The sequence below is a fragment of the Lepus europaeus genome, chromosome 5, assembly GCF_033115175.1.
Source record: "Lepus europaeus isolate LE1 chromosome 5, mLepTim1.pri, whole genome shotgun sequence".
Classification (NCBI taxonomy): Eukaryota; Metazoa; Chordata; class Mammalia; order Lagomorpha; family Leporidae; genus Lepus; species Lepus europaeus.
Window position 1 is genome coordinate 116,639,523 of NC_084831.1, and position 205,940 is coordinate 116,845,462.

At 48.9% G+C, this 205,940-nt stretch overlaps 5 protein-coding genes across 12 annotated transcripts; 4 read left to right on the top strand and 1 right to left on the bottom strand.

Moving 5' to 3' along the window:
- The first annotated feature begins 6,295 nt into the window (after positions 1–6,295).
- Positions 6,296–108,548, top strand: RPRD2 (regulation of nuclear pre-mRNA domain containing 2). 5 transcript variants are annotated; one of them, XR_009865960.1, is made up of 13 exons: positions 6,297–7,065; positions 59,614–59,743; positions 78,427–78,527; positions 79,353–79,430; positions 80,655–80,707; positions 81,302–81,428; positions 84,884–85,059; positions 87,209–87,491; positions 89,787–90,047; positions 91,545–91,745; positions 97,298–103,643; positions 107,563–107,759; positions 108,493–108,541. XR_009865960.1 is itself a non-coding variant. In XM_062192180.1 (12 exons), exons 1-12 carry the CDS (start codon positions 6,861–6,863, stop codon positions 98,706–98,708), a joined length of 2,886 nt encoding a protein of 961 aa, XP_062048164.1. In that variant the 5' UTR covers positions 6,298–6,860. The 5 variants fall into 5 exon arrangements, 3 of the variants coding, with proteins under 3 accessions (XP_062048165.1, XP_062048163.1, XP_062048164.1); XR_009865961.1 differs by lacking the exon at positions 79,353–79,430 and having other exon boundaries at positions 6,296–7,065; positions 108,493–108,548; XM_062192180.1 differs by lacking the exons at positions 107,563–107,759; positions 108,493–108,541 and having other exon boundaries at positions 6,298–7,065; positions 97,298–98,479; positions 98,620–98,708.
- TARS2 (threonyl-tRNA synthetase 2, mitochondrial) lies at positions 108,447–123,555 on the top strand. 2 transcript variants are annotated; one of them, XM_062192182.1, is made up of 18 exons: positions 108,447–108,581; positions 109,181–109,377; positions 109,679–109,802; positions 112,455–112,579; positions 113,009–113,126; positions 113,251–113,315; positions 113,845–113,923; positions 114,778–114,924; positions 115,060–115,158; positions 115,430–115,647; positions 116,146–116,308; positions 116,508–116,645; positions 116,813–116,890; positions 120,212–120,312; positions 120,549–120,650; positions 120,824–120,896; positions 122,147–122,261; positions 123,158–123,555. In XM_062192182.1, exons 1-18 carry the CDS (start codon positions 108,462–108,464, stop codon positions 123,304–123,306), a joined length of 2,211 nt encoding a protein of 736 aa, XP_062048166.1. In that variant the 5' UTR covers positions 108,447–108,461; the 3' UTR covers positions 123,307–123,555. The 2 variants fall into 2 exon arrangements, with proteins under 2 accessions (XP_062048166.1, XP_062048167.1); XM_062192183.1 differs by lacking the exon at positions 108,447–108,581 and adding an exon at positions 108,660–108,869.
- A 287-nt stretch (positions 123,556–123,842) lies between these two features.
- Positions 123,843–129,947, top strand: ECM1 (extracellular matrix protein 1). 2 transcript variants are annotated; one of them, XM_062192184.1, is made up of 11 exons: positions 123,843–124,064; positions 125,912–125,974; positions 126,053–126,154; positions 126,259–126,339; positions 126,429–126,509; positions 126,794–126,850; positions 127,131–127,453; positions 127,730–128,104; positions 128,595–128,815; positions 128,922–129,009; positions 129,386–129,947. In XM_062192184.1, the coding sequence occupies exons 1-11, from the start codon at positions 123,995–123,997 to the stop codon at positions 129,614–129,616; spliced, it is 1,692 nt and encodes a 563-aa protein (XP_062048168.1). In that variant the 5' UTR covers positions 123,843–123,994; the 3' UTR covers positions 129,617–129,947. The 2 variants fall into 2 exon arrangements, with proteins under 2 accessions (XP_062048168.1, XP_062048169.1); XM_062192185.1 differs by having other exon boundaries at positions 126,797–126,850.
- A 34,467-nt stretch (positions 129,948–164,414) lies between these two features.
- Positions 164,415–175,827, top strand: ADAMTSL4 (ADAMTS like 4). 2 transcript variants are annotated; one of them, XM_062192188.1, is made up of 18 exons: positions 164,415–164,503; positions 166,705–166,795; positions 167,044–167,101; positions 167,397–167,737; positions 167,938–168,547; positions 168,780–168,882; positions 171,047–171,183; positions 171,404–171,608; positions 171,849–172,021; positions 172,145–172,256; positions 172,344–172,529; positions 172,649–172,778; positions 173,018–173,222; positions 173,485–173,661; positions 173,931–174,134; positions 174,237–174,416; positions 174,683–174,827; positions 174,965–175,827. In XM_062192188.1, exons 2-18 carry the CDS (start codon positions 166,779–166,781, stop codon positions 175,099–175,101), a joined length of 3,120 nt encoding a protein of 1,039 aa, XP_062048172.1. In that variant the 5' UTR covers positions 164,415–164,503; positions 166,705–166,778; the 3' UTR covers positions 175,102–175,827. The 2 variants fall into 2 exon arrangements, with proteins under 2 accessions (XP_062048172.1, XP_062048171.1); XM_062192187.1 differs by lacking the exon at positions 164,415–164,503 and adding an exon at positions 166,566–166,629.
- A 10,176-nt stretch (positions 175,828–186,003) lies between these two features.
- On the bottom strand, positions 186,004–190,879 carry MCL1 (MCL1 apoptosis regulator, BCL2 family member). Its single transcript, XM_062192189.1, has 3 exons — positions 190,064–190,879; positions 189,502–189,749; positions 186,004–188,814 (listed from the first exon to the last, which is right to left on the bottom strand). The coding sequence occupies exons 1-3, from the start codon at positions 190,755–190,757 to the stop codon at positions 188,698–188,700; spliced, it is 1,059 nt and encodes a 352-aa protein (XP_062048173.1). The 5' UTR covers positions 190,758–190,879; the 3' UTR covers positions 186,004–188,697.
- Positions 190,880–205,940: the final 15,061 nt, after the last annotated feature.

A 205,940-nucleotide genomic window follows, 5' to 3' on the forward strand; every position in this document is an offset into this window, starting at 1 on the left:
TCTAGCTGGGTCTCCCACGTAGATGGCAGGGGTCCAAGCAATGGGTCCTCTTAGCTTGTTTCCCCAGGCCCATTAGCAGGGAGAAGGATTGGAAGGGAAGCAGCCTGGATTTGAACCGGCCATCCACCATGGAACGCCAGCTTCTCAAGCAGCAGCCTAAGCCACTGCACAACTACTCCCTCCTTTTGACACACTTCTATTATCTGGCCTTAGGACATTCTTCTCAGGGTTCTCCTTTTACTGGTAACTCTTCTCAACCACCTTTGCAAGCTGTTACTTATATCTCTAGGGCCTGCTTGGTTGCTTGTTTTCTCTTTTTCTTCTTTTTTTTAAAATCACTTTTTTTTTTTTTTTTTTTTTTAATTTGAAAGGTGGAGAAACAGGACAGAAATAGAGACAGAGATAGGTCTCATTCACTGGTCCATTCTCCAAATGCCTGCAAGAGCCCAGACTGGGGTAGAATGAAGTCAAGAACCTGGAACTCAATCTGGGTTTCCCATATGGGTGGCAGGACTCCGATTACTTGAGCCATCACCTGCTGGCTTCCACGGTGTGCATTAGAAAAAACTGGAGTCATAGGTGAAGGCCAAGACTCCAACCCAGGCACTTGGAAAAGCAGCCCTGTGTCTTGACTGCTGTTCCAAATGCTGGCCTTTGGGAGCTACTTTTTTTTTTTTTTTTTATTTGAAAGGCAAAGAGAGAGAGAGAGAGCGCTCCCTCCTCCATCTGTTGGTTCACTCTCCAAATGCCCACAACAGCAAAAGCTGGGACAGGCCAAAGCCAGGAGGCTGCATTTCAGCCTGAGTCTCCTACATGTGTGCAGTAATCCAAGTACATGAGCCATCCTCCACTGCCTCCCAGGGTGCACATTAGCTGGAGTTAGAAGTGGAGCCAGGCCTGTCACTCAGGCACTCCAACATGGGATGTGGGCATCCCAAGCTGTGTCTTAACCTGTGTGCCAGACAGTCACCCCTCTTTGGGCTCTTTTCTGTCTAACAATTCACTTCCTTCATGTCTTCATCCATCTCATGTCTTTAAAAATAATTTTTATACTGTCAATTGCTAATGTGGATTTTTCCTAACTATACTTCAGAGTTACATATCTTGTGTCACTTATGTGTCTAACATCTCTTTTTTTTTTTTTTTTACAGGCAGAGTGGACAGTGAGAGAGAGAGACAGAGAGAAAGGTCTTCCTTTTGCCGTTGGTTCACCCTCCAATGGCCGCTGCGGCTGGCACACCGCGCTGATCCAAAGGACAGAATCCAACCGGGACAGAATCCAGCGCCCCAACCGGGACTAGAACCCGGGGTGCCCGTGCCGCAGTCAGAGGATTAGCTTATTGAGCCACTGTGCCGGCTGACATCTCAAACTCAACATGTCTGTAACCAAAACCCCAATTACTACTCATTTGTAAGTGGATTGGTCTTCCCATTCTGCCCGTGATTCATCTGAGAACATGACAACTTCATTCTTCTTAGAAGTTCTAATAAATGGGGCCGGCGCCGCAGCTCAATAGGCTAATCCTCTGCCTGTGGCGCCGGCACACCAGGTTCTAGTCCTGGTCGGGGCACCGATCCTGTCCCGGTTGCCCCTCTTCCAGGCCAGCTCTCTGCTGTGGCCAGGGAGTGCAGTGGAGGATGGCCCAGGTGCTTGGGCCCTGCACCCCATGGGAGACCAGGAGAAGCACCTGGCTCCTGGCTTTGGATCAGCACGCCGGCCGCAGTGGCCAATGGAGGGTGAACCAACGGCAAAAGGAAGACCATTCTCTCTGTTTCTCTCTCTCACTGTCCACTCTGCCTGTCTTAAAAAAAAAAAATAGAAGTTCTAATAAATAAATAGGGGAAATAACACCCACAAAGAAGACAAAAATCAGCTTTCATGGGATGAAAAATTGCTTAGATCTTACGATGGTGTGTGGCCCTCCTGATCTGAACCCTACCCAATAAAAACTTATTTCTCTCATTTTCTTGGGTATGGCACAAGCAGAAATGACCCCGAGATCATTGAAGATACACAACATGTGAACAAGGTCAGTGCTAGTAAATTATGAGGAATAGATGGTTTTGATTGGAGCACTTTCTGTTACTTGATTGCACTATCTTGAAATAATAAAAATAGGAAGTGACTGCATGTGGCTATTGACTGTCATTTTCTGCCTTGTTAATGCTAACATTTGATTCTCAATGCTTTTGTATATGACTTGCACTTTGAGAAGCAAACAAAAACAATTTATGGGATGAGTGTTTGGTGCAGCCGTTTAGGATGCTTGTGTTCCACATCAGAGCATGGTTGAAGTCCTGGCTCCACTTCTGATTCCAGCTTCCTGCTAATGCACACCCTGGGAGGCAGCAGGTGGTGGCCCAAGTGCTTGGGCCCTGCTACCCACATGAAAGACCCTGATGGAGTTCCAGACTCCTGGCTTTGGCCTGGCCCAGCTCTGGCTACTGTAGGCATTTAGGGAGTGAACCAGCAGAGGGAAGGTCTGTTAGACTCTCTGCCTTCAAAACAAAATGAAAATAAATATTTTAAAACATTTTTAATTCACATTCATTAAAAATACTTAAAATATTTGTTTGTTTGAAAGGCAGAATGAAAAGAGGGAATGAGATCTTCCCTCTACTGGTTCACTCCCCAAATGCACACAGCAGCTAGGGCAGGGCCAGGCCAAAGCCAGGAACTCCATCAGGGTCTCTCTCCTATGTGGATATCAGGAATCCAAGTACCTGGACCATCATTTCTGCCTCACAGGTGCATTAGCAAGAACCTGGATCAGAAGCAGAGGAGCCAGGAATCAGACACTCATATATGGGATGCCGACATCCCAAGAAGCAATTTAACCCACTGCACCATAATACCTGCTCCCAAAAAATTGTTTTTGGCTGGTGCTGCAGCTCACCAGGCTAATCCTCTGCCTGCGGCACAGGCACCCCAGGTTCTAGTCCCAGTTGGGGCGCCGGATTCTGTCCCGGTTGCCCCTCTTCCAGTCCAGCTCTCTTCTGTCCAGCTCTCTTGGTCCCTGCACCCGCATGGGAGACCAAGAGAAGCACCTGGCTCCTGGCTTCGGATCAGCAAGGTGCACCGGCCTCAGCGCACCAGCCGCAGCGGCCACTGGGGGGTGAACCAACGGCAAAGGAAAACCTTTCTCTCTGTCTCTCTCTCACTTTCCACTCTTCCTGTCCAACAAAATAATAATTTAGAAAAAAGAAAAAGAAATTGTTTTTAAGAAATTAATTTTTAGGGGCTAGTGCTGTGGCATAGAAGTTAAAGCCACCATCTGCAGTGCTGTTATCCCATATGGTGCCAGTTCAACTCCCGGCTGCTCCCCTTCAAATCCAGCTCTCTGCTATGGCCTGGAAAAGCAGTAAAAACAGTAGAAGATGTCCCCAAGTCCATGGGCCCCTGCACCTGCATGGGAGACCCAAAATATCCTGGCTCCTGGCTTCAAATCGGCGCCATTCTGGTCGTTGTGGAATCTGGAGAGTGAACCAGCGGATGGAAGACCTCTCTCTCTCTTTTTTCTCTCTGCTTCTGCCTCTCTGTAACCCTGCCTTTTAAATAAATAAATTTTAAAAATAAATTAATTTTTATATAAAAAATAAACTTTTCTATATCCCTTTGCTGGAAAATGTCTTGATTTTTTTTTTAATTGCCCTGGGGGGAAGGCACTGTGGTTCAGTGGATTAAGCTGCCACTTGGGATGCCTGCATCCCATATCAGAATGTATCAGATTGCCAGTTCCAGTCCAGGCTCCTCTGTTTTTATTTTTTTTATTTTTTTTATTTTTTATTTTATTATTATTATTATTTTTATTTTTGACAGGCAGAGTGGACAGTGAGAGAGAGAGAGAGAGAAAGGTCTTCCTTTTGCCGTTGGTTCACCCTCCAATGGCCGCCGCGGTAGCGCGCTGCGGCCGGCGCACCGCGCTGATCCGATGGCAGGAGCCAGGTGCTTATCCTGGTCTTCCATGGGGTGCAGGGCCCAAGCACCTGGGCCATCCTCCACTGCACTCCCTGGCCACAGCAGAGAGCTGGCCTGGAAGAGGGGCAACCGGGACAGGATCGGTGCCCTGACCGGGACTAGAACCCGGTGTGCCGGCGCCGCAAGGCGGAGGATTAGCCTAGTGAGCCGCGGCACCGGCCAGGCTCCTCTGTTTTTGATCCATCTTCCTGCTAGTGCATCCTGGGAGGCAGCCAATGATAGTCCAATTGCTAGGGTCCTTGACACCCATGTGGAACACCTGGATGTAGTTCCAGGCTCCACGCCTTAACCTGGCCAAGCTCTGGCTACTTCGTGAATTTGAGGAGTGAACCAGTGAATGGCTGGGAAATCTCTCTCTCTGTTGCTCTTTCAAGTAGGTGAAAATAAATACATGAACACCAAAATGAGAAGATCCCAGTGCCTCCTTAAAACAAATACGATCAGGAACTGGCACTGTAGTGTAGTGGGCTAAGTCTCTGCCTGCAGCACTGGGATCCCATAAGGGTGCCTGTTTGAGTTCTAGCTGCTCTCTGCTATGGCCTGGGAAAGCAGCAGAAAATGGCCCAAGTGCTTGGGCCCCTGCACCAGCTTGGGAGATCCAAAGAAGTTCCTGGCTTCGGATCGGCCAGCTCTGATGTTGTGGCCATTTGGGAGTGAACCAGTGGAAGACCTTTCTCTCTGTCTCCTCCTCTCTCTGTAACTCTACCTTTCAAATAAATAAATCTTTTAAAAAAAAATGTTTTTGCTTTCCCAGGTGCATTAGCAGGAAGCTGGGTTGGAAGTGGAGCAGCTGGGATTCGAACCAGCAGCCCATATGGATACAGACACTGCAGGTGGAGGCTTAACCTTCTATGCCACAGCGCCGGCCTCCATGCACTTTCATTAAAAAAAAAAATCTATTTATTTGAAAGAAAGACTCAGAGATTCTCCATTTGCTGGTTCATCTTCCAAATGTCTGTGATAGCTAGCGCTAGGCTACAAGCTGCCCACACAATCCAGTTGCCTCTGTGGGTGGCAGAGACCCAAGCACTGGAGCCATTAATCTACTTCCTCCCAGAATACACAGCAGCAGGAAGCTGGATCAGAAGTAGTGGCGTGAGGACTTTTATCAGTACTCCCAACATGGGATATGGGCGTTCAAAAGGCATCTTAACTACTAGAGATGCTGGCCTGGTCTGGCAGGTGTACTCGCTTTATTATCTCTTTTCATTAAACATGCTTACCGCTACACACACACAAACACTAACACCCCCCAAAATCACTGCTACGCCAAATGCCTGCACCAATAAAATATTATAATTCCACCTTTCCAGGACTTTCTGAGGACTTCTGCCACTAACTCCAAAGAGAAGGGATTTGTATCCATTTTGCTGTTCACTTTCCAAAATCTAAAACAGTACCCGGTACGACCTTCAAACATTTTTGTTGGATTCACGTATATGATCCATGAACTTGACCAAACAGGCTACCTTTCTCAAGATACGTGGTCATAATGCTGAGATGGTAAAGAATTAAAATATAATTTCTGCGCTCCGTGGCCACGCCGGAGCCTCCTAATCGGCCGAGGGTTTGCACAGGACCGTGCGATGGAACAGTTCATCTGAGACTGCGTTAATCAACATACCAGATACCCAGGGTTCCTGTTTTATCCAACTTGTGGAATTGTATCGGAACTCGTGAAGGTGAGGTCACACCTTGTCACTTATTCTTTCCTCGCCTCGAAAATATTACGAGGAGATTTTTTGCTTCACTTCCTCACTTATTTCCTCTTCCTATAATCCAAATAGTCAAGTGACTGAGAATGGTTTCGCCCAAGGGGAGCGTGAATAGTATAGGGATCAGGAGTCTGCGTAGTAAAAGGCTCGCTGGAGCTGGCGCATGCGCATCTTCTGCAACATGGCTGCTAGCCATTTTGTCGCGCGTCGGCGTTCTGAGGAGTTACCGGCGGCAGCGACTGCAGGCGCCAGAGACTGAGTGGTGGGGACTTCCTGCCCTGTTGCGTGAGCCGATGAGACCCAAGAGTGCAACTCCACTAGGAAGCTAAAGGCGGGGCGGAGCTGTGGCAACCCCCACCCCAAGCTTTCCGTAGTTCGACCGGCACCGTCACACTTCCCTCCCAGTTTTTGCTCACTGCCCGCTACACGCTGACCTACTGCGCAGGCGCACGACCAGCCGAACCGCCTCCTTGGCCCTTGAGGCTTGAGGGCTGCTGCGCGCGCTTCTCGGTCTCCTCCTTTGATTGGCCAGATTGCCCCGCCATCACGCCTCCCTGTGCTTTCATGGTTGGGAAGGAAGCGAAGGGGCGGGGCTAAGCGGCGCGTGCGCGATACTGTTGCTGTCCCTTTGCTGCTATTGCGTTGCAAAAAAAATCCTGACTAGGTAGCCGTGGGCCTTTTCTCCGCTAGAGAATCTAAAAGAGAAAGATTTCTGCAACTGAAGGGCGGTCGGGTAGTATTAAATTTAAGATATTAACGCCCGCCCTGGCTCACAGGAGTGTGTGTGGGGATAGGGGTGGGGAAAGGCCGTAGCCGAAAGTGTAAGATATTAATCTCGGGGCCAGACGTTTTGAACGGCTTTGCAGGTCCTATTTTCTGCGTAATTCTTTCGTGATTACTGACTGGTCTAAACACTACCCCCTTGAACAACACTGATAAGCCCGCAGCCCCTCCTTGCAGCGTGTAGGGGACGCCAGCGTGCCCGGCAGTAGCCCTCCCCCCTCCTCCAGAAGAGCCTCGCGCGTGCACCATCCCCACCCCCTGGCCTCCCTCCCCACCTACGGCTTTCACGCACTCGCAGTGATTGTTTTGCCGCTCCCGCTCCCGCCGCCGCCGTCGCCGCCGCGGCCGCCGGAGAAGCAGCAGCGCTTGTGCAAACCGGGAAGATGGCGGCCGGCGGCGGCGGAGGCAGCAGTAAGGCCTCCTCCTCGTCGGCCTCTTCGGCGGGGGCTCTGGAGTCCTCGTTGGATCGAAAATTCCAGTCGGTAACCAACACCATGGAATCCATTCAAGGCTTGTCGTCTTGGTGTATAGAGAACAAGAAACACCATAGTACTATCGTCTACCATTGGATGAAGTGGCTCCGGAGATGTGAGTGTTAGGGGTGGCCAGGGAGGGGAAGGTTGGGGGAATGGAAGGAAATACGGCCCGATTCGCCTGGGGTGTTCCCCCCGAGCCCCTGCGTTCGTGGTGGTGGTCACCGGGAAGCTATGACTTGAGTATTCCCAAGCCCAGAGTCCATTCCCAGCCAAGGTTGTGCTGAACTACTGGCGGCTCGTTTCTTGGGTTTTTTAGCCCCTGACTTGGTGTGACCTTGGGCCGTTGGCCCCAGATCTATAGAGATTCAGATATCCTGTCGTTTCACAGCCTTCTGAGGTGTGTTGTTGGTTTTCCTGAACCTTCGCGGAAATTGTCGCGTCCGTTTATTTCCTACAGGCCTTGACGTGTTAACGATTTCTGGTTTTCCTGCTGGTAGGCAAGCTATGATTTAAGCAGTAGTAGATCCACCTACTTCCCTGGAAGGTGTTGGACCATTCTGTATATTCCACTGAACTATGACTTGGGATGGGTGTTAAGGAGAGCCATACCTGGATGAGTGTTCAGGAGCAGTTGGAGCCCCACATGAGGTGACCACCTGGGAGGTTTTTCTGTAAACTGTTTGCTGCAATAAAATACGAGTAGATACTGCCCAGAAGCATCTACTGTACTGTAGGCAGTATCATCACTCTGTCTTGTATTGTAAGGTATCCCACTACTCTTTAAACACCTGAAATACCTTTTTACAAAATCGAGTGTGATTTTATAGGTAATCAAAACAGGAAAAATTCTTTTTTTTTTTTTTTAATATGTAGTGTGTTTTTTTTTTCCCCTCCGGTACTGCTTTTTCCTTTTGCGTCTTCATCTGTCGTTTCTTCCCCCTTTATTACTGAAAAGAGGTCTATTAAAGCAGAATTAAATTTCAGATCATACAGGAGGAAGTGTGAAGTCACTGTTGCTTCCTGCTGAGGAGCGAGGGTTAACCCTAACTCCACATGTAGCTTTTTGAATTTCAGCTTGCTTCTTGGCTGTGTCTCTAGTGACACCCATCTTCCACGTTAATTTTACTGTATCACTTCTGCCGCTGCCCCTGTTGTTGTGTTTACCTTTTAGGGAACAGATGGATCAGCCTGCAGATTTATAGGCCCCAAGCATCAGACAATTTGTGTTTAAAGTTATTGTTGAGAGAGAGAGATTTGAGGGCTCTTTGAATAATTACTCTGAATTTAAAGACAAGATTACCTGTAGTTACTAACAGCAGTTCGAATAGTTGCTTTCCTGTTGAGAGGTGAAATTAGAATATGTGACATCAAATATGCTAACAGTGATCACCAGAGACTCACATATTAAGTGTCTGCTCTGCTTTGTGTCCAGCTATCTCTTAAACCTTAAAATGCACCGTAAAATCTCCTGAGGAGGTGTTTTAATCACTGATTTACCATGAGGAAACTAAAGCTCAGAATGTTAAGTTGCTTAAGGTTACTTGGTAAAGTGGTGGAGTTAGGATTTCGCTCTCCCAGTAGCTTTGTAACATGATGTTTGGTGTGCTTAGTACCCCAGTGGTGGCAGTGCTGTTGTGAGCATCAGAACATATTCTTCACCAAATTCTGTAAACATTTTACATTTCCCACCTTTGGGCTCTGGTGCTTTGACGTCACACTTCCATCATTTGCAAGAATAAGTTAGCCCCTATCCCTGCCAGGTGGGACTGCACAAGTGACAGTTACCGTATTTTTTTTCTAGTCAGCAATAATGAGATATGCTGGAAACAGAATATTTGTTCTGTGCTCCAGCTTATCTCCTTCATTGATATCTTTTTTTTTTTTTTTTTTTAATTTTTGACAGGCAGAGTGGACAGTGAGAGAGAGACAGAGAGAAAGGTCTTCCTTTTGCCATTGGTTCACCCTCCAATGGCCGCCGCGGTAGCGCGTTGCGGCCGGCGCACCGCGCTGTTCCGAAGCCAGGAGCCAGGTGCTTCTCCTGGTCTCCCATGGGGTGCAGAGCCCAAACACTTGGGCCGTCCTCCACTGCACTCCCTGGCCACAGCAGAGAGCTGGCCTGGAAGAGGGGCAACTGGGACAGGATCGGTGCCCCGACCGGGACTAGAACCCGGTGTGCTGGCGCCGCAAGGCGGAGGATTAGCCTGTTGAGCCACGGCGCCGGCCTTTTTTTTTTTTGACAGGCAGAGTGGACAGTGAGAGACAGAGAGAAAGGTCTTCCTTTTGCCGTTGGTTCACCCTCCAATGGCCGCCGCGGTAGGCGCGCTGCAGCCAGCGCACCGCGCTGATCCAATGGCAGGAGCCAGGTGCTTCTCCTGGTCTCCCATGGGGTGCAGGGCCCAAGGACTTGGGCCATCCTCCACTGCACTCCCTGGCCACAGCAGAGAGCTGGCCTGGAAGAGGGGCAACCGGGACAGAATCGGTGCCCCCATTGATATCTTAAGAGTGAAAAAGTGATGGCTCAAGGAGGGCAATGCATCATTTGAAGTGAATTCTCCACAGTTTATACAGTTAAATGCCTTTGGCACTCTATGATGCTGTTTTCCTAGTGGGATGGAATTTAACTTTCTAAAATTATTAAGGGTAGTTTGTAGTCATTTTGTATTCTCTTTTAATGAACTTCATCTATCTAATTGTTAATGAAGCTTTATGAGAGAGAACCAGCAGAATATTGTAGGGCAGGAAGGAAATAGCATTCTCTGTTGGGCCTCATCTTCATTTAAGTTTACATTTCTTTTTTTTTTTTGACAGAGTGGACAGTGAGAGAGAGACAGAGAGAAAGGTCTTCCTTTTGCCATTGGTTCACCCTCCAATGGCCGCCGCGGCTGGCGCATCTCGCTGATCCGAAGCCAGGAGCCAGGTGCTTCTCCTGGTCTCCCATGCGGGTGCAGGGCCCAAGGACTTGGGCCATCCTCCACTGCCTTCCCGGGCCATAGCAGAGAGCTGGCCTGGAAGAGGGGCAGCCGGGACAGAATCCAGCGCCCGACTGGGACTAGAACCTGGTGTGCCAGCGCCGCTAGGCAGAGGATTAGCCTGTTGAGCCACAGCGCCGGCCAGTTTACATTTCTTTACAGGTAGACTTATTATAGTTGAAGTTAAGTTGCTAAGTCAGCTTTAGGCGGGATTGTGAAGTAAATGTTTTTGGCATTCCCAGTCTTTGTGACCATCTTCCTGATGCCACTTGCCCTTCTTTTTTTTCTTTTGTGATTTATATTTAGACCTTCATGTACATTTATGTGACTGGGTTATTTATTCCAGAGATACTTTCATTTTATCCTTTATTCCATAAAGTGTAATAAAGACTTGTTCACTGTGAAAGAAAAATTTAGAAAAGGCAAATGGGATCCCTGAAGGTATACTCCAAAGGTAGGTTCTGCTGGTTTTAATTCAGACTTTTATTTGCTTGACTGTGGCATTCATTCTCATAATTTTCTCAGATGTTCTTTCTGTAGCATAAGCAGTTATTCCTCTGCTTGAAACCCCCCACTGATATCCCACTGCAGCAGGATTTGGAGCTAGACTTTTACTGTCCTCTTCAAGAGGTTACATCGCCAGCTCTGCGTGTCTTGTCAGAGGCTTCAATTCTTGCCTTCTTCTTTCTCATCATTTAGTTCTCAGGTGAACTATGAGTGTTACTTCCTCAGAGTGTTACTTCCCTGATCAACTTTTTTTTTTTTTTTTTTTTTTTAAGATTTATTTTATTTATTTGAAAGAGTTAGAGAGAGAGATAGAAACAGAGGTCTTCTATCCTCTGGTTCACTCCCCAAATGGCCAATGGCTGGAGCTGGGCCGATCCGAAGCCAGGAACTTCTGGGTCTCCCATGTAGATGCAGGGGCCCAAGGAATTGGGCCATCCTCCACTGCTTTCCCAGTCACATTAGCAGGGAGCTGAATGAGAAGTGGAACAGCCAGGACTTCAACCAGTGCCCAAATGGGATGCTGGCACTTCAGGCCAGGGCTTTAACCTGCTGCACCACAGTGCCATCCCCCCACATCATCTTATTTTAAATGGTCCCTTCAGTTGCTATCATGTATATTTTCAATGAAATTACTTTATTTACATACTACATGTTTGTTGTCTGTCTTCCCCCACCAGATAACAGAACTATGTCTTGTTTGCTGCCGGGTCCCCAGGCAGCTAGAATAGTGCTTGCATATTGGTAAATATTTGCCAATGTAATGTTTTGAAATAGTTAATTAAAAACTTGAAGAACAGAATTGTTTCAACTTCTGTTTGTCAGAAGGAAACATGATTTGGTGAGAGAAATTATAGGCAAGGTTGTCTGCAGGTTCAGGATATGGCTTTTTTTTTTTTTTTTTTTTGACAGGCAGAGTGGACAGTGAGAGAGAGAGAAAGGTCTTCCTTTTCTGTTGGTTTCTGTTGGTTCACCCCCCAATGGCCGCTGCGGCCAGTGCGCTGCAGCCGGCGCACCGTGGTGATCCGAAGCCAGGAGCCAGGTGCTCCTCCTGGTCTCCCATGCGGGTGCAGGGCCCAAGCACTTGGCCATTCTCCACTGCCCTCCCGGGCCACAGCAGAGAGCTGGCCTGGAAGAGGGGCAACCGGGACAGAATCCGGCGCCCCAACCGGGACTAGAACCTGGGGTGCCAGCGCTGCGAGTGGAGGATTAGCCTATTGAGCCGCGGCGCTTGCAGGATATGGCTCTTTTATGGACTTGATATGCTCTTTGGATTATTATTTCTATATTTCACTCATTCTTATCTCATTTTTATTTAATTTTAGATATTTATTTGAAAGGCAGAGAGATAGAGATAGAGATCTTCTGTTTACTGGTTCACTACCAGATGTCTGCCACAGCTTGGATTAGACTGGGCTAGGCCAAAGCCAGGAGCCCAGAAGTAAACCAGGTCTTCTTCCATGTGGTAACAGGGACCGAAGTACTTGAGCCATTAACAGCAGGAAGCTGGAATCAGAAGTGGAGGCAGGACTGAAACCCAGGCACTACAGTATGAGTTGCAGGCACCTCAAGAGGAATCTTTTTTTTTTGAGATTTATTTATTTACTTGAGAGGCTGGTGCCGTGGCTTAACAGGCTAATCCTCCGCCTTGCAGCGCCGGCACACCGGGTTCTAGTCCCGGTCGGGGCGCCGGATTCTATCCCGGTTGCCCCTCTTCCAGGCCAGCTCTCTGCTATGGCCCGGGAAGGCAGTGGAGGATGGCCCAAGTCCTTGGGCCCTGCACCTGCATGGGAGACCAGGAGAAGCACCTGGCTCCTGGCTTCGGATCAGCGAGATGCGCCGGCCGCAGCGGCCATTGGAGGGTGAACCAATGGCAAAAGGAAGACCTTTCTCTCTGTCTCTGTCTCACTATCCACTCTGCCTGTCAAAAAAAAAAAAAAAAAAAGATTTATTTATTTACTTGAGAGGCATAGTTTCAGAGAGAGAGAGACAGACAGACAGACAGAGAGAGGTCTTCCATCTGCTGGTTCACTCTCCAAATGGCCACAATGGCTGGAGCTGTGCCAGGAGCTTCTTCCAGTCTCCCATGCTCCTGCAGGGACCCAGGTACTTGGGCCATCTTCCTCTGCTTTCCCAGACCATCATCAGGGAGGTGGATCAGAAGTAGAGCATCTGGGACTTGAACTGCTACCTGCCCAAATGGGATGCGGGCACCACAGGCAGATGTTTAACCTACTATACTGCAGTGCTGGCCCACCCAAGAGGGAATCTTTTTTTTATTTTTAAAGATTTATTTATTTATTTTATTTTAAAGAGTTACAGAGAGAGAGAGGTCTTCCATCCGCTGGTTCACTCCCCAGTTGGCTGCAATGGCCAGAGCTGTGCCGATCCGGAGCCAGGAGCTTCCCCTGGGTCTCCCACATGGGTGCAGGGGCCCAAGGACTTGGGCCATCTTCTACTTTCCTAGGCCATAACAAAGAGCTGTATCAGAGGTGGAGCAGCCCGGCCTTGAACCATATGGGATGCTGGCGCTTCAGGCCAGGGCGTTAACCTGCTGTGCCACAGTGCCGGTCCCCTATGAGGGAATTTTAACACCCACCACATTGTCTCCCTTTTTACATAAAATGGGTATCAATACAGAGAACTAGAAGAACTTAGACTTTTTTTTTTTTTTTTTGATAGGCAGAGTGGACAGTGAGAGAGAGAGAGAAAGGTCTTCCTTTTACCATTGGTTCACCCTCCAATGGCCGCTGTGGCCGGCGCACCACGCTGATCCAAAGCCAGGAGCCAGGTGCTTCTCCTGGTCTCCCATGCGGGTGCAGGGCCCAAGGACTTGGGCCATCTTCCACTGCACTCCCGGGCCACAGCAGAGAGCTGGACAGGAAGAGGAGCGACCGGGACTAGAACCCGGTGTGCCAGGCGCCTCAGGCGGAGGATTAGCCTATTGATGCGCCAGCCAGAACTTAGACTTTTAACGTTAGGCCTAGGTTCAGTCTTTTTTTTTTTCCTTTATTTAACAGGTAGAGTTACAGACAGTGAGAGAGAGAGAGAGAGAGAGTGAGAGAGAGAGAGAAAGGTCTTCCTTCCGTTGGTTCACTCCTCAAATGGCCACCCCGGCCGGTGCTGCGCCAATCCAAAGCCAGGAGCCAGGTGCCTCCTCCTGGTCTCCCATGCGGGTGCAGGGGCCCAAGCACCTGGGCCATCCTCCACTGCCCTCCTGGGTCACAGCAGAAAGCTGGACTGGAAGAGGAGCAACCGGGAGTAGAACCCTGCGCCCATATTGGATACCAGCGCCATAGGCGAAGGATTAAACCTAGTGAGCCACGGCGCTGGCCCCTAGGTTCAGTCTTAACTCCATCATTTAATATTGGTGATACTCAGGGTTGCCTATGTAGCAGAGCTGCTTCCTTGCTGCAATCTATTGAAAGTCAGCCCTTGACACAAGGGTTTGAAAAACAACAACAACAAAATGAATAATAAAGAAAAAAATGGTGATATATGCAAAGACTTAAGCTATAACCTTGATTTCTCATCTGTAAGTGGGGACAGTAATGAAGTCTCATGGGATTGTTGTCTGAACTTAGAAATACTTTGTGTATTTAAGCATAGGACCTGACACATAGAAAATGTTCAAATTATTTATTATGACGATGATACAGATAGTTTTAGGGTCTTGAGTGTTCAGATAATTATAGCAGAACTTTTTTTTTTTTTATTTCATAAATGTGAATTTACAAAGTGCAACTTTTATATTGTTGTGGCTCCCCCCCCTCCCGGTTTGGTTTTTAGTGCTAGAAATTACATTTCAGGGCCGGCGCCGTGGCTCAATAGGCTAATCCTCCACCTAGCGGCGCCAGCACACCAGGTTCTAATCCTGGTCAGGGCGCCGGATTCTGTTCCGGTTGCCCCTCTTCCAACCAGCTCTCTGCTATGGCCCGGGAGTGCAGTGGAGGATGGCCCAACTGCTTGGGCCCTGCACCCCATGGGGGACCAGGATAAGCACCTGGCTTCTGCCTTCAGATCAGCACGGTGTGCCGGCCGCAGCATGCCAGCCGTGGCGGCCATTGGAGGGTGAACCAACGGCAAAGGAAGACCTTTCTCTCTGTCTCTCTCTCTCTCTCTCACTGTCCACTCTGCCCATCAAAAAAAAAAAAAAAAAAAAGAAAGAAAAGAAAAGAAAAGAAATTACATTTCCAATCAGCAGCAGATAAGTTGGACCAGCCTCTTTGCAGTGAATTAGCTAGTCTTCTGCGGAACTCAAGGATGAAATGGAAAATACTGTTTATGATACCTCCATTTTGTTTTCTTTTTTTTAAAAGATTTATTTTTTATTTATTTGAAAGGCAGAGTTACAGAGAGAGTAGAGACAGAAAGAGGAGTCTTCCATTTGCTGAGCTGAGCTGAGCTGATCCGAGTCTTCTATCTGTTGGTTCAGTCCCCAAATGGCTCCAATGGCTGGAGGTGAGCCGATCCAAAGCCAGGAGCTTCTCCCAGGTCTCCTGTAGCCATCCTCTGCTGCTTTCCCAGGCACAGTAGCCCCTGCTGGATTGAAAGTGGAATAGCCAAGACTCAAACTGGCACCCATATGGGATGCCAGTGCTGCAGGATGGGGCTTTAATCCAGTGTACCACAGCACTGGCCCCTCTTCCTCCTCCATCCCTCCCTCCCTCCCTCCCTCCTTCCTGCCTTCCTTTTTTTTTTTTTTTTTTTTTTTTTTGACAGGCGGAGTGGACAGTGAGAGAGAGAGAGAGAGAGAGAGAAAGGTCTTCCTTTGCCGTTGGTTCACCCTCCAATGGCTGGCGTGCTGCGGACGGCGCACTGCGTGATCCGATGGCAGGAGCCAGGTGCTTCTCCTGGTCTCCCATGGGATTCAGGGCCCAAGCACTTGGGCCATCCTCCACTGCACTTCCTGGCCACAGTAGAGAGCTGGCCTGGAAGAGGGGCAACCGGGATAGAATCCGGCGCCCCGACCAGGACAAGAACCTGGTGTGCCGGCGCCGCAAGGCGGAGGATTAGCCTATTGAACCACAGCGCCGGCTCTTCCTTCCTTTTTAAGATTTATTTTATTTATTTGAAAGAGTTCCAGAGAGAGATAGAAAAAGAGAGACAGGTCTTCCATCCTCTGGTTCCCTCCCCAAAAGGCAGTAACAGCTGGAATTGAGCCAATTCGAAGCCAGGAGCCAAGAGCTTCTTCTGAGTCTCCCACATGGGTGCAAGGGCCCAAGGATTTAGGCCGTCCTCTGCTGCTCTCCCAGGCACATAGCAGGGAGCTGGATCAGAAGTGGAGCAGCTGGGACTCAAACTGATGCCTATATGGGATGCCAGCGCAGCAGGCTGGGGCTTTTACCTGCTGCGCCACGGCACTGGCCCCTGGCCCCTCTTATTTGTTTATTTATTTTTTCAGACAGAGTGGATAGTGAGAGAGAGAGAGAAAGAGAGAAAGGTCTTCCTTTTGCCGTTGGTTCACCCTCCAATGGCCGCTGCTGCCGGCGCATCTCGCTGATCCGAAGCCAGGAGCCAGGTGCTTTTCCTGGTCTCCCATCCCATGCAGGTGCAGGGCCCAAGCACTTGGGCCATCCTCCACTGCCTTCCCGGGCCATAGCAGAGAGCTGGCCTGGAAGAGGGGCAACCGGGATAGAATCTGGCTTCCCAACTGGGACTAGAACCCAGTCTGCCGGTGCTGCAAGGCGGAGGATTAGCCTGTTAAGCCACGGCGCCGGCCAATCTTATTTCTAACCATTGAATGGTTTGGTCTGTTCTAGAAGTCAGGATAATTTAAGTGAGTTTTTGCAAGAAAACTAGAAGGGTCATTGTTAATCAGTTGCAGAACTATTTTTGATACAACACCTCTCTGCTCACCTTTCCTTCTGATCACCTCACTTCATTCCTTTCTTCTTAAGATTTATTTTATTTTATTTCTTTTTAGAAAAAATTATTTATTTATTTGAAAGAGTTATAGAAAAGAAGAGGCAGATAGAGATCTTTCTTCTACTGGTTCACTCCCCAGTTGGCCACAATGGCTGGGCCTGGGCCAGGCTGAAGCCAGGAGCCAGGAGCCAGGAGCTTCTTCCTGGTCTCCCACATAGGTGCAGGTGCCCAAGGACTTGGGCCATCTTCCACTGCTTTACCAGACGCATTAACAGAGAACTGGATTGGAAGTGGAGCAGCTGGGACTCGAACCAGTGTCCATATAGGATGCCAGCTATAGGAGTGGAGACTTCACCTTCTGCGCCACAGTGTTGGCCCCAGGGTTTATTTTGTTTATTTGAAAGGCAGAGTTACAGAGAGAGGAGGAGAGACAGAGAGAGTGTGCTTCCATCTGCTGGTAAACTCCCCAAATGGCTACAATTGCCAGGCCAAACCTAGGAGCCAAGAATTCCGTCTCCCACATGGCCGGCAGGGTCCCAAGTACTTGGACCATCATCCACTGCCTTCCCAGGCATTTTAGCAGGAAGCGACCAGGACTCAAATTGGCACTTCGCTCTGGGATGCCAGCACTGCAAGCAACGGCTTAACCTGCTACACCACTATGCCAGCCCATAACTGTTTACTTTTGTTTCATGATCTATCCTTTCAAACAGATCATATATTGTATGTATATAAATGTTTAGTACAGGTGAACTAGATACACATTATAACTTCAAGTTCCAAGATGAGTTTTGCTTATAAGTTTGTAGGTTACATTCAGTTCTTTCAGTAGTATTTTTAATGTTCACTTATTAATTTTTGTTTTTATTTAAAAGGCAGAAAGAGAGAGTACTTCCATCTGCTGGTTCACTCCCCAAATGCCCATAACAGCTAGGACTAGGCCAAGCTGAAGCCAGGCCAGAAACTACTTCTTGACCTCCCATGTGGGTAGAAGGGACCGAAGTACTTGAGCCATCACCGGCTGCCTCCCAGGGTGTGCATTAGCAGGAAGCTGGGTAGGAAGTAGAGGTGGGATTCAAACCTAGACACTCCAATATGGGATACAGGCATGCCAAACAGTGGCTTTCCCCACTGTACCACAATGCCTGCCCTTTAGTAAGTATTTTTTTAAAATTTTCAATTAACAAAGGTCCTGAGAGTGTGTTTAATAAATTTATAGTTTTACACATATGTGGGATACAGTGTGATATATTTTAGTACCTATATACAATCTATAATAATTAGATCAGAGTAACTGTTATGTTCATCACCCCAAAATATTTATCATTTCTTTGTGTTGGTAACATATTCCTTCCTACTAGCCATTTTGAAATACATGATTAATTGTTGTAATTACTCTACTGTGCTATAGAACATTTTGTTACTCCTTTCATTGAAGTGTGTCCTTGTATCTGTTAACAATCAAAAATATTAAACAACTACTGTGCCAGATAATGTCTAGGCACTATGATAAAAGATGAACAAAACAGACAAGAATTTTTGCTGTCATGGAGCTTGTACTCTAGTAAGAGGAGACAAACAAAATATAAATATGTTAGAGGGGTGTTAGTGCTATAGGGAACTATAAAGCAGGAAAGGAAGACATAGCGTGTTAAAGGGGTTGCAGCGTTAGATGAGGAGGGAGGGCTGCACTGCGAAGGTCATGTGTGGGCAGGGAGCTAAGGCATTAAGCAGTGTAGGAATGAGATTGTTCAAAACAGAACAGGAAAACACAGAGATCCTGAGGTTAACAGTGTGGCCTGTGATTTCAAGGAACAGAGAGAAGTGTTTGTGGTTGGAAAAGAGTAGTTAAAATGGTGAGGGAAGGGGTTGCAAATCACTAAGGCATTGTGAAGACTTAGACTTATTATGAATGAAATGGGAGCCAGTTAAGCAGAGGGAGGATATGAATGATTTGTATTTTGAAAGGTCACTCTGGTTGCTACAGAAACAGCAATACCGTTAGATGGCTGTTGTAATCTGATGTAAAATGTTGGTGGCTTGGGCCAGGTTGTGGCCAAATGGAAGTGGTAAGAAGTATTTTAGTTCTAGATCTATTTTGAAGGAAGAGCCAACTGGATTTCTAGGTAGATTAAATGTAGGATGAAAGGAGTAATCAAGATAACTGTTTTTGTTTGTTTGTTTGTTTTTTGCCTGAACAGAAAGAGTTGGCATTTATTGATATGGGGGATGCTGTGAGTGGAGCAGATTTGAGAGGAAGGTCATAAATTTAGTTTGGATATGTTAGGTTTTAGTTGTGTATTTCTAGAAATATCTTGAGATAATTCACAAATATAAAATTCATTTCAAGTGTGTAATTTAATTGTTTTAGTATATTCAGAGTTGTGCAATGGTTTATTTAGTCTAGATTATTTTTAGAGCCAGGAGGCTGGAAGAGATTGACTAGAGGGTAAGTTTAGATAGAGAAGTCATTGTAGTAAGTTAGGATAGTGAGTATGAAGAAGAAATCTAAGGAGAAGGCTCTCTGGGCATTCTGGTATTTTAGATGCTTCTACTTACTTGATCTAGTATGTTTTTAGTTTAGATTCTTTTTAAGATTCAAGGTAAACTTTATCTCAGCTTCTCAAAGAAATGATAAATCTACTTTGATTTCTTGAATGTTGCTACTTCTGGTTTGGGTGTCATGGCACTTGTGGATTCATTGAGCAGTAGCAGTGATTTCCCAATTATGAAATTAATATTGCACTGTCTGTTCTCTGCCTCTTCTTTGAACACCTGGATTACTTTTTCTTTACTCATTCCATTGCCCTTCATTGACAGAATCATAGAAAAAAAATTTCATCTTTCCTGGTAATGTTTCTTTCTTTCTTTTTTTAAGATTTATTTATTTGAAAGTCAGAGTTACACAGAGACGGAGAGTCAGAAAGAGAGAGAGAGAGAGAGAGAGGTCTTCCATCCGCTGGTTCACTCCCCAATTGGCCACAACTGCAAGAGCTGAGCTGAGCTGAAGCCAGGAGCCAGGAGCTTCTTCTGGGTCTCCCATATGGGTGCAGGGGCCCAAGGACTTGGGCCATCTTGTACTGCTTTCGCAGGCCATAGCAGAGAGCCGGATTGGAAGTGGAGCAGCTAGGACTCGAACTGGTGCTCAGATGGGATGCCGGCACTGCAAGTGGCGGCTCTGCCCGCTATGCCACAGCGCAGGCCTCCTGGTAATTTTTCAAAAACATGGAACTACTTTAGTTTTAAAGTGTAAGTATTGTAATAAATGTTTTTGAAGATTTATTTATTTACTTGAAAGTCAGAGTTAGAAAAAGAGGAGGAGAGACACAGAAATCTTGGTTCACTGATTCACTGCCCAAATGGCCACAACAGCTAGGGCTGGGGCAGGCCAAAGTTAGGAGCCAGGAGCAACTTCTGGGTCTCCCCAACAAGTGAAGGGACCATAACCCTTGAGCCATCATCTGTTCTCTTCCCAAATGTGTTAGCAGGGAGCTGGATCCTAAGCGGAGCAGCCAAAAACATGAACCTGTGCCCTTACAGGATGCCTGTATCACAGGCGGTAGCTTCAGTCACTATGCCACAATGCCAGCTCCTGTGATAATGTTTTTCTAAATGTGACATACATTTATTTATTTATTTATTTATTTATTTATTTATTTATTTATTTATTGTTAATAAGAGAGACAGAGAACTGTCACGTGCTGGTTTACTTTCCAGATGCCTGCAGTGGCCAGGGCTGAGTTGGTTTGGAGCTGGGCACTGGAAATTCAATCTGCATCTCCCACGTGGGTGGCACGGACTCATGTCTTTGAGCCATCACTGGCTGCTTCCCAGGATGCACTTTAGCAGATAGCTGGAATCATGAGCAGAGCCAAGACTCCAGCCAGGCACTCTGATATGGCATTCAGGCCTCCCAAGTTACATCTTCAACTACTAGGTGCCCGTCTTAAATTCGTATTCTGAGACTTTACAGTCAGTTGCTTTGTTCTTTATTTTATTGCTTTGTCTGTCACATGCAGAAGGGTGTTACTACATTCATGGCTCTTGGTGAGTTTGAAGCAATATGTATAACAACTTTGCTATACTAGATACTTTAGTAAGCTAATTGTTAAGTTTTGTAGCAAGTAAATATTCCCATAACTCAGTGTTTGAAACAATATTAACAAACTTCACATGGTTCTGTGGCATGGAAATATCTTTTTTTTTTTTTTTTGACAGGCAGAGTGGATAGTGAGAGAGAGACAAAGGTCTTCCTTTTTGCTGTTGGTTCACCCTCCAGTGGCCGCTGCGGCCAGCGCATCATGCTGATCCGAAGCCAGGAGCCAGGCGCTTCTCCCGGTCTCCCATGCGGGTGCAGGGCCCAAGCACTTGGGCCATCCTCCACTGCCTTCCCGGGCCATAGCAGAGAGCTGGCCTGGAAGAGGGGCAACTGGGATAGAATCCGGCGCCCCGACCGGGACTAGAACCCGGTGTGCCAGCGCCACAAGGCGGAAGATTAGCCTGCTAAGCCACGGTGCCGGCGGAAATATCTTTAAAGGAAAATTACAATTCTAGTGGGAAAATGTTAATACTAAAATTTGCTCAAACAGGTCACTCTAGAATCACTTTAAATGTCAGTTTTCTCTATAGGTTTTTGTCCGTTGGTTAGGATTTCTTCTCCAGTGTTACTGTTTTATGGCAGTACTTTTTTTTTTTTTTTTTTAAGATTTATTTAATCTGCTGGTTCACTCCTCAGATGGCTGCAGTGGCCAGAGCTGAGCTGATCTGAAGTATGGCTGTACTTTACAAAGTCCAAAAGGGAGATTGGGTTAATTGTTTTAAAATTTCAGGGATATGTGAAATTTAATTTGTAGAAGGAGTTCAGAGAGCCTAGGGAGGTTTACCAAGAATTTAACACTTGTACAGACCCACTTGTCTGTCTTATCTGTTTGTTCAAGGAAGCAAAAAGTTGTTAGTGTTCTAGTACTGCTTTTAGATTCTACCGCTCCCACAGATTTTAATTATAGAACACTGGAGAAATGCACATCTAGTGGAGAAAGTAGTAGAACCTAATTACTCCTTTTGGGAAAAGGCAACACAATTCCATCTGTGCTTTGAAACGTTAAAGCTTTTCTGACTAAGATAAAGATAGTTTTTCAGAATGCCTCCTTCTTACTCTTTTTAGAGAAACATTGAAATAGAGGCTCTTTGATGAAAGAAATGTTTAGTATGCTGGGTTTAAATTTTTTTTTTTTTTTTTTTTTTTTTGACAGGCAGAGTGGACAGTGAGAGATAGAAAGAAAGGTCTTCCTTTTTCCGTTGGTTCACCCTCCAATGGCTGCTGCGGCCTGTGCGCTGCGGCTGGCGCACTGCGCTGATCCGAAGGCAGGAGCCAGATGCTTCTCCTGGTCTCCCATGCGGGCGCAGGGCCCAAGCACTTTGGCCATCCTCCACTGCCCTCCCGGGCCACAGCAGAGAGCTGGCCTGGAAGAGGAGCAACCAGGACAGAATCGGTGCCCCGACCGGGACTAGAACCCGGTGTGCCGGCGCCGCAGGCAGAGGATTAGTGTAGTGACCCGCGGCGACAGCCTTGGCTTTAAATTTAATTGTAGTTTGATGGAGCCTTTATCTCTCCCTCATCTCTGTTTTTTTCCAGTTCACTCTCTAGTGATTAGTTTCACCTAACTTTTACTTTCTAGTTCTTGGTACCCACTAGCAGAGAGATGTATTGCCTTTAATACCCTTTAGGGGTCGGCGCTGTGGCGCAGCGGGTTAAAGCCCTGGCCTGAAGCACCGGCATCCCATATGGGCGCCAGTTCTAGTCCCAGCTGCTCCTTTTCTGATCCAGCTCTCTGCAATGACTTAGGAAAGCAGTAGAAGATGGCCCAAGTCCTGGGGCCCCTGCAACCACGTGAGATACCCAGAAGAAGCTCCTGGCTCCTGGCTTCAGGTCGGTGCAGCTCCGACCGTTACGACCATGTGGGGAGTAAACCAGTGGATGGAAGACCTCCCTCTGCCTCCACCTCTCTCTGTAACTCTTTCAAATAAATAAAATAAATCTTAAAAAATAAAAAATACCCCTTAGTAAAAGGTGCACTGTGAAAGGAAAAACAGATCTTATAAACTAGGAATTATAGTTTGCCATTTTTATTTTAAAATGGAGAAGAATCTGAGCTGTTTTTGTGTTCCTTTATTATCATGATAGCTTTATTTTTTTATTTGTTTATTGGAGAGGCAGGGAAGCAGACAGAAAGAACTTCCATCTGTTGGTTCATTCCCTGAATACCTGTAACAACCATAGCTTCAGGAACTCAGTGCAAGTCTGCCAGGTGGTGGCAGGACCCTACTACTTGAGCCATCACCACTGCTTCCCAGAGTCTGCAGTAGCAGGAAGTTGGAATCAGGAGTTGGAACCACGTATCAAACCCAAGAAGTCTGGTGTGGAGCATCCTTAGTGGTGTGTTAACTACTACCCCACTGGGAGTTGTAATAGTGTAGTGTGGGGATGCGCATCTAGCCTAGTGGTCCAGCCTCCTATATAGGGTATCTGAGTTTGATACCCGGCTCTGACTTCTGACTCTAGCTTCCTGCTAATGCAGACCCTGGGAGGCAGTGGTGATAGCTTAAGTAATTGGGTTCCTACCACCCACATGGGACACCTGGATTGAGTTTCCTCCCAGCTTTTGCTTGGCCCAGTCCCAGCTGTTGTGAGCATTTGGGGAATGAAACAGTGGGTGGAAATTCTGTCTCTCTGCCTGTCTCTGTCCATCTTCCAAATTTTTTTTTTCTTTTTGAGTATAACATGATACATTTTTTAAAGATGATGAGCTGTGTCCAGGAGGCAGGCAGTATGATTTGAATAATTAAAGGTTCTTTTGATAGTCCAGGAGGCAGGCAGTATGATTTGAATAATTAAAGGTTCTTTTGATAGTGTGTTACTATGGCCAAAAGGATTCAGAATTCAAAAAATGAATTTAGAAAGATTGAGTGCCTTCTCTATGTAAAACTGTACTGGATGCTCAGAAGGAGTTTAGATACTATTTACTGACCATACTTAATAAATACTATATGATTATTACCTAGAATCCTAATATTTAGTTCTGCACATTTTGAAGTATCCCCACTTAAAACACTTGCCTTCTCTGGGAAGGCAATAGATTATTTTGGAGAAATAGTAGAACACTTAGAGGAAAAGGTGACCATACCTGGTTTTATTGTGGCAAAGCAAAGCTTATTTTTTGCTCTATATAGGCAGAAGATGAGGGTAAGTGGGAGACAAAAAAAGGAATCTAGTAGATTCAGAAGCCCAAGTTGCTTACAAGAATTTTTTTTTATTTTGAATGACACTTTTTATCATTTTCTAGTCATTAATACAGTTAAACTCCATAAATACATTACTAATGGATTTACTAAGGAATAGTTAACATTTACTGAGTTCTTTTTTTTTTGACAGGCAGAGTGGACAGTGAGAGAGAGAGAGAGAGAGAAAGGTCTTCCTTTTTGCCGTTGGTTCACCCTCCAATGGCCGCCGTGGCTGGCGCGCTGCGGCCGGCGCACCGCGCTGATCCGATGGCAGGAGCCAGGTGCTTCTCCTCGTCTCCCATGGGGTGCAGGACCCAAGCACTTGGGCCATCCTCCACTGCACTCCCTGGCCACAGCAGAGAGCTGGCCTGGAAGAGGGGCAACCGGGACAGAATCGGTGCCCTGACCGGGACTAGAACCCAGTGTGCTGGCACCGCAAGGCGGAGGATTAGCCTGTTGAGCCACGGCGCCGGCCATCATTTACTGAGTTCTTTTCATGGGATTTCATTTGGTACAATTCATGGGATAAGTAACATAATTATTAGGAAGTCTTGATAATGTATATGTAAAATACACAGATGACAGGCAAAGTAATAAGTGCTATAAATAATAGTAAATGAAGTGTTTGAAGGTTCAATGAGGTAGATGGACCTTTTTTTTTTTTTTTTTTTTAATTTATTTGACAGAGTTAGACAGAGAGAGAGAGGTCTTCCTTCCATTGGTTCACCCCCAAAATGGCTGCTACGGCCGGCGCTGTGCAGATCCAGAGCCAGGAGCCAGGTGCTTCCTCCTGGTCTCCCATGCGGATGCAGGGGCCCAAGCACTTGGGCTATCCTCCATTGCCCTCCCAGGCCACAACAGAGAGCTGGACTGGAAGAGGAGCAACCGGGTCTGGAACCTGGTGCCCATATGTGATACCAGTGCCGCAGGTGGAGGATTAACCAAGTGAGCCATGGCACTGGCCCATGGACCTTTTTAAATTTTTTTTTTTAAGACTTATTTATTTTATTTGAAAGGCGGAGTTAGAGAGAGTTAGAGAGAGAGAGAGAGAGAGAGAGAGAGAGAGAAGGAAAAGGAAAAGGAAAAAAAGAGTCTTATGCTGCTGGTTCACTCCCTAGATGGCTGCAATGGCCATGGCTGAGCCAATCTGAAGCCAGGAGCCAGGAGTCTCCTCTGGGTTTCCCATGTGGGTGCAGGAGCCCAAGGTCTTGGGCCATCTTTTACTGCTTTCCCAGGCCACAGCAGAGAGCTTGATTGGAAGTGGAGCAGCTGGGACTCAATGTGGCGCCCATATGGGATGCTAGAACTGCCAAGTGGTGGCTTTACCCACTGTGCCGCAGGGCCGGCCCCTCACTGCAAATAAAAACTACCACTTTATATAAAGGATATTGTATTTTTAATTTTTAATTTTAATTTTTATTTTTTTATTTTATTTTATTTTATTTTTGAACAGGCAGAGTGGATAGTGAGAGAGAGAGACAGAGAGAAACAGAGAGAAAGGTCTTCCTTTTGCCATTGGTTCACCCTCCAATGGCTGCTGCGGCTGGCGCATCTCGCTGATTCGAAGCCAGGAGCTGAGTGCTTCTCCTGGTCTCCCATCCCATGCAGGTGCAGGGCCCAAGCACTTGGGCCATCCTCCACTGCACTCCCAGGCCACAGCAGAGAGTTGGCCTGGAAGAGGAGCAACCAGGATAGAATCCAGCACCCCAACCGGGACTAGAACCCGGTATGCCGGCGCCGCAAGGTGGAGGATTAGCCTGTTAAGCCATGGCGCCGGCCAGGATATTGTATTTTAATACCAAAAAAGTTGAAGGGACATTATTTCAGACAAACTTTCACACTACATATGCATAATTTGCCTCAGTGTCCAAATCTTTCAGGTCTCAGTTTTTGTGTCATCTCTTTAGAGGTTGGTCCCCTATGGCACTTGCCAAAGAGCCCACCCCTTTCCCCCTTGCTCTATCACATCACCCTATTTCATTTACTTCATAGCTTTTCTTATCATAAGATTCTGCCTTGTTTATGTTTATTTGCTGAGGTTTGTGTACCTCCATATCCCTGACTAGAATTTCAGCCCATAACAGCAGAGAATTTGTTTTGTTTAATACATCCTCAGTACGTAGAAAGGAATAGAACATAGAAAGTGTTTTGTTATTGAAATTGTCTTAAGTCTGACCCCAGCCCATACTTTCGTAAGTATTGCTATAGAGGCTATATACAGTTTTGCTAGACTTACATTTGTAATAAGATGATTGTATAGTGGTTAGCTGGTAAAGAACAAGAGCTGGCCGGCGCTATGGCTCACTAGGCTAATCCTCCACCTGCGGCGTTGGCATCGGGGTTCATAGTCCCAGTCGGGGCACCGGATTCTGTCCCAGTTGCCCCTCTTCCAGTCCAGCTCTCTGCTGTGGCCCGGGAGGGCAGTGGAGGATGGCCCAAGTGCTTGGGCCCTGCACCTGCATGGAAGACCAGGAGGAAGCACCTGGCTCCTGGCTTCGGCTCAGCACAGTGCGCCAGCCGTAGTGGCCACTTGGGGGGGAACCAACAGAAAAAGGAAGACCTTTCTCTCTGTCTCTCTCTCTCTCTCACTGTCTAACTCTGCCTGTCAAAAAAAAAAAAAAAAAAAAGAACAAGAGCTTTGGACTCAGATTGATATTGTAGATGCTACTTAACCTCTTAAAGTCTTTAAATGAGGATGATAATAATAGTGTAGCTTACCTTATGTGAGTGTTGGGGGGAATTAAATAATTATAAAGTGCTTTTGCAAATTACCTGACACATAGAAAGTTGAGCAAATTGTAACAGTTGTGATTTGTGATTTTAAATGCAATTACAGTATACATTTGTCACACCATGCTTCATGTATGCATTTTATCATACCATGTTTCTTAAAGTTCTGTCTGCTTAAGCTTTTTTTCTTTCCAAAGATTTATTTATTTATTTGAAAGTCAGAGTTACACAGAGAGAGAGAGAGAAAGAGAGAGAAAGAGGGAGGGAGGGAGAGAGAAGGGGAGAGGGAGAGGTCTTCCATCGCTGGTTCACTCCCCAGTTGGCCACAATGGCTGGAGCTGTGCCGATCCAAAGCCAGAAGCCAGGAGCTTCTTCTGGGTCTCCCACACAGGTGCAGGGCCCAAGCACTTGGGCCATCCTCCAGTAATTTCCCAGGCCATAGCAGAGAGCTGGATCGGAAGTTGGAGCAGCTGGGACTTGAACCAGCGCCCATATGGGATGCTAGCAGTAGGCAGTGACATTACCTGCTACACCACAGCACTGGCCCCAAGCTTTAAATTCCTTAAATTAATCCTGCAAACCCTAAATGAATCTAAAGTTATCAATCCAAAGGAATGAACATGGATTTGTTCTAGCAAAACCAGAAAACCATGAAAAACCAGAAAAACATGTAATTTGGCAACTATTTACCTATTTTGACTAAGTACCTTTTCATATAGCAACATCTTGAAATCCGCGAAATTCTTAGAATTTTAGAATCTTTCATGTTTTTGTAACTTTTGTGCTAAGGTAAAGGATCTTAAAAGGGACAGTGATATTCTTGGTGTCCTAGGATTTTTGTTTTAAAGATTTATTTTATTTACTTATTTGAAAGGCAGAATTACAGAGAGAGATAGAGCCAGAGGGTGGGGGGGTCTTCCATATGCTGGTTCACTCTCCAAATGGCCACGAGCTAGGAGCCAGGAGCTTCTTCCAGGTCTCCCACGTGGATGCAGGAGCCCAAGGCCTTGGGCCATCTTTCACTGCTTTCCCAGGTGCATAAGCAGGGAGCTGGATGGGAAGTGGAGCAGCCAGGACCCGAACCGGCGCCACATGGGATGCCAGCACTGTAGGCTGGGGCTTTAACCAGCTGTGCCACAGCTCCGGCCCCGGTGTCCTAGGATTTTAAAAAATATAAATAACAGGCACTTAGGATTCCTACAACCCATATCAGAGTGCCTAGGTTGTAGTCCAGTTCACAGTTCTGGCTTTCTGTTAAAATGCACCCTGGGTATGTAGGTGATAGTACAAGCACCTTGGGTCCCTGCCGCCTGTGTTGGAGACATAAATGGAGTTCCCGGTTCTTGGCTTTGGCCTGGCCCAGCCCCAGCTGTTACATCTTAGACATTTCAAAATCTTTCTGCCTTTCAAATAAACATAAAAAAGTAACCATAGAAAGCATAGAGTTTCTGAAAATTGAAGTTGAATCAGTAAAGACCAAGAATTGCATTTTCATTTAAGTTTTTAAAAGAAAATTTTATATTAAGGTATACATTTTGCAAGATGAGTTCCATTTTGTTTTGAAACACTTTAAAAACCTGATAGTGGAAAAGTGAAGAGCTTTTGAAGTTGATTTATAAGACATTCTCACATCCATAATATGTTTAATATCAACTAGGTTATAAATTCATTTCTATCTTCTTCTTCTTCTTCTTCTTTTTTTTTTTTTTATTTTTGACAGGCAGAGTGGACAGTGAGAGAGAGACAGAGAGAAAGGTCTTCCTTTTGCCGTTGGTTCACCCTCCAATGGCCGCCACGGTAGCGCGCTGCGGCCGGCGCACCGCGCTGTTCCGATGGCAGGAGCCAGGTGCTTCTCCTGGTCTCCCATGGGGTGCAGGACCCAAACACTTGGGCCATCCTCCACTGCACTCCCTGGCCACAGCAGAGAGCTGGCCTGGAAGAGGGGCAACCGGGACAGGATCGGTGCCCCGACCGGGACTAGAACCCAGTGTGCCGGCGCCGCAAGGCGGAGGATTAGCCTGTTGAGCCACGGCGCCGGCCTCTATCTTCTTTTATTTCTCAGAATACCATATGCAGGACGTATGTATAAACTGATAAGTGTTTTAAGTTACAGAGAAGGGGCTGATTCTGTGATGTAGTGGGTAAAGCAGCCACCCACGCACGGTACCAGCATCCCATATGGGCTCCACTTTGAGTCCTAGCTGCTTCACTTCCAATCCAGCTCCCTGCTAATTTGCCTTGGAAAGCAGTGGAAAATGACCTAGGTGCTTGGGCCCCTGAACCCCCATGGGAGACCTAGAGGAAGCTCCTGACTCCTGGCTTTGTATCTGCCCAACTCCATTTGGGGCCATTTGCGGAGTGAGTCCATGGATGGAAGATCTCCGTCTCTGTCGCTTCCTCTCTCTCTCTCTCTGTAACTCTGCCTTTCAAATAAATAAATAAAATCTTTAAAAAGATTCAGAGAATACATACCATAGTAGTAAACAAAATAAGAGATCTGTTTTATACTTTGTACAGCAGCATTTCCCCAAAAAGTGCTGTTCAGGATTTCACTTTCAAGTTCAGAAACTACCAAATTCAAGTCAAACCTGCTTTTGGGCTGCTGATGGATTTTCTTTTCTTTTCTTTTTCTTTTTTTAATTTGACAGAGTTAGATAGAGAGAGAGAGAGACAGAAAGAAAGGTCTTCCTTCCATTGGTTCACCCCCCAAATGGCCGCTACGGCTAGAGCTGTGCTGATCTGAAGCCAGGAGCCAGGTGTTTCCTCCTGGTCTCCCACTTGGGCCATCCTGCACTGCCTTCCTGGGCCACAGCAGGGAGCCGGACTGGAAGAGGAGCAGCCAGGACTAGAACCCCGTGCCCATATGGGATGCTGGTGCCTCAGGTGGAGGATTAGCCAAGTGAGCCACTGTGCTGGCCCCTGCTGATGGATCTTTAATAAAATACTTCATGAATTTCCAAGCAGTGGGGGGTAGGGATAGGATTTTCAGTATTTTCCGAACTTACTTGACCATGGAGTCCCTTTCCTTTTATATATTCACACTAAGGACAGATGTTGTGGCACAGCAGGTTAAGTCATGGCTTGCAACACCCACATCACATATTGGAGTCCCTTTCTTTTGTAGCTCTTTCACATGACTTGTGTTTCATGGAACATATTTTAGGAAACTTTATTATATAAGTTTTCCTAGGAATTCACAGTGCCAGAGTGGAATGCAGTTTGTATTTGTATATAGTAAGAAAGGCTTCATGGAGGAGATAGCTTTTCAGAAAATGCTTGTGAAGCAGAGGAAAGATGCAGAGAGTGACAGCCAGAAGGTACACATGGCTAGCCAGATGAGAATGGATAAGACTAAGAGAAGGAATAAAAAGAATGATTTTTAAGACACAAGGGGTGTGGGCCAGCTCCGGTGCCATGGTATAGCAGGTAAAGCCACTGCCTGCAGTACTGGCATCTCATATTGGTGCCAGTTCAAGACTTGGCAGCTCCACTTGCCATCCAGTTCTCTGCTATGGCCTGGGAAAGCAGAAAGAGATGGCCCAAGTCCTTGGGCCCCTGCACCCACATGGGAGACCCTGAAGAGGCTCCTGGCTCCTGGCTTGGGATTGGCCAAGCTCCAACTGTTGTGGCCATTTGGGGAGTAAACCAACAGTTGAAAGACCCCTCTCTCTGTCTCTGCCTTTACCTCTCTGTAGCTCTGCCTTTCTTTCTTTCTTTCTTTCTTTCTTTCTTTCTTTCTTTCTTTCTTTCTTTCTTCCTTCCTTCCTTCCTTCCTTCCTTCCTTCCTTCCTTTCTTCCTTTCTTCCTTCCTTCCTTCCTTCCTTCCTTCCTTCCTTCCTTCCTTCCTTCCTTCCTTCCTTTCTTTCTTTCTTTCTTTCTTTCTTTCTTTCTTTCTTTCTTTCTTTCTTTCTTTCTTTCTTTCTTTCTTTTAAAGATTTTATTTATTTATTTGAGAGGTAGAGTTACAGTGAGAGGGAGAAACAGAGAGAAAGGTTTTCCTTCCGTTGGTTCACTCCCCAAATGGCCGCAACAGCCGGAGCTGTGCCGATCTGAAGCCAGGAGCCAGGTGTTTCTTTTTCTTTTCTTTTCCTTTTCTTTTTGACAGGCAGAGTGGATAGTGAGAGAGAGACAGAGAGAAAGGTCTTCCTTTGCTGTTGGTTCACCCTCCAATGGCCGCAACGGCCGGCGCGCTACGGCCGGCACACCGTGCTGATCTGAAGGCAGGAGCCAGGTGCTTCTCCTGGTCTCCCATAGGGTTCAGGGCCCAAGCACTTGGGCCATCCTCCACTGCACTCCAGGCCACAGCAGAGAGCTGGCCTGGAAGAGGGGCAACCAGGACAGAATCTGGCACCCTGACCGGGACTAGAACTTCGTGTGCCGGCGCCGCAAGGCGGAGGATTAGCCTGTTAAGCCATGGTGCCGGCCAACCAGGTGTTTCTTCCTGGTCTCCCATGTGGATGCAGGGGCCCAAGGACTTGGCACCCATATGGGATGCCAGCGCCGCAGGCGGAGGATTAACCTACTGCACCACGGCACTCGCTCCAGCTCTGCCTTGGTTTACCAATTCTGCTGTGGTTTACCAGGTAAAGCTGCCACCTGCAGTGCTGGCATCCCATATGGGTGCCGGCTGGAGTCCTGGCTGCTCCACTTCCAATCCAGCCCTCTGCTATGACCTGGGAAAGCAGTAGAAGATGGCTCAAGTACTTGAGCCCCTGCACCCACGTGGGAGACCCGGGGAAAGCTCCCAGCTCCTGGCTTCAGATTGGCACAGCTTCAGCCGTTATGGCCAATTGGGGAATGAACCAGCAGATGGAAGACCTCTCTCTTTCTGCCTCTCCTGTCTCTAACTCTGACTCAAATAAATAAATAAATCTTAAAAAAAAAAAGGGCAAGGGAATGTATTTTATTTCATTGTATTTATTTATTTATTTTTAAAGATTTATTTTTATTTATTTGAAAGATTTACAGACAGAGAGGTAGAGAGAAGAGAGAGAGGTTTTCCATCTGCTGGTTCACTCCTCACATGGCCACATTGGCCACAGCTGCGCTGATCCAAAGCCAGGAGCCAGGTGCTCCAGGTCTCCCACACGGGCGCAGGGGCCAAAGACTTGGATCATCTTCCAGTGCTTTCCCAGGCCACAGCAGAGAGCTGGATTGGAAGTGGAGCAGCGGGGAATAGAACCGGTGCCCATACGGGATGGGGTTGCTTCAGGCCAGGGCATTAACCCACTGCGCCACAGCACTGGCCCTGGGAATGTATTTTAAAAGAAAGTATCTGTACAGATTCAAAAGTCACAAAAGTAGTGCTTTTAACACTGAACAAAGATTATTCTTTATAATATAAATATGTGTTATTTATATTTATAATAATATAAAATATAGTAATAGTATAACGTGTGGATTTTATTCAAAGCTTTTGGAATTCAGAAAGTTGACATTAAGTCAGTGAAGCCAGATATTTAATATACTGCTTATTTAAAAATTATGGTCATATTCTAGAACATAAAACATAAATGTTAAATGTAAATTATTATCTTAATATAAATCATTAGCTCTTACTGGCTTAGCTGCTTTGGCTGGTCTCTTTGCATATAGGCCATGTGTGATGTAGCTGGTTGGGCTGGGATTTCAATATTCTTTTTTTTTTTTTTTTTTGACAGGCAGAGTGGACAGTGAGAGAGAGAGACAGAGAGAAAGGTCTTCCTTTGCCGTTGGTTCACCCTCCAATGGCCGCCGCGGTTGGCGCACTGCGGCCGGCGCACCGCGCTGATCCGATGGCAGGAGCCAGGTGCTTCTTCTGGTCTCCCATGGGGTGCAGGGCCCAAGGACTTGAGCCATCCTCCACTGCACTCCCTGGCCACAGCAGAGAGCTGGCCTGGAAGAGGGGCAACCGGGACAGAATCCGGTGCCCCAACCGGGACTAGAACCTGGTGTGCCGGCGCCGCAAGGTGGAGGATTAGCCTAGTGAGCCGAGGCGCCGGCCCTCAATATTCTTTTTTTTTTTTTGCTGTATTTTACTCTTCCTGAGTAGTGCTTTCAGAACCATCTGTCTGTGTTCAGCAGTTCAGAATGACAAAACTTAGTTTTTCTCTTGGCCAGCTTGGGAAGGATGTTTCAATAGAGGTCTAAGTCTTTTCTTTACCCTAGGAGGGATCCTTTTATGATAGAAGGTTTTCCTCTTAGGTGCTTACTCTTAAGTCTTGTAAGTGGGAGGTGACAAGGGTGGAGAGGGGTGATTTAGGAAAGTTTCATGAGCTGAGGAGTACATAGTAGTAAGTAGGATAGGGTTTGTGGTGAAAGAGTTGGAATAAGTGGGGAAGACATTCAGATTATCCAGAAAGGTAAATGGAGCTGCTGTTGTGTTATGCCAACAGAAATGCTACATTTTGACCTGAGTTCAAGTCCCATCTTTGCTACTAATTCTAGCTAATGCTCATTCTAGGAGATAGCAGGTGACAGTTCAAGTAACTGGGTCCCTGCTACCCATCTGGGAGACCAGATTGAGTTCCTGCCTCCTGGCTTCAGCCTGCCCACTCCTGGCTTTTGTGGCCATTTGGATTGTGAACCAGTGAGTGGGAGATCTCTTATGTCTTTGAAATAAATAACATTTTTTTTAAAAGTGCAATAAACTGCAATGTTATTTACAATAAATAATAATGTGTTTAGGGGAAATGTTAGGATCCAACCAAATGACAAAGATTTGAATTAATATAGTAGTAGTAGTAGTAGTAGTAGTAGTAGTAGAAGAGAGAAAAGATCCAAAAAGTATTTGGAAAGTAAGATTTAACAGAACTTGCCTTCCAGTTGATGTTAGGGGTGAGGTTAGTGGGAAGTTTAGGAATCTGTATAGGGTGGCAGGGAATTTGGGAAGAAGAGGTAGAGAGATGTTAAGAGCAGTTTAGAACATAGGGAGTTAGAACAACTGGAAAGAGGTGTTCAGGAAAGAATTAGCCATTTACATAATGCTCATACTCCTAACAGAGGTTAATATTTATTGGTAATTACGTATGTTATGCTAGGGATTTTTTAAAAATATTTTATTGATTTATTTGAGAGGTGGAGTTACAGACAGTGAGAGGAAGAAACAGATCTTCCTTCTGTTGGTTCACTCACCAAATGGCCACAATGGCCGGAGCTGTGCCGATCTGAAGCCAGGAGCCAGGTGGTTTTTCCTGGTCTCTCATGCAGGTGCAGGGGCCCAAGCACCTGTGCCATCTTCTACTGCCTTCCCAGGCCAATGCAGAGAGCTGGATTGAAAGGGGAGCAGCCAGGACTTGAACCTGTGCCCATGTGGGATGCCGGTGCCGCAGGTGGAGGATTAAGCTACTGTGCTACAGTGCCGGCCCCTGCTAGGAGTTTTACGTGTACTGTCACAAAACCTTGACAACAGCTTCCAAAAAGATAGGTACTAATTCTGTCATATAAATGAGGAAAGCAGAGTTTTGAGTCAGGCAGTTGGACTTAGGGGGCTGGGTTTGAGTTGAGGTCTGATTTAAGAGATTGTGCAGAACCATTCTGTTATGATTGGGAGGGTGGTTTGGACTAGATGTAGGTTTGAGAATTGTAAGCATGCTGTAGTCATAGTTAATGGATGTATGCTTCAAATTTTAGTGTGTTACACAAGAGATTAGGGCTGAAGAAAGAGCCCAGTGAATATCAGTTTCAGAAAGTAGTGCAAAGCCGGCGCTGCCGTAGCTCAATAGGCTAATCCTCCGCCTGTGGTGCTGGCACACTGAGTTCTAGTCCCAGTCGGGGCGCTGGATTCTATCCCAGTTGCCCCTCTTCCAGGCCAGCTCTCTGCTATGGCCCGGGAGTGCAGTGGAGGATGGCCCAAGTGCTTGGGCCCTGCGCCCTATGGGAGACCAGGATAAGCACTTGGCTCCTGGCTTCGGATCAGCATGGTGTGCTGGCCGTAACGCACCAGCTGCAGCGGCCATTGGAGGGTAAACCAATGGAAAAGGAAGACCTTTCTCTCTGTCTCTCTCTCACTGTCCACTCTGCCTGTCAAAAAAAAAAAGTAGTGCAAGAAAAGATATCCTAAGACAAGGAGAGGATCAGAACTCAGTGGTTTCTTTCTTTCTTTTTTTTTTTTTTTTTAAAGATTTATTTATTTATTTGAAAGAGTTACACAGAGAGAGGAGAGAGAGAGAGAGAGAGAGGTCTTCTATCCTTTGGTTCACTCCTCAATTGGCCACAACAGCCGGAGCTGTGCCGATCCAATGTCAGGAGCCAGGAGCTTCCTCCGGGTCTCTCATGCGGGTGCAGGGGCCCAAGGACTTGGGACATCTGCTTTCCCAGACCACAGCAGAGAGTTGGATCAGAAGTAGAGCAGCTGGATCTCGAACCGGCGCCCTTATGGGATGCCGGCGCTTCAGACCAGGGCGTTAACCTGCTGTGCCACAGTGCCAGCCCCACTCAGTGGTTTCTTTATTTTATTTTTTTTAATTTTTTTGCATCGCGCTGATCCGAAGCCAGGAGCCAGGTGATTATCCTGGTCTCCCATGCAGGTGCAGGGCCCAAGCACTTGAGCCATCCTCCACTGCACTCCCAGGCCATAGCAGAGAGCTGGCCTGGAAGAGGGGCAACCGGGACAGAATCCGGCACCCCGACTGGGACTAGAACCAAGGGTGCCGGCGCCGCAGGCGGAGGATTAGCCTATTGAGCCACGGCACCGGCCAACTCAGTGGTTTCTAAAAAGCTGAGAGAAGAGAAAGATTGTTGGGAGAGGTGGTGAGTGCACACCAGCTGAAGCCAGAATGGGAGAGCTCCTGTTTCTGGTGATATGACAGGCTAGGTAATTTGCAAGCCTCTCCCACTAAAAATGCAAGTAAATCCTGCAGAAATGGCAACATTTTTAAAATAAATGTGTTACTTTCAAATAGTTTTCTACTTAAAAAATAGTTGCAAAGATAGCACAGAGAGTTCCTATATGCCCTGCATCCAGTTTCCTGTTGTTGATATCTTACATCAGCACAGTACATTTGTTAGAACTAATATTAATACAAAATTATTAACAGAGCTGCTACTTTGTGAGTTTTTTATTTTTGACTTTTTCTGTCCCAGGATCTCAAACAGAGAATTCCATACAACATTTAAGTCAGGTATTTTATAGAATGTTCTGCAGTATGAGTTTGTGGTTTTGTTGGTGTCATCTGGTTTGATGTATGTGTGTGGTTTTTTTTTTTTTTTTTTTTTTTTTTTTTTTTTTTTTTTAAGATTTTATTTGGAAGGCAGAGTTACAGACAGATAGGCAGAGAAAGGTCTTCCATCTACTAGTTCACTCCCCAAATGGCTGCCATGACCGGAGCTGGGCTGATTGGAAACCAGGAGCCAGGATCTTCTTGCAGGTCTCCCACGTGGTTGCAGGGGCCCAAGCACTTGGGTCATCTTTCACTGCTTTTCCGGGTCATAAACAGAGAGCTGGAACAGCGGTGGAGCATCCCGGACACAAGCCAGTGCCCATATGGAATGCCGGCACCACAGGTGGAGGCTTCGCCTGCTATACCACAGTGCTGGCCCCGGTTTGTGTATTGTTAATGTTTTGCTGGGATTATCCGTTCTTGGGAGGAGGACTGCAGAGGTGAAGACTCATTCTTTTTTTTTTTTAATTTTTAATTTTTGACAGGCAGAGTGGACAGTAGAGGGAGACAGAGAGAAAGGCCTTCCTTTTTGCCGTTGGTTCACCCTCCAATGGCCACCGCGGTAGGCACGCTGCAGCCGGCGCACCGCGCTGTTCCGATGGCAGGAGCCAGGTGCTTCTCCTGGTCTCCCATGGGGTGCAGGGCCCAAGCACTTGGGCCATCCTCCACTGCACTCCCTGGCCACAGCAGAGAGCTGGCCTGGAAGAGGGGCAACCGGGACAGGATCGGTGCCCTGACCGGGACTAGAACCCGGTGTGCCAGCGCCGCAAGGCGGAGGATTAGCCTACTGAACCACGGTGCCGGCCCAAGACTCATTCTTTTGCATCATATCTGAGGTGGATTCGCTGCCCAGTGTGCACAAAGACCAATGTTTTTGGAAAAGAAAGGTTTTATTGGCTTGTCAGCAAAAGATACAGGAGGCATGGTTCAAATTCTTCTCCCTTATTGATCAGGAATCTGGGCAACTTTACGGTTTAGGAGGGAAAAACTATTATGTAGAAGTGCTGGTGAGGTAAGTTCTGATTGGAGGGGCTTCCAGCCAGGCTATTTGTGGTAAACTCTAGTAAGATGGGTTCTAGCACTAGATCTTCTGAGTCAATGGGCCCCCTCATTTCAGAAAGGGATCTGGAGGGAAGGTGTTTGATAAAGTGGTTAAGACATAGCCTGGGAACCCACACTCTATATTGGAGTACCTGGGTTTGAGTCTTGGCTCCTCAACTTCTGATTTGGTTTCCTGCTAATGTTCACTCTGGGAGACAGCTTATGATGGCTCAAGTATCTGGATCCCTGCCACTCACATGGGATACCTAGGTGGAGTTCCTGGCTCCTGGCTTTGCCTGTGGCTGTTGCAGGCACTTGGGGAGTGGGCCTGCAGATGGAAGGTGTGTGTGTGTGTGTGTGTACATGAACATACATGCACGCCTTTCAAATAAAATGGAGAAAAAAGGAAGGAGCTCTGGAGTTCAGGTTCCAGTCATACTGCAGTCTCTGGTTGCCTTTGCTCATGCTCATGTTGCATGACTTGCAACTTTTGGTTCTGTATTCCCTCTGTGTCTGCACAATTAAGTTTTCAGGGGCTGGGGTTGTGGTGTAGCAGGTACAGCTACCGCCTGTGACGTTGGCATCCCATAGGGCCCAGTTCATGTCTTGGCTGCTTCACTTCTGATCCAATTCCTGGGAAAGTAGGCAAAGATGGTCCAAATGCCTAGGTCCCTGCCAGCCACAGGGGAGACTCGGATGAAGCTCCTGTCTTCTGGTTTCAGCCTGGCTTGGCACTGGCAGTTACTGCCATCTGGGGAGTGAACCAGCAGATGGAATATCTTTTTGTCTCTTCCTCTCTATCTGTAACTCTGACTTTCAAATAAATATGTCTTAAAAAAAAAGTTTTGGCTGGCACCGTGGCTCAATAGGCTAATCTTCCGCCTGTGGCGCCAGCACCCTGGGTTCTGGTCCAGGTCGGGGCGCCGGATTCTATCCCGGTTGCTACTCTTCCAGTCCAGCTCTCTGCTGTGGCCCGGGAGTACAGTGGAGGATGGCCCAGGTCCTTGGGCCCTGCACCCACATGGGAGACCAGGAGAAAGAATCTGGCTCCTGGCTTCGGATCAGCGTGGTGCGCCAGCCTCAGCACGCTGGTCACAGCAGCCTTTGGGGGGTAAACCAACAGAAGAGGAGGGCTTTTCTCTCTGTCTTTCTCTCTCACTGTCCACTCTGCCTGTGAAAAAATAAAAAATAAAAAGGTTTTAAGATTCTCCTAGGAAAACAGGAACTTAAAAAATATGATTAGACCTATTGTTAAAGCATAAAATAAGGACAATTTTGGGAAAGAAATGGGGAGATATAATAGGAGGCTTGCTTTTTAAAGGTTTGTTTGTTTATTTGAAAGGCAGAGTTACAGAGAGGCAGAGGCAGAGAGAGAGAGGTCTTCCATCTGCCGGTTCACACCCCAGATAGCTGCAACAGCTGGAGCTGCGCTGATCCGAAGTCAGGAGCCTCCTCTGGATCTCCCATGTGGGTGCAGGGGCCCAAACACTTGGGCCATCTTCCATTGCTTTCCCAGGCCATAGCAGGGAGCTGGATTGGAAGTGGAACAGCCAGGACTTGAACCGGCACCCATATGGGATGCTGGCACTGTAGGTGGTGACATTACCCGGCATGCCACTGCACTGGCCCCAACAGGAGGCTTTTAAAAAATAATTTATTTGAAAGACGGAGTTATAGAAAGGGATGGAGGGAAGGAGAGAGAGAGATTTTTCATCTACTGGTTCACTCCCCAGTTGGCTTCAGTGTCCAGGGCTGGGCCAGGCCAAAGCCAGGAGACTGGAACTCCAGCTGGGTCTCCCACATGTGTAACAAGAGCCCAAGCACTTGGACCATGTTCTGCTGCATTCCCAGGTACATTAGCTAGGAGCTGGGTCAGAAGTTGAGCAGCTAGGACTTGAACCAGCATTAATCTGGGATGCTGGTGATGCAAGATAGGGGTTTAATCCAGTGAACCACAACAGGAGTCTTTTGATTCTAGGGGACATCCAAAGGAAACTCTGTAAAAGTTTATACTAGTGATGCTAACCTTGATCATTGGGCTGAGGTAGGTTTTTTTTTTTTAAGATTTATTTATTTGCCGGCGCCGCCGTAGCTCAATAGGCTAATTCTCCACCTGCGGCGCCAGCACACTGGGTTCTTGTCCCGGTCGGGGCGCCGGATTCTGTCCTGGTTGCCCCTCTTCCAGGCCAGCTCTCTGCTGTGGCCTGGGAGTGCAGTGGAGGATGGCCCAGGTCCTTGAGCCCTGCACCCCATGGGAGACCAGGATAATCACCTGGCTCCTGGCTTCGGATCAGCGCAGTGTGCCAGCCGTTTTGCTCCGGCTGTAGCGCGCTGGCCGCAGCGGCCATTGGGGGGTGAACCAACAGAAAAGGAAGACCTTTCTCTCTGTCTCTCTCTCACTGTCCACTCTGCCTGTCAAAAAATTTAAAAAGCAATTAAATTTTTAAAAAAGATTTATTTATTTGAAAGGCAGAGTTATACATAGAGAGAAGGAAAGGGAGAGGGGGAGAGAGAAAAAGAGAGAGAGAGGGAGGGACGGAGGTCTTCTATCTGCTGGTTCACTCCCCAGTTGGCCACAGTGGCCAGAGCTGTGCCAGTCCAAAGCCAGGAGCCAAGAGCTTCTTCCAGGTCTCCCACACAGGTGCAGTGGCCCAAGGACTTGGGCCATCTTCCACTGCTTTCCCAGGCCATAGCAGAGCTGAATCAGAAGTGGAGCAGCCAGGACTCGAACCAGTGTCCATATGGAATGCAGGCAGCAGCTTTACCTGCTACACCACAGCGCTGGCCCCTGAGGTAGTTCTTACTAGGTTTCTTCACTTTAAAATCACTACGTCCCCTCCCCCACTGCCCAGCACACACATACTGTCCTCTTTGGAAAGAAGTCTCTATGCACAGTGCACACTTAAGGGGTGAGAAGTTACTGTGTGAAAGTTTACAGGTGTATGTTGTTAAGCACTACTGGGTGTGCCGAAAAGGAAGGGAACCCTGCAAAGGTCTGTTCCCTTAGGAAAGTGACGAGTGAGCTGGGACAGGAGTGTGAGCAAACTTGGCGAGGGAATAGGAAAGGCAGGATTGTTCTGAGGGTAAATGCCCATATCAGCTCTGAGGGAAACTAAGCGTTAGGCCCCTAGAAAGTGGAGGAGCCCTCTGAGAAGGACACTAAATAGGACCAAGGTCAGCAGCCACCCCTGACTCAGCCATAAGCAAATATAAAACATTGTGAGAGAAAGTTTTCTCTGACTTGGGCTTCAGAATTTGCCCAGGTCCAATTTTTTGAAGTATATAAGCACACAAAAGAATTCTCAAGCACGAAATAAGCCTCTGTGAGTGAGGTTTGATAGAAACAAACGTTTAAAAACTTCAACTATTGGAATGATAAGATACAAAATATAAAACAACCATGTAGGGTTGGTGTGGGACAGTGGTTTAAGCTGCTACTGTGATGCTGGCATCCCATATGGGCACTGGTTCAAATCCAGCTCCCTGCTAATGCTCTTGAGAAAGTAGCAGAAGATGGCCCAAGTGTTTGGGTCCCTGCCACCTACATGGGAGACCCAGATGGAGTTCCAGGCTTCTGGCTTTGGCTTGGCTCAGCCCTGGCCTTTGTGACCATTTGGAGAGTGAACCAGTGGATTGAACGTCTCTGTGTCTCTCCTTCCCTCTCTATAACTCTTTCAATTTAAATAAATAAGTCTTTAAAAGAAAAACATGTGAACATATTTACATGAATAAAAGAATCTAAAATTCAGCAAAGAATGAAAGACTCTCAGACACTGTTTTTGCAGATTTGAAAAAGAACAAAGTAATGTTAGGAATGAAAAATATAGCTGTTAAAATTAAAAGCTCGGTGGAGTAGTTGAACTGCAGAATAGACAATTTACAAAGGGAGAATTTATGAACTAAAAGAGCTGACATAATTTCCAAAAATGGATTGCTGAGAGAGTTGAGAGGAAAGATATAGTGAGTCTAAAACATGTGCTATTGAATTCTCACAAGGAGAGAATAGAGAACAGGCAATTTTTGAGCCGGTGCCGCGGCTCACTAGTCTAATCCTCCGCCTTGCGGCGCCGGCACACCGGGTTCTAGTCCCGGTCGGGGTGCTGGATTCTGTCCCGGTTGCCCCTCTTCCAGGCCAGCTCTCTGCTGTGGCCAGGGAGTGCAGTGGAGGATGGCCCAAGTGCTTGGGCCCTGCACCCTATGGGAGACCAGGAGAAGCACCTGGCTCCTGCCATCGGATCAGTGTGGTGCGCCGGCCGCAGCGCGCTACCGCGGCGGCCATTGGAGGGTGAACCAACGGCAAAAAGGAAGACCTTTCTCTCTGTCTCTCTCTCTCACTGTCCACTCTGCCTGTCAAAATAAATAAATAAATTAATTAATTAATTTAAAAAAAAAACAGGCAATTTTTGAGGAAAATGGTTGAGAAATTTGAAGAAATGGTAAAAGATTATAATATACAAATACATGAAGTGCGATGTATATGAAGAAGGCTAAAAAGAATTCTACACCTACATAATACAAGCTGAAAAATATCAGGATAAGGATAAGCTAGCTCTTCACCTAGCCAGATAGAACAGATAGGCAGGTTTGTTTGTTTTTTTTTTAAGATCGATCGATTTATTTATTTATTTATAAGACAGAGCCACAGAGAGGTAGAGGCAGAAGGACAGAGAGAGATCTTCCATCCATTGGTTCACTCCCCAAATGGCCACAACAGCAGAGCTGGGCCGATCTGAAACCAGGAGCCTCTTCTAGGTCTCCCACATGGATACAGCGGCCCAAGGACTTGGACCATCTTCCACTGCTTTCCCAGGCACATTAGCAGGAAGCTGGATCGGAAGTGGAGCTGCTGGGACTCAAATCAGCATCCACACGGGATGCTGGTGCTATAATCAGAGGCCTCACCCGCCATGCCACAGCACCGGCCCCAGATAGGTAGTTTTCAAAGGAATGCCAATTAGACTCATGACAGCAATGGAAGTCAGAGGACATTGAAATAAAATATTCAAAAGTTCAGAGAAAAAACAACTATTAATCTAGAATTGTCTACATACAAAAACTTTTTAAGAACAAGGGAAAAATTATGACACTTCTAGAAAGATAAAAGCTGGAGACCAGCAGCTCTTCATTTAATGGCCTTTGAAAAGACAAAAAACTTGGGGAAAAGGAACATAGTCCCAGAAGAGGCCTAAGTAATGAAATGCAGTGCTCAGCAAATAAATTGGTAACTGTGTGGGAATCTAAGTAGATATTGTCTTTTTTTTTTTTTTTTTTTTTTTTTGACAGGCAGAGTGGATAGTGAGAGAGAGACAGAGAGAAAGGTCTTCCTTTTTGCTGTTGATTCACCCTCCAATGGCCGCCACGGCCGGCGCGCTGCAGGCCAGCGCACCGTGCTGATCCGATGGCAGGAGCCAGGTGCTTCTCCTGGTCTTCCATGGGGTGCAGGGCCCAAGCACTTGGGCCATCCTCCACTGCATTCCCTGGCCACAGCAGAGAGCTGGCCTGGAAGAGGGGCAACCGGGACAGAATCCGGCGCCCTGACCAGGACTAGAACCTGGTGTGCCCGCACCGCAAGGCGGAGGATTAGCCTAGTGAGCCACGGCACCGGCGATATTGTCTTTATAAATTAATATTTAATTAGTGGAGTTTAGAAAAAGCCAGAACTAAATTACTAGATAGCATTACAGATCAAGAAGAGGTTATTGAAATTAAAAGTATTCTAAGATCTTTATGATTTGAGGGTAGGGGAGTATGTAAGTTATTATTTAACCTGAGACTTTGTTAAATATATGTGATAAACAAGTAAAAATGAAACATACAACTTCTAGCCATTGGAAGGGGGAAAACAGAATTAAAAAACAAAAACTTCCGAGAGAGGCATAAATGAGGCTAGAGAAGTATAGTGTATAGAAAAAACAGGGCAAATGAAAAGCATGACATGGGCCGGTGCCGCGGCTCAATAGGCTAATCCTCCGCCTTGTGGCGCCGGCACACCGGGTTCTAGTCCCAGTCGGGGCACCAATCCTGTCCCAGTTGCCCCTCTTCCAGGCCAGCTCTCTGCTGTGGCCAGGGAGTGCAGTGGAGGATGGCCCAAGTGCTTGGGCCCTGCACCCTATGGGAGACCAGGAGAAGCACCTGGCTCCTGCCATCAGATCAGCGCGGTGCGCCGGCCGCAGCGTGCCTACCGCGGCGGCCAATGGAGGGTGAACCAACGGCAAAGGAAGACCTTTCTCTCTGTCTCTCTCTCACTGTCCACTCTGCCTGTCAAAAAAATAAAAAAAAGAAAAAGAAAAGCATGACATGGGGTGGTAGAAATAAGTCCAAATACATTGAGCACAATAAAGTGGAAGTATAAAAATCCTACCCATTAAAAGATAATGAATTTAGATTTTAAGAAAAAAGCTAGATCTACAGAACGACATCTAAAAGGGAAAAGTAAATAACTAATTCAGAACAATTGATAAAGAACACACCAGCTGCTCCGCTTCCGATCCAGCTCCCTGCTAATGCACCTGTGAATGCAGCAGAAGATGGCCCAGTTTGGCCCCTGTACCCCCATGTGAAACCCAGAAGAAGCTTCTTGCTCCTGGCTTTGGCCTGGCCCAGCACTGGCTGTTGCACCATTTGGGGAGTAAACCAGCTGATGGAAGATCTCTCTCTGTATCTCTTTTCTCTCTGTAACTACCTATCAAATAAATAAATAAGTCTTTAAAAAAAAATAATCTAGCATGAGACAGGGTGACAAAGTGTTATGGAAAAAAAAATAAAAAGCAGGGTAGAGGACATTGGAATTGAGGGTGATATGAGTGGCTGGTTGTAATACAGGTTAACTGTTCCTAACCTGAATTCCAAAATACTCTGAAATCTGAAACATTTCTGGATCTGAGCATTTTCTGAATTAGAAAAAGCAGTTAAGGGACAAGATGTCTGGTACAGTTAAGTCACCACTTTGTACACCTGCATCCCAATCAGAGTGCCTGGGTTCTAATCTCACCTCTGTTCCTAATTCCAACTTCCTGCTAATGCATATTCTGGGAGGTAGCAGGTGATGGTTCAAGTGCGTGGGGCCCTGGCACTCATGTGAGAGACCCAGATTAATTTTCTGGCTCCCAGCTTTGGCCTGGTCCAGCCTCAGCTGTTACAGGCCTTTGGAGAGTAAACCACTGGATGAGAGATTCTTTCTCTTTCTCTTTCTTTCTCTCCCCTCCCCCCTTTCACATAAGTTAAATAAATAAAAGCAGCAATTAAGATAGACTTCATTGAGGGAGTGAGAATTGTGTGTAGTCCTGAATTAGCCATGTGGATATATGGGGGAAGAGTATTCTAGGCAAAGGGTACAGTTAGAATGAGGACCTAAGGTATGATTATGTTTAGTATGTTCAGGGAGCACTGATGCAAAAACACTAGTTGGAATGGAGTGAGGGAGGGGAGAGTAGATTAGTCAGAAATAAGAGAAGTAGTGGATCACCTAGGACAAAGTGGCTTTTACTCAGGTTGAAAGGAGGAACCATTGAAGGATTTTGAACAGAGAATAATATGCTCTGACTTGTATTTAAAAAGAATCACCTGCTGCCATGGGGCCTGCGCTGTGATAGGAGTGAATAAAGCCGCTGCCTCCAGGCACTCAGATGGGCTTCTCAGATGGGCACAAATTCTTGTCCTGGCTGCTCTACTTCTGTTCCAGCTCTCTGCCATGGCCTGGAAAAGCAATGGAAGATGGTCCAAGTCCTTGGGCCCCGCATCCACGTTGGAGACCCAGAAGAAGCTCCTGGCTGCTGGCTATGGATCTGAAAGACAGAGTTACAGAGAGAGGTCTTCCATCCTCTGGTTCACTCCCCAGATGGCCACAATGGCTGGAGCTGAGCTGATCCAAAGCCAGGAGCCAGGAGCTTCTTCCTGGTCTCCCACGTGGGTGCAGGGGCCCAAGGACTTGGGCTATCTTCGACTGTTTTCCCAGGCCATAGTAAAGAGTTGGTTCAGAAGAGGAGCAGCCGGGACTAGAACTGGCACCCACATGGGATGCCAGTGCTTCAGGCCAGGGCTTTAACCTGCTGCGCCACTGCGTCGGCCCCTCCTGTATGTATTTTGGAGATAGATTGCTGACAGATTGAATGGTGGAGTAGGAATTAAAAAAAGAAAAAAAGAGTCAACAGATGATTGCAAGGTTTGTGGCCTTGGTGATGGAAGGATGGAATGCCATTAACTAACTAATGAAGGCTTTAGGTAGATAAGTTTTTGGGGAGAGTGAGAATTTATAGTTTTTTACTGTTTGTTTTCAATATCTGAGAGACAGAGGGAGAGAGAGACAGACAGAGCTCGTTTTCACTGGTTTACTTCCCAAATGCTCACAACATCCAGGGCTGAGCCAGGCCAAAGCAAGGAGCCAAGAAGGCAACTACTTGAGCCATCACCTGCTGCTTTCCAGGATACACATTAGAAGGAAACCAGAATCGGAAGCAGAGCTGGGACTCAAATCCAAGCACTCCAAACAGGGAGCGGCCATCCCAAGTTGCATTTTTTTTTTAAAGATATTTTATTTATTTGATAGGCAGAGTTACAAAAGAGAGAGAGAGAGGTCTTCCATCCACTGCTTTACTCCCCAAATGGCCTCAGTAGCTTAGGACTAGGCCAGGCTGGAGCCAAGAGCTGCTTCTGGATCTCGCATGTGGTGCAGGAGCCCAAGCACTTGGGCCATCTGCAGCTGCTTTCCCAGGCATATTAGTAGGGAACTATATCGGAAGTGGAGCAACCAGGTCTTGAACCCGTGCCCATATGGGATGCCCGGCATTACAGGCAGCAGCTTTACCCACTATGCTACAATGGTGCCCCAAAAGTTGATTCTTAATAAAGCCTGGTAAAAGGTAAACCTTTGTCAAAATAATTCAAGGAGGGCTGGCACGGTGGCATAGCAGGCCAAGTTTATGCCTGTGGTGCTGGCATCCCATATGGGCACCGGTTCGAGTCCCCACTGCTCCACTTCCGATCCAGCTTATGGCCTGGGAAAGCAGAAGATGGCCCAAATGCTTGGGCCTCTGCAACTACATGGAAGATCCAGAAGAATCTCCTGGTTCATGGCTTCAGATTGGCCCAGCTCCAGGAATTGTGGCCATTTGGGTTGTGAACCAGAGGTTGGAAGACCTTTCTCTCTGCCTGTAACTCTACCTCTCAAATAAATAAATAAATAAAAATCAAGAGATGGAAAAAAAAGACATAAACATTTTAGGAATGAAAAAAGACATGCCTATAGATAAAGTATAAATTTTTTTTTGACAGGTAGAGTGGACAGTGAGAGACAGAGACAGAGAGAAAGGTCTTCCTTTTCCGTTGGTTCACCCTCCATTGGCCGCTGCAGCCAGTGTGCTGCAGCCAGCCCACCACGCTGATCCGAAGCCAGGAGCCAGGGGCTTCTCCTGGTCTCCCATGTGGATGCAGGGCCCAGGGACCTGGGCCATCCTCCACTGCACTCCCTGGCCACAGCAGAGAGCTGGCCTGGAAGAGGGGCAACCAGGACAGAATCCGGCACCCTGACCAGGACTAGAATCAGGCGTGCCAGCGCTGCAGGCGGAGGATTAGCCTATTGAGCCACGGTGCCGGCCAATAAAGTATAAATTTTAAAAATAGCATAAATGTAGCTGGCGCTGTGGCGTAGCAGGTAAAGCTGCCACTTGCAGTGCCAGCATTCCATATGGGCACCAGTTCAAGTCCTGGCTGCTCCACTTCCAATCCAGCTCTCTGCTATGGCCTGGGAAGGCAGCAGAAGATGGCCCAAGTCCTTGGGACCCTGCACCCTCATGGAAAACAGGGAAGAAGCTCCTGGCTCCTGGCTTCAGATTGGCTCAACTCCAGCTGTTGCAGCCAATTGGGGAGTGAACCAGCGGATGGAAGACCTCTCTCTCTCTCCTTCTCTCTCTCTCTGCCTCTCCTCTCCTCTATGTAACTAACTAACTAAATAAATAAATCTTTTTTTAAAAAAGTATGCATTTTATACTGATAAATTTGAAAACTTGTCTGAGATGAAATGAACAAATTCCTATAAGAAAAATTAAACAGTTACTCCAAGAAGATTTTAAAATTGCAAGTAGATCTGTAACTATTAACCAACTGAATCATTTGGTAGTAGAAATCTTCCAGTGGGGGCCAGTGCTGTGGCGTACTAGGTTGATCCTCCGCCTGCAGAGCCAGCCTCCCATATGGGCACAGGTTCTAGTCCTGGTTGCTCCTCTTGCAGTCCAGCTCTCTGCTGTGGCCCTGGAAGGCAGTGGAGGATGGCCCAACTGCTTGGGCCCTGCACCCGCATGGGAGACCGGGAAGAAGCTCTTGGCTCCTGGCTTCGGATCAGCACTGCTCTGACTGTTTCAGACATTTGGGGAGTGAACCAACAGAAGCAGGACCTTTCTCTCTTTCTCTCTCACTGTCTGTAACTCTACCTGTCAAATAAATAAATAATATCTTAAAAAAAAAAAAGAAAGAAATCTTCGAATGAACAAAACAACAGGCTCATGGAATGTTTGGGGACAGAAAATAAGGAAGTCTGTAAGAATGAATGATACCACATCAACAAGATGTAAAAACTTACTTGAAGGAGAGACAGAGAAGTTGAAGGAGATCTTACTAACCAAATGTAGGACAATTTTAGTATCAAAAAGAATGATAATAAGGAATGAAGACGGAAAGAATCCCTGAGGCCAGTGCTGTGACACAGTAGGTTAATCTTCCATCTTCAGTGTTGGCATCCTAGTTCTAGCCCTGGCTGCTCCTCTTTCAATCTGGCTCTCTGCTATGGCCTGGGAAAGCACTAGAAGATGGCCCAAGTCCTTGGGCCCCTGCACCCATGTGGGAGACCTGGAAGAAGCTTCTGGCTTCTGGCTTCAGATCTGCTCAGCTCAGGCTGTTGCAATCATTTGGGGAGTGAACCCGCAGATGGAAGACCTTTTCTCTCTGTCTCTCCCTCTCAACTATCTATAACTCTGCTCTCAAATAAATAAATAAAATCTTTAAAAAAAAGAATCCCTGAGATCATAGTGATGCTTGCTAAGAGGAAAGAAAGAGAACAAGGAAAAATACAAAGAGGGAAAATTCTTCATAGTTTTTCTTTAAAAATTGTTCTAACTCAATTTTATTTATTTGAGAGCAGGAGAAGCAGACCAAAAGAGAAAAGTCTCCCATTTGCTGTTCACTCCCCAAATGCCTACAACAGCCAAACTGAGTCAAGACAAAGTCAGGAGCCTGGAGTTCAGTCCAAGTCTCACGCTTGGACGACAGGGGCTCCAAGAACTTGAGCCATTGTCCTGTTGCCTCCTAGGGTGCACATTAGCAGGGAGCTGAAGTTTGGAACAGAGTGGGAATCTGAATCCAGTAATTTCGATAAGGGATGCGACTGTGCAAGGGACATTTAAATGGTGCCAAATGTCTACCTTCTTTATAGTTTTTTCAATCCAAGAAAAACTATAAAGTTTTTTTCTAAGATTTATTTATTTATTTATTTATTTGAAAGGCAGAGTTACAGAGAGGCAGAGAGAGATGTCTTCCATCCAGTGGTTCACTCCCCAGATGGCCACAAGGGCTGGAGCTATGCTGATTCGAAGCCAGAAACCGGGAATCTCTTCCAGGTCTCCCACGCGGGTGCAGGGCTCCAAGGACCTGGGCCATCTTCCACTGCTTTCCCAGGCCAGAGCGGAGAGCAGGATCGGAAGTGAAGCAGACAGGACTCAAACCAGCTCCCATATGGGATTCTGGCACTGCAGGCAGTGGCCTTACCTGCTACACTACAGTGCTGGTCCTGTCATTGTTTTTTAACATTGAATCTTTGAAGATATAAGCTAGTTGTTCTGCAGAACGTCCCACCTTTGAGTGTTTATCCATTTTCTCAAGAGTAGATGACAAGTTAAACATTTCTGGCAAGAACACCATATTGGTAACATTGTGTACCACCTAGTACACTACCTAATATCAAGCAACACGTAATTCATTTCTTTCTCTATTGTAAAGACATAATGTTCTCTTAATAATATAAGGAAAATAATCTGTAGTTACCAATTTATAATTAATAAACTGTGGGATGATACTTTCATACCATAAGAGTATATTGTTCCTTAACATTCTCCAAATTTTTTTTTTTTTTTCGACAGGCAGAGTGGATAGTGAGAGAGAGAGAGACAGAGAGAAAGGTCTTCCTTTTCCATTGGTTCATCCCCCAGTGGCCACTCCTGTGGTGCGCTGCGGCCACCGCACTGATCCAAAGCCAGAAGCCAGGTGCTTCTCCTGATCTCCCATGCGGGTGCAGGGCCCAAGCACTTGGGCCATCCTCCACTGCACTCCCTGGCCACAGCAGAGAGCTAGCCTGGAAGAGGGGCAACCGGGACAGAATCCAACGCCCGGACCGGAACTAGAACCTGGGTGCTGGTGCTGCAGGCGGAGGATTAGCCTAATGAGCCGCGGTGCCAGCCCAGATTTTTTTTTAAGATTTACTTATTGGCCGGCACCGCGGCTCACTAGGCTAATCCTCCGCCTTGCGGCGCCGGCACACTGGGTTCTAGTCCCGGTTGGGGCGCCGGTTCTGTCCCAGCTGCCCCTCTTCCAGGCCAGCTCTCTGCTGTGGCCAGGGAGTGCAGTGGAGGATGGCCCGAGTCCTTGGGCCCTGCACCCCATGGGAGACCAGGAGAAGCACCTGGCTCCTGCCATTGGAACAGCGCGGTGCGCCAGCCGCAGCGCGCCTACCGCGGCGGCCATTGGAGGGTGAACCAACGGCAAAGGAAGACCTTTCTCTCTGTCTCTCTCTCTCACTGTCCACTCTGCCTGTCAAAAAAAAAAAAAGATTTACTTATTTATTTTGAAAGGGAGAGCGATTACATGGGGGTTGAGGGAGAGACAAAGATCTTCCGTGTCTTGTTCACTCCCCAAATGGCCTCAACAACCAAGGCTAGTCCAGGCTGAAGCCAGGAGCCTGAAACTCCATCCAAGTTCTCAGTGGTTGAAAAGGGCCATCATCTGCAGGCTTCCCAGGCCTATTAACAAGAAACTGTATCAGAAGTGAAGCAGCAGGGACTCATGCTGATGCTCTGATATGGGGTGCCAGCATTGCATGTGGCATTGTTTTTATTATACATGTGTTTTGTAGCTAAATATTAGTTTGAAATTATTTTTAAGTTCAAAATATTGTTTTTTAAGATTTACTTTATTTGAAAGCCAGAATTACAGAGAAAAAGAGAGATTTTCCATCTGCTGGTTCACTCCCCAAATGGCCGCAGTGACTGGGCTGGGCCAGGCAGAAGCCAGGAGCTTCAGCTGGGTCTCCATGTGGGAGGCAGGGGCCCAAACACTTGGGTCAGCTTCCACTGCTTTTCCCAGGCCCTTTAGCAAGGAGCTGGATCGGAAGTAGAGCAGCCAGTACAGGAACCGGTGCCTGTATGGGATGCTAGCATCACAGGTGGGAGCTTAACCCACTGTGCCACAACAAAATGAAGATGATTGTTTATATCTAAAGTGCACGTCTTTACTAGGCTGTGTCAGATCTCTTCAGACTTTTTTTTTCAAAATCTATAAACCTTATATTCAAGAGAGTCTATCCAGGATTCAGTTTATGTTATATATATATATATCGTTTTTTAAAAAAGATTTATTTATTTGTTTAAAAAAGAGGGAGAGAGAGATACCTTCCATCTGCTGGCTCTCTTCCCAAATGACCGCAGTGGCCAGGGCTGTGCTAGGCTGAAGCCAGGAGCCTCATCTGGGCCTCCCCATTTTGGACATTTTCTGCCACTTTTCCTAGGTATATTAGCAGGGAGCTAGATTGGAATGTAACAGCCAGTACTTGAACCAGCATCCCATATGGGCACTGGTTGGATTGATTTATTTATTGGAAAGTCAGAGTTACGCAGAGAGAGCAAGAGAGAGAGAGAGAGGTCTTCCATCCGCTGGTTCACTCCCCAATAGGCCACAATGCCTGGAACTGAGCCAATCTGAAGCCAGGAGCTTCCTCCAGGTCTCCCACGTGGGTGCAGGGGCCCAAGGACCTGGGCCATCTTCTTACTGCTTTCCCAGGCCATAGCAGGGAGCTGAATCAGAAGTTGAGTAGCTGGGACTAGAACCGGCACCCATATGGGATGATGACACTACAGGCGGCGGCCCTACCCACTGCAGCCACAGTGCTGGCCCCAATAAATAAATCTTTAAAAAAATGTATTGTAACTTTAATGCATTTCTCTGCAGTGTTACATATTATAATTTCAGTGCCTAGTATAATGTCTCTTGAATTCAGACTAAGTTGTCTTCCTTATCTTTATGTGCTTTGTATGAAGTGGGTGGCTTATGAAAGTTTATTAAATTCACACCAGTATTTTATAGATTTTTCCAAAGTTTTGCTGGGCAGAGAAGAGAAATTGATGCTTGGAGTTTTGCTTTGGGAGATTTGTTATGGTTTGTTACAGGTCTTTGTGGTTCCCAGCTTCTGGGTAAAGATAACAACTGACAGAAGAATATAGATTGTTGTAAAAAATAAAGCAGAACCTGGAACTCATGCAGAATTTATTAGCAGAGATATCCCAGGTTTTAGGCGTTCAGCCCAGAACTTAACTTACTTTAGTATCATTGTACCTCTATTTGCTTTCTTACCTTTGATTAGAAAAGTTACAGTTTATAAGCAGTCCAGTTCTGTAACTGCTGTTCCTGTTCAGACAATGGGAAGCTTGTTTACCCTAAATGTCAGGCTCATACAAAATAGTTAGAAAATTCCAAAGAACCAATGTGCATTTTGGTGAAAACATGAAGTTTTAAATGTCTTACTAAAATTTTTACACTGCAGAATATTTTACCACGTAAGCTCTTTGCCAAGATATGCTATTTTTAGCTGCTTATATTTTTCTGATATCATGGTTCTTATACTCTCAAGAAAGAAGTTCTGTTTATTGATTTAAATATTCATTTATTTTTGTGGTTCACAGTGAGTCCAAATCAGAGAGGACTTGGACTAATAATTACTAGACATGGGCCAATTAAAAAAAAAAAAAAGACTAAGGATGCTAAAATAGGATTGTTTATATTGTCGATTAAAAATATTGTTTGTTGGCCAGCGCCGTGGCTCAACAGGCTAATCCTCCACCTTGCGGCGCTGGCACACCGGGTTCTAGTCCCGGTCGGGACACTGATCCTGTCCCAGTTGCCCCTCTTCCAGGCCAGCTCTCTGCTGTGGCCAGGGAGTGCAGTGGAGGATGGCCCAAGTGCTTGGGCCCTGCACCCCATGGGAGACCAGGAGAAGCACCTGGCTCCTGCCATCGGAACAGCGCGGTGTGCCGGCCGCAGCGTGCCTACCGTGGCGGCCATTGGAGGGTGAACCAACGGCAAAAGGAAGACCTTTCTCTCTGTCTCCCTCTACTGTCCACTCTGCCTGTCAAAAAAAATAAAAAAAAAAATATTGTTTATTGCCATAATTTCATAAAGATTTTAATTACCAGGAAAATAGAAATATAATTAAAATAATCTTTTAATTTGGCTACCTTATGCTTGACGATAAATAAGCAATGTCTTTTTTCTTTTCCTTCTTCTATGAACCAGTGGAAATCACAGTTCAAGGCCAGAATTTGGACTATTATACATGCCATATTGCTTTCTTGAAACTGTTTTTGCTTGTTAGGTAACTGGAGAGAAAAGTCAAGGCACTGGAACAAGCATTTGGCCTGGTGGTTTAGATACCACTTGGGGTGCACTTGGGGTGCCCACATCATATATTGGGGTGCCCACATCATATATTGGAGAGTCCTGCTCTCTTTTTTTTTTTTTAAGATTTATTTATTTATTTGAAAGACAGGGCAATGTGGGGGGGGGGGGCGTGGAGAAAGAGAGATTGAGGTCTTCCATCCACTGGTTCACTCCCTAAGTGGCTGATCCAGATCTCCCACATGGGTGGCAGGGGCCAAGTACTTGCTACCATCTGCTGCCAGAAGGAGCATTAGCAGGGAGCTGGATCAGAAGCAGAGCAGCCAGGACTCAAAACCAGTCCTTTAATATGGGATTCTGGCATTCCAAGCAGCAGCTGAACTCCTGATTCTAGCTTCTTGCTGGTGTATACCTTGGGAGACAGCAGATGATGATGGCTCAAGTGGTTGGGTTCTTGCCAACCCACATGGAATTCTTGGTTTGATTGAATTCCTAGATTCCTGCTTCAGCCTGGCTCAGCCCCAGCCATTGTGGGCATTTGGGGAATAGTGGATGAAAGCTGTGGTTCTCTGCTTCTAAAATTAAAGACCAAAAAAAAAAAAAAGTGGTTTTGTTGTTGTTGTTTTCAGATTTTTAAAATTTATTTATTTGAGAGAGTTACAGACAGAAAGAAGGAGAGGCAGAAAGGTCTTCCATCCTCTGGGTCACTCCCCAAATGGCTGCAGTGGCCAGGGCTGGGCCAATCCGAAGCCAGGAGCCAGGAACTTTCTCCAGGTCTCCCATGTGGGTGCAGGGGTCCAGGAACTTGGGCCATCTTCCACTGCTTTCCCAGGCCAACAACAAGGAGCTGGATCGGAAGAGGAGCAGCCGGGACTAGAATCAGTGCCCATATGGGATGCTGGCGCTTCAGGACAGGGCTTTAACCCGCTGTGCCACAGTGCCAGGCCCAATTTTTTTTTTTTTTAACATTTATTTTATTTATTTGAAAGAGTTACAGATAGATGTAGAGTCAGTGAGAGAAGTCTTCCACCCGCTGGTTCACTTCCCAGATGACTGCAATGGCCGGAGCTGGGCCAATCCAAAGCCAAGAGCCAGGAGCTTCTTCCAGGTCTCTCATGTGGGTGCAGGGGCCCAAGGACTCGGTCCATCTTCTACTGCTTTCCCAGGCCATAGTAGAGAGTTGGATTGGAACAGGAGCAGCCGGGACTAGAACTGGTGCCCATATGGGATGCCAGCGCTTCAGGCCAGGGTTTTAACCCACTGCACCACAGCGCCGGCCCCCTTATTTGATTTTTTTTAACATCAATGAACTAAAAAAACTGAAACTGGTTAGGTAATATGTTATAAAAGTTTTATGAATAATTCTAAATTTTATAAAATTATGTTTTATATTTCCTGGTCTCAGATATTCTGTACTGTCAGTGGTAATGTTGATACTGAAATATCAAACTATATTCTGGTTAATATATTGATTTCTCATAGGTTTTCTGTTTTTTTTTTTTTTTTTAAGATTTATTTATTTATTTGAAAGGCAGAGTTAGAGAGAGAGAGAGAGAGAGAGAGACATATCTTCCATCTGCTGGTTCAGTCCCCAAGTGGCCGCAATGGCCAGAACTGGACCAGGTCAAAGCCAGGAGCCCCAGGGGCTTCTTCCATGTCTCCCATATGGGTGCAGTTCTCCCACATTGGCCCGTCATCCACTGCTTTCCCAGGCACATTAACCGGGAGCTAATTTCCTGATCTTGCACGTGGGTGTCAGGGGTCCAGGTACTTCAACCATCATGCACACCACATACCACACCACACCCTCCTCCCACCCTGACCACCCCACATATTAGCAGGAAGCTGGATCAGAAGCCGGGCAGCCAAGTTTCCAATCAGAACTCTGATATGGGATACTGTAATAACAAGTGTTATTAGCCTAACCTGCTGCACTACAACACCAGCCCCTTAATGGTCTTTTAGAATATTTCCAGAATTTAGTTGGAAATAGTACTGCAAAGAATACTTTAAAAAAAATAAAAAGTTATTTGTAAGGCAGAATGACAGAAAAGGAGAGACAGAGAAATCGATCATCCATCTGCTGGTTCACTCCCCAAATGGCTGCAGTGGTCAGACCTGGCCCAGGCTGAAGCCAGGAGCAAGCAACTCCATCCAGATATCTCATGCGAATGGCAGGTGCCCAAGTATTTGGACTATCTCCGACCGCTTTCCCAGGCCGTTAGCAGGGATCTGGATTGGATGCCAGCATTACAGGCAGTGGCCTTAATCCTCTGCACCACAACAACGACCCTTAAGGAAAACATCATCCACTTCCCAGGTGCATTAGCTAGAAGCTGAATCGGAAGCCAGATATGGGATGCCATTGTCCCAAGTGGCACCTTCAACCAGTGTGCCACAACCCCAGCCCCTGGTGTTTACTCATAGAAGGGGAACTATTGTTGGGGGGATTTAAGCCTTAGAATAATATGATCAGGATCCTGTTCTAGGATGACTTTCTCTTCTGAGTTGAGATTAGACTGAACTAGGGGCAGTGGTAGAAGCAGGGAGACCAGTTAAGAGTCTACTACACTGAAACAAGCAAAAAATCAGGTCGTAACTTGGGAGGCAGTGGTGGAACTGTTCGGTAGTGGTTGGAGTCAGTGTGTATTCAAAGAAAGGTCCAAGACTGTAAAGACCTCCTATGTACCTTTTACCCAGATTACCTATTTATTAACATTTTACCATATTTGCTTTATCTTTCTTATTATCTCTGTATGCATATCCTCTTTTCTGAACTGTCTCTGAGAGTATGTTGCAGACATAATGATCTGTTTAATACCTCAGTGTTCATTTCCTAAAAACAAGGATATCTCTTCATACAATTATGTCAGTCAACTCAGGCTGCTGTAACAAACCCAGAGTGGGTAGCTTGAACCACAAAAATTTATTTCCTCACAGTTCTGAAGGCTAGAAAGTCAAAGGTCAAAGTCCAGTTCAGTTTCTGATGAGGGCTCAGGGCTCTCTTCCTACCTTATCGATGGCCATCTGATGTCTTATGAGTGAGGTAGGGGAGCTCTGGTTCTGATGTGTCTGCTTCTACCTTTGTCCTTTGTCAGCATTAGCAGGAAGCTGGAGTCAAGAGCCAGAGCCAGGAATCAAACCCAGGCAATCCAAAATGGGATGTAGGCATCTTAACTGATCTCTCTCTCTCTCTCTCTCTCTCCCCACTTTTCTCCCTTCCTCCCCACCCCCCCCCCCCCACCTCCCTGTCTATCTTGACCTTCCATCCTTTGTTTTACTCCCCAAATGGCTGCAACAGCTAGGGCTGGCCCAGGCCGAAACCAGGAGCCTGGAGCTTCTTCCGGGTCTCCCTTGTGGGTGCAGGAGCCCAGTCACTTGGGCCATCTTCTGCTGCTTCCCCAGGTGCATTAGCAGGGAGCTAGAAGTGGAACAGCAGTTAAGCGGAGGCTTAACTATCTATGCCACAGCACTAGCTCCGAGAATTTTTTTTAACTTTACTAATACTCTACTGTTCTTCCATACAAACTTTCCTGGGTGTATAGAAACAGAAATAGATGGTGATTAAGAGCATGGACTGGAGCCAATCCATTTGGATTTGAATGCAAACTCCATTATTTAGTTGCTGTGACTTTGGACAGTTCACTTCATTTCATCTATTAAAAGGGTGTGGTAACTACTAGCCTCACCGAGTTGTTGTGAACCTATCATTTAATATTTGTTAATATTTGTATCATCTTTAGAACAGTGCCTGACACACAGAAAGTGCTATGTAAAAATTTGTTAAACAGCTTAAAATTCTAGCCTGCCTCTTCCTTCTCTAAAACAAAAGATACCCAATGCACAGTTCTACTTGGCAACTTTGCTCATAGCTTTTCTCGTAAGTGCTCTTTCCTTTCCTTCCTGCCTATGAAAATTGTAACTCCTTTATCTGGTAGGTACTTAATTAGGTGCCTGCCAGACACTGAATTAGTCTTTCAGTAAACAAGACAGAATCCTAGTCTTCAGAGAGTTTATAATCTAATGGGAATACAGACAGGTAAGACAAGAACACTACAGGGTGATAAATGCTATGACAGGTGTAAATACAAGGTGCAGTTTTATGGAGTAAGAAAAATCTTGTATTCTTTCTGAAGAAAGAAAAGGAATTAGCTTATTGAAATAGACAACAGGGTGGGTTGGAACTTGGAGAAAAGAACAAAGTGTAGTGCATTAATATGGAGCTTTAGGAAAGAGAGTGGCTGTAGTTCAGGTTTAGCAAATAAATAAGCAGCATTACAGTGGGCTTTGAAAAGCATTCAGGATGGACCCTCTCACTGTCCACTACCCTTAAGAATCTTCCCAGATGCCCTCAGCCAGCTTCTCTTGTTCTTCCTGAATTTCTCTAGTGCACTGAATAGAGTAGAATTTTACACTGGAGAGGAGTAGTAATAAAATAGTTTGGGGATGGGTTGGGGGAGAAGTAGCAATTACCATGAGGAAGAGAGCCAGAATCTGATTTGAATTAAATCTGAAATTTAGGACTTTTTCCTGTGGATGAATAGAAAACTACTGAAGATTATTCAGAGTGGGCCATCATAGCAAAGGAAGATTCTGAGAGCGAGAGAGGAGAAATGAGCATGTGTATGAGTGAAAGCAAAAGTTTTCTGAGAACTATAATTCATTAAAAATAGAACTTAGAGGCAAGCGCCACGGCTCACTAGGCTAATCCTCCGCCTGCAGCACTGGCACCCTGGGTTCTAGACCCGGTTGGGGCGCTGGATTCTGTCCCTGTCGCTCCTCTTCCTGTCCAGCTCTCTGCTGTGGCTTGGGAGTGCAGTGGAGAATGGCCCAAGTGCTTGGGCCCTGCACCTGCATGGGAGACCAGGAGAAGCACCTGGCTCCTGGCTTCGGATCAGTGCAGTGCGCCGGCCGCAGCAGCCATTGAAGGATGAACCAACGGAAAAGGAAGACCTTTTTCTCTGTCTCTCTCTCTCTCACTGTCTACTCTGCCTGTCAAAAAAAAAAAAAAAAAAAAAAAAGAACTTAGAATTTGAAGAGGAAGAGGTAAGACTGGAAGAAAAGGCAAGATACAGAACACAGGAAGGAGCTAAAGTGTTTCAGCTTTTCTCAAAAAAAGCTGTCACAGATAAGCTGAGACCTGAAGAAGGAAAAATAGTCTATTTCCTAGTGGGAAATTATTGACAGATTCCATATGAAAAGTAATTGGGTAATGTTTGTGTATTAGAAGATAAATTTGGCAACAATATAGAGAATAAATTTGAAGGGATCAACTCTAGAGGCTAGAAACCCAGGTGGGAAACTGTTGTAATCTAGATCAAAGGTGATGGAGTCCAGCAAAGAGCAAAAATGGCAAGATAAGGAGAAGAGATCCATTTGAGAAATATTAGTCCAAATGAAATTGACTAGACTTGGAAATTTATTAAATTAGAGTGGGATCAGGGAGACGGAGCTGTTAAAATTTTGACTAAATGCAGATGTAAGAAGAAAAAGAAGATAGCTAATAAAATATTGAAAAAAATGGCACCATGGCTCAATCCTCTGCCTGCAACACCGGCATCCCATATGGGCACTGGGTTCTAGTCCCGGTTGCTCCTCTTCCAGTCCAGCTTTCTGCTGTGGCCCCGGAAGGCAGTGGAGGATGACCCAAGTGCTTGGGCCCTGCACCCGCATGGGAGACCAGGAGAAGCACCTGGCTCCGGCTTCGGATCGGCACAGCACCAGCCGTAGCAGCCATTTGGGGAGTGAATCAACAGAAGGAAGACCTTTCTCTCTGTCTCTCTCTCTCACTGTCTTTATCTCTACCTGTCAAATAAAAAAAGAAAGAAAGAAAGAAGAGGAGAGGGGAGGGGAGGGGAGGGGGGGAGAGGAGAGGAGAGGAGAGAAGAGAGGAGAGCTTAGCAGGCCGGCGCTGTGGCTCAGCGAGTTAACTCCCTGGCCTGAAGCGCCAGCATCCCATATGGGCGCTGATTCAGGACCTGGCTGCTCCACTTCCAATCCAGCTCTCTGCTATGGCCTGGGAAAGCAGTAGAAGATGGCCCATGCACCCACATGGGAGACCCGGAAGAAGTTCCTGGCGCCTGGTTTCAGATTGGCACAGTTCTGGCTGTTGCGGCCACCTGGGGAGTGAACCAGCAGATGGAACACCTCTCTATCTCTGTCTATCTCTATCTCTCTCTACCTCTCCTTCTCTCTCTAACTCTGACTTTCAAATAAATAAATCTTACAAGATTTGAAAGGCAGGGAGAGAGCTTTGATCTGCTGCTTCACTCCCCAGTTGCCTACAACTGCCAAGGCTGTAGCAGGCCAAAGCCAGGAGTCCAGAGTTCCATCCAGGTCTCCCATGCAGGTGGCAGGGACCTAAAAATGTGAGCCATCATCTGCTGCCTCCCAAGGTGTGCATTAACAGGAAGTTTGAATCAGAAGTTAGAGGTGGGACTCAAACTCAGACACTCTGATATGGGATGTGAGCATCCCAAGTGGCTTCTTAACCACTGCACCAAACATCCACCCTGAGAAGGGAATTTTAAAGTGTGCAAGAGTGAATTTGAGAAAATACGTTGACTAATCCACATGGGCGTTAAAATTGCCCAGCATTGTAAAAATCTGGAGGTGGCTTTGCTCAAGGTTCCAGTTAATTGGTTGGTATTTGTCTTGGACCTTTGAAAAAACCTAATCTAGATCTGTTTCCTTTGTATCAAATTACTTCCTAGGATGTTCAGCCTTCCAGTAGTTCAGAGGACTTAAGTCTTCTCTAAATAGTAACTGGATTGGGCCCGGGAAGACAGTGGAGGATGGCCCAAGTGCTTGGGCCCCTGCACCTGCATGGGAGACCAGGAAGAAGCACCTGGCTCCTAGCTTCAGATCAGCGCAGCGCTGGCCAAAGCAGCCATTTGGGGAGTGAATGGAAGGAAGACCTTTCTCTCTGTTTCTTTCTCTCACTGTCTATAACTCTACCTGTCAAATAAATTAAAAAAAAACAAAGAAAAAAAAAACAAACAAAAACAGTAACTGGATTGGTTGATAAAAAGGGTCTGCATATAACAATAATAGTAAGCAATTTACCTGAGATTACATTCTGATAGATTCCAAAGCCTATACTCTTTGCACTAACCTTGCACTCTATGCAACAAGTTGAGTTTTTTTCAACTCATTTTTTTTTCCATTTTTCCAAATGTTTGAGGGGACAATATTGTTTTGCTTTAGCCTCTCCACAGTTAATAGTTTTTAAGTGCCAAATGTCTGCAAAGTGAAAGAGAAATCTGCTTGAGGAGTACTTTGAATAGAAATGTAAGAAGTAATCAAAGTTGTCAGTACACTCAGTAAGCTGATCCATTAAGTCATTTGTCTGTTTCTGCATCCATCCTTTTACATCTGTGTAATAATAGCAGTTAGTTTGAGAATACTGTATTTAGAATAAGTTGAGCTAAGTATTAATTGACTCATTTGGTTTTCTTTATTTTCTTTTGTCTTCTCTAGCTGCATATCCCCACCGTTTGAATCTCTTTTACCTTGCCAATGATGTCATACAGAACTGTAAAAGGAAAAATGCCATCATATTCCGTGAGTCGTTTGCTGATGTGCTTCCTGAAGCAGCTGCTCTGGTAAAGTGAGTAAACTCTGTTAGCTGTTTGGGATCTAAGCTTAGAAAATGTAGAATTTTAGTGTCTATTTTTACCCATTAATAGGAATTATAATAGTTGCACGTTTTAAAATCAAAGATATTTTGCTCAAAATGATTCATTGTAACTTTTCTGCTAATACGCATGTTTTTCTTTAAAACTCTTTGTTTCCTTTTCAAAAGTTGGTCTCTCCATCCTAACTTGACCATTGTGTCTCCTGACCCTAGTTTCTGGGTGTACTTCTAACTGCTGCCTCTGCTTTTGTTTTGTTTTGAACACAATTCATTTCTTCCTTCAGAGTCTTTCTGAAATCGTGCCCTTGATGAAAGCTGTGTATTTTAAAGAAAACGGGTCGGTGTTGTGGTATAGTAGGCTAGGTTGCTGCCTGCTTCACCAGCATCCCATATGGGTGCTGTTTGAGTCCCAGCTGCTGCACTTCCCATCCAGCTCCTTGCTAATGGGCCTGGGCTTTCTCAGTGGAGGACAGCCCAAGTGCTTTGGCCTCTATACCCTTGTAGGAGACTGGAAAGAAGCTCCTGGCTTCTGGCTTTGGTTTTGCTTAGCCCTGGCCATTTTGGCCATTTGAGGAGTGAACCAGAGGGTAGAAGATATCTCTCTCTCCCCCCCCCCCCCCCCCCCGTAACTCTGCCTTTCAAATAAGTAAAATAAATCTTAAATACTTCATATATTTATTTATTTATTTGAAAGGCAGAGTTACACAGAGAGAAGAGAGACAGAGAGCGAGCGAGCGTGACAGAGGTCTACCATCTGATGATTCATTCCCCAAATGGCCACAACAGCCAGGGCTGTGCCGATCCAAAGCCAGGAGGAGCTTCTTCTAGGTCTCCCACGTGGGTGCAGGGGTTGGGCCATCCTCTACTGCTTTCTCAGGCCACAGCAGAGAGCTGGATCAGAAGTGGAGCAGCCAGGTCTCAAACCGGCACCCATGTGGGATGCTGGCACTTCAGGCCAGGACGTTAACCCACTGCGCCACAGTGCTGCTCCCCCCCCCCCCCCCCCGCCAATTCCATATTGATTTACTTCATTCTTAGTGGAACTTGTTTCCATCATTTACCAGTGTATTCTTATGAAATGATCAAACAAAGAGGGCTTCCATACTCAAATAACTTTAGAGAATTACCCATACTACCTTTCTGTTTGAAGATTCAAAGTGAATATTACTATATCAATAATTTGGGGTGGGCCTTTGGCACAGCAAATAAGATACCATTGAGGTGCCCACATATTGGAATAACCTGGGTTCAAGTTCTGGCTCCACTTCCCATTCCAGCTTCCTGCTAATGAACACCCTAGGAGGCAGCAGGTAATGGCTCAAGTACTTGAGAATTCCTGCCACCCACATGGGAGACCTGGATTGAGTTCCTGGCTCCTGGATTTAGCCTGGCCCAGCCTAAGCTGTTGCAGGTATTTGGAGAATGAACTGGGGGATGAGAGATGTTTCTCCGCCTTTACATCTATGTCTCTCATTCAGTTAAGCAAATAGATTTTTTAAAATTATATTAAAATTTTGGGGGCTGGCACTGTGGTGCAGCGGGTTAACACCCTGACCTGAAGCGCTGGCATCCCATATGGACACCGGTTCAAGACCCGGCTGTTCGACTTCCAGTCCAGCTTTCTGCTGTGGCCTGAGAAAGCAGTAGAAGATGGCCCAAGTGCTTGGGCCCCTGCACCCGCATGGAAGACCCAGAAGAAGCTCCTGGCTCCTGGCTTCAGATTGGCACAGTTCCAGCTGCTGTGGCCAATCACGAGTGAATCAGTGGATGGAAGACCCCCTCCCCCACCTCTCCTTCTATGTCTGTGTTAACTCTGCTTTTCAAATAAATAAATAAATAATAAATAAGTTGAAGAGAAGCATGTTTTCTCAAAATTAAAAAAATTTATATTAAAATTTTTATGGCCGGCGCCGCGGCTCAATAGGCTAATCCTCCGCCTGCAGCGCCGGCACCCCGGGTTCTAGTCCCAGTCGGGGCGCCAGATTCTGTCCCGGTTGCCCTTCTTACAGTCCAGCTCTCTGCTATGGCCCGGGAGTGCAGTGGAGGATGGCCCAGGTCCTTGGGCCCTGCACCCACATGGGAGACCAGGAGAAGCACCTGGCTCCTGGCTTCGGATCAGCGTGGTGGGCTGGCCGCAGCACGCTGGCCGCAGCGGCCATTGGAGGGTGAACCAACGGAAAAGGAAGACCTTTCTCTCTGTCTCTCTCTCTCACTGTCCACTCTGCCTGTCCAAAAAAAAAATTTATTTCAGGGACTTTACAATGCTAATTTTTTTTTCAGATTATTTATTTGAAAGTCAGAGTTACACAGGGAGAAGGAGAGGCAGAGAGAGAAAGGTCTTCCATTCGCTGATTCACTCTCCAGTTGGCCTCAATGGCCAAAGCTGTTCTGATCCAAAGCCAGAAGCCAGGAGCTTCTTCTAGGTCTCCCTTGCAGGTACAGGGGCCCAAGGACTTGGACCATATTCCACTGCTTTCCCAGTCCATAGCAGAGAGCTGGATCAGAAGAGGAGCAACCGGGACTTGAACTGGTGCCCATATGAGATGCTGGCACTGCAGATGGCTGCTTTACCTGCTATGCCACAGCGCTGGCCCTACAATGTTAGTTTCAAAACAGCGAAACATTTACCAGGGGCTGTTGTTTTTGAATACCTACTAAATATCGTATTTGAGGGAATTCTGGTATATAAATACAAATTTTTATCTGATCTGATTTTTGCAGTTATTAACAGTGTTTTCTTTGTATCACATTGCATTTATAAGTTATTCAAAAGACTACAGTTACAGGATAAATAATGTGGAACAATCATAATAGCTAAATGTTTCCTCAGATTTTATGTGTATATAAATATAAACATTGGTCCATTTGTTATTTATTATTAGCCCATTCAGAAGTGAATGATCCTTGTTCCTTCCTTTGTATTGTTAATTTTGTCCACTTTGCTATTACAAAAGATTAAATATTGGTTTTGCTTGAAGGTACACAGAGTAGACATTTTGTCTCATAGTTAAACTGCCACGTGGCATGGCCATATCCCACATCAGAATGCCTATTTCAAGTCCTGGCTCCTCTGGTTTTGAACCAGCTTCCTGCTAATGAGCAGCATGTGAAGCAGCTGCTGATGACCCCTGCCACCCACATGAGAGACATGGATTGAGTTCTGGGCTCCTAGTTTCAGCCTGGTGCAACACTGGCTATTGTAGACTTTGGAAGAGTAAGCCAATGGATGGAAGATCTGTCTCTCTGACTTTCACATAAATTGAAAATCAATAAATATTTAGAAAAAAAATACATGATACACATTAGGGGCCAGCACTGTGTTAAGCCGCTTCCTACAGCATCAGCATCCCGTATGGGCACTAGTTCAAGTGCAGGCTGCTCCACTTCTGTTCCACCTCCCTGCTTTGCACCTAGGAAAGCAGTAGATGTCTCAGGTGCTTGGGTTCCTGCATCCATGTTTGAGACCTACAAGAAGATCCCGGCTCCTGGCTTTAGCCTGGCCCAGCCCCTGCCATTCCAGCCATTCAAGGAGTGAACCAGCAGATGCAAGATCTCTCTCTCTCTCTCTCTCTCTCTCTCTCTTTCTCTCTAACTCTAACCTTCAAATAAATAAAAAAAATTTTAAAAAGTGAATAAAATAATAGTAATGTGAATACTCATAATTGACCAAATATTATACAGATTGAGCTATCATTTAATTCTAAAACAACTTTGCACAGTGGTTACTACTGCTTTCCTCATTTTAAGGAAGAAGCAACTGTGTTTTAGAGAGGTTAGGTAACTTGTTTAAGCTCTCAAAAATACCTGGGGTTGAATAGCCACAATTCTTACCCTGAACTATCCAAACCACACCCTACCTCAAATTTGAAAAATCTAAAAGATATTAAAGAAAACTCAGATAAATAGAGAGATACATAATTTTGAAGGAAAAGTATTATTCAAAATGTTTCTTTCCCAATATGTAACCTATGAATTGCAAGTTTAGTCCAATCTCAATGTACAAGAATAAATATCTAAGACAGTTTCTTAAAGGAATAGTAAGATTAGAGTTTCTCCATCAGTTTCCACATATATCTTTTTTAAAAGATTTATGTATTTATTTATTTATTTGAAACTCAGAGTTACACAAAGTTACACAGAAGACCTCTCTCTCTCTCTCTCTCTCTCTCTCTCTGCCTGTGCCTGTCTGTACTCTGCATTTCAAATAAACAAATTTTATATTTTTAAATAGGTACATTTCTTTATTTGAAAGGCAGAGTTACACAGAGAAAGAGAAATATCTTCCATACGTTGGTTCACTCCCCCAGATGGCCACAACAGCCAGGGCTGGGCTAGGTCAAAGCCAGGAGTCAGGAATTGAATTAGTGCTCATCTGGGATGCCAGTGTCGCAGACCCACTGTGCCACAACTCCAGCCCCCATGTTACAAATTTTAAATTGCTATTTAAATAAATATTACTAAGATGTACAGTAACCAAGCTTGCAAACGTGGTGATTTTGATTAGTTTATTTGAAAGGCAGGGGGTGAGAGAACATTTTGTGGGGTTTCCCCACAAAACATTTTGTTGAGTTTTTAGTTTTCTTATTTCTAAAATGAGGAGACTGAAGCTCAGAGTAGGTAAGAAATTGCCGCAAGTAAGGGGCAGGCATTTGGCCCAGCAGTTAATATGCCTGCTTTTCATATCAGAATGGTTGAGTTCACGTCTCAGCTCCATCACTGATTCCAGCTTCCTGATAGCGTTCATCTTGGGAGGCAGTAGGTGATGGCTCCAATCCCTACCACCCATGTGGGGGACTGAGATTGAATTCTGGAATCATGGCTTCGATCTGGCCTAGCCCAACCGTGCTTTTGGAGAATAAACCAGTGAATGGGATCTCTCTCCCTCTCTCGCTCAAATAAATAAATATATAAAAAATTCTTTTAAAAAGAAAAGAAGTTGCCCAGAGTAAAATGACAGTTTAGTAAAAGAGCTGAGACCACGACCCATATTTTCCTGCCTCTTAGTCTTCTATTAATTCTGTTCTGCCAAATAGCCCTCCTAAATCTAATTTATGGATTTTGTTTTTAAAGATTTATTTATTTATTTGGAAGTCAGAGTTACACAGAGAGAGTAGGAGAGGCAGAGAGAAAGGTCTTCCATCCACTGGTTTACTCCCCAGTTGGCTGCAATGGCCGGAGCTGCACCGATCCAAAGCCAGGAGCCAGGAGCCTCCTTCGGATCTCCCATGTGGGTGCAGGGCCCAAGGACTTGGGCCATCTTGTATGCTTTCCCAGGCCACAGCAGAGAGCTGGATTGGAAGTGGAGCATCTGGGACTTGAACCGGTGCCCATATAGGATGCTGGCACTGCAGGTGACAGCTTTACCCCCTACATCACTGTGCCAGCCCCAAGGTTTTTGATCTTTTAATGTCCCCTTAGTAATCTAGTTTTTTTCTTTATTTATTATTACTATTGTTATTTGAAAGGCGGAGTTAGGGTCCGGCACTGTGGCGCAGTGGGTTAACTCCCTGACCTGAAGCGCTGGCATCCCATGCGGGCACCAGTTTGAGTCCTTGGGTCCCTGCACCCACATGGGAGGCCCAGAAGAAGCTCCTGGCTCTTGGTTTCGTATCGGCACAGCTCCAGCCATTGCGGCCAATTGGGGAGTGAACCAGAAGATGGAAGACCCCTCTCTCTCTCTGCCTTTCTTCTCTCTGTGTAACTCCGACTTTCAAATAGATATAAATCTTTTTTAAAAATAAATTAAAAAAAGAGAGAGAAGGGGCCGGCGCCGCAGCTCAATAGGCTAATCCTCCACCTTGCGGCACCGGCACACTGGGTTCTAGTCCCAGTCGGGGCACCGATTCTGTCCCAGTTGCCCCTCTTCCAGGCCAGCTCTCTGCTGTGGCCAGGGAGTGCAGTGGAGGATGGCCCAAGTGCTTGGGCCCTGCACCCTATGGGAGACCAAGAGAAGCACCTGGCTCCTGGCTTCAGCTCAGCGCGGTGCGCTGGCTGCAGTGCGTCAGCCACAACAGCCATTGGAGGGTGAACCAACAGCAAAGGAAGACATTTCTCTCTGTCTCTCTCTCTCACAGTCCACTCTGCCTGTCAAAAAAAAAAAAAAAAAAAAAGAGAGAGAGAGAGAGAAGGAGAGACTCGGAGAGATCTTGCATCCGTTGGTTCACTCACCAAATGGCTGCAATGGCTGCTGCTGGGTGGTGCTGAAGTAAGGAGCCAAAAGCTTCTTCCAGATGTTCCATGTGGGTCAAGGGGCCCAAGCACTTGGGACAACTTCCACTGCTTTCCCAGGCCATTAGCAGGGAGCTGGATCAGAAGTGGAGCAGCCGGGACTCGAACTGGTGCCCAGATGGGATGCCAGTGTCACAAGCAGAGGCTTAACCTGCTATGCCACAGCACCAGACTCCTTCATTTCTTACCAGATGTTGATTTCTATTAATGTTTCGTCTTTGTTCTATGCCTTTTAATTTTCCATTATTCTTTTTCTTTTTATTATTTGTATTATTGTAATAGCCTCTTAACTAGTTTCCCAGTTTCCCTTCTCCTTTTCCTTCATTTCAGACTATAATCAATATTTATGGGTTTTCATCTTGCCTCATAAGAGTAGAAATTAATAAAATAAAACCCAAATACACAATGAGGTACCTATAATAGTCAGATTTGTAGAGACAGCAGTAGAATGCTGGCTGTTAATATTTGGGGTGGGAAGATGGAGCTTTTTGTTTAATGTGTACAGTTTTGGGCCAGCGCTATGGCACAGTGGCTTAATGCCCTGGCCTAAAGCACCAGCATCCCATATGAGTGCCAGTTCGAGACCCGGCTGCTCCACTTCCGATCCAGCTCTCTGCTGTGGCCTGGGAAAACAGTAGAAGATGGCCCAAATCCTTGGGCCCCTGCACCCACGTGGGGGACCCGCGAGAAGCTCCTGGCTACTAGCTTCAGATCGGCACAGCTCCGGCCGTTGCGGCCATTTGGGGAGTGAACCATCGGATGGAAGACCTCTCTCTTTCTCTGCCTCTCCTCTCTATGTGTAACTCTGACTTTCAAATAAATAAATAAATCTTTTTTTTAAAAAATGGGTACAGTTTCAGTTTTGCGAGATGCAAAGAATTTTGGAGATAGGGATGGTGGTGATGGTTGCACAACAATATAAATTTACTTAATGCCATTCAACTATACACTTAAAAGGGTTAAGATAGTAAATTTGATCTTACATATATTTTACCATATTAAGGAAGTTGGGGGAAAAAACCAAACCAAACAGATATGCAATAGAAGTGTTCTACAAAGGAATCATTGGTTCTCTGAGAAAATAATAATTGAATATTAGATTGATCAAGATAAAAGACATAGGACATAAATACACAGTATTAGGAATATAAAAGGGGAGGATTATTATAGATATTCCTATCATAACAATAGGGTAATATGAGCATACTCTCAGTGAATTTGAAACTTTAGACAGAATGGTTTACATTTCTTTTTTTTTTTTTCTTTTTTCTTTTTTTGACAGAGTGGATAGTGAGAGAGAGAGAGACAGAGAGAAAGGTCTTCCTTTTTGCCGTTGGTTCACCCTCCAATGGCCGCTGCGGCCGGTGCATCTCGCTGAACTGAAGCCAGGAGCCAGGTGCTTCTCCTGGTCTCCCATGTGGGTGCAGGGCCTCCTCTGCACTCCCGGGCCACAGCAGAGAGCTGGCCTGGAAGAGGGGCAACTGGGATAGAATCCGGCGCCCTGACCGGGACTAGAACCCAGTGTGCCGGTGCTGCAAGGCGGAGGATTAGCCTGTTAAGCCACGGCGCCGGCCTACATTTCTTTAAAAAAATATATAGAAGTAACTGAAATGACTTCCCAGAAAATTGAGGACCTTCGACTTCTATACCATTGAATGAATTCAGTCGAGTCAAATAAATGTGTTTCCATTAGAACATTCCTGGGACAGGCACTTGGTGCAGCAGTTATTAAGTCACTGCTTGAGGTACCCAGATATCTCCCATGCCAGAGGGCCTAGTTCAGGACCCAGCTCCTCCACTATGTATCCAACTTCCTGCTGAAAACTGGTAGAAAGTAAAAGAAAGCCTAGAAACAGACAATATACACTTGTCTGTGTGTGTGTGTGTGTGTATATATATATATTTATTTATTTATCTATCTATTTGAAGGCAGAGTTACAGAGAAGCAGAGAGGGAGACAGAGACAGAGTCTTCCATTCGTTGGCCATAAAGGCTGAGCTGTGCCAATCCAAAGCCAGGAGCCTGGCGTTTCCTCCAGGTCTCCCACATGGGTACAGGGACCCAAGGACTTGGGCCATTCACCACTGCTTTCCCAGTCCAATAGCAGAGAGCTGGATCAGAAGTAGAGCAGCCAGGAGTCAAACCGGCACCTATATGGGATGCCAGCACTTCAGGTGGCAGCCTTACCCTCCATGCCACAGTGCCAGCCCCAACGGACCAGTGTAAGAAAAGTCTGCATGGATTTCAAAATTCTTTTTTGCGTCAAAATTTATCTTTTTTTTAATATTTCTTTTAATTTTTTTAAATTTATTTTTTTTGACAGGCAGAGTGGACAGTGAGAGAAGGACAGAGAGAAAGGTCTTCTTTTGCCGTTGGTTCACCCTCCAATGGCCGCCACTGCCGGCACGCTGCGGCCAGCGCACCGCGCTGATCTGAAGCCAGGAGCCAGGTGCTTCTCCTGGTCTCCCATGGGGTGTAGGGCCCAAGCACTTGGCCCATCCTCCACTGCATTCCCGGGCCAGCAGAGAGCTGGCCTGGAATAGGGGCAACCAGGACAGAATCCGGCGCCCTGACTGGGACAAGAATCTGGTGTGCTGGCACCGCAAGGTGGAGGATTAGCCTGTTGAGCCATGGCGCTGGCCTATATATATATATATTTTTAAGTAGGATTCATTTATTTGAAAGAATGATTGAGAAAGAAGAGGGGAGAGAGATATCTTCCATCTACTCTTCATTCCCCAGATGCCTGCAACAACCAAGACTAGGGTCTTCCATATAAGACTAGGGTCTTCCATATGGGTCACAAGGGTCCAAAATACTTGGGCCATCTTGTGCTGCCTACCCTGGGCTAATGAGCAGGAGGTTATATCAGAAACATGTAGTAGCCAAGGTTTGAACCACACACTCTTCAATTTGGGATGCAGGCTAACCCACTGCAACATAGTGCCTGCCCCAGTAAATTTATCTTTTGATTCTATCTTTCCATGTACTTGGTTTTTTTTTAAAAGATTTATTTTTATTTATTTGAAAGGCAGAGTTACAGAAAGAAGTAGAGAGAGAGAGAGAGGTCTTTCCTCTGCTGGTTCATTCCCCAAATGGCTGCCATGACTAAGGCTGAGCCAGGCTGAAGCCGGGAGCCAGGAGCTTCTTCCTGGTTTCTCATGTGGGTTCAGGGGCCCAAGTACTTCACTGCTTTCCCAGGCCATTAGTAAGGAACTGGATCAGAAATAGAGCAGCCGGGACTCAAACCAGCACCCATGTGATATGCCAGCGCTGCAGTTTAGGGCTTTAACCTACTGCACCACACTGTCAGCCCGTCCAGAACTTTTAAAGTATTGTCATTTATTTGTGTACTTGATAGTACTACAAGTGTTAGAAAAATAATACTTTCATAAGTAATGCTGGTACAATTGACTCTATATAGAAAAAAATGAACTTAGATTCCACCTATGGACAAAAATTAATTCTGTTAATTAAGTACCTAAATATGAAATAACTAAGTTTTTTTTAAAGATTTATTTATTTTTATTTGAAAGGCAGAATTACAGAAATAGGGAGATCTTCCATATGCTGGTTCACTCCCCAAATGGCCACAATGGTCAGTGTTGGACCAGGCCAAAACCAGGCACCAGGAGCTTCTGGGTGTTCCAGTGTGGGTGCAGGGGCCCAAGGACTTGAGCCATCTTCTGCCGCTTTCCCAGACCACAACAGAGAGCTGAATTGGAAAAGGAGCAGCCAGATCTTGAACTGGCGCTCATATGGGATGCTGGCGCCACAGGCAGAGGATGAACCTACTGTGCCACAATGCCTGCCCCATGTACATGTCTTATACAACTTTTTTGTCATGCTTATTTTATAATTTCAAAATGTTGCCACTGAAGAGATTGAAATGGTATGCCAGAAAATACTTATTTGGACTAAACATGATTTTTCAAATTATAAAACTGAATAAATTAATTGAAAAAAACTTTCTGAAAGTTGAATTCATAGCCTAGAACAGTTGTACACTAAATGATAAAGTGATATCATATCCCCAGTTAGAGAATTAGAACCATTAGGGTTCTTTTTTTTTTTTTTTTTTTTATAAGATTGTATTTATTTGAGAGGTAGAGTTACAGACAGTGAGAGGGAGAGACAGAAAGGTCTTCCTTCCATTGGTCACCCTCCAAATGACCGAAACGGCTGGATTTGCGTGTATCCAAAGCCAGGAACCAGGTGCTTCTTCCTGGTCTTCCACGTGGGTGCAGGGGCTCAAGAACTTGGGCCATCTTCTACTGCTTTCCCAGGCCATAACAGAGAGCTGGATTGGAAGGGGAGCAGCTGGGACTAGAACTGGCACCTATATGGGATGCCAGTGCCGCAAGCAAAGGATTAACCTATTGCACCACGGCGCTGGCCCCAACCATTAGGGTTCTGCTCTCTCTGTCCCTCTACCTTCCTAATAGATTTGATATCCTCAAGAAATTCTCTCTGCCTTCCCTTCCCAATCTAGATTAAAGAATTTTTCCTTTTTGCTACCGTTATACCATGTATCTTGCATTATGTCACCTAACACACAGCACCGTAATTAGCTCATATGATTTTTAAAATTTATTTATTTTCATTGTGCTTATAAAGGCAGAGTGATAGATACAAATAGCAAGAAATCTTCCATCTACTGGTTCACATCAGTTGGGGCTGGACCAGGCCAAAACCGGGAGCCTGGAACACAATCTGATACTCCCACATGGGTAACAGAGACCTAACTACTTGAGCCATCACCTGCTGCCTCCCAGTGTATATATATTAGCAGGAAGTTGGAATTGGAAGTTGAGCCAGGACCCAAACTGTCAATCCAATGGAATGTGGGTACCCCAAGTAGCATCTTTACTGTTATGCCATATGCCAGCCCAAAATGATTTTTGTCATTATTCTCTTTCATCACTTTTTGTCAGACTTTGAGCTAATGCCCTGCACAATGCCTGCTTTGCACTTGATAGATAATTAGTAATGTTTGTAAAATGGGTAAGGGGTAGGTAGAAATACCGTAAGTGTTTCTTCTGTACAGGCTTAAGTGTTCCTGGGTAGGTACATGACTTCAGTTTAAAGGAAACAGGATTGAGATTTGGCCTGCCAATTAAGATGCCACTTAGAACTTCTCCATCCCATGTTACGATGCGTTGGTCCCAATTCCAGCTTCCTGCTGATGTGTACGCTGAGAGGCAGCTGTTGGTGACTAAGATTCAGAAATGTCTGAGAATCCAGTTTTTCTTCTAGGTTGTTTTTGATAGAGAAATACACAGTATATTAACATTATCTATATTGGCTTTACTATGCTATTGAACACCAGAACTTTTTTTTTTTTTTTTTTTTTTTAAGATTTATTTATTTACACAGTTACACAGAGAGAAGGAGAGGCAGAGAAAGAGAGAGAGTGGAGCAGCTGGGACTTGAACCGATGCCCATATGGGATGCCGGCACTGCAGACGGTGGCTTTACCCATTATGCCACAGCGCTGGCCCCCAGAACTTCTTATTCCTATCTGGTTATAACCTGGTACCTATCAGTCAGTCTTTCTCTATAACTTACTTTCTCACTTCCCTTCCCAGCCCCTGGTAACCATCATCATATTTTTAACTTCTATGAAATCATCTTTTAAAAAAAAAAAAAAGATTATTTATTTGAAAGGCAGAGTTACACAGAGAGAGAAGGAGAGGCAGAGAGAGAGGTCTTCCATCCACTGGTTCACACCACCTTGAGCTGACCGATTATTTCAATTCCATTCAGACATTTAACACATTTAACCTGTTAAATACAGCCAGTTAGTCTGATGACATCCCTGTAATGATGTGTTGATACACATCCCTTAGTGATGACCAAGATTGTGCTATTGTATATATTTTAACTGTGACAACTGGGTATTTCCTCTTGTACTGTTCATCAGTGTTAGGCTTTGAAATAACTTGCTAAGACCTCGCTGTTTTAAATTGGGATGGCAGGGACGACTTCCAAAGGAAACATCTATTGAATGTTCTGACATTTCTGCAAGGTCAATTTTTTTTTCTTTTTATTTACAAATCAACAAAAGTTTGTAACTAAATGCTTTATGTTACGTGTGGTAATTGTAAATTTAGTAGAAGCTGAGACTGATCAGCAGTGGCTAAAATAGAGGACTAGATTCCAAGGTGAGTGAACTGCTCTTCTGCATTTGGGTTGGGTTGGGTTTAGTTTTGGAAGAAATCTTTTGCAAGGTGATTGAACCGTAGGAATTTGAGAGCTCTGTGTTTCTGTAAATAAGGAATAAGTCTAAAAATTTTCTAGCTAGCAGAAATTACCTGGTAAAAATCATTTTATAAATGAGAAAACCTACTCTCAAATGACTTCTTACTAAAGCCAGGACTAAAATCTCTGGTTTCTCCATGCAGTACTGTTTTTACTATATCATACCCAACTCTTATTTTTAATTTTGTTAGTGAATTTATATTAGACTGGTGAATCACTTCTAAACTCATAAAATCACAAGTTTCCCTGTAAGACAAAGTGAGATTTTCACCACTCGCTGTGAATATCACAGAATTTATTTTTAAGAAATATGAATGAGGCCGGCGCCGTGGCTTAACAGGCTAATCCTCCGCCTGCAGCGCCGGCACCCCGGGTTCTAGTCCCGGTTGGGGCGCCAGATTCTATCCCAGTTGCCCCTCTTCCAGGCCAGCTCTCTGCTATGGCCCGGGAAGGCAGTGGAGGATGGCCCAAGTCCTTGGGCCCTGCACCCGCATGGGAGACCAGGAGAAGCACCTGGCTCCTGGCTTCGGATCAGCTCGATGCGCCGGCCGCAGCGGCCATTGGAGGGTGAACCAACGGTAAAAAGGAAGACCTTTCTCTCTGTCTCTCTCTCTCACTATCCACTCTGCCTGTCAAAATAAAAATAAATAAATTTAAAAAAAAATATGAATGAGTTAAGCAAATCTACATTAACACTTACAGAATTTAAAGAGTATTATAGTTTAGGCCGGCGCCGTGGCTTAACAGGCTAATCCTCCGCCTTGCAGCGCCGGCACACCGGGTTCTAGTCCCGGTCAGGACGCCAGATTCTATCCTGGTTGCCCCTCTTCCAGGCCAGCTCACTGCTATGGCCCGGGAAGGCAGTGGAGGATGGCCCAAGTCCTTGGGCTCTGCACCCACATGGGAGACCAGGAAAAGCACCTGGCTCCTGGCTTCGGATCAGCGCGATGCGCCGGCCACAGCGGCCCTTGGAGGGTGAACCAACGGCAAAAAGGAAGACCTTTCTCTCTGTCTCTCTCTCTTTCACCATCCACTCTGCCTGTCAAGAAAAAAAAAAAAGTATTATAGTTTAAGCCATCCAAATTATACCAGTTTTGTCTTACTTGAAACAACTGAGTTTGCGTTTGCAGCATTGATTTGTTACTGATTTCTGTCCATACTGTCACTCAGGCTTTTTTCCTCCCATGGTATTAGGATGAATTTTTCTGTAAAAGTTACCCATATGAATAGTAACTGATGACTAACAAAGGAAAGAAGCTGCAATGAAGGTGCATAAACTGAGCCAAAGATCTCTTCCTTGTTACATATTTTTAAAGACTTAGCATTTATTTGAAAGGCAGAGTTAAATAGACAGGAGGAGAGGAGAGAGAGATTTGCCATCTGCTGGCCCACTCCTCAAATGGCCACAATAGCCTGGGCTGGGCCAGGCTGAAGCCAGGAGCCCAGAACACCATCCGAGTCTCTGCATGGGTGTCAGGGGCCCAGGTACTCCTACCTTCCCAGGCACATTAGAAGGGAGCTGGATTGGACGTGGAGCAGCCAGACTTTGAACTAACACCCATATTGGATGCTGGCATTACAGCCATGCCCTAATTCACTGTGCCACAACCCTGGCCTCTCTTCCTTGATATTTTTAACTAGTATAATAGCATAAACTAAAGTTCAAAACTTTCAAGCATCTGTAGTTACACAAGAAGAGAGGTAGCAGTTGTTATTTTTTCCAGCATGTTTTCTTGAGATTTTTTGGCGACTGACTACTGGGACTTAAAATGAATAGTTTGGTTTGAAAATGATAAAATGCAAGTGTTTATTCAGCTAATATTTAGTGACCACCTTGTAGTAATAGCACAGAAACAACAATAAATAGTTAACAGTTTCTGCCTTGAAAAATGTCTGCAGTCTAGTTGAAAAAACAGACATTACACACAACTATAACTTGACTTTTGGCAGAATGACCAGCCAACTAGGAACATGACATACTGGAAAGACAGAGCTGATGTTGACAAGTATCAGTAGCATCAGATGATCTGGACATGTAAGCCTAGGATTTAAGGTGCTCTTGTGTGATTAGCTCCGCCTGGTTTTCTGGGTAGACTTTGGAAGAGCACATTTCCTGTTCAGGCTACAGGGGTCCCAGATTAAGAACAAATGCACATGTACTCACAGTCAGAGAAACCCAAACACACAAGGAAACAAGCCACTGTAAGTGAAAAATTAGCAGATTTAGATACACACACACATACACACTATGGGCTTCAGATACTGGGTTATCAGGCAATTTTTTTTTTTTTTTAAGATTTATTCATTTATTTGAAAGGCAGTTACTGAGAGGCAGAGGCAAAGAGAGAGAGAGGTCTTCCATTTGCTGGTTCACTCCCCAAATGGCCACAACGGTTGGAGCTGTACTGATTCAAAGCCAGGAGCTAGGAGCTTCTTCCTGGTCTCCATGTGAGTGCAGGGACCCAAGGACTTGGGCCATCTTCTGCTGCTTTCCCAGGCATATTAGCAGGGAGCTGGATCAGAAATGGAGAAGCCAGGACTCGAAGGATGCCCATATGGCATGCTGGCACTGCAGGCAGTAGTTTTACCCCTACCAGGGGTTTTACCTCTATCAGCAGTTGGCTTCTATCAGGCAATTTATAAAACAACTATAGGGCGGTTGTTTGGTCTAGTGGTTAAGACTCTGGATTGCCCACATCTCCATAAGTGATTCCTGAAGTGTCAAGTTTGAGTTGTTGGCCCCGCTTCCAGTCCAGCTTCCTGCTAATGAGCACCCTGGCAGGCAGCAATGATGCCACCCATGTGTGAGACCTCAATTGAGTTCCTCACTTTTGACTTTTGCAGGCATTTGGGGAGTGAACCAGTGGATGAAAGATCTCTGCCTGCCTATCTCTGTCTCTCTGCCTTTCAATTAACTGACAAAAATAAGTAAATAAAAATTTTAAAACAAAACAAGCAAAAACCTTAAAAAAAACACACACAAGTGTTGGAGAAGATGCAAAGAAAGTAAAACTCTTCTATTTTTCTAGAAGGAATATAAAATGATGTGGTTGCTCTTGAAAATAGTTTGGTGGTTCTTCAAAAATTAATCATAGAAATACCATATAATCCAGCAATATATTCCCAAAAGAACTAAAAACAGGGACTCAATATTTGTATGCTCATGTTCCTAGCACTGTTCTCGATAGCGTAAATGGAGAAGTAACCCAAATATCTTATCAGCGGATAAATGGATCAACAAAACGTGGTGTTGCATATAATGGAATATTATTCAACATAAAAAGGGAAGGAAATTTTGACACATGTTGCAGCATGAATGAAGCTTGCTGATGTTATACTAAGTGAAATAAGCTAGTCACAAAAGACAGGTATTATGTGATTGCATTTGTTTAAAGTGCCTTTAATAATCAAATTCAGAGACAAAGTAAAATGGTGGTTGCTGTGGGACTGGGAGAATGGTGTTGTGTAATGGGTATAGAATTTGAGTTTTGCAGGGCTGGCACTATGGTGCAGCAGGTTACACAGATGCCTGTGGCACCGGCATCCCATATGGGCGCTGGTTCAAGTCCCGGATGCTCCTCTTCAATCCAACTCCCTGCTAAATGTGCCTGGTAAAAGCAGCAGAAGATGGCCCACGTGCTTGGAGAAACCTGGATGAAGCTCTTGGCTCCTGGCTTCGGCCTGGCCCAGCCCGAGCCATTATGGCCTTTGGGGAGTGAACCAGCAGATGGAAGATCTCTGTCTCTTCCTCTTTCTCTGTAACTTGACTTTCAAATAAAATAAATAAATCTTTCTTAAAGAAGAAAAAGAATTTGATTTTGCAAGATAAAAAGTTTTGTTATGTAACAGGTTGTAAATACCAAACAATACTGAACTGTATACTTTAAAATGGTTAAGATGGTGAATTTTATGTATATTATACCACAGGGCTTTTTTTTTTTTTTTTTTTTTTTTTTTTTTTTTTTTAATCAGAATGAACTTCTGATTCATGGATGGACCTTGAAAACATTGTGCTCAACTAAGCCATGCACAAATATTGCATGATTACACTTACATAAAATATATAAAATAGGAAAATCCATGGAGAAAGAAAAAAGATTAGAGATTATCATGAGCTGGAGGAAGAGGTAATAGGGAGTTATTAAGTGGATAACAGAGTATCTGAGTGTCTCTGAGCCCCTAATTCCCATGCTGAAGCCTTGCCCTAGTAGCAGTAAGCAGGTAGTGACTTTGGAGAGTGATTTGGCCACAAGGGCTCCATTTTTCTACTTACTACTTGTTGAATTCTGTGTTTAGTGGAAGGTTAAGCTTGTGACTATAAAGAAAATTGAAATTTTGTCATGGTAAAAATTATAAGAAAAATTAAGGAGGAGTGGGTAGGAAATACCATTATGCTCTTGAAGCTATATATTTAAAATATATTAAGTTGCCTTTTTACAGATAAGAAGTTTTTAATGATTAAAATGGCAAATGTTACATGTATTTAACCAGAGTTAAAAAAAATTAATAATAATTGTAGCAGACAGATCACATCCAAAAAGACTACAGTTTGACAACAGATTTCTCAGCGGCATTGGTGGGAGCCATTTGGCAGTTACCAAACAAATCTTTATTCTAGATTTGCATGCAAACCAAAACTACTTTCAAGAACCAAGCAGGGACCTGCGTTGTGTGTGGCACAGGGGGTTAAGCAGCTGCCTGCAGCGCCATCATCCTGTGTGGGGCTCTTTCCAATCCAGCTCCCTGCTAATATGCCTGGCAAGGCAGCAAAGGATGGTCCAGGAGCTTGGGCCCTTCCTTTCACAGATGAGACCCAGAAGAGGCTCTTGGCTCCTGGCTTCGGATCAGCCCAGCTCCAGCCATTGCAGCCATTTGGAGAGTGAACCAGTAGATGGAAGATCTCTCTCTAAGAACAGTCTTAGCGGGAGATTTTTAGATCTTTGTGAATAAAACTGTACTCGGAAATAATACAAATTTTTAAATGCTAATAAGATATTATGTAGTCATTAACAGTCATGTTTATGGGGCAGGCATTTAGCCTTGCAGCTAAGATGCTGGTTAATATACCTGGATCCCACATCGAAGTACAAGGGTTCATGGCCCAGCTCTGCTTCCTGATTCCAGTTGCCTGCTGATGCAGATCCTGGGAGGCAGTGGTGAAAGTTCAAGTAATTAGGTTCCTGCCAGCCATGTGGGAGATTGCATTACTGACCTTTGGCTGTGCCCCAGCCTTTGATGTCATTTGGGGAGTGAACCAGCAAATGAATGCTTTCCTCTTGTCTTCCGAATAAATGAGATTTTTTAATTAAAAGAAAAATGTTTGCTGGGAATTGATTCAGAACTTTGGGAAATGCTTGTTTTGTCAAGTGAAAATAATAGAGTACAGTTGTGTGTGTTTATAAATACTTTCAAATACAATACATTCATTGGGGGAAAAAGATAAAAGATAATATTGCTGAAATTGTTACTCTGTAAATTTCCATTTGGTGAAAGTGAGTAGTTTTTCTTTAGGGTTTTCCTTAATTTTTTTAGTGTTCTATAATAGATGTATGGGCTTTTCGGGTTTTTAGTTTTTTTTTTTTTTTTTTTTTTTTTTTTTTTTTTTTTTTGTAATGAGGGGAAACATCTCAGCATAAAAAGTAAAAGAAATGAGGAACCAATGCTGTGCCAGCATCCCATATTGGGTGCCTTCAAGACCCGGCTGCTCCACTTCTGATCCAGCTGTCTGCTGTGGCCTGGGAAAGCAGTAGAAGATGGCCCTAGTCCTTGGGCCTCTGCACCCACATGGGAGACCCTGAAGAAGCTCCTGGCCCCTGACTGTGGATCAGCCCAGCTCCTGCTGTTGCGGCCATTTGGGGAGTGAACCAGTGGAGATGGAAGACCTGTCTCTCTCTCTCTGCCTTTGCCTCTCTGTAATTAAATAATAATAAAATAAATAATTTTTAAAAAGTAAAAGAAATGAAATAGTCTATTACGGTTAAATCTCCAGAAAATTGTGTTTAAAACCTCCAGAAGCGCAATCTTCTCTTTCTTATATATTATACTGTTCTTAGGAGAAAATAAAACAATCTTTGTAAATATATGATGTTATATAATTCACAGGCTGTCATGTTTAGTTTGAGGGAAAAGTCGGTGTTTTTACAGTTTTTATTTTTCCTTCTCTTCAGGGATCCATCTGTTTCTAAGTCTATAGAACGAATCTTTAAAATCTGGGAAGATAGAAATGTATACCCAGAAGAAATGATTGTGGCATTGAGAGAAGCTTTGAGTAAGTATCTTTTCTCTCTAAAAGAAAATTTGAGTCACTTTTTATAATTATATATACTTTATAGATATGATGATGTTGTATAACAGTACAAAATAAAGTTTTGCATTTGGCTCTATTTGTTTAAATGCTTATGAAAATTTAGATCTGTTTGCATTAAAATTTAAGTAGGTTCAGGTTTTGGAGTGGGAGGTTGGATTTTCTTTTTATTGACTAGAAAAGTGAAGCATATTAAGTGACAGTAGCCATCCAATCATTTTTCTGTATTTGCTCAATTGATTATTTCACACGTTTTTTGTCAGTGTTTAACAAATACCACCCTGTCCTCTTACTGCAGGAGAATTTTTGGACAGGATTTTCAGTAGCTTTGTTTCCATGGCATTTGGTAGTAAGGATATAGTAAGTCTTCAGATTCTCTTAACTTAAATTTGTAGTAAGTTGTGTACCTGGTTTTTAAAAATTACTTCTTTTGTAACAGATAATATGTAAGTCAGTAAACTAGAAGTTGGTGATAGTTTGCTACCGTGTCCCTCATTTGCTTTAAAAATAGCATCTTCTAAGAAGCTGTTAAATTCTTCTTGGAGTTTGATAACTGGTACGTTTAAACCTCCTGCCCTGTTATTTTCAGAATTGGTAGTTTCATTGATTACAGAAATTACTGTTATTTGACGGCTTCTTAGATTTGATGGGTGTATTGAAAGAAAAAGAAAGAAAGAAACAACACACAGTCTTGGATTGCCTTTTTTGATGCTACAACTTTGGCACTGAAGTGGACAGACAGAGCAGCTTCCCATAATGCCAGATTGCAAAAACTGAAATGTTTTCCAGGTACAACTTTCAAAACTCAGAAGCAGCTGAAAGAAAATCTGAACAAACAACCGAATAAGCAGTGGAAGAAATCACAAAGTAAGGAACAAAATCTCAACTAATATAAAATTACCTCCTCTTTTTGGAGCAGAAGAAAATGTAGACCATTTGACATCGCACCTGGCATAAAACGTGGGCAAGCCTGTGTTTTTCAGGCCTGGGAGGCTCCCAGTGATTTACACTAAGCCAGCCATCGTGAAGTTACTTCTTTAAAAACCACTTTAAACAAAGGAAATGCAGACAAAGGGTTTAATTGAGTGAAGATTCAAGAGTAGTTGGGGGATTGAAAGAAGAAAAAAAAAAACTTGATAGTGCCCAGGCTAATTCTCAGATTCAAAGATACATGAAGTTAGAGGCAGCTGACATTAAACAACAGAGCTGAAGAAGAGAATAGGCATTAAGAAGCATTTCTGTGGGAGCCATGAGATCCTTCAGATTGGGGGTACGCTCTGCCAGATTATACGTGGGCCTCAAATCCTGGCCAGAAGCTCATTCTCTAACTGGAGCTCCTATAATGTTTTACCAGTTTACCCAGCATGAGATCAAGGGAGTGGAATACTGCATGTGATAGGCTGCTGTGGGCAAACTGAGGAATACTGAGAGAGACTTGAAGGTGTGGAGAGACCAAGGTAAAAGACAGTAAGAATTGGGAGGTGAAACAAGATTCTTAGGATGGTTTTGCTCCAGCAAGCGTATGATATTCATCATGATTAAGGGAGTCCTGTGACATCCTTTTGGTCGTAAATTGCATGCATAAGATCACCAAGAGTCGTCCTTTGAGCCAAAGTTCAACCACAGTGGTGATGTGCTTAGAACTTTCTTATGTTTGCCATGAATTGAGTCAGCAGCAAAAGGAATCCACAGCTCAATACGTAGGAAATAGAGTTGATATTTGTAAGTAATTTTCTTCTGCCAGTGCTCAGGATTAAGTGGATGTCCTGTTCCTGAACACTCTTAATTTGAGGTGTTGCAATCTTCTTTTACTCAGTCAGACTAGGAAAAGAAGGTACTTTATGCTTCAAGGGTCTGTTGGAGGTAAGTAGGTTAGGCCTAATTAAAATAGTGTATTTTGACATCAAACATGCTTGAGAGTGTTTAGATTTCATAGTCCATCATTTAATACAGGATTTATATTATGATTTAAATGTGCATGTTTGCCATATATTCAGAGTATACCCTTAACTAAAAAGCTAAAATTTTTCTTTAATTTTAGTCAACTCCTTGTGTTTATATTCTTAACAGCCTTTTGTTTAATTCCAACAGCATCCACAAATCCAAAAGCCGCTCTCAAGTCTAAGATAGTTGCTGAATTTCGAGTAAGTTGCAGAATATATTGTTTTGTGTTACAGTTTCCCACATGGTCCAGTAAGATTTCTTTTTGTCACTTACGTTTTAAAGAATTCCAAATTGGGATTAGATTACTTGAAGTTTTATCTGTTCCCCCAAAAATAACCTTCTCCCAGAATATCTGTTACCAGCTAAATTCTGTAAGGAATTCATGCCAACAAACAGATTCATCTTTCTGTAAAGCTCTGATAAATTAGAAATTTCTTAAGAGTAGCAGAAGACCATGTTTACTTAATTAAAATTTAAAGAGAATATAACTGGACCTTTGTTTCAGTTTTAATCCTGTATCTGTAAATTAGCCTTGAATAAGGGGAAGGATCTTTTACAGTATATAAATGAATTTATGGTTTTGACATCAGAATTGATTGAGGAAAAGTAAGGGTTTTTTGTTTCCCCTCAAGATTTTGTTAGGTTTTAGCTTAGGTTTTTGTTGTTGTTGTTGTTAGGTTTTAGCTTAGGTTTTTGTTGTTGTTGTTGTTGTTGTTGTTGTTGTTGTTGTTTTAATAGGAGATAGAATAATTGAATGAACTTGTAAATGAAATATGTTTCTGGTCTGTGTTCAGTCTCAGGCCCTCATTGAAGAGCTGTTACTATACAAGCGCTCAGAAGATCAGATAGAACTGAAGGAAAAGCAGCTATCAACTATGAGGGTGGATGTGTGCAGCACAGAAACTCTCAAATGCTTAAAAGGTAATAATTACATCTTTTTAGTTTTTATATGTTTATTTGAAAAGCAGAAAGGGATCTGTCACATCAGCCAGGGTTAAGACAGACCAAGGCCAACAGCTAGGAATTATTCCGAGTCTCCATGTGAGTTGTAGCAACCCAAACACTGCCTCCCAGGGTGTGCACCAGCAGGATGCTGGAATGGAGAGCAGAGCCGGAATTTGAACCCAGGCCCTCCGGTGTGAGGTGCAGGTGTCCCACGTGGCAGCTTGACCACTGTACCAAATGCCCAATCCACTTACATCCTTTAAATAGAATAATTCAGATTTTTCTTTCCAGAAATGTCATTTTCAGGTAGTCACACTCATTTAACCTATAAAGAGAATATTAAATTGTAGAAAGCAGTAAGTAAATTCTTATCCTTCCCCTCATTTCTAGTCTTTCTTGGTATATAGGTTATATATAGACACATGTATTGCACATGTGTGATTTGTCATTTGGGGCATGCTTTTTAACGAGGCCACACTAATACCTCATAAAATCTTGTTAGTTGCCCTCTTTTCCTTACATTATAAATTATAAATAATCATCCTGGAGATCGGCACTGTGGCATAGCAGGTAAATCCACCACCTGCAGTGCCAACATCCCTTATGGGCACCAGTTTGAGTCCCAGCAGCTCCACTTCTGATTCAGCTCACTGCTATGGTCTGGGAAAGCAGTAGAAAAATGACCCGAGGGAGACCCGGAAGAAGCTCCTGGCTCCTGGTTTTGGATCAACCCAGCTCCAGCTGTTGTGGCCAGTTGAGGGAGTGATTCTCTCTGCCTTTGCCTTTCTGTAACTCCATCTTTCAAATAAATAAATAAATCTTTAAAAAAAAAAGAATAAAGAACTTAAGCTACCTTAAGTAAAGTTTTAAAAAAATAGCTATTAGAGTATAACCCTCATGAAGGCAGAAATTATCTTTTTTTTTTTTTTTTTTTTTTTTAAGGTTTATTTATTTGAAAGGCAGAGTTACAGAGAGAGATTTTTATCCCCTGGTTCACTCCCCAAATGGCTGCAACAGTCAGGGCTGGGCCAGCCCAAAGCCAGGAGCCAGGTGTTTCTGGGTCTCCCATGTGGGTGCAGGGGCCCAAGCTTTCCCAAGTGCATTAGCAGGGAGCTGTATGGGAAGTAGAGTAGCCAGGAATTGAACTATTGCCCATGTGGGAATGCAAGCACTGCATGTGGCGGCCTAGCCAATATGCCACTTGCCAGCCTCCAGAAATCATCTTTAATTTGTTCATTGCTATCCCCAGTGCCTACAGTAATCTTAGTACATAATAAACATTTGATATATAGTTTTGAAATAATGAGTAAATGACAACTAGCTATTCATTTGGGTGCCTGTTTTGTCTCTGCACCGTATCGTAAGTTTAACATTTATCTAATGTAGCCTTTACATCAACTCAAAAGCATCCTAAAAAACCCCTCTGAGTTTTTGGCTTTCTTTTTGTTCGTTTGTTTTTGAGTAAGCAGGGTTGGATTTATTGAACATGTTACATGGGAGGAGTGGGCAGTCAGGACAGCTAGCAACTAGCTGGTGCTGCTGCATGCCATGGGGGAGCAGCAAGCTGAGTAAGACAGCTAGAAGCTGACGACTGCTGCCAAAAACCTCTGTTTTCTAAATGAGAAATCTGAGGTGTCATGAGATTAATAACACAGCTGGTAAGAGGCAAGGCCAGAATTTGTGCCCATATCCAAAGTCATATTCTAGCAGTCAGTAAGACAGAGGTATATATCTAATTATTAAGGATCTTTTTCAGATAGGACAAAAATTTTAGTGTGAAGCAGTGAAGAAGCCACTTTATGTTCACTTTGGTTTCTCATCCAAAAGATATATCTAGGGGCAGGTTAGTTTAGCTTAATGGTTAAAATGATGATAAATGTCCCCACATCCCGTATCAGAGTGTCAGGGTTCAGTACCCAGCTCTCCTAGTGAATCCAGCTTTCTGCCAGTGCAGATCTTGGGAAGTCCTGGTTGTGGATCAAGTGGTTGGGTCCCTGCCACCTTCTTGGGAGACCTGGATTGAGTTCCCACCTCCAGCTTTAGGTGCTAATGCACCTAGGAAAGTAGCGGAAAGATGGCCCAAGTATTTGGGCCCCTGAACCCATGTGGGAGACCCAAAAGAGGCTCCTGGCTCCTGACTTAGGGCTGACCCATCCTTGGCTGTTGCAGCCATTTGGAGAGTATACCAGTAGAAGAAGCAATTAGCAGAATTCTTTTAGCTGAACTTTCTTTGCCTTTATTCTTTTTTAAGACTGTTTGAAAGGCAGAGTTACAGAGAGAAAGGGATAGACAGCGAGAGAGATCTTCTGTCCACTGGTGCACTCCCCAAATGGCCACAACAGTCAAGGCCAAGCCAAACTGAAGCCAGGAGCCTGGAACTCCATCTGGGTCTCTTACATGATTGACAAGGGCCCAAGCACTCAATCTGCCTTCTACTGCCTTCCCAGGTGCATTAGCACTGAACTGGATCAGAAGTGGAGCAGCCAGGACTCAAACTGGTGCCCTTTATGAGATCCCAGTGTTACTGACAGTAGCTGAAACCATTGTACCACAACTCTGGCCTCTCTTTACCTCAGTTTTAATATATGGGCTTTTATACTTACTTCTCTCCTTCAGATTTATATGAATGTGCTTTGTGAAGTTTTTGTTTTTGAGAGGGAGAGAAAAAGCAAGAGCTCCCATCCTCTCATTCACTCTCCAAATGCCTGCAGTGGTTGAGGGGCTGAAACCAGGAACTCAGTATAAGTTTCCCACATGGTTGGCTGGAACCCTTCTACCTGAGCCATCTCCACTGCCTCCCAGAGTTCTCATCAGCAGGAAGCTGGCTTCAGGAGTTGGGATCAAATCCAGGAACTCTGATGTAGGACATGGTGTCTAACCACTAGACCAAAACCCATCCTGTGAACAGTTGTGTTTTTTTTTTTTTTTTTTTTTTTAAGATGTATTTATTTGAAAAACAGAGTTAGAGAGAAAGAGAGAGGTCTTCCATCCGCTGGTTCACTCCCCAATTGGCTGCAACAGCTGGAGTTGAGCTGATCCAAAGCCAGGAGCCAGGAGCCTCCTCCGGGTCTCCCACACAAGTGCAGGGGCCCAAACACTTGGGTCATTTTCAATTGCCTTCCTAGCCCATAGCAGAGAGCTGGATTGGAAGTGGAACAGCCAGGACCTGAACCAGCACCCGTATGGGACACCAGCACTGCAGGCAGTGGCCCCACCCACTACATCACAGCACCGGCCCCTATACAATATTTTTAGTGTGCCTTTGACTTGAAGCAGCCTCCTTAAGGTGCGGTAATGAGACTGAAAATATTAACACGATAATGCATCAAGAACAAAGTCAAAGAAAAGCAAGAGTAAAGAAGGTTTTTTTTTTTTCTTTTTCAGAAGATCATTTTTATATCCTGAAATGAATACTTTCTCTGTTATTTTAGATAAAACAGGAGGGAAAAAGTTCTCCAAAGAATTTGAAGAGGCAAGTTCCAAGCTGGAGGAATTTGTGAATGGATTAGATAAGCAGGTGAAAAATGGGCCCTCACTAACAGAAGCACTGGAAAATGCTGGAATTTTCTATGAAGCACAGTACAAAGAAGTAAAAGTAGTAGCCAATGTAAGTAATAATTAAAACTGTCTTATATTGAATAATTGCCATTGTTTTTTGCATATGTTGTCTAACTTTATGGAAAATAAGCATTACTATCTCCATATTTCATAGAAAAAAAATCATTTTGAAGAGGATTAGTGACATTTCACAAGGTAAAATAGCCAGCAGATGGTGGAGTTAAGTTAAATTAAGACCTGGGTCTGGCCGGCGCCGTGGCTTAACAGGCTAATCCTCCGCCTTGCGGCGCCAGCACACCGGGTTCTAGTCCCGGTTGGGGCGCTGGATTCTATCCCGGTTGCCCCTCTTCCAGGCCAGCTCTCCGCTGTGGCCTGGGAAGGCAGTGGAGGATGGCCCAAGTCCTTGGGCCCTGCACCTGCATGGGAGACCAGGAGAAGTTCCTGGCTCCTTGCTTCAGATCAGCGAGATGCACCGGCTGCAGCGGCCATTGGAGGGTGAACCAATGGCAAAAAGGAAGACCTTTCTCTCTGTCTCTCTCTCTCACAGTCCACTCTGCCTGTCAAAAAAAAAAAAGACCTGGGTCTTTCTAATACTAGAGATCAGACTGACACCCCCTGACCATTACCTAACCTCGTCGTAGTTAATAAAATTAGGCAGAAGTACATATACTTTTTATTTAACCAGAAAATTGAATGGAAATATTATTTTACTAAACTTCTTGTAAATTACCTGAACTAACCAAAGGGAAGGAAGGTAATCAAATGACCAGGATTCAGTTATAGGGAACTCCATCCTAATGACCCCATCTCATCCGATCACTTCCCACAGACCACAGCCTACCATGATTGTATGACATTTCCAACCTCTTAATACCATGAGCTTAAGACTTTAGGGACGAAAGCCCTGCATGAGTTCAGGGAGACAAATACTCAAAACATAACGCTCTGCCCCTGGCCTTCTAAAACTCATGTTCTTCACGCATAGAACACACAGTCACCAGTCTAATCATGAGAAAGATGAATCTCAATTGACAGTATGAAATAACTGATTGGTACTTTCCAAAACTGCGAAAGCCTTCACAGATGAGCAAAGTCTAACACAAACAAGAGGATCCTAAGGAGACTCAACTGATAAATGTTACCTTGAATGAGGTCTTGGATTAGAGAAAGGACATTAGATAAAAATTGAACAAAGCTGAATGAAGTGTGGACTTTTATTTTAAGATTTGTTTATTTGAAAGGGAGAGATACAGAGTAGTGGGAAGAGAGCGAGAGAGAGAGAGGTCTTCCATCTACTAGTTCAGTCCCCAAATGGCCACAGTGGCCAGGGCTGGACCAGGCCAAAGCCAGGAGCCAAGAACCCCATCTGGGTCTCCCATGTAGGTGGTAGGGTCCCAGTTACGTGGGCCATCTTCCACTGCTTTTCCAGGCAGATTATCACAGAGCTGGATCAGAAGTGGAATAGTCAGGACTCAAACTGGTTCTCCTATGGGATGCTGCTTAACCACCACACCATGACGCTGGCCACTGAAGTGTAGTGATAGTAGCAATTTTCAGTATGGGTTCATTAGTGTGATAAATGAGCTATACTAGTATATTGTAATAATAGGGGACATTGAGTGTGGGATATATGGGAATGAACCTCTGTACTGTCTTTACTTTTTTTTTTTTTTTAATCTGGTTTGGTTTGTTTTAGCAAAACAAGATATTTTTAAGTCAGAAACCTCCTGCCGCAATGTCAGGAGAGGGATTCCAAGAGAGGGAGACCCCTACATTTATTTTGAAAACCTAAAACTGTTATAAAATAAAAGGTTTATTTTTTAAAAAAAATGACTAGAATGTAACTTTCCAGGCTGTCCTTTATTTTTGGATTTGATATTTGTCTATCTTCGTCGTTGTAATATCTCCAGTACCTAGAACAGCACATTTAGGCTCTCAGTATATTGTTTGGGTGAATGAGTGGATGAGACGAAGAAGGATGGATTACAGATGTCCTCTGGCTTCCTGACTTAGGCAGTTGTGTAGGGAACACAAACAGTGCAGATGAGGAACAACTCCATGCTTGACACATGATGGTATTTTCCTATTTTGTTCTTTCGGTGTAGTTAATAATAATGAGGAAATCTGATCAGAATCGAAATGTTATCTTCTTGGCCCTTTTCCCAGAGGAGTAAAGTAAATTTCTTTTTCTCTTTTAGGCATATAAAACCTTTGCTAACCGAGTTAACAATTTAAAGAAAAAATTGGATCAATTAAAGTCAACTCTTCCTGATCCTGAAGAATCACCAGTTCCTTCCCCAAGCATGGATGCTCCCTCCCCAACTGGTTCTGAGTCTCCTTTTCAGGGGATGGGAGGTGAGGAATCCCATTCACCAGCTGTGGAGAGTGAGAAATCTGCCACCCCTGAACCTGTGACAGATAATCGTGATGTGGAAGACATGGAACTCTCAGATGTGGAAGATGATGGATCAAAAATCATTGGTATGTCCTTGTGTGATTAATAGTTTATTTCATATGTCTTTTGCTTTCCCACCAATCATAAGCAGGTATTAAAACATAGTTCAATCCACATAAGTTTTAGAATACCATTATTCTCTCTAGAGTAGTAGTCTAAGATTTGGTATGCCACATGGCTTAAAAATCATTATTCAGGGTGGGTGTTAGCCTCGTAGTTAAAATGATCATTAAAATTCTCGTGTCTTGGCCGGCGCCATGGCTCAACAGGCTAATCCTCCGCCTAGTGGTGCCGGCACACTGGGTTCTAGTCCCTGTCAGGGCACCGGATTCTGTCCCGGTTGCCCCTCTTCCAGGCCAGCTCTCTGCTGTGGCCAGGGAGTGCAGTGGAGGATGGCCCAAGTGCTTGGGCCCTGCACCCGCATGGGAGACCAGAAGAAGCACCTGGCTCCTGCCTTTGGATCAGCGTAGCGCGCCGGCAGTGGCGGCCATCGGAGGGTGAACCAATGGCAAAAGAAGACCTTTCTCTCTGTCTCTCTCTCTCACTGTCCACTCTGCCTGTCAAAAAAAAAAAAAAAAAATTCTCGTGTCTCAAATCAGAGTGCCTGGATTCATGATACCCAGTTCTGCTTCTGACTCCAACTTCTGTCAGTGCAGACCCTGGGAGGAAGTAGTGATAGCTCAGTGATTGAGTTCTCTTCAACTTCAGCCCCTGGGCCCAGGGAGGGCTCTCTCTATCTTTATGTCCTTTGTCTCTCTGCCCATCAAATAAATTAAAAGTTTAAGAAGAATTGTTGTCAAGATATGCACAATTCTGGATGGTAATCCCTAGCAGCTACAAATGAATGTTAAGCATTTGAAGTGCAACTTGCAGCCAGCATTTGTCATGCCCACACCCCATTTTGGAGTGCCACAGTTCATCAACCACTCTTTCATAAAGCAGCCTGAATTGGTGAATTGTTTCTCTGATATCTCAGCTTTTATCATTACTCTTACTAGATGATTTCACTTTTGTTGAATGTAATAAATATAATATCCAGCCTTTAAAGCAGTAAAAGTAGTACATTGTAAAGTTATCAAGACTTAAAACTGCAGCTTGGGGCCGGCGCTATGGCTCACTAGGCTAATCCTCCCATATGGGCGCTGGATTCTAGTCCCAGTTGCTCCTCTTCCAGTCCAGCTCTCTGCTGGGTGGCCTGGGAAGGCAGTGGAGGATGGCCCAAATGCTTGGGCCCTGCACCCACGTGGGAGACCAGGAGGAAGCACCTGGCTCCTGGCTTCGGATCGGTGCAGCGCCAGCCGTAGTGGCCATTTGGGGAGTGAACCAACGAAAGGAAGACCTTTCTGTCTCTCTCTCTCTGTCTAACTCTACCTGTAAAAGAAAAAAAAAATTGCAGCTTGAGTTAATGCCCAATTGCACTCCTAGTAGGGCAGTTTTAGAAAACCAAAGGAGGGGGCCATCACCATGGCTCACTTGGTTAATCCTCCGCCTGCAGCACTGGCATCCCATATGGGTGCCAGGTTCTAGTCCTGGTTGCTCCTCTTCCAGTCCAGCTCTCCGCTGTGGCCCAGGAAGGCAGTGGAGGATGGCCCAGGTACTTGGGCTCCTGTACCCGCATGGGAGACCAGGAAGGAAGCACCTGGCTCCTGGCTTCGGATCAGCACAGCACCGGCCATAGTGGCCATTTGGGGGGTGAACCAGTGGAAGGAAGACCTTTCTCTCTGTCTCTCTCTCTCACTGTCTTTATCTCTGCCTGTCAAATAAAAAAAGAAAGAAAGTATAATATATACAGTTTCTGTTTCTAAGAATGTTCTCAAATTAATGGAAAAGGCAAGGAAAATCATAATAAATATCTCCCAAAGACACCACAGATGTATACCAAATAGTATTTCCAAATTGTTGTATTTCATTGGGTTTTTGGGAAGCCCACTGCCACAGTAACAGCCTTTTTTTTTTCCTCCCCCACTTCCTGTGCCTTCATGTCCCATCGCAGCCTCCCTCTATCCATCTCTCCTTTCTTCCCATCCAGAAATGTGCACATTTAATACACAAATGCTAAGACAATACAGAAAAATCATTAAAAAGTAAAATAAACAACTTAGAAAATTCTTTAGAAGCAGGTATAGAACACGGGAAGTGTCAAAAATTATTAAGAGTATAACTTTAAAAAAAAAAAAAGCATGACTTAAGTGGTTGTTTCTCTGGAGTATAGTGCTTTTTGCCCCCAACTCGGGAACTAGCGGATGTATTGTTTTTCATGTTTGAAGCAAAGTCTGGGAAGTAGTCAGGTATAATATCATCTCTTTTCTCTGTGGAAACAGTGGAGGACAGAAAAGAAAAACCTGTGGAAAAGTCAGCTGTATCCACTGCTGTACCTACAAAGCCAACTGAGAGTATCTCAAAGGCCTCTCCATGTACCCCAGTGCCTGTGACCATGACAGCAACCCCACCTCTTCCAAAGCCTGTGAATACTTCTCTTCTGTCCCCTTCCCCAGGGTTGGCTTTGCCAAACCTGGCCAATGTGGATCTAGCAAAGATCAGTTCCATCCTTAGCAGCCTGACATCGGTCATGAAAAACACTGGTAAGTAGCCCAGGAAAGAGGATGGAAGCTGATTTCCATCTTTGTAAATCGAGCCAGCTATCTGGATTTTGTGTTTTATTAATTCAAATTTTAAAAATCAATATATGGTCATTATAGGAAAATCAGAAAGTAAAAAGTAATTATTTGTAATCCTGCTGCCCCAAAGGAAACCACTTATGTTTGCTTTTATGAGTACATATGTGTATGCTTGGGGGATTAAATCTTTGTAATAATTTGTTCTTTTAATAATTGAAGCATATTGCTGGTATATACTATTTCAAAACCAGCTATTTAACTACATATCATGAGCATTTTATGTCATTAAATATTCATCTATACATTTTTAATAGCTGTCTAGCATTTGATGTTTTTCTGATCCTATACTGTTACACATTCGTAATGTTTCCAGTTTTTGATTGTTAAAGAATGTTATAACAAACAACCTAATGCTAAAGTGTTATGATAGTTCCTAAAAGGAGTAATAAGTATTTAATCTTATTTAATAGAAAGTGTTAACTTAAAAATATACCTGAAAATATACAGAGGTAGAGCACCTCCATCTAGTTATCACCCATCCAAGAGTGTAACTATCGCACATCTTTTATCATTTCTGCCTTACTCTGGATTATTGTGAAGAAAATTCTAATCATTTCATTTCATCAAGTGGAGAATACATATTTCTAAAAGCTTAAAGATTTTTAAAAATCAGCATATTTAAGTTTTTGAAATCTTCAAATGTTTTCACTACGTTGATAAGCAGAAGTGCACTATTTTATGTCCATTGTCTGTGTAAGTTTCTATTCTTCACCTTCTCCACTGTTTTGCTTTGTTTAGCCTGTGTTACATTCAACCCTAAATGATGTTTGTTTTAATTTGCATCCTTTGATTAAAGAGATGGTTAAAAATTTTTCATTTGCTTATCATTTATGTTTCTTTGTGAAATAACTTCATATTTTTATCACTTTTTCAAAAGAATCAAATGTTTGTTTCTCTTGTCTTCATACATTTTTCCTGTATTAAAAATAATAGGATTTTTAAATGAAAAGGAGATTATTTATATATTCTTGTTAAAGGCCATTTCAAAAGCAAAAATTTACCAAATATCTGAATTATGCAGAAACACAGAATTATGAGAAACACAGCTGCAGTGATTCTGATCATCCAGTCATCTGATAGCATGTATTGAGCATCACAGGGCTCTGAGCGTAAGTGCTCTTTGGTAGAGAAGAAAGAGCCAAGTCATCTGGTCTCCGTGTTGGGGCTCTCAAAACTAAGGAATATATACGGAAATAACTTAGTGCTTTTTTGCTTAGGTTGGTCCAGGTGGAACAAATGTTAATATAATTTTCAGATTTTTTCTCTATGTATGTGCTATGATGTGGATCATTTGTGGGGTACAGAAGAATTCCTGTTAAACCTGTCAAACTCGTTGGAGTGAAAAGTCATGAATTGGTCGTTTTGAATTGCATTTTCTTGAGTTCATATTTCTGCCACCAGGGGTCAGTCCTGCATCAAGACCTTCTCCAGGAACTCCTACCAGTCCCAGCAACCTCACCAGTGGTCTGAAAACACCCACACCTGCTACAACAACATCTCACAACCCTCTGGCAAATATCCTCTCCAAGGTGGAAATCACCCCAGAGAGCATTCTGTCTGCTCTTTCCAAAACCCAGACACAGTCAGCCCCTGCGCTGCAAGGTAAACTGACACGTGTCAGAAGGACTGAATTGTGAATGCCTGTCTCTGGCTTAATCCAGGATTCCATTTCTGAGAAATTCAAAACCATGAAATGCATACTACAGTTAATCCATCTTTCTGTGTGTGTGTGTCATCTATGAGCTGACAATGAATAGAACTATTTTGAAGCTAAAAATAGTCTTTAAATATTATCTAGTTTAATCTCCACCTTTTCAGGTAAGGAAAACTAAAGCTCAGTGAGGTACTCGCCTGCTTCAGATCACACTTCTTTCTGTTTAGCTATGAGCCAAGACTGAAAGCCAAATTTTCTTTCTTTTCTTTTTTCAAAGTTTTATTTATTTGAAAGATAGAGTTATAGTAAGAGACAGAGAGAGAAAGAGGTCTTCCATCCGCTGGTTTACTCCCCATATGGCTGCAATTGCTAGAATCAGGCCGATCCAAAGCCAGGAACCTGGAGCTGCTTCTGAGCCTCCCATGTGGGTGCAGCGGCTTGAGGAGTTGGGCCATCTTCCACTGCTTTCCCAGGCGCATTAACAGGGAGCTGGAGTGGAAGTGGAGCGGCCAATACTTGAACTGGTGGCACTGCAGGTGGAGGCTTTACCCAGTATGCCACAGCACCAGCCCCTAAAACGCAAATTTCTTGACTGGAGTCCAGTCTTTGATCTATATCATGACACCTACAGGGATTGCATTAATCTCAGCTTTTAGTAAAGGTTGGCATATGATGAGTTTTCTATACTTTCATGTTAACTGTAGCTGAAGACAGTAAGAAAGGTCAAAATACTACCCCCCAAAATTCCTAATACCTCTTTTCCAGTGTCCTAATGTTTTATAGAGGCCTCTGTCTTATGGTACATATTTTTTGTTTTCACTTCTCTATAATCTCTATCTCATTTAAACCTCTCTGTTCACCTATGCAAGTCTTGTTTTGTGTCTCTTTTGTTTTTATAAAGATAACCTAATCTCTTCTTACCCTGGAGATTCCACCACAAGGCTTTTTAAGTGCCTTGTAGTGATTTACTCTGTATCAATGATCTCAAGGAGACATTGAAAGTGACTGAAGAGAAGACACTTACTTTTAGATGTCACACCTGAAGTGCAGTGCTATTGCATCTAGTGGGTAGAGGCTAGGGGCATGTTGCTAAACCTGTATTGCATAGGGCAGCCTTCCATAACAAAGAATGATACATCCCAAAATGTTACTAGTGCTGAGGTTGAGAAACCTTGCTCTGTATAAATAGAACTATATATGTATCTATTAATTTTCTGTTCCCTAAATTGTCCTGTAAGTTGATCAATTAAACATTATAGTGACCTCTGTCTTAAGATATAGAAGAATTTTGGGATGAGCATTGTGGCATAGCAGTTAACCTAAACTGCCACTTACGATGCCCATACCCCATATTGGAGTATGTGGGACTAAGTCCCACCTCTGCTTCCAATCCAGCTTACTGCAAAATAATGCACCTAGCAAGCAGCAGGTGATGGCTCAAGTAGATGGCTTCAGTTCCTGCCACCCACAACAGAGATCTAAGTGGAGTTCCTGGCTCCAAGCTTCAGCCTGGCCCAGACCTGGCTGTTGGGGGCATTTAGACAGTGAACCAGCTAATGGAATCTCACTCTCTCTCTCTCTGCCTTTCAAATAAATAAGTCTTAAACTATATACATGGAAGAGTTAGATTACACAGAACCAGCTACTAATAGTAAAATAAGTAATAGTCCACATCCCGCATCCATTGGCATCAACAAGAAAAAATTGATTGTGGGGTCAGCATTGCGGCACAATGGCTAAAGTGCCACCTGTTGACACTGGCATCCCAAATTGAAGCACCAGTTCAAGTCTTGGCTGTTCCACTTCGAATCCAGCTCCTTGCTAATGTGCTTGGGGAAGCAACAGAAGATGGCCCAAGTGCTTGGGCCCCTGCAACCCTCGTGGGAAAACTGGATGGAGTTCTAGTTCCAATTCCAGCTGGCTCCTGGCTTCTGCCTAGCTTAGCCCCAGGCAGTGAGGCCATTTGGGGAGTGAGCCAGTGAATGGAAGATTGCTTTTTCTATCACTTCACTTTACAAATAAATAAAATAAATCTTTAAAAGAATTAAAGCATTGATGGTGGCAGGCATTTGGTGCAGTTAAAATGCCACTTGGGACACCAGCATCCCATTTCAGAATGCCTGGGTTCAAATACCAGCTCCACTTCTGATTCCAGTTTCCTGCTAATGCACATCCTGGGAAACAGCAGATAATGGCCCTGTGAGAGACTCCAAGTTCCAGGCTTACGGCTTTGATCTGGTCCAGCTTCAGCTATTGAGGACATTTGGGGAGTAAACCAGCAAACAGAAAATATTGCTCTGCCTTTCAGATAAATATAATTTGTTTTAGTTGATGGTAATACTGTAATATATCTTGTACTACTAAAGGGACAGTTCATTTGCGAAATCGACATTGTTTTTGATTTCTCCCTTTTAATCCCTCATCTATCACTTCTTTCTTAAAGTGAAAATCTCGAACTCGGGGCTAGGATTGTGGCACAGTGGGTTAAGTCACTGCTTACATCACCAGCATCTCATATCCGAATGCCAGTTCCAGTCCTGGCTGCTCTGCTTCCCATCCAGCCCCCTGCTAATGTGCATGGGAAAGCAGAGGAGGATGGCCCAATTACTTGGGCCCCTGCTGCCCACGTGGGAGACCTGGATGTAGTTCCTATCTCTGCCTGGCCCGTGTAGCCATTTAAAGTGATCTTGTGAATGAAAGATTGTTCTCTCTTTGTCACTCTGTCAAATAAATTGAAGAAAAAATCCCAAATTCGTTTGTATTTTAGATTTTCATATAGATACAGTGCTGTATCATAACGAGAAGCTTTTCTTCCCCATCAAACTGCTGCAACAGGGTCACATGGTTTTTATCATCCAGCAAAATTTGAGCAGAACTAGGTGTATTCTGATAAAATGAGAAGTGTGTACCCCAGAAAACAACATTTGTAGGATAACAGGGAAGTTTGTTTCCTCATGGCAAGTGGAATTCTCCTTGACTTCAAAGGGATGTGTCCAGCAACTCAAACAGATGTTTCCTCAGAGCCTGTAAAGAACTCCCTCAGAAATTTTTCTGGTTATCATTCACAGCATAGAATATGGCTTGTTGACATTGAAGAACAGCACTGTTTAGTGGTGAAATTTTACCTATTACCAGAAATAACAAGTATACCTACTTTAATGAGATAATCTTTTGAAGAATTTATCCTACAATATCTGGGAAAAAAAAAAGCCAAATAATATGATTATGTCATGTTCTAATGCTCAAGGACTTGAGGTTTTGCTGACAACAACTGCTAGGAATTAATCTAGTAAAGATGGAGGAAATTTCAAGGAACTTTTTGGAATAAAATAAGGATTTTTATTTTAGGAGAAAAATGAATAGCATTCCAGTTGTTTGGATATTAGATATTGAGCTATGGATAACAGTAAAAGCATGAAACATTATTTAGAAATAGGTGGCATTCAAATGTTACAAGGATAGAATGGCTTTGAAGTTCTTCAGATTTTTTTTTTTTAATTTTTTTTTTTTTTAATTTTGACAGGCAGAGTAGACAGTGAGAGAGAGACAGAGAGAAAGGTCTTCCTTTTGCCATTGGTTCACCCTCCAATGGCCGCCGCGGTAGGCGCGCTGCGGCCGGCGCACCGCGCTGTTCCGATGGCAGGAGCCAGGTGCTTCTCCTGGTCTCCCATGGGGTGCAGGGCCCAAGGACTTGGGCCATCCTCCACTGCACTCCCTGGCCACAGCAGAGAGCTGGCCTGGAAGAGGGGCAACCGGGACAGGATCGGTGCCCCGACCGGGACTAGAACCCGGTGTGCCGGCGCCGCAAGGCGGAGGATTAGCCTGTTGAGCCACGGCGCCGGCAGATTTTTTTTTTTTTGACAGGCAGAGTGGACAGTGAGAGACAGAGAGAAAGGTCTTCCTTTGCCGTTGGTTCACCCTCCAATGGCCGCCGCGGCCAGCACACCGCGCTGATCTGAAGGCAGGAACCAGGTGCTTATCCTGGTCTCCCATGCAGGTGCAGGGCCCAAGGACTTGGGCTATCCTCCACTGCACTCCCGGGCCATAGCAGAGAGCTGGCCTGGAAGAGGGGCAACCGGGACAGAATTCGGCACCCTGACCGGGACTAGTACCTGGTGTGCCGGTGCTGCAAGGTGGAGGATTAGCCTATTGAGCCGCAGCGCTGGCCAGATCTTAAATCTGTTAACAAATACAGGTTGAAATTGGGATTTTAAACATTACCTGAAATATATCAAGTATATTTTCTTTCACTGGGTCATTGCTAAGGAATAGTTTTAATGCATACAGTGACTAAAAGCTGTAAACTTGGATGAAATATATATTTAAGGTTTTCATTTATGACCATAAACTGAGTCAATTTTCCAGAATATGGTTGAATTTATGGAACCATCTGTTATCTCTGTTAAGTACCCTTCTGAGGCGTTTTCTTTAGGAGCAGTTTGGTGAAATTCAGCTGTTGCCTCAAATAATTTTTTCTCAATGCTTCTGAGAAGATTTTGTCTATCAATCAATAGGCTGAATCCCATCACTGTCCATTGAACCAATCAGTAATCCTTAAATTTTCTGAGCTGTAAAACGTGAATTGTGTTTTTTCTCGTGAAAAGATCAGTGGTGGGGCTGATGTTGTACAGGAGGTGAAGCTGCCGCTTACAGTGACAGCATCCCGTAACAGAGTTGCTCCACGTGCTCTGCTTCCAATCCAGTGTCTTGCTAATGTCCTGGGATAGCAGTGGAAAATGACTCAAGTATTTGGGCCTCTGCCACCTAAGTACAACAAGATCAGGATGGTGTGCCTGGGTCCTGGCTTCAGCCTAGTCCAGAACTGGTTGTTATGGCCATTTGGGGAGTGAGCCAGTGGATGGAAGGGGTGTGTGTGTGTGTGTGTGTATGTATGTATGTATGTATGTATGACCTTAGCTCTGCCTTTCCAGTAAAGAAATGAATTAACAAACCTTTAAAAAAAATAGTATTCCCTGTTGAAATAAACTAATGAAATCTGTACATGGTATCCCTCTTGAGAATAATAGCATACATTAACTTATCAGAAAGAATTATAGAGATTGGAAAGGAAAGGCAGGGCAGAATACCTATTTGCATTTAGAGAAACATCTCCCTAGATCAGACATTAAGAAATACTGGCTGAAAGCATTGTTTTGAAAATAATTTTGCCTCCTTTCTTTTCCTGCTTTGCCTTATTTAAACCATAAATGATTCTGACATTAAAATCTCCCTCTTCCTGTTGCCTTTTATTGTGCCATGTCGGACTGACTTCTGGACTGTACTGGACGCATTCCAGTGATTTCTTCTCTTTATATTGATAACCAGATCCAGTGTTTTCTGTGACATTTAGCCCTTGATTGTTTGGTCTGGATTCCCTTTGGCCTCATATTTAATCTCTGGTTCCCACCAGAATGAATGAGGACATCCCGTTAGCCTGTGTTATTTTTACTCTATGGTAGGCAGTTATTCTTTTTAACCCCTCTAATCTTTGTTTCTACAGGCCTATCATCTTTGCTCCAGAGTGTTACTGGGAACCCAGTTCCAGCCAGTGAAGCTGCACCCCAGAGCACGTCGGCCTCCCCAGCCAACACCACAGTCTCCACCGTAAAGGGAAGAAATCTGCCCTCCAGTACCCAATCATTTATCACCAAAAGCTTCAGCTATTCTCCTAATTCATCAACTTCCGAAGTCTCTTCAACTTCAGCCAGCAAGGCCTCAATTGGGCAAAGCCCTGGGCTCCCAAGCACTACTTTTAAACTACCATCCAACTCTCTGGGGTTTACAGGTACCCACAGTACTAGCCCTGCTGCCCCACCTACTGAAGTTGCCATGTGCCAATCCTCAGAGATCTCCAAGCCAAAGCTGGAGTCAGAGTCCACCTCCCCAAGCCTGGAAATGAAGATCCACAACTTCTTAAAAGGTAATCCTGGTTTCAGTGGCTTAAACTTAAACATCCCAATCCTGAGCAGTTTGGGGTCCAGTGCCCCATCAGAGAGTCATCCCTCAGACTTCCAGCGTGGCCCTACTAGCACCTCAGTCGACAACATTGATGGAACCCCTGTACGGGATGAACGGAGTGGGACGCCCACCCAGGATGAGATGATGGACAAGCCCACATCCAGCAGTGTAGATACCATGTCCCTGCTTTCTAAGATCATTAGCCCTGGTTCCTCAACACCCAGCAGTACAAGATCACCACCCCCTGGGAGAGATGAAAGCTACCCCCGGGAGCTCTCCAATTCTGTATCTACATATCGGCCCTTTGGCCTGGGCAGTGAATCTCCTTATAAGCAGCCTTCTGATGGAATGGAGAGACCATCTTCCCTGATGGACTCTTCACAGGAGAAGTTCTATCCAGATACTTCTTTCCAAGAAGATGAAGATTACCGGGATTTTGAGTACTCAGGGCCTCCACCCTCCGCCATGATGAACCTAGAGAAGAAGCCAGCCAAATCGATTCTGAAATCAAGCAAGCTTTCTGATACCACCGAGTTCCAGCCAATCCTGTCCAGTTACAGCCACAGGGCCCAGGAGTTTGGGGTAAAGTCTACCTTGCCTCCAGCTGTGAGGGCCCTCCTGGACTCTAGTGAGAACTGTGAACGACTCTCGTCTTCCCCTGGGCTATTTGGTGCCTTCAACATAAGAGGGACTGAACCTGGGTCTGAGCAGTCACCATCACCGAGTAAGAGTGACTCGTTTTTTGCCCCCGACTCCAACCACAATAGCTTGTCTCAGTCTACCACTGGGCATCTCAGTTTGCCACAGAAGCAGTACCCAGACTCTCCTCACCCAGTCCCACACCGTTCCCTTTTCTCTCCGCAGAGCACCCTTGCCACTCCCACGGGTCACCCATCCACCTCAGGCGTGGAAAAAGTTCTGGCCTCCACCATTTCCACCACGTCGACGATTGAGTTTAAGAATATGCTTAAAAACGCCTCCCGCAAGCCCTCAGATGATAAGCATTTTGGCCAGACCCCCAACAAGGGCACTTCAAGTGATGGTGTTGGTCTCTCAAACCTCGCCCAGTCCAGCTTGAGCGCCACTGATTCACAGCAACAAGAAGAGCACTACCGCATAGAAACCCGCGTTTCTTCCTCCTGCCTAGACTTGCCCGACAGCACAGAAGAAAAGGGCGCCCCCATAGAAACCTTGGGTTATCATAATGCTTCCAACAGGAGGATGTCAGGGGAGCCGATCCAGACCGTAGAGTCCATCCGAGTTCCTGGGAAGGGAAACCGAGGACATGGGCCTCGTGAGGCCTCAAGGGTGGGTTGGTTTGATCTGAGCACATCAGGCAGCGCTTTTGACAATGGCCCCTCAAGTGCCTCTGAGTTGGCGTCCCTTGGGGGTGGGGGCAGCGGAGGCCTCACTGGCTTTAAAGCAGCACCGTACAAGGAACGGGCACCTCAATTTCAGGAGAGTGTCGGCAGCTTTCGTTCCAGCAGTTTCAACTCAACATTTGAGCATCATCTCCCCCCGTCCCCCTTGGAACACGGGACGCCCTTCCAGAGAGAGTCAGTGGGGCCATCATCTGCCCCACCTGCCCCTCCTAAGGATCATGGTGGTATCTTCTCTCGAGATGCACCCACTCATCTGCCCTCTGTGGATCTTTCGAACCCCTTCGCGAAGGAGGCAGCCCTGACCCATGCTGCCCCGCCCCCTCCTCCTGGAGAGCACAGCGGAGTTCCTTTCCCTGCCCCACCCCCTCCTCCTCCCCCTGGGGAACATAGCAGTGGTGGAAGTGGTGTCCCCTTTTCTACTCCACCCCCGCCTCCACCCCCTGTTGACCACTCTGGGGTTGTGCCCTTCCCAACCCCACCATTAGCAGAACACGGAGTGGCAGGGGCTGTGGCAGTGTTTCCCAAGGACCATAGTGCCCTCCTTCAGGGGGCCCTGGCTGAGCATTTCGGGGTACTCCCAGGACCCAGGGACCATGGGGGCCCCACCCAACGGGACCTCAACGGCCCTGGCCTTAGTCGTGTCCGCGAGAGCCTGAGCCTACCCTCCCATTCTCTGGAGCACCTGGGCCCAGCCCATGGAGGAGGAGGTGGGGGGAGCAGCAACAGCAGCAGTGGCCCCCCCTTGGGTCCCTCACACAGAGACACCATCGGCCGGAGTGGTATGATTTTACGGAGTCCCCGGCCAGACTTTCGGCCTAGGGAACCTTTTCTCAGCAGAGACCCGTTCCACAGTTTAAAGAGACCCAGGCCACCTTTTGCTAGGGGCCCTCCGTTCTTTGCACCAAAACGCCCATTCTTCCCTCCCAGGTACTGATGGAAACCAAGGGAAAGGCATTCTGAACAGTCTAGAGAGCAATGGAAGTAGGAGTTTGGTTTAATGCTGTTTTTGTTTTTCCTCCCTTGATTTTTTTATTATTATGACAGAGGGCCTCCCTTCTAAATTAACAAGTCACATATGCTTACATTTTACTATTCCATCCAGTCCTTCCCACTGCACTTATCTACCTTCCCCAAGTTGTTTGCATTTAAAAGGAAGGAAAAATCACAACATGAAGCCACTCTGTTTGGCTGGGGGCTTGGGGAGTGGGGAGGCAGGTGACATTTCTTTGACCCGGTCTCCTGAAGAGTATATTACATTTGAAATAAAACTTCCATCAGTGCAGATGACAACACTCGCAATGTTGGGCTTGATTTACCATGTAGTCTACGGAAGGATTCCTGTCCCCTTCTCTCTCCAGCTGAGAAACTGCTGTAACCAGTTTGGCTCCCTTCCCTGTGTGGCTTGGGCCCTGCTGACAGCCAGGAAGTTACAAGGAAGAGGGGAAGACCTTGAGCCTGTCAAGTTCATTTCTTTTGTTTTTCAAGGCATGTTGAAGTTGAAGTCTTTACCCTTCTAAAATCTTAATTTTTTCTTTTCTTAAATCAGCCTCTTACTCTTATGTACTATCAGGCAATACCAGCCCATTCTGTCCTGGTAGAAGTTTTTCTCTTTGTCCTGGAATGAGAGAGGAGGCCAGTTATAATTTCAAACAAGGAACGACTACAGTATGTGGAGTTCGGGAAAGAACCATTAATTATGCGATGTGATATGACTTGCCTATCCTTTGTAAACAGGAAAGAGTAGCAAGCATTTTGAGATTTTCACACATTTTGCACCACCCTCTAGCCTCCTGCGTTTTCTCCCTCAGTTTTCATTCCTACTTTGGCTAGAAAGTAAGTTACTATGATGGACAGTTGATTCAAAGGTGCAACTGAACTATCCCTACAGTTTCTCATATAAGCAGTGGACATAGTTTTACCATGGTGCCTCCCTAATGCGTTACTCGTTAGTGGTTTTCAGCGACATTAACTAATAGAGAAAAGAAAACATTTATCTTTCTCTTCCTTTTCCCTTGCCTCAGTCCTGTGTCGTCGTCCCCCACCCCCCACCCCGTTGCTGGGATTTCAGAGGAGATATTTATGTTAGCCCTCTTCAGAGGCAGCTGAGTATTGCCACCTGCACCTTTGCAGAGCAACCAGAGGCCCTGCTGAGTGCACTGTGCCCTACCCTGCCAACTGCAGCCTGCCACACTTCAAGGCTCCCAGCTCCGAGCAATAGGGAAGGTTTCTGCTCTTAGTCGATGTACACAACAGGGGTGTGCGTTCCTTCTCCTTGACTGGAAGGCTTGTTTGTATTTCTACAGCTAGTGCTGGGGAAGAAGACAACCACTGTACTTGCACTGTTTGTTTCTAGGGAATGCTGAAAAGCCAATACTGCTCTACTCAACACTGTTTGAATACAGTGTTTTACTCCGTGGTTCACACTCATAATCTACAACTGAATAAGTAAAAGTATATTTTGAGTTTCTGAGGGAATCCTAGCGAGCTTCATGTATTTTTCTCCCAGGTTAATGTGGAGCTAACAGCGGGAGTCACGGGAGTTGCTTGGGGTTCATCTAGCAGAATATGAAAGTTGAGGGAAGGTGTGCAATGTAGTGACAGATGATTCTTTGTATAAACTTGCTTTTCAGAGAAAGTGCAGCTTAAAACGGGTATGCAGCATAGCTTGGGAGTTTTTGTGTAATTTATCCGTGTTACTGATGGGAACTCACCGTGTGTTCTGTGGTTAGGATGCTGCAAGTCTCCGAATGCATATGTGGTCTTCCTTTGACCCTCTCAGGCCTCTCTGCCCTGTGGCTCTCCCTACAGAAATGCATGATACCATGACCTTGTGTGGGGGATGGGGTGCATAGTGTAGCGAAGCAAAGGAAGTATAGTTATATTGAGTCCTATGACATTTGTTTAGGGAGAAACATGAGACACAGAGTGGGGTGGAGGGTGGGGGGGTTCTTTTTGACTTTCAGAACTGAAATAGATTTTAATTTTGCAGAAATTAAGTGGGTGGTTTTTCATCCTAGTTAAAGAATGTGAATTATTTCTGCTGCTCTTGTTTAAGCTAAAAGTAGTGTTTACTTGGAAAGGCTCTCTGACCGTTTGGTTTTACCAGGAAATGTGGGGATGTCAGGAACTGGCGTCCTGGATGCTGGGGCAGGGTAACCGTCCTCACAAGTGTGGTGGCTGATACACGAAAGGAAAACTTTGTTGTACACTTGAAAAGGTGGACCCAGGGGGTTGGTTTTTGTTTTTTTTATGTGTGTATGTATGTGTGAGGTGTTTTCATTTGTTGTTGTTGTTGTTTTTTTTTTTAAGCCACAAAATCCTCAGTGTGTTTATTTCAGGATGGAAGTGAGGATTTGTATGAAACTGTCAGCTATTCATTTTAAGCAAATCTTTCTACAGCAGTCAATGAAGATGACAATGTATATATGTGATATAGTGACACAAAAAAAGACAGTTCTGGTATTCATAATATGAAAGGGGTTTTATTCTCTCTGTGTCTGTGATTTAAAACTCCGTGACCATGCTCTGACTTTTGTATTTCAACCTGAGTTTAAAAAAATAAACAAGATATTTTTTAAAGAAAGCATAGCATAGTGTGTCTTGGCAAGGCATGATTCATGGGAAAGCAGAATGTGAGTTGTTGTTACTGAGGTCCTTGGTGCCCACTGTAAAATCACAGACCGAGGATCGGCGGGGTCATGAGGACACTGTACCACCTAAAGTCAGTGAAGCAGTGTCAGAAATAGGGCTCTCTGGGATTCTGTAAGAGCTCCTTCTGCAGCCTGCTGAGAGCTTGCCCTGCTGCCCTCTGCCCTCCCGCAAGTCAAGAGTAAATACCGCTTGGTTTGATTCCAGCGAGGGTGAAGCGAGCAGAGTAGGGCTTTTATCCTTTCTGAAACCAGGAATACAATGTGTGATATACATGGTACAGAAAACCTATCTAGATAATGTGAATGCTACACTTCCTAGCTGCAAGATAGTCACTATCCTGAAATTACCGGTTCATGCAGAATTAAGCTGAAGCTGATATTGTTTTGAAGCCGCTGTAAATTACTGCTTCTCCTCCTCCCATTTTTTTCCTTTTTTTTTTTTTTCTAATGAGTGGGGGTGCCTGTTAAGATTAAAATTAGATATGTTGGATTGATATTCTCACGTGTTCAGTGTGGAAGCAAAACAAGTACATGCTTTAGAGGCAACAGCAAATCCTTTTTTGAAATGTGTATTAACATCATTTAATAAAATAACTAGTTCTAAAGGTTTGACATTTTTCTTTGAGACGGGCTTTGATCAAGGGCCCCTGACTTCACTGGTGAGTGCACATAGGAAGGAACCTGTCCGGGACCTGAAACTGCTGCTGTATGGAACAGGCCCAGGGTTGGAAAACCGGAAGTTTCTCCAGGGAAGACCCCACATGACTGTCCAGGGCTGAAGATGGAACCAACTACAGAACGCAGAGGAAAAGCCTGGCTGTGTCTCTGAAGATTATATTCACTTTTGGCCTAAAGGGTATGTGGGAGGAGGGAGAGTGGTGAGTGTCCCTGCACGTTTCTGAGGCGCACTCAGAACGTAGCCCATCTGTCTGTCCCTGCCTCATGACCACTTGCACTTTACTCTCTTGCAGCCATTCCTCTTTTCTTTAATCTCCTTGTCCCCAGTATTTTGTTTTCCAGTTTAATAAAGTATGGTCGTCTTTGTTGTGTGGTTGACTCCCCCCCCCCCCCACGCTGATCTTGTCCAGCTGTGCCCTTTGACTTGCGCACTTAATGTCGCTGAAGGCAATCTGAGCCTCTGAGATCTTCATGGACTTGTGGGTTTTTTGTTTGATCCTTTGTGTAATTGAATTTTGGAAAGAGATGATGGGTGGGGTGGGATCAAGATGTTCAGGGAGTGGTTGGTGATGAAACGGGATATAGTGTATAGATAGTCACTTGAGTGTGTCTTCAAAAAGTTGCACAATTGTGAGACAAACATTTTTAAAGGAAGCATGGACTAGGGGGGAAGGCGTTGGTAAGGAGTCCCCCATGGCCTATTCATTCCCGCACCTACCCTTCTTACCATATATTGGCAATCTGAAACCACACTTAACCCTTCCCTCTCACCCCGTTCTTTTCCATAATCCAGTGAGGTTTAATAGGTGGAATGTTGGCTTTAAGGGTTACAGCAGAGTAGTCTGTATCTGAGCCAGGCCTGGGTCACTGGCAGAGTAGAAGACTCTAAATAGCAGCCTTGATTGCGTGAAGCTGGTCCCTGTGTCACTGGATACTTCAGAAATAGCAGCAGCCTAGGCTCACAGCTGACAGGGAGGGCGCACCACCATGCTGGCTGCCCTCTCTCGCCCACCCAGTTCTTCTCTACCCCTGAGGAAGCAACACCTTTGGGGCTCCTCATTGTCCTTTCTGGGCATGTTAATGGAAACACGTAACTCCTTCCACCTAGGTGGTTCTAAGTAACCAGTCATGTTTAGCAGGTATGAGTTAGCCCCTCATGTATGTAGACAGTAATACAAACACCATCAGAATGGGTTTTGGGGTATTGGGGCGTTTCTCATACTTGTTTATGAGTAACTACACAAGTCTGGTCAGCTGCTGTTCACAATTGCTACGTAATAACTCATCAAGGCTGCACAGACAAGACTTGGATAGGGATGCCATTAAGAGATACCAGCTCTTAGGTCAACATCCTGTTCTCCCCCTTCTAGTGGAAGGCAGCTGCTTTAAAAAAGAAGAGCAAATGCAATGTCAGTAAAATACCAGGGTTAAGTTCTGATGAGCTGCTGGGAGAGGAAAGGAGAAACCTGCTTAGTTCCAAGTTTGAGGGCACGGGGATAAGGTGGCTGACAGCTGTTCAGAAATCGGTAGTTGCAGTCACCTTATGGTTCCACTTTTTCTTTTTTCTTGTCCTTTGTTTTAACCTAGACAACAGTCAAAAGTTGAGAGGAAAGATGTGGGTGGAGGGGCTGGTAAGCTCTGCAATGACAAATACAAATAGAAGCTACAGTTTGATGTTTGACTCAAAAGGGTGTTGGCTGTAGTCCACCCTGGACCTGTTTGGGTTCATAGCAAGTTAGGTGTTCCAGTGAATTTACTTCCTTCATCAGGTCTATTGTATCTTTTTTATTTCTGAGGATTACTCCGGTCCTTTGCCACATAATTTGTGTAAACAAACTGAAAGGCTTGAAACATGTAGGTATTTCTTGGGTTATTTCAGTAAGAACAGATAGAAATAGGCACAGTGTCTGGTTCCATCAGTTTCACCACCATCCCCCCCCCCCTCCCCCGCGGCTAGGAGTCCTTTAAACCTGACAGCACTCTGGGTGGCCAAGGTCAGTCAGTGTTGGTAAAGGCTGAATTTGAAATTTTGGTTATTGAGGAGCCAGCTTTACCTGTGTGCTTCCTTCTGTACATATGTCCAGCACCTCTCTTGTTTTTGTAGAGTACTTTGCTGTTTGTTTTTTACTTTAGCATGGAGACTAAATTGATGCTTCCTTGCACTGGCTCCTGTGTTTGGGGAGTTCCTTATTTTTCCCCTGGTCTCCACACAATCAGGATTAAGTGCAGGGGTCAGTGTCTCCTTTCTTTTCTCCAGACTCAAGAGATGCCTTGGGGGAAGGGAAATCATCAGAGAATTTTTCAGGTGTGCCTAAGGTTTTGTTCTCAAAGCCAAAATTCATTGTATACACCCCTGCCCTGGGCAGTCAGCAATTTTGGCTGGATTTTCTCTACCACTGCAGCATTTTAAAGTTAAAAGCTCAGTTCCATCCTAGATCTTCCAGTTATAATGCTAAGTCAAAACAATTTTAAGCAAATCTAACCTCAGTACCACCTGCTGTACCTTTCTAGCTATTTAGCTACTTTAGGCCTCAAAAGCATTTTAAGGCAGTGAGAAATACCTTCTATATTATCTTTCAAATTTCTCCTTTTTACTTCCAATATTCCCTACCTCCGGTGCAGGAAAATATGTAGACTTGGAGATATGCTGGTGATTGTATTGACAAATGGAAAAAGTATTTGGCCTTCACTGGGGAGTATTCCTTTTTTTTTTTTTTTTAAGATTTATTTATTTGAAAGGCAGAGAGAGAGTTTTCCATTTGCTGGTTCACTCCCAGATTGCCACAATGGCCGGAACTTTCTCCAGGTCTCCCACACAAGTGCAGGGGCCCAAGGAGTTGGGCCATCTTCTGCTTTCCCAGGCCACAGCAGAGAGCTGGGTCAGAAGTGGAGCAGCCAGGACTTGAACCGGTGCTCATATGGGATGCTGGCACTGCAGGCAGTAGCTTTACCCACTATGCCACAGTGCTGGCCCCTGGGAGTATTCTTATATATAACTCAAAGCTATAAAAAATACCTTCTCACCCAAGGCTTTAGCCAACTTGGATGTCTATTGTAAAAATGAGCCCTAAATTTGACTACAGGTCTAGCATTCCCTTTAGTGAGGATTCCCTGAAAATGTAACAGCATTTCCTTCCTGCTGCATTTTCTTTAACCTTAGACCAGTAGAGAAATGTTGGAAGAAGCCTCTTGGCTTTTTATTGGAGGCCGATGCTTCATCCTATGTTAAAGGGCTCTGACCACAAGTATCTGAGTCGTGCACCCAGAAAGGGTAAGGGTGCAGTATAAGGCATCATAGCGCCTGACCCCTGAGAGGCAGTACCACACCGCACAAACAATACAGGCTTTGGCTTCTCTGAAGCTTGTTTGCCATGTTAGCCTGGGATAGCTACTACTTAACAAGGTTCTAGGAATTAAATAAGATAGTGAAACCGTAGCACTAGAAACATAGTGGGTGTTTGCTGGTATTTTGGCAGGTGAGGGGGAGCAATAAGAGTTTAAGGATATTTCCCAGGCAGGTTAATGGGTTAAATTCCCTGAGGCTGAGACATTTGCGTGTCAGCAGAAGAACCTGTTAATTACTGAATATGCCTTAGCTAGTTCATGCTTGCTACAAGTGGTGGGACGGAGTCACTCTGACATTCCTTCTTCCTTCCACTGCAACACAAGTTACAGGTGATGTCGTTGATTGGCATCTCAGCACCCTGCTCAGTGCAATGCACACAGTACGCAGTCATCAATAATGTTTGAGGGATGAGTGTAGGGAGCTGCCGTCTCAGGGCATCCTGTTTATCCCACCATCCGGGAACTATCCCAATGAGAGGACAAGGTAGAACCATTAAAGCAAATGTATCCTTCGGAGCCTCGATCAATTCAGTGACTGTAATTTCAGTATTTAGTGAGCACCAGCAACCTTGATGCCTGCCATGAAACACTCCCTGTCTCTCAGTGCAGAGGCATGAGAAAAGTTCTACCTGTTATCACCCTTTCTGAATGCTATTTTAAAATTCTTAACTGCCTTCTCAACACACACACACACACACACACCAGTAATCTTCCTCTCCCACAGTCTTGTCTCGTCTCTCTCTTTATTTCAGGGTGTTAACATGTCAGAAGATGGAGCCAAGACCCAGAGCGGTGCCTGTGACTCAGATCAGCTACCCTCCCCAGACAGCACCTTCGGCCTTTCTGGAAACTAGATTAAACAGTTTTCTCTGACAGCTCTTCCTCCACAACCCTTGATTTCATCACCACTGAAACTTGAAAACCAGCTCTAAGCATCCCCACCCCCCAGGTGAGGGGACTTTCGGGAATTACTGAGCACCCTGAAGCTGCCCCAAGACCAGTCCCCTTTTAATAGTTTACAAGTATGGCTGTGTTTCCATTTTTCCTGTTTAAAATGAATCAAGATATACCTGGCCCTGGGTCCTATTTGCAACAAGGAGAGGGAAGGGAAGGAGTAAAGGAAGTTGCGAGCTGTGATGGAAATGAGAGGCAAAGCAGGAAGCAGAAGGCTAAGTCTAGTCTGACGCTCTTTCTAGGGCGAGGGAGGGTATGCTGGAAATGAACTCCATAACTAGACAAAGTAGAAGACTTGGGAGCCGGCATCAGACTACTGTTGGACCTTAAATCATTTACCTTCCCTGACATCAGATTCTTTATAAGACCCAAGGGCCTCTGAGGTCCCTCTTAAGCACCATGACTATGTAGAGACTTCCCAGAATTGACCTCTGTAGATTCTTTTCTGTTGCAAAAACTAATTGCTTGTATACCACTCACTGTGCTAGGTGATTTACATAAAACTAACCTTTACTGTTGGGAATCGGTCTATTATAATTTTGTAGATGAGAAACTTGAGGTTTAGAGAAATTCAACAATTTACCCAGAATCACGCAGTTCATGGCAGATCCAGGATTTACACTCGGTCTTTCAGGTCCCATTGGCTATGCTTACAACAGTTTTCTACCTGCCTAAAGGACTTTGTACTAAAAATTCTATGGTTAAAAGGAAATTACTACCACTTGCAGCCTTTTTGCTCCCACTCCCGCTCAAGAGTTTTCTGCCCGGGCGCTCAAAGCCGCAGGACAACAAAACGCCGCGGGTTTCCGGACTGCAGGTGTGTGTAACAGCTTCTGTCTTCCGGCCTGTCGGAACCAGTCAGCCGCTAGTCGCGCTGTATGGGGGCGTACTTCTTCGGAGTTCCTGGGGGTGGTGTCCTATTAGAGTGGCAGCTGCTGTAGCCAATAGGAAGGGACATTGTTGGACCAAAAGCCAATGAGGAATCTGGCTCAGGAGAAGGAGCGATAATCTGAGGATGAAGGTACCGATTTGAAGAAACATGGGGCTGTGTCAGAGATGGCGGCGGCTTCGGCTCCTAGGGTTACAAGCCTGTGGGCTACACACAGTACGTGAGATACCCAAGAGTTTCGAACCGCATTGGACCTAGCCTCACAGCACTTCTCCCTCCATCCCCGAGTCCCAGGACTGGGCTTCCTGACTAGCCCTAAACTCGCCATCTGCTTCTCTAGTCAGCGGCCAGGGGAACGCAGAGCCCTGTGGGCTCTGCAGAGCCTACGGCCCTGTGTCACCCAGTCCCCTTAAAGACTAGGGATTAGGACCAAGGCCGCTGAAATATCCCCTAGTCTCACCATCCCCGGTCCCAACAAGGGACGATGGGACCTGTGTTGCCTACTGCTAACCTGTCTTTCCCTCCAGGCAGCTGTGCCGACCCCACCACCCTGGTTGACAGAGAGGCTTGGCCTTTTTGAGGAGCTGTGGGCTGTTCAGGTAAAGAAGCTAGCAAGCATGGCACAGAAGGAATCCAGGACTATTAAAATATCGCTTCCTGGAGGACAGAAAGTGGATGCGGTAGCTTGGAACACAACCCCTTACCAGCTTGCGCGGCAGATCAGGTACCAGGCCCTTCCTGTGCCTACAAGGATTACCCTCTGCCCTTACTACCTCTGTGCGCGAGCAGGGAAAGAACGCGGTCGTGCTCCTGTTTCATCCCTATCAACGTGATCTTCCCTGAGGATTTGTTTTAGCAGCGCTGGTGTCAGAATCTCTGCCTGTCCTCTGTTGTCTATTGGGGAAAGAAATGATAGTTTAACTCCTCTCCCTTTTGCAAGTGTTGGGTTCCTGAGCGGTTAGTCCCAGTTTCCCCTGTGGATTGTCACCCTGTCTTTCTCTTCATCTTCACCTGCACTGCTGAAGTTCTACGCTGGCAGACACTGCAGTGGCGGCTCAAGTAAACGGAGAACTGTACGATCTGGAGCGGCCCTTGGAGACGGATTCTGACCTCAGATTGCTAACATTCGATTCCCCAGAGGGCAAAGCGGTAAGTTATCTTCTTTATTAGGAATATAGGGCTACTGAGCTAAGAGATACTTAGGCAAGAAATTCTAATGTTTGTTTCTTTTGCCTCAATTTCTCCACTTGCTTTTGGGGGGAAAACCTACTACTGACTGGTATATTTTAACTGTTCCTGCCTAAGCTGGAAATTTAAGCAAACATTTGTGCTAGGGAAAGGGAGAGAGAATAAGTTGAAAACAAAAATATAATTTGCCAATTCCGCCTGCCTCGATATTGAGCACATACATTATAAGTCATCCTTACTACACATTTAATTCTTTTTTTTTAAAGGATTTTATTATGTATTTATTTGAGAGGTTGAGTTACAGACAGTGAGAGGGAGAGACAGAGAGAAAGGTCTTCCTCCCGTTGGTTCACTCTTCAGATGTCCGCAACAGCCAGAGCTGCGCCGATCCAAAGCCAGGACCCAGGAGCTTCTTCCTGGTCTCCCATGTGGGTGCAGGGGCCCAAGGACTTGGGCCATCTTCTACTGCTTTCCCAGGCCACAGCAGAGAGCTGGCTTGAAAGAGGAGCTGCTGGGACTAGAACTGGTGCCCATATGGGATGCCAGTGCCGCAGGCGGAGGATTAACTTATTATGCCATGGCGCCAGCCCCACTACACATTTAATTCTAACATGGCTTCCACAACCAAGCACACAACCTGACCATCTCCCCACTTTGTCCTTTTCTTGTCAATTCAGGTAACAAAGATCTTGTCAATACAGATCCAGGAAACATGGAGTTCTCTTGTCATTTGTGTATAGATAGTGACCAAATCCTAGAGGAGTGCTTGTATCATACTAGGTTCCTGGGTTACAAAGAAAAATAGAATTAAAAAACCAAATGGATTTCTAAAGAACCCCTGTCTTAAAGAAAGAGATTTTGAGATCGGCACTGTGGCACAACAGGTTAAGCCACCGCTTATAACACCACTTATAACTGCTCCCTGCTAATGCACCTGGAACACAATGGAAGATAGCTCCTGACACCTACATGGAAGACCTGGATGGAGTTCCAGGTCCTGCTCTTTTTTTTTTTTCTTTTTCTTTCTTTTTTTTTTTTTTGACAGGCAGAGTGGACAGAGAGAAAGGTCTTCCTTTTACCATTAGTTCACCCTCCAGTGACCGCTGCGGCTGGCACGCTGCGACCGGCGCACCACACTGATCCGAAGCCAGGAGCCAGGTGCTTCTCCTGGTCTCCCATGCAGGTGCAGGGCCCAAGGACTTGGGCCATCCTCCACTGCTTTCCCAGGCCGCAGCAGAGAGCTAGACTGGAAGAGGGGCAGCCAGAACAGAATCTGGCTCCCCGACCAGAACCCGGGGTGCCGGTGCCGGAGGCAGAGGATTAGCCTATTGAGCCATGGCGCTGGCCTTTTTTTTTTTTTTTTTTTTTTCCCAGCTTTTTAGTTTTTTATTTCATTCATTTATTTGAAAGACAGAGAGAGAGAGAGGTTTTCCATCTGCTGATTCACTCCCCAGATGGCCATAATGGCCAGAGCTCTGCCAGTCTGAAGCCAGGAGCTTATTCTGGGTCCCCACACAGGTTGCAGGGGCCCAAGGGCTTGGGCCATCTTCTACTGCTTTCCCAGGCCAAGCAGAGAGCTGTATCAGAAGTGGAACGGCTGGAACTCAAACCAGCGCCCATGTGGGTTGCCAGCACTGCAGGCGGTAGCTTTACCTGCTGCACCACAGCGCCAACCTCGAGGCTCCTGCTTTTCACCCAACCCAGCCCTGGTGGTTGTAGCCATTTGGGGCGTGAATCAGCAGATGGAGGATCTCAGTCTCTCTCTCTCTTACTCTCCCTTTCAAATAATTTTTTTTTTTTTTTTTTTTTTTTTTTTTTTAAGAAAAGATAGTTTACTGGGGCCAGCTCTGTGGTGCAGCGGGTTAAAGCCCTGGCCTAAAGTGCTGGCATCCTATATGGGCACCGGTTCAAGACCTGGCTGCTCCACTTCCAACCCAACTCTCTCGTATGGCCTGGGAAAGCAGAAGATGGCCCAAGTGCTTGGGCCCCTGCACCCACATGGGAGACCCAGAGGAAGTTCCTGGCTCCTGGCTCCTGGCTCCTGGCTTCGGATCAACGAAGCTCCGGCCATTGTGGCAAATTAGGTAGTGAACCAGCAGATGGAAGACCTTGCTCGCTCGCTCTCACTCTCACTCTCACTCACTCTCTCTGCCTCTCCTTCTTTCTATGTAACTCTGACTTTCAAATAAATAAATCAATCTTAAAAAAAAAAAAAAAAGACAGTTTACTGAAACCCTGGAAGATTATAGGAGCAACCAAAGAAGACTGGTGGCCTCCTACTTCAGTTTTCCAGTTCTGTTTTCGGGTAATGGGAAGCAACACACATCGAAGGGTGGGGCTGGTGCTTTTGTTCAATGAAAGAAGAAAGGACCCGAGCCTCCTGCATTCTTTTCTACTCGGTCTTTGTTTTTCCTTTTAACCATTTTTGCTGCTCAGTGCTCAGTGCTCAGTGCTCAGTGCTCAGTGGTCATTCTCAAAGTGTAGGTTCTCCGTTTTGTGGAGGTGGTGCGTCCTGGAAGGACTGTTCTGGTGTTCCCATCAGCCTTTCTGAAGAAAGGGTCAGAGATGTAGTCACTAAGTAGGAAACTCATGAATTCCTTTTTGTGAATCCAGGTGTTCTGGCACTCCAGCACCCATGTCCTGGGGGCAGCTGCAGAACAGTTCCTGGGTGCTGTTCTTTGCCGAGGCCCAAGTACTGAATGTGGCTTTTACCATGATTTCTTCCTGGGCAAGGAGCGGTGAGTAGTGTAAGGAAGGAGGAGAGTGATTCTGTGTGGTTTCTATAGTTTGGAGGACAAAGCTGGGGGAGGCCCCTCTCAAGCCTCAGCCATCACGTTGGTGCCACCTTCTCCATGGTGCCCTGTGTGAGTCCCTCCTCTTCTGTCTTAGCTGGACCTGAAAGTTACCTTCTCCAGCCTCCATCAGTCCTGCACACTTTACTTCCCGCCGTTGCTATTGTTCTAATTTTATCTACCCAGATTTCCTGCACTCAACTTTGGTCTTCCTCTGTAGAGCTTCTCCTCCAGTTCTACAATCTGTACCTGAATTCTCTCTCACGTTTTCTCTGGGTTTGTCTGACTTTGCCAGTACTTCAGGACTTTTCCTGGAGGTGTCACCAGGTGATGTTTCTTAAGAGGCTGCAAGCCAGCCAACTCTGCTCTTGGCAGGACAGTCCAGGGCTCTGAGCTGCCTGTTTTGGAGCGAATTTGCCAGGAATTTGCCGCCAGTGCTCAGCCTTTTCGGAGGCTGGAAGCTTCCCGGGATCAGCTCCGCCAGCTCTTCAAGGTGAGGTGGAGATGCATGATTTTAGGCGGAAGATCCAGAGGCCGGAGGGAAACGGTGGCTTTCTCCCAAGATGTCTTTGTGGGAATAGACATTTGTCTTCATTCTGCTTTCTGCCACCTTCCAGGACAACCCCTTCAAGCTTCATGTGATTGAGGAGAAAGTAACAGGTCCGACAGCAACAGTGTACGGGTGAGAGTTGTCAAGATTAAGGGAAATGAGGGTTGGCTTTGCGGCACAGCAGGTTTGCTGGTTCGAGTCCTGGCTGCTCCACTTCCGATCCAGCTCCCAGCTAATGTGCCTGGGAAAGCAGCAGATGGCCCAAGTATATGGACCCCTGCCATCCATGTAGGAGACCTGGATGGAGTTCCAGGCTCCTGGCTTCAGCCAGGCCATTGGAGCCATTTGGGGATGGAAAATCTCTTTTGCTCTGGCTCTCCCTCTCTTTGTCACTGTGCCTTTCAAATAAATAGAAATAAATTTCGAAAAGATTAAGGGAAGTGGGGAGGCTGGGGGTGGGGGGCACTAAAGCAGTCAAAACAGACGTAAGGGAAGAAAGAGAAAAGGTAGTCTTGCTCCAGAAGGAGAAATGGGCACAGAATTGATTTATTTCTGTCTTTGCTTACTCTGTAGAACAGTAAGTCAAGTAAAGGCCATGAGAGGGAGAAAACTAGAGACTCGAGAATCTGGAAACAACCAACCAGCCCCTTCCTTTTCCCAGGTGTGGCACGTTGGTTGATCTCTGCCGGGGCCCCCACCTTCGGCATACGGGACAGATCGGAGAACTGAAGCTGCTGACGGTCAGTGATGAGGCCACAGTTAGGTTGGGCCTCCTGTTTTCACTGCAGTGAGCAGGGGCATGAGAAGGACGTCCTCTCAGGCCCCCCTCTACTCCGATAGCTAAGGAGAGAATCCAGAAGGAGCAAGATACTTAGTTCCTAGTTCTACAAACCCCCAGTTTGATGGCAGGTACTGAACACTCTGCCAGCCAGGTGGAGTCCCCTAGACTGATGTCAGTGCTAAGGGAGACGGAGCAGGAGGGCGGAGGCGGCATCTATAAAACAAGGCTTTTTCCTGTCTTACCGGTAAATCCACATCAAAGTGGCAATAAAAACCAAATAATATGGGAGAAAGTGTTTAAAGGAGAGTGCTGTAAAGTGCAGGCTGTTTCCTATTAGTCCTGTTGTTAACGGAAGGAGCAAGCCGAGGCATTTGGATTTCATGTGGCCAAGGATAGGATATGATGTAGAAGATTTTGATTGTTTCACCTGCTGTCTGGGATAGTGATAGGGGGATGGACAGACTGACACTTGACTAGAGCTTAGGGTTAGTCCCCAATGCAGTCACTGACTGGGGGGAGGGAACTAAGTATGGGGTACTGGTAGGGCGGTGGTAATGAGTATGGGAACAAAAGGAGGTGACAAGCTGAGGTGTGGCTTATGTAGGCATCAAGAGTCAGACAATGCCAGGGTTGTGAATGTGGCCAGGATAGGTCTCACTCATCCTGCTAGTGGTGACACTGGGAAACCAGTGAGAGAGATGAGGTGGCCTGTCCGTGCTGTTTACACGGAAAGCATTGTGTGAGGCCTGAAAGAGAAGTCGGGTGCCTCTAGTGCTCCTCATGTTCCTTTGGATTCCCTCTGTCCTCCCACAGAACTCGTCCTCCTTATGGAGGTCTTCGGGGCTCCCAGAAACACTGCAGAGGGTGTCAGGGATTTCCTTCCCCACCACAGCATTGCTGAGGGCCTGGGAGGCGTGGAGGGAGCAAGCAGAGTTGCGGGACCATCGGCGCATTGGGAAGGTAGGGCGATGGGGAGAGAGGAGGGATGGTGAGGAGGGTTGAGAGCGTTGTGAAGTTGGAAGCAGATGGAGCTGAACAGACTGAGCAGCTCTGCCTTCTGCCCTTTGAAGTGACCACCACCATCCCTGACCCCAGGAACAGGAGCTCTTCTTCTTCCATGAACTCAGCCCCGGGAGCTGCTTCTTCCTGCCACGAGGGACAAGGGTGTATAATGCACTGGTGGCTTTTATCAGGGTAAGAGGGGCCCAAGTCCGAGGGGAAAGAAGACCAGAGAGGACTGAGGGTCTAAGAGAAGCCAAGGCGTTTGAGTTAAAAGATGGGGATTGGAAGTGTGGCCATAAAATACTGAGTGTGACCTTTAGCCAAGTGCTACAGCTGAGAGTTCTGCAGCGGTATGTAATCCGCTGTGGCTGTGATTGGCCTGAGCCCCGGGAGAATCACAGCTGCCGCCCTGCCTGCTCTCCTTCCAGCCACCCTGACTTCCACGTCTGACCCTTCTCTCCAGGCTGAGTATGCCCACCGAGGTTTCTCGGAAGTGAAAACCCCCACACTGTTTTCTACAAAACTCTGGGAAAAGTCAGGGCACTGGGAGCATTATAAGGAAGACATGTTTGCCTTGCAACCCTCGGACTCTGACAGCTCCGCCTGCTCCCAGAGTGACCACCCTACCAGGCGACCCCCCGACACACTCGCCCTCAAGCCCATGAACTGCCCTGCACACTGGTGAGCTGGGAGCCAGGAGTCCTGGCTGCTCCTAGGTTTAGGGGTTACAGTCGGGTTGCTAAATATTAAGTCACAGAAAGAGTATTGCACTGCTTGGTTTGAATCTTGAATCTGCCCTCTGTAACCATGTGAGTTTGGGGAAGCTGTGGTACCTCTTTAGGTCCCAATCTCCTTAACATATAATGTCAGGGATTTGGGTTACTCCCTAACATTCCTCTTTGAGCTCAGTACCCACCACAGAACAGGGGTGCAATAAATCAGATTAGCTTCTGTGTTACTAAGAAATTCATTTTTGAGCCAGGCAGGGCCTAGACTGCAGTGGATGGGTACAGTAGATGGGATTGACAGGGCTCAGTGGGGGACCTGCCGTGGTGGAAAGGGTATTAACTGATGCCGTAGAGAAAACAGGCAAGCAGATTGCCAGGGGGTTAAGGGGTGGGCAAGCTTCAGCGACTGGTTCCCCCTGTAGCCCTGATCGCTCCCTCACCCCCACCTCAGCCTGATGTTCGCCCACCGGCCCAGATCCTGGAGGGAGCTGCCCCTGCGACTGGCAGACTTTGGGGCCCTGCACCGGGCCGAGGCCTCTGGCAGCCTGGGGGGACTGACGCGGCTGCGGTGCTTCCAGCAGGACGATGCTCACATCTTCTGTGCACCAGATCAGGTGGCTCTGCCCCATTCCCACCGTAGCTTCTGTAAATCTCTAAGGCACCCTGCAACCTGCCTGTGTATCCCCAAAATCCCCGACCTCCACTTGCTTGCTGTCTGTACTGCACTCCAGCTGCATCCTGACACCTCTCTTTTTGCCCTCTCTTCCCCCCAGACTACAACATGGCTCACCCACACTTATTTCTTACCCCCAGCTGGAGGCAGAGATCTACGGCTGTCTTGATTTTCTCCGTTCTGTCTATGCTGTCCTGGGCTTCTCTTTCCACCTGGCACTGTCCACTCGACCATCTGGCTTCCTGGGGGAGCCTTGCCTTTGGGACCAGGCTGAGCAGGTGAGTAGGAGCTGGGGAAACACAGGCAGATAAACCACTCTCCAGTGGAAGGTGGTGGTCCTCAGAGGTACATGCTCAGGGGGTCGTTTGCTGGGGCTTGGAGGGCTGTGTCACTCTCAGCGTCTGAGGTGATCTGGATCTGCTCTCCTGCCTCATTCCTTCTAAAGCTCCTCCAACAGTCCCTGGAGGCATTCGGAGAACCCTGGGACCTCAGCCCCGGAGATGGCGCCTTCTATGGGCCTAAGGTGAGCTGGGAGCCCTGGTTTTGGTTTTATTTACTCATTTTCTATTTCATTTTACTAAATGTCTACTGCATGCAAAGAAATATTTTTAAACTTGTGTAGGGCATAAAGAACAGTAATTTCCAATACTTGTGAGACTTGCATTCTCATGAGGGCAATGGAAGACTGATCAGCCATGTCAGACCTTGGATCCAAGCTGTGTTATAGATAGTAACAGCAAGTTCAAGGGCTTCACGTTACTTGGGAGGTCAGGAAGGGCTGCCTGCATCTTAATAATTGTTGGTCAAAGTTAAGAAGTGTTGGGGCCAGTGCTGTGGTGAAGCGAGTAAAGCCACTGCCTGCAGTGCCAGCATCCCATATGGGTGCCACTTCGAGTCCCAGCTGTGCCACTTTGTATCCAGCTCTGTGCTGATGTGTCTGAGAAAGCAGTCCAAGCCCTTGGATCCCTGCACCTGTGTGGGAGACCTGGAAGAAGCTTCAGGCTCCTGGCTTTGGATCGGTGTGGCTCTGGCTATTGCAGCCATTTAGGGAGTGAACCAGTGGATGGAAGACCTCTCTCTCTCTGCTTCTGCCTCTGCCTCTGCCTCTCTGTAGCTCTGCCTTCCAAACAATAAAATAAATCTTATATTAAAAAAAAAAAGTTGGCCGGCGCTGTGGCTTAACAGGCTAATCCTCCGCCTTGCAGCACCGGCACACCGGGTTCTAGTCCCGGTCGGGGCACCGATCCTGTCCCGGTTGCCCCTCTTCCAGGCCAGCTCTCTGCTGTGGCCAGGGAGTGCAGTGGAGGATGGCCCAAGTGCTTGGGCCCTGTACCCCATGGGAGACCAGGAGAAGCACCTGGCTCCTGCCATCAGAACAGCGCGGTGCGCCGGCCGCAGCGCGCCTACCGCGGCGGCCATTGGAGGGTGAACCAATGGCAAAAAGGAAGACCTTTCTCTCTGTCTCCCTCTACTGTCCACTCTGCCTGTCAAAAATTAAAAAAAAAAAAAGTTGAGTGTTTTAGGAGAGAACAGGGTAGGCAGAGGGTAAGGTTGAAAACGTGTAGCAAGTTGGAATAAATGAAAAGTCACGATGAAAATGACTGAAAAATATCTAATGGGTTCAATAAAAAGGTTGTTCAGTCTTGAAGGCTTTATTTATTTGAAGTGTGACAGAGAGAGATAGCCAGAGAGATGTGCCATCTGCTGGTTCACCCCCCAATTTCTCACAATAGCCAGGACTGAGAAAGGCCAAAACAAGAAGCCGTGAACTCCATCCGGGTCTCCCTCACGGGTGGCGGGAACCGACATAGTTGCATCTGCTGCCTCCCAGATGCGTTAGCAGGAAGCTGGGTTGGAAGCAGTGGAGCTGGGACTCAAACCAGCCATTCTGAAATTGAATGCAGGCATCCGAAATGGCAGCTGGACTGTCACACCTACCCCAAGCTGTTAGATGTTGAAGAACCATTTTTGGTAAAGTGAGGCCCTGGGGATGGAGTCAGACAGAAGTAAATGTGTACCCATAACTTTTCGAAGAATTTTTGGCCTTTTTTTTTTTTTAAGATTTATTATTTATTTGAAAGGTGGAAGGAGAGACAAAAAAAAGAAACCTTCCATTTGCTGGTTCACTCTGCAGATGGTTACAGTTTCTAGATCTGGTCCAGGCCAAAGCCAGGAACCTGGAACTCCATCCTGGTCTCCCACAACGGTGGCAAGGGCCCAGGCCCTTGGGCCATCTTCCACAGGTTTCCCAGGTAGCTGGATCGGAAACATAGCAGCTGGGACTCAAACCCACCTCCAGTATGGGCTGCCAGCATCACAGGCAGCAGCTTATCCCTCTGCCACAACACCAGCCCCAGAATTTTGACGCTCTTTATAAAGACAAAGGAAAGTAAGGTGTAGGTGGTCAAGAGAGATTTCGCGATGGGAGAAAGCTGGGAATGTGCAGATGCTCTGATGAGAGGAGCTCTCTGAGGAGAGCAGAAGGCAGAAGAGAAGAGCTTACAGGAGAAGGAATTGGGGAGCTTGGGCTGGGACCCAGAGCTATGCATGGAAGGAACCACCTTTGCCATTGCACCAGGGCGGGAGGAAGGGCTGAGGGTAGGTAGATGTACAGAGGTTTATAGGAGTGGTGACAGAAAGTTAAGCATTTTTCCCATCCCATAATATCAGTTGTCTGAATTCTTCATTGAGATAGGAGGCAGAATCACTTGCTGAGACAAGAGTGGTAGAGAGGAGAGTTGTCATTGAGGAGGTTGAAGAGAAAGATTATTCAAAAACTATCACATGAACCATGTAGCCAAAACCATTTGGGTGCTCAGTAGCTGCTACACAGCGTGCTGGGATCACTTGCTCAGGTACCACGTGTACTGTTCATTTTTAGCTCCCAAATGTCTGTCTGAGCACAAGGTTATTTATTTAGCTGCTCAATAAGTAGTTGGTAAATGGAAATATTGAATAATGAAAATGAATTTTATTTATTTTTATCACTAATACAAGGCAAGGAAAATATTTTTCGGTTACTGAGAAGAAAAAAATTCAGAAAGGTTAAACAATGTACTCAAGGTTATAGAGGAAGCAGTCAGTGATACAGTGTGTATTCTGTGAAATTGACCTAATTAATTGTTTGCTAAGAGACAAAAGAGAAAGCATGAAAATCCCTGAGGAGAACAGGGCAGAGAGCTGATGCGGGCAGCCAGAGGATTGCTGGCAGCAGCCGGGAACCTGCTGAGTCTCAAGACAGCGAGCAACTTCCTTGGTGGCATTGCTCTCTGCCTTCTCATGTGTGTGGTCTGTGACAAGTTGGGCAACACTAATTCTGTTGCAGGACCAAGGAGCTAGAAAGCTAAGGTGTCAGGTTCTGGGGTCAGGTTTGGCCATGTGAATGTGACAGGAGAACAATGAATGTTACAAGGGAACCAGAGAGTGCTCCCAGCTTCTGGGTAGAGAAGCAAAGGGAGGGGGGCCTGTGGATGGGGAGCATAAAGCAGAGCTAAGGAACTTCTGTGCTGAAGAGCCAGGCTGTGCGACAGTAATCAGGGCCGAGCGTTTGATGGATGTCTCTGAGCTGCAGGCACTGGGGGAAGACTACAGGGCGAAGTGGGTGGCTGTAGTGTGGGTGGCAGTGAGGGTCTCTAAAATGAGGCACTCATGGAATTGAGAGGTTAGGATGTGGACCCCTACTATTAAAACACCACTGTTGGGTTAGGAGAGCTACTCAGACTGAGGTGTGAAGGAGCTGGGTCACGTGATTCTCCAAATAGCCTGGGATGCACCTAGGTGGGTGGACGAGTGAGGTGGCACGAGTCATGGTCCTGGTTTCTCTCCTGCCCCTCTGTCTCCTCAGATTGATGTGCACCTTCGAGATGCCCTGGGTCGACCCCATCAGTGTGGGACAATCCAGCTTGACTTCCAGCTGCCCCTGAGATTTGACCTCCAGTATAAGGGGTACAGAACCTTGCCCATCCCCCTTTCCCTGGACAGCCCATGGAACAGGGGAACAGCTCCCCCTCCCCCTTGGACCCTAAAAACTAAACCAAATCCTTCACACCCTCTGCTGCCAAAGCTGAACATTGTTGTTTTTGTTTTTTTGGGCTGAACATTTTTGGAAAACTGGAAGGTGATCTTGAGTGCACAGTGTGTGACGCATCTGCCATTGTGTCTGTCCCCCTTTTCCCCCCAAGGCAGGCAGGCACCCTGGAGCGTCCAGTCCTCATTCACCGAGCAGTGCTCGGTTCTGTGGAAAGACTGCTGGGAGTTCTAGCAGAAAGCTGTGGAGGAAAATGGTGAGCGCTCTGACCCTGGTGTCTGTCACGGCCCTCACAGCAGAGCTCACGTCCAGATCCTGTCTCCCTTCTTAGCTCAGCCTCAGTTTCCTTCTCGGACCTGCTCCCTGCGGCCACAATTCTGACTAGAGCAGAAATGAATAATTGTCCCACCTCTGTTTTCTCTCAACCAGGCCACTGTGGCTGTCCCCGTTTCAAGTGGCGGTCATCCCGGTGGGGACCGAGCAGGAGGAATACGCTAGGGAGGTGAGGAGCTGAGGGGGGCGAGGGAGGGGCAAAGCAGGAAGTCTGGTGCCTGACACGAGGCAGGAAGAGGCAGGACGGGAGCCGCAGAGCTGGGCTTCAGTTGCAGCTGCGCAGTATGCTGGAAATGCTGCAGCTACAAAAATGAGACTGAACTCTGCCTTGTAGAAATGTGTGGACGTTAAACACAATCTAATGTTGCTGCTGCCATCAGAGCTTTTGGCACAAAAGTGAACCTGGGTAAATGTTGGCTTGTTTTTCCATCCCTTTTTTAAAAGATTGATTTATTTATTTGAAAAGCAAAGTGATAGAGGGTCATACAGAGAGAGAAAGAGATCTTCCATCCACTGGTTCATTCCCCAAATGGTTGCAACAGCCAAGGCTAGACCAAAGCCAAGAGTCCGGAACTCTGTCCCGGCCTAACCAGCTGAGTGGCAGGGGCCCAAGTACTTGGACCATCATTTGCTGGCCTCCCAGACACATCAGCCGGAAGCTGGGTTAGAAGCAGATCAGCTGGGACTCTAACCAGTGCTCTGATATGGGATGCTGATGTCCCGAGTGGCAGCACCAGCCCATTTTTCCTTTCTAAAGAGAATTGAGAATATGGACGGGGGCCAGCACTGTGGCGTAGCGGGTTAAAGCCCTGACCTGAAGCACCGGCATCCCACATGGGTGCCAGTTCTAGTCCCGGCTGCTCCTCTTCTGATCCAGCTCTATGCTATGGCCTGGGAAAGCAGTGGAAGATGGCCCAAGTCCTTGGGCTCCTGCACCCACACAGGAGACCTGGAAAAAGCTCCTGGCTCCTGGCTCCTGGCTCCTGGCTCCTGGCTTCGGATCGGCGCAGCTTCGGCCATTGCAGCCATCTGGGGAGTGAACCAGCAGATGGAAGACCTCTCTCTCTGTCTCTACCTCTCTCTGTAACTCTGTCTTTCAAATAAATAAAATAAATCTTTAAAAAAAAAAGAGAGAGAATATGGACAATACCAGAGTTGAGCAGCCAGTCAGGTAGAAGAGTAGCTAGAAGCAGGCAAAAGCCAGGGAATGACTGGGGGCTTATCTCCCATAGGAGGCAGGCAAAAAGTTGGGGGGTGAAGTGGAGGCCTCGGCATAGAGGTGAGGTAAATAGAGAATAGAGGTTATCAGGAAGAACTGGGGATGTGGGACGGATGGAGGTGGAGATGAGCAGTACCTGGCTGTTCTGGCTCTTTAACTTTACCTTAAATTAACCTCCTGGCATCAAACCTCTGTCCCAGGTACAACAGACCCTGCAGGCTGCAGGACTGGCCAGCGACCTGGACGCTGACCCTGGCCTGACCCTCAGTCGGAGAATCCGTCGGGCCCAGCTTGCCCACTACAATTTCCAGTTTGGTGAGAGGGCCGGCCAGGGCTTCAGAGCCCCGGGTTCTGCCACCTGCCCTTTGCAGTCCTTCTTTTGAGGCTGTTGAGTTTGGTTAGCTGCATATTTGGATTATCCAGGGCTCACTAGCTGTATAGGAAGCTGACTCATTTGGGCCGTGGGTTCCCTCACACCACCACTGCCACCACCTCTGACCCTGAGCACAGTTGTCCTATTACTAACTCCACCCTGGCCCTTGGTGTCTGTTCAGGTAGTTAACCACGGCACACAGGAGGGAAAGGGAGAGCACTGGCTAACAAGGCTGTAATTAATTAGCCTTGTTTCTCCAGACCTGGATGGAGACCTCCTTGAGGGATGAGGAGAAAGACCTTCAGGAGAACATTCTAGCACGGCCTCGCTCCTGCTGTTTTCAGGGTCCAGAGTTTTGCCTTAAAGGCAAGGAACAGAAACTCCCCAGGCAGATTACCTGATTCTCTAGTTTTACACACACACACCCCCCACACCCCACCTGCCAGCACCTAGAGCAAGCTGTTCGGCATTTGCTTCTGTGTGTTCCACCCTGCCATGGGCCCTCCCTCTAATGCCTCCCCTACCCATTCACGCACACACAGTTTCTCTCCGAATCTGCTTCTCGATCTGTTTGTCTTTCTCCTACTGAATCTAGTATTTTTGGCCCATGGCCTCCCGCCCAGAAATGATAAGGAGTAAAGACAAGCATTTCCTTATCTTCTCAGGATGAGCAGTAGACAAGAGCAGGCTAAATATAGCCGGTCTTTGAATCTGCCAGGGCTGTGCTCCCACCCTTCCTAAAGATTTGGGTCTTTTAAGTTTTTGCATAGCAAAAGGAAATAACCCATGTGGATGAATTTACCCTGAAATTTGCAAACCTCCCTTCCTCTTCCTGCAGTGGTTGGCCGGAAAGAGCAAAGTAACAGGACAGTGAATGTTCGGACACGAGATAATCAGCGACTCGGTGAGCGAGGTCTCGCTGAGGCCACGAGGCGGCTGCTGGAGCTGCAGAATGCCAGGCTCCCGAATGCTGAAGACATTTTCTGAGCCTTTGTGCGGAGATGAGACAGAGACCTGTGGGAGCCATCAGCCTCCCTGGACAGGAGAGCGCCTGACCCCGTTGAGAGCCAGGAGTCCCCTAGGAGCCTCAGAACTGGGTGTGTGCTCTCAAGAACAGAGACGTGATTTGGGGACCTCACAGTGACTTGGGGAAGAAAGCTGGGGTTATTTGGGTATGAGGAGAAAAACTAAAAAATAAATAAATAAACTGGAAACCACTGGCTGTCTTCATCTGACTCCTGAGGGGCATAGAAGGGCCAGGCCAGGAGCTCCCTCCGAGAGCTTTCCTGTTCCCTCTGGCAAAGGCTGTCTGATCCCAGTGTGGGGGTGGAGAAACTGAGGCACAGGCCGAGGGCTCCCCATGAGTCTCTGAATCAGTTTCTCTTGGGGTCATCACAGTGCTCCCTTCCCATCAGCCCATTCTCCATCCTCTGAGAAGGCTTCAGGATGAGTTTGGGAGGAGCCACAGCCAGAGGAGGAGCCACTGGGACTGAGTCATGGCAGGAAACTGAGGAGGGCGGGAGATAGCAGCCAGCCTATAAAAAGGACAAGGAGCCGGCCCTGAAGTTCACAGCCACAGCCAGAGAAGCAGCTTCCAGCAGCAGCCCAGCACCTCGAATCCAGATCTGCCTGAGAGCACCCCAGTGCTGGCTCAGTGACCAGTCCTTCCCCCAGGATGGGGACCATGTCCAGAGCAGCCTTGGTCTTGGCCTGTTTGGCTGTTGCTTCTGCTACCTCTGAGGGAGGTGAGTGTGGGTGGATCAGCTTGGGAATTGGTCCAGGCTGGTGTGGGCAGGGGCCTGGATCCAAACAGCTCATCACAGCGGATTCTCCGTTTGGCCTCTCTTTTTCTGAGCAAGCCCAGAGTGGCCCTGGGGTACTGGAACTTCTTAGCAGGCTGAACAGCTCACAGAGGGAGTGAATTCAGACACTTAGGGAGGCTGTATGTGGGGGACTGTTGGGCACTAAAGCAGGGGAAGGGAGCCCCCAGGCTACTCCAAACCAGTTTGCCTTGACTCACTCACTGGTGAGAAGGAGGGGGTGTCTTTCCACAGATCAGCCCCAGGTCAGCGTCAGCACAGGGGTGCTCTTTACATGCTTTGAACCCTGACCAAAATAAGAGAACTCCTGCAGGAAGCTGTTAGGAGAATGTCAGCAGATCTAATCGGTATCTGTAAAAGCCTAACTCATTGTGCCTCCAGCTCCTAGTCTTTTGTGCCTGCAGATCAGCAGCAAGTCATTCCTTTCCCTGCTCCTGGCCCCTTCCCAGGTTCTAAGTTGAGCTCAACTGAAGACATTTAGAACTTCTGAATGGGCTCCTTATCAAAGGCCATTGGTTTTGTTTTGTTTTTAATTTATTTTAAGGATACAAAGAAATCTTCCATCTGCTGGTTCACTCCCCAAATGCCCGCAACAGCTAGGGCTAGGCCAGGCCAAAAGCAGGAGCCAGGAACTCAATCTAGGACGGCCACAAGGGTGGCAGAGACTTGATCCGTCACCTACTGCCTGTCAGGGTGCATGGTAGCAGGAAGCTGGAATCAGGAATGGGGCTGGGACTCCGACCCAGGCACTCTGGTCCAGAATGCAAGTGTCCCATGTAGCAACTTAACCACTGTGCCAAACACCTGCCCCACTGTCTAAAGGACTTAGAGTAAGAGGTGGGGTGGAGAAGGAGTGCAGGTGAGCCTCCAGCCAGCTCGAGGTGGCTCTGGAAACCACAGAGGCATGGCAGCAGGGAGGCTGTGGGGAAAGACACAGGAAACAAGGGCCTCCCGCCCCAGCCCTGGATGTCACATTCCCTCTAGGCCAGGTGCAGGTGAGCTATCAGAATAGCACAGGCTTTCTCAGAACCCAGGCTTTCATGTCTCCGTGTGGTAGGGGCAGGGCTAGGGGCACAGGGCAGGTGCAATACAGAGGGGGTTTTGTCTTGGTCTTTCTTACACTCCTGACCTCCACTGCTTCCCTATCCCTGTTCAGGCTCAAGAAAGGGCCCCTCCAAACTGCCCCTGAGGGGGCAGCGTTGTGTTGCAACATGTTAAGCCACTGCCTTTGACCCCAGCATCTCACACAGGAGACCTGGATGGAGTTCTGGGCTCTTGTCTTCAGTTTGGCCCAGCCTCGGCCATTGCAGCTATTTGGGGAGTGAACCAGCAGATGGAAGATCTCTGTCTCTCTGTCTCTCTTTAAGTCTGCCTTTTGAAGAAATAAGGAAATCTTTTAAAAAAGAAAGAAAAAAAGGAGTGCCAGTTAAAAGAAAAAGAGGAAAGAAAGAAGGAAAAGAAGAAAAGAAAGTGAAAAACAAGAGTGCCAGTTTAAGTCCTGGCTGCTCCACTTCCAATCCAGCTCTCTGCGATGGCCTGGGAAAGCAGCAGAAGATGGCCCAAGTGCTTGGGCCCCTGCACCCATGTAGGAGACCAGGATGGAGTTCCTGGCTCCTGACTTTGTCCTGGCCCAGACTTGGCTGCTGTGGTCATTTTGGAAAAGCCATCAGATGGAAGATCTCTCTCTCTCTCTCTCAAATAAGCAAGTAAATCTATAAAAAAGAAAGAAACAGAAACCGCCCCTGATTCTCATTTATCCTTTCTCTGGCCAGGCCCCAGGAACTCAGAGCAGAAGGAACTCAGGCCAGAGTACTTCATGCAGCACCTTCAAGAGGGTGAGAGTTGGGGGGCCAACGTGGGCTTGGGAGGCTGGAGAGAGCTGTAGGCTCTGACCACCTCCCTCTTACCTCTAGTTGGCTACGCAGCAGCCCCCGCCCCGCCCCTGACCCGAAGCCTCCTCCTGGATCACCCTGACACCTCTCCACATGACCCTCCCTTCGAGGGCCAGAGAGAAGGTACGGTCACCCCCCTACCCTGCCCCGCTCTTCAGATGGGGAGGAGGGCGGAAGGCACGCCCACCGCGGCTCCAGGACGCTCACACCCCGCCCGCCCTCTACAGCGCAGCCCCCTCCCCCGCGGGCAGCCATCCCTGAACAAGAGGAAGTGCTGCCCCATGCCCAGCTCCCTGCTGAAAAGCAAAGTGAGTGAGTGCCCCCTCCCCGGCGCCGGCCTCCCCGCGGCTGGCGGACACTGACCCCTGCTCCCTGTGCCCTCACCCGTGTCCGGCAGAGGACCCCCCGCCCCCTCATGAAGCCGTCCCCTTCCAAGAAGAGCGGCCTCCTCCCCAGCCGTTCCTTGAGCAGAAGGAAGGTAAGCAGCGCGCTGTCCTCTCACAGCCGCTTCACCCGCCCGAGAGCACGGGGCGTGCGGGCTCTGCCGCTGACTCCCTGTGTGACCACACATGGGTTACTTACCTCTCCAAGCCTTCGCTTCCTCACCTTGTGCAACTCAGGAAACAATACCTGCTCCATAGTCCTCTGATTCAACGGCATAGAAGTAGCATTTCTTGCCACTCGCTTCTCTATCGAGTTCCTCCTTGGGATGGGCGCTACATCCCTGCGTGACTTTCGCTCACCTGTGTCCATCTACCCCAGTAGACACACCTCTCCCCCACCAAGAGCAGAAGCCCTTCCAGTTCCAGCAGGCAGAAGGTGAGTGGCAGCATCAGTCTTCGATCCCTCTGCTAGAGCACTCAGGACCCTGGGGAGAGGAGCAAGGAGCCTGGGACTTGGGAAGCAGTGCAGGGAGCAGTGATGGGGGCTGGGGGGTTGTGAGGGTCGCACCTGCCAAGCCTCCATTTTCTTTTCCTCTCAATCAATTATTCCAAAGGTAAGAGCCACAGATCGGGTTCTTCCCATTTCCCCTGGGTCCTCCCAAAGCTTGTTTCCCCACGTTCCTTCAACCCTCCCCACTCTGTATCCCTCATTCTAGAAGAGCCAGCTCCCTCCGGGGGCCAGGGCCCTCCCGAGCCTCAGTCCTGGAATCCGTCCCAGCACTGCCAACCGGGCCGAGCCCGAGGGGGCTGGGGCTTCCGACTGGACGGCTTTCCCCCTGGGCGGCCTTCTCCACACAATCTGAACCAGATCTGCCTTCCTGACCGTCCACACGTGGTGTACGGCCCCTGGAACCTGCCGCAGTCTGGCTACTCCCACCTTAGTCGCCAGGGCGATGCCCTCAATTTGCTGGAGACTGGATATTCCCGCTGCTGCCGCTGCAGCAGCCATGTACAACGCCTAGACTGTGCACAACTCGTGGTAAGGGTTGGGCTCTTGACGCAAGGGGTGTCCTTTAGCTCCCAGACTGGATGTGTGTGCTCTCAGGGCTAGAGGCCCAGGCCTGGGTATGGGGAAACCTCAGGCCCCTTGCACGGGCCCTGCCTTGGCAGCTCCCCCTCCCAGCCCCTCCCCGTAACAGGAGAGCAGAGGACAGCCACTCCTTTCTTACCTGCCCTGGGTCCCTTCCTGGAGCCTGGCAGAAAGGCCGGGATGTGGACCTTGGGCAGCTGGGTTAACCCCTCCTTCTCACTCTAGTGGGAGGACACAATGACCCAGTTCTGTGAGACCGAGTTCTCGGTCAAGACCCGACCCCACTGGTGCTGCAAACGGCAGGGGGAGGCTCGATTCTCCTGCTTCCAGGAGGCCGCTCCCTGGCCTCACTACCGACTCCGGGCCTGCCCGAGCCACCAGCCTGGCATCTCGTTGGGCCCCGAGCTTCCTTTCCCCCCTGGGGCGCCCACACTGGACAATGTCAAGAACATCTGCCGCCTGAAACGCTTCCGCTCTGTGCCACGCAACCTCCTGCTTACCGACCCCATCCAAAGGCAGCTGCACGCTCTGACCCGGCTGGAAGTGGAGTTCCAGCGCTGCTGCCGCCAGGGGAACAACCACACCTGTACATGGAAGGCCGTAAGTGGGCGTCCCAGCCCCCCCGGAGAACCTGCCTGCCTGCCTGCCCGCCTGCCTCCAAGCTCTGATTCCGCCAGCCCGTCCATCCGGGTACCTCCCTGCTGTGAGCACGTCCACCCACTGGCCTGCTTGTGACTCTCCATCCATCCATGTGTCCGTCACCTGAGTCTGTTCGTCTTGAGCCTTCACCCTGCAGTCCTGGCCTCGCCCGCACATGACCCCACGCACGCACCCCGTTCACCATCCATCCATCACCTGATCCTCTCCGCCTGCTGTTCCAGTTCATCTCCCATGGCCGGCTCGGAACCTCACCTGTGTCCTTGCCCTTCCATCTTCCCCTCCCCACACCACAGCTGCCTCCCCGGCCCACTGGTCCTTTGCCCTCCCTCCTTGGCTCCTCCCCTCACAGCCAGGGTGACAAGGGAAGCAGATGTCGGTAGAGAAGGTGCCAAATGCCCAGGCTTCTGACTTTCCTCTCCCCGGCCCACAGTGGGAGGACACCCTTGATGGATACTGCGACCAGGAACAGGCGATAAAGACCCACCCTCATGCCTGTTGCAAATACCCTCCCAGCCCCGCTCGGGATGAGTGCTTTGCGCGTCGGGCTCCCTACCCCAACTATGACCGTGACATCTTGACCCTTGACCTCAGCCGGATCACCCCCAACCTGATGGGCCACCTCTGCGGAAACCAAAGAGTCCTCACCAAGCAGTGAGTCTTGCCTAGTTCTTCCCCAATTCTCTTCCCTTCCCTGGGCATAGTGACTGTTTGGATGCCAGTGGGTGGCCCTGACTCTGCCCCTTTCACACCAACACAGTAAACAGATTCCTGGGCTGATCCAGAACATGACCGCCCGCTGCTGTAAGCTGCCCTTTCCTGAACAGGCCTGCTGCGCTGAGGAGGAGGTGCGTGCACGGGGAGGGTGGGGGCCAGAGCCACAGGCTACCGCTTCTCTTTAGCACCTTGAGCCAGCCCACAGAAGTGACTGGCCAGGGAGGTCTCTTTCCTTGGTTCAGAAGTCTTCAGTCCTCACCTGGCCTGCTCCCAAACCCAAGTCCCTTTTCTGCTTTCTCTGGGCCTCCAGCTCTGGCAGTTCCAGATGTGCACATCTGTCACAAGGGATCCAGCTGCACAAGGCAGCCTTGCACTCTCTCGGCCCAGGAAGGGAACCGAGAGGAAAGCAGATGCCGACAGGAGGGATCTTTGGGCACCCAAGTATCCACACCTAACCTCTGACCCCGCCTCTCTCCCACGGTCTGTCTCTGCTTTACTCTTCCTCAGAAATTAGCCTTTGTCAATGACCTGTGTGGTGCCCGATGGAGCTTCTGGAGAGACCCTGCCCTCTGCTGTGACCGGAGGCCTGGGGACGAACAGACCAACTGCTTCAACATCAATTATCTGAGGAACGTGGCTCTGGTAGCCGGAGACACTGAGGACACCAAGGGCCAGGAGGAGCAGGGCCCGACTCGGGGCGCACATGTCAGCCCCACCCCTCAGCCCAAGGAAGAGTGAGTCACCCCAGAGCCTTGGAGGATCAGCTGGAGGGAACCCCGCCCGCCCCACCCCCTCGAAGGCTCATTACAGTAAACGCCTCTCTTGGCGTGCTCGCGGTCTGTGACACCACCCGCACCCTCACACCCTCCTAAGCTTCCCGATTCCTTCAGTGACTGCCCCTGGCCCACTGCCCTGCCCGCGCTGGCTGGCAGATGTTCCGCGGGCTGTGATGGGACCGCAGCTAATCCGCTTGACTTCATTATTCGTCATCTTGAATTGATTCATGCATTTCCAAAGGGGCACCACCTTGAGAGTTCCATGGTAAAATAATAATAAAAAATAAAAAAAGGTGGTTCGTGTCCTTGAATCCAAAAATGCCATAGCCCACTCTGAAATCTATAGATCTTCCCTCTTGATCCCTGGCATTCGTGCATGGATTCAACCGATATTCACGTACTGATACCCTCTATGTGTGTGCTGTCCAAGGCTCTGGGGATACACACTCCAGAAACAGCCGTGTCCGGGGGTTGCGCACAGCCTCTGAGCCTGGCAGGTGTGTTGAGTGTAGCGGTACAGGGGGTCAGCGTGCCAGCGGGAACGCAGTCCGGGTGAAGCAGGGCTGCGGCAGCACAGGCGCGCCGGCAGAGCCTCTGGGCGGCGAGGTCCGATGTCCTTCGGGTGAAGGGGCAGGCACCGGCCTGGCACAAGGGACAGCTCACTGCACAAGCATCGAGTGTGGGCGGGCCCCCACTGCACCACGTCCGCAGGGTCTGAAGTGGCAACTTCCAGCAGAGAGGACGTGGGCAGGTTTGCCTTTTACGATGCTCAGCGCGCAGCCTGGCAGGAGCTTGGGGCCAGTGCCGGAGGGAGGGAAGCGCCCTGTGTTCCCCGCTCTAATGGGGACTCTCAAACCCTGGGAACCTGCCCTCAGGAACTCGGAGCCTCCAGGCTGGGGCTGGAAGAAGCGGGAGGGGCACTCTGGTCTCACGCCTGAAAGCGGGACTTGCCCGGCCTCGTTCTGGCGCAGAGGGTGAGCCCGAGACAAGCTGAGCCTCAGCTGTCAGCCCGAAACGCGCCGCCCCCTCCTCTCCTTCACGACCTTTTGTTTATTTTTTGACCGGATGGCTGTTTCTAAGCAGCCTCGCTAAGGGCCCGCCCCATCCGTCCGTCAGCCAGGAGACCAATGAGCGGGAGAGACCGACGCTCTGCCCCGCCCCTGCGCTGGCGCCGGCGGCTTTGGTGTTACGCGGGCGGGGGCGACACTGCGCCTGCGCGGGCGTCAGCGTTCCTTGGAGGTTCCTCTGGAGCTGCTTGGGCTGGGGTCTTGAGGCCGGGAGGTAGGACCAGCTCCTCCGCCGCTCGCCCCTACCTGCTCATCCTGGCGGGGGCGGGCAGAGACCTGGGCGTGAAAGCCTCTCTTGCAAGCGGAAGGATCCGCCGGCAGAGACTCCTGTTTTCAGAGGGTCCTGTCTGCAGAAACTCCGGGGTGATGCTTCAAGGCTGCGTTTGCAAAGCGCAGTGCCCAGAGCCGGAGGAGGGAACACAGGACAGGAAGGGAACAGTAGGGCAGAGCAGTGGGAAGGCAGCTAAAAAGAATGCAGGGCAAGTGTTCGACAGATAAAAGCATCCGGTGCTGAGAGAACACTGGCTCGCACGCAGTGAACTATTAGATGGAGGAGGTTAGTGTAGACAAGGCCAGGGAGTGGATAGGATTGCTGTTAGCAAGAAAATGGAGGGGTCGGCGCTGTGGCTTAGAGGGTAAAGCCGCCGACCGCGACACTGGAGTCCCATGTGGGCTCTGGTTGGAGCCCTGCTTGCTCTTCCAATCCAGCTCCCTGTTAATGTGCCTGGGAGGGCAGCGGAGGATGGCCCAGGCCCTTGGGCCCCTGCACCTACATGAGAAACCCGGAATAAGCTCCTGGCTCCTGGCTTCAGACCAACCCATCCCTGGACTTGGGGGCCATTTGGGGAGTGAACCAGCAGATGGAAGATCATCCAGCTTTCTCTGTCTCTCCCTCTCTCTCTGTAACTCTTTCAAATAAATACAACTTAAAAAGAAAATGTGAACTGGTTAACATTTACAAAATCAGTAAACAAACCATTAAAATATAATTGAAGTCCAGGGATGGCAGATAAAGGAGTAAGCGATGGAAAGGTTTGTGGGACAGGGAGGGGAGGATATACAAAGCATTGGCTGTGTGCAGGGCTCAGGGGAAGTAAACAGAGTCTTATGTGTTAGGCAAGGTGCTGAGTATTCTGCCAATAAAAGGGACCAGAACGCCTCCCTCCAGGACTTCAGCATCCGTGGAGCCTTGAATAGCTAATGCTAGGAGGATTCTGAGAAGCCGAGAGCCACCCCGCCCCCCAGCCTGGCCTTCTGGGAGACACACCTGAAGACTACACCACAGTAGCAGAAAGTGTGCAGGGAGGGAATTGTGTCGGGGCCAGTGGCCCTGGCCCGACATGAGATGCAGCAGGCTGAGGCTGTCCCTTATCTAATCCTGTTTCCTGCACTTATTGTCCTGATGGCCGAAGGCACAAGATTTTTCATCCCACATTCCTGCAGGCAGGATGTGACTTCTGATGAAGGTCTATGATGTTCTTTGCTCTATCTGCAGAGCTTGTACCCTGACCATTGCTACTTTGTAAACTTGCTCTGTTCCTGTGCTATGCACGATTGCACACAATGAATGTTATCTGTATGGGGTCTGGGGTATATAACCTTGTCTTTCTGTGTGCTCGGGGCTGGAGGCTGAAGAGTTTCTTCAGGGAGACTGCCTTCAGTCCCTCTCGCCGGGCCCCCTACTTTGGCCTGGAACGCGATGAGGCAATAAACGTGGTGATAAATTGACTGAGTGCTGCGTGTCTCCGTGTGGTTTGTTGGGTGGCCTCCGACAGAATTGGACTTAATCCTGCTTTCTGGAAAAAAAATTTTAAGATTTCATTTATTTATTTGAGAGGTAGAGACAGAGAGAAAGACAGAGGGAGAGACAGAGAGAGAGAGAAGTCTATCTGCTGGTTCACACCCCAAATGGCTGCAACAGCCAGAGCTGCGCCAATCTGAAGCCAGGAGCTTCATCCAGGTTTCCCACATGGATGCAGGCCATCCTTTGCTACTTTCCCAGGCCATAGCAGAGAGCTGGAACGGAAGTGGAGCAGCCGAGACTTGAACTGGCACCCATATGGGATGCTGGCGCTGCAGACCGGGGCTTTAACCCGCTGCACCACAGTGCCGGCCCCATTCTGGGAAATCTTGAAGGACAGGTAAAGTCATGCCAATCTCAATATGTGTGCCTGTAGAAGGTATTGTAAAAGAAAAGTGACAGGGACTGATTTTTTAGAAAAATACTGGATGGACAGACAGGTGGATAGAAATAGATGAGTTGAGACAGGCGGACCAGTTCCTGGCTTGGAACTGGGATTACTGAGAAGTTTTTTTTGATTCTTCATTGAAGAGGGTGCATTTTGAAAAGATGTTTGGGAGATTGGAGTCACAGAACCTGGTTGCTAGGGGACATGTCTCAGTTGACTTCCAGATTTGAGGCTTGGTTACTAAGTGTTGTGGATGGAATGTGTCTTCCCACAATCTTCCGCTGCGGTCATTCCTCCTAAAGCCTCCTGATGGCTTTAGGAGGTGTGGCCTTTGGGAGGTAATTAGGTCACAAGGAGTCCTCAGAAATGGGTTTAGTGTGCTTTTTTTTTTTGGGGGGGGGGGTTGTGTGCTTTTAAAAGAGACCCCAGGGGCCGGCACCGTGGCTCACTTGGCTAATCCTCCATCTGTGGCCGAATCCCATATGGGCCCTGGGTTCTAGTCCTGGTTGCTCCTCTTCCAGCCCGGCTCTCTGCTGTGGCCCGAGAAGGCAGTGGAGGATGGCTCAAGTGCTTGGGTGCCTGCACCCACGTGGGAGACCAGGAAGAAGCACCTGGCTCCTGGCTTCGGATCAGCATAGCTCTGGCCATAGCAGCCATTTGGGGGTGAACCAAAGGAAGGAAGACCTTTCTTTCTGTCTCTCCCTCTCACTGTCTGTAACTCCAGAGAGCCGTCTAGCTCCCTTCCCATCACTTGCAGATACCAGAAGTCAGCCATCCCTCACCTGAAGCACCTTGCTGGCACTTGCTCGGCTGTCCACTTCCAGCTCAGTTACTTTGTTGAAGTACCAGTGAATGGTACTCTGTTGAAGGCGGGAGAGCGGCAGGCTATGTGCTAGGGGAATGCATTCCGGTTTGGAGTTCTCAGTAGTTGGTCTCCTCGGTGACAGCACCTTCGAAGGAAGCTGTCAAAAGCCACATTGTAGGGAACCGAGTGGGAGTGGCAGTGGGAGTGGGAGGTGCAATAAGGGAATCAGCGTTGCAGCTTCCTGTGTAAGTGAACCTTTGTGTTGTAGACCAGTGTCCATTAGACAGAACACTCCGTCTCTTGGATACTACAGATTCAGCTTATTGAAAAATGAACACATTTGGGGCAGGCATTTGGTGCAGCAATTAAAATGCCACCTGAGAAAGCAGTGGAAGATGATCCAAGTACATGGGCCACTGCCACCCAAGTGGCAGAACCGAATGGAGTTCCAGGCTCCTGGATTCAGCCTGGCCCAGCCCCAGCTGTTCTGCCCATTTGGGGAGTGAACCAGCAGGAGGAAAATCTGTGTATGTCTCTCTTTGTCACTACCATTCAGATAAATAAATAAATAAATATTTAATATGCCATCTGAGATCCCCGCATCCTGTATCACAGTGCCTGGGTTCAAGTCCCGGCTCCACTCTCAGTTCCAGCTTCCTTTTAAAGAGCTGGGAGTCCCTGATGGAGTTCCCAGCTCCTGGCTTCATTAGGCCTGGCCCAGTGTGCGTGACTGCAAGGCATCTGGGGAGTGAGGCAGCAGACGGGAAATCTCTGTGTGCAGTCTCTGCCTTTGGAATAAATAAAATTAGTTATTTTTTTAAAAAATTAAAAATGAACACATCTGAATGGGAAGCTGTGAAGAAAATACAGCAATACATTAATTGTAGAATGTAGGTGTTGGGTATATGAGTGTATGTGAGTGATCATTGCATCTCTTTTTTTAAGTTTTTTTTTTTTTTTTTTTTTTTTTTTTTTTTTAGGATTTATTTATTTATTTGAAAGGCAGAGTTACAGAGAGGCAGAGAGAGAGTTTTCCATCCACTGGTTCACTCCCCAGATGGCTGCAACGGCTGGAGCTGCACCAATCCAAAGCCAGGAGCCAGGTGCTTCTCCTGGTCTCCCATGCAGGTGCAGGGCCCAAGGACTTGGGCCATCCTCCACTGCATTCCCGGGCCATAGCAGAGAGCTGGATGGGAAGTGGAGCAGTTGAGATTCAAACCGGTGCCCATATGGGATGCCGGCACTGCAGACAGCAGCTTTACCCAGGATGCCACAGTGCCCACCCCCTAAGTATCTCTTAAACCCATTGGCAGTGGAACAGCACTTTATACCAAGGTTAGGTTCCAAAGTCGGCACAGGGTGGGCATCTAGCAGTAAAAGCGCCCACATCCGAGTACCTGGATTTGATTTCCAGATCTGGCTTCTGACTTCAGCTTCCTGAGAATGTAGATCCTGGAAGACAGCATTGATGGCTCAAGAAATTGGGTTCCTGCCACTCATGTGGGAGACCTGGCTTCAGTCCCTGTTCCTGGATTTGCTCCACCCCACTTTAGGCATCTGGGGAGTGAACCAGTGGATGAGAATGCTTGCTGGCTCTCTGCCTCTCAAATAAAAACAATTACCTAAGTTTTTAAAGAGTTTTATTAAAATACAGTTCACATACCATACAAGGCACCAATAGAGTATACAGTTCAGTGGGTTTTGTTCTATTACATTATGAATTTTAAATGTAGTAAAATATAGATGTTATAAAATCTGCCATTTTAGCCATCTCATAGGAAGATATAGTTTTGTATAAGAGACAACACCACGAATGTATATGCAGAATATCCAAAACTCTCACACCTCAATCAAAAATGGGCTAAAGGAGTGGCGCTGTGGCACAGTGGGTTAAAGCCCTGGCCTGAAGTGCCGGCATCCCATATGGGCGCCGGTTCTAGTCCCAGCTGCTCCTCTCCTGATCCAGCTCTCTGCTATGGCCTGGGATGGCAGTAGAAGGTGGCCCAAGTCCTTGGGCCCCTGCACCCACGTGGGAGACCTGGAAGAAGCTCCTGGCTCCTGGCTTCAGATCGGCGCAGCTCTGGCCGTTGTGGCCAATTGTGGATGTCCAGCGGATGGAAGACCTCTCTCTCTCTCTGCCTCTCCTCTCTCTGTGTAACACTGACTTTCAAATAAATAATCTTTTTTAAAAAAGATTCATTTATTTATCCAAGAGGCAAATTTACAGATGGAGAGAAGGAGAAGTCTTCAATTTGCTGATTCACTTCCCAAATGGCTGCGATGGCGCCAGAGCTGGGCCAGTTGGAAGCCAGGAGCCAGGAGCTTCTTCTGGGCCTCCCACATGGGTATGGGGTTCCAAGCACTTGGATCATCTTCCACTGTTTTCCCAGGCCATGGCAGAGAGCTGGATAGGAAGTGGAGCAGTGGGGACTCGAACCGGTGCCCATATGGGATGCTGGCATCACAGGCAGAGGCTTAGCCCACTGCGCCACCCTGCTGGGCCCTCTTCTTTCTTGTTGGGTGTGCTTTGCCTCCTTTCACTTTTTTTTTGACAGGCAGAGTGGATAGTGAGAGAGAGCGAGACAGAGAGAAAGGTCTTCCTTTTTGCCGTTGGTTCACCCTCCAATGGCCGCTGTGGCTGGTGCATCGTGCTGATCCAAAGCCAGGAGCCAGGCGCTTCTCCTGGTCTCCCATGCAGGTGCAGGGCCCAAGGACTTGGGCCATCCTCCACTGCCTTCCCGGGCCATAGCAGAGAGCTGGCCTGGAAGAGGGGCAACCGGGATAGAATCCGGCACCCTGACCGGGACTAGAACCTGGTGTGCCGGCGCCACAAGGCGGAGGATTAGCCTGTTAAGCCACGGTGCCGGCCTCCTTTCACTTTTCTTAATCTGCAGGTCTGTCCTCTCCTCCTTGGTGTCCCTTCACTTCCCCAGTCTCCTGAGACATCCCACTTTCCTGTGCCTGGATTGTTGTTGAGGGGCTTACCTCAGGGAGTAGGGGGAGGTGTGCAGGGGAAAACGCCTCCTAGCCGTATTGGCTTTAGGATTTTATTTTCAACTGCAGTGTGACTTTATTTTTCTTCTTTTTACATTTATTCATTTGACAGCAAGGGAGAGGGACACACAGACACCGACAGAAGTCTCCCACTCACCAGTTCTCTCACCAGACGCTGGCAAATGCCAAGGATGGGCCAGGCTGAAGCCAGAAGCCCCCATGTGGGGGTTAGGAACCCAAGAACTTGAACCATCACCTAGTGCTTCTCACAGTGCACATTAGCAAGAAGTAGGAAATGTGCCAGAGCCAGGACTTAGACCCTGGCGCGCTGATACAGAACACAGGCAGCATAACTGCTCGGATGCCTACCCTACTCCATGAGATTTTCCATGCGCACAGTCACATCCCGCGCAAATAACAATAGTTTGCTTCTTCGTTTAATTCTTTTGCCTTTCCTTGTTTTCTACCTTGTAAAGACTTCCGAGAAATGCAGACAGGAAGTGGGCACAAACGTGTCCTGTCGCTCCCTCCTTGCCGATTATGGAAGCTGGCCTCCACCATGGCCCCGTCCAGCCACACCCCCTGCTGTTCACATCCTGTGTTGTGTGACTGACAGCATGGCTGTAGCGATGGCATGGCGTCTCCGAGGTCAGCGGTGAGGGGGCTGAGGGGCCCAGGTTCTGTTTCCAGTGCACGAAAGGGTCTGAGGAGGAGCTATAGATCAGGATTGCAGAGGAATAAGATTTATTAGCATTATAATATTTATTAGCAACGTCTTCTGCTGTTTCCCAGGGGGATTAGCAGAGAGCAGGACCAGAAGCAGAGCAGCAAGGACTTAAACTAGTGCTCTAAAGTGGGATGTAGGCATCCCAAGTGGCAGCTTAACCCACTGTGCCACAACGCCAGTTCCTATGAGTGACTGTAGGGGGGTCCTCCAGCCCCAAGCAAGCCCCCACTGCAGCCCCAGCTGACATCTGAACTATGACCTCCTGGGAGACCCTAAGTGAGAGCCACCTTGTTGAGCCACACTCAGATTCCCAATGCACAGAATCTGTGGGATAACAGGCCTCTGGGTAATTTGCCACATGGACTGAATTGCTGATCTGGCAGCTTCCGGTGTTCTATCGTCACAGCCCTCTTCCTGCTTGCCATCGAGAGCCAGTCAGCTGGGTCTAAGCAAACCGGGACTGACTTAGAAACCTGTTCCCACCTGCCATAAAGGCCATAGTCACGGCCAGCGCCGTGGCTCACTAGGCTAATCCTCCGCCTTGCGGCGCCAGCACACCGGGTTCTAGTCCCGGTCGGGGCACCGATCCTGTCCCGGTTGCCCCTCTTCCAGGCCAGCTCTCTGCTGTGGCCAGGGAGTGCAGTGGAGGATGGCCCAAGTCCTTGGGCCCTGCACCCTGTGGGGGACCAGGAGAAGTACCTGGCTCCTGGCTTCAGATCAGCGCGGTGCGCTGGCCGCAGCGCACCAACCGCGGCGGCCATTGGAGGGTGAACCATTGGCAAAGGAAGACCTTTCTCTCTGTCTCTCTCTCTCTCACTGTCCACTCTGCCTGTCAAAAAAAAAAAAAAAAAAAAAAAGCCATAGTCACATGCTTAAGATAAGATAGCTGTGTGCCTCCTGGATCCTGGATCCTAAAATATCTTCCCTTGAAGTTGTGGTGTGTTAGTCCCTGAGGGCCTAAGATAACAGTGTGCTTTCCCCAAACTGTCTCAGTACTGCCTCGCTAAATTTTCAGGAAGGTCTTCTGTCCACTGTTTCACTCCCCAAATGGCAGCTGTGGCTGGAGCCATTGGAAGAGGAGCAGCAGGGACAGGAACCTGGTGCCCATATGAGATGCCGGCGCCGCAGGCCGAGGCTTAGCCCACTGCGCCACAGCCTTGGCCCCTGGGGCTTCGCTCCTGAGACATGAGTCTAGTCCGTGCGTAAATAAACTGTGTGCATTGTGTGCCTTTCCTCCCGAATGAGAGTGCCATTTGGTTATCATTAACCTGTAACACTATCATTAACCTGACATTTGTCATCTTATTAAGAAAACTGCTTTTGGGGCCTGTGACAGTGGCATCCCATTTGGGGTAGTGTCCCTGGCTGCTCCACTTCTGACCCAGCTCCCTGCAAATGTGCTTGGGAAAGCAGCAGAAGAGGGCCCAAGTGCTTGGACCTCTGCACCCATGTGGTGGACTGGGAAGAAGCTCCTGGCTCCTGGCTTGGGCCTGGCCCAGCCTCAGCTGTTGCGGCCATTTGGGGAGTGAATCAGTAGATGGAAGACATCTCTCTCTCTCTCTCTCTCTCTCTCTCTCTCTCTCTATCTCTATCTCTATCTCTCTCAACTCTGCCTTTCAAAAAAATAAGTAAATTTTTTTAAGATTTATTTTATTTATTTGAAAGATAGAGTTAAAGAGAGGTAGAGACAGAGAGAGAGGGGTCTTCCATCTGTTGATTCACTCCCCAGATGGCTGCAATGTCCGGAGCTGCGCCCATCTGAAGCCAGGAGCCAGGAGCTTCTTCCCGGTCTCCCACATGGGTGCAGGGGCCCGAGCACTTGGGCCATCTTCTACTGCTTTCCCAGGCCGTAGCAGAGAGCTGGATCAGAAGTGGAGCAGCTGGGACTCGAATCAGCGCCCATATGGGATGCTGGCGCTTCAGGTCAGGGCTTTAACCCGCTGCCCCACAGCGCTGGCCTCATAAATATTTTTTAAAATTGCTTTTATTCTGTTAAATAAAGATTGCAGGAGAACATTGTTCTGAATTGAGCTCCTGCACTAGCACTTGTGCCACCTTCTACTGCTTTCCCGGGCTGTAGCAGAGAGCTAAATGGGAAGAGGAGCAGCCAAGATTCAAACCAGTGCCCCTATGGGATGCCAGCGCTGCAGGTGAAGGATTAACCCGCTGAGCCACAGCACTGGCCGAGGGACATGGGCATCTTAACTGACCTAATCCTAATCACCAGGCCCACAGGCCACTCTCAATCTGGATTTTGTTCTTTATTCTGCTCACTTTGTTACTGGAGGAGCAAAGGGTCCTGGTTTTCGCGCAAGAAAGAATTCAGGCGTGAGACAGAGAGCAGTGGAAAGCAAAGTAGCAGCAAAGTAGCAAGTTTATTAGGGTAGGGACATCCATAAGAACGGATGGGCACCTCTCCAGACAGAACCTCAGAGAGAGTGCCTAGTGCACATTTAGGCTGGGGTTTTTAAGGGGGTGGGTCTTGGCTTCCCGCCTTTTCTCTCCCCCTCTCCTTCTCCAGAACAAAGGACTTGTTGGGTGTAAATAGGAAACATTCCTTTCTGAGTTTTCCCCCTGAAGTTGTCAGACAGGGGAAGCCTGGCTGGCTCCTCCCCACCTTAGAGGAAGGATGTTTATCAGGTAGAAGGGTCAGGACTCCCTGGAAGGTCATCAGGACCCGGGCAGGACTTAGCAGTGCAAATACTGGGCTGCACCTGAAAGGTTATCGGGGTGACTTTGAAATGTGGATGCTGGACCGCTGTAGATGTCAACTCCTTAGGCCCTTGTCACACACACATAAGCTCATTTCTGACTTCCTACCTAACAACTTCAGCCCTTCTCTGGCAATAAAACCCAGCTCTTCTGCTCAGACTGTACTCCACAAGGCCCCGTTGCCAGATTCAACTTCCCAAGGATTGCCTTAGGGTTTCTGTGTCATTGTTCCTGAATGAAATTCCCCTGTAGTTTTTCTTCCTTGCATTGTCTGTTATCAGGCTTTGATATCGAGTCTGAGATTCTTCTAATCTCAAAATGAGGTGGCAGTGTAGTTGCTTCTATTCTGGGAGAGAGTTTTCATAAGGTTGATTTTATTTCTTCCTTAGATGTTTGATGGAAGTCGCTGATAAAACCAAATGGCTGGAGCCAACGCTGTGGCCTAGAGGGTAAGGCCGCCGCCTGTGGTGCCTGCATCCCATGTGGGCGCTGGTTTGAGTCCTGCCTGCTCTACTTCTGATCCAGCTCTCTGCTACGGCCTGGGAAAGCAGTAGAAGATGGCCCAAGTCCTTGCGCCTCTGCACCTGTGTGGGAGAAGCGGAAGAAGCTCCTGGCTTCAGATGGACCCAGATCCGGCCATTGTAGCCATTTGAGGAGTAAACCAGTGGATGGGAGACTTTCTCTCTCTCTCTGCCTCTGCCTCTCTGTAACTCCCTGCCTTTCAAATAAATAAATAAATCTTAAAAAAGAAATTAATTTTAAAAATGGCCCTGAAACAAGCTTTGTGGGAAAACATTTGAAAATTATTGGTCTATTCAATGTTCCTATTCTAGGGAAATTTGCGTAAACTTTTTTCCCTCCCTAGGAATGTATCCACTTCATTAAGTTTCCAAATGCTTTGCATTGAGTTCACAGCGTCCCCTTGGTTTCTTCGCTGAGCTGCAGGGGTTATAGTGACGTCCTCTGTGTCCATTCCCATTGGGGGCCCTTTGTGCCTTTTCTCTTCTGTCTCAGCCAAGGTTTATCAGTTCCATTAATCTTCTTGCAGTACCAACTTCTGTTTATTTTTATTTTATTGTGTATTTTCAATCTTCTTTATTATTTTTTTAATTTAATCAAGTTTAGCTTGTTATTTTTCTTTTTGAGGGGCATGTTCGGTTCGTTAATTTTTAGTCTTTCTTCTTTTCTACGTAAAACTGTAAGTTTCAGAGACTAGTCTCTGTCCCACAACTGTTGATATATAGTATTTTAAAATTACTTAGCTCAAACTATATTTTATAATTTATTTGATTCATGGATTATTTAAAAGCATATTGTTTAATTTCTAAACATATGAGGTTTTCTAGCTAGTCTTTTGTTTTTTATTTTTTATTTTTTATTTTTTGACAGGCAGAGTTAGACAGAGGGAGAGAGAGACAGAGAGAAAGGACCTCCTTTTTTTTTTTCCATTGGTTCATCCCACAAATGGCCGCTACAGCCGATGCGCTGCACTGATCCGAAGCCAGGAGCCAGGTGCTTCTCCTGGTCCCCCATGCGGGTGCAGGCCCAAGGACCTGGGCCATCCTCCACTGCCCTCCCGGGCCACAGCAGAGAGCTGGACTGGAAGAGGAGCAACCGGGACTAGAACCAGGGTGCTGGTGCTACAGGCGGAGGATTAGCCAAGTGAGCCGTGGCGCCGGCCTTGTTTTTTATTTCTAATGTAATTGTACTGTGGCCAAAGAATAAATTCTGAATTAATTCAATCATTTGATTTGTGGTGTGGTCATTTATTATAAATATATATGCTTGAAGGAAATCTTAATTTTCTAGTTTTTCAATTATAATAGTCTTTATTTATGGTAAAATTAGCTAGTGTTGTTATTCAAATCTAAATTTTTACTGATTTTTTTGTTTACTAAAAGTATGTAAAAATGTGATTGGATATTTGTTCATTTAAATTTTGTTTTAAATAAATTAAGATCATGTCATAAAGTTCAACAAATTTAAAATAGTTATGTCTCCAATGTACATTAAACCTTTTTGTAAATATGGGATATTCCAATTTTTCTTAGTAAATAGCATAAGTTGCATTTTTTCCAAAAACTTCAGTCTGACAACCATGCCATTTTTTTTTTAATTTATTTAAGCAGAGTTACAGAGCGGGGGGAGGTTGTCCCTCCACTGGTTCACTCCCCAGATGGCCACAACGGCTGGAGCTGGGCCCATATGAGCTACCAGCGTGGCAGGCAAGAGCTTAACCTGCTCCACCCCAGCGCTTATTTGATGGCGTCAGTTTTTGAAGAATTTCACCCCGTGTCCCGCCCCTGAGGAACTCTGTTTACCTCCTGTCCTGACATCCTCTTTCCCTACAGTTGAACAGCAACTTCATTCTGCATATAGTTTTCTGACCTATGTTCTAGTCTATGAATTTTCAATTCTGCTATATCTAATATGCCGCTAAAATGTCCTGTGTTAGCTCTTAAGTTTACTTATTGTAATTTTTATTTATTTTTTGAAGGTTTATTTATTTATTTGCAAGTCAGAGCTACAGAGAGAGAGGGAGAGAGAGAGATCTTCCATCTGCTGGTTCACTCCCCAAATGGCCACAATAGCCGGAGCTGGGCTGCTCCAAAGCCAGGAGCCAGGAGCTTCTTCCAGGTCTCCCACATGGGTGCAGGGACCCAAGCACTTGGGCCATCTTTTGCTGTTTTCCCAGACCATTAGCAGGGAGCTGGATCAGAAGTGGAGCAGCCGGGACAGGAATCTTGGTGCCAGCGTTACACACAGCTGCTTCATCCGCTGCACCACAGCGCCGGCCCCTATTATAACTTTTAGTTCCAGAATTTTCAGTTTTCCCCTTGTTTAGATCCACTCTATCATGGAAAAACATTTTCTGGTTCTCAATCAATTTTTCCAATTTTGGATGTTATTCTTGAATTTAACAAGTACAACTGGTTTATAATCTGGCAATGACTTCAGTATCTGATGCTGTCTCAGCTACCCATCATGCCTGTTATTCTTATCTGTGCCATCTTATACCCTCGGGTTCTCATTGCATGCGGCCTTGCTTTTGGAATCTCATTTGTAGAAATGCTTTGAAGCCTGGGAACCAGACTTCTTCGTTTTGCCTGGGGTAATGTTACATGAGGAAGGCACACTTGCTTCCATGGCAACCCTTGTTTAGCTGAAGGAAAAGCCAAGAATATTAGAGAGGTCGGTTGATATTGTTGAGTCACTTAAAAACCATGGAACCCTCTGCTTACCAGTCTTTTTTTTTTATATATATATTTTATTTATCTATCTGAAAGGCAGAGTTACAGAAAGAGGGAGAGAGTGAGAGAGAAAGAGACAGAGAGAGAGAAATCTTCCATTTGCTGGTTCACTCCCCAAATGGGCCGATGCGAAGCCAGGAGCCAGGAATTTCATCCAACGTGGGTGCAGGGGCCCACGCACCTGGGCTGTCCTCCCTGCTTTCCCAGGCGCGTGAGCGGGGAGCTCACTCCAGGCTTTTTGAGGAAACAATAAACATCCTTATGGTTTTACTGCTAGTCAGGTTTTCTGTTCTGTGTAATCCCAAGCATTCCTAACTGACGTGTCACCCCTCAAGACTCAGCTTTAAATTTCATTTCAAGGTGACCTTGAACCCCAGATCAACATGTTCCAGCATTCTCTCTGCTTTCCACGTACACTCCTCATCAGACTTGTGATGATCCGGTGCATCATGGACTCTGGACTGTGAACTCCATGGGAGCAGAGATCACAACAGAGCCTCGCCTGATGCTAGGCACAGCAGCCTCTAAATAAATATCAAAAAGACAGAAGGCTTAGCGCCGGCGTTGTGGCACAGAATGTTAAGCCGCTACTTGCAATACCAGCATCCCATATCGGAGCACTGGTTCAAGTCCTAGCTGCTCCACTTCAGATCCAGTTCCCAGAAAGTAGCAGAAAATGGCTCAAGTACTTGGACCCTTGTCACCCACATGAGAGATCCAGATGGAGTTCCAGGTTCCTGGCTTCCACCTGGCCTAGCACTGCCCTTGTGGCCATTTGAGGCTGTACTAGCAGATAGATGATCTCTCTCTCTCTCTCTCTCTCTCTATATATATATATATATATATATATATATTTCTCCCTCTTTCCCTGTCACTCTGTCTTTACAAAAACAAATAAATACATAAAATTAAAAGGTCAAGAATAATATAGAATGGTCAAGAATACAGGTAGAAAAAAATGAATACACTTGGTGGGAGAAATGGCAAAAAACTTGAGGGAGGTGTTGATACAGCCATAAGGCACCACTTGGGAGGCCCACATTCCATATCAGAGTGCCTGGTTCAAGTCCTGCCTCTGCTTCTGCTTCTGCTGCTTTTTGTCTTCTTTTTAAGATTGATTTATTTGAGGGGCTGGCGCTGTGGCGTAGCGGGTAAAGCCATCACCTGCAGTGTCGGCATCCCATATGGGCCCTGGCTTGAGTCCCCGCTGCACCACTTCCCATCCAGCTCCCTGCTATGGCCTGGGAAAGCAGTAGAGGATGGCCCATAGTCTTTGGGCCCCTGCACCTGCATGGAAGACCTGGAAGAAGCTCTTGGCTCCTGACTTCAGATAGGCCCAGCTCTGGCCATTGCGTTCACTCTGGGGAGTGAACCAGTGGACGAAGGAAGACCTTTCTCTCTGCCTCTCCTTCTCTCTCTGTGTAACTCTGACTTTCAAATAAGTAAATAATCTTTAAAATATAAATGTATTTATTTGAAAGACAGAATTGTAGAGAGGGAGGGGGAGAGAGAGAGAGGGAGAGAGAGAGAGCAAGTGCTTCCATCCACTGGTTCACTCCCCAGATGACTGCAATGGACTGGGCTGGACCAGGCTGAAGCTAGGAGCCAGGAGCCACAAATTCCATCCAGATCTCCCATGTGGGTGTAAGGGGCCCAAGGACTTGGGCCATCCTTTCCCAGGTGTATCAGCAGAGAGCTGGAAGGGAAGTGGAGCAACTGGGACTCCAACGGGTGCCTATATGGAATGGCTGGGACACAAGTGCCTGCTTAACTCACTCAGCTACAACGCTGGCCCCAGTCTGGGCTTCTGAGCCAGCTCCCTGCTAAGCATATGATGGCTTATGCACCTGGGTCCCTGCCATCCATGTGGGAGACTGGCATGGAGTTCCAGGCTCTTGGGTTTGGCCTGGCCCAGTTCTGGCTATTTCAGGCATTTGGAGAGTCTACCAGCAGATGGAAGACTCTCTCTCTCTCTTTCTCTCTCTCTCTCTCTCTCCTGCCTCTCAAGTAGATGAACATAAACAGACATTTTTGCTTGAAAGACACCAGTTTGTGTCTTTATTTATTTATTTGTGTCTTTATTTATTTGAAAGTCAGAGTTACACAGAGAGAGGAGAGGCAGAGAGTGAGAGAGAGAGAGAGAGAGAGAGGTCTTCTGAAGCCAGGAGCCAGGAGCTTCTTCTGGGTCTCCCACGCGGGTGCAGGGGCCCAAGGACTTGGGCCATCTTCCACTGCTTTCCCAGGACACAGCAAGGAGCTGGATTGGAAGTGGAGCAGCCGGGTCTCAAACCGGCACCCATATGGGATGCCAGCACTTCAGCCCAGGGCGTTAACCCAGGCCACAGCACTGGCCCCTGAAAGACTCCAGTTTGAACATCCATGTTCCATGTACCTGAGTTCAAGTGCCAGTTCCAATCCCCATACCAGCTCCCTGCTAATGCAGACCTGGGAGGCAGCAGTGATGGTTCAAGTATTTGGGTCCCTGCCACCCACCTGGGAGACCTGGATTGAGTTCCTGGCTTCTAGCTTCAGCCTGGCCCAGTTCAAGCTGTTGCCCTCATTTAAGGAGTGAACCAGCAGGTGGGAGCTCTCTCTGTGTCTCTCAAATAAGTTTTTTTTTTAACAGCATGGAAATCATTAATGCGTAATGAGGCATTTGAGAAGAGTTTGTAATGGCCATTGTGGAGCTGGGTGTGGGTGTTTATCTATCTGGTACAAGTAAGAGTTGCCAAGTGCTGCTAAAGACCCAGCTGGGACTAGAAACCATAAAAGGGCACTGGCAGGAGTCGGCGGTGAGATTTCCCCGCCGCGTCCCGTTGTCTGCGGGCCACTGGGGAGAGAGACTGGCTACTGCCCCAGCCCAGAGTCGTGGGCCTGCCGCACAGGCTGCGGCTTGCTCTGTTCTCAGCTAGGGTCAATGGACGGACGGACATGTGGACCTCGGTTTTCACTGTCTCAATAAATGCGACTTTTTCAACCCAAAGGCTTGTCCCCCGGTTCCAGAGTGGAAAATACTGCTAGGCGGAGGCGTTCAGCCCAGAATCTTCCGCCACTGCCGACCTGCCAGCGGGGTCCACGGAAGGACTGCTGGGGGATCCGTGACATGTGTGCATTTCTCTGATCCAGAGAGAACCCGTGGCTGGAGGTTGCTCCCAGCCCTGGGCCAGGGTGTGTACCAGGGCCTCCTTCCGGGCAGTCACATCCCTGCGTGGTGTCGTGAGGCCCTGGGCGGGACTTTGCCACGTGGGGCAGCCTGTGGCTCCTTGGTGTTCTCTTCTGTAAGACGGGGCTGCCGTGGGGGCGCGGAGGGTCAAGCAATCATCGTGGACAACCAGCATCCCACCCGTGTACCCGTTCCCATCCCGGCTGCTCCACTTCCAGTCCAGCTTCGTGCTAATGTGCCTGGGGAGCCCTGGAAAATGGCCCAAGTGCTCGGGTTCCTGCCACTCACACTGAAGACTCAATTGGGAGTCCTGGCTTCCTGGATTTGCCTGGTCTAGGCCTGGCTGTTGTGGCCGTTTTTGGAGTAAAATGGATCTCTCTCTTTTTTCTTTTTCTAAAAAAAAATATTTATTTATTTATTTATTTAAAAAGCAGCATTACAGAGACAGAAGCAGAGAGAGAGAGATCTTCCATCTACTGATTCACTCCCCAAATGGCCACAAATGGCCATAGCTGGGCCCATCTGAAGCCAGGAGCCAGGAGCTTCTTCCAGGTCTCCCACACGGGTGCAGGGACCCAAAGACTAGGGCCATCTTCTCCTGCTTTCCCAGGCCATAGCAAGGAGCTGGATCGGAAGTGGAGCAGCCGGGACTAGAACCGGCGTACATATGGGACGCGAGCACTGCAGGTGGTGGCTTTACCGGATACCCAACAGTGCCCCCCTCTTTTTAGACTTTTTTTTTTTTTAAATCAGGGCCAGCACTGTGGCATAGAAGGGTTTTCTGTTTCTGTTTGTTTTTGCGATGAAAGATTTAAAGAGAACAGTTTTGGTTGATCCACAGCCCTGATGTGCCTAAGCATCCTTCAGCGCGCTGGATGTTTTAACAGCGGATTCCTCAGAGCCTCTGCGGTACTCCTCAAGCCTGTCCTACAGAAGGAGCAGAGCAGGCCTCCCTTCTCGAGAACATAGTTGTTACAAACTGCAGCAGACCCACTGCGAGCCTTTCAGAGTTCCACCGGAAGCCAGCCACGTCCCCAGGTGTGAGGACACGGGGCGCCGGGGCCAGCGGCCAGCTGTCCCGCGCATCTGTCCAGAGCAGTGGCACACTCCAGCGCAGCCAAGCTGAGCATGGAGTAGGCTCTCTTCTCTCCAGGGCCGCGGGTGCCCGTGTGCATCCAGCAGAACAAGCACAAGACAAAATATGCCAGGCAGAACTCCAGCTCCACAAACAGCCCCCTCAGCACTAGCCAGAGAAGAACCTTCCAGAAGGTGACATTAGTCAGCAAAGACCAGTCCCCGGGGGGTGGGGAGGCGCGGGCAGAGGACCGGCTGGTCCCGCGGGCGCTGGGCCTGAGCAAGGCTCAGCCGGACTCGGGCAGATGCTTGCGGCCCTGGGTTTCCACACCAGGAAGCACGTTAGCCAGCCTGGGGCTGCCTCTTTAGGCTCAGCTGCTTCCGTCCGCAGCACCGGCATCCCCTATGAGGGCCAGTTTGTATCCCTGCTGCTCCACTAGTGATCCAGCTCTCTGCTATGGCCTGGGAAGGCAGTGGAAGATGGCCCAAGTCCTTGGGCCCCTGCCCCCACGTGGGAGACCTGGAGGAAGCTCCTGGCTCCTGGGTTCAGCCTGACCCAGCTCTGACCATTTTCAGCCATTTGGGAAGTGAACCAGGGCTGGGCCAGGCCAAAGCAGGAGCTTCATCAGGGTCTCCCGTGTGGGTGCAGGGGTCTAAGCACTTGAGCTATCTCCTCCTGCTTTTTGCAGGCCATTAGCAGGGAGCTGGATAAACCAACTCCCATGCAGGATGCCAACATTGCAGGAGGTGACTTAACCCGCTACACCACAACGCTAGCCCATCTCTGTAACTCTGCCTCTTGAATAAATAAAACAAAAACAAATCTTTTTTTTTTTTTAAGGCACTGACTCAGGAGACAGCAGAGGACAAAACCTAGCTACTGTCTCCCCTCTGATACTCACTGTTCCTTGACCTCTCTGTGCGTCATCTGTGACATGCAGAGTCAGGACACACACACACACACACACACCCGCCGTGGGACTGTTGTGGGTTTCCACAAGGACTCAGAGGAGCAGCGACCACAGTTGCTAAGCGCTGGTATTGTCATTGCCACCCAGCCTCCCTGCCTTGATGGGAACAGCCCTTTCTTTCTTTTTAAAAAAGATTTATTTTATTTATTTGAAAGACAGAGTTACAGAGAGAGGTAGAGACAGAGGTCTTCCACCCACTGGTTCACTCCCCAGATGGCTGCACTGCCCTGAGCTGCCCGAACCAAAGCCAGGAGTCAGGAGCTTCCACCGGGTCTCCCATGGGGGTGCAGGAGTCCAAGGACTTGGGCCATCTTCCTCTGCCTTCCCAGGCTATAGCAGAGAGCCGGATCGGAAGAGGAACAGCAGCTGGGACTAGAACCCAGCACCCATATGGCTTCAGCCGGGGTGTTAACCCACTGCACCACAGCACAGGCCCCAGAACGGGCCTTCCAGGCAGGTTCCCACGACCTGTCCTCCTGCTGACGCTGTCACAGAGCTCCTTCGCCCACCTGGGGCGGCTCTGCCACTGCAGAGTTCAGCCCCACCGCCTGGCCCTTGCCTCACTTCCCTAGCTAGAGCCCTTTCCCCAACTTCCATCTCCAGAAGAATCCCACTGTGGGTGCATAGCGGGACCCTAGAAGCCACACCACCGTGAAGTCTTCCAAATCACCACACCAGGATCCCTGTGTGGAGCAGCTCCTTGGCACTGAAGCTCTGGGGCACAGCTGGCCCCCTCCCGGCCTGTTGACCGCACCTGTCACCATCCCTTGCATGGAAAGCACCTTTGGCCGCAAGCTGCTGAATGCAGGACGGGACACCCTCTTTCCCTGTCTTGGGGAAGGGAGGCAGAATCGCCGAGGGACTGATGTGCTCTGTGGACTAAGCAGCTGGACATCCCAGGAGAGGGCAGCTGGATCGCTGACAAAAGCCGAGCTCTGGGGCCAGTGCCCTGGTGCAGCGGGGTAAGCTGCTGTCTTCGCCTATCAGAGCGCTGGTTTGAGTCCCGGCTGCTCTGCTTTCATCCGGGTCCCTGCTAATGTGTCTGGGAAAGCAGTGGAAAATGGCCCAAGACCTTTGGCCCCGGCACCTGATTTTGGCCTGGCCCAAAGCTGGCTGTTGCAGTCATTTGTAGAGTGTATCAACAGATGACAGCTTGCTCGCTCTCTTGCTCTCTCTCTCTCTCCCTCTCTCTCAGCTGGTGTTGTAGCATAGCAGATAAAGCCACTGCCTGCAGTGCAGGCATCCCATATGGGCGCCACTTCATTTCCTGGCTGCTCCACTTCCAGTCCAGCTCCCTGCTATTGGCCTGGGGAAAGCAGTGGTAGATGGCCCAGGTGTTTGAGTGCCTGCTACCCTTGTGGGAGCCCAGAAGAATCACCTGGTTCCTGGCTTCGGCCCCGCCCAGCGCTAGCCGTTGCAGCCATCTGGGAGTGAACCAGCAGATGAAAGACCTCTCTGTCTCTCCCTAACTCTTTCAAATGAATAAACTAATCTTTTTTCATCTTTCTTATTCTTATTCAAATAAATAATTAAATCTTTTAAAAAAGATAAGGAGGAGTTGCCAATTAAAAACAACAGGGCTCTGGGGCGGGCACTGTGATGCAGTGGCCCTGGCACTGCTTGGGAAGCTACATCCCATTTCAGGGCACGTGTTCCCAGGCAGCTCCTCTGCTTCTGCTGCCGCTCCCTGCTGACGCACACCTAGGGAGGTAGCAGATGATGGGCCAAGGACTGGGGACCCTGCCACCCCTGTGGGATACCTAGATGGAGTTCCTGGCTCGGGGCTGTGATCTGGTCCAGTGTTGGGTGTTGCGGCATTTGGGGAGTAAACCAGTGGGTGGAAGATCCTTCCACACACCCCCAAACCCCTGAGACACACCTCACTGTGCCTTTTGAATAAAAATAAATTAAAATTTTGAGAAAACAAAAAAGTCTGGTCCTTAACAGGCAGCCACCTGCCTGGGGCACAGCCCACTGTGGACAGTGAGTCCCCTGGGGGTCAGCCTGCTGTGGCTCAGACTCACAGGAAACCAGATTGCTATCGCTGGTGACAATCCAGGAAGCTACACAAGAGGCTTATGTAACAGTCCCAGATGGATAAATAACTAACAGCCTCCCTGATTTGCAACTGAGGGCCTGCCAGCGAACCCCACATCTGCACCCCAGCCATCACGCAAGATGCCCCACGCGGCTGAGACCACCTGCCGCGTGCCCAGGCCAGCAGCCTCCATTCAGGCCGCACCTGCAACCCTCTCTGTTTCTCTGTGAGGCTCTCCTGCTCCTCTGTCTGCCTCGGGGGCTGTGCCAAAACGCAAGTGCGGGTGGCTGACTCCCTGCTCCGCTCCGGCAAGCTCAGGATAAACGTCGTCCTGTGCTCTGCTTATTTGGTTCGTCTGTATTTGCACAGGGCCCAGGGAGGCAGGCGCTGCGCGCCTAGTCGGCACTGCTCCCCCGGGGCGGAGCTCCGCGCCCTTAGACCACAGGGCCCTTGGCTGTGCCACTGGAAATGCTGATCAGGACTTTGGACTCAGCCTGGCTGGGGCTGGAGAAGCCAATTGACTCAGATGAAATTCCCCAGGCATCAAATCACAAAAGTGTTTTGTTAGGCGCTGATTGGGAGGGAGCGGCTGCGGAGATCTGGGGAAAGGGTGGGACGGCCAGCAGCAGAGACTGGTGGACGAGGTCGGGGATTCACCTAGAACAAGAGCCAGGAATAGCCGGGAGGCGCCTGCGTGGGGACCGGACTTGAGATTCTCATCTGACCTTCCTGGATTCAAGATGCGGCAAACGCAGGTATTTGCTGAGGGCCTGCGGCGTGCTGGGATGTGGCAGCCCCATGCCAGACTTCACGGAGAGCGCCCCCTAACGGTGCAGACAGGTGCAGACGTAAGTGACTTAGAAAAATGATGATTTCAGAAGTGGCACGTGCTCCGAGGAGCATCAGGCCAGATGGTGCAATAGACAGAAAGGGTGCTGGGGTGGGGGGTTCACGGCGTTAGGAGAGGTGGTTGGGGTAATGGCGGTGCACGAGCTGATGCATGAAGGAACCAGCCACACAGTTATTGGGGGCGGCATCTTCCAGGCCGAGGGGACCCCGAGGTGGGACCAGGGTGGGGGGGACATGTTCAGTAGACAACAGAGGGGACACTGCAGCTGCAGGGGCGTGAGCAAGGCTGGCAATGGTGGGGTGAGACCAGGGAGGAGCTGCAGGCCAGGCCCTGCGTCCATCCGTACGTCCGGGATCTTCCCAGGTCACCTCAAGGGTTTAAGTTTCATTTTACTTTCAATACGATAGGATGCGATTGACAGGAGGCATGGAGTGGCTGGCCTGCTTCACCCATTTGCCCAAGGCCTTGGAGGAGCTGCTTTGTGGCACTCTTTCAAGACCCCAGAGTTGGCGGGGGCGGGGCGGGGGGCGTTAACATATGGAGTGCAGCTCAGCTGGTAAGAAGCCATGGCCAGAGCCTGGGCTACCTGGGGATGGGGGAGTCTCGACCACAGGAAGCCTTGGCTCAGCCCGCCCCAGGGCCTCAGGAAGCTGCACCTTGTGCAGCGGCTGCCTGAAGACAGATCCCCTCTTTTGGGCTCACCGAAGCCACTGTCCCCCCGCACAGGGCCCCAGGCCTCTCTGAGCCCGCACCCGAACTTGGGCCAGCAGCTCTTGTGAACCGACATCTGGGGCGGACACCTCGTCCTGCCTGGTGCCCCAGGCCAGCGCCACCCAGCAGAGGGGGCTGAGATGCGGGATGGTGGTTCCAGGCTCTCCAGAGCCCTGGCTTGGATTGGCGCGGCTCCCAGCACACAGGCCCTGGCCAGCCTTCAGGCTCCACCTGTTCTCAGCCGTCAGCCCCTCCTGGTGCTGAGATCCTCGGTGATCCGGGGCCACGAGCCAGGGAATATAGAGACAGCTGCCGATGACGGGTCCCTGGCAGGACACAGAGCACACGGGGCCTCCTGGTCCCACACTTGGGGACCACACCGGGGTGGCTCTGTCAGCCCGGTGAGGCCCAAGGACTGCGCTCCTTCCTGGCTGGGGGACAATGCGGACAGCTCAGCAGCGCCCCCCTGAGGCCTGCACGGCGGCCCAGACGAACCGTGCCCGTCACCGGACTTTAACAACCGCCGCGGCAGCGGGGCAGCCTGCACCCTGGGGCCCAGTGCCGCGCATACGTAAACCCAAAGGCACTCACAGGAGGGTCCCACTGAAGAGGGTGGGGTCTGTGGCCCAACACTGGCGAACAAAAGGCCCGGCGCGGACAGTTCTGCACGCAGGGCTGAGAAGTGAAGGCGGGGACCTGGGCCACTCCTGCTGCTGCGGGCGCACTGCCCCTGTGGCTGGAAGTCCCTGAGGATGGCTGCCAGCTCCAGGCCCTCCTGCTGGGATTATGGTGACGGGGGAAGTACTGCCTGGGCCTCCCAGCCTCTCTCCCCACCCCAGTGTGCAGGAAGAGGCCGGGTCAGGAATCCCGAGACCGGGGTCCTGCCTCCATCTCTACTCCGGAGTTGAGCATTTATCCCATGCCTCATTCTTTGAAAAATGGAAGTGATGTCCCCCAGCCCATTCCCGTTTTGTAGGGTTTGGGAGATGATCTGATGGTGTTATTAGAGGGGCGGGCGTTTGTCCTAGCAGTTAACATGCCAATTAAGACACCCCATCCCACCCTCTGGCTCCAGCCCCTGACCTCAGCGTCCAGCCAACCCAGATCCTGGGAAGCAGCGGCGATGGCTCAGATAACCGGGTCCCTGCCACACACATAGGAGACACGGACTACGCTCCTGACTCCAGCCCCAGCCTAACCCTGGCTGCTGTGGGTATTTGGGGAGCGAACCAGCAGTTGGGAACACTCTCTGTCTCTCTCTATGGAGACTGTGAGACGCGGTGCTCAGTGGGAATTTTTGGCTGTGGCATTTATTTCTCTGCCTCTACCTGCAGGTGTTTCCCAGTTTCTGAGATAAGGGCAGGCCTGGAGCAGCAGGACAGCAGGTGTCACTGGGCATCCAGGTCCCTCATGCTTCCAAACCAACCGTGCATTTCTGTCCAGGCCCCTCACTGGCCGCAACGCCTCATGGTGGTAGGAGGAAAGAGAGCAGAGAGCGAGTCCATCTGTCTTTAGGGGCTTGGGAAGGCAGGGTTTGTCTCTGACACTGACCCTGGGCTGGCTCACCAGACTTCAGAGGAAAAAGCCTCCAGGAACAGACCCTAAATATGATGACTGAAAAGAATGGGCTCCAACGTGCCCAAAGCAAGGGTGCGCATCGTGGCTCAGGGTTAAACTGTTGCCTGCAGCGCCACCATCCCATATCTGAGCACCGGTTTGAGTCCTGGCTGCTCCACTTCCAGTTCAGCTCCCTCTAATGTGCCTGGGAAAGCAGCAGAAGATGCCCCAAGTGCTCGTGCCCCTGACACCTGTGTGGGAGACCTGGATGGAGTTCCGGGCTCCTGGCTTCAGTCTGGGCCATACCTGGATGTGGGCAGCTATTTGGGGAGCGAGCTACTGGATAGAAGAGCTCGCTCTCTCTCTCTCTCTCTCTCTCTGTTGCTCTGCCTTTCAAATAAGTCAATACTTAAAAAAAAAAAAAAAAAAAAAAAAGCCCAAATGGGGCCGATGTTGCGGCACAGTGGGTTAAGGTTAAGCTGCCGCCTTGCGACAGACACCAGCACCCTATATGGGAGGTGGTTCATGTCCCAGCTATTCCACTTGTGATCCAGTTCTCTGCTAATGCGCCTGGGAGAGCAGTGCGAGATGGTCTTACTACTTGGGCTGCTGCCACCCACATGGGAGACCTGGATGAAGCTCCTGGCTCCTTTGGCCTGGCCCAGCCCTGGCTCTTGCAGCCACTTGGGGAGTGAGCCAGTGGACGGGAGATCTCTCTCTTTCTCTCTCTCTCTTTCTTTCTGTAACTCTGCCTTTCAAGTAAAAAGAAAATAAATCTTAAGAAAAAGAAAATGTCCAAGGCAGGGCCCATGTGCATGGGAAGTTGGGCCTATTTGGAGTGTGGCTATGAGGAGAATAGAGGGGAGAACCCGCTGAAGTCCTGGCCTGGCACAGGCCCCCAGAGCCAGGGAAGGATGTTGGGCAGGGTCCCACGTCTCAGCCCCAGAGGAGCAGAGGTCACCCGACAGCACCAGGAAGCTCACTAGGGGTCAATGTGGGCAGCCCAGAGCCAGCTGCTCCCGGGAGCCACCACTGGTCACCTCCGGCCTCAGCCTGCACCTCCTCCACTGTAGTCCCCAACCCGTCAGCCCTGACTTCAGCTCCTTGGTATGCGCTGCGTCTTCCCTCTCGCTCCAAACGCGGGCCCCGCTGGACTGATGCCCCAGCTCTTCTCCTTACCTGCAGCCACTCTGGGAGCTTCCTCACGCCTGAGTGTGGCATTTCCCAGGCCTAGCCGTGGAGACACCACTTGGGGGGCCAGCACTATGGCTCAGCACATTAACCAGCATCTCATATGGTTGCAGGTTCAAGTCCCAGCTGCTCTGCTTCCCAGACAGCTCCCTGCTAGTGTGCCTGGGAAAGCAGAAGAAATGGCTCTCACGTGCTTGGGCCCCTGCACCCATGTGGAAGTTCCAGATGGAATTCTGAGCTCCTGGCTTCAGGGCCCTGGCCATTGTGGCCTTTTGGGGAGAAGAACCAGGGGCTGGAAGATCTCTGTCTCTCCTGCTGCCTCTCTCTGTGTCACTCTGCCTTTCAAAAAGATTTATTTTTTAGAAAAGCCATCATCTGGGACACCTGCATCCCTTCTAGAGCGCCTGGGTTCAAGTCCTGGTTCTACTGTTGATTCTAGCTCCTGCTAACGTACCTTCTGGGAGGCAACCCGTGATGGTTCAAGCAGCGGGATCCCGGCCACTCCCTTGGGAGACCTGGGTTGAGTTCCATGCTTCTGGCTTTGGCCTGGCCCAGTCCTTGTTGCGAGCATTTGGGCAGTGGACCAGTGCACAGGAGAGCTCTGTGTGGCTGCCTCTATGTCTCTGCCCATCAAATAAACAGGAACAAAGGTGTCTATTTTTCATTTTCTTCTTAGCTTGTCTCCTGGTTCACCTGGGCTGAGGGCTCAGGAGATGTTTACAAGCACTTTGCTCAAGGCTGCTCCACTGGCATCCACTGCATGGGGAAGGACCACGAGTCCACCACGGCGTCCTCAACGCCAGGCCCTGCAGGGGCGACCGACGCACGTCTGGCCGGGCCGCCACTCTTGGGAATTTATACTGCAGTCACTGAGACATTGATGACACTGACAGGAGCCCATGGGTCACGAGCTGGGGGGAGGGGGGGGCGCTGGGAGGCATGTGCACCTTGCAGGCAATGGCACTGGAGCCACTTGGAGAATGCGTGGGGTGGGCGTGCCAGAAGGGCACTGCACAGGTGCCGGCAGCCAAGTGGCATCAGTCACTGTCAGCCACACACGAGGCGAGGACAGCTGAGTCAGGTGGGGGTGCAAGATTTGGGTGGGGGGGCCCTGCCCTGTGCCTGCCTCCGAGCCCAGGACTCGTGTTGCTTCCCCGAGCCAAGGCTTTGTCACCTGCGAAACGAAGGATTCTGGGCCAGATGGCCTGTGAAGTCCCCTCCTCTTCTAGAAAGAGGCTAGAGAGGAGCCAAGCGGACTGCAGGGCTCTGGGGAACAGGTGGAGAAGTCAGGAGACGGGGCAGGTCTGGGGAGAAGACCGCTTGGTGACCCTGGCCTCCACTCGGTTCTGGTGGCCACGGCCGCAAGCTGATCTCAGCCTTGCATGGGAACCTGCTGCCTCCATCTCCCGAGGCCCCAGCACTGAGGAGGGACTGGCCTTGGTCCCCGGGGGGTCTGTGGCTTCCCCCTGGGAAGACACCCCGGCAGCAGCTGCAGCAGCAGCACCACCTGGCTGCAGTAGCGCTGGGGTGCCAGCAGGGGGAGGGAGCCCCTACATTCACAATTAAGTTTCCATCACCCTAGGGAAATGGGCACTTGCAGGGAAACTAGGTTGGTCTTGAGACACTTTCGAAGCCCTCAAACTGCTACCCTCTGAGGGCCCTAATTAGCGCCTGATTCACAGCAAACTTCCCGATCGAGGTCTGAACCAGCAAACCGCACTCCTGGGTGTGCAGGGCCCCCCTGCCCCCAGGAGCTCACCAACAAGATCACCCAGAGGGGACCGACACCTCGGCTTTCTTCTTAAGATTTATTTACTTATTGGAAAGGTAGAGTGACAGAGGGAGAGAGGGAGGGTCAGAGAGAGATTTTCCATCTGCTGGTTCGCTCCCCAAATGTGCATGACAGCGAGTGGCTAGGCTGGGCCAAAGTCAAGAGCCTAGAACTCAATCAGGGTCTCCTATGTGGGTGCAGGGGCCCAAGCACTTGGGCCATCCTCTGCTGCCTTCCCAGGGGCATTAGCAGGAAGCCGAGCAGCCAGGACTTGAACCAGAGCTCCAGATGCAAACCTGCACCTCTGTGTTCATAGTCAGGCACTGCCAAGTGCAAAGCTCCCTGGGGTGGATCGAGCTGCCACAGGAGCTCGGGCTGGGAGAGAGGTGGCAGGGACAAATCCCGGGTGTCCGGCTCCCCCAGAGAGGGAGCTGCCTGTCCACAGAGGTGGGCACGCAGGCCCTGGCTGGGGGTGCTCAGCCTGTTTGCGGTGGGAAAAGTGAGTGAGGCAGGCCGAGGCCCCGGGCACTGTGCTGAGAGCTGGGAGCAGATCCGGAAGCTGTCAGGGTGAGGAAGGTAGCGGGCAGAGGCGGGATGGTCCCCTCTCGCATGCACCTTTCGTCCACTGGGCCGGGCCACGCCTGCGGTCGGAGGGGCCGGCGTGCGTGGTCTCCTGCCTCGACTTGCGCTCCCTGCCCAGCGGGCCCTGGTGCTCCCCGGCTGACTTCAAGCCCTTGGTATGTATGACATTCTTGCCTCTCCTCTGGCTACCCTGCCGCCTCTGGCCGCACTTGGGAGCTCTGTACCCTTCTCCCTACCCTTTTATGTCTGCCTCTCTGAGGCTTTGGGCACAATCTGTCAAGATTAATTTGACAGCAAAACTGGCTTTCTCTAGAAAGGCAAGGAAACTTCCAGGCACCCGAGAAAGTGACCGTGGCCGCTTCCCCAAGGCAGCCCTGAGATCAGAGCCCCTTCCCCAAGGCAGCCCTGTCTCCAGGCTTGGGCCGGGGAAGCCCGGCACCCACCGCTCGGCACCCACCAGGGCCAGCGAACCTGGCCATAGGCCTCTGCTCTGCTTGGAGGAGTGCTTCCCTTCCCTCTGGACCGAGGCCGGGCTCAGGTAGCCCGAGGGCCTTCACAGTGGCCTAGGAGCCTCTCTGGGGAGGGAAGATGAGTTCTAGCACCTTGCTCAGCTGAGACAAAATGCACTCTGTGCTGCCCTTCAGCCAGCATCTGCAGTTGATCTGGGAATTGGTCACAGTGCTGGTGTGGTCAGTGCTTTAAGTGCAATTCCAGACTCAGGAATGAAACAATAGGTCGCTCTGTTTTCCCAAAATGCGTTGCCTCCTCGGGCCTCGCACCGCCCCTCCCCCTCCGCCACGCAGTGTCCTCCTGTGACCCAGGGCATCTGCTCTCAGGAACTTGAGGGGCGCCCCCACTCCAGGCCCACAGCCACCTCACGCTGTGGTCCCGGAACCCCAAGGCACGAAGACCATCAGGAAGCCAGGATCTGCCCCAGAGCAACATCTCGTCCTCCTCCCTCCCCTCCTCCCCCGGGGGCCTGGGCCTTCAATCTGCTGTAAAATCACGTGAATTAGACAGGACTGGGGGCACCCTGACGGGGCGGCGACAGCTCGGCACGGGACGAACCACGTGACCAGCACGGTGCCCAGCACGGGCCCCAGGCACACGGCTGCACGTGACTGCAGCGTCAGGCGCGCCGTCATTTTTATTTTGGTTTTTACGATAACCCATGCAGTAGATAAGCTGGGTACTGTTGTTGTTGGTCCAAGTTTATAGACGGCAGAGCTGAAGCTGGGCCTGTCCAAAAAAAGGCAAAGCTGGGGCCTTGCAGGCCGCTGGGCTGCTGTGCCTGCCGCTCAGCCCCTGCCAGGGGCCTGCCCGCGTGGGCTCCGCCGGCCGGCTGGGTGTGTCCAGCCTGAGGAGCCCGCCGAGCTGGGCTTGTGTCAGAGGGACGGTCCTCCTGAGCTGTCCCTGGCTCGGATCATAGGAGCCATTTTATCAAATTCCGGGAAGCAGCTGTGAGGGGGCTGTAACGGAGGAAGGTCACATGGCCCGAGAAGCCACCCCGAGGCAGCAGGCCGTGGCCATCCCCAGGCGCTCTGGAGGCCCCTAATGCAGCTCCAGCTCAGGGCCCTGTTTCCCAAGCCAGGATGTGGGCAGACACACACTGAGTTCCAGCCACTCAACATTGTAGGAATAGCCTTGCTTTTGTAAACCTCATGACTGTCAAGGTCATGGCCGATCAATCATTCAGTTTCATAAACACTTACTGAGCACTTCCTGTTGTGGGAACACCAGTCAACAGACAGACACACAGCCCAAGGCAGCCTCCAGACCCAGGGGTCCCAGAGGACCCCAGATTGGTCTGAGAGGCACTGGTAGAAATGTGGAAATCAAATCAAGAACTCTGGCTTGATACATTTATTTTAAAATGTATATTGAATTATTTTTGTTTATTTGAAAGGGACAAAGATGCAGAGTGAGAGAGACAGAGACAAACAGAGGTCTTCCATTTGCTGATTCATGCCCCAAATGCCTATAAATAGCCAGGGCAGGGCCAAGCTGAGGCCAGGAGCCAGGAACCCTACCATCCCACATGGATGGTAGGGACCAAAGTACTTGAGCCATCAGCACTGCCTCCCAGGGTGTACATTAGCGGGAAGCAGGAGCGGGACTTGAACTCAGGAGTTCTGCTATGGGATGGGGCATCCCAAGAAGCATCTTAACCCACTGATCAAATTTAAGTCTACAGAGCAGCGATTGGGAGACCAGTCAAGTCTCCGGTCAAGAAAAGGTGACATAGGCTTTTCTCACAACCTAGGAGGACACGGTCATGCCTGGGCCACAGATGCAGGGGAAAAAACACAGTGAGAGACAATGTGACCCGACAGGGGATCCGGGGCTGGAGGCCTGCCTGGCTGGAGGCTGGGGACTGCAGCGTCTCCCCTGGAACAAAGGCCAGCACCAGGCTTTGTGGAAATGGCTGCTGTGACCACAAAGCAGGAGACACACGGGTTCCCATGCAGCCCGGGGCCCCGCCCGCACACGCTGGCATCAGCACCCACATTATCTTGGAACAGAGGCTGTGTCTCACTTGGGACCTTAGTTGAAAACATTGCTCTTTAATTCAACACAAATAACACGTCCTTCATCTTTTGCCAGGAAAGAAAATGTATTAATTAAACTCAGCTAAGTTTCTCAAGCATTTCCCTTGCACAGCACCTGCGCAGTGTCCAGATGCGAATCCTGGCCAATGAGTGGATTTGTCTTTGTGTCTTTGCAGATCTGTGAACAGTACAATAGAGTGAGGTAACTCGTGGGGAGCTCTTCCAATAGTTCTGCCGGGGAGAGCGACATTCATCATAGTTTTACTATGAATGTATTGTTGTTATTAAATCATCATGCTGAGTGCAAAGCCACCAACACTCAGCTCGTCGCCTCTCTGCTCCATCAGTGGTATCCCTAGAGACACTTTTGGGTGCATAGCTGCATATTACATAATCTTTTAAAAACTCTGGTGCTGTGCGAGCCGGGACGCAGGCAGCTGTTGTGTTGACGCGGTACTTTCAGAGCACCGAGCCACGGGAGGTCACAGCTGTAAGCCATCCCGTGACACTTTGGTCCACGGCCATTTCCTAATGGAAAGGACTATTTCTGACCTTCAGTTCTGGGCAGTTATAAATGTCAGAGGTGGACCTTGTCCCTGCTCCCAGGCTCCCTCCACACCCTCCGTGCCCTGCGCTGCTCCTCCCACGGGGGGGCGCTGCAGCTCACAGCTCCAGAGGCAGCCCTGGAGGGCATCTGGCCTGAAACACCCATCCCTGCCCCGCAGCCCATCTGCATGGGCTTTTCTTTTCTTTTTTTAAAAAAAATATTTATTTCTTTGGGGCCAGCGCCATGGTTCACTTGATTAATCCTCCACCTGTGGTGCTGGCACCCCATATGGGCACCAGGTTCTAGACCTGGTTGCTCCTCTTCCAGTCCAGCTCTCTGCTGTGGCTCAGGAAGGCAGTGGAGGGTGGCCCAAGTGCTTGGGCCCCTGCACCCACATGGGAGACCAGGAGGAAGCTCCTGGCTCCTGGCTTCAGATCAGCACAGCACGCCGGTCCTGGCAGCCATTTGGGGGGTGAACCAATGAAAGGAAAACCTTTCTCTCTGTGTCTGTCTCTCACTGTCTACCTCTGTCAAATAAATAACAAATAAAACAAATTTTAAAAATATTTATTTCTTTATTTGAAAGGCAGAGTTATAGAGAGGCAGAGAGAGAGAGAGAGAAAGAGAGAGATCCTTTATCTGCTGGTTCACTCCCCAAATGGCTGCAATGGCTGGAGCTTTGTGGATCCAAAGCCAGGAGCCAGGAGCTTTTTCCAGGTCTCCCATGCTGGTGCAGGGGCCCAAGGACTTGGGTCATCTTCCACTGCTTTCCCAGGCCATAGCAGAGGGCTGGATTGGAAATGGAGCAGCTGGGACTCAAACCATCATCCCAATATGGGGTCCCTGTGCTATAAGTAGCAGCTTAACCAACTGCACAACACTGGCCCCCAGACCAAGGTATTTTATAACTGTTCCTTGAAAACAGAAACACAAAAACATTGTCCTGCACCCCTGCAAAGCAACAGGGGCCAGAGAAGCCCTCGGCCAGCTTTCCTGCTCGCCTGTGGACTTCTCAGCTTGGGTGGAGAAGTCAAGAGAGAGGCCTGGGGGCCTGGGACCCAACCACCTGCTCCCTAACCCTCCACATACAATGACAAAACACGAACGCAGAATATGAAAAAATACAGACGATACAAGGGAGAATAAATAACCCCTGCCCCAAAAGAATTTGGAGATTTATTAGGAAACAAATCCAGGGGCCAGGCTTGTGGCACAGGATAAGTCACCATCTGCAATGCTGTGTCCCATGTGGACTCCGGTTCGAGTCCCAGAGGCTCCACTTCTGATCCAGCTCCCTGCCTATGTGCTTAAGAGAGCAGGGACGGATGGCTCAAGTATTTGGGCCCCTGCACTCACATGGGACATTGAATGGAGTTCCAGGCTCCTGGCTTCATCCTGGTCCAGCCCTGGCTGTTGCAACTACTGGGTGGAAGATCTCTCTCTTTCTCTCTCCCTCTCTAACTCTGCCTTTCAAATAAATTAATCTTTTTTATAAAAAATTTCACATATTAAACTTCAAGTAGGGATGCAGGTTATTATTATTTTTTTTAAAGATTTATTCATTTATTTGAAAGACAGAGTTACTGACAGGAAGGGAGACAGAGAGAGTGAAAGAGTGAAAGAGAGAGAGAGGTCTTCCATCTGCTGGTTCATTCACTCCCTAGAGGGCCACAGTGGCTGGCACTGGGCCAGGCTGAAGCTGGAGCCAGGAGCTTCATCCAGGTCTCCTGCATGGGTGCAGAGGCCCAAGCACTTGCACCATCTTCCACAGCTTTTCCCAGGCCATCAGCAGGGAGCTGGATAGGAAATGGAGCAGCCAGGACTCGAACTGCTGCCCATATGGGATGCCAGCACTGCAGGCAGCGGCTTTATCCACCATGCCGATCCCAAGGACACAGTTCTTACATTTTAAAATCAATTTATATTTTCACATCCAGCACCTTCTTTGAGGTAACATCTGCTTCTGCGGAGCCCAGTCTGAACCTCCCTATGGCCCCTGTTACCTGTACTGTCTATCCCCAACGAGAGCCAACTCTGTGACGCCAGTGACTGGCGGCTCTCTGCGGCCTCAATACCAATGCTAAAGCTGCCTGAGGAAGGTTAGCGAGGGCACAAGCAGCACCTGTGATGTTGTCGGGATGCAGGGCAATAGGGTGAGAGCTGCTATTGTTGTGCTCTTGCTTTCTGGGTTTTATAAAATACACTGGCTGGAAAATATTGACTAAAAAAGGAAAAAAGCAGATTTCCTTAAAAAAAAAAATTTATTTGAAAGGCAGAGTTACAGAGAGAGAGAGTGGGAGAAACAGAGATCTTCCATCTGCTGGTTGACTCTCCAAATGGCTGCACTAGCCAGGGCTGGGCCGGCCCAAAGCCAGGAACCCAGAACTTCATTCTGGTCTCCCACGTGGGTACAGGGGCCCGAGCACTTGGGCCATCCTCTGCTGCTTTCCCAGGCACATTAGCAAGGAGCTGGATGGGAAGCTGGAGCAGCCAGGACTGGAACCAGCGCTCCTATGGGATGCCCGCAACTCAAGTGGCTGCTTAACAGACTGCACCACTTCCGGCCCCCAAAAGCAGCTTTGTAGCACTGGGTCGCGGAGCAATACCCAGCAGAGAGGATGCCGGTTAGGAGGCCTGTCACGTCAGAGTACCTGGATTAGATTCCTAGCTCTGGCTCCTGCTCCAGCTTCTTGCTAACGCAGAGCCTGGGAAGCAGCAGCGAGGGCTCAAGTAGTTGGGTCCCTGAGACCCATTTTGGAGGCCTGGACTGTGTGCCCAGTCTCCAATTCAGCCTCGGCTCTGGCAGAGGCTGGCACCTGGAGAGTGAGCCAGTGGGTGGGAATGTACTCTCTCAAACACATACAACTTGGAAAACATATTTATTTATTTATTTGAAAGTCAGTTACAGAGAGTGGAAGACACAGAGATCTTCCATCCAGATGGCCACACAGGCCAAGGCTGAACCAGGCTGGGTCTCCCATGTGGGCAGCAGGGGTCCAAACACTCAGGCCATCTTCCACAAATGGGATGCCAGTGTCTCAGGAGGTGGCAGCTTCGCAGCTACACCGCAACACAGGTCCCAATAAATAAATTTAAAACATTGAATAGACTCGCCAAAATGCAATTCATGAGCAGCAAATAAAAACGTTTTAAAAAATTAAATACTAGTGGCCAGGTATCATCATCTACTCTATGTCAGTCATTTTACATAATTTCCTTTTTAACATAATACACGGATAACGCTTCACGTTGAGAAATCCAAACAGCACACGCAGTGTAAAACGCGAAACCCTTTCTCTTCCCTGCTCCAAAGCCGCGTTCCCCCCCAGCGTCCCCAAGGCTGCCGAGGTCGGGGTGCGTTTTTCTGGATGCAACTGGACGGACAGCCGACTCCAGGTCCGTCCCCGACCCCGACGTCCGGTCGCCCTCTGCAGCACGGAGAGCGAGCCGGACAGCGCCGGAGCTGCCATTCGGCGCCAGGCCGGCCCGACGCGTACACCGGCGCGCGCTCCTTCCGCTACGCCCTGCGTGTAACACTTGATGGTGGAGGAAACCCAGGCTCCCAGAACCACCTGGTTCGCCGCCAGGGCCCGGAGAGGCGTCTGTGGGCAGGAGCGCGCCCTGGCCGACGCGGGCCAGGAGACGCGCAGGACCATTTGCACCCCGCGTGCGGCCTCCCTCCGGGCCCGCGCCTCGCCCAGGTCACTCAGGACCAGGCGCCACCTGGATCCCGGCCGCCCCTCGAGGTCACCCCGCTCGGACGGGCGCAGCGCTGGCACAGCGGGTGCTGGGGTCCTGAGCCCCGGGAGCGACTTCTGCCTCGAGACGTCGCGGGGCGCCCGCCGCAGCCCCGGGTGGGCGGCCCTGGCGCGCGGAGGCTGTGGGGTCGACCGTCCCCACCCCGGGACCGCGGGCAGGGGCGCTCGGCGGCCGGGAGGGCGGGGCGCCGGCGGGGCGGGGCGCGGGGCGGAGCCGCGGCCGCAGGCGGCAGCGTCCGGAGCCGGGCTCAGGGGCTGGAGTGGCCGCCGCAGAGCAAGGCTGCCCCGAGGGAGCGCAGGGGCGCAGAAGGGCCACCGTGCCGCCGGGGGCGCGCCGAGCAGGTAGAGACCCTCCCCAAGCCCCGGCCCCGGCCGCCCCCTGCCCACTGGGTCCCGTTAGACCACCCGGCCCGCGCGCCAGCCCGCACCGCCCTGGCCCCAGCTCCGCGCGGTCGCGCCCCCGCCGGGACCCCGGCCCCGGCTCTGATGGTCTCGGGAAGATCTTCTAACCCCTGGGGTCGAATTCCTGGGGAGGGGGTCTGATCCCGTGGAACTCTGGCTCCATCACCCGCGCGGGGAATGAGCCAAGATTCCTACTAAGTCACATAGTGAAGTTGGAAAACATACCCAAGACCTCCCTGCAGGCGCGCTCGCCTCTTGCCCTCGCTGCTCTTGGAGGACGTGTCCTTCCTGACACCCCCTCACTCCCGCAGTTGGGAATAAGGTCGCTGGGAGGGATGCAGATGGGCGCCTTGATGCAGCTCAGCCTGATGGCGACAGAGGTTGACGGAAAAGAGAGACACCTGTTGCGATGGTTCCCCCAGGACCCAGGGTTGAGGGCCGGGTGGGAGCAAGATTCTGACCCAGGACAGGGACTGTCCACCGCCAGCCCCTCCCCGCTCAGTGACTCCTTTGCCAGAGGTGAGTCCTGCCTCGTGAGGGGGCTGGCCCTGCAGGTCTGTTCTTTGATCTTCACTGGCCAGCGTGAGGAGGTGTGACCAGGAGGTGCCCAGGTTTTTCCAGATCAGGATCCAGCCTGGCACTGGAGTGACCCCTTCTGCCTTCTTTTCTCACGCAGAGCAGCTAGAGACACCAGAAGAGGGGCGTGCAAAGGGTGAAAAAGCACAAATGTGTGTCTGTTTCGCAGAGGAGGGGGTATCGGCCCCCTGCCCAGCTGTGCAGGGGAGGGCAGGGTGGGACTTTTCCAGAGAGGGAGCCAGGCCTGGCCCGCGCCCCGGGAGCTCACGTCACCCCCACCCCTCACTTCTCCAGGGAACTGCCGGAGCCAAGCCCCGCTCGGGACAGGATTATATGTACTGGGGAGACCCACGGAGAGAAGCAGAGGCAGAGCGGGCGTGGAGGGGGCCCCTGCGTGACCCCCAGCCACCTCTCCTCCCCTCAGCCTCATCCACAGGCCTGGGGCTGAAGGTCTGGGTAGAACATGGGCCGCTCTGCTGAGCCCCCGCCTCCCAGCGCCCAGCAGGGCGGGGTGGCTGACCTCAGTGGTCAGTTCAGCCAGGGCCATCGCAGCCCCTCCCCAGCCCCGAGCAGCAGAGGGACCCTGCCCACTCTGGGTTTCAGGGACGGGAACGGGGCCGCGGGCTGCCACCCCCGGCACATTCCTGCTCTTCCCCTGGTGCTTCTGCTGCCCCTGAGCCGGCCCACCTCGCAATGGCTCCTTGGAACCCTCTCCCGGGTGCCTTTCAGATCCAACAGAAACAGGGTTGGTTTTTTTTTTTTTTTTTTTTCCTGGAAAGCAGAACTAAGAGCAGGATTAGGCGTGGGGGCAGGAAGGGCTCAAAGTCAGAAGGTGCTGGGGGGCCTGCGGGGGCAGGGCAGGGAGAGCCAGGCTGAGAGCAGGCTAGACTGCAGGATGGACTTCCCGGCTGTGCAGGAGCAGGGGCAGTTCTGATCTGTCCTTGCCTAGGTCCCTGCAGCCACCCCGGCTGTGCACAAAGCAAGCCTCAAGCTGGAGGGGTGCTGGCGCCCAGAGGGGAGGTTGAGTCACCTGCTTCTTCTTTATAGAGATTAAACCACCAACCCACTCAGTTTATCCCTTGGCCAAAAAGTGTCTGAGGCAGGCAGAGCTGTGCCTGACCGTTCCTAAGGAGCTTAGCTAAGAAGGGAAGACGAGGCTGGGAGGCAGGTAGGACACAGAGCTGGCTTGGGAAGGGGCTTGTTCTTGGAAAGCTCTTGGGACTTCTTGCCAGGGTGAGGTGCGGCGTCCGGCCCGTGCTCACCTGAGCCTCCCTCAGCTTCCCAGGAGGGCAGGAGTGGGGCCAGAAGGACCGATCCGAGGATGTTGGCTTAGGAACTGCCCCTAGAGGGGACTTAGGGAGGGGCTGAGAAGTTCTTGCAGGGCCAAGGGGGAGGGGCCTGAGCCTAGCTCGAGTCAGGAGGCTGAGGTCAGACCCCCATCCTCCAGCCCTAGCCCGCGGCTAGAGCAGCGGCCCCTTAACATCCCGAAGGTGGGGGCACCCTCCCTCCCGGCCTCCCCATTTCCTGGAGGCTGGGAGGTAAACGCCAGGCTTGTGTTCCCGCAGAGCGCACCCCTCCACGCCCTGATGCCTGAGTAGTGTGCACCTCCAGGCCCCTCCTCCCTTGCCAGGGCTGAGAGATGAAGTGGGCAGGCTGGTAAGAGGAGGGCCGTCTGGACGGGATGGGGGGGCCCCAGGGGGAGGGAGGGGTGGCCTCGGCCCGAGGGCATGGGAAAGGGACCCCTGGGAGGGCTGGGGGAAGTGGTGAGTGACTTCTGCTTTCCGAGACCTTGGTGGTCAGGATACGGGAGCCTGCGGGTGTTGGGGGGCGGGGAGGGGCCGTGTCGCAACGCCTGCCCTGACTCGGTTCTGACGGCCCCTCCTGCCTTTGGTTGTGGTTTACAGGCCCCGGCTGTGTCTGATGCTGCTTCTGTCCCTTCCTCGGCTCTGCCTGGATCAGGAGGTGAGCCCTGGATAAGAGCGGCCCTGCTTGCCTGCCTGGCAGCCTCCTGTCCCCGGTCGCATGCCCAACCTCGCCAGGCCATCTCCACGTCCCCCAGCCTCAGAGCCACGTCCTTCTCACTCCCACTCGGCCCACCTAGCATCCCCCAGCCCCCACCAACCCCCTGGCTCCCTGTCAAACACCATCAAGGAGTTCTAGTCCTACCGCTGTCACCGAGTGGCACCTTGAGCCTCAAGCCCTGGACTGGGTAGACACTGTCACTGGAATCCTCTCTGGCCTTTTTCTCTCTCTGTAGGTGCTGACTGGACACTCTCTACAGATGCCGCCAGAGGAGGGCCAGGGCCCTGAGGGGGTCTGGGGGCCTTGGGACCAGTGGTCCTCCTGCTCCCAGCCCTGTGGGGTGGGGGTACAGCGCAGGAGCCGGATATGCCAGCCCCGTCAGGACCTGCCTCCCCCTCCCCGGCCCCCGAGGCATCCAGAAGCCCTCCTCCCCCGCGGTCAGGGCTCTAGGCCCCAGACCTTGGGAGAAACCCACCCCCTGTATAGGCCACAGCCGCGGGGAAGGGGGGGCCCGCTTCGAGGTCCTGCTTCCCCGCTGGGCAGGGAGGACACACAGGAGGTGGCAGGAGCCCGCAGGTGAGGCTCTGCGGGAAGGGGCGGGCCTTGGGCGAGGGGCCGGGCTTGATGTGGAGGGAAGGGGAGCAAAGGACACGCAGCTTCCAGAGGCTTCTCTCGGGTGCCAGGAAGTGGAATGGGGAGACAGGCTCCGGGACAGCTGGAGCGTGCCCCGCGTGTCTGACTCATGTGTGTGACTCATGTCTGCCACACCTTCTCAGGTCCCGGGTCCGAGAGCCCATCAAGCCTGGAATGTTCGGCTACGGGAGAGTGCCCTTTGCCTTGCCGCTGCATCGCCACCGCAGGCATCCCCGGCGGCCGCCCCTGACTCCCGGGGCCGAGCTGCCCTCTGCACTGCCCCCCACAGAACTGCCTGCCCATACCTCATCCCTCCCGGCACACCCCACAGGGGCAGGGACTGCTCAGACCGAGGCTGCCCTGCCCCAAGCCAGGGCTGCCTCCCTGCAGCCGTCCCGTGGAGCCCAGGCCCCCCGCACTGAGCCCCTCTCGCCCACCCTCTCGGGGGAGAGTCGCCCCTTCCACCTGTCCCCTCAGCCAAGAATACCAAGCTCCCAGGGCTGGGCCCGCCCCCGGGAGCCAGGGAGACCCCCTGACCCTTTCCCCTCAGTCCCTCGAGGTTGGGGCCAGCAGAGCTGGGGGCCCTGGAGGCCTGGGGGGAGCCTCCGGGGGTCCCCAGCGGAGCCGAATGGCTGGCTGCCTCTGCTGAGTGACAGGCCCCCCTCCGGCTCTCTCTGGAGCCTCTTTGCCCCCAGCAGCCCTGTCCCGCGATGTTCTGGGGAGACCGAGCAGCTGAGAGCCTGCAGCCAAGTGGTGAGTTCCTTGCTGGACCTCACTGCCCAACTCAGCTTCCACTCTGTCCCCTTGACCTGGGGCGGGGCACTCAGCTTGTCTGATCGGCAGCAGAGTGGAGAAAGGCCCCGGACTCAGACCTCCTTGGGGAAGGGGCCTTGGAAGTCTCCTGTGGACCCCTCCCCCCAGGCCCAGCCTTGGCCCTGAGCCCCATTTGCCTCCCTGGCCCTGACTCCCTTGTCTCTCCCCGAAGCCCTGCCCGCCCGAGCAGCCGGACCCCCGGGCACTGCAGTGTGCTGCCTTCGACTCCCAGGAGTTCATGGGCCAGCTCTACCAGTGGGAGCCCTTCACCCAAGGTGAGTGCTCGGGCCCCTCCCCTGGGCAGGGGTCATGGGGACAGCAAACACCTGCTCACTCCCAGCCCTGGAAGAGTTCCCACCCTTCCCCTTCTCCTCTGTGTCACCCAGGACAGAGGGGACTTGGCCCAGGCCTTGAGCTGCCAGATGGTGCTGAGTGGTCTGCAGGGGGCTTGGGGAGGGAGGGAGAGCTGTCCAGAGGTGCCCTTTACATCCCAGGAATGGGGTGGCTGTGACCCAAGAGATCCTGTCACCTGGCAGCAGGCTGGGCTGTGCTTACCGTGTCACCTGCTCCCAGCGTACCGTCCACTTGGTTTAGGCCTGAGTCAACTTGACACCCAGACGAGACCTCCTGAGTTCAGCGCACACAATCACAGGTGTGGAAGCTCTCTCCTTGGTGGCCTCAGTGACCCCAAGTGACCTGAGCAGCTTATGTCCAGTGACCCAGCAGCAGCAGTGACCCAGAGCTGGCATGAGGGAGATTTCAGAGTTAGTGCGAAAATGTAATTAAAAGATGTTTATTTTGGTACAAAACGATTTTGAAATTCATAGTTTTTTTTTTCCTAATACACATTTTCCATGAGCTTTTTTCTTTTCTTTTTTTTTTTTTTTAAGATTTATTTATTTATTTATTTGAAAGAGTTACAGAGACAGACAGACAGACAGAAAGAGAAATCTTCCATCCGCTGGTTCACTCCCTAAATGTCCGCAACGGCCGGAGCTACGCTGATCCAAAACCAGGAGCCAGGAGCCTCCTCCTGGTCTCCCATGCGGTGCAGGGGCCCAAGCGCTTGGATCATCCTCTGCTGCTTTCAGGGAGAGGATCAGAAGTGGAGAAGCCGGGACTGGAACAGGCGCCCGTATGGGATGCCCGCGATACCCACTATGCTGCAGCGCCGGCCCCTCCTGCTCTCTTTGTAGCATGTCTCTTCCTTATCTACTAGAGAGGTACAAGGTATGGCGTTTGCAGAGGGAGACAGATACTCTTTTTTAAAATAAATATCTCTCTTTTTAAAAAATATTTTATTTATTTGACAGATAAGAGTTACAGACAGTGAGAGAGAAACCTAGAGAAAGGTCTTCCGACTGTTGGTTCACTCCACAAATGGCTACAATGGCTGGAGCTGCGCCGATCTGAAGCCAGGAGCTTCCTCCTGGTCTCCCACGTGGGTGCAGGGGCCCAAGGACTCTCTCTCTCTCTCTCTCTTTTTTAAAAGATATATTTATTTGAAAGATAGAGTTACACAGAGGCAGAGGCAGAGAGATTTTCTGCCCACTGGTTCACTCCCCAGACAGCTGTAATTGCTGGAGCTGAACCAATCCATAGCCAGGAGCTTCTTCCAGGTCTCCTACGTGGGTGCGGGGGCCCAAGGACTTAGGCTGTCTTCCGCTGCTTTCCCAGGCACATTAGCAGAGAGCTGGGTTGGAAGAAAAGCAGCCAGGACTCGAACTGGTGCCCATATGGGATGCTGGCGCTGCAGACGGCAGCTTTATCCACTGCACTGTAACACTGGCCCCAGTAGGCATAGGTTCTTGTGATGCAAGAGTGTAGTAACCAGGGCCAGCACTGTGGCACAGCCGGTTAATGCCCTGGCCTGCAGCGCCAGCATCCCATATGGGTGCCAGTTCCAGACCTGGCTGCTCCACTTCTGATCCAGCTCCCTGCTAATGCACCTGGGAAAGCAGTAGAGGATGGCCCAAGTGCTTGGGCCCCTGCACCCACATGGGAGACCAGGTGAAGCTCCTGACTCCTGGCTTCAGCCTGCCTGGCCCAGCCCTGGTCATGGCGGCCTTTTGAGGAGTGAACCAGCAGATGGGAAACCTCTCTCTCTCTGTCTCTACGTCTCTCTATAACTCTCTCCTTCAACTAAATACAATATTTTTGTTTTGTTTTGTTTTAATGTATAGCTACCAAGCTATACGGGATGGCCGCGTGGCAGGTGGTGGCTTAACCCGCTTCGCCATAACGCTCCCTCCTAGGAACTTTTTGATGCATGGATTTCAACGTTTTCTGCACCACAGTAAACACCTTTCAACTGCACTTTGCCACAAACGTTTTCAAGGGCCTCCTGAGCAAAGCTTCTGCCGGGGCCCCGGGCCATTTGGCTTCCCCTCCCGCCCGCCCACTGCCCACCGCCCACCGCCCTCCCGCTTCATCTCTCAGTCCAGGGCTCCCAGCGCTGTGAACTGAACTGCCGGCCCCGCGGCTTCCGCTTTTACGTCCGCCACACGGAGAAGGTACAGGACGGGACCCTCTGTCAGCCCGGAGCCCCGGACATCTGCGTGGCCGGGCGCTGTCTGGTAAGCTGTGACAACGAAGCCCCTGCCAGCTGGCCCGGGGTGGGGGTGGGGGCGCCAAGAGGCGCGGACCCCTGCCCTGAGCGCGGCCGGCAGGAAGTGCGCTCCGTAGCTCCCAGAGGGAGCCCGGCGGCGGCCAGCTGAGGGTCCCACGTGGACCAGGGCGCGGTGTGAGGTGGTTTCTGGCTTTCGTGTGGCCCCTGCCTCACCTCACTCTCCCCAGAGCCCCGGCTGTGATGGGATCCTTGGCTCTGGCAGGCGTCCAGATGGCTGTGGCGTCTGTGGGGGTGACGACTCTACCTGCCGCTTTGTTTCGGGGAACCTTACTGAGCGAGGGGGCCCTCTGGGCTATCAGAAGATCCTGTGGATTCCCGCGGGGGCCTCCCGGCTCCACATTGCCCAGCTCCGGCCCAGTTCCAACTACCTTGGTGAGCATCCTGGCTTGCCCCCTGGAGGGGGGGGCTGCGTCCCCCTTGTGTGCCTGGTCTCTGCTCTGGCCTCGGCCTCCTGGTCCAGCACAGCCCACAGGCCAACCAGGCAGAAGTCCACAGCCTTCTCTGTCCGTGGTGGAGGCGTGGCTTCTGGGTGGGACACTCCTGCAGGTTTGGGAGGTGGTGAGAGATGCGGATGGCAGGACTAACCCGGGTCTCCTGATGGCATCCCTCTAGCACTTCGGGGCCCCGGGGGCCGGTCCATCATCAACGGAAACTGGGCTGTGGACCCCCCTGGGGCCTACCCGGCCGGAGGGACCATCTTCCACTACAGCCGGCCTCCCCGGGAGGAGGCCAAGGGGGAGAGCCTGTCGGCCGCGGGCCCCACCACGGAGCCTGTGGATGTTTACGTGAGTCGGGGGCCTGGGGAAGCTGGTGGCCCGGGCGGGGGTTGTGGGCTCGTGACGCTGGGAGCAAGGCGGTGTCATCCCTTCCCGCTGCCACAGACCTCCGCTGCCTTCTCTCCTCCCCAGATGATTTTTCAGGAGGAAAACCCAGGTGTTTCTTACCAGTATGTCATCTCGTCGCCTCTTCCCACACTCGAGAGCCCCACCCCAGAGTCCCCCAGCCACCAGCTCCAGCCTGGTGAGACTCTGGTCCCCAGGCACGGGAGGGGGGGGGAGGTGAGGTTGACGGGATGCATCTGACCTGGCCCGCGCCTCCCCTGCCCAGGGATGCTGAGAGGGGCGCCCCTGGCCGCTTCCGCCCCTCGCTCAGCCCGGACCCCAGGCACCCTGCAGCGTCAGGTGCGCATTCCCCAGGTGCCCGGCCCACCGCAGCCCAGGACACCCGCGGGGTCTCCAGCCGGGTACTGGAAACGAGTGGGGTACTCGGAGTGCTCGGTGTCCTGTGGGAAAGGTGAGGCTCCACACCCTCCTCCCAGCACCCCTGCCCAAGCCCCCACCGCCTCACCCTGGATGGCGGGGCTGTGCCTTCCCTGAGACTGCCTGCGCCTCCACCCCTCCCCGTCCCCCCAGGTGTCTGGCGTCCCATTTTCCTCTGCATTTCTCGTGAGTCGGGAGAGGGGCTGGAGGAACACAGCTGTGCCGCGGGTGCCAGGCCCCCGGCCTCCGTCGAGCCCTGCCATGGCCCGCCATGTCCCCCGTAGTGAGTATTGCCCACGGGGAGGGCACACACACCCTGCCGCCCAGCAGCCTGACCTGCACCCACGGCCACAGCTCCTGGCTGCAAAGACAGTGTTAGGCTAGAGAAGGTGACATCTGTAGCCAGCCAGAACCCTCCGGCAGCCCGTGTACCCCCACCAGGGGCCCAGCCTCCGCATGCCAAGTGTGCCTGCCCCTGCGGCCCCGAGGGGCCCCGCCCAACTCCGTTTCCCCTGCCCGCAGCTGGGAGGCCGGCGAGTGGATGTCGTGCAGCCGCTCCTGTGGCCCCGGCACCCAGCACCGACAGCTGCACTGCCGGCAGGAGTTTGGAGGTGGTGGCTCCTCAGTGCCCCCCGAGCGCTGCGGGCACCTCCCCCGGCCCAACACCACCCAGCCTTGTCAGCTGCGCCTCTGCGGCCGCTGGGAGGTTAGCTCCCCCTGGAGCCAGGTGAGTGGGCCCCGGAGCGGCGCGGCTGGTGGAGGGTGAGGAGTGGGCACCGATGGGCGAGAGTGGCGGTTTTTGTCCAACTTAATCAGCAGAAACTTTTCACCAACATGAGCTCGTGCCCCAGTACATCAGTCAGATAAGAGACCCAAGCGGGGCCTGGGGGCGCCGGCCTCAGCCCTCTAAAGCCGAGGCAGGGTCAGGTTCAGAAGCCCAGGGCCGGAGGGCGGTGTGGATCCCATCCGTCCCCTACGGCCCTCCGCAGTGCTCAGTGCGGTGTGGGCGAGGCCAGAGGAGCCGGCAGGTCCGCTGTGTTGGAAGCAACGGTGAGGACGTGAGCGAGCGAGAGTGTGCGTCAGGCCCCCCGAAGCCCCCCAGCAGAGAGGCCTGCGACATGGGGCCCTGTACCACAGCCTGGTTCCACAGCGACTGGAGCGCCAAGGTGGGCACCTGCAGCCCCTCTGCCAAGTCTCCCGCCCTCAGAGCCTTCCCCTAGTAGCTCAGTGACCACCTGCTGTGTGCTTCCCACGGGGACTCAGGTGAGGGAGGCAGACCTACAGTCGGGTCTTAGCTCCCTGCCTAAGACTCTGCTTAGCTGACCGGGAACCCTGGGGCACACTGAGCCCCAGGTCAGGACCCAGGATGCTTCCATCCCTGGGCCCCCCGGTCCCGCCCCCTTCCCTGCACACGGGCCACTCTGCTTCCCAACAGTGCTCAGCCGAGTGTGGGACGGGAATCCAGCGGCGTTCTGTGGTCTGCCTGGGGAGTGGGGACACCCTCAGGGCAGGCCAGGAGGAAGCAGGAGCCCAAACCAGTGAGCAGAGCTGTCCAGGCAGCCGCCCCCCCGACATGCGTGCCTGCAGCTTGGGGCCCTGTGAGAAGACGTGGCGCTGGTACACAGGGCCCTGGGCTGAGGTGAGCTGGCGGCCTGGGAGGGGCAGGAGGGAGAGGCCAGTCCCAGTGGGATTCCACGTGGGCATTCAGGAGTGACCCCTGTTCTCCCGTCCCCTCCGTCAGTGCTCATCAGAGTGTGGCTCCGGCACACAGCGCAGAGATGTCATCTGTGTGTCCAAGCTGGGGACTGACTTCAACGTGACTTCTCCTAGCCACTGTTCCCACCTGCCCAGGCCCCCTACCCTGCAGCCGTGTCAGGGACAGGCCTGCCAGGACCGATGGTTCTCTACACCGTGGGGTCCGGTGAGTGTCTGGCATGGGTGTGCTCTGCTCTGCTTGGGCCCCTGGGGAAAGGGGGGCTCCTCTCTGTACCCCATGCATGTCTCTCTGAGCCCCAGGAGAAGCCCAGCTGAGCCTGAACACTGCTCCACTTCCTATAAGCATGGAGGACAGGCGGTCCCCTCCATGTGGGCTATCGTCATGTCCCAAGACAATATTCCAGAGAGGAGGGGTGCAGGAGGAGCCCGGGCGTGGCCAATGTCTGATCCGATAGCCGGGGTCTCCCGCAGTGCTCTCGCTCCTGCCAGGGAGGCATGCAGACAAGGGAGGTCCAGTGCCTGAGCGCCAATCAGACCCTCAGCACCCGATGTCCTCCTCACCTGCGACCTTCCAGGAAACGACCCTGTAACAGCCAACCCTGCAGCCAGCGCCCTGGTAACCGAGTCCCCTCTCCCCAGTCCTCCAGTAACTGAATGGGCAGAGAGAAGGGACCAGTGGGAGGGGGCGACATAACTCCAGACAACTAGGTCTCAGTGACTGTCTTGTGCCGCTGGGCCCCCCTCTGTCCCCAGATGATCAGTGCAAGGACAGCTCTCCACACTGCCCCCTGGTGGTGCAGGCCAGGCTCTGCGTCTACCCCTACTACACAGCCACCTGTTGCCGGTCTTGCGCCCATGTCCTGGAGCGGCCCCCGCTGGAGCCCGCCTGAAATGGGTCTGGGAGGCCCTGTCCTCGTGGTTTTCTTGTGCCATCCACTCTGTATGCCCTGGCTTTGCAGCCTGTCCACATCTCACCAGGGATGTCCTCGAGGGGGACTGACAGGGACTCGAAGACTGGGGGTTGGGTGTGTGTGGTGCTGTGACAGTGGGTGTGCACCTGTGCCCCAGCATGTGTATCTGGGCCTGCGTGGATGTGTGTGCGTTCATACATGTGTATCACTTCTCACAACGCAGCAGTACAGATTGAGAAGGGGCTGCCCCCAAGACGTGCCTCGGCTGAGAGAAAAGCCAGTTTGCAGCTCCTTCCTAATCTGGGTGGTCTCCCCGACAGTTCCAGCCTGGTGTCCTCAATCTCACTACTCGGTTCAGGCCTCACATCTTCCCAACTACCCTCCTGTCTCTGACCCTCCTCTCTCTCTCCATCCTGCCTCCCTAAATAGTTAGGATGGGGGGGGGGGGGCGGCGGCCACTGCCATTCTTGCCTTACCCCATGAGGAGGGACTGCCTGCGTGCTCGGAGCAGGAGCAGCTAGGCGGAGGACGGAAAAGAGAAATGTTAGCATGAGACACCCGAGCCCCTGACCCCAATCCCACTTCAAGTGGTTCCCACCCCAGAACTAATTTATTTTTATTAAAGATGGTTATGTCAAACGAGAAATGTGCTGTTCATTGCCAGCCAGACGAGCCACCTAAGCAGTGTGAGGGCAGAATGTAGGTGACAGGAGAGTAGGCCCGAAGGGCTTAGTGGGGTGGGTCTGGATCACCTGAGATTAAAGCCCCGTGTGAACCAGCCCGGGCCTGCAGGCTGCACGGTGACCACTAGAGGTCGCCAGCACCCCCAGTTTGGGTGTGGGGTTGCGCGCCTGCGTGGCGAGCCGGGGGAAAGGCTGGGGCTGGGGCGGTTTCCTGGTAGGCTGGGTTTTTCTGTAAAGTCTCTGGGAGTCCAAGAATACCCGTTTCAGTTTAGGGCTGAGCAAATGGCAGCTGTCTTGTCACGGGTTGTCTTCCTGTTCCCTTGCTTTGGCCCTGCTTTCCCCACCTCCCCCATCCTCTTTGCTATTACCCATTTCCCTATTGCTGTTGGTGGGGCGGGGGATAAAGTGACTCTGCCCACCCCTCCCTCGGCGGAAATGGCTGGAGAGGCCTTGGGGCGGCGAAGGCGGGGCCGAGGCGGTTCTGGATGTTCTGCCAAAGCCATTCTTGAGAGATGTCTCATTCTGGGCTCCTCCTTCCCCGTCCATTTGCTAGGGGTGGCAGCCTCTTCTCCCCGACCCCTACAGTGTGAGGGCGTGCGGGCAGGGGGCCGGTGCCCGGCCCGAGGCAGGCAGGGGCCCTCCTCCGTCTCCGCGGGCCGCTCAACTCGCGCCTCCCGCGCTCCGAGCACCCTGGAGCCTGGGAAGGCCCCCAGCCGCCTGAAGAGCCTGCATCTCCACAGCAGCCGCCTCCCGCACCTCTTACTGCGGCCTCGGGACTGGGGCCTTCGCCGGCTCAAAGTGGCTGAGCAGGGCGAGTTTGGGTGTTTGGGGAGCAGAGTGGGTGAGGAAGGATGCAAAAGGGTTTGAAGGGAAATGAGTAGGAAACTGGCTGGCTCTGGACAGGGAGTGGGGAGAGCAGGCGGAGGTGGCCGACACGCTTTCTCTGGCTCGCCGGCAGGGGGAGTCAGAGCTGCGAGGGACAGAAGGGGGCCTGGGCCAGCCCTGTAGACTGAAGGCTGACGCCCTGGGGCAGAGGCGGGTGGTGGTGAGAGCCTGGGGCCCTCCCAGCGATTCCTGGAAGCCGGAGCTGGGCGGAACTTCCCCGAAGTGCTCCTCCTTCTGCAGGCCTCTCAGGGCTGTGGCCGGTCGCTGGGCAGGTCTGGAGTTTGGCCTGAGCCTGAGCACCAATCACAGGTGGCGAATGCAGCCATCTCCCTCCTAGGGTTCCCCCTGGTTCGGCATCTCTCCCCTTAAAGGTGGAATTCAGGATTCCTGAATCAGCCCATCTCAGGAAGGGGAAGGTGACCTCAGGCAACCCCCCTGCCTGGCCCCTTAGCGGGGAGCAGTGTGGCCAGGCCGCTGTTGACCTCTGAAACCCTTGGAGGGACTTGGGAGGGAGGAAGCTGCGACCCAGGGGCAAGGAGCTGTGGTGGCCAGGCCCCCAGGTTTGGTGTGCTGCCGAGAATTTAGGGAAGGACTCAGAGGAACTGGGTCCCTGAGAACCGAGATGAGGTGGGGGTAGTGATAGGAACACGCTAGTAGAACCAGAGAAATCAAGCGTGGGAAACACTAGCAAACTGCTGAGGCCTGCTGGGGGAGGGGGTTGGGGTTCTGGACGCAGAGCCCCTGGGGGAGGACCGTGAGGGCTCAGGTTGAGCTGGGTCAGGCTTCCTCTCCCCTCCCCCAGCAGCGTCCCCAGGGTGAATACCCACCGTGTAAGCGGCAGCCTTTGGACTAAATTTAGCTCCTAGACTTCCCCAACCCCTAGGCCTCCCTTCAGCAGGTGCTCACAGCTGCAGGGGTGTGTCTGGTGGGGGAGTTTTAACATTCCCTTCACCTCCACTCATCCACTTTCAAGCTCTCTGGTAACCAGGAGTGAAACAGCATAGGGGAGCTGGCACTGTGGCGAAGTGGGTAAAGTCACTGCCTGTAGTGCTGGCACCCCATGTGGGAGCCGGTTCAAGTCCCGGCTGCTCCTCTTCCGATCCAGCTCTCTGCTGTGGCCTGGGAAAGCAGAAGATGGCCCAAATGCTTGGGCCCCTGCACCCGGATGGGAGACCTGGCAGAAGCTCCTGGCTCCTGATCGCTGCAGCCATTGGGAGATGAACCATCAGATGGAAGAACTCTCTTTCTGCCTCTCTAATAAATAAATCTTAGGAAAAAAGAGAACATATTTGCCTTACACAGAATAGGGACTCAGATACTGGCCCAGTGCATGAGTCTGAGCTGTGAAGCCTCCGGCTGCAGATCTAGGAGACAGGAGGGCGACAGGACATAGCGAGAACAAAACGCAAGGAGAAACTCCCTTCCAGATCCTCTTTTCACTTCTCCCAGTCCCCTTCTCCTGTCTTACAAGACTTCAACTTAACTCCCCCTGCACAGGAAACAATCCGGGACTCCCACGGAGAATCTTGCTAGAGATTATGGTTTGGGGAGGTGTGTGTGGCCAGGCAGGGCTTCCTCCCGTCTCTCCTCTCCTCTCTTGTGCTGGGAGGCAGCTGGCTGGGGAAGCTGGAGCAGAGGTGGCATGCTATCAGGTGGAGGCACCTTACACAGGAAGTAGAAAAGTCTCAGGAAAGTACCTAAGTCTAAATCTGTCAACGAGAGAGAAACAGGTTGGATTAACCTCAGAGTAGCCAGCAGCGACCCTCAGTCTGATTTGGGGCTCTTTGACCTCCTAGGAGATGGGGAAAATTTCTAGAAAAGGGTGTTTTGGGGCCAAGGTCTGAACTCAGGAAGGATTCAAGAGAATGTACAAGACTAGTCCTGGGGGCCGACACTGTGGCGTAGTGGGTAAAGCTGCTGCCTGCATTGCCAGCATCCCATATGGGCACCGGTTCGAGTCCCGGCAGCTCCACTGCTGATCCAGCTCTCTGCTATGGCCTGGGGAAGCAGAATATGACCCGGAAGAAGGAGACCCAGAAGAAGCTCCTGGCTCCTGCCGGCACAGTGGCTCACTTGGCTGATCTTCCCTAGTCCCGGTTGGGGCGCTGGATTCTGTCTCGGCTGCTCCTCTTCCAGTCCAGCTCTCTGCTGTGGCCTGGGAGGGCAGTAGAGGATGGCCCAAGTGCTTGGGCCCTGCACCCGCATGGGAGATCAGGAGAAAGCACCTGGCTCCTGGCTTTGGATCGGTGCAGCGTGCCAAGCCGTACTGGCCATTTGGGTGTGAACCAACGGAAGGAAGACTTTTCTGTCTAGTTCTGCCTGTCAAAAAAAAAAAAAAAAAAAAAGAAGCTCCTGGCTCCTGGCTTTGGATTGGTGCAGCTCCAGTCGTTGCAGCCAATTAGGCAATGAACCAGCGGATGGAAGACCCTTATCTAACTCTTTCAATAAATAAATAAATATTTAAACAAAAAAGACTAGTCCCTACACGACATGGCGCCCAGTCAGAGCAGAGGCGCAGAGATGGCTAGAAACAAGAGGCCTGAGAACCACGCGGTGCCACCTGCGATGCCTTCCTAGTAGGAGGGCAAGGTCTGGGCTGGGGCTGGGTGTGTTGTCCTCTTCTGAGCTTAAGAGCGCCACAGAAGTGTGAATGAAGAGGAAGATAAATAGGAAAGAGGATGGGGTGACTCGTAAAAAGGAGCCGGCTGTTCCCCAAGGACTCTCTAATGAGGTGGCCAGCAGGCGCTGTGGCATCACTGGTAAAATCACCGCCTGCAGTGCCAGCAACTCATTATGGGCACCGGTTTGAGTCCTGGCTGCTCCACTTGTAATCCAGCTCCCTGCACCCCTGTGGGAGACCCAGAAGCAGCTCCTGGCATTGGAGTGGCCCAGCGCTGGCCATTGTGGCCACGGAAGATCTTGCTCAGTCTCTCTCAAGCCGCCCCTGGAACTTTTTGTTGCCTGTCTTCCATCTCTCCCCACTGCCTGTTGGTGGTCTGCCTCTTTCATCAGGAAATGATGAAAGTTCTAGTAGAGCTGAGCAACCTTGACCTCTAGGGTAGGTGGTGAAGAGTTCCCATCTGGTTCACTTCCCAAATGCCCCTGCAGTGGCCAGAACTTGGTTAGGCCAAAGCTGAATCTGGAATTCAATCCAGATCTCCCATGTGATTGGGACCCAAGTACTTGAGCCATCTTCTGCTGCTTCCTAAGGGTGCACAATAGTGGGAAGCTGGATTGGAAGCAGGGGAGCTGGAACTTGAACCAGGCACTCAAAGTATGAAATGCGAGCATTTTTTTTTTTTTTTTTTTAAACAGGCAGAGTGGATAGTGAGAGAGAGAGACAGAGAGAAAGGTCTTCCTTTTTGCCGTTGGTTCACCCTCCAATGGCTGCTGCGGCCGGCGCATCGTGCTGATCCAAAGCCAGGAGCCAGGTGCTTCTCCTGGTCTCCCATGCGGGTGCAGGGCCCAAGCACTTGGGCCATCCTCCACTGCCTTCCCGGGCCACAGCAGAGAGCTGGCCTGGAAGAGGGGCAACTGGGACAGAATCCGGCGCCCCAACCGGGACTAGAACCCGGTGTGCCGGCGCCGCAAGGCGGAGGATTAGCCTGTTAAGCCACGGTGCCGGCCCGAAATGCGAGCATCTTACCCACTATGTCAAAACGGCTGTCCCTTAAGAGAGATTCTTTTGCCACAGCAGAGAGCTGGATTGGAAGAGGAACAGCCGGGACTAGAACCAGCGCCCATATGGGATGTCAGCGTTTCAGGCCAGGGCTTTAACCTGCTGGGCCACAGCGCAGGCCCCAAGAGAGATTCTTGAAATTTGCTACATTTGTATAGGGCTTTAAGGTAAAAGCACTTGTATCTATATTCTTCAATCCTCACAACAGTAGGATAATGAAGACAGTATATTTTTAGACAGTATTAAATCCAATTTACAGAGAAGAAATTTAAGGCTTGAGATCCAGTCATTTCACTTTTTAAGTTCTACTTGAATTCCTTTGTTCTTTATTCAGGTTCACTCCCATAGGCTACTTTGCTATCAAAATGTTCAGTAATTTGGGCACAGTGATCCAAACTTGGGATAGTTTTAATTGTTGTTTTCAATTATTTTTAGGACTTTTCAGCATTTTCGGAAGATCGTTTCTAAATTTTTTTTTTTTAATGATTCATTCATTCATTTGAAAGGCAGAGAGAGGAAGAAAGAGATCTTCCATCCATTTGTTCACTTCTAAATGCCCGCAAAGGCCAGGGCTTGGCCAGGCCAAAGCCAGGAGCTTCTTCTTCCAGGTCCCCTACACGGGTTCAGAGGCCCAAGGATTTGGACCATCTTCCACAGTTTTCCCAGGCACATTAGCAGGGACATGGATTGGAAGTGGAACAGCAAGGACTCTAACTAGTGTCCATATGGGATGCCAGTGTTGCTGGCAGCGGCTTTACCTGCTACGCCACAGCACTGGCCCCTAAACTTTAATTTTCAACCTGAAGCTTCAAGAAATTAATCCTTTCAAATTCAATCAATATTTGGCTCCAGGAGATAAATAAAATTACAGTATATATGGTCTCTAAGGTATACTGTCATGCAAACATAGGTTTATAAATAGAACTGTAAGCAACTAGTATTGTCAGGTTTTTTTTCTGGGACACACTCAGTTGTGTTATGTTAACATCCACTTAAATCAATGAGAATGTACTTCTAAAAATCTGTTTGGGACTTCTTATTCCTTATTCTACATTATACTCCTTCCTCCCCACCCCCCATTCAGTACTGTTGATATAGCCTTCAAGGTAGAAAGTGAGAGAGAGAGCCCTCCACCCAGTTTGAGACCCCACCTCAACCACCAATCTTTGAAGTGGGGGGAGGGGCAAGGAAGCAGGTAACCATGCACTTCCCTCCCCCCATTAGCAAGCTCCTCTGCAGAGCTGTAGCCGAAAACACACAGGAACCCAACCTCATTTCGACACTTAACTTGTTTCCTTCTTTCTGTTTCTCTACTTTGCCTCATGAGGGATTTCTGAGAAATGAAAAAAAAAAAAAAAGTCACCACCCACAGTCTCATTTGCAGTTTTATTTTTTGGGTTTTTTTTTTTTTTTTTTTTAAATGCTGAAGAGGAGGGGAAAGAGGAAAGGAGCACACCACTTAAGCAGATGGTGTTAATCCAAACTTGACACAAACACCCTTTCCCAGCCAGCACCTGAGGTGAGCCCCACCTTTCCTTAGATCTGGGTTCTCAGGGTCAAAAGGAAATAAACAAGATATCCTCCCCTCAGGAAATTTCAGTAACAGAGCAGTGCAACCCAACAGCTGCTCCCTAGCTGCAGCCCAGCTGTCTCCTCCCCCCCCCCCCCCCCCGTCAAGGACAGGAGGGTGGGAGTTGCTCCAGGCAGCTAACAGATGGAGGTGTGAGCTGCCGAGCAAACGGAGATCCGGGCACAGGAGACTCAGGAATGCAAGGCAAGTGGGATCTGAACACCTGAGAGTCGTAACTAGCCGAGTAGGGGACACTGAAAGGTATGGCAACATTTTCGAAACTAGCTGCTATTAGGCAAGAACCCTAATGTGTGGGGCACAGAACTGAAGGCATTTCTCAAAGTGGAAAACCTGTCTAATCCACAGTGAAACAACAGTTAAAAATTCTTTCCTTGTCTCCTTGGCTCTTTCCCAGCACACCTTGTCCCAGGCTAACTTGAATAAACATACACGTGACCACACGGGGCAGGAAGAACACCAAGTGGGGGTGGTGAAATTCTCAATGGAATGCAGCTCCAGCTAGTTAGGGGGCCCTAGGCCAAGACCTCTGGCACTGCCTGTGGATTTATACAGGCAAAGAAGCCAAAACAATGAGCTCATGGGCAAGAATGCAGCCTGTGGGGCAGTCTGGGTGGCCAGAGCAAATGCATTTTTTTCAATCAAGATGGGAATAGCAGTAGATGAGTCTCCCACGGGAATAAGAGGAGGGGCGTAGAAGCCACCATTCAGCATTTTGGGGTCCAGTTAAGAAATTCCATTCAACAGGGGCTGTAATGCTCTTAGGTCCAGTCAAAAAACATGGTTCATTTCCATGGATAAGGAGCCTAGAGGTTGAAGGATGAGATGGTTCATCAGATTGAGTCAGCTATCCTAGGTGCTCTTACAGTAACAGGGGCAACTTGAGATGGTCTTTGGCCTAGCAGTTCATATACCCTTGTCCCACATCCCAATACCTTGGGTTACTATCCACCCATATGGGAGGCCCTGAGTTTTGTTCCTGGGATGTGGGCATTTGAATTTTTAAAACAGGGCACTTATTCAAAGCATGTATTCCAGTGCCTACTCCTCCAATCGAGAGCCAAAGATGGCTATCTATGATCCTGAGATTGTGTTTAGGGCCACCACTTTTAACATAATAGAGGAAACAATGGAGACCTTTTCACTTCCTAAAATAAACACAACACCCATATTCAGAATCCTACTTAAAGAGCTACCTTTTCATCCTGGCAATGTTTTCTAGTATTTTTATATAGACCTCAAACAGAAGACACATCACATTCTTGGACCAAGAATGGCAAGGAGGAAAGACAAAACAATTATTTATAAACTCCATCCACACACCCAGAGGTTGTTTCTTACTCATTTAGGATTTTCTATTTTCATTTCATGGGGGCAGGGAAGGGAACAGAGATCGTCTACCCTCCGGTTAAACCCCAGATGCCTACCTAACAGGGTTTGCTGGGCAAGACTGGAGAAGAGCCCAGAACTTGAATCCCAGTCACCCACGTGGGTGGCAGAGATCTAAGCACTTGTCCCACTCATTAAAGTTCAGCCTCCAATGCTTCTCCTGAAACTTTAGCTACCACCTGCTTCCAGTTGTCCCTCTGCTTTTGTTCTACTCTTTTAGCATGGCTCTTCGCACATTGTGTTAAGGTTGACTTTCTCCATGCCTTACTCTGACAAAATCATTAACTTTATTTGGCCACATTTGCTTTTTCCTTTTTTGTATTTGGCATGCATAAATTCTTCAGCATATGTTATCTAACCACAATACAACACACTCATGAACTTTAACGCTGAAGGCCACACATCGGGATAAGCTGCCTCTTGGGGTGCCTGCATCCAGTATCAGAGGGCAGAGTTTGATTCCCAGCTCCTGTTTCTGATCCAGCTGTTAATGCACCTGGGAAGCCACAGATGGTTTAAGAACTTGGGTCTCAGCCACCCTTATGGAGACCTGGATGGAGCTCCTGGCTCCGGCGTGGCCCAACTCTGGCTATTGGAGGCATTTGCGTGGAGTGAACCAGTGGATGAAGACCACCGTCTCTCAAATAATTACAGAATCAAGCCATGGAGTCAGAGATGCTCCTCAATATATGAGCAGTTAAATTCCAATAAACACATCATAAATTGGAAATAAAGATTTATTTGAGGCAGTTACAGAGAGAAAATTGAGAGAAAGGTCTGCCATCTGCTGGTTCACTCCCTAAATGGCCCCAACGGCTGGGGCTGGACTGATTCGAAGCCAGGAGCTTCTTGTATCTCCCACATGGGTGCAGGGCCCAAACACTTCGACCATCTTCTACTGCTTTCCCAGGCCAAAGCAGAGAACTGGATTGGCAGAACAGCAGCCAGGGGGACACAAACCGGTGCCCACATGGGATGCCAGCTCCACAGGCAGAGGCTTAGCCCACTACGGCACAGCACTGGCCCCAAATTCGAAATATGTTGTCACAAGTGCATTTAATATACCTCACATTATTGTAGCAACACTGACACTAGAGTATCAGCTGCTTGCTCATGTGACAAGTGCGCCTGACAGTTCTAGTTCTTGACATCACAGGAGAATAGTATTAACGTACTGCTAGCCTAGGAAAAGATCAAAATCCAAAGCTGTTTCTACTGACCGGTATTGCTACCAACAACCACCTGCACTTCTAAGGGGCCCTGCTTCCTAGCAGTCACAAACTAGTCCATGAAAGTAAAGAAAGGAACCGCTTACTAGAATAGGTAGTGTGGGAACAAAAGCCTTTAGTAAAAAACTGAGTTCTCAGGTGTTTGTCATTGCCTGCCTGGCGGTCCATTCCCAAGCCTCACAAGTGCTTCATATAACAAAGACAACACTGTAACTTTGAAACTAAGGAAGACCAACAGACATCTTCAAACTAAAAAGCAGCTGAAGTATGGGGGGGTTCAAAAGACAAAAACTCTGTAATCATTTAACAAAGTAAGCAAAACAGACTCAGTGGACCATCTTGAACTTCAGGAATTAATGGCCTGTGCTTTGGACACCTGCTACATACCAATTCTATTTCACTTTAATTTCTATAAACTCCTCCTGTCACAATGGTTCTAAAGAAAAAAATTTTTTTTTTCTGAAAGGAAACAATACAAAGCAAGACCTGACTCTAAACTCACAAAACAGGAACTGAAGAATCTGGCTGTGTAAAATAATAATAAAAGTGTTGATTACTCTGCCTCTTCCAGTGATGCAGGTTACCTGGTTACTGTTTGATCCAGGTTTTGTTATGTTGAGTATTACCACAGAAACCACCTCACAAGACACCAGTGTGGAGCAACAGCGCCGAGTAGAACTTGACTCAGGCCAGCATCTGGGCTCTGGCGTCCGTGTGTGCTACTTCCCCCGACCCCCTTGCTCAGGAGTGCACTTTTACAAAACAAATCATTTTGTAATGGTTAAAAAAAACAAAAAACAAAACCCAACTTGCTAGCTTCTGATGGTCTAGAAAGAGGGGCTTCTCAATCAAAATCACTATTTAATGAAACAAGACTGAATGGGGGGAGGCACAGAATCTTGTTTGCATGATTAGCAGCGTTTGGTGCTCAGGGCTTAAAACCAGCATGCAAAACTTCAATTTGCACATTTCCATGGTGATTCAGCTTCCTTTCAAGGTCACTGCAAAATAAAAGGCAGAGTTTTTGAAATGGACTTGCTTATGACTGTTTTGTATCAAGAACTTCATCTTATTACCCTTAGGTGTAATTTTCCTTGCTCAATTTCAAAAGGTTAAGAGGTGAGAAAACTGCTGTAGTAAATGCTTCTACCCCAAAATTCCTCCAACACTTGGTGAGTCAAAGAAAAATCAGGACAGGGATTTTGACTTTTATATTCAAGTGTACAGTAACTACTCTTAACTACAGCAGTAATGTTAGTAAAAATCAACACCCCTGATCTGAGTGAAATAAGGGACTGTCAGTTGCTCTAAGATAAAAAAGCTTTCTGGGTTTTGCTTGTTAATCCACCTGTACATATTTTCTCAGCTGACAAAAGCTGGCCTAAGAGGGAGAAGACAGTGTTGATTAGAAAAGACCCACACCACACCTTACATTTGAATAAAGATTTATTTCTCAGGAAAAAACAGGAAATTAGGAAAACACACCATATTTTACAACCCACATTAATTTGTAGTTGGTCCTAACGCAGCCTGGCACAGCTGTCCAAAGCACTAGCTGTGTAACCAGAACCAAGGAGTTCACTCCTCCAGTAAGGTACGCAAACACGACCAGAGGACTGCATGTTTTTCCCTGAGAGAAGCCGAAGACAAACAGAATTCGCTGAGAGCCATCTTTCCAAGCAGCCCCTCCCTTTCCACTTTGGAGGATTTGCCTGAACTCTGCAGCTAGTCAAGACTGAAGACCCCCGTGCTGCCCCCTCCCCGCCCCACACACCAACCCTTCTTCCCTAAAACACTCACTGCCCCAGGCCCAAAATATCAACTAAGATCCTGGTCTGCATTTCAGCAGTCCTGGCTAGTGAATTTGCAAGTGGGGCTCCTAAACACCAATTTACATTTCTGCCCTTATTTCCATAACTGGATAGGGGGGGGAGACAGGCCTTTAAGTCACCTTAACCAGATCTTAAGATTAATTAAAAACTACATAAAGTGCTTTTAGGTCCTTAGAGAGAGACATGATATAAATAAATGGTTTATGATTAAGAACGACAAATACATAGATAAAAACAGCTCTAGCAAGATGACCTTATGGCTCCCAGCCAGGCAGGCAGGGTGATTCTTCCCCATTACATTCCTGGTCATTTTATTCACGCCCGTTTCTATCTGGAGTCCAGGCTAAAGGTCAGGCTCAGAGGCTGAAGCTTTCTTCACTTTACTTGTAGCTCTGAGGTTTAACAGAGCCCACTTCTTTCTATAAATTTAAGTGAGCATATTCAAATGCAAAGGAAACTAGAGAAAGCCACAAAAGATGTTCCCCACTCCAAAAATTCCTAAGGGGACTTTTGAAGTCCCTCCTGAAAAGACAGCATTACAATGCAACAACTGAAGATAGCAGTCCTAGGGTCTCCCATCCCATGCCTCTTGGTACAGCACCCACAATATTACCACTTCCCAATAGGATAAAATTCATTAAAGATGCAGGTGAGTCCTGGGATTGCTGGGGGGTAGGGGAGGGGGCCACTTAATTATCCAGTATGGGTTCATAATGGGAACAAGCAGCACATTTTCAAGGATGGACAGGAAAATGTAAATTTGAAAGAACATGGAGTCTGAAATCCAAAAAGATGCAAATGCAAAAACCTGAAACAAAGTTTGGGAACCATCAGTAGAAATGAAACAAGTGTTTGCTTTATTGACATACTAGGCTTAGCCCTTGTTTAACAACCAAGCCTAATAACAGCACCATGGTTAGACTCTGGCCTGCTTTTCCAAGCCATCATTTTACAATTTATTAAGTAAACAAGGGATCAAATGTCTCTTCTCCACCTGATGTGATCTTTTTATACACACACTGCTAATAAGTCCCATTTGGAACAGCTGAAAACCTTTTAGTAAAAAGCCTTAAAGATGAGCTCATGAACTCAGTTTAAATTTCACCAGTTAAATTAGGTCAAATGGAAGGAATGCAAATGAGAAGTGCCCAATCAGAGCCCATAATTTTTAAGTCACCAGCCCCACCCCACCCCACAACTTTAAACCACTTTGACTCAATTATTGAAAACCTACCTATAACAAAGTGAAAGGACTTATTTCCATTTCTCAACCTCTCAAGCCCAGGTTTTCAAAGAAAAATCTATCTAAGGAATATAAACCAAAAATCAGATAGGAAAATTAGAAAGCTGCATAGTTATGAATCAGATTTGTTCCACTAAACCAGGTTTCATACAATTCCATCAGTTGGTTCTGGATACACTCTAGAATTGACTGGGACAAAGTTTAGGATAGAAAAGCCGTTAAGAAAGTTTTCTAACTAGAGAAGATGCAAATTTCAAAAAGATATGAAAAAAAAAAAAATGTAAAGTCGATACTCCCCCTCCCTTTATGTTACAAAGAAATAGATTTTCTGTAAAAATATATACAATTTTATAGACATACATTTACAAGTTGTTTCTATCTCAAAAATCAAGGATATTCTATATTTGTAACTAATTATTGAGCAGTCACAAGTCAAGTATTCTTGGCCATTACTAGGCTAACAAAGAATCATTCAAAGCAAGCCAAAGTAGAACAGGTATGAGAGTCCTTAACACCTGGGACTGCCTGCTCTTGAGAGAGGAAAACGCTCCCCTGCACACACTGTTGTACAGTACTGAGGCTTCTAGGCATACTTCCATTACTTCTAACTGAAATTCATTTTGTATACAGGTCACTGGCATTGTTAGTGCTTTTCTTTTAACACTACAGGAAATTAATGAACTCACTGAACGTATTTAACGAATTTCCTGTTCTAGACAAGGAGATCAAGTTCTTCCACTACCATCTTCACTAAATCTAGAAGCTTTCCTCCATGGCCTCCCACACAAAGTCTGCTTGTTGCTGAAACTGAATTTGGCTTCTGTAGACAGGGACTCTTCAAGGGGAACTACTTTTCCCATGCGTTTATTCTTGTTATCTACAGTCAGTCCTCTTGCAGCTTGCTTTTCTGGCTAGGTTGCTAGAATGAACCTCTTGGTTACAGCTTGGGCAGTTTGAATTCCAACTTCATAAATACCTTCAGTTTCATAGAAGTGTGTGGTTTCGGTGCCTGGAATTGGTTAAGAGTCAACTATTGCACTTAGAAGGCTATCTTATCAGATAAGCCAGCCCCGCTCCTACTCCGGCAACACCCGCAAAAGCCAGCAGCACATTTCTGATGCCGCTTTCTAGGTCCTCTACATGGAAGAACTCCACAAACCCATCCTAGAAAACAAAAAAGAAAGCATATTTTCAAGTATGGGTTTCCACTGTCTTAAAAACACTGTATACAAAGAAAAGATTAATTAGCCTATCTAACCTATCTAAGGTTCCCCTGAAAACAAAGATGGGCCTGGGGGAAGCAAGAGACATTATCTCCAGAGTTCTTCACTAAGTGGGCACTAGCAATAGTTAAAACTTGCCCAATACTGTTATCCTGCTCCCATTAGGACAACCTAAACCAGGGGATTTAGCAGGAAAAACCCTCACTACAGTCCCTCACTAGAATATCAACTGCAGAGAACAGTATTTCTCCATGTGGTTAAGCACATCCTGCAGCAAAGCCATCTGGGTACGTTCAAAACGCAGGCTCCACCAGGTATCTACACTATTAAAAATAGGGTGGGGTGGGAGGGGCAGAATGTCGAGGGATCTCCCCAGGTGACTGACTCCTAATTCCTCATGGGTAGATTGGCCGGTAACGAGGGTATCCTACTGAATTACGGCAAAAACAGCCTGCACAGAACCAGGACTTATGATAGCACTCAGGTCAGCCGTACCCTTACTTCTAGGTACTCACTACCGCCCTCAACACCGCGCAACCAGAGGCGTGCGTCATTCAACCCTTCAGACCCACCCCACTGCTCGGCACTCCGCTTCCACCGCAGGGCCCCCTGCAAGCTGCAAACTTACCCAGCCTCTTTGTTTGACTAGCCAGTCCCGTTTCGTCCTGACGAGAACATCTGTGATACTTTCCGCTAAAGGTTCTATGCAGCTTTCTTGGTTTATGCTCTTCAAGTGTTTGGCCACAAAGGCACCGAAAGAAATCAGAGTCACAATCCTGCCCCAGTTTGTTACGCCATCACTGAAAACATGGACCATCACTCGAGACAAAGATTTGACATCGTCTTCGTTTTTGATGTCCAGTTTCCGAAGCATTCCTGAGAGGAATAAAAGCACGCAGGTCCTCACTGCCTCCTTTGTCTACACCCGGCCGCGACTCGCTGGCCCACCCACGGAGGGGGAAATCGCTCTTTGGCTCCACAGACCTCAGGCCGACCCCACTTGGAAACTGACATCCCACCCCTTCCGCTCTTTGAACAGAGCTGCCCTTTCCAAGAGGACCGAGAAGGCCGGAAACAATGACTCACGGCCAGAATATGCGGGCTCGTGGCAACAGCGACTGCTCTCGAACTCTTTCCACCCAGCCGGGCTGGGCGAGCGCGCGCGGCCTCGGGGCCTCCCACCCCCTTACCTTGGAAGGCCGTCTCGTGGTTGCGCTGCACGCCGTCCCCGACCCGCCGCAGGGTCTCGAGCGCCTTCCGGCTCGCGCTGCCGGCCCGGCCCATCGGCTTCGCGTCCTTGGCGCCGGTCGCCTGCTCCCGAAGGTACCGGGAGATAATCTCCAGCGACTGCCGGTACAACTCGTCCTCCTCCTCCTCTGCGGGCGGCGGCGTCGAGGGCAGCGACCCGTCCGTGCTAGGGACCTTACTGGCCTCCCCCACCAAGTCCAGCAGGGGCAGGACGGCCGGCCGCTTCGCAAGGGGCTCCGGCTCGTAGCCGTCCAGCTCCTCTTCGGGCGACATGATGGCGTCCGCAGCCGGGGCTTCCATCTCCTCGAGCGGCGACGCGCGGCGGGTGGGCGCCAAGTACAGCAGCCTCGCGGGGGTCGCGCTGACGTCGGGGAGCTCGGCGCCAATGGGCGCCGGCCGCGCGACCCTCCGGGCGTCCGGCGCCAGCGCGGCCGGGGGGCCAGCGCCCGGGCTTCCGCCAATCACCGCGCCGGCCTCCCCTCCCCCTACCTCTCGCCGGGCAGCGGCCTCCTTCTCCGCAGCCAGAAGCCGCTCTGCCGGAGGGGCGACGCCGCCGCCACCGGCTCCCAACCCGGGTCCCCCCAAGTAGAGGTTGAGTCCGATTACCGCGTTTCTTCTCAGGCTAAACATCGCCATCTGCCGCCGCCGCCGCCGCCGCCCAGGCTAGGGCCCACCCGAAGCTGCTCGCTCGGATGGCGGAAGTCCCGACTGAAAGAGGACTCAGAGATCACAGTGTTAGGTCTGAGGCGGGGCCGTCCGCAAACTCAAGAAGAGGAAAAAAAAAAAAAAAAAAACAAAAAACCCAAACCTCCTCGTCCCATAAAAGGGGAAAGGGGCGGGAGCTTCCGGAGCTGCGCACGGCACCCAGCGGCCGCCGGGGCGGGCCCTTCCGGCCGTCGGAGCCGCCGGCCGCGGGTTACGTAACGGCCGCGGCGGCGCCGGGCGGGGGGCTCGCGCGCGGCCCCGGCGCGGCCCCGGCGCGGCCCCGCGGCTCCCTCGCGGCTGAGCCCGAGGGTGCTGTGTGTGTGTTGCGTTGTGTTTGTTTTTTACCAAAGCACTGAGTTGCCCAGAGGTTGCGGGGCGAGGAGAGGGAGCGGAAGTCTTAGATGATTCGCGTCAACAGGAGGCCCTGGCCGGAACCTGGTTATTTTGCACATCCTCAGCTCTCTGCCCAGCCGTGTTAGGGCTGACCTGAGGAGCTATTTATATATAACTGGATTCAGCAGTATCCTGTGGAAACGAAACCTGCTTCCGGTTTCTCCCACCCGGCTTCTCTATTCCCAGTGTCTTGTGCTACGTACACAGATGCCTTGTTGCATTAGCACTGCTTCGGAGAGCTTGACAGCATTTATTTCTGTATTGATAGGGCACATTTGTGGCCATCCTTGGGGCACCCTGATTCCGAGTGTGGGCTGCTCCACTTCCTATCCAGCTCCCTGCTAATGGCCTGGGAAAGCAGTAGAAAATGGCCCAAATCCCTGGGCCCCTGCACCAGCGCAGGAGACCAGGAGGAACCTCTTGGCTTCGGATCGGCCCAGCTCCGGCTGTTGTGGCCATTTGGAGAGTGAACCAGCGGATGGAAGACTCTCTCTCTCTCTCTCTCTCTCTCTCTCTCTATATATATATATATATACCTCTCTGTAACTCTTTATAATAAATAAAAACCAATCTTTAAAAAAACCTCATTCTGCTTTTCAAATAAATTTTTTTTTGTAAATATTTATTTGAAAGGCAGCGATACAGAGAGAGCTATCTTCCATCCACTGGTTCACTCCCCAAGTGGTGGCAACAGCCTGGAGCCAGGCGCTTCCTCCAGATCTCCCACTTGGGCGCAGAGGCCCAAGGACTTGGGCCATCTTCTTTTCCAGGCGCATTAGCGGGGAGCTCGATCGGAAGTGGAGCAGCAGGATTAAAAACCAGTGTCGATGTGGGATGCTGGTACTGTAGGCAGAACCTTAAGCTACACCACAGTGCTGGCCCCTCAAAATCTTAAGTAATAAGGCACATTTGACTAGGGTGGATAGGTGGGTAAACCTATGTAGACCATGGCAAATGCTCCACTATTAAATGGATGGCTCTGAGTGTTCACAGATGTAGGATGTGGAGAGCCAGGAAAGGGACGGGTCGTATTAATGAAGGCCTTGAAAAACAGTGAAACAGCACTGAACATCTAGGCAGTTGGGAACCACTGGAGTACCATGATGTATGCTGTAATTGCATTACTCCAATTGTGACTTTTAGAATGGGTGAAGGAAGAAGGGATTGGAGGCACTAGATTGGAGGCTACTGCCAATTTGATAGTCAAGAAATAATTGTGAGCTGTAGTTGGGTAATATTTTTATTTATTTATTTTTTATTTTTTCATTGGTTCACCCCCCAAGTGGCCACTACAGCCAGTGTGCTGCGCTGATCGGAAGCCAGGAGCCAGGCGCTTCCTCCTGGTCTCCCATGCGGGTGCAGGGCCCAAGGACCTGGGCCATCCTCCACTGTACTCCCGGGCCACAGCAGAGAGCTGGACTGGAAGAGGGTAACCGGGACAGAACCGGTGCCCTAACCAGGACTAGAACTCGGTGTGCTGGCGCCGCAGGTGGAGGATTAGCCTAGTGAGCTGCCCTGCTGGCCTGTAGTTGGGTAATATTAATGAGAATTGAAAAGATACATTTAGAAACACTGTTGGAGGCAGGACTACAGAACGGAGTGTGATATTATGAAAAGGTAGGCATCCATGCTAGACTAGAACAGACCAGCCTAGAAAGCGGCTGCTCTCCATAGCAGGTGAAGTGTCTGTGCAGCATGGAGGAAGGAACCCGGGTGATCTGTCCTCAGGGCTTTCTAGTTCACTTTCAAAGTCTCCAGATCCTTACTATTATTCAGAGTCAGAGGAAGCTCTAGATCTGTCCACATTCCATAGCAGAATGGCTGTAGTTCTTAGCATAAATGTGCTGGCCACAGTCCCAAATCTCAAAAAAACAAAAACAAAAACAAAATTGTTGACATTTGACTATGCCAGTCTTTCTCCAGGCACTACTGATTCCTTTGGAACGTTCCAAAACTGTGAGCACATTTCCTCCTCAAAATGTGCCTTTGTTTCAGACAACTTGTTGACATCATTCCTTTCAAAATAGGAAGGAAAAAATGTTGGGTCCCAGTGTTAAGAACTAAGACAGACCTGATACGTGAAGCCTTGTTCTCCAGTCTTTGGGGCTGGAGGTTGGAAATACTTAATATCTCATGTTGCCTTCCCCCACTCTTTTTTTTTTTTTTTTTTTTTAAAGATGTATTTACTTATTTGAAAGAGTTGCAGAGAGGGAGAGGGAGAGAGAGAGAATCTCATTAGCTGATTCACTCCCCAGATGGCTGCAAAGGCCGGAGCTGAGCAGATCCAGACAGGAGCCAGGAGCTTCCTCTGGGTCTCCCATGTGGGTGCAGGGGCCCAAGGACTTGGACTATCCTCTGCTGCTTTCCCAGGGACATCAGCAGGGAGCCGGATTGGAAATGGAGTAGCACTCGTATGGAATGCCAGTACTGCAGGCGGTAGTTTTCCTTGCTACCCGATAGCGCCAGCCCCTTCCACCATTCTTCTTAGTTAAAAATCTTTTCTGTTATCCCTACTGCCTCTCAATTATCCTACCCTTTACAAATACTGCTAAGGGGCTGGCGCTGCACCTGCGTGGGACACCCAGAAGCAGCTCCTGGCTCCTGGCTTCAGATTGTCGCAGCTCTGGTCGTTGCAGCCATTTAGAGTGGACTAGTGGATGGGAGCCCTCTCTCACTATCTCCCTCTCTCTCTGCCTCTCTATAAATATGCCTTTCAAGTAAATAAATCTTTGGGAAAAAAAACACTGCTAAAACCCTGTTTTTCTTCTTCTCTTTCTAGGTCATATATATATGATTTATTCTGGGAGGCTGTCCACTTTGCTGATAGAAATTTCCAGAACTACTAGAGTACCCTTTCTCATCCTCTAACCTGATGTAAGTCTTTTGCCTCAGGCCTCTTATACCATACTCTTTTTTTTTTTTAAGGATTTATTTATTTATTTGAAAGAGGTACACAGAGAGAGGAGACGCAGAGAGGGAGAGAGAGAGAGAGAGAAAGGTCTTCCACCTGCTGGTTCACTCCCCAGTTGGCCGCAATGGCTGGAGCTGCACTGATCCGAAGCCAGGAGCTTCTTCGAGGTCTCCCATGTGGGTGCAGGGGCCCAAGTACTTGGACCACCTTCCACTGCTTTCCCAGGCCATAGCACAGAGCTGGATCAGGAGAGGAGCAGCCGGGACTTGAACTGATGCCCATATGGGATGCTGGCACTGCAGGTGGCGGCTTTACCTGCTACACCACAGCACCGGCCACTATACCATACTCATTCACACTGTGCCTCAGCATCAGTATCTCTCTACCTTCTCATCACAGTCCAACGCTGTGGAATATGAGATCATCCTTGTGTACAAACCATAATCCCAGGCCTTAGTCTCCACACATAGTCTAAGGTGTAAGTAGGCTTCAGTAGTCTCTCAGAAAGTCTGATGGACACCACCAGCTGCCCCATCCAGTGTTCCTGCTCCCCTTCTTCTTTCTGATAGAGCCCCATTTTTTTTTTTCTTCTGGAATTCAGAGTGTGCTTAGCTTTCCTGAACGCCCTTGCCATTCTGAAAATCTTGATAAAATGACCTTGGTTGTGAAGTGGCCTTGTGGTTTGGAGAGAAGCAATCATTTGTTCAATGTCAATTATTAAGCTGGAGATAGGTCTATAGTTAATAATTATAAACCAACATAGCAGTCATAAAATTCAACACTTTTGCATTATTAAAAAGAATGCAGGGGCCAGTGCTGTGTCGTAGCAGGTAAAGCCGCCGCTTGCAGTGCCAGCATCCTATAAGCGTGCCGATTGTAGTCCTGGCTGCTCCTCTTCCAATCCAGCTCTTTGCTTATGACCAGGGAAAGAAATAGAAGATGGCTCAAGTGCTTGGGCTCCTACACCAGCATGGGAGACCCAGAAGTTGTTCCTGGCTCCTTGCCCAGATTGGCTCCGCTCTGGTTGTTGCAGCTATTTAGGGAGTGAACCAGCAGATTGAAGACCTTTACTCTGTAACTCTACCTCTCAAAGAAATAAATAAGCCGGCGCCGCGGCTCACTAGGCTAATCCTCCGCCTTGCGGCGCCGGCACACCGGGTTCTAGTCCCGGTCGGGGGACCGATCCTGTCCCGGTTGCCCCTCTTCCAGGCCAGCTCTCTGCGTGGCCAGGGAGTGCAGTGGAGGATGGCCCAAGTGCTTGGGCCCTGCACCCCATGGGAGACCAGGAGAAGCACCTGGCTCCTGCCATCGGATCAGCGCGATGCGCAGGTCGCAGCGCGCCTACCGCGGCGGCCATTGGAGGGTGAACCAATGGCAAAAGGAAGACCTTTCTCTCTGTCTCTCTCTCTCACTATCCACTCTGCCTGTCAAAAAAAAAAAAAAAAAAAAAAAAGAAATAAATAAAATCTCCAAAAAAAAAAAAAAAAAGAAAGAAAGAAACAGAAAACAAGTAACCCACTAGTGCAGACCCTGGAAGTCAGAAGTGATGGCTCCAATAATTGGGTTCCTGCTGCCCCCGTGGAAGACCTGAAGTGCAGTTCTGCCTCCTGGCTCCCACCCCAACCCATCCTTGGCTATTGTATGCATTTGGGGAATGAACCAGCAGGTGGAAGCTCAGTCTTTCTCTCTGCATCTCTCTCTGCCTCTCAAATAAATAGGAAAAAAAAATTTTAAGATGTATTTATTTATTTGAAAGGCAAAGTTACAGAGAGGCAGAGGCAGAGAGAGAGAGAGAGAGAGAGAGAGAGAGAGATCTTCCATCCTCTGGTTCACTCCCCAGATGGCCACAACAACTGGAGCTGAGCTGACCTGAAGCCAGGAACCAGGAGCTTCTTCATTTCTGGGTCTCCCATGTGGGTGCAGAGGCCCAAGGACTGGTGCCCATATGGGATGCTGGCACTGCAGGCGGCAGCTTTATCCTCTATGCCACAGTGTTGACCCATAGGAATTTTTTTTTTTTTTTAATTAAAATTGCAGGGCTAGTACTGCCAGTTTGAGTCCTGGCTGCTCCACTTCTGATCCAGCTCTCTGCTACGGCCTGGAAAAGCAGTGGAAGATGGCCCAAGTCCTTGGGCCCCTGCACCCATGTGGAGACCCAGAAATGAAGAAGCTCCTGGCTCCTGGCTTCGGATCAGCTCAGCTCCGCCTGTTGCAGCCATCTGGGGAATGGGCTGGCAGATGGAAGACCTCTCTCTTTCTCTGCCTCTGCCTCTCTGTAATTCTGCCTTTCAAATAAATAAGTAAATCTTTTTAAAAAACTAAAATTGCTGGAACTTACAAGGAAGTTTATTTGATACAAGATCAATAAAATATTTATGTATTTTCTATACCAGCAACAAAGAGTTAGAAATATAATTTTTAAAGATTTATTTATTTACTTGAGAGTCAGAGAGGCCGGCACTATGGCTCAATAGGCTAATCCTCCGCCTGTGGCGCCGGCACATCTGGTTCTAGTCCTGGTCGGGGCGCCGGATTCTGTCCCGGTTACTCCTCTTCCAGTCCAGCTCTCTGCTGTGGCCCGGGAGTGCAGTGGAGGATGGCCCAAGTGCTTGGGCCCTGCACCTGCATGAGAGACCAGGAGAAGCACCTGGCTCCTGGCTTTGGATCAGCGCGGTGCGCTGGCCGCGGCAGCCATTGGAGGGAGAACCAACGGCAAAAAGGAAGACCTTTCTCTCTGTCTCTCTCTCTCTCACTATCCACTCTGCCTGTCCAAAAAAAAAAAAAAAAAAAAAGAGAGAGAGCTCTTCCATCCACTGACAGCTGACAGATTTATGATATTCTCAATTTATGCTGGATTTATCAGGCTGTAATCCCATCATAAAGAGCATCTGTATATCTTCATTCCATTTTACAGCATTGCTGGTTACCCAGTCTCCCATGACAAAAACTGGCAATTTTCCTAGATTCCTTCACACATCTAGCCGGGTATAAAACCCTGCTCATTCTGCCTTGAGAAATGTTTCTTAAATCTAGGTTTTTTCCTCTTTTTCAGTTCTTGACAAATTCATTCAAATCCTTGTCAAACCTTTCCCAGACAAGTTACAACTTCCTAGATTCCCAAGGACCAGCTTCCAGCTTCCTGTACCTCTAGCCTCTTTTTTTTTTTTCCTTTTTTTGACAGGCTGAGTGGACAATGAGAGAGACAGAGAGAAAGGTCTTCCTTTGCTGTTGGTTCACCCTCCAATGGCTGCCGCACTGCAGCTGGCGCACCGCACTGATCCGATGGCAGGAGCCAGGTGTAGCCTATTGAGCCACGGCGCCGGCTTCTAGCCTTCTTAAAATACAAATTCAGTCATGCCGTCCCCTGTTTAAAATCCTGTCAGTGGCACTGAAGTCCCTACATGATCTGTTACCAAACTTCAATTTTAGCAGCTGCCACTGCTCTCTGTTCCTACTGCACATTTTTTTAAAAGATCTATTTTATTGCCGGCTCCGCAGCTCAATAGGCTAATCCTCCGCCTTGCGGCGCCAGCACACGGGGTTCTAGTCCCGGTCGGGGCACCGATTCTGTCCCGGTTGCCCCTCTTCCAGGCCAGCTCTCTGCTGTGGCCAGGGAGTGCAGTGGAGGATGGCCCATGTGCTTGGGCCCTGCACCCCATGGGAGACCAGGAGAAGCACCTGGCTCCTGCCATCGGATCAGCGCGGTGCGCCAGCCGCGGCGGCCATTGGAGGGTGAACCAATGGCAAAAGGAAGACCTTTCTCTCTGTCTCTCTCTCTCTCACTGTCCACTCTGCCTGTCCAAAAAAAAAAAAAAAAAAAAGTAAAAAAAAAAATTTATTTTATTTATTTGAAAGACAGAGTTGCAGAAAGAGGTAGAGACATGGCCGTCGCTGTGGCTTAACAGGCTAATCCTCCGCCTTGTGGCGCCAACACACTGGGTTCTAGTCCCGGTTGGGGCGCCGGATTCTATCCCAGTTGCCTCTCTTCCAGGCCAGCTCTCTACTATGGCCCGGGAGGGCAGTGGAAGATGGCCCAAGTCCTTGGGCCCTGCACCCGCATGGGAGACCAGGAGAAGCACCTGGCTCCTGGCTTCGTATCAGCACGATGTGCCAGCCGCAGCGGCCATTGGAGGGTGAACCAACAGCAAAAAGGAAGACCTTTCTCTCTGTCTCTCTCTCTCACTATCCACTCTGCTTGTCAAAAAAAAAAAAAAAAAAAAAAAAAAAAGAGGTAGAGACAGAGAAAGAGGTCTTCCATATGCTGGTTCACTCCCCTGTTGGCTGCAACGGCCGGAGCTGTGCCGATCCATAGCCAAGAGCCAGGAGCTTCTTCTGGTCACCCACACGGGTACAGGGGCCTAAGGACTTGGGCCATCTTCTACTACTTTCCCAGGCCATAGCAGAGAGCTAAATGGAAGAGGAGCAGCCGGGACTGGAACTGGCGCCCATATGGGATGCCGGCGCTTCAGGCCAGGGTTTTAACCTGCTGCACCACAGTGCCGGCCCCCTACTGCATTTTTTTTTTTTTAATTTTTATTTATTTATTTTTGACAGGCAGAGTGGATAGTGAGAGAGAGAGAGACAGAGAGAAAGGTCTTCCTTTTTGCCGTTGGTTCACCCTCCAATGGCCGCTGCGGCTGGCGCATCTCGCTGATCCGAAGCCAGGAGCCAGGTGCTTCTCCTGGTCTCCCATGCGGGTGCAGGGCCCAAGCACTTGGGCCATCCTCCACTGCCTTCCCGCGCCATAGCAGAGAGCTGGCCTGGAAGAGGGGCCACCGGGATAGAATCCGGCGCCCCAACCGGGACTAGAACCTGGTGTGCCGGCGCCGCAAGGCGGAGGATTAGCCTGTTAAGCCAAGGCGCCAGCCCCCCTACTGCATATTAATAGCTATTTATTTGAGGGCTTATCTGTCAGATCTTGGGATAAATTATATTCATATATATAATATTATAAATCAGCAATTCTCAAACATTTTGGTCTTAGGATCTGTTTATATTCTTTTTTTTTTTTAAGATTTATTTATTTACTTGAAAGTCAGTTACATAGAGAATAGAGAGGCAGAGAGAGAGAGAGAGAGGTCTTCCATCTACTGGTTCACTCCCAAGATGGCTGCAACGGCCAGAGCTGTGCCAATCCGAAGCCAGGAGCTAGGAGCTTCTTCCAGGTCTCCCACATGGGTGCAGGGGCCCAAGGACTTGAGCCATCTTCTACTGCTTTCCCAGGACATAGCAGAGAACTGGATGGGAAGAAGAGCAGCCAGGACTAGAACCGGCACCCATATGGGATGCCAGCGCTACAGGCGGAGGATTAACCTACCATGCCACGGCGCGGGCCCTTTTCCTTCCTTCTTTCAAGGGTGTCTTGGCTACTCTTTGCCTTTAGGTTTTCCAATGAATTTTTTTTAATTAATTAATTTATTTTTTTTATTTTGAAAGGCAGAGAGAGAGAGAGAGAGAGAATATTTTCCATCTGCTGGTTCATTCCCCAAATGCTTGCAATAGCTAGGGCTGGGCCAGGCCAAAGCCAGGAGCCTGGAACTCATTCTAGGTCTCCCTCATAGATAGCAAGGACCCAAGGACTTGAGCCCTCACCTGCTGCCTCTCAGGGTGCACATTAGCAGGGAGCTGGATCTGAGGCACAGCCAGGACTGGACTCAGGCACTTTGGTATGAGATACTGGCATCCTGAGCGGTATCTTAATTACTAAGACAAATGCCCACCTCAGGTTTTTTTGTTTTTTTGTTTTTTTTTTTTTTTTTAAAGATTTATTTATTTACTTGAAAGTCAGAGTTACACACAGAGAGAGAAGGAGAGGCAGAGAGAGAGGTCCTCCATCCACTGGTTCACTCCCCGGTTGGCAGTTAAGAAGCTAGTTACAATGCCCATGTCTCACACTACAGTACTGGGGTTTGAGCCCCAACTCCACTTTCTGACTCTGTTTCCTGCCAAAGCAGACAATGGGAGGCAGCAAGTGGTTGGGTCCCTGCCACCCATGTGGGAGACCTGGATTGAGTTCCTTGTTCCTGGCTTTGAGCTGGCTCAAGTCCCAGCCTCTGAACCAGTTCTATTTGTCTTATTCTCTCTGTCTCTTTGCCTCACAAATAAGTAACTAAAATCAAAAAACCCAGAGAAGTGGTCTTCAGATTTGTGAGGTTTTAATGAGGGTGAAGATAGTAATTTTGGACACTGGAGTTATTCAAGGAGAGACCAGCCATTTGCTTGCCAGGGATGCTGTAGAAAAGATTAATTGAAGAGCATTAGTTGGAACTACATGATTATCAAGTCGCAACTAACTTTTCGAGTCTCTGCCATATCTGCCAAACTCTAAATCCCTAAAACTCTCGTCTTTTGAGGAGTTACGGAGAGGTCGTTAACTGAAAGGTACTTGAGCACAGTCCAAGTGACGAACAGTCCCAACTCCACAAATGTCAATTAAATGCCTCAGAAAATACAAAGATGATTATACCAGGAATGCTTAGCAAGCACTGGCTAAAGGAATGTAATAAACATTAAAGCTAATTTTGTCTTCCACTGCCTCCACAAAATTTTAATGGGAGAGATTTTGCTCAGACCCAGATGAAAACTCCAGCATTCCCTCTCTCTCTCTCTCTATATATATATATTTTAACCTTTAGGTAAAAGTAATTCCAACCAGTTTAACTAAACACTCTCTTGATTCAGACGTGTAGCAGCACACCAGTCTTCACCCGACATCAGAATCCTGCACCCCACAGCGAGGGTCAGTGTAAGCGCACAGCTTGCCTCTGTGGAAGAGGGGTGGCTGGTGTCTCCTCTCTCTAATGCTGACACTGAACAGAATGAAGAGGGAGAATCGCTTCTCGGCCTTTTGGCTAAGATCAAGTGTAGAATGAAGAGGGAGGAAGGCTGTTGGTGGCTTCATGCTCCTAGGCCTGGCTAACGGTGAAACCTGACTATGACACGAGCATTAGCATGGGTCTGTAAGTTTCCCTTTCCAGTGGCAATGGCAGCTTCCAGAAGCGAGCTGATGCTTCTATCTCTGGTTACCATTCCCCACACTTTTGTCTCCCAGGGATCCATTCCACAGGAAACTATTTATCAAGGGCTCCACCACACTTTCAGGCAGTTTTCTTGGGTCGCAGTTACACTAGCTCCGTACTTGCTCTCCAAGATTCTTTTTTTTTTTTTTTTAAGATTTCTTTATTTGAAAGGCAGAGTGACTGACAGAGAGGGATTTTCTATCTGTTGGGGCACTCCCCAGATGGCTGTAACAGCCAGGTGTGAGGCATGCCGAAGCCAGGAGCCATGAATTCCATCCTGGTCTCCCACATTGGTAGCAGGGAGCCATGGATTTGGGCCACCTTCTTTTTGCCTTCCTAGGTGTGTTACGGGGAGCTATCCTGGAAGCAGAGAATCCAGGACCTAAACCAGTGCTCCAACATGGGGTACCAGAGTTGCAAGCTGTGGCTTAACATGCTGATCTACAACACCAGCCTTGGATTCAGGGATCTTTGATCGTTTGTCAGAAGTGAGTACAGCTGGGGCCAGTGCTATGGCATAGCAGGTAAAGCTGCTACCTACAATGCCAGTATCTGTATGGGCACCAGTTTGTGCCTGGCTGCTCCACTTCCAATCCATCTCCCTTGCTGGCCTGGGAAAAGCAGCAGAGGATGGCCCAAGTGATTGGGCCTTTGCTACCCTTGTGGGAGAATTAGAGGAAGCTCCTGGCTCCTGGTTTTGGCCTGGCCCAGCCCTGGCCATTATGGCCATCCAGGGAGTGAACCAGCAGATGGAAGATCTCTCTCTCACTCTGTGACTCTGATTTTCAAACAAATAAATAAATCTTAAAAAGCAAAAATGGGCTGGTGCTGTAGCATAGTAGATACAGCCACCAGCTGCACTGCTGGCATCCCATATGGGCACCAGTTCTAGTCCCGGCTGCTCCATTCCTGATCCAGTTCTCTGCTAATGCAGCTGAGAAAGCAGCAGAGGATGGCACAAGTCCTTGGGCCTCCACCCCGACGTGGGAGACCCAGAAGAAGCTCCTGGCTCTTGGCTTCAGATCAACCCAGCTCTGGCCAATGAGGCCATTTGGGGGATGAACCAGTGGATGGAAGATCTCTCTGTAACTCTGCCTTTCAAATAATAAATAAATCTTTAAAAAAAAAAAAAAAGCAAGTGCAGTTACTTCTAAGATGTAAGTAACTGTCTACTTTGTTACCTCAGCCTTTGCCTTGAAATCCCTCAACCATGAATCAGGTGGCTTAATGATACCCCCTGCCCAGGTACAGACATCAAATGCTTCAGCGGTCCCTTGGAGCCCCTCTTTCTCTTTGAAACTGGATGAAGCCCACAGCATGGCAGTGGCTCCCTTGGAAGAGAATGATTTTATACAAGCTATCCCCATGTTGTGTAGTCTTGAAGTGGGGGATATGTTCAAGAGTTGTGGAACTGGTCCTCGATTACATAAATTTCTATCTGAAGTCTCTCTTTGCAGTTTGCTATGTGTGCTCCCTCGGTACCACCAGCTGAAACTCTGAAGTATGAAACCTAATCTCCTCTATCAGTGACGCTGAACGTCCTTCCTCGTTCCTCATCTGGACTGTGACCTGGGCACACCACACCGGCCCAGTCAGAGGGTAGTCATCAAGCTGGTACAACACGATCTGCTCATGTCCTCCATTGGCATTTGTCATTTACTAAGTGATTTTAGCTAAATTACCGTTTCTGAAATTTTATACAGTAGCCTTACTTTTAATTTGAAAATTAACTGAAAAACAATTTTTTTGAGAGGTAGAGAGAGTGAGTGCACACGCTCCCACCTGCTGGCTCACTGCCCTGTGTGCCTACCCTAGCCAGGACTGAGCCAAGCTGAAGCTGGGAGCTGAGAAGCCAGTCCAGTCCCTCCAGGTAGGTGATGCTGCCGGCTGGAGCTGCAAGAGCAGAAACCGGCATCAGCAGCCCGTGCTGGGCACAGGATCCGGGCTCTCTGGAACGGGATGGGGGCATCCCAGCGGATGTCTTCACTGCCAGGACAAACATCTGCTTTTGAAATTTAATTTTTTAACCAGTCAATTAGTACATGAATATTCTTGTAAAAAAGTGAAAACATCAGGTCGGCACTGTGGCACTGTGGCACAGTGGGCTAAGCCTCTGCCTGTGGTGTCGGACTCCCTTCTGGGTGCCGGTGTGAGTTCCGGCTGCTCCTCTTCTGATCCAGCATTCAACTATGTCCTGGGAAAGCAGCAGCAGATGTCCCAAGTGCTTGGGCCCTTGTACCCATATGGGAAACCCAGAAGAAGCTCTGGCTCCTGGCTTTGGATTGGCCTAGCTCCAGCCGTTGCAGCCACCTGGAGAGTGAACCAGTGGGTGGAAGACCTTTCTCTCTGTCTCTCCCTCTCAAAAAATAATCTTAAAAAAAAAGTAAAAACATTATAGATGAGTTCCTTTAACTACCACCTCCAATTTCATTTCCCTAACTCCCCCTGAAAGTAACTGCAATTCTAAATTTAGTATTTATTCTTCCAGACTTTCTCCAATTTGATTTTTTTTTTTCAATGTAAAAACAGGACAATAATCACCTACCTCAGGAAAAGAACAAAGGCCAGCCACAAAGTAGATAATGTTTTCTTCTTTTTAGCACCTCAGTGTGTTGACAGGAGCTGAGATTCATTGCAGGAAAATAGCTGCACAGGGGCTGGTGCTGTAGCATAGTGGGCTGGGCCTCTGCCTTTGGTGCTGGCATCTCATATGGGTGCTGGTTCTAGCTTCTGACCAGCTCTCTGCTTATGCCCTGGAAAAGCAGTGGAGGATGGCCCAAGCGCTTGGGCTCCTGCACCCACGTGGGAGACTTGGAAGAAGCTCCTGGAAGAAACTCCTGGCTCCTAGCTTTGGATCAGCCCAGTTCCGGCCATTGTGGCCATTTGGAAAGTGAACCAGCAGATAGAAGACCTCTTTCTCTGTCTCTCCCTTTCTCTGCCTGTAACTCTACCTCTCAGATAAATAAATAAATAAATATATAAAAAGAAAACTATACACTAAATTCGAGCTGAAGAAGAGAGGATCTTACTTATTTTCAGGGATGGAGTTACCTGCTCTCTCTGCAGTATTGGAAAGACATGGAGCCAGCACTGTGGCACAGCTGGTAAAGCTACAGCCTGCAATGCTGGCATCCCACATGGGCGCCGGTTCAAGTCCCGGCTGCTCCACTTCCAATCCAGCTCTCTGCTATGGCCTGGGAAAGTAGTAGAAGATGGCCCAAGTCCTTGGGCCTCTGCACCTGCATGGGGGACCCAGAGGAAGCTCCTGGCTCCTGGCCTCAGATTGGCCCAGCTCCAGCCATTGCAGCCATGTGGGGAGTGAACCAGCAGATGGAAGATCTCTCTCTCTGCCTTCGCCTCTCTGTAACTCTGCCTTTCAAATAAAATAAATATTTTTAAAAAAGAAAGAAAAAAAATGGGTTTTAGTTTCTGTTTTCCCCCAAAACTCAACAGACATTACACGTAGAATTTGCAGTAGGCACGAGGCCCAGCCCAGGACACTGGCGCTGGAGGAGGGCAGCCCAAGCCCGGAGAGCAGTCTGCTTCCTTTTCCTCTCGTCTCGGCCAGGCAAGGATGACGCTGCGTCTCATGTCTTCCCTTCCCTGTGGCTTTCATTTCAAACTGCAGAAAGGAGGGGATCCTATGCCCAGATTCTTTCTCAAAATAGCTTTCCAGCTGAGTACCATAAAGACAAACAAAGCAAACCCCCTTCTCCACAATTTTGCTCATCACTCCATAGGACCAGGAATAATCCCACTATGTAGCTTTTTCCTACTGAGAGAGAAAGGAAACACAGATTTCCAACTGGTTGGTTCTAGGTTCCCCAGAGCAGGATTTTATTCTAGCAAACATGTCACTTACTGAGCATCTGCTTTGCCAGTCATGATAAGAATTTCATATCTCCAGTTTAATTCTAAATCTCATAAGCCATATAAGATTTTTATTGTCATTATCCTCATATTGTAATGAAAGGTCTGAAGGTCAGAGTGAAATAATTTTGTGCTTTTTAAATATTTGAAAGGCAGAGTGTCAGAGAGAAAGACCTTCCATCTGCTGGCCCACTCCCCAGATGCCTGCAACAGACAGGGCTGGGCCAGTCTGAAGTCAGGAGCCAGGAACTCCATCCAGGTCTCCCACATGGGTTGCAGGAAACCAAGTACTTGAGCCATGAACTGCTACATCCCAGGTGCATTAGCAGGAAGCTGGATCAGAAGTCCAGAGTAGCCAGGACTTGAACTGGTGCTCCAACATAAGATGCAAACATCTCAAGCAGACTCTCAATCCGCTGTGTCACAATGCCCACCCTAATAATAATTCTGTTGTTAAGCTGTGACTTCCTGAGGCAAAGGACAGGTTTAAGAACAGGGCTGAGGAGTATGAAGTGGCATCTGGGAACAGAAAGGAGAAGCACGAAAACGAGGCGAGAACAGAAGATAAAGGGAAATGGCAGATGAAGAGGAAGGAAAACACAGGTCCTCCTGAGAACTGCCAGTCACACCACCGCTCAGGTTGGGTCATGTTCTAGATTGTGTTTAAACAAATCTCCATAGCAACCATCTGCTTTGTTTCTATGACAACACAGGCTTGCAGTGTCTAAATATGAGCACTGTGGATAATCTGAACTGGGAGGGGAAGTGGGACCGCTGAGTCAAGGGGAAATTGTGCTGAAAACGCAGATTCCCGTGGTGTGCCCTCATCTGTTCCCTACCAGCACCCCCACAAGGTAGGAAAGGCCTTACAGCCCTGATTTTTCCTTGATTCACAGCAGTCACCTGCTGAGCCCTGCACAT

What these genes read in the sequence shown, in the direction of transcription:
- RPRD2 (XM_062192179.1), top strand. Translation starts at nt 6,861, where the DNA reads ATGGCGGCCGGCGGCGGCGGAGGCAGCAGTAAGGCCTCCTCCTCGTCG. An exon ending in AACTCTCAAATGCTTAAAAG is followed by an intron (nt 81,429 to 84,883) that starts GTAATAATTACA and finishes CTGTTATTTTAG; the next exon opens with ATAAAACAGGAGGGAAAAAG. An exon ending in ATCGGTCATGAAAAACACTG is followed by an intron (nt 90,048 to 91,544) that starts GTAAGTAGCCCA and finishes TTCTGCCACCAG; the next exon opens with GGGTCAGTCCTGCATCAAGA.
- TARS2 (XM_062192182.1), top strand. Translation starts at nt 108,462, where the DNA reads ATGGTTAAAAGGAAATTACTACCACTTGCAGCCTTTTTGCTCCCACTC. An exon ending in GCGCCTTCTATGGGCCTAAG is followed by an intron (nt 116,891 to 120,211) that starts GTGAGCTGGGAG and finishes CTGTCTCCTCAG; the next exon opens with ATTGATGTGCACCTTCGAGA. An exon ending in CCACTACAATTTCCAGTTTG is followed by an intron (nt 122,262 to 123,157) that starts GTGAGAGGGCCG and finishes CTCTTCCTGCAG; the next exon opens with TGGTTGGCCGGAAAGAGCAA.
- ECM1 (XM_062192184.1), top strand. Translation starts at nt 123,995, where the DNA reads ATGGGGACCATGTCCAGAGCAGCCTTGGTCTTGGCCTGTTTGGCTGTT. An exon ending in GTTCCTTGAGCAGAAGGAAG is followed by an intron (nt 126,510 to 126,793) that starts GTAAGCAGCGCG and finishes CATCTACCCCAG; the next exon opens with TAGACACACCTCTCCCCCAC. An exon ending in ACACCTGTACATGGAAGGCC is followed by an intron (nt 128,105 to 128,594) that starts GTAAGTGGGCGT and finishes CCCGGCCCACAG; the next exon opens with TGGGAGGACACCCTTGATGG.
- ADAMTSL4 (XM_062192188.1), top strand. An exon ending in GCCCAGTTCCAACTACCTTG is followed by an intron (nt 171,609 to 171,848) that starts GTGAGCATCCTG and finishes GCATCCCTCTAG; the next exon opens with CACTTCGGGGCCCCGGGGGC. An exon ending in ACCCTGCAGCCAGCGCCCTG is followed by an intron (nt 174,828 to 174,964) that starts GTAACCGAGTCC and finishes CTCTGTCCCCAG; the next exon opens with ATGATCAGTGCAAGGACAGC.
- MCL1 (XM_062192189.1), bottom strand. Translation starts at nt 190,757, where the DNA reads ATGGCGATGTTTAGCCTGAGAAGAAACGCGGTAATCGGACTCAACCTC. An exon ending in CCACGAGACGGCCTTCCAAG is followed by an intron (nt 189,750 to 190,063) that starts GTAAGGGGGTGG and finishes TATTCCTCTCAG; the next exon opens with GAATGCTTCGGAAACTGGAC. An exon ending in TAGTCAAACAAAGAGGCTGG is followed by an intron (nt 188,815 to 189,501) that starts GTAAGTTTGCAG and finishes TTTGTTTTCTAG; the next exon opens with GATGGGTTTGTGGAGTTCTT.